At 40.6% G+C, this 247,299-nt stretch overlaps 2 protein-coding genes and 1 non-coding gene across 3 annotated transcripts; 1 reads left to right on the top strand and 2 right to left on the bottom strand.

The window, feature by feature from the left end:
- Positions 1-25,216: 25,216 nt before the first annotated feature.
- LOC133616393 (insulin-like growth factor-binding protein 3) lies at positions 25,217-138,247 on the top strand. Its single transcript, XM_061975586.2, has 4 exons — positions 25,217-25,632; positions 44,504-44,751; positions 56,441-56,560; positions 136,930-138,247. Exons 1-4 carry the CDS (start codon positions 25,269-25,271, stop codon positions 137,053-137,055), a joined length of 858 nt encoding a protein of 285 aa, XP_061831570.2. The 5' UTR covers positions 25,217-25,268; the 3' UTR covers positions 137,056-138,247.
- An 8,080-nt stretch (positions 138,248-146,327) lies between these two features.
- On the bottom strand, positions 146,328-146,399 carry trnap-cgg (transfer RNA proline (anticodon CGG)). Its single transcript has one exon. It is a non-coding gene; the product is annotated as a tRNA-Pro (tRNA).
- A 12,407-nt stretch (positions 146,400-158,806) lies between these two features.
- Positions 158,807-167,627, bottom strand: igfbp1a (insulin-like growth factor binding protein 1a). Its single transcript, XM_061976349.2, has 4 exons — positions 167,144-167,627; positions 166,893-167,044; positions 160,258-160,386; positions 158,807-160,000 (listed from the first exon to the last, which is right to left on the bottom strand). The coding sequence occupies exons 1-4, from the start codon at positions 167,523-167,525 to the stop codon at positions 159,890-159,892; spliced, it is 774 nt and encodes a 257-aa protein (XP_061832333.2). The 5' UTR covers positions 167,526-167,627; the 3' UTR covers positions 158,807-159,889.
- Between the last annotated feature and the right edge of the window lie 79,672 nt (positions 167,628-247,299).

Here is a 247,299-nt window from a genome sequence, read left to right as displayed (position 1 = left end):
AGGTATATTTGAGCTCTGTCATGAAGTGGAGGTGACGAACCCCAAGATGCAGAGATGACAGGCGGTGTACAAGAAAACATGGTTTTAATGTTAAAAAAAAAAGGTGAAAACAAAAAGGCGCACAAGGCGAAAGCACAACTTTGAGCTGTAATTTGACCCCCTTAACATGCTTCAAAACTCACCAAACTGGACACACACATCAGAACTGGCAGAAATTGCGCTCTAATAAAAAAACCAAACCCGAAAACTCAAAACTGCGCTCTAGCGCCTCCTAGGAATAAAACACAGACAAAACTGCTCCTAGGAAGAAAACACAGACAAAACTGCTTGTAACTTCCGGTAGGAATGTCGTAGAGACATGAAACAAAAACCTCTATGTAGGTCTCACTTAGACTTACATTTTATTCATTGAAAATCCCCAGCAAAAATCAACAGGAAGTTTGCAATTCCCCCTTCAAAACAAAAGTGGTGTCAAAACAGTCACCTTTTTTTAAAACATTATCTCCTCTGACCGCGTTTGTCGTGTCGGCTTCAAACTAGCACAGGAGAGAGATTGAAAACTTCTGATTAAAATTTGACGAAAGAGTTTTAACTACTGCTCCGGTTTTGATTTTACGAGCCTTCAAAAACAGCTGCGCTGGTGCTGCTGCCGTATCAAGATAGCCGCTTAAAAGCAGGAAGCACCAGCGTGACAACACAATACGGAGAAGGTAGGTACTGTGCGGGTAAAGATTTGTTAACTGGGTAAAGGCAGAAAGCACAAGTGTGACCCCAATATGCAGAGAAGGTAGGTAATGTGCGGATGAAAATAGGTTGAATGGGTACAGGCAGGAAATAAGAGCGTGACCTTACTATGCAGAGAAGGTTAAATTACATGATTACATAGATATGTTGTATGGGTGAAAGAAAGAAGCACCAGTGTGTCCCCAGGATGCAGGGAAGGTAGGTAATGTGCAGGTAAAGATATGTTGAATGGGTAAAGGCAAGAAACACCAGCAAAAGTTGGTCCCGTCCAACGCTGCTGGCAGCTTTAATTATTTTTATTTTTGGTCCAGTATGGCTCCATCAACATTTTGTGTTGCCGAGCCCTGATCTAACTATTTGAGAGAGACAATGACAATAAGTGGTCAGACCATTTTCATTCCATCAATTATAAAAACAGACATTTCTGTTGGCCACCACAGCAATAAAGCAATCAATAAAGAATGTCTGCCTTTAGAAACATGATAACTTCCAATAAAAGCAGTCATATAATCTCTAGAAACAGGTTGCTATTACATTAAAGCAGGAGACAAAACTAACACATGTTGTTACATGAACAATTGTTTAACAGTTCCTCAAAACAGCTTCATGCTATTCAACAATGAATTCACTGTTGGTAGCCTTTTGTGGAATGTGAGATTATCCAAGGAAAATAAATGAAAAAAACATTTATTTAGTCAATTTCTTTTCCCCTTACACACTTTATGGGTTATTATTTAGTTGCAGCACCAATCAGGCCTTGGAAACTAATCAACGACTAGTTAAATACAACATATTACTGCATTACAAAAATATTATTTATGTCTTCATGGCTTTGCTGTCACAGGGGCCACTAAGTCAGATTTCCCAACACACAGCTGGCATTGAACATTATTTATGTTTTTTTTTTTTTTTACCAAGCCACAGTCAACACAATTAAACAAAATTCCACCTTAATCACATTCCTGATGGAAACCCAGACCTATTTGGCAGAAAGAAATGGAGTAATGGAGCTGACTGAGTAATGGAAGAAAAGCAGCAAGACATGGACCAGCCTGCCTTGAAACATTTTGAAAGATTTAAATGTTGTCCTTGCAACCAATGTCCCAATAAAAGTAAACATATATTTATTAACCTCTTAAACCCAAAAGCATTTGGCCAAAAAAGACATCCAAAATATTAATTGTCTATACAAGAGCGACATGGATGGTTGAGGTATCTACAAAACCCAAAACCAGTGAAGTTGGCACGTTGTGTAAATGGTAAATAAAAACAGAATACAATGATTTGCAAATCTTTTTCAACTTATATTCAATTGAATAGACTGCAAAGACAAGATACTTAGCGTTCGAGCAGGAACATGTTATTTTTTGCAAATATTACCTCATTTGGAATTTGATGCCTGCAACATGTTTAAAAAAAGCTGGCACAAGTGGCAAAAAAGACTGAGAAAGTTAAGGAATGCTCATCAAACACTTATTTGGAACATCCCACAGGTGAACAGGCAAATTGGGAACAGGTGGGTGCCATGATTGGGTATAAAAGCAGCTTCCATGAAATGCTCAGTCATTCACAAACAAGGATGGGGCGAGGGTCACCACTTTGTGAACAAATGCGTGAGAAAATTGTTTAAGAACAACATTTCTCAACCAGCTATTGCAAGGAATTTAGGGATTTCACCATCAACGGTCCAAAATATCATCAAAAGGTTCAGAGAATCTGGAGAAATCACCACAAGTAAGCAGCAAGGCTGAAAACCAACATTGATTTCCCGTGACCTTTCGATCCCTCAGGCGGCACTGCATCAAAATACGACATCAGTGTGTAAAGGATATCACCACACGGGCTCAGGAACACTTCAGAAAACCACTGTCAGTAACTATAGTTTGTCGCTAAATTTGCAAGTGCAACTTAAAACTCTACTATGCAAAGCAAAAGACATTTATCAACAACACCCAGAAACGCTGCCGGCTTGTTAAAAGGAAAGGCCATGTAACACAGTGGTGAAAATGCCCCTTCGCCAACTCGTTTGCAATGTGTTGCTGCCATTAAATTCTAAGTCAATGATTATTTGAAAAACAAAATTACGTTTCTCAGTTTGAACATTAAATGTCTTGTCTTTGCAGTCTATTCAATTGAATATAAGTTGAAAATAATTTGCAAATCATTGTATTCTGTTTTTATTTACGAACTACACAGTGTGCCAACTTCACTGGTTTTGGGTTTTGTAAGTGAAGAGAATACTTGTATAAAAGGTTGTTTGGGGGTTTAGGATGTTTTATTGGCGAAATAGATTGAATCCCATTCAGTCATATGTGTTCTTGTCTTGCATAGGTACTGTGAATGATAAGCAAAATTAAACAAAAAAAAGTTCAGTTGCCCTTTAAATCTTTCACTGTGCGCCTTCATCCAAGATGCACCCCCTGGGTGGAGCAATCCTTAAATGTGGGCGTATCCGGTAAAATCCGGATTTGCGCTTATTCTCCCATCGACTTCTACTCCTATGCGCTTATGAGGCTGCAATAAGCCCAGCGCTCCGGGAAGGTGAACAATTATACTGCACCAGAAGTTTGGTGTACACCACACAAAATAAAATGGTTAAAAAACGACTCAGAAAGCTACCAAATCTATTCTGATCGCTTCAATTGAGACACGGCATACATACGTGAGAATGAGTGAATTATTTTCGCCTGTGTTTGCCAGTTTGTCAACTATTTATTTTGTATTCGTCTTATGATTAGCGTCATCATTCTTCGCTATTATGCGGCCACGACTTCAGTTTTCTCAGAAGTCGCATCATAACACTATCTGACTGACTTGTAATATAAAATAAAAATAATGTATGTAATATTGCTGACTGAAAAATAACTTCCGTATGATAAGCAAAGTGTCACGGCCCAGGGCGCACCTCCAGGCGCGTGCCAGTCCGGCTGCAGAGAGCAGCTGCAATCAATCGCTAGCAATCAACACACCTGTCGCTGATGAGAAGACCTGCCTACTTATGCCAGTGCAAATGTGCATCCTGGGCCAGAACGTAGCCATCTGTTCCAGTACAGTAACCCGACTTATCAAGCTCTATACATACTCTCTCTGTGTTTCTCCCCCTTCGTGTTGACTGGTCTCGTGTTCCCCTTGTCATCTTCCAGCTGCAGACCTTCGTTCCCACGTCACGAGCTGTGTGTCTCGTCTCCCCGTATTCCCTCTGCCTCCCTGACTGCCTCTTGGATCTCGACCTCCCGCCTGCACACGGACCTTCGACGCCTCGCTATAGCCCCGACTTCCTGCCTGTCCCACGGACCTCCGAGCTTGTCTTGTCTCCCCCCTTGGACTTCTGCACTTCTCGCTCAACACTCCCGGTAACACTCAGCAGTTAACTCCTACACATAGTCTCACACACACACACACACACATTTTGGATTATTTACACACTCCATTCTATTGTGTATATATTTATTATAATAAATAGAGCTAAAACGACGTCCTTCCTGTCTGTGCCGTCTCCTTCCTCCTGTACACCCACAACACAAAGCACACTACTACAGGCGTGTTATTTAAATGTAACTGTTTAATAGTCCTAGTGTAATTTTAGAGTCGTGTTTTGGGGGCTCAAAAGACTGGATGCACTGACAAAACTCATAGTCAAAAAGGTGCAGTTCTATGGGTGTTTTTTATCTTCACTTTTATCGTTTTCACCATAAATGGCAGGTTTTTTTGGTAGTCCATATCACCCATCCCTCGTGGCCAGGTGTGGCCTGTGGGCCTTGAATTTGACACATGTGGTCTAAATGCCTTAAATGACCATTACAGTAACAACAGGAAACTAACACTATTGTTTTTCAACCATTTCGATTTCTTCAGTATTTGCTTTATAATTCTAATACAGTAAAAATATGTTATAAGCCAAAAAATATTGCAAGTGCAAACAATCTGAATCAAAGAGAATGTGCACAGACAACATATATTTGGGGGGACATCCTGTCACTGTTTTACAGGCAAGAAAGTTTCTTTCTGTCAGGTTCAAACACCGATGACATCTATTAAACAGACAAGAAGCAAGGAATTGAACAGAGACAGGATTCAATTTAGCTCAATGAAGACAGCGTGTACACCTGTACTCTTGTACAGTGTCGTCCCACGCTCTGACGAAAGGATTGCACGCCTCCTCTTTTATTTGGACTTTCTCTGATTACATGGCAACAGCTGTTTCTAAGGGGAAAGGGGGTCGTAAACAGCCGTTGCCTTCGGTCACAAAACAGTTCAAAGAAAAGATGCATGGAGCTTGCGTCAGGTCCTGCTTCCTCTCCGCTTTGTAGATCTCGGGTCAAGACAAGATCTTCCTGTGGATCACAATAGATCAAAGAAACCGACACCTTCATGTCGCTTCCCATCCTACACAGTGGAGTTTTACAAGCCTTTTGTCCGTCCGTCTCAATCAATCAATCAATCAATCAATATGTATAATACATGAATATATATATTTTTTAAATAAGCTGCAAAAAAAATCTTTAAAATTTACATTAAAAACTGGCAACTCAGTCACCAGAATTTGACAGTAAACGCAGTGTTTTTTTTACTGCATATAAAAAAAATAGATAAATGGAATGGAATGGAAAAACCATACCACTGTTTTAGCGGTAAAATTTATGCAACAGAGCTGCCAGTTCTTTTTTTTACTGTAAAATCTTGTTTCAATGTTTTTTTTTGTCAGTTTTTTAACATTTTAGTGTCTTACAGTTTATGGAAAAAAACAGTACCAAAGTTGATTTTTACAGTAAAAAAAAAAACTCAGTCGGCGGAATTTATCCGTAAAATCTATGGTCAATTTTACAGTCTACATAATTTGTTTTGAAATCATAAGCCAAGCAGATGTTTAAGTACAGTATTTATACTATAACCCATTGATCTTTATTTTAACAAAACATATATTTGGAATACATGATAATATAATATTTAGATTTTGATAATATTGAATTTTAAAAGGTATGCAATTGCATGCAGTACATGATTTTTAATGTCAAAAGGGAAATACATATATTTAGTAAGAAAAGATTAAGCATTTTATTAACGCATAAAATAATGTGGCGGGCCAGATTTGGCCTCGGGCCTTGAGTTTGACACCTGTGATCTAAGGGCAAATTCTAGCACACTCCTTTGCTGTGGCTATGATTTGACACTGAAATGTGAGGTCTGTGCACAATAAGCTAAATGTCATATGAGGGTTAGATTTTTTAAATGTGATCAAAATACCTCAGGAATACATACTTTGCCATACCTAATTTTAGGCAAAAATGTCATGAATGTCATATTCATCAGGAAGGTTTTTACTGTATATTGTCTAAGGACTGGTTTTAGAGCCTTATTCATCCAAATAAAAAAACAATGGCACATTACATTGAATTCTGCCACATGCATGACAAAATAAACTATTCCCACCAGGGGGGAACCTTTTTGCTGAATTAGTATAAAAGGTAGGTAACTTAAAACTTGGGTGGACGGGCAGACGATAAACAAGCCAAAGGTCATAAGCTGAATACTCCCGACGTAGAAAACTACAGAGAGGGTAAAGTAATAAGAAAAGTAATCTTAGCTGGAGAAATGTTATTGCTATTTCGGGGGTGTTTCCTTACACTCTGCTTGTTATTCATAATGCAGTCTCAACACCGTTTCTGCTTCTGTGGTGGAAATCACACAATGACTGATACTGATTGCTTTATTTGCTCAATGTGTACCCACCTCTTGCGTTTGTTATTGCAGAACAGGGGGATATGCTCAATAGACGGGGAGGGGAGGTAGCTCTGCCTGCACAATCTGAATGTTCCCTTTCTAATAATTCAAAATCTTGTGGGATCCTCTGGCATGCAGGATGGGAAGGCGCAATGGTGTCTGAATGCTTTGGACCCATTGGAGGTGATGGGTCATTTGGTCCCGAACGAGGTATTTGTGAGAAACCGAGGGTCACAAACGTATTTCAACAAAGAGGCCAGGTAGGATGATTCAGTGTCCTAGTGGTTAGAGATCGGTAGGTTGTGAGTTCAAACCCCGGTTAGTCATAGCAAAGACAAAAAAAATTGGACCCATCACCTCCCTGCTAAGACTAAGTTAATGCGTATCAACAACAAGAACAACTCCCCAATAAACATGGATCATAACCAGTTAGACGAGGTTGCCACATTTACATACCTAGGAAGCATTATTGCTGTGGACGGAGGAACTGAGGAGGATGTCAGTGCCAGAATTGGAAAAGCAAAGACCACATTCACTATCCTAAATAAAATCTGGAAAGCAAAAAACATATCACTCTAGACCAGTGGTTCTTAACCTTGTTGGATGTATCGAACCCCACCAGTTTCATATGCGTGGTCACCGAACCTGTCAGGTTTGTCACTGACAGTTTAGTTATGTTTTGAGTTTTTCCTCTGTTTGTCTTTATTTCCTGTCGGCGCTCTTATTTTGGTTATTTCCTACTTGTCTCCCTGAGTACTGTGTCCCCTCAGCTGTGGCTGATTGGCACCTGGCCACACCTGGTGTCAATCAGCCAGCTACTATTTAGGCCTGCTTTTCCCTCCAGCCAGTGCTGGAGTATTGTCAATGTCGCTAACGATTGTCGGGGTCAGTGTCATTTATACTTGTCGATGTCATTTATACTTGTCGTTGTAGCTCTGTCTACTTCCGTTCACTCTGCTCATGTCATAGTTCATCCTGCTCGTTTCTTGCCACGTGAGTTTTGTTTATTCGTGTCACAGTAAGTGTTTTTGTTTCTTGTTCATAGTTTAGTCTTTGTGCTAGTTTCTGTTCATAGCCAAGTTTGTTCTCCGCCTTGTGCGCACCTTTTGTTTGTACTCTTTTGTTTGTTTTTGGTTACAGTGTTAAATTAAATCATGTTTTCCTGCTCAATGCCTGCCGCCATCTCTGCATCTTGGGGTTCGTCACCAACCCACTCTGACAGAATACTCCAGCCTCCTAACACGAATCCCGCAGAGATTTCTATGGCAGAGAGACTTAACATTGCTTTATCATTGATAGCCGAATCATAAAAAAGCTTTGCCTCTTTTTGTGATCCCTCCCACCCATCCCTGTCCTGTGTTGGCTTCTCGTGGGACGTCTGGGATCCGTCCCTTGAAGGGGGGGGGGGGGGGGGGCGCTATGAGTAGCTGTGCAGCTGAAGAGGCACAGCTACCCCTCACACAAGTGGGTCTACAACAGACGCCGCCATCATCTCTGGTGGGCCGGCAGACGCCACCATTATCTCCGGTGGGTCTGCAACCTACGGCGCCATCATCTCCGGTGAAATAACCAAAATAAGAGCGCCGGCAAGAAATAAAGACAAACAGAGGAAAAACTCAAAACATAACTAAATTGTCAGTGACAAACCTGACAGAACCCTTCTTTAGTGATTTTATTTTATTTTATTTTTTCAAATTCAAGACAAAGCTAGGTTTTTTTTTACTGGTGCACAAAATGAAACGTGCATGAACATCACCTTGTTCAAAGAAAAAAAAAACAACACAGTGCATGAACTCACAACAAATTACACACCTGCAAATCAGTGTGACTTCTGCTTTTACCGAAACCACAATACGCCGATAGGGAGAAGTTTTTATTCACACGATGAGTCGGGTGTGTCTCGACCTCCGCCGAACCCCTGAGGCCGACTCACCGAGCCCTTGGGTTCCATCGAACCCAGGTTAAGAACCACTGCTCTAGACCAAACTGCAAATCTTCAACTCAAACGTCAAATCCACCTTACTCTACAGTTCAGAAACCTGGAAGATCGCCGCCAACATACTCAACATAATACATTCTTCAACCGCTGCCTCCGTCACCTCCTAGGTATCTACTGGCCTAACACCATCGCCAATGCCAACCTGTGGGACTTCACTAGATAAGACACAATAGAAACACAAATCAGGAGGAGGAAATGGAACTGGATTGGTCACACACTGCGTAGACACAATAGATCAATCACGAAACATGCTCTAACATGGAACCCGCACTGCAAAAAGTGAAATCTAAATAAGATTAAATATCTCATATAAGTGTGATATTTGCTTATTTTCTGTCTGATAAGATAATTCTTCTCACTAAGCAGATTTTATGTTAGAGTGTTTTACTTGTTTTAAGGGTTTTGGTCCTAAATTATCTCAGTAAGATATTACAGCTTGTTGCGGAGATTTTATGACCTATATTGAGTAAAACATGCTTGAAACTAGAATATCAACTGTTGCAAAGCTGTGTCATCAACACTCACAAGTATAAGACTACTTTTTTAGAGTAATACTTTCTTACTTCAAGCATGAAAAAAAAAATCATGACTTTGACCCAATTGTGTCTCATAATTAAAACAGATGACAGCCAAATGGACTTTGCTGTTTTATTTTCAATGAAACAATAGAAAATAGGTACTCATATAGTAGTACAGTTGGCACAGTACAATAAACTGACAGTTAATATTTAAACATTTAACATTTCTAACAATTTTGAACAGAAATAGCTCATGCACATTCAGATGAATTCTTCAAAATTACGATTCAAATTTTTTTGGCTGGGGGCCGGGCTGTATATATGCGCACTAATTGACTGAAAGAGCAAGCACTTGGCGCGATGATGTCATGTTATTGATGGAAAAATGCATTTTTAGACAATATGATTCTAGAAGATCCCGAGAGTAACAAGCGGTTGCCTTGTTGCCTTTCCATTAAGAACAATAAATTAGTTTTTAGTATAAGTTTGCTGGTTGCAAGAAATGTAATGCCGAGTGCATGTCATGATGTCAAGATAATAGCACTAGCATTTACTTAATTTAAGAATATTTTTCATCATATTGAGCAAAAAGGTCTCTTTTTTTTTTCTATCAAGAAAAGTGCACTTGTTATTAGTGAGAATATTCTTATTTTAAGGTATTTTTGGGTTCATTGAAGTTAGCTAATTTTACTTGTTTTGGAAAGTCTTGACAAGCCAAATTTTCTTGTTCTATTGGCAGATAATTTTGCTTAGTTCAAATAAAATACCCCTAATTTTTGTTTTGTTTTTTCTTGTTTTTGAACACTGACTTTTTGCAGTGCACAAGGCAAGAGGAAGAGAGGAAGGCCTCGAGCCACCTAGAGAAGAACCACAGAGCAGGAGATGAAGGCGCAAGGGCTGTCATGGCAACAACTGGAGCGGAGGGCACAAGACCATCAATGGCCTATGTTCCTTAGGGAATTTAAAGGCCTAAGTAGGTAAGTAATTAACTCCCTGCTTGGCACTCAGCATCAAGGGTTGGTTAAATCACCAAAAATGATTCCCGGGCGTGGCCACGGCTGCTGCTCACTGCTCCCCTCACCTCCCAGAGGGTGATTAAGGGAATGGGTCAAATGCAGAGGACAAATTTCACCACACCTAGTGTGTGCGTGACAATCATTGGTACTTTAACTTTAACTAGGTATGCAGTCTGGTCTGCAACACTGCAAGTTGTACAACCCTAACAGCAAAACAATATTATTGTACATTATGACATGAATATTTGAGCAAGAGAATTTACCGGGAGTTGATGAAAACTAGTAAGAAATCAAATATGTTTTGCTCTTCTGATATGTTCATGTAATAACAATAGGTAACTAAATAACAGAGTCTTGAGCTGAGGATATTTGGCAATCCCTCCTCTAGCAGCTTGGAAACCATCCATCCATCTCCTTCCGCTTATCCGAGGTCGGGTCACGGGGGCAGCAGCCTAAGCAGGGAAGCCCAGACTTCCCTCTCCCCAGCCACTTCGTCGAGCTCCTCCCAGGGGATCCCGAGGCGTTCCCAGGCCAGCCGGGAGAGATAGTCTTCCCAACGTGTCCTGGGTCTTCCCCGTGGCCTCCTACCGGTTGGACATGCCCGAAACACCTCCCGAGGGAGGCGTTCGGGTGGCATCCTGACCAAATGCCAGAACCACCTCATCTGGCTCCTCTCGATGTGGAGGAGCAGCAGTTTTACTTTGAGCTCCTCCCGGATGACAGAGCTTCTCACCCTATCTCTAAGGGAGAGCCCCGCCACCCGGGGTAGGAAACTCATTTCGGCCGCTTGTACTTGTGATCTTGTCCTTTTGGTCATACCCCAAAGCTCATGACCATAGGTGAGGATGGGAATAATAGATCGACCGTTAAATTGAAAGCTTTGCCTTCCGGCTCAGCTCCTTCTTCACCACAACGGATCGATACAGCGTCCGCATTACTGAAGACACCGCACCGCTCTGCCTGTTGATCTCACGATCCACTCTTCCCTCACTCGTGAACAAGACTCCTAGGTACTTGAACTCCTCCACTTGGGGCAAGATCTCCTCCCCAACCCGGAGATGGCACTCCACCCTTTTCCGGGCGAGAACCATGGACTCGGACTTGGAGGCGCTGATTCTCATCCCAGTCGCTTCACACTCGGCTGTGAACCGATCCAGTGAGAGCTGAAGATCCTGGCCAGTTGAAGCCATCAGGACCACATCATCAGCAAAAAGCAGAGACCTAATCCTGCAGCCACCAAACCGGATCCCCTCAACGCCCTGACTGCGCCTAGAAATTCTGTCCATAAAAGTTATCAACAGAATTGGTGACAAAGGGCAGCCTTGGCGGAGTGCGACCCTTCACTGGAAACGGGTTCGACTTACTGCCGCCAATCACTGATCATACAGGGAGCGGACCCCCACAATCAGACAGTCCGATACCCCATTCTCTCTGAGCCCTCCCCACAGGACTTCCCGAGGGACACGGTCGAATGCCTTCTCTAAGTCCACAAAGTACATGTAGACTGGTTGGGCAAACTCCCATGCACCCTCAAGGACCCTGCCGAGAGTATAGAGCTGGTCTACCGTTCCACGATCAGGATGAAAACCACACTGTTCCTCCTGGATCCGAGGTTCGACTATCCGGCGTGGATTATAAACATGTAAATCAGAAAGTGGTTGTTTTATTATGTCCCTCATAAAGTCTGCAGTGAGGAGTAATCAGTGATGTTATTGAAGGAAAAAGCACACCTTGTGATGCGTTTGTGAAATTAATGTGCTTAAAATGACAGAAATATGTCAATATTACATGCTATTTTCAATGTGCCTGTTACTACATTAAATATATGCTTACAATGTGTATATAAAACCTTGATAGAAGTGTTGGTACATTTTTTAAGCGCTTTAGTGTCAACAAAGGGCGACTCCCTTATGCTCCATTGTAAGCGGACTTTTGCTGACATTTATTTGTATTTATTTATTTACTAGTTAACCCTTGTGTAATGTCCATATTGTTGTTACTCAGCCAGCGTTTGTGGGTCTGATGGACCCGTTGCATTTTGTGGCTTTTAATGCCTCAGAATCAAACACTTTTATGTTAAAATACTGAACAGATGTTCTCCTTATCCCAATAAACATCTGTTCAGTATTTTAACATAAAAGTGTTTGATTGTGAGGCATTAAAAGCCACAAAATGCAACGGACCCATCAGACCCACAAACGCTGGCTGAGTAACAACAATGTGAACGTTGCACGGTAAATTTCTCTGCCAGTTTCTGCATCCCACAGGGATTCTTCTTTTGTGTTCCTGCACCTGCGGTTCCCACACAAGGTTGCAACATTGTTTGTCAACACTGTCTGCTCTCATTTTCTCGAACATTTGACCCTCTGATGTTCTGTGTACCTACACTCTGTCCTCCCCCTGTCTAGGCCTGCTGTGTGTGTGTGCGTGTGTGTGTATGTGTATGTGTGTGTGTGTGTGTGTGTTTCCACACTTCTATTAGCCCCGGGTCCAGTGGACCCGGACATCTTATATGTAATATATATGTGTAGGGGGGGTGTATGGTGTGTGAACATTAAATATGTATTCTGATATATTTTCTTCACAGAAAATGAGCCAAAGTCAGTGAGTCGTAGTTTGAAAAAGTAATTAATTGTATCATTTTTCTTTTAATAAAAAATGAAAACGGGTCCCACAGACCCGAACACCACACAAGGGTTAAATAGCGGCCCATTCTTTCACAAATGTTTGTAGAAACAGTCTCCATGCTTAAGTGCTCGATGTGATTAGGACACCTGATTCTGATCATTTGGGTGGGTGGCCAAATAATTTTGGCAATATAGTGTATGTTAACTAGGAAGTGGAGCCTGTGTTTTGCTGAGTGTTTATATACTGTGATACCCTGAAGGCACAGCAACGTAGAAAGGAACCGTAATTAGGTCTGAGCTATGCATTTGAGCAATACAGAACTTATATTTTGTTCCACTCTGCTGCTCCTACTTCATCTTCACAAGAAACAAACATACATTTGTAATAGACAGCTGACATGGGTGTTTGAGTGCCGCTTAGATAAATTGATAGGTGAAAATTACGCTGATTAGCCAAAAATTGCAAGACGTTTTCGGGCATCCGACAAAGTTGCGTGCCCGTGCATAGTTGCGGGAAGTGGTTGAATTTGTGTGAATTGGTGCGACTGCAACATCGCAAATTCCCGGACGGACTGGTAAACTGTAAAACGTTGATGTGAAGTATGCATCACATTTTTAGTAGAGATGTCCGATAATGGCTTTTTTGCCGATATCCAAAATTCCGATATTGTCCAACTCTTAATTACTGATTCCGATATCGACCGATACCGATATATACAGTCATGGAATTAACACATTATTATGCCTAATTTTGTTGTGATGCCCCGCTGGATGCATTAAACAATGTAACTTTACCATGAATTGATCAACGTGGACCCCGACTTAAACAAGTTGAAAAACGTATTCGTGTGTTACCATTTAGTGGTCAATTGTACGGACTATGTACTGTACTGTGCACTCTACTAATACAAGTTTCAATCAATCAATCAAAAACAAGGTTTTCCAAAATAAGAGAACAACTTCAACTCCAGTTATGGAAAAAAGTGCCAACATGGCACTGCCATATTTATTATTGAAGTCACAAAGTGCATTATTTTTTTTAACATGCCTCAAAACAGCAGCTTGGAATTTGGGACATGCTCTCCCTGAGATAATCTTAATACCCACTACAACTATGGGAAATACTTTACTTTGACTTTCACAAAGTGCATTATTTTTAATTTTTTTTAAACATGCCTCAAAACAACAGCAACAAAAACAATGAAGGCACACAGCTTCAGTCCAGAGTATACTCGACGTCTGTGTTTTACCGGATACAGCAGCGTTTCAAAAAGTCATTAATCTTACTTTTTGAAACCGATACCGATAATTTCCGATATTACATTTTAAAGCATTCATCGGCCGATAATATCGGCCTGCATCTTTAATTTTTAGCATTAGAAATTGCCATGGAAAAGTCTATGGAAAAGTATTTGTCGAAAACAAACATGGTAATACGCCACTCAATACATTTCAAGTCTTCAATTAATGTTACGTGTGTTTATTGTGTAGATGAAGCAGAGTGTGCCAAAATATAATATATTCTGTATTGCTCAAATGCATAACTCAGACCTAATTCCGGTACCTCGGTTTTCATACGTCCTGGTTTTATCAACCCCTTTCTACCTGCCTCCCCTCCACCCTTGTATCTCATCACCCACCATAGTCTTCAGTTACGGTACAAGTGATGTTTCATTTGGCATTTGCAGACATTTTCCCCTGTAAAACTATAATTATAAAGCATAAAATATAATGTTGGGTGTCAGGAAGGTATTCATTGGCTTCACATCGTTTTTAGTCGGAAAAATTGTTTCGGTTTTAATACAATTAGTTTTTAAGCAGCCCTTTTGGAACGGTTTAGTAACAAGAACTGATATACAAATGTATATTGAATAACTATATATTTTTTGGTTTAATTCTTAATACATATTTGTATTTGAGTTTGAGTTTGAGTTTATTTCGAACATGCATGCATACAACACGATACATCACAATTTCCAGTTGTTCTATTCAACATGTTCAAAAAGGAGTAGGAAGAAGCAGAGCTTATTTAATCCTACCCTTTTTCCTTTACATAGCAGTTGCTAAAAATTTTGTTCACTTCCTGTTCTCAATTTATTCACAATATTCTACATAAGTAATAACAATAACAATAACAATAAATAATTAATAATTGGTGAAGTAAGTTATGTTTCATATGGTGAGATGAGTAAGATTATCTTGAAAATGAATGGATGGATGAAATAAATTCAGAATGTTTATCATGGATTTTCTTCTTTGTACTTTGTAAACACTTTGAGTTTGAAGAGTTTCTTGAAGTGGATACTTTTTAGTACATTGTTTGATTTCTTTGCTTAATCCATTCCATTATTTAATTCCACATACTGATATACTGAAGGTCTTAAGTGTTGTACGTGCGTACAAATGTTTTGAATAATTTTTTTTATCTAAGATTATATTTCTCCTGTTTTGTTGAGAAGAATTGTTGTAAATTCATGGGTAGCATATTATAGTTTGCTTTGTGTATAATTTTAGCTGTTTGCTAATTCACTATGTCGTGGAATTTCAGTATTTTTGATTCAATAAATAAAGGGTTTGCATGTTCTCTATATCCAACGTTATGTATTATTTTAACTGATCTTTTTTGTAACACCGTTAATGAATGAAGTGTACTTTTGTAGTTGTTTCCCCATATTTCTACACAATAACTCAAAAATAACACTAGCGAGCAGTGGAGAATATGGAGTGATTTTTGGTCTAGAACATTGTGGAAGTCGATCCCTACCCATTCCACGGATATCACGTCACCGGAGCGAGGCGTGCCGTTTAACAGAGTTTTATTTTTTCCATGCATATATCAAGCACAATTTTTCATGTAGCTTTTCTCCAGTCTTCTCTTCCTCTGCTGGCCGCTCACTGTTAAAGACAACAGATGATTAGATTAACACGTACCACCTGTGAAATCTAATCATCTGCCAGCTGTGTCTCGCCGTCCCGCACATGCCTCGCCCCTAGCTGATGGTGCTCGGCCCTCGACACCATTGCCAGAGGCGGTGACCTTTGCTCCTGCAGGCGCGCTGACACACTTACCTCCACAAACATGTTTTGCTTTATATATTATTGACGTGTTTCTTGCTACTTTATGTAGCATATTTTTTACATGAGATTTCCAGTTCATTTTATCATAAATCATTATACCAAAAAAATTGGTTTCATTTACTCTTTCAATTTAGCACAATAAACTGTCACTAAAACTGTGACTAAAATGACCCTTGGATAGGGGAAAAGTTAAAGGAGACCTATGATCAATTCTACAATTAAAGGGGTCCTATTATACAAAACCAACTTCCCCTACCTTCTCTCACCTGTTGGTACCTGTTTATTTGTTGTTGTCCTGATAATGTGAAATCAAACCATGGAAGCATGGTGGAGATATTTATAAAACAATGATTGGCAACACTAAATTGGCCCTAGTGTGTGAATGTGAGTGTGAATGTTGTCTGTCTATCTGTGTTGGCCCTGTGATGAGGTGGCGACTTGTCAAGGGCGCCTTCCGCCCGAGTGCAGCTGGTATAAGCTCCAGCAGCCCCGCAACCACAAAAGGGAGAAGCGGTAGAAAATGACCGGCTAATAGAATCTTGCCTTCTTCCGAACTTGTTCCGTTTGGAATTTGAGACTGAAACTGGAACTGCACTTTTATTTGGAATTTTGCCTATCTTTCATAATCATTATGAAAGACATAATAGCGGATGTATTTTTTTATTTTTTATAATGTATTTTATATATTAAATAAAAAGTCCGCTTACAATGGAGCTTATGGGAGCAGCTCTATTCTGTCTATAAAGCCCTTAAAAACACCCCCATTATGGTTTTATATATGTGATTTAAGTATATAGAGTACAAGCCAAAAGTTTGGACACACCTTCTCATTTCAATGTGTTTTCTTTATTTTCATGACTATTTACATTGTAGATTGTCACTGAAGGCATCACAACTATGAATGAACACATGTGGAGTTATGTACTAAACAAAAAAAGGTGAAATAACTGAAAACATGTTTTATATTCTAGTTTCTTCAAAATAGCCACCCTTTGCTCTGATTACTGCTTTGCACACTCTTGGCATTCTCCTGATGAGCTTCAAGAGGTAGTCACCTGAAATGGTTTTCACTTCACAGGTTTGATGCCTTCAGTGACGATCTACAATTTTTACCCTGTACTGTATGTAATGTAGTAACAGGCACATTTATAATAACATTTAATATTTACATGTTTTGCTCATTTTAGGCATACACAGCCCAATCATTTAAAAAACGCATCACGACGTTAACAACATCACTGATTATTACTCACTTCAGACTTCATGAGCGCCAACAAACATAATAAAACATCACTTACTGTACAAGGTCTGCTGTCATTAGGATGCCGACTGATAGAATGTTCATATATTCCTGTTTAGATGAAGGACGTAATCCTTGCGAAGAAAAGGAGGGTGGAGCCAAGCGTCTTTTCGTGTCGTTCTCGCCATTACCGGGTCAAGGTGTACCAACTTGTCAGAATACGTCTTTGTCCTTCTACTAGGCATGATTGCTAATCTACAATAAAGTTTGATGAGCAAGGAAGTGAGGACGCAGCTGATCAGTCGATCGTGCAACATTGGCACTCAAGCCGATGTTGCCAGCAGCATTTGTCACTGCATGCTCAAATTTGATGAAAATAATACTGCAATTTCCGGACCATAGGGCACTGTCGATGAGCAGATCGAGTCAGGTCTATTTTCATACAAAAGGCGCACCGGATTATAGGGCGCATTAAAGGGGTCATATATATATATTTTTTCTAAATGGAAAACACTTCCATGTGGTCTACATAACATGTAATGATGGTTCTTTGGTCAAAATGCTGCATAGATTATGTTTTACAGATCATCTTCAAGCCGCTTTTTGCGGTCTTTTTGTGGGCGATCTTATTTACGTGGCTCACCTTCGGCAGCGTCTTCTCCCCGTCATTTTTGTTGTAGCGGTGTAGCGTGCAAGGACGGAAGTGGAAGAAGTATCAAAAGATGGAGCTAACTGTTTTAATGACATTCAGACTTTACTTCAATCAATAACGGAGCAGTATCTTCTCATCCGTGGCTCACTAGTGCAACAACAACGCCGGAAATGTGTCCCGTGAAAAAACGTCCGACCGGAACTCTCTAATAACTAACATTCCTTGGGTGAATAATGTAAACTCACTACACCGGTATGTTTTAGCGCTTTCATGGCAAGTTTACTGACAGATATAAGTGAGAACTTTACGCTACTTTAAATTAGAAATGGCAACAGCGGGGAATGAATGTCCCATAACAAGCAGATAGAGAAAAAGAAGAAGCTTATCGACTCCAATGTCACCACGGGCTACAAAAGCGGAGGCGCGCACATTTTCAGGACTTACAAACCCCGTTTCCATATGAGTTGGGAAATTGTGTTAGATGTAAATATAAACAAAATACAATGATTTGCAAATCATTTTCAACCCATATTCAGTTGAATATGCTACAAAGACAACATATTTGATGTTCAAACTGATAAACATTTTTTTTTTTTTGCAAATAATCATTAACTTTAGAATTTGATGCCAGCAACTTGTGACAAAGAGGTTGGGAAAGGTGGCAATAAATACTGATAACATTGAGGAATGCTCATCAAACACTTATTTGGAACATCCCACAGGTGAACAGGCAAATTGGGAACAGGTGGGTGCCATGGTTGGGTATAAAAGTAGATTCCATGAAATGCTCAGTCATTCACAAACAAGGATGGGGCGAAGGTCACCACTTTGTCAACAAATGCGTGAGCAAATTGTTGAACAGTTTAAGAAAAACCTTTCTCAACCAGCTATTGCAAGGAATTTAGGGATTTCACCATCTACGGTCCGTAATATCATCAAAGGGTTCAGAGAATCTGGAGAAATCACTGCACGTAAGCAGCTATGCCCATGACCTTCGATCCCTCAGGCTGTACTGCGTCAACAAGCGACATCAGTGTGTAAAGGATATCACCACATGGGCTCAGGAACACTTCAGAAACCCACTGTCAGTAACTACAGTTGGTCGCTACATCTGTAAGTGCAAGTTAAAACTCTCCTATGCAAGGCGAAAACCGTTTATCAACAACACCCAGAAACGCTGTCGGCTTCGCTGGGCCTGAGCTCATCGAAGATGGACTGATACAAAGTGGAAAAGTGTTCTGTGGAGTCCACATTTCAAATTGTTTTTGGAAACTGTGGACGTCGTGTCCTCCGGACCAAAGAGGAAAAGAACCATCCGGATTGTTGTAGGCGCAAAGTTGAAAAGCCAGCATCTGTGATGGTATGAGGGTGTATTAGTGGCCAAGACATGGGTAACTTACACATCTGTGAAGGCGCCATTAATGCTGAAAGGTACATACAGGTTTTGGAGCAACTATGTCACCATCCAAGCAACGTTACCATGGACGCCCCTGCTTATTTCAGCAAGACAATGCCAAGCCACGTGTTACATCAACGTGGCTTCATAGTAAAAGAGTGCGGGTACTAGACTGGCCTGCCTGTAGTCCAGATCTGTCCCCAATTGAAAATGTGTGGCGCATTATGAAGCCTAAAATACCACAATGGCGATCCCCGGACTGTTGAACAACTTAAGCTGTACATCAAGCAAGAATGGGAAAGAATTCCACCTGAGAAGCTTAAAAAATGTGTCTCCTCAGTTCCCAAACGTTTACTGAGTGTTGTTAAAAGGAAATGCCATGTAACACAGTGGTGAACATGCCCTTTCCCAACTACTTTGGCACGTGTTGCAGCCATGAAATTCTAAGTTGATTATTATTTACCAAAAAAAATAAAGTTTATGAGTTTGAACATCAAATATCTTGTCTTTGTAGTGCATTCAATTGAATATGGGTTGAAAAGGATTAGAAAATCATTGTATTCCGTTTATATTTACATCTAACACAATTTCCCAACTCATATGGAAACAGGGTTTGTATTTTGCTATATGTGTTTGTTTGGTTTATAAGACTAGATTGGGGTCATCGTAGATGAAACGTTGACATGGAAAGCTCATATATTGCAAGTGAAAAATAAGGTATCTAAAAACGTATTTATTTTGAACAAGGTTGAATACAGTTTCCCGTATAATACAATGAGAATGTTATATTGCTCAATTATTCAACCTTATTTCAATTATTGTGCAGAAATATGGGGAAATACATATCACAGCAACATAATGCCTTTATTTCTTTTACAGAAAAGAGCAATTTGTATTATTTTTAAAGTAGGATATAGAGACCACACAAATCCACTCTTCATTAGGTCAGGATTATTAAAACTAAGAGACAATGTAAAATGGCATACTCTATTAGTGATGTTCAAAGCTAGAAATAAAGTTATTCCGAAGGACTTACAAAAGATATTCATGTTCACGTCTGAAGATGAGAATCACAGAAGGTCGTATGACTTTAAACATCCAAGAGCGCGAACAAATTTGAAACAAATGTGCTCGTCTGTTGCTGGTGTGAAAGCATGGAATTCTCTAAAGCAGGGGTCTCAGACACGCGGCCCGCGGGCCGCAATTGGCCCGCGAGACGTTATTTTGCGGAACCCACCTTAATATGAAAGTTTAATGTTAGTGCGGCCCGCGAACATACTTGCCAACCATCCCGATTTTTCCGGGAGACTCACGAATTTCAGTGCCCCTCCCGAAAATCTCCCAGGGCAACCATTCTCTCGATTTTCACCCGGACAACATTATTAAAGGCGTGCCGTGATGGCACTGCCTTTAGCGTCCTCTACAACCTGTCGTCGCGTCCGCTTTTTCACCATACAAACAGCGTGCCGGCCCAGTCACATAATATATGCGGCTTCTGCAGACACACGTAAGTGACTGCAAGACATACTTGATCAACAGACATACAGGTCACACTGAGGGTGGACGTATAAACAACTTTAACACTGTTACAAATATGCGCCACACTGTGAACCCACACCAAAAAAGAATGACAAACACATTTTGGGAGAACATCCGCACCGTAACACAACATAAACACAACAGAACAAATACCCAGAATCCCTTGTAGATCTAACTCTTCCGGGCTACAATATACACCCCCGCTACCACCAAATCCCGCCCCACCCAACCCCCCCCAACCGGCCCCCCCACACCTCAACTACACCTCCACAACCCCAAACATGTACTTTTCAAAGCCTGCAGTGAAGAGAAAGGTTAGTGATGAGCAAAGACAATTCCAGGAAAAGTAGGAGATGCAATATTTCTTTGTTGAGCACAGGGGCACCCCGACGTGTCTTATTTGCACAGAGAAAGTTGCGGTGCACAAGGAATACAATTTGAAACGTCATTATACAACTAGACATGCTGAGGAGTATGCAAAATACAAGGGAGATGAGAGAGTGAACCGGGTTGCAAATTTTAAAACCAGTCTACTGAGGCAACACGATTTCTTCAAGAAAGCAACCGAAAAGAGCGATGCAGCAGTCAAAGATAGCTACATGGTGAGTGAGATTGTTGCTAGGGCGGGAAAGCCATTCAAAGAAGGTGAATTTATTAAAAAGTGCATGTTAGATTTTTTTTAAGAAATCTTTTCTTTCGGCCCAGCCTCACCCACTTTCTGCATCCAGTGGCCCCCAGGTAAATTGAGTTTGAGACACCTGCTCTAAAGAAAGACTTAAAAAGTTTCAAGAATATTTTTTAATTTAAAAAGAGTTACAAAAAGAGACAAACTGGCATTATATCAAACTGATTTTTGATTATGATTGGACGTGTCATTGTGAAAATGCTTAAACAAAAATTAAAAAGTATTTTGGAGTTTGGGTGTTGGTGGAGGGAACAGTGATAAATAAAACAAGCTGGTGAGACTCCTGCTCAACCTCTCATACAGGACTCACCTAACTCAAGCCCACTTTACCAAATAGGGATGACTTAGAGTTGAGGAAAGAGTACACCGAATTGCAATGTGCCTTGTATTCAAAATACTCAGAGAACCTCTCCCCAAGTATCCGTCAAACTATTTCACCAGAGTAAGTGATGCTCACAGACACAAGAGGGGGTTCCTCAGACCCCGCCACCCCCGCCCCCCCCAAATTCAGGACTCTCATGGGAAAAAATGCATTCTACTATTTTGCCACCACACAGTGGATGCACTACCAACAGACCTTAAAATTTGAACTTCCCTACTAAATTTTAAAACTGCCATAAAATCATGGCTCAGCTCAACCTCTACCTGATCTGAACCAAATCTGATCCCCAGCAACTTTCCGAAGCATCAAACAGGTTTATATGTGGTAATGGTGTATATATAGTTTCTCATTCTGTTTTGCACACTCTTGGAGTCAACACGTGCATAGTCATGTACATAGTGTCATGTACATAGTGTATATACCCCCCCAATTGTTTTGTATATATTGTTTTTCAAATCACCTGACATGTATACTGTGTATATGTACATCATTTTTCCAAAAGTATTTGGCCACCCATCCAAATGATGAGAATCATGTGTCCTAATCACTTGGCCCGGTGTATAAAATCAAGCACTTAGGCATGGAGACTGTTTCTACAAACATTTGTGAAAGAATGGGCCGCGCTCAGTGATTTCCAGCATGCAACTGTCATAGGATGCCACCTGTGCAACAAATCCAGTCGTGAAATTTCCTCGCTCCTAAATATTCCAAAGTCAACTTTGTTGTAAGAAAAGTGAAGAGTTTGGGAACAACAGCAACTTAGCCACCAAGTGGTAGGCCACGTAAACTGACAGAGAGGGGTCAGCGGATGCTGAAGCGCATAGTGCAAAGACTTTCTGCACAGTCAGTTGCTACAAGGGCTCCAAACTTCATGTGACCTTCCAATTAGCTCATGCACAGTACGCAGAGAGCTTCATGGAATGGGTTTCCATGGCCGATCAGCTGTGTCTAAGCCATACATCACCAAGTCCAATGCAAAGCGTGGGATGCAGTGGTGTAAAGCACGTCGCCACTGGACTCTAGAGCAGTGGAGGCGCCTTCTCTGGACTGATGAGTCACGCTTTTCCATCTGGCAATCTGATGCACCAGTCTGGGTTTGGAGGTTGCCAGGAGAACGCATTATGCCGAGTGTGACATTTGGTGGAGGAGGAATTATGGTGTGGGGTTGGTTTTTCAGGAATTGGGCTTGGACACTTAGGTCCAGTGAAATGTACTTTGAATGCTCCAGGATACCAAAACATTTTGGACAATTCCATGCTCCCAACCTTGTGGGAACAGTTTGGAGCGGGCCCCTTCCTCTTCCAACATGACTGTGCACCAGTGCACAAAGCAAGGTCCATAAAGACATGGATGACAGAGTCTGGTGTGGATGAACTTGACTGGCCTGCACAGAGTCCTGACCTGAACCCGATAGAACACTTTCGGGATGAATTACAACGGAGACTGAGAGCCAGGTGTTCTCGACCAACATCAGTGTGTGACCTCACCAAAGCGCTTTGAAAGAATGGTCAAAAATTCCTATAAACACACTCCGCAACCTTGTGGACAGCCTTCCCATATGAGTTGAAGCTGTAATAGCTGACCGACATCATATTGAACCCCATGGATTAGGAATGGGATGGCACTTCAAGTTCATATGTGAGTAAAGGCAGGTGGCCATATACTTTTGGCAATATAGTGTATCTTTTATTATAGAACGTATCAAATGTGATGAATATGTAATGGACCACAATGGAACCACAAGCCTTTTGGCTTTTTGTGCCATCCATTTGCCCTTTTTAAAGCATTACATGGATTCAATTATTTAACCTTGTGTGGTGTTCGGGTCCCTGGGGCCCGTTTTCGTTTTTTGTTAAAAGAAAAATGATACAATTAATTAATTTTTCAAACTGAGACTCACTGACTTTGGCTCATTTTCCGTGAAGAACATATATCAGAATACATATTTAATGACCACACACCATACACCCCCCCTACACATTTCTATTACATACAAGATGTCCGGGTGTGGAAATTGATGTTCACACACACACACACACACACACACACACACACACACACACACACACACACACACACACACACACACACACACACACAGCAGGCCTAGACAAGAGGAGGACAGAGTGTAGGTACACAGGACATCAGAGGGTCAAATGTGCGAGAAAATGAGAGCAGACAGTGTTGACAAACAATGTTGCAACCTTGTGTGGGAACCGCAGGTGCAGAAACACAAAAGAAGAATCCCTGTGGGATGCAGAAACTTGCTGAGAAAATTCAACGTTCATATTGTTATTGTTACTCAGCCAGTGTTTGTGGGTCTGATGGACCCGTTGAATTTTGTGGCTTTTAATGCCTCACAATCAAACACTTTTATGTTAAAATACTGAACAGATGTTTATTGGGATAAGGTAAACATGGAAATGTATAAAAAAACAAAAAACTAAAAAAACAATGAAAGTGTGAACTGTACGTGGCTTGTGTATATATGCATTTTTTCATTTTGGTGGTAGCGGGGGTGTATATTGTAGCGTCCCGGAAGAGTCAGTGCTGCAAAGACTTCTGGGTGTTTCTTCTGTTGTGTTTATATTGTGTTACGGTGCGGATATTCTCCCGAAATGTGTTTGTCATTCTTGTTTGGTGTGGATTCACAGTGTGGCGTATATTTCTAATAAAACTTAAAGTTTTTTATACGGGCACCCTCAGTGTAACCTGTATCGCTGTTGATCAAGTATGCATTGCATTCTCATGTGTGTTCATGCAGAAGCCGCACATATCTTGTGACTGGGCGGGCACTTTGTTAGAATGGATGAAAAGCAGACGTGACGACAGCTCTTAGAGGACGTTAAAAGCAGTGCCTTTAAGGCACGCCCCCAAGACTGTGGGCTACGAGATATAATGACTGATGAACACCTTCGTTCGATAATGAAGGTTGCCTCAGCTCAAAGTCTGAGCCCCGACATTAATGAACTAGCATCCAAGAAAAGATGGCTTGGGCACATCCGATTAGATCAGTGTGTTGCAAACTGAGCAGTTTAAAGTCCTAAATGGTTGGTTTATTCATTGTTATTTTGTTTTAAAATTTATTAGCATGTGGAAAAAGTTCTTTTTGATATTTACCTCAGAAGAGAGGCATTCAATTTTTATTTAAACTCGATTTTGCATGTCACTATAAAGTTATATAAGCCTTGCTTGTTCAATATTCAATGCAAAACTTGTTTGGGTCCCTATTAAAAGGTTAATTTGTTCAACCTTGCCCCGAGGCTTTGTTCAGTTTTAAATTTTGGCCCACTCTGTATTTGAGTTTGACACCCCTGCTGTAGTTGATACAATGCCTTTATGTTACTCTTATATGTGTTCCCCCACACTTCCACACAGTGGCTGATATATGGCAACATAAGTGGAAAGAATAAAAAGAAATGATGATGATGATTGCACTGATATGTTAAACCCAAAAAATTATTAGGTGGGCTCTGTCCTCCGTCTCTCATATCAGGGATCAGTTTACATTATTCATACGGGGGAGGGTGTGACTTGTCGGCCCGTTTTGCTCCTGTATAAAAGGAGAAGTTGGCGTAAAAGAAAATACAGATGGAGGAGGCCTACCGGTCCCGGTGAGTCTCCGCGACCACTCCTCCCGTGTCCCGTCGTGAACCATCTCAACCGGCGCCATGCCCGCGCTTCTCGTGCTGCACCTCGCGGCCACGCTGGCTGTTTTAGCCCGGTCGGTCGCCGCCGTGGGACCGCTCGTCCGGTGCGAGCCGTGCGACGCCGTCGCGCTCCTGCAATGCAAGCCTCTGCCCAAGGACTGCGCCGTGCGGGCGAGGGAGCCCGGCTGCGGCTGCTGCGTGACTTGTGCCCTGGGCCCGGGGCAGGCGTGCGGCGTGTACACGGCGCGCTGCGGCTCGGGCACGACCTGCCGGCACCGGCCGGGGGAGAGCCGACCCCTGCAAGCTCTGCTGGAGGGACGGGGAGTGTGCACAAGCGAGGCGTCCAAAAAACTCAATGTCATTCTCGTTCCGGCGCAAAAACAAGGTAGGCACGAGTGTTGTAACGATACCAATATTTTGGTTCCGGTACAGGTATTAAAATTATTTCGGTACTTTTCTAAATCAAGGGGACCACAAAAAAAATCCATTATTGGCCTTATTTTAACAAAAATTTTTTAGGGTACATTAAACATATGTTTCTTATTGCAGTAAGTCCTTAAATTAAATAGTGAACATACAAGACAACTTGTCTTTTAGTACTAAGTAAACAAACAAAGGCTCCTAATTTAGCTGCTGACGTATGCAGTAACATTGTGTCATTTATCATTCTATTATTTTGTCAACATTATTAAGGACAAGTGGTAGACAATTAATTATTAATCTACTTGTTCATTTACTGTTAATATCTGCTTACTTCATGTTTCAACATGTTCTATCGACACTTCTGTTAAAACGTAATAATCACTTAATCTCTTGCTAGATACTTTACATTAGTTTTGGATGATATCATACATTTGGGTATCAATCTGATACCAAGTAGGTACAGGATCATATAATGGTCATATTCAAAGCCTTCATGTGTCCAGGGACATATATCCTGAGTTTATAAACATAATATACATTTTTTTAAAAACGAAAGAAGATGTTCTGATGCCAAAAAATATTGACGTAATCATAGTACTAGCTACTCGATACGTGCTTGTAGTTGATATCATTACAGTGGATGTTTGGCGTTTGTTTACATTTTGATGCCGGTGAGCTACGGTGTGTAGTGAAGCATGTTTAGCTATTCCTCGTCCTGCAGGGATGATACTTGTAAGAAATGTACTTTATTTGTCGCCATGGAGGCGAGGATTAGTGATTTAGAAGTAGCTAAAACACTGACGACAGCGGATGGACGTTAGCCGCTAGCTAGCTAGCCATGTTTTAAATCACCTCTTCCTGAGGGTGTTTCAGTGTTATAACTTCACCTTTATCGTTAGTTTTTATGCCAAAATGCGTCCGTTTTCCCTTTTCTGTCTACACACTGTGTCTGCTTGTGTGATTGTGTGCCGCCCAACATGCTCGTAAGCCAGCAATGACACGACGTGACTTCGACGCGGGTGCAGGACCGGTACTTTTCAGAGACGGTATCGTACCGAAAATGATTCATTAGTATCGCGGTACTTTACTATAGGGATGTCCCGATCCAGGTTTTTGCACTTCCGATCCGATACCAATATTGTTTTTGCACTTCCGATCCGATACCGATACTGACCGATACCGATACTGACCGATACTGGCCTATCCGAGCATGTATTAAAGTTTAAAGTTATTTAGCCTACTTAGTTGTCAGAATCATGTTGAAAAGGGTTTTATTACTCTTGATAACAACTAGCCAGCTGAATTAGGGGAGTTTGAATAATACACAATGGTTGGTAACAAGAAACTGACCTGTTTATTCAAGGATAAACACAAAAAAGACTAAATTGTACATGACAAACAGAAATGGCATCATTGAAACTAGGGCTGGGCGATATGGCCTTTTTTTAATATTGCGATATTTTAAGGCCATATTGCGATACACGATATATATCTCGATATTTTGCCTTAGCCTTGAATGAACACTTGATGCATATAATCACAGCAGTATGATGATTCTATGTGTTTTGATTGATTGATTGAGACTTTTATTAGTAGGTTGCACAGTGAAGTACATATTCTGTACAATTGACCACTAAATGGTAACACCTGAATACGTTTTTCAACTTGTTGTTGATTCATGATACAGATATATACTATCAGATATATACTATATTATCACACAAGATAATCACATTGAATTATTTACATTATTTATAATCCAGGGTGTGGAGGGGGGTGCCGGATGTAAGTGTCAAAAAGACAGCCAAAAGAGTTTGATATGAGAATAAATCTAAAGTTAAAATATAGGGTAGAAATGCACCCATTTGCAGGAAATGTAGTCTTGAATTTAAAACATTTTCTTTCAAGGCTTGCATGTCTACATTAAAACATTCTTCTTCATACTGCATTAATATATGCTACTTTTAAACTTTCATGCAGAGTAGGAAATCACAACTAAAAAAATCACAAATTTTTTCATACGGTGTTGATGTGGAAACTTTTGCCTCGGCATTTTGATGGTGTGGACGTGTGGCACCGAATGGAGCTAAGCGTCTCGACAGACATTACAATATTTGAACAATGATGACGAAAACTGTTTTCTCTGTCGTGTCCGTGTCTCGAAAATTGTTATGCGCTTATTTTTTTATTTGATTTTGTGCGTGGCATATAATTGCTATGCGCAGAGGACGTTTGAGCAGTGCGCAATTGCACAGGCGCGCACCTTAGAGAGAACGTTGGTCACACGGCTGCGCGAGCATCACAGCTAACGTTAGCCATGATGCTGCCTCTCTGCTGGGAGAGGACGTATACGTATGTGACGTATGACGTGACAGTATGTGACGTATGACGTCACATACTGATACCATATGTGACTTGTGTAAGAAGGTGTGCTTGCTGTCTGTGAGAGGGAGACACAGAAAAGAGTGAGAAGAGCCTGTCGTGTAATGCCAGCAGCTAAAAGCAACTGCGTGAGAATCCACAGACCTGTGGATGTGTTGAAGGTGTGCTGGAAAATGCTGAACGGAAATTAGGGAGCAGCAGAAAAGTGGAATGTATTATTTAAATAGGTGCGTTGGAAAACACGGAGCAGAGTTTTTTTTTAACTGGATCTGAATCGGCATTTTCCCATGCCTTGCCGATACGCATTTTTTGGCAAATATCGGCGGCCGATCCGATCCAAATATCGGATCGGGACATCCCTACTTTACTAATACCGGTATACCGTACAACCCTAGTCGGTAGGGCTGGGCGATACGGCCTTTTTTTAATATCTCAATATTTTTAGGCCATGTCATGATACACGATATATATCTCGATATTTTGCCTTATAATCACACCAGTATGATTTTATGTGTCTACATTAAAACATTCTTGTTTATACTGCATTAATATATGCTCATTTTAAACTTTCATGCAGAGAGGGAAATCACAACTAAGTCAATTGACCAAAACTGTATTTATTAAACAGTTATTAAGCAGTGGCACAAACATTCATGTCATTTCCAAAACAGAAAGTGCAAGATTGTCGAGACATTTAAAAACAAGCTATGAGTGCACTTTTGTGCATGATGTCACTAAGATGACATATCAAAACAACACTAAATTAAAGTGCACTTTTTGTACAGAACACCACTACAATAGTTTAAAACAAATAAAGTGCACTTTTGTGCATGATGTCACACAAGATATTTCAATAACTGTTAAATAAAAAGGAGCTGCATAACAGGAAATCAAATAGTTTTTGTCCTTCGCTATGTGGTAGGTTCCTGCGGACGTTATCTCCTTCTGTTGTTGACTATTTTTTCATACGGTGTTGATGTGGAAATGGTTGCCTCGGCATTTTGTACGTAGATGTTGACATGCGTAGTTTCAAGTACTCTTCATTCTCTAGCGGGTGACTTTTCAAATGATGCTACATATTAGCAGTAATGCTACTTTTTGTAGCAACGCCTTTGCCCCACACTTGACATATTACGGTTGTCTGTTTGACATATTCCCGCTTGAAGCCAAACCACCGCCAGGCGATGGACCCCCTTCTGTTTTTCTTGGGAATTAATTCTTCCTTCATTTGTTACCAGCTTCGCACCTTCTTTCTCTCGTATTACCACTCGCACCACAGCTATCGTTACCCATGCCGCTATCTCTCTGCTCCGCGAGGGCGTATATGTATGTGACGTATCTAAGAAGGTGCGCTTGTTTTACGTCTCTGTCAGAAGGAGAGACAACAAAGAGTGAGAAGAGCCTGAAGTGTAATGCCCGCAGCTAAAAGCAACTGCGTGAGAACGTATACTCGAATATCACGATATAGTCATTTTCAATATCGCACAGAGACAAACCCACGATATGTCGAGTATATCGATATATCGCGCAGCCCTACTAGTAGGCACCTGTGCGCTTTACGCAGCCCGTGTGGTTTGCCCATACGGTGTAGTGATTATGACTGTGATTTGGGGCCAATCTGAAGTGAAACAAAGAAACACAAAATAATAACAAAGAAAAAGCATTAGGTGTTTTATATGAATGCTAGGAAACATCGATTGTTTCTCAGACCCAAAATTGCCTTCTGGTTTGTGTTTGCACTCCGCCAGCGTATTGACATCGTCGGTGAGTGTTAAACTAGCTCCGCTTGACTTAATGTATGCGCGCAATACTGAGTCGCTACATTCAATTAAAGTTTAAATATGTTGATTAAGCAGATTTTATGTTTGGCGCACGCCCTTGAACGCTCATTCAACGTCAACCACTCCCCAACGCATGCGCTCACGCCAGCGCAAAGGCGCTGCTGAAAAAAATACACACGCTTGTACTTAGACTGCACAGTAGCTCAGTTACAAAGATAATGCAGGTATAAAGTAGACTAAAATGTACCGTAGTAGCAATACAAAATATAACATATAGAATAGAATAGAATGCCTTTTATTGTCACTATACACAGCAACTCCAGTATCAGTGCGACAGTCTACAAATATGCAAAACATTGGAAGGAAAGAAAAGAAAAATAGTGCAAAAGGAGGTAAGGTGCAGAGTCCAGTCCTGAGAACAAATGTTCTGAATGTTTTGTTTAAATATTAAATATTATACTATATACATATATACAGAAGCATTCAGACTGTGGGTGGAAAGTAAAAAATTGCACAGAGAGAGGTGCTAAACTATAAAATCAGTGCCTATGAGAGTTCACCGTGCATATATGTAATATTTACATATTGTATATACAGTACATGATATATACTGATATATTATATTATACTATATTTTTATATAATATATACAATATATAGCAATTACTATATACAATATTACAGTATATGTAACGGCTACAGCATAAAATAGAGAGTAGATCCAGCAGAAAATAGACAACATAAACAAAGCGAGGTAGCTAACATACAAACCCCGTTTCCATATGAGTTGGGAAATTGTGTTAGATGTAAATATAAACGGAATACAATGATTTGCAAATCATTTTCAACCCATATTCAGTTGAATATGCTACAAAGACAACATATTTGATGTTCAAACTGATAAAAAATGTTTGTTGTTGCAAATAATCATTAACTTTAGAATTTGATGCCAGCAACACGTGACAAAGAAGTTGGGAAAGGTGGCAATAAATACTGATAAAGTTGAGGAATGCTCATCAAACACTTGTTTGGAACATCCCACAGGTGAACAGGCAAATTTGGAACAGGTGGGTGCCATGATTGGGTACAAAAGTAAATTCCATGAAATGCTCAGTCATTCACAAACAAGGATGGGGCGAGGGTCACCACTTTGTCAACAAATGCGTGAACAAATTGTTGAACAGTTTAAGAAAAACCTTTCTCAACCAGCTATTGCAAGGAATTTAGGGATTTCACCATCTACGGTCCGTAATATCATCGAAGGGTTCAGAGAATCTGGAGAAATCACTGCACGTAAGCAGCTAAGCCCGTGACCTTCGATCCCTCAGGCTATACTGCATCAACAAGCGACATCAGTGTGTAAAGGATATCACCACATGGGCTCAGGAACACTTCAGAAACCCACTGTCAGTAACTACAGTTGGTCGCTACATCTGTAAGTGCAAGTTAAAACTCTCCAATGCAAGGCAAACACCGTTTATCAACAACACCCAGAAACGCCGTCGGCTTCGCTGGGCCTGAGCTCATCTAAGATGGACTGATACAAAGTGGAAAAGTGTTCTGTGGTCTGACGAGTCCACATTTCAAATGGTTTTTGGAAACGGTGGACGTTGTATCCTCCGGACCAAAGAGGAAAAGAACCATCCGGATTGTTATAGGCCCAAAGTTGAAAAAAAAAACAGCATCTGTGTAGGTATGGGGGTGTATTAGTGCCTAAGACATGGGTAACTTACACATCTGTGAAGGTGCCATTAATGCTGAAAGGTACATACAGGTTTTGGAGCCTAAAATACCACAACGGAGACCCCCGGACTGTTGAACAACTTAAGCTGTACATCAAGCAAGAACGGGAAAGAATTCCACCTGAGAAGCTTAAAAAATGTGTCTCCTCAGTTCCCAAACGTTTACTGAGTTTTGTTAAAAGGAAAGGCCATGTAACACAGTGGTGAACATGCCCTTTCCCAACTACTTTGGCACGTGTTGCAGCCATGAAATTCTAAGTTAATTATTATTTGCAAAACAAAAAAAAAAAGTTTATGAGTTTGAACATCAAATATCTTGTCTCTGTAGTGCATTCAATTGAATATGGGTTGAAAAGGATTTGCAAATCATTGTATTCCGTTTATATTTACATCCAACACAATTTCCCAACTCATATGGAAACGGGGTTTGTAAAAGCGGTCAAGTAATAGACAGATATCATCTATTGCTGTATGGCGAGTGATTATACAGCCGGGTGGAGTGCGGAATGAAGGAGTTCTTGAATCGAACACTGTGGGAACGAAGCTGAAGGAGCCTGTTGGAGTATGAGCTCCGCTGTCCCTCAATTGTCTGGTGCAGTGGGTGGGCAGGATTGTCCATGATGGCGAGCAGTGTGTCCAGTGTCCTCCTGTCCCTCGCTGACACAAACGCCTCCAACTGCGTGCCAATAGTTTGTCCGGCTTTCCGGATCAGTTTGTCAATCCGGTTTAAGTCCCTTTTGCTGGTGCTGCTCCCCAAACAAACCACTGCAAAGTACAGAGCACTGGCCACAACAGACTGATAAAAGATCTCCAACAGCTTGCTGCACACATTAAAAGACTTAGACTTAGACTTCCTTTTATTGTCACTCAAATTTGAACTTTACAGTACAGACAAGAACGACATTTCGTTGCATTAGCTCGTTGTAGTGCAGGATAAAAGAGCAATTAGGTGCAGATATAAATAAATAGGCTACTGTACAGATTAAAGGCCTACTGAAACCCACTACTACCGACCACGCAGTCTGATAGTTTATATATCTATGATGAAATCTTAACATTGCAACACATGCCAATACGGCTTACTAAAGTGCAATTTTAAATTTCGCGCAAAATATCCTGCTGAAAACGTCTCGGTATGATGACGCCTGCGTGTGACGTCACGGATTGTAGAGGAAATTTTTGGGACAGCATGGTGGCCAGCTATTAAGTCGTCTATTTTCATCGCAAAATTCCACAGTATTCTGGACATCTGTGTTGGGGAATCTTTTGCAATTTGTTCAATGAACAATGAGCAATGGAGACAGCAAAGAAGAAAGCTGTAGGTGGGAAGCGGTGTATTGCGGCAGGTGTTGTGCCGTATAATGCACCCCCGCCGTAGAATGCACCCCTTGACTGTTATGCCGGATAACACAGCCGGTGTTTCATTGTTTACATTCCTGGAAGATGACAGTCAAGCTTTACCATTGACCTGTGGAGAACTGGGACAACAGAGACTCTTACCAGGAGGACTTTGAGTTGGATGCGCAGACGCGGTACCGTGAGTACGCATGCAGCTGCGGCTTCCAAACATTTGATCGCTTGCCCGTACGTGCGTGTCGCTATGTGCATGTCACGTACATAACTTTGGGGAAATATATGTGCTGTATGAACTTTGGGGAGGTGAACGGTACTTTGGGCTGTGGGATTGAGTGTGTTATGCAGGTGTTTGAGTTGTATTGGCGAGTTATATGGACGGGAGGGGGGAGGTGTTTGTTATGCGGGATTAATTTGTGGCATATTAAATATAAGCCTGGTTGTGTTGTGGCTAATAGAGTATATATATGTCTTGTGTTTATTTACTGTTTTAGTCATTTATCAGGCCCCACCCGCCTCTCACAACATCTTCTGAATCGCTCCCACTGCCCTCTAGTCCTTCACTCTCACTTTCCTCATCCACAAATCTTTCATCCTCGCTCAAATTAATGGGGAAATCGTCGCATTCTCGGTCTGAATCGCTCTCGCTGCTGGTGGCCATGATTGTAAACAATGTGCGGATGTGAGGAGCTCCACAACCTGTGACGTCACGCTACTCGTCTGCTACTTCCTGTACAGGCAAGGCTTTTTTATCAGCGACCAAAAGTTGGAACTTTATCGTCGATGTTCTCTACTAAATCCTTTCAGCAAAAACATGGCAATATCGCGAAATGATCAAGTATGACACATAGAATGGACCTGCTATCCCCGTTTAAATAAGAAAATCGCATTTCAGTAGGCCTTTAATATATTGCAATTTTGCATATGCATCCACGTTTATGGATGTATGTTATATTGTCTTTATATTCCAGCGAGTTAATCCGTTTTGGGGGGGAATTGAGGGGATTATTATGATGCGTTCAAGAAACACACAGCGTAAATTATCAATAACAAACACTCCCTATATCCACAATTACCGTATTTTTCGGAGTATAAGTCACGCCGGTGTATAAGTCGCACCGGCCGAAAATGCATTATAAAGAAGAAATAAAACATATATAAGTCGCACTGGAGTATAAATCGCATTTTTTGGGGAAATGTATTTGATAAAACCCAACACCAAGAATAGACATTTGAAAGGTAATTTAAAATAAATAAAGAATAGTGAACAACAGGCTGAATAAGTGTACGTTATATGACACATAAATAACCAACTGAGAATGTGCCTGGTATGTTAACGAAACTTAATATGGTAAGAGTCATTCAAACAATCTGTCACTCCTAATCGCTAAATCCGATGAAATCTTATACGTCTAGTCTCTTACGTGAATGAGCTAAATAATATTCTTTGATATTTTACGGTAATGTGTTAATAATGTCACACATAAGTCGCTCCTGAGTATAAGTCGCACCCCCGGCCAAACTATGAAAAAAACTGCGACTTACAGTCCGAAAAATACAGTAACCCGTTTTCTTAATCCGTCTTTGTACAAAGTTAGTCCCACAGTATTTGGTGTGAATGGACACATGTTGCTCAAAGTGGTGAGATGGCACACATGCCACCTCTGTGTTAGTACACACGGTTGTGTGTTTGAGGCACTGCTGACGTCAAGCGTGCAAGCCTCTGTGCATTTCTTTTCCTCGGTTATTTGGTTTGGCTGAAATAAATTTGCACCTGGCAGTCACGATGTCACACAAACTGACACGCTACATTCGGGACATTCAACTAAATTGTTGTGGGCGCCACATTTCTAGAACAAATTTCTCCCATCACTTACTTTGTATATTCCGGAGAACCACCATCCTTTACAGGATATATTTGATACTGGTCTATCAATCAATCAATCAGAGTTTATTTATATAGTCCTTAATCACAAATGTCTCAAATGGCTGAAAACCGAAACCATTTTTCCGACTGAAAACGATGTTAAGCCAATTAATACCTTCCTGACTGAGACCCAACATTATATTTTATGCCTGATAACTATAGTTTTACAATGGAAAATGTCTGAAAAAGACAAATGAAATTGATAATTGAACATTTAACATCACTTTTACCTTAACTCAGGGGTCGGTAACCCAAAATGTTGAAAGAGCCATATAGGACCAATAATAACAATTTGTCTGGAGCTGCAAAAAATGAAAAACCTTATATAAGTCTTATAATGAAGGCAACACATGATGTAAGTGTCGACATTAGCTGTATTAGCCTACTATCAAAGGCTGACGCAAATTTTCGTTGACAGAAATGTTGTATTTTAATTATTATTCTACAAATTTTTGCAACATTGGAAATCATTAGTAAAATGGAGGCTTCTCACAAGATGAGATAACTTCTGCAAATTAATGGCTTAGAATGGCCAAAGGTATAGATGTGTGTGTCCAGGTTTAAGGAAACGACAGGCTGTCTTCTTCTAATGGATTTATTACAATCTTTGCAAGCTGGGTAACGTTTGCTGTGGTCCGGAAAAACATGGCACACAAATAACTATGAGAAATGCAGGCAATATTACATACAGATAAAGTGTCATGAGACATACAAATATAAATTAAATACACAGAGGACATAAGTAAAGAAAATGAAATGAGCTCAAATATACCTACAAACGAAGCATAATTATGCAATACGTACATACAGCTAACCTAAATAGCATGTTAGCATCGATTAGCTTGCACTCATGGATTGACCAAATATGCCTGATAAGCACTCCAGCAAATCAATAACATCAACAAAGCGCATCTTTGTGCATTCACGCACAGCATAAAAAGTTTGGTGGACAAAATGAGACAAAAAAGGAGTGGCATAAAACATGTCCTCTTGTGGCATCGTCGGAGAAAGTTGTACATGTAAACAGACTACGATGAGTTCAGGTATCGCTGAAATTAGTAGGACGAAACGGTGCTTCCCATATACTCTCATCAGTGAAGCATGTATAACATAAACAGTGGGATTTCTAACAATTTGTGTCATGTTTGTCCTCCTACAGAAAATATATTAAAACAAATAAAAAAAAATTTTCTTCATCTTTTTTCCATTTTCACACATCTCTGAAAGAGTTTCAGAGAGCCACTAAGGCGCTGACCCCCCGCCTTAACTGAAGACTATGGTGGGTGATGAGATGAAAGGGTAGAGGGGAGGCAGGGAGGAAAGGAGGGTTGACCCTTATGAACACTACCTATGTACTTTTGGCAAACTGCCTGGTTGTCTATCAATCAATCAATCAAAGTTTATTTATATAGCCCTTAATCACAAGTGTCTCAAAGGGCTGCACAAGCCATAATGACATCCTCGGCTCAGATCCCACATCAGGGCAAGAAAACCCAATGGGCACAACGAGAAACCTTGGAAGGTTCATTTGGATATTTTTTTTCATTTTGGATATTTTCAAATGAACTCAGAGGATTTGGACCCCTGGCAGCCAGTGGAACTACATAAGTCCATCTGTGTGCAATCACTCGGCCTAATTTCACAGCAGAAAGTAATCTTGTGAAGGATATCAAACATGGGGTCAGAATTGGAATTTGTCTTGTCTGTTGTGATGAAGACCATCCTTTGTCGTTTGACCACAAATAATGCTGTGGTTGATGTCTCATGTTGTTTGCATCTCATGCTGTCCATGTCCCTAGTTTTTGGCCATCAAATTGTGGAGCTCCACCACATCCTACAAAACCCAAAATGTTGGCACGTTGTGTAAATCGTAAATAAAAACAGAATACAATGATTTGCAAATCCTTTTCAACTTATATTCATTGAATAGACTGCAAAGGCAAGATTATTATTGTTTGAACTGAGAAACTTCATTTTTTTTTTGCAAATAATCATTAACTTCATTGCAAAAAAGTTGGCACAGGGGCATTTTTACCACTGTGTTACATGGCCTTTCCTTTTAACAACACTCAGTAAACATTTGGGAACTGAAGAGATAAATGTTTGAAACTTTTCAGGTGGAATTCTTTCCTATTGCTTGATGTACAGCTTAAGTTGTTCAACAGTCCATGGTCTCCGTTGTGGTATTTTAGGCTTCATAATGCGCCACACATTTTCAATGGGAGACAGGGCTGGACTACAGGCAGGCCAGTCTAGTACTATTTTACTACGAAGCTACGCTGTTGTAACACGTGCAAATGTGGCATGGCATTGTCTTGCTGATATAAGCAGGGGCGTCCATGATAACGTTGCTTGGATGGCAAAATATGTTGCTCCAAAACCTTTCAGCATTAATGGTGCCTTCACAGATGTGTAAGTTACCCATGCCTTGGGCACTAGTACACCCCCATACCATCACATATGCTGGCTTTTGAACTTTGCGCCTATAACAATCCGGATGGTTCTTTTCCTCTTTGATCCGGAGGACACGACATCCATTGTTCCAAAACAATTTGAAATGTGGACTCGTCAGACCACTGAACACATTTCCATTTTGCATCAGTCCATCTTAGATGAGTTCGGGCCCAGCAAAGCCAGAGGCGTTTCTGGGTGTTGTTGATAAATGACTTTGGCTTCGCATAGTAGAGTTTTAACTTGCACTTACAGATGTAGCGACAAACTGTAGTTACTGACAGTGGTTTTCTGAAGTGTTCCTGAGCCCATGTGGTGATATCCTTTACACACTGATGTTGGTTTTTGATGCAGTACCGCCTGAGAGGTCAAAGGTCCATAATATCATCGCTTATGTGCAGTGATTTCTCCAGATTCTCTGAACCTTTTGATGATATTACGGACAGTAGATGGTGAAATCCCTAAATTCCTTGCAATAGTTTGTTGAGAAATGTTGTTCTTAAACTGTTCGACAATTTGCTCTCGCATTTGTTCACAAAGTGGTGACCCTCGCCCCATCTTTGTTTGTGAATGACTGAGCATTTCATGGAAGCTGAAACAAAGTGTACCAGTTGAAACATTAAGTATCTTGTCTTTGCAGTCTATTCAATTGAATATATGTTGAAAAGGATTTGCAAATCATTGTATTCTGTTTTATTTACAATTTACACAATGTGCAACTTTACTGGTTTTGGGTTTTGTAAGTTGATCAGGTGGTCAACAGAAATGGTGGGCTTCCAGTGGTGATGTAATGGTACGCCATATCAAATTTTGTACGTACCTCGTTTTAAGGTTACGTATCAATTCATTTCTGGTATAATATGTTTTATGTAGCTTTGCGTTCTTGGTAAAAAAGCAAGTTGTTGTGTTAGTCACAGAAGTTTAGCCTTTTCTTTACCTCATCTGGGATTGACTGATGAACCCAGCCAATCTTTATTGCAGCTGTGTCCCGGTATTTATTTGTTTAAATGCTACCATGGCAAGCGACTGTACTCACGTAAAATATTCCTTAAAAAGGGATGCATGCTCAGAGATGCACAATTATGTTACAAGAGCGTGTAAATGCAGGGAGTGCATGCAATTCAGTAGAATGCATGTCTAGCCAGAACACTAGAGAGGGAATTAGAGCGACACGCTGCAATGAACGCGTGCGGCTAATTTGCCACCACAGCTTCTAAGTTACTAATCTTCCCCTCCATGTTGACAAATAGGCTCAGTTTCTTACAAATAGCATTATCACTGAAGGACTAGAGGACAAAGACTTGCTAAGCATGGTACTCACAGAGCAGGACGAGTGGGGGTAGGGTTAGGCCATATACCATATAAGTGATATAAATCTTAAATTATAAAATGTATTTGAAATGTATTTTATATATATATATATATATATATATATATATATATATATATATATATATATATATATATATATATATATATATATATATACATATATATATATATATATTAGGGCTGCAACAACTAATTGATTAAATCGATTAAAATCGATTATAAAAATAATTGGCGATTAATTTAGTCATCGATTCGTTGGATCTATGCTATGCGCACGCGCAGAGGCTAGGTTTTTTTTTTAACCTTTATTTATAAACTACAACATTTACAAACAGCTGAGAAACAATAATCAAAATAATAGGGGTGTAACAGTACGTGTATTTTTTATCGAACCGTTTCGGTACGGGGGTTTCGTTTCGGTGCGGAAGTGTACCGAACGAGTTTCCACACGGACATATTAAGTAGCGTACTGCACGTTGTGTAAACAATACTCAAAATGCCGGACATTTGAGGCATTTATGAAACTTCGCCCTGACAGCTCCGCAAAAGAGGACATGTCCGGTGAAAAGAGGACGTATGGTCAGTCTATCGTAGTCCGTTAGCTGCTAGCATGCTAGCAAAAGAGGACTAGCAGCGATCGGTTTCACCGGACGTGAAACCGGTCACTGCTAGTATGCTAGCAGCGACCGGGCTACGATAGACTGACCATACGTTCTCTTTTCACCGAACATGTCCACTTTTGTGGAGCTGTCAGGGCGGAGTTTCATAAATGCCTCAAATGTCCGGCATTTTGAGTTAGGGCTGCGTGTATTTTCAATGTACGTTCAGGGTTAAGAAGGTTAAAAACACAACAAATTGTGCGCGCAGCAGCATTCGTGAGGGAGGGGCAGAGACAGAGAGAGCGAGAGAGTTGTGATAAACGCGCATGATTCGCCAGGCTCTGCTTTTTATCGATACATTTATCACATTTAATTTTTTATTATCTATAGCAGGGGTGTCAAAAGTGTGCATTTTTGTAACATTTTCCTTGTTTTATTTGGCAAATTGAAAGAACATGGCGCCAGTATGCTGTATTTTTTCAATAAAATACTGGAAAGGATAGAAATGTAGTTTGTCTCTTTTATCCGATTATTAATCAAATTAATCGTTAGTTGCAGCCCTAATATATATATATATATATATATATATATATATATATATATATATATATATATATATATATATATATATATATGTATACATATATATATATATATATATATATATATATATATATATATATATATATATATATACATATATATACATATACATATATATATGTGTATATATATATATATATATATATATATATATATATATATATATAAGAATGAAAAATATTTTAAAAACAAATGATATAAATCTGGCCGACGATAGAGAGTTTAATACTATCGTTATTTTGTGATAATGCATGTTAATGACTAAGGTTTCGAATAACGGCGTTATATGATAACGGTGTCACTAACGTTGTTACTTTTACTTGTAACGAGTAATCTAATTATTTATATTTATGTACAGTACATGCCAAACGTCTGAACACACTTTCTCCTCATTCAATGGGTTTTCTTTATTTTCATGACTATTTACATTGTAGATTGTCACTGAAGGCATCAAAACTATGAATGAACACATGTGGAGTTATGTACTTTACAAAAAAAGGTGAAATAACTGAAAACATGTTTTATATTCTAGTTTCTTCAAAATAGCCACCCTTTGCTCTGATTACTGCTTTGCACACTCTTGGCATTCTCTCAATGAGCTTCAAGCACACCTGTGACGTGAAAACCATTTCAGGTGACTACCTCTTGAAGCTCATTGAGAAAAGGCCAAGAGTTAATTGTATTTGTATTTGTATTAGCTTTAGGTGTTGTTTGCTAATAATAGCAATTTAGATAGCTCACGTTAGCTGTCACTTAATGTATATTCTATTATAACAAAACATGCCTGCAAATTGTTTGTTGCTTCTCTTGGACTACTTTTGTATGAGTGCACATGCTCCCTGTGCGTACGTGTTTACGGGACCGGGTGAGTGACAGCCGTAAACACCAATTATTATTATGTTATTTGGAAAAATATGGACAATTGTTAAGAAAATGTGTTCGACGAAACCACTAATGGTAACATAAGATAGCCGGTGGTGTTCTTGTTATATGTTTTGCTTGGAAAAATGTTACTGTGAGGACGTTGCAAACAGCCCCTTTAACTAGTGCAAACAAAATCCAGTGTAAATATTCAACAGAGCAGCCGTAACTGCCCGTAAACTGCGAGTCTGAGCTATCAAACACAGCTGAGCTAACGCTGCTCTGTCTGGACGCTAACATCAGATGTTACTTTGAAACAGGCACTGCCTTTTAAAGACACATACACACACAACGTATCAAAAGCATATGCCAGATATTTGAAATTATTTCAAAGTAACACAATTATTGCTTCTTCTAATTACATTTATGAAATAATAATTCCATTAATAATTAAATAACTTTTTTGGGAAAGTAACGCATATCTATAATTAATTACTGTTTAAAATACATTTTTCAATCCATGTTAATGACGCTTTCTAGCTGTGTCCTGCAAATTTGACAGCGACAAGCGAACAAACGCGTCCTCAACAATACTGCCATTCTCATTGGCCAGCCAGTGGCTGACGTCCCTCCACATTGTGAAGCTGCTTCTGAATCACTAATAGTCGTCTCCATGGCACCAAAAAAATTATGTGTTTTACAAATATCATCACTGGAGGATGAGAAATAGCTAAACATGCTACACTGTATAGGGATATGCGAACCCAAGGGTCGGCAACCCAAAATGTTGAAAAAGCCGTATTGGACTAAACAATACAAAAAAGTCTTGAGCCGCAAAAATTAAAAGCCTTACAGAAGTGATATAATGAAGGCAATACATGATGCAAGTGTCTATATTAGCTATATTAGCCTACTATCAAAACGACTATGTGTTGCAGGCTAAAGCAAATCTTCGTTGACAGAAATGTTGAAATTTAATATTAATTCTACATATTTTTACAACTTTGGAAAACATTAGTAAAACGGAGGCTTTTCAGAGGGTGAGATAACTCCTGGAAGTTACTGTCTTAGAATGGCCAAAGGTATAGATGTGTGTATCCAAGTTAGAGAAAACATCAGGATGGATTTATTACAATCTTTGGCAAGCTGGGTAACATTTGCAACATGGCACACAAATACAGATGTACAGATAATGTGTTATGAGACATGCAAATATAAATTAAATACACAGAAGACATAAGTAGAGGAAATTAAATGAGCTCAAATATACCTACAAACGAGGCATAAGGATGCAATATGTACATACAGCGAGCCGAAATAGCATGTTAGCACTGGTTAGCTTGCAGTTATGGACCGACCAAATATGCCTGATTAGCACTCCACACAAGTCCATAACATCAACAAAGGTCTTGTTTGTGCATTCACGCACAGTATAAAACATTTGGTGGACAAAATGAGACAAAGAAGGAGTGGCATAAAACATGTCCTTCTGTGGCTGTCGGTGAAAGTTGTACATGTGTGTGTGTCCATATATATATATATATATATATATATATATATATATATATATATATATATATATATATATATATATATATATAAATATATATATATATCTATATATATATATACATATATATATATATATATATATATATATATATATATATATATATATATATATATATATATATATATATATATATATATATATGTATATATATATATATATATATATATATATATATATCCAGGTAAATTATATTGTTGATGGAGTACATATCTGCAGTACTGATTTTTTTTTTTTTTACATAGGTTACTATTTGACTTTATTAAATGTTGGGATATATTTGGTGCTTTGCAAAGCCGGACCGCAGCAGGAGGGGATAGAAAGATGTTATGCTTGGTATTTTTAACACACCCCTTATGGTTGAGGAATTCACATTAGTCGCATAATTTTGGTCTTGACCTCAGTATGTATGATGAGATTATTGCAGATCTTCAAGATGCAACCTTTTAATCAAATTTGAATAATAGGATATTGAGACTGATTTGGTGGATTTAAAGGCCTACTGAAACCCACTACTACCGACCACGCAGTCTGATAGTTTATATATCAATGATGAAATCTTAACATTGCAACACATGCCAATACGGCGGGGTTAGCTTACTAAAGTGCAATTTTAAATTTTGCGCGAAATATCCTGCTGAAAACGTCTCTGTATGATGACGTCAGCGCGTGACGTCACGGATTGTAGAAGACATTTTGGGACAGCATGGTGGCCAGCTATTAAGTCGTCTGTTTTCATCGCAAAATTCCACAGTATTCTGGACATCTGTGTTGGTGAATCTTTTGCAATTTGTTCAATGAACAATGGAAACAGCAAAGAAGAAAGCTGTAGGTGGGAAGCGGTGTATTACGGCCGGCTGCAGCAACACAAACACAGCCGGTGTTTCATTGTTTACATTCCCGGAAGATGACAGTCAAGCTTTACCATTGGCCTGTGGAGAACTGGGACAACAGAGACTCTTACCAGGAGGACTTTGAGTTGGATGTGCAGACATGGTACCGTGAGTAGGCATGCAGCTGCGGCTTCCAAACATTTGCTCGCTTGCCCGTACGTGCGTGCCGCTATGTGCATGTCACGTACGTAACTTTGGGGACTTTGGGGAAATATATGTGCTGTATGAACTTTGGGGAGGTGAACGGTACTTTGGTCTGTGGGATTGAGTGTGTTGTGCAGGTGTTTGAGTTGTATTGGCGGGTTATATAGATGGGAGGGGGGAGGTGTTTGTTATGCGGGATTCATTTGTGGCATATTAAATATAAAGCCTGGTTGTGTTGTGGCTAATAGAGTATATATATGTCTTGTGTTTATTTACTGTTTTAGTCATTCCCAGCTGAATATCAGGTCCCACCCGCCTCTCACAGCATCTTCCCTATCTGAATCGCTCACACTGCCCTCTAGTCCTTTACTTTCACTTTCCTCATCCACAAATCTTTCATCCTCGCTCAAATTAATGGGGAAATCGTCACTTTCTCGGTCCGAATCGCTCTCGCTGCTGGTGGCCATGATTGTAAACAATGTGCAGATGTGAGGAGCTCCACAACCTGTGACGTCACGCTACTCGTCTGCTACTTCCGGTAGAGGCAAGGCTTTTTTATCAGCGACCAAAAGTTGAGAACTTTATCGTCGATGTTCTCTACTAAATCATTTCAGCAAAATTATGGCAATATCGCGAAATGATCAAGTATGACACATAGAATGGACCTGCTATCCCCGTTTAAATAAGAACATCGCATTTCAGTAGGCCTTTAAAGATTTATTTTTTATTTATAAATTAAATTGTAAATGGGTATTTGGTGGGTAGATTTTGAAATGTATTGTATTGTAGTTTGTATATTTTATGATGATGTATATTTTAATTGTGAGTCCCTGTCCATAAACTGTGTGCTTCTAAGGATGACTTTTTTGCAGAACGGACTCTGATATTAACAAAAGAAACAAGTGATGCAATATAAAACTATGCCTTATCTGTAAATAAATAAATAAATAAATAAATAAAAAGAAGACAGCAGAGGAAATATATATAAATATATCGACACCTGGAATACTTTCAGTATATACTCCAATACAATAGTGTATACTTTCCGTATATACTCCAATACTGCTTTAAAATGTTTTATAATGTTGCATTCGAATCACAATGAACCTTTTCTCTAAACCCGAAAATCAACAAAGCAGACATCCAATATTATATGATAGTATTGTACTAACCCATTTATGTTGTACTTCTGCAGAACATGGCCACAATCAGGAGGAAGGCTGCGTTAACAAGACGGCCACAGTGACCATGTTTCCTGGTTTATCAACTGTCAAAGCGGGGCAGAGTAAAGGGGTAATGGACACCAGACCCCCGTTACACAACAAGCTGATCAAGAAAGATCATCACAGGAAGACTCACAGCTACAAGGTGGAGTCCGTGTCAGAGGGAGCCAATATGGATATGTACAACTTTTCAGTGGAGAACAAAAGAGAGATGGAGTATGTAAGTCAAATCTAATTTTTGTAGACATCTTCAAACACACATTAACATTTAACACAACCTGCTGTGGTGTAAAACTAGTCATCATAGTTAGGATTTATGTTAGTTTCAATTCAGATTCATCACAGTTATCTTGCAATACATGAACACATTTGGATACATAAAGTATTGTGGCTGTGTGATAGCAGTGTATGTGTATGATCAAAACATGAAATACATCAAATGTTATATGACCAATAAAGTATAATATAGAAATAGACCATAACAAAAAACAAATAAGCTACTACACTGAACAAATTTGTATTTTCGGAGCCAATCTTGTATTTAATGTTCCTAAAAGTTCTTAAAATATTAGTTTTTGTGTGTTGCTTGGTGATTTATTGAAATATGTATTAATGTCCCTTTGTGTCGTTATTTATTTGAGGTTTACAATTCTTAGACTGTCAGTGGATTTTGGAGTGGAGCTAACGATATCGACACAAACGCATGTACACACACACACACACGCACACACATATTCTTGTATTTAATACCTTCTTGAGACCTCCGAAAAACGCCCAACTCTTTAGGACCAAAGTCTCTAGATATATAAAGATTTGTATTTACAACATTAATAATATATACATAAAAAATATAAGCTTTTAGTATTTAAACATTTTAATTTTTTTAATTGGTTATTAATCTTCATTATTTACTTCACGTTATTACAGTATGTATCTATATACATATTTATTTATTTAAAAAAAAAAAAGTTTGGCCAAAGGGGGCGCATTTCATTTTCTTACACACACTTGTTATTACATATGCTGGCCAGAAGGGAAGCATTTCAAATTTTTACACACACTTGTTATTTCATATGTTAACCAGAGGGGGAGCACTTTTAAAACCGACACACAGTCAATTTGAAAAATCCCTCCTTTTTGGGACCACCCTAATTTTGATATATTTCACCACCAGGGGTGCAAATGAGACATTCTTTACCAGATGCAATGGTTTTTCCGTATTGGGACCATGATTTCGGTCCTAACTTGTTAAACGGTCCTCATATAGAAGATACTTTTCCTTGTTGATGTCTCAAGAAGGGTAGGAATACAAGAACACACACACACACACACACACACACACACACACACACACACACACACACACACACACACACACACACACACACACACACACACACACAAATTAGGATGAATGTCGGCGATATTAACATTAAAAAAGCAGACTCTGTCGCATATCAAATCAAGCACTTTCACACTTTTTCACTTTCACAGCGTGGTACATGCAAACCTCACGGCTCATCTTGAAGCGTCTCCCCCTCACGCCAGATGCCATTGTGTATAGAGGCACGGAGCTCCGTCACGACGAAACGAGAAAGCATGAAAACTAGCTTTTACCGGGTTGCTGAAGCCAGTCGCCTCGTTTCACTGCCCCAACTCGCCAGAGACAGGAACAGACCCAACAAAGCAACCAAGAGAGCCGACTCTTATATATATATATACATATATATATATACAATCTGCTGTACAGTGTGTATGCTTGGGTCCTATTTTTAGGAACACTAATACAAAACCTCACAATAACCTGATTGAATGCTAAAAACTTAATGACAGGCCGCCTTAAAAAACGGAATGGCATTTTACATTTTTTAACTGAATGAGACACCCAGAATGTACAAACCCTGTTTCCATATGAGTTGGGAAATTGTGTTAGATGTAAATATAAACGGAATACAATGATTTGCAAATCATTTTCGACCCATATTCAGTTGAATATGCTACAAAGACAACATATTTGATGTTCAAACTGATAAACATTTTTTTCTTTGCAAATAATCATTAACTTTAGAATTTGATGCCAGCAACATGTGACAAAGAAGTTGGGAAAGGTGGCAATAAATACTGATAAAATTGAGGAATGCTCATCAAACACTTATTTGAAACATCCCACAGGTGAACAGGCAAAGTGGGAACAGGTGGGTGCGATGATTGGTTATAAAAGTAGATTCCATGAAATGCTCAGTCCTTCAAAAACAAGGATGGGGCAAGGGTGACCACTTTGTCAACAAATGCGTGAGCAAATTGTCGCACAGTTTAAGAACAACATTTTTCAACCAGCTATTGCAAGGAATTTAGGGATTTCACCATCTACGGTCTGTAATATCATCAAAGGGTTCAGAGAATCTGGAGAAATCACTGCACGTAAGCAGCTAAGCCTGTGACCTTCGATCCCTCAGGCTGTACTGCATCAACAAGCGACATCAGTGTGTAAAGGATATCACCACATGGGCTCAAGAACACTTCAGAAACCCACTGTCAGTAACTACAGTTGGTCGCTACATCTGTAAGTGCAAGTTAAAACTCTCCTATGCAAGGCGAAAACCGTTTATCAACAACACACAGAAACGCCGTCGGCTTTGCTGGGCCTGAGCTCATCTAAGATGAACTGATACAAAGTGGAAAAGTGTTCTGTACTCTGACGAGTCCACATTTCAAATTGTTTTTGGAAACTGTGGACGTCGTGTCCTTCGGACCAAAGAGGAAAAGAACCATCCGCATTGTTATAGGCGCAAAGTTGTGATGTCTGTGATGGTATGGGGGTGTATTAGTGCCCAAGACATGGGTAACTTACACATCTGTGAAGGCGCCATTAATGCTGAAAGGTACATGCAGATTTTGGAGCAATATATGTTGCCATCCAAGCAACGTTACCATGGACGCCCCTGCTTATTTCAGCAAGACAATGCCAAGCCACGTGTTACATCAATGTGGCTTCATAGTAAAAGAGTGCGGGTACTAGACTGGCCTGCCTGTAGTACAGACCTGTCTCCAGTTGAAAATGTGTGGCGCATTATGAAGCCTAAAATACCACAACGGAGACCCCCGGACTGTTGAACAACGTATGCTGTACATCAAGCAAGAATGGGAAAGAATTCCACCTGAAAAGCTTAAAAAATGTGTGTCTTCAGTTCCCAAATGTTTACTGAGTGTTGTTAAAAGGAAAGGCCATGTAACACAGTGGTGAACATGCCCTTACCCAACTACTTTGGCACGTGTTGCAGCCATGAAATTCTAAGTTAATTATTATTTGCAAAAAAAAAATTAAGTTTATGAGTTTGAACATCAAATATCTTGTCTTGTAGCGCAGTCGACTGAATATGGGTTGAAAAGGATTTGCAAATCATTGTATTCCATCCATTTTCTACCGCTTATTCCTTTTGGGGTCGCGGGGGGCGCTGGAGCCTATCTCAGCTACAATCAAATCAAATCAAATCAAATCAACTTTATTTATAGAGCACATTTAAAATTTACCACAGGGGTAGCCAAAGTGCTGTACAATGAGCAGGTTAAAAGATAAAACGAGTACCGAGCAAACACAACACAACACAAACAGAACACGATAAAAAAAAAAAATAATTAAAATAGAATTAATAAAAACATAAAAACATAAAAACAGGATCACAGCAGGTGTATTATGGGGCGCCATTGCAGGATGGATATCACTCAGTGTTAAAAGCCATGGAATAAAAGTATGTTTTTAAGAGAGATTTAAAAACAGGAAGAGAGGAGGCTTGTCTAACACTCAGGGGTAGGTCGTTCCAGAGCTTGGGAGCAGCAACGGCGAAAGCTCTGTCACCTCTAAGCTTCAGCCTTGTGTCAGGGACCGTCAACAGCAGCTGATCGGCTGATCTTAAGGATCGGGTGGGGCAGTAAGGCTGAAGGAGGTCGGAGAGATAGGTTGGCGCGAGGTTGTTTAGACATTTAAAAAGAAATAAAAGGAGTTTAAAATGTATTCGGTAACGCACAGGGAGCCAGTGAAGGGACGCTAAAATAGGGGTGATGTGCTCACGTCTGCGGGTCTGTGTTAGCAGACGAGCAGCAGAGTTCTGCACGAGCTGCAGGCGGGCGAGGGAGGCCTGGCTAATGCCAACATACAGGGCATTACAATAATCAAGACGAGTCGAGATAAAAGCGTGGATTAATTTCTCAAGATCATGTCTTGATAGAAGCGGTTTCACTTTCGCTATTTGGCGTAGTTGATAAAAGCTTTTTTGAACGACGCTGCTGATTTGTTTTTCGAATTTAAAATCTGAGTCAAACTTTACCCCCAGGTTTGTGACAGAGTCGCTGAGATACGGGGTCAGAGTGCCGAGGTCAACGTTGGGGGAGGGAGAGCGACTTGGACCGAACAACATAACTTCTGTTTTATCTTCATTTAGGCTCAGGAAGTTAGCTGAAAGCCAGACTTTGATGTCGTGCAGGCAGTCAATAAGACGTTGAACCGTGTTATTTTGTGCCAAGGGAAAATAAATCTGGCAATCATCGGCATAAAAATTAAATGCAATACTGTACTTCCTAAAAATAGAACCAAGGGGGAGAAGGTAAAGCGCAAATAAAATTGGGGCAAGGATTGAGCCCTGGGGGACCCCATGTGGTAAAGGAGCTGTGGACGACATAAAACTGTCTACTTTTACACAAAAACTCCTCGGGCGGAAGGCCAGGGTACACCCTGGACAAGTCGCCACCTCATCGCAGGGCCAACACAAATAGACAGACAACATTCACACTCACATTCACACACTAGGGCCAATTTAGTGTTGCCAATCAACTTATCCCCAGGTGCATGTCTTTGGAAGTGGGAGGAAGCCGGAGTACCCGGAGGGAACCCACGCAGTCATGGGGAGAACATGCAAACTCCACACAGAAAGATCCCGAGCTGCCTGTTTATATTTACATCTAACACAATTCCCCAACTAATATGGAAACGGGGTTTGTACATGAAAATAAAGAATGTGGGATTTACAATATTAACTATGAACGATAAAACACTGAATATTGACAACATATGAACGTCACTAACCCTCTCGATCGACAAGCGAAACGTAACAAAAATGCAACAAACACAGTGAAATATGAACGTAAAGGGTAATAAAAAAAACCCACCTACAATCTGATATAAGATAACTTTTCTTGCTGAACTTTGTTGTAAAAATCTCCTTCCGCGTTTGTCCCTGACACCCGCATTTCAGGTTGGCCGCTCTGGAAACACTCTGTGGAAACGCCCCCCACCCACAGTGCTTGGTGCCTCGTCTGAGCTGCTGTGACTTAAATTACCATAGTAACTAATTAGATTACCATAGTAACTAGTTGGGGTGTAATGGTATGTGTGTTTGAATTTAACCGTTTCGGTACGGGGGTTCCGGTTCGGTTCGGAGGCGTACTGAACGAGTTTCCTCACGAACACATGAAGTAGCCGCCTAAGCTAAAGTCTTAACAAGCTGCTCCGCTTCCTGCCTTTGTCTCCTACACAGCGCCCAGCATTGTCCCACCCACACAACCATCTGATTGGTTACAACCTTAGCGGTAACAGCCAATCAGCAGTGCGTATTCAGAGCGGTAACAGCCAATCAGCAGTGCGTATTCAGAGCGCATGTAGTCAGTGCTTCTGCGGTGGGGTTAGCAGATAGGTGTTTAGCAGGTGAGCATCAGGCAGCGGACTTTCCCCAAATTAAAATAAACACCTCCCAGTCAACTACTAGTAACATCACTATGAGCCCGTTGACCTTCTAGAAACAAACTGCAGCTCAGCTCGCTCAAAGTCCTTGCTTGAGGTGAAGGCTAATTAGCTTTTAGCGTAACGTTAGCTCATTTTGCGGTGTGTGTGTGTGTTAGCTCATTGTGCGGTGTGTGTGTGTGTGTGTTAGCTCATTGTGTGGTGTGTGTGAGTGTGTGTGTGTGAGTGTTAGCTCATTGTGCGGTGTGTGTGTGTGTAATCATTAGGAAAGGAGCAGCCTAGTTTTGAATGGCAGGGTCCCTGCTATCACATGTTGATAAAAATATAACATTTACATAATAAAAATCAACTACAGGCTTCCCAAATGCTGTAATAAATTAAGCATGATGAGTTGACTTGAAACTGTTTAATGTTGCACTTTTTATATGTAGAAGAAAAGTTTTGTCATTTTATTTAATCTGAGCAACAACTTGAGGCAGTTTAATGTTGATTAACGTGGGCAGAATTATTATAGTGTTCCCACTGTTAAAAGGATAAAGCCATTGTTTACACATTTGGTAAATAAATAACCAAAAAATTGATATTTTGTTGTTTTCTTACTCTACCGAAAATGAACCAAACCGTGACCTCTAAACCTAGGTACGTACCGAACCGAAATTTTTGTGTACCGTTACACCCCTAGTAACTAGTATATCATGAAAAAGCGCAGATTCCAACCATTGAAATACTTTGTATAGTTCAAGACTTACGGTCATTTGAAAACATCACTGCACATCATAATGGAAGCTACAGTTTCCATCTTAAAGATCTAAAAACATTATTTGCGAATGTCCGTTGGGCCAGATTGAGAAGATTAATGGGCCCCCGGGCCTTAGTTTGCCCAGGTCTGATCCAGACACTCAACGCTAGCTCTGCAGCCAGGTCTCGTCGCCCGCAAATCGTCCAGTCTCTCCACAAGGACTGCAATGTGGCAGAGAGCCAGCAGTTTGTCTTCATTGCAAACATGACCATGTTCAAAAGGCTCCCCCAAACAGATCCAAAAATTCACAAAAAAGCACCAAAAAGTACCGTAGAAGCACTAAAGTGCCACCCTTTGTTGCGCATCCTCGAAAGGGCCCAAATCAAAATGGAAAAAAAAACAAAAACACATGAAAACAAGAGGCAAACACCAAGAACACAAAATAAGGATACACAAGAGCGCAAAGCTCCTGCAACCAGCAGCCACTACTGCGACGCAACTTGTCAAATTGTGAAAATATTAAATCAATATTATATGGATGTTTTATATTAAGTTACGATCGAAGCAGCATTAAAAACAAATCCCTTAGATTCAGCACTGCTGCCATCTAGCTGCATGTGTGTGTATCGTTTTTTTGGGGGTTGGTTTTGTGTGCGTGTATCCTTCTTACATGGATACTAGCGTGTGAACACAAATAATGAAAATCTCCCCTGTCCCCACGGACACCTCACCGGGATTTCTTAGGGCAGGGGTCTTCAACCCAAAATGTTGAAAGAGCCATATTGGAACAAAAATTAAAAAAAAAAAAAAAAATCTGTCTGGAGCCGCAAAAAATGTAAAGGCTTATATAAGTCTTATAATGAAGGCAACACATGATGTAAGTGTCTATATTAGTTGTATTAGCCTACTATCAATATGACTTTAAAAGCCTTATATCCGTGTTATAATGAAGGCAACACATGACACAAGTGTTTATATTTGTTATATTAGCCTACTATCAAAGGCTGATCAAATCTTTGTTGACAGAAATGTTGCATTTTAATTTTTATTCTACACATTTTTGCAACATTGGAAATCATTAGTGAAACTGAGGCTTCTCACAGGATGAAATAACTTCTGGAAATTACTGGCTCAGAATGGCCAAAGGTATAGATGTCTGTGTCCAAGTTTAAGGAAACGGCAGGCTGTTTTCTTCTAATGGATTTATTACAATCTTTGCAAGCTGGTTAACAGTTGCTGTGGTCCGGAACAACATGGCACACAAACAACTATCACACATGCAGCCAATATTACATACATATAATGTGTCATGAGACATGCAAATATACATTGAATACACAGAGGACATAAAAAGTAAAGGAAATTAAATGAGCTCAAATATACCTACAAACGAGGCACAATGATGCAATATGTACATACAGCTAGCCTAAATAGCATGTTAGCATCGATTAGCTTGCAGTCATGGATTGACCAAATATGCCTGATTAGCGCTCCAGCAAATACATAAAATCAACAAAGCTCACCTTTGTGCATTCACGCACAGCATACAACGTTTGGTGGACAAAATGAGACAAGGAAGGAGTGGCATAAAACACGCCTTTCTGTGGCAGCATCGGAGAAAGTTGTACATGTAAACAAACCACGACGAGTTCAAGTATCGCTGAAATTCGTTGGGCAAAACGGTGCTTGCCAAATACTCTCATCAGTGAAGCATGTTTAATGTAAACAGTGGGATTTCTAACAATTAGGAATGTCTGTGTCATGTTTTTCCACCTACAGAAAATATATTAAAACAACATTTTTTATTTTTTTCTTCATCTTTTTCCATTTTCACACATCTCTGAAAGAGGTCCAGGGAGCCACTACACTGCAAAAACTGAAATCTAAGTAAGATTAAATACCTCAAATAAGGGTGATATTTGCTTATTTTCTGTCTGATAAGATAATTCTTCTCACTAAGCAGATTTTATGTTAGATTTTATGTTAGAGTGTTTTACTTGTTTTAAGGGTTTTGGTCCTAAATTATCTCAGTAAGATATTACAACTTGTTGCTGAGATTTGATGACCTATATTGAACAAAACATGCTTGAAACTAGAATATCAACTGTTGCTAAGCTGTGTCATCAACACTCACACGTATAAAACTACTTTTTTAAAGTAATATTTTCTTACTTCAAGTATGAAAAAAAAAAATCATGATTTTGACACAAATGTGTCTCATAATTAAAACAGATGACAGCCATATGGACTTTGCTGTTTTATTTTCAATGAAACAATAGAAAATACGTACTCATATAGTAGTACAGTTGGCACAGTACAGCAAACGGACAGTTAATATTCAAACATTTAACATGTGACATTTCAAACTATTTTGAACAGAAATAGTTCATGCACATTCAGGTAAATTCTTCAAAATTACAATAAAAAAAACATTTGGCGCGATGATGTCATGTTATCGATGGAAAAATTCATTTTTAGACCATATGGTTTGCCTGAGCGGCTAGTGGACCCCGAGAGTAACAAGCGGTTGCCTTGTTGCCTTTCCATTAAGAACAATAAATTAGTTTTTAGTATAAGTAAATGTAATGCTGAGCGCATATCATTATGTCAGGATAATGGCACTAGCATTTACTTAATTTAAGAATATTTTTCAACATATTGAGCAAAAAGGTCACATATTTTTTTTTCTATCAAGAAAAGTGCACTTTTTATTAGTGAGAATATTCTTATTTTAAGGTATTTTGGGGTTAATTGAGGTTAGCTAATTTTACTTGTTTTGGAAAGTCTTGACAAGACGAATTTTCTTGTTCTATTGGCAGAAAATTTGCTTAGTTCAAATAAAATACCCCAAATTTTTGTATTTTTTTTCTTGTTTTTGAACTGACTTTTTGCAGTGTAGGTCCTGACTAACTATTTGAGAAACACTGCCCTACATATTGCATATAAGTTCTCTACTGCTGATTAAACATCATCAGTTCTGATTACCGCATTTTTCGGAGTATAAGTCGCACCGGAGTATAAGTCGCACCTGCCGAAAATGCATAATAAAGAAGGAAAAAAACATATGTAAGTTGCACTGGAGTATAAGTCGCATTTTTGGGGGAATTTGATTTGATAAAACCCAACACCAAGAATAGACATTTGAAAGGCAATGTAAAATAAATAAAGAATAGTGAACAACAGGCTGAATAAGTGTACGTTATATGAGGGATAAATAACCAACTGAGAACGTGCCTGGTATGTTAATGTAACATATTATGGTAAGAGTCATTCAAATAACTATAACATATAGAACATGCTATACGTTTACCAAACGTATCTGTATATTCTGTATCTGTCACTCCTAATCGCTAAATCCCATGAAATCTTATACGTCTAGTCCAGGGGTCGGCAACCCAAAATGTTGAAAGAGCCATATTGGACCAAAAATACAAAAACAAATCTGTCTGGAGCCGCAAAAAATTAAAAGCCATATTATATACAGATAGTGTGTCATGAGATATCAATTGAATTACCGTATTTTCCGCACTATAAGGTGCACCTAAAAACCACAAATTTTCTCAAAAGCTGACAGTGCGCCTTATAACCCGGTGCGCTTTATATATGGATTAATATTAAGATTCATTTTCATAAAGTTTCCGTCTCTCAACTACGGTAAACAGCCGCCGTCTTTTTTCCCCGTAGAAGAGGAAGTGCTTCTTCTTCTACGCAAGCAACCGCCAAGGTAAGCACCCGCCCCCATAGAACAGGAAGCGCTTCTTCTTCTACTGTAAGCAACCACCCGCCCGCGTAGAAGAAGAAGAAGCGCGCGGATATTACGTTTCATTTCCTTTGTGTGTTTACATCTGTAAAGACCACAAAATGGCTCCTACTAAGCGACAGGGATCCGGTTCATGAAAAGACGCAATCTCTCCATCCGCACACGGACTATTTCACAGCAACTGCCTAAAGACTTTCAAGAAAAGCTGGCTACTTTCCGTGCATATTGTAAAAACAAGATAGCTGAAAAAAAGATCCGGCCAGAGAACATTATCAACATGGACGAGGTTCCACTGACTTTTGATATTCCTGTGAACCGCACTGTGGATACAACGGGAGCACGTACGGTGAATATTCGCACCACAGGGAATGAGAAGTCATCCTTCACTGTGGTTCTAGCTTGCCATGCTAATGGCCAGAAACTTCCACCCATGGTGATATTCAAAAGGAAGACCTTGCCAAAAGAGACCTTTCCAGCCGGCGTCATCATAAAAGCTAACTCGAAGGGATGGATGAAGAAAAGATGAGCGAGTGGTTAAGGTAAGTTTACGCGAAGAGGCCGGGTGGCTTTTTTCATGCAGCTCCGTCCATGTTGATATACGACTCCGTGCGCGCCCACATCACGCTGGTTTTTAATATATTATTAAAGTTTGACTGACCTATCTGACTGTTTTTTTGACATTCCTTTAGCGCAGTTAGATGCGGCTTATAACACGGGGCGTCTTATAGGTGGACAAAGTTTTGAAATATGCCGTTCATTGAAGGCGCGGCTTATAACCCAGGGCGCCTTATGGTGCGGAAAATACGGTAAGAGGACTTAAAGAAAACTAAATGAGCTCAAATATAGCTACAAATGAGGCATAATGATGCAATATGTACATATAGCTAGCCTAAATAGCATGTTAGCATCGATTAGCTTGCAGTCATGCAGTGACCAAATATGTCTGATTAGCACTCCACACAAGTCAATAACATCAACAAAACTCACCTTTCATGCACAACATTAAAAGTTTGGTGGACAAAATGAGACAGAAAAAGAAGTGGCATAAAACACGTCCTAGAAAGTCGGAGAAAGTTATACATGTAAACAAACTACGGTGAGTTCAAGGACCGCCAAAATTAGTAGGACAAAGTGGCACTAGCCAAATACTCGAATCAGTGAAGCATGTTTAATATAAACAGTGTGCTTTGTAACAATTAGGGAGGCTTGTGTCATGTTTGTCCTCCTACAGAAACCATATTAACACAAAAAATTATATTTTTTCCCCCTCATCTTTTGCCATTTTTCATACATTTTTAAAAAAGCTCCAGAGAGCCACTAGTGCGGCGCTAAAGAGCCATGCGGCTCTAGAGCCGCGGGTTGCCGACCCCTGGTCTAGTCTCTTATGTGAATGAGCTAAATAATATTATTTGATATTTTACGGTAATGTGTTAATCATTTCACACATAAGTCGCTCCTGAGTATACGTTGAACCCCCGGCCAAACTATGAAAAAAACTGTGACTTATAGTCCGAAAAATACGGTCCATGTCATTAAACATGTACTGGAAGGTAGGAAACTGCTTTTTTTTTGGTACATTTTCATGACATTTCCGAAAAACAAAGACTTTTCTAAAGTTGGCAAACAAATACAAGTACACTGTTGATCATTTGGACACGTTTGCCATGTTCCTGCAGGGCCCATGTCGGCGGGAGATGGAGAGCATCCTAAATAGTCTGAAAATCAGCAATGTACTCAACCCCAGAGGCGTTCGCATACCCAACTGTGACAGAAGAGGTTTCTATAAGAAAAAACAGGTGAATAACTCATGCTTTTTTTCCCCTCCAAAACACACACCTGCAGACATGCAAATAGACTTGCCACGTGCCTGAACGTTTCTAAAGAATCCTCATTAACTCACCCACCCACATGTGCACAATCCCTTTTTTTTTTGCTGCTCTGGTTGCCTTGACAGCCACATCAACACCATATTATCTGAATGACTAACTCTAGTAAAATGCACTGCAGTCGTCTGACTCACGCCACATAGGAAATGAGGTCGGTCAGGTGTGTTTGTGGGTGTGCGGTGTGGGAGAACGTGGGGGGTAGGGAGGTAAGAGTGTGTGTGGCATGGTAGATGTGGCGGGCAGGAGAATGTGTGGATGGCGAGCATGTTTGATGGTGGTAGTTTTGGCGTAGGGAGGAGTGGAGTGCTGTTGGTGAGGCAAAAACAAATAGTGGTTTCATTTTTCTTGTCTGTGGTATAGACTCGGGGCCACCCAAAGTCAACCCATTTTGGAAGATAGTGGCAAGAAAACAAGGAAGCTAAAACTTGTTTCCAGAGGCCACTTTTAGACATTGACTGTGCTATTAAAGAGGGCCCACCATGTGTGTCCATCCTGGCTTTGAAGGGTTAGGTAAAATATTTCTGGGTGATGACAAATGTGGAGGATTCAAGTATACAATAGTGTTGTCCTGAGACCAATGTTTTCAAATGTATTTCGATACTTTTCGGTACTTTTCGATACTTTTCTAAATAAAGGGGAGCACAAAAAATGGCATTATTGGCTGTATTTTAACAAAAAATCTTAGGGTTCAGTAATACATATGTTTCTAATTGCAAGTTTGTCCTTAAATGAAATAGTGAACATACAAGACAACTTGTCTTTTAGTAGTAAATGTCATGACTTGGTCCTGGGTGTTTGCTTTTCCGGAAGGCAACGGAAAGTTGGCTCGGGCGAGACGGGAATGTGAGTACATGATTGTTTATTACTATCAAAAAAAGTACAAACGAAAAGCGCGCACAGTGGCGGAGAACAAACTATGAAACCAAAAAACTATAGCATTAATAAACAAAAACTTACTTGGCTTGGACTAAAGTTGCAGCATGAAAGATGGACATGAAAAACCAAGTGTCAGGAATGTGAAGAGCATCAATGTGGGATGTCGCCAGAAAGACAAACTGAAAACAATGAACTTAAATACTACAGACATGATTAACAAAAACAGGTGCGTGACTCAAAACGTGAAACAGGTGCGTGACGTGACAGGTGAAAACTAATGGGTTGCTATGGTGACAAACAAGAGTGCACAATGAGTCCAAACGTGAAACAGGTGAAACTAATGGGTAACCATGGAAACAAGACAAAGGAGTGAAAAGCCAGAAACTAAAGAGTCCAATAACTAAACAAAACAAAACAAAACATGACTAATACAAAACATGGTCACACAGACATGACAGTAAGTAAGCAAACAAATGCCCCTAATTTAGCTGCTGACATATGCAGTAACATATTGTGTCATTGCCCATTATATTATTTTGTCGAATTTACTAAGGACAAGTGGTAGAAAATGAATTATTGATGAAAATGAAAATAAATGTAAAACTAAAGATGTCCAATAATATCGGACTGACAATATTATCGGCCGATAAATGCTTTAAAATGTGTTATCGGAAATTATCGGTATCGGTTTCAAAAAGTAAAATTTATGACTTTTTAAAGCGCCGCTGTACGGAGTGGTACACGGACGTAGGGAGAAGTACAGAGCGCCAATAGCCCTTAAAGGCACTGCCTTTGCGTGCCGGCCCAATCACATAATACCTTTTCACACACACAAGTGAATGCAAGTCATACTTGGTCAACAGCCATACAGGTCACACTGAGGGTGGCCGTATGAATAACTTTAACACTGTTACAAATATGCGCCACACTGTGAATCCACACCAAACAAGAATGACAAACACATTTCGGGAGAACATCCGCACCGTAACGCAACATAAACACAACAGAACAAATACCCAGTACCCCTTGCAGCACTAACTCTTCCGGGACGCTACAATATACCCCCCCTCCCACACACCTCAACCCCGCCCACCTCAACCTCCTCATGTCCCAAATTCCAAGCTGCTGTTTTGAGGCATGTTAAAAAAAATAATGCACTTTGTGACTTCAATAATAAATATGGCAGTGCCATGTTGGCATTTTTTTCCATAACTTGAGTTAATTTATTTTGGAAAACCTTGTTACATTGTTTAATGCATTCAGCGGGGCATCACAACAAAATTACGCATAATAATGTGTTATTTCCACGACTGTATATATCGGTATCGGTTGATATCGGAATCGGCAATTAAGAGTTGGACAATATCGGAATATCGGATATCGGCAAAAAAGCCATTATCGGACATCTCTAATAATGACACTTGTGGTCTTAGTCAGACTTCAAACCTTTGCTACTGTATATAAGTATTGGCTTCAAACACAAATACACAATAAAACACATTTTACGTACCACAAGCTGATGCGCTTGCACTTGCCTATTTTGCCAAAAACGTTGTCTTTTTACCGGTCTTCTTCTCATTAAAGACAGGCGAAAGAAGATAAGAAGAGCACAAGCAAAGCCAAACATTGTTTGCAACGGAATTTTTAAAGTACCGTATTAGGTACCATAGGGCGCACCGGATTATAAGGCGCACTGCCGATGAGCGGGTCTAGTCAAGTCTATTTTCATACAAAAGGCGCACCGGATTATACGGCGCATTAAAGGAGTCATATTATTTTTTTCTAAATGTGAAACACTTCCTTGTGGTCTACATAACATGTAATGGTGGTTCTTTGGTCAAAATGTTGCATAGATTATGTTTTACAGATCATCTTCAAGCCGCTTTCTGACATTTGCTTCAGGATGCGACGTTTTGTGGGCGCTCTTATTAACGTGGCTCACCTTCGACTGCGTCTTCTTCCCGTCATCTTTGTTGTAGCGGTGTAGTGTGCAAGGACGGGATGGAAGAAGTGTCAAAAGATGGAGCTAACTGTTTTAATGACATTCAGACTTTACTTTAATCAATAACTGAGCAGCATCTCCCCATCCGTGGCTCACTAGTGCAACAACAACGCCGGAAATGTGTCCCGTGAAAAACCGTCCGACCGGAACTCTAATAACTAAAGTTCCTTGGGTGAATAATGTAATCTCACTACACCGGTATGTTTTAGCGCTTTCATGGCGAGTTTACTGACAGATATAAGAAAGAACTTTACACTACTTTATATTAGAAAAGGCAACAGCGAAGGATGAATGTCCCATAACAAGAAGATAGAGAAAAAGAAGAAGCTTATTAACTACGGTGTCGCCACGGACTACAAAAGCGGATGCGCGCAAATTTTCAGGACTTTCAGATCCCAAATACAGAACAGCAGGTACCAGAAGGTAAGAACAGTTGCTTTTGCATTATATTGCGAAACAAAACGCAAGATAATATGTCTTACCTTATACACACACTATAATAATACTTGTATGTTGAAGCGCAGTACAATCTATTAAGCGGTGCGGCTTCATAACTTACCAAAGTGGTACTAAAACATTTTGATCGATATTTGAGCGCCGTGTGTAATGTTCTATATTTTCAGTGGTACATATGCAATTTTGGTGTTGTTTACTTGAGTCATATTGCAGTCTACACGCATCTCTTATGTGTGACTGCCATCTACTGGTCACACTTATCATTTCACCATGTACCAAATAAAATAACTTCAAAGTCGGTAAGCACAACCAAAATTATTCCGTACTTTAGGCGCACCGGGTTATAAGGCGCACTGTCGAGTTTTGAGAAAATGAAAGGATTTTAAGTGCGCCTTATAGTCGGAAAAATACGGTAACAAATCTGGCTTACATCACTTCTGGCAAACGGTCAGGGTTGATGACGTAGCGAGACGTCCGTATACATAGGGGGGTATTTGCAATATTTCACCGTCTCACTGGATGCTAGAGTCAAGGGGGAGGGTCAAGTAGAAGAGGGGAGCGGGCGGAATGATAATTGGAATTGAGTCTTTGCCTGTGTCTTCTCCCCATCAGCCATGTTGTAGTTTTTAGCACCCCCATATTGAGTGTACTGACAGATACGTATAAGTTAGAACTAGTGTTGTATGGTATACCGGTATTAGTATAGTACTGCGATACTAATGAATCATTTTCGGTACCGTCTCTGAAACGTACCGGTCCCACACCACACCGCGCCCGCGTCGTCGTCACGTCATTGCTGGTTTACGAGCAGAGGAGCATGTTCGGTGGCACACAATCACGGAGTACTTACAAGCAGACACAGTGTGTAGACAGAAAAGGGAGAACGGACCCATTTTGGCTTAAAAACTAAAGATAAAGGTGAAGTTATAACACTGAAACACCCTCAGGAAGAGATGCTTTAAGACATGGCTAGCTAGCTAGCGGCTAAAGTCCATCCGCCGTCGGCAGTGTTTTAGCTACTTCTAAATCACTAATCCTCGTCTCCATGGCAACACATAAAGTACGTTTCTTACAAGTATCATCCCTGCAGGACGAGGAATAGTTAAACATGCTTCACTACACACCGTAGCTCACCGGCATCAAAATGTAAACAAACGCCATTGGTGGATCGACTCCTAACATCCACTGTAATGATATCAAGTACAGGCACGTATCTAGTCGATACTACTATGATTATGTTGATATTTTTTGGCATCACAACATCTTCTTTCGTTTTTAAAAAATGTATATTATGTTTATAAACTCAGGAAATATGTCTGTGGACACATGAGGACTTTGAATATGACCAATGTATGATCCTGTAACTACTTGGTATCGGATTGATACCCGCATTTGTGGGTAAAGCTAATGTCAAGTATCAAACAACAGAAGAATAAGTGATTTTTACATTTTAACAGAAGTGTAGATAGAACATGTTAAAAGAGGAATTAAGCAGATATTAACAGTAAATGAACAAGTAGATTAATAATTAATTTTCTACCACTTGTCCTTAATAATGTTGACAAAATAATCGAATGATAAATGACACAATATGTTACTCCATACGTCAGCAGACTAATTAAGAGCCTTTGTTTGCTTACTTACTACTAAAAGACAAGATGTCTTGTATGTTCACTATTTTATTTAAGGACTTAACTGCAATAAAAATCATATTTTTAAAATACCCTAAGATTTTTTGTTAAAATAAAGCCAATAATGCAATTTTTTTGTGGTCCCCTTTATTTAGAAAAGTACCGAAAACTACCAAAAAGTACCCAAAATATTTTTAGTACCGGTACCAAAATATTGGTATCGTTACAACACAAGTTAGAACTATACACTACTTTGTATTAGAAATGTATTACAGAATGCATGTATGAGCCAGTGTGCCCTAAAACAAAGGAAAGAAGAAAAAGAAGGAACCTATTGACTACAATGTTGTACAACAATGTTGGACTCGTGCAAAGCTATTCGGGTAAAACGTTACCATATAAGGAGATTTCTGCTGATGTTACCAATGAGAAAACTGTCACACATTGGGCAAATTACAAACAAATTGTTCAGAAGAAGTATGAAGGAAGGCAAGATTGTTTTGTAAATATCTCCACCATGCCTCCATGGTTTGATTTCAGGGTTGTTGGTTTTTTTGCATAATAGGTCTTCTTTAGCGTAAAGTAGAGAATGCAGTGTTTCACTGGAGGGTGTCAAGCAAGGTGAAACACGGAATGGCTTGCTGCTGTGTTAAATGTTTTCTAGTCTTTTTTCCTATTATTCTGATTTAAGGAGTTCCCATTCTGAAGAAAACATGAGTCACCAAAACTACCCGAAAGCACCATGATTCAGAGATCAACCCAAGCCAAAACAACGATAGACATAATGAAAACAACCTCTCGGAATCAAACGTCCCCCTTTTCCCAAAGTTCCCAGTCATGTAAATTAAGACTTGTCGTTGTTCTTCTTCTCTATTCTGTCTGCAAATATCTAGCATTAATGTGTCAGGTCTGGTTTTAGCCATTGTGCTTGCCAACCTTTATCACCCTTTACTTAGAGAGTCGATGGGGTGCTGTGTTAAATCCGACCCAGGGAATGTGTCTTCACGGTGTGTTGCAGATTTATAACCGGAAACATTCTGAAGAGAAGACCGTGTGAACCGTCAAGGGTGACAATACTGAGAAAAAAGGGTTGTGTGGAGGGGGGTTAGGTGGGGAAGAGGGAGAGTGAGGGCAGGTTTTTGTAGAAAGGTCTGAGCAGAGTAAAATAGGTCAGATAAAACATGTTTATTTGAATCTCGAGTTTTAAATTAATTGACTTGATGTTTTGTTTTTTTCATGTTCCGAAAAACAATTAGCCCTCAGACATAGCTTGGATTTCACTAATTCCTAATTGATCAGGAGGTACAAATAAAACATTTAGACAATGTAATGCAATGCAAATCCAATCCGATTGTATGTTAGGGTTAATGGCAAATATTATTATCATTATCAATCAATCAATCAATGTGTATTTATATAGCCCTAAATCACAAGTGTCTCAAAGAGCTGCACAAGCCACAACGACATCCTCGGTTCAGAGCCCACATAAGGGCAAGGAAAAACTCACAACCCAGTGGGATGTCAATATGAATGACTATGAGAAACCTTGGAGAGGACCGCAGATGTGGGTGACCCCCACCCCCTCTAGGGGAGACCGAATGCAATGGACGTCGAGTGAGTCTAGCACAGGGGTTGGCAACCTTTACCAGTCAAAGAGCCATTTTGACCAGATTCACAAATTAAAGAAAACAATGGGAGCCACAAAAATCTTTTGAAATTTAAAATGAAACAACACTGCATACAAAGATTTTTGTTTGATTTGTGCTATGTATAAACCAGTAATGTTGTGTCGTTCGCGAACGATTCGTTCGAACGAACAAATCTTTTGAGTGAACGTACTGAACTGAATTACTTCATGAACTGATTCGTTCCTTTCTCAGTTCAGTTTAGCTCCGCCGCGACCATGCGGGTATGAGTGGAACTGGCGCATTCTGTGACTCACTGAACCCTCAACGTCGGCGAACGACGCAGCCACCTAATCATCATGGGGGCGGGGGGAGAGACTGAGCGAACAATTCGTTCACCGCGGATTAACGACATGAATAACTCAGTGAACGACTGAATCAGGACTCGCGAACCTACTGACACAGAGAACTGACTGTGTCGCGGAGGAGGACGTCACATTGAGGCTCTCGTTCAGTCACTGTGCGCGTCGTTCATTGGGTGCTAAGGGCTTGTGTCGTTCGCGAACTGGCACACACCGAGATCTGCAGCTGGGGAAGCTGTTACTGACTGACTCATGATTCGTCGACCTGCACACAGAACTGCTGCTGCAGAAGTGATTCAGGTTCACGTACTGAACTGTGCTGACTGTGGCGCTGTTCAGTCACTCATTGCCTGGTGTACTGCATGCACAGAGCTGTGTAGGGACTCGCGTTCACCCTATTTGCTGCTTCTCCCGAGAATGTTTGCACTGTACTGTACTACGCACGCCCCCACGCCCCTCCTATTTTTTGAACGACTCAATTTAAGGACTCCTCTCTGAGCTGCCACCTTACCGTGGTAGAGGAGTTTGCGTGTCCCAATGATCCTAGGAGCTATGTTGTCCGGGGGTTTCTATGCCCCCTGGTAGGGTCTCCCAAGGCAAACTGGTCCTAGGTGAGGGATCAGACAAAGAGCAGCTCGAAGACCTCGATGAAGAACACAAACCAAGGACCCAGATTTCCCTCGCCCGGACGCGGGTCACCGGGGCCCCCCTCTGGAGCCAGGCCCGGAGGTGGGGCACGATGGCGAGCGCCTGGTGGCCGGGCCTGTCCCCATGGGGCCCGGCCAGGCACAGCCCGAAGAGGCAACGTGGGTCCCCCCTCCAATGGGCTCACCACCCATAGCAGGGGCCATAGAGGTCGGGTGCAGTGTGAGCTGGGCGGCAGCCGAGGGCAGGGCACTTGGCGGTCCAATCCTCGGCTACATAAGCTGGCTCTTGGGACGTGGAACGTCACTTTGCTGGGGGGGAAGGAGCCTGAGCTAGTGCGTGAGGTGGAGAAGTTCCGGCTAGATATAGTCGGACTCACTTCGACGCACAGCAAGGGCTCTGGAACCACTTCTCTTGAGAGGGGCTGGACTCTCTTCCACTCTGGCGTTGCCGGCAGTGAGAGGCGACGGGCTGGGGTGGCAATTCTTGTTGCCCCTCGGCTCAAAGCCTGCACGTTGGAGTTCAACCCGGTGGACGAGAGGGTAGCTTCCCTCCGCCTTCGGGTGGGGGGACGGGTCCTGACTGTTGTTTGCGTTTACGCGCCAAGCGGCAGCTCAGAGTACCCACCCTTTTTGGATTCACTCGAGGGAGTACTGGAGAGTGCTCCCCCGGGTGATTCCCTCGTTCTACTGGGGGACTTCAACGCTCATGTTGGCAGCGACAGTGAAACCTGGAGAGGTGTGATTGGGAAGAATGGCCGCCCGGATCTGAACCCGAGTGGTGTTCTGTTATTGGACTTTTGTGCTCGTCACAGATGGTCGATAACAAACACCATGTTCAAACATAAGGGTGTTCATATGTGCACTTGGCACCAGGACACCCTAGGCCGCAGTTCCATGATCGACTTTGTAGTTGTGTCATCGGATTTGCGGCCTCATGTTTTGGACACTCGGGTGAAGAGAGGGGCGGAGCTTTCTACCGATCACCACCTGGTGGTGAGTTGGCTGCGATGGTGGGGGAGGATGCCGGACAGACCTGGCAGGCCCAAACGCATTGTGAGGGTTTGCTGGGAACGCCTGGCAGAGTCTACTGTCAGAGAGAGTTTCAATTCCCACCTCCGGAAGAACTTTGAACATGTCACGAGGGAGGTGCTGGACATTGAGTCCGAGTGGACAATGTTCCGTACCTCTATTGTCGAGGCGGCCGATTGGAGCTGTGGCCGCAAGGTAGTTGGTGCCTGTCGTGGCGGTAATCCTAGAACCCGTTGGTGGATGCCGGCGGTGAGGGATGCCGTCAGGCTGAAGAAGGAGTCCTATCGGGTTCTTTTGGCTCATGGGACTCTTGAGGCAGCAGACAGGTACCGACAGGCCAAGCGGTGTGCGGCTTCAGCGGTCGCGGAGGCAAAAACTCGGACATGGGAGGAGTTCGGGGAGGCCATGGAAAAAGACTTCCGGACGGCTTCGAAGCAATTCTGGACCACCATCCGCCGCCTCAGGAAGGGGAAGCAGTGCAGTGTCAACACCGTGTATGGTGAGGATGGTGCTCTGCTGACCTCGACTGCGGATGTTGTGGATCGGTGGAGGGAATACTTCGAAGACCTCCTCAATCCTACCAGCACGTCTTCCTATGAGGAAGCAGGGCCTGGGGAATCTGTGATGGGCTCTCCTATTTCTGGGGCTGAGGTTGCCGAGGTAGTTAAAAAGCTCCTCGGTGGCAAGGCCCCGGGGGTGGATGAGATCCGCCCGGAGTTCCTTAAGGCTCTGGATGTTGTGGGGCTGTCTTGGTTGACAAGACTCTGCAACATCGCGTGGACATCGGGGGCGGTACCTCTGGATTGGCAGACCGGGGTGGTGGTTCCTCTCTTTAAGAAGGGGAACCGGAGGGTGTGTTCCAACTATCGTGGGATCACACTCCTCAGCCTTCCCGGTAAGGTCTATTCAGGTGTACTGGAGAGGAGGCTACGCCGGATAGTCGAACCTCGGATTCAGGAGGAACAGTGTGGTTTTCGTCCTGGTCGTGGAACTGTGGACCAGCTCTATACTCTCGGCAGGGTCCTTGAGGGTGCATGGGAGTTTGCCCAACCAGTCTACATGTGCTTTGTGGACTTGGAGAAGGCATTCGACCGTGTACCCCGGGAAGTCCTGTGGGGAGTGCTCAGAGAGTATGGGGTAACGGACTGTCTTATTGTGGCAGTTCGTTCCCTGTATAATCAGTGTCAGAGTTTGGTCCGCATTGCCGGCAGTAAGTCGGACACGTTTCCAGTGAGGGTTGGACTCCGCCAAGGCTGCCCTTTGTCACCGATTCTGTTCATAACCTTTATGGACAGAATTTCTAGGCGCAGTCAGGGCGTTGAGGGGATCTGGTTTTGTGGCTGCAGGATTAGGTCACTGCTATTTGCAGATGATGTGGTCCTGATGGCTTCCTCCGGCCAAGATCTTCAGCTCTCACTGGATCGGTTCGCAGCCGAGTGTGAAGCGACTGGGATCGGAATCAGCACCTCCAAGTCCGAGTCCATGGTTCTCTCCCGGAAAAGGGTGGAGTGCCATCTCCGGGTTGGGGAGGAGATCTTGCCCCAAGTGGAGGAGTTCAAGTACCTCGGAGTCTTGTTCACGAGTGGGGGAAGAGTGGATCGTGAGATCGACAGGCGGATCGGTGCGGCGTCTTCAGTAATGCGGACGCTGTATCGATCCGTTGTGGTGAAGAAGGAGCTGAGCCGGAAGGCAAAGCTCTCGATTTACCGGTCGATCTACGTTCCCATCCTCACCTACGGTCATGAGCTTTGGGTCATGACCGAAAGGACAAGATCACGGGTACAAGCGGCCGAAATGAGTTTCCTCCGCCGAGTGGCGGGGCTCTCCCTTAGAAATAGGGTGAGAAGCTCTGTCATTCGGGGGGAGCTCAAAGTAAAGCCGCTGCTCCTCCACATCGAGAGGAGCCAGATGAGGTGGTTCGGGCATCTGGTCAGGATGCCACCCGAACGCCTCCCTAGGAAGGTGTTTCGGGCACGTAAGACCGGTAGGAGGCCACGGGGAAGACCCAGGACACGCTGGGAAGACTATCTCTCCCGGCTGGCCTGGGAACGCCTCGGGATCCCCCGGGAGGAGCTGGACGAAGTGGCTGGGGAGAGGGAAGTCTGGGCTTCCCTGCTTAAGCTGCTTCCCCCGCAACCCGACCTCGGATAAGCGGAAGAAGATGGATGGATGGATGGATCAATTTAAGGAACTGATTCTAGTGATTCAGTACAGTCAAAAGAACTGCCGATCCCATCACTATAAACCAGGGGTCTTAGACACGCAGCCCACACCTTAATATGAAAATTGAATGTTAGTGCGGACCGCGGGTTTTATATGAATGGCGCTTGACAGCGTCATACTTGCCAACCCTCCCAATTTTTCTGGCAGACTACGAATTTCAAGGCAACTGTTCTCTCAAACGTGCCGTGATGGTACAGCATTTAGCGCCCACTACAACCAGCATGCCGGTCCAGTCACACGTTGTATGGGACTACTGCTAGCTCACGTAAGTGACAGCAAGGCATACTTGGTCAACAACCACACAGGTTACACTGACGGTGGCGGTATAAAAAACTTTAACACTCTTACTAATAATGCGCCACACTGTGAACCCACATCAAACAAGAATGACAAACACATTTCGGGAGAACATCTGCACAGTAACACAATACCCAGAATCCCATGCAGCCCTAACTCTTCCGGGCTACTGTGTCTCCCCTTCCACAAGGAAGAGGGGGGCAGAAAAGAAAAGAAACGGCAGATCAACTGGTCTAAAAAGGGGATCTATTTAAAGGCTAGAGTATACAAATTAGTTTTAAGATGGTACTTAAATGCTTCTACTGAGGTAGTATCTCTAACTGTTACCGGGAGGGCATTCCATTGTACTGGAGCCCGAATAGAAAACGCTCTATAGCCCGCAGACTTTTTTGGGGCTTTGGGAATCACTAATAAGCCGGAGTTCTTTGAACGCAGATTTCTTGCCGGGACATATGGTACAATGCAATCGCCAAGATAGGATGGAGCTAGACCGTGTAGTATTTTATACGTAAGTAGTAAAACCTTAAAATCACATCTTAAATGCACAGGAAGCCAGTGCAGGTGAGCCAGTATAGGCGTAAGATCAAACTTTCTTGTTCTTGTCAAAAGTCTAGCAGCCGCATTTTGTACCAACTGTAATCTTTTAATGCTAGACATAAGGAGACCCGAAAATAATACGTTACAGTAATCGAGACGAGACGTAACGAACACAGGAATAATGATCTCAGCGTCGCTAGTGGACAAAATGGAACGAATTTTAGCGATATTATCATGTTTCACCCAAGTAGGGATGGGTACCTTTCATATTTGAACTGATAGGGTACCAACTGCCGACACCTCGGAATCAATACTAATAGTCAACGTTATCACTTTTTGGTAATTTTGTTTGTGCTCATGTGTTACTAAATGTTAATTTGTTGAACAATACGATCTCATTTCTTAATTGGTCTTTAACAGTGAGCTCATCATGTTCAGTTGTTATTAGGAATCCATACCGAGTACCGGGAATTTTCGTTACCGGCTCCTAATTGGGTCGGTACAGAAGGACCGTTCAAATTCTGGACAATTGATTTGGCTATCGGTATTTTTTTTTTAATCCAGCTGACGGTCCTGATTGTATCACGCTGTCAAATTCATTTTAGGTGCCAGTGCTATGCATAAAAAAACACACGGGTCAGATCTGATGATTGGTTTGGAATAATGAATCACAAATAAGGAAGCAACACCACACAAAAGTTTGTATCGCAACAAATGTTCATCCTCACGCGCTTCATCATTTGCCCTTCTAGCGATCCAGTAATCCACAAACCCATAATAATCTACTCAAAAAGTAACAGTTTTAAGGAATATGTTCATTAATAAAGTTGCTCTGACGCAAGAGAGACTCTCTAGTCACCCTCTGACATGATCCGCTTGGCATTAGAACACACCTTGCTCACTCACTGAACATGCTAATTAATTCTATTGATAATATTATATATTTTGTATACTGTATCATGTAAAATATCTGTCTCTGCACATGAATGCCATACAAAAATATTATTTCCAGCTGAGTGTAATTGTAAATAATGGAAATATGTAGGGCGCAACGCAGTTGTTATGTCGTCATCTTATACAGATCCGTCCCGATACATCTATTCATTATAATTACACTCAGTTGGAAATATTGTATATGGCATTCATGTACACATAGGCCTTGTACATAAAACAATATGATATAAATCAGTGGTGTGCCGTCAGGGCCTGACATAACCAGAAATCATGATCATAATTAAAGATAACATTATTTTTTAATTAACTTTCCCTAAATATCTAAAATGATTCATATCCTCTTCATGTCATATTATGCTTGTTCCAGTGCTGTTGTTTTCATTTTTAGTTTGTGTCCAATCAGAATGCAGCTAGCTTATGTTGCCATGCGGTACGAAATCTGCCAGAGGCCTTCAGAATCAACAATGCGGGCGTCCGTGCACTGTAAGTAAACGGGGACATATAGTTGATGGACAATCGCCATAGCCAATCAGATCACGGGTTGTTATCAGTAAGGCCTTCGAGATGGCCTCACGTTGAACGTGACATTTACGCATCCTGTGATTGGATACTCACCACGACCGTTAGCGGATGAATTTGAGAACACATAGATCACAAGTTGTTGACAGTAGCCTGATGTTTACGAGACTTTGATTGGATACTCACTTGTCATTCTAAAGTGAGTATCCATTCACAAGTTTCAATTTAGCAGGAAGCGGGAAGTGATGCGCCTTAGCCAGAACAAAACGTTGAGGTGGCAGATATATATTTGCAAGGCCATTTTCAAGAAGCATATGTAAAGAGAAACTATATCTTGTGAGACGATGTCGGCCAACCCCGGAAGCTAGCTCAGCTGTTCTGGCGATGAAATGGAGAATTGCTCGCCATTTCCAATCGAATAAGTCGACGACGAGGGGTAACACTGGCTTACACGGCGTCGAATAGGTGCTACAAATTGTGATTTCAAATATTTTTCACCTCTGGATTGGCAGACCGGGCTGGTGGTTCCTCTCTTTAAGAAGGGGAACCGGAGTGTTCCAACTATCGTGGGATCACACTCCTCAGCTTTCCCGGTAAGGTCTATTCTGGTGTACTGGAGAGGAGGCTACGCCGGATAGTCGAACCCGTTTCCAGTGAGGGTTTCCAAGGCTGCCCTTTGTCACCGATTATGTTCATAACTTTTATGGACAGAATTTCTAGGCGCAGTCAGGGCGTTGAGGGTATTTGGTTTGGTGGCTGCAGGATTAGGTCTCTGCTTTTTGCAGATGATGTGGTCCTGATGGCTTCATCTGGCCAAGATCTTCAGCTCTCACTGGATCGGTTCGCAGCCGAGTGTGAAGCGACTGGGATGGGAATCAGCACCTCCAAGTCCGAGTTCATGGTTCTCGCCCGGAAAAGGGTGGAGTTTCATCTCCGGGTTTGGGAGGAGATCTTGCCCCAAGTGGAGGAGTTCAAGTACCTAGGAGTCTTGTTCACGAGTGAGGGAAGAGTGGATCGTGAGGTCGACAGGCGGATCGGTGCGGCGTCTTCAGTAATGCGGACGCTGTATCGATCCGTTATGGTGAAGAAGGAGCTGAGCCGGAAGGCAAAGCTCTCATTTTACCGGTCGATCTACGTTCCCATCCTCACCTATGGTCATGAGCTTTGGGTTATGACCAGAAGGACAAGATCACTGGTACAAGCGGCCGAAATGAGCTTCCTCCGCCGGGTGGCGGGGCTCTCCCTTAGAGATAGGGTGAGAAGCTCTGTCATCCGGGAGGAGCTCAAACGAAAGCCGCTGCTCCTCCACATCGAGAGGAGCCAAATGAGGTTGATTGATTTTTAAATGCGCTAGAAAATAACCCGTTTTGTACACTGTTGAATTGCGTCAATGCGCTGTAGTGCGTAAATGTGTTCTTGTATAGTATTTCTCCAGCAATGGTCATGTGGGGACATCAATTATGGTATTATGAGAGATAATCATTGAAGTCAGACATCACTGAAAGCCTTGGTGGGACACGCACAGCTCGCCACTGATATAAATCAATGGAACCAATAAGCATTTTAGGTGGATGTGCATTTAAGCTAGGTGTGTTTTGATGCCACACAAATTCAGCGCGATGGAGGGACGTCAAACGGAGACTACAGACCTGTCAGCGGATGCTATCTTGTTTCTGAGCAACTATATTATTTAAATTGTTTAGTTTTTTGAGTGGATTAACATGCTTGGAGGACACATTCACTGAAGTGACTGTGACAGCATGTCATAATTATAACAGTCAGCTGAATAAAATAAAATAATCATATATCATTTGTCCAACATCTTAACCGTCCTCCTGGATCGATCCAATAAGGAACCGGTACCAAAAAAACAGATACTCGATACACATCCCTAGATGGTAGTATTGTATAAAGTGCGTTAGGCTTGGGCGATACATGATATAAATTATATAAATTTTGCCGACAATAGAGCTTTTTACACTACACTTTATAGCTTTGTCCCGCAAATTTCACAGTGACAAGTGAACAAACGCTTTTTCAATGCACTGAAGCATTCTCGCTAGCAGCTAAAGTCTCTCCACATATATAAACTATAAACATGTGTGTGGAAGTTGCGTCCTGGCAGTCCCACTGTCAGACACGGCACAGGAGCCGAGCGTGCACGTTTTAACAAGGTTTTAATAATAATGTTTCAACAAAAGTTTTCTCTCCAGTAGAACATGACTTTTCAGTCACGTCCGTATCCTCCCTCCCCTCCTGCTCCCGGCCGCTTACTGCCAGCTGTGTCTCGCCATCAGCACTGCCTCGCCCTGTCTGATGGTGCTCTGTCCTCAGCACCATGGACAGAGGCGGTGACCTTTGCTCCTGCAGACAGCGCTGGCCCCATCTCCCTCCACAATATGTAAACTATTGCCCCGTTAATACTGCACACCAAATTGGATCTTTTTGCCTTTAAGTAACAGATCTAATTTTTTGGCCAGTGTAAACGCTCCAAAGTGCTTCAAATCTGATCGTCTCGCATAAGATTGGGCCACATCAAGAGGTAACCCGAATCTGATCTTTTAAAATTTCACTTCAGTGTAAACGGCAATGCGACCTGAATGTGGCTATTACGTCATCTTTGGTCAAGCTACATCATTTGTGAGCGCAGGATGATCACTTTCTTTTTTGAAGTTCTCTTCAGTTCTCTTCTTCCTCAGTTGTTTTATGTTATCTGACTACAAAACCCAAAACCATACCATCACAGATGCTTGCTTTTGAGCTTTGTGCCTGTAACAATCCGGATAGTTTGTTTCCTCTTTGTTCTGGAAGACACGACGTCCACAGTTTCCAAAAACGATTTGAAATGTGGACCCGTCAGACCACAGAACACTTTTCCACTTTGCATCAGTCCATCTTAGATGAGCTCGGGCCCAGCGAAGCCGGCGGCGTTTCTGGGTGTTGTTGATAAATGGCTTTCGCTTTGCATAGTAGAGTTTTAACTTGCACTTACAGATGTAGCGACCAACTGTAGTTACTGACAGTGGTTTTCTGAAGTGTTCCTGAGCCCATGAGGTGATATCCTTTACACACTGATGTCGCTTTTTGATGATGAAACTTTTGATAATATTACAGACCGTTGATGGTGAAATCCTTAAATTCCTTGCTATAGCTGGTTGAGAAATGTTGTTCTTAAACTGTTTGACGATTTGCTCATGCATTTGTTCACAAAGTGGTGACCCTCGCCCCATCCTTGTTTGTGAATGACTGAGTATTTCATGGAAGCTGCTTTTATACCCAATCATGGCACCCACCTGTTCCCAATTAGCCTGTTCACCTGTGGGATGTTCCAAATAAGTGTTTGATGAGCATTCCTCAACTATCTCAGTCGATTTTGCCACTTGTGCCAGCTTTTTTGAAACATGTTGCAGGCATCAAATTCCAAATGAGCTAATATTTGGAAAAAACAACACAGTTTACCAGTTTGAACGTTAAGTATCTTGTCTTTGTAGTCTATTCAATTGAATATAAGTTGAAAAGGATATGCAAATCATTGTATTCTGTTTTTATTTATTTCATTTATTTATTTACAATGTGCCAACTTCACTGGTTTTGGGTTTTGTAAGTTGAGAGGTCAAGGGAACATGTTTAAAGGTGGCTCACGTTTTCAGGATGTTACTTACCAGTTGGACTGTACTCGGCTATCTCCATTTATTATTCTTAAATGATAACAGGATAACACAACATGGTGTCAGTGTGGGATCAGTAAATTAAAAAAAGAGGACCTAAACCTGAAAGGGAAAAGGAGAATGAGAGAAATATGGACGAAGCCTCCTCACTCGTTTCACAATTTGTCCTGCTGGGAAAGTTTTATTTTACAGACAATAATGAATGGCCACGGTGAACTAAATGTTTTGAACGCTATAGAATCGCATAAGGACTGGATAAACAGAGGGATGAGTTTCAAGTGAACACTTTTATGTGTGCTGCTGGTGACGCCGCAGAGGATTTTTTAAACGTGTTACCGTACCTTCGAACTTCTGGTCTGAAGTTCGGATGAGAAACAGACCACAAGCCCCTATTGCCGATATTCAGTACTGAGGCACTAGATGAGCTCCCACTGATGGTGATGAGGTTCCAACTAAGACTGCTTAGATTCATCTTTGACATTGTACATGTACCGGGGGAAAACTTGATAACAGCAGATATGTTATCAAGAGCATCTGTGAAACATACACTCACACAGGAAGAACAAGAAAATGAGGCAGAAGTTAAAGTGTTTGTGGATGCCGTCATTTACAGTTTTGCTCCCAAAGAATCCTGACTGACAGAGATACAGTGAGAAAAAAAAGCTGACCCAGTTTGTGTGAAGATCAACGGCTACTGCAAAACGGGCTGGCCAGAAAAACAGTCCTTACCGCCAGAACTGGAAACATATTGGCCAGAAGAAGAAAATCTCACCTTGGCGGGATTACTACTACTCAGAGGAAAGAGGATTGTGATTCCCCACAGCATGAGACAAGAAGTTCTCCAGAATCTTCACAGTGGACACCAATGTATTATAAATTGCAGAGCGAGAGCCCGCCAATCAGTTTGATGGCCAGGGCTGTCTACACACATCAGTCAGATAGTGGAAAACTGCAGCACAGAGCAGAGCACAGAGCAGAGCCCTTGCTGATGACACCAGGACAAGGGAGGCCCAGGCAAAAAAATGGAATAGACTTGTTTTTCTGGGAAAATAATACTTGTTTTCTGATTGTGGATTATTTCTCACGCTATATATAAATGTGGCCTATGCTGTAAAAGTAGACGCAGCTCGGAAGGAGGTGTTTAGCCGTCACGGAGTACCGGAGGCAGTCATGTTGAACACTGGGCCACAGTTCAGTGGGACTGCCTTTAAAGGGAAACTGCACCTTTTTTCCGGAATTTTGCCTATCGTTCACAATCATTTTCACCACGCCGTGTGGTCGTGCCAGCAACCTGAGGGTTACTGGTTCAATCCTCACCTTCTACCATCCTGGTCACGTCCGTTGTGTCCTTGAGCAAGACACTTCACCCTTGCTCCTGATGGGCCTGGTTAGCGCCGTGCATGGCAGCTCCTGCCATCAGTGTGTGAATGTGTGAATGTGTGTGTGTGAATGGGTGAATGTGGAAATAGTGTCAAAGCGCTTTGAGTTCTTTAGAAAGGTAGAAAAGCACTATACAAGTATAACCCATTTACAATTATGAAAGACATGACGACAGATGGATTTTTAAAAATACATTCTAAATGTTAAATAAAAGTCCGCTTACAGCGGAGCCAATGGCAGCTCCACTATTTCACCCATGAATTGCAATAAATAACCATTGAAAAACCGCCAACAATACTCCATTTACATTTCCTGACTTGAATATTAACCAAGTATTAGTGAGGTTGCTATTATAAGCGCTAACGCAGACAAACTATTTATAGCTACTGTGTTTGCCTATGTTTACATTATCGAGTGGTCTGCTGCTTTCTCGCTTCCTTGCTCCCTGTAAGTTTATTGTGGATCATAAATCATGCCTCTCACCTGAAAAGTAGATGGCTGGGGATCAATGTTCCCTCTAATTTTTCATGTGTGTGAGCAATTGCAATAACTCCCTGAGCATTCAGTGGAGCCCATGTGAGCAACATCAGACGTGCACACTGTGGCTACACCAGCAGCACACCTGTCCCAAACCTGACTATGTAACAAGTTCAATCTCCATCCATCCATTTTCTACCGCTTGTCCCTTCCGAGGTCGCGGGGGGTGCTGGAGCCTATCTCAGCTGCATTCGGGCGGAAGGCGGGGTACACCATGGACAAGTCCCCACCTCATCGCAGGGCCAACACAGACAGACAGACAACATTCTCTTATTATTATAATTAAATGACAGCAGTCATTTCCATGAGGTTATTTTCTACTATAAGTGTTTAGGCCCACTTACAATGACAATAACAAAAAATATTGTTTTTCATTAACTGTGTACTTGTATTGTTTGTCTGGGTGGAGGTCCTGCTTCGGAAATAATTTGTACCCCTTTCAGACATTGCATTTAGTTCCCATTAAAACTTTAACATGTTGCACAATGAGATGTAAGCAGGGGATCATGTGTACATTCCTGCAACTTCCTGTTTGTAAAAAATATTTTTTTATTAGTATTTATTTAATATACTAACAGCATTTCATGATTTATATTTATAAATTAAGATTCCTAATAAATGACACTAGAATAAGCACACATTTGATTGGTAAATCATAGTGTAACGACCTGGAATTACACTTTGTGTGGTGTTGGAGTTGTCCGACTTTTTGTGTGGCTGTAAACGCATCACTGGCTAAGTGCCATATGTGCATGTGTTGGCGCAAGTGAGAAAGAGCGAGCGGCTGCTGTTGATATAACATAGTTGGTTTTGGTCTGGTTTGTATTGCAGAAAATGACCAGTTTTGCTAGATATAATTTTTTTTACTAATGTTTTGGTGATGTGTTTATGGCCGACAATAAAGAGTTTTGCTCAGTAAAGTGATCGATGGAATTAATGTCCTCAAAGCGTCTCGACATACGTTACAATATTTGAACAATGATGACGAAAACTGTTTTCTCTGTCGTGTCCGTGTCGTGTCGAAAATTGTTATGCGCTTATTTTTTTATTTGATTTTGTGCGTGGCATAGATTTGCCGTGCGCAGAGGACGCTTGAGCAGTGCGCAATTGCACAGGCGCGCACCTTAGAGGGAACATTGCTGGGGATATAATCCGACAAGTAGGGACACTTTGACAGCCATTTAGGACCTGGAACTGGCGAGAAAGACACGAAAAGCGCTTTTTCCCCCACCCATCCATTGAACAGTTCCCATTAGCTCCATTATAAGCGGACTTATGATCGCATGTATTTAATATTTAGATTGCATAAAACAAATATAACATCCATCATCTTGTCTTTCATAATGATTCTGAACGATAGGCACAATTCCAAAAAGAGTGCAGTTACCCTTCAAAGACTTTACTACAGAGTACTGGTTCACCCACATCATCAATAGCCCTAAATATCCTGAGGGGAATGGCGAGGCCGAACGCGCAGTCGCAACAGTCAAATGGAGGAGGTGAGAAAACAGCGGCTTTGTTGTCGTACCGTGCGACTACTTACCTGCACAACAGTGGAATTGGCGCCAGCCGCTAGACTAGATCTGACCAATCTATGGCCATGTCCACACGAACACGGAGAGATTCAAAAACACATATCCAAGGTTAAAACGATCTCCATCCACACAAATGTAGTTTCACAACTGTCTATGTCTACACACAAATGCATACACCTGCTCTCATGCACATTTTGTCCAAACAAAAGCCTGGAAAAAGCAGCAACAGCTGACTCGGTGGCATTAAACCTCTGTTATAATGTTAATGTTGACTTACCTGTAACGAGGACGGGAACGGGGAGGCATGATGATGCGTACATTTGTCTTCCGAGATGCCACAGGAACGCCGGAGACAGCGTACGGGTAGGAAACGATTTATTCCAATAAATCCTTCACGAATAAACAAAACAAACACAAGGAGAGTGTGTGCCTAGCACAAGGAAAGCTAACGGAATAGCTAAAGGGAAAACACATAAGACAAAGCTTAGCTCAAGGAACACAACAGTTGCGTAAAGCAAGCCAAAGCACCAGACTGATTGACGGGAAAAGGCAGGACTAAATAGCTCTCTGGTTAATGCTCAGGAACAGGTGAGCGTCCTGAACACTAATCAGAGGCAGATGAAAACAATAAATAACCATGGCAACCAAGGAGACACAAAACAGGGGTGCTGAAACAGAACTAAGCCAACAAGAGACATAAAACGTAAACTAACTATAATCCGGGCAACGGATCATAACAATATCGACATATCAGACGTACAATGACATGTACAATTATCTTTAAAACCAACCTGCATTTACACAGAGCCCTAGGAACATCATGAATCTTTTTTAGTGTTTAAAGCGCACATGCACGCCTGTGATGCTGAGACCCAACACTCACAGAATTATAACATGTGTAATCAGCAGTGACGTGTGGTGAGGTTCATGGCTGGTGAGGCACTGACTTCATCACAGTCAGATTTACAAACATATGAACCCTAAATTTATTTATTAGCCTTTATTTAACCAGGTAAAATCCCATTGAGATCAAAGATCTCTTTTCCAAGGGAGACCTGGCCAAGAGGGCAGCAGCAAGGTTACATTAAAAACAGTAAACAAATACATAAAACATCACATTTACAACATTAAAACTTGCTCACATGACACATGTGCATACAGACAAGGTAGACTGCAATCCTTTCACAGAAGCTTTAAACTCATTCAACGTAACTAGGGTTTGAAGTTTAATGTTCGATTGTAGGTTATTCCAAGCCTTCGGTGCTGAAAACCTAAATGCTTTCTTGCCCAGTTCAGTTCTTACTTTGGGGACGACAAATTGCAGAACATTCATTGAACGAAGATTGTGACTTCCTTGTTTCTTTGTTAAAAGATAAGACAGATAAGATGGAGTGATACCCAGAATGGTTTTGTAGATGAAAACATACCAATGATTGAGGCGTCGAGCACATAAAGATGTCCAGTTAACCATTGAGTATAACACACAATGGTGAGTAAGGGGAGCGCAGTTGGTAATGAATCTCAGTGCCCCGTGGTACACACTATCCAGCTTGTGGAGACAACCAGCAGTAGCATTCATGTACAACACATCTCCATAGTCAATAACAGGTAAAAAGGTTGTTTCCACCAATTTCTGTTTCACAGTAAAAGCAAGACTTGTTTCTATAATAAAATCCCAGTAAAAGTTTCAGTTTTTTTTACAACATACTGAATGTGCTCCTTAAAACTCAAGTGGTCATCAATTAAAAATCCTAAATATTTAAAAGCAGATACTAACATAATTTGTTGCCCATTTCTTGTTAAAATGTTCTCACACAGTGATGATCTTACAGTTTTTGATGTGGTAAAGAGCATACACTTTGTTTTCTCTGCATTTAAAACCAGTTGAAGATAGCAACGTTGTTCTTGTACTCTGTCAAATGCATGTTGTAGATATTTAAAAGCCTCAGCAAGAGTGGGTGCTGTGCAGTATATGACAGTATCATCAGCATAGAAATGGAAAGTTGAGTTCGGAATATTCTGTCCAAGATTATTTATGTAAATAGTGAATAATAAGGGGCCCAACACAGAACCTTGAGGGACACCCTTTTTCACTTGCAGTACGTCCGAGGAGGAACCTTCTATCTGAACAGCCTGAGTTCTACTTGTGAGGTAATTTGCAAACCATCCAACTGCTTGCTGAGAAAAACCAATAGCTAAAAGACGTTTGATTAAAATTACATGATCAACAGTATCAAATGCCTTTGAAAAGTCAATAAAGAGGGACAGACAGCACTGCTTCTTGTCAAGAGCTTCAGTTACATCATTTATAAACTTCATAGCAGCAGTAACAGTACTGTGATTTCTACGAAAACCTGACTGAAATGGTGACAGAATAAAATTGGTGTCCAAAAAGTCTTTTATCTGTTCACTGATAAGGGATTCAAGCACTTTTGCCAGAACAGAGAGTTTAGAGATCGGTCTGTAATTATTTAGATTACTAGGGTCACCTCCTTTTAATAGGGGGATTACAAGGGCAGATTTCCAATCCAAAGGTATTTCATTTGCAATTAGAGTAAGGTTAAAAATGTGAGTCAGTGGTTCAGCTATAATTTCAGCTGCTAACTTTAAAAAGAGCGGCTCCAACTTATCTGAGCCAGCTGGCTTTCTAGGTTTAAGTTGTTTTAGAGCCCTCGTGACCTCTGTTGTGGTAAAGGGCGTAAAGTTAAAAACCTGGGTATTTTCAACGGTTCTTTCCGGAGTTAGCGGAGCTTCAGTAGAGTTGTCAGAATTGTAGAGAAAACCAGAGGAAATAAAATGATTATTAAAATGACTACCCATTTCTCTTCTGTCACTTACTCTGACACCATCAACAAGTATACTAGGTGGGAGATTGACTGAATTACAGCAGCCGGACAAAGATTTGATGATTTTCCAAAACTTCTTTGGGTGTTTGAGATTTTCAGTTGTTGTGGAGAAATAAAATTCTGATTTGACTTTCCGAAGGAGAGAGGTAAATTAATTTCTTAATTGTCTAAAATTCAACCAATCTGCTTCTAACCCTGACTTGCGTGCCCTGGCCCAAGCAGCATTACGCTCATGCAATAAATCTGACAGGTCCGATGTAAACCACTGATTGTCACGTCCTTTAACCCTACATTTTCTAAAAGGGGCATGTTTGTTCACTATACTCAAGAAGTTTTCGTGAAAATATTTCCAAGCCAGTTCAACATTATCAAAAAGAGCAATTCTATCCCAATTAAAAAGATGCAAGTCATGTAAAAAAGCTTGCGTCTCAAATAATTTCATATTACGTTTTTCAACAAGACGAGGCTTGCTTTTAGGAATCCTTGTGTCTCGCACTACTGCAATCACACAATGATCACTCACATCATTAGGGAAAACACCAGATGCAACAAATTTAAAGGGCATATTTGTTAGAATTAAGTCAATGAGTGTAGCTTTTTGAGGGCATTTAGGATTAGGTCTTGTAGCTGAGTTAATTAATTGTGTTAAATTTAGAGATTCACACTGTGCTTTCAAAGAGTCAGACACAGATGTGAGCCAGTCCCAGTTCAAATCACCAACCATCACTATTTCATTGTATTTCAGTTGAGACAGAAGCTTCACAAGAGTAGATAGGGAATTACTAGGGGCAGATGGAGGCCTATAACACCCCACTACCATTATGTGGTGATTTCTAGCTAATTCAATTTCAAGTGCTAACAGTTCAAGTTCTTTACTTACTGATTCAGAGAGCACTAATTTAACATCAAACCTCTGCTTAATATATATGGCCACTCCACCACCTTTTCTTTGTCGGTCAGTACGATAGACATTATAGCCATGAATGTAAATATCTTTATCAAGCACAGATTGTTTAAGCCAAGTTTCAGATAAGACTACAATATCAGCATTTGTTGAGTTTATCCAGATCTTTATCATATCCAGTTTAGGGAGTAAACTCCGAACATTGATATGAATAATCCCAAGACCAGATCTAGTTTTAAAATCCGCAGGTGTAAAACATTGTGTAGGTGTATCAGGGCCTGGATTAGTCTCAACATTTCCTGAGAGCAATAACAATAATATAACTAAACATTTGCGCTTAAAGTTATCATCTTTTGAGTCCGTCTTTAATCTGTGAAAGTAAGTGCTCATAATAGGGGAGGATACAGTAATGTTGACGTGATCTCTCAAAACAAGGAAACAATAAGAATGAATGGACACTACCATAGTATGCAGCCATTTTGTTTTGTCCAAAGTCACAGAAATCTTCAACTGAGATAAGGCCGAGGTTATTTTGTAGCTGTCACTATGATGAAATGTCAAATTATCAAAGTTGTCATCTTGAAGTAGCATAGCTTGTGAGGGGGGATTGACACACCCATTTGGGACACCAGTAAAACCACACAAAAGTATAAAACACAATATAATGATTTGTGACATAGTGAGAGGAGAAGTTCCACTTGTTTTACCACTTTTGAAGATGTTAGCAGACAGGGCTGAAGGCTAGCAACCAAGGCCGATGGGTGGAAGCCCATAGACGAAACCAATGGCTGGAGGCAAACAGCAGGCCGATTGTGGAGGGCCAGCAGAAGGCAGGCCGATGTTGGAATATGGCTAGCAGCAAACAGGCCGATGTTGAAAGGTTAGCAGGCAGGCCGATGGTGGAATGGTTAGCAGCAGGCAGGCCGATGGTGGAATGGTTAGCAGCAGGCAGGCCGATGGTGGAATGGTTAGCAGCAGGCAGGCCGATGGTGGAAGGCTAGCAGCAAGCAGGCCGATGGTGGAAGGCTAGCAGCAAGCAGGCCGATGTTGGAAGGTTAGCAGGCAGGCCGATGGTGGAATGGCTAGCAGCAAGCAGGCCGATGTTGGAAGGTTAGCAGGCAGGCCGATGATGGAATGGCTAGCAGCAAGCAGGCCGATGGTGGAAGGCTAGCAGCAGGCAGGCCGATGGTGGAAGGCTAGCAGCAGGCAGGCCGATGGTGGAAGGCTAGCAGCAGGCAGGCCGATGGTGGAAGGCTAGCAGCAGGCAGGCCGATGGTGGAAGGCTAGCAGCAGTCAGGCCGATGGTGGAAGGCTAGCAGCAGGCAGGCCGATGGTGGAAGGCTAGCAGCAGGCAGGCCGATGGTGGAAGGCTAGCAGCAGGCAGGCCGATGGTGGAAGGCTAGCAGCAGGCAGGCCGATGGTGGAAGGCTAGCAGCAGGCAGGCCGATGGTGGAAGGCTAGCAGCAGGCAGGCCGATAGGCTAGCAGTAGGCAGGCCGATAGGCTAGCAGTAGGCAGGCCGATGGTGGAAGGCTAGCAACAAGCAGGCCGATGTTGGAAGGTTAGCAGGCAGGCCGATGGTGGAATGGCTAGCAGCAAGCAGGCCGATGGTGAATGGCTAGCAGCAGGCAGGCCGATGGTGGAAGGCTAGCAGCAAGCAGGCCAATGTTGGAAGGTTCGCAGCAGGCAGGCCGATGGTGGAAGGCTAGCAGGCAGGCCGAGGGTGCTAGCTGTCTGCTACTGCTACCTGAACATGTGGATTATAGGTAGGCCAAAGTCTATGGCAATCCAGTGACATTTGATGGGAAACTATCCACCAGAAATCCCACTCTGCAGAGAATTTGTTTATCTTTGCAGAGTACCACTCATTCAGACTAAAAATAATTAAAATCTCATACATAAAAACACAAAAACTCAGACCTCAGGTAAGAACACACTGAACACAGAATAGACATGGCTGCCATCTTGGATTGTGGTCGCGGTCAGTTTACTAAAGAGTATCTTATTCACCATTTGATTGGCAGCAGTATACGGGTTATGTTTAAAAGCTCATACCAGCATTCTTACCTGCTTGGCACTCAGCATCAAGGGTTGGAATTGGGGGTTAAATCACCAAAAATGATTCCCAGGGGGTGATCAAGGGGATGGGTCAAATGCAGAGGACAAATTTCACCACACCTAGTGTGTATGTGACAATCATTGGTACTTTAACTTAACTTTAACTTTACACATACAAACTGTAGCACAAAAAAAAAACACATTTAATAAAAAAAAATGTTATTATGGTCTTACCTTTACTTATAAATGAAGTCCATGCGCAGCTCCTTTTGAAAAAAAGCATCGATAACTTGTTTATAGAAGTCTTCCTTATCTTTCTTCATTTTTAAAAGTCTCTTTCTCGATGGAGATCTTCCTTTAAGTATTACCTCCTGCTTCGATTGAAAGTCCAGTTTAGAAAACTGTTTTATTTTAGATATGTAATCCTCCATGTTAATAGTCCAGGCAAGAGGAAAAAATAAACGATCGCTGCTTGTTGTCACTTCTTCTGCAGCCGAATAGTCGCAAGAATGATCTCTGGGATCACTAGCGCCCTCTACCACCAGAAAGCGGGATTACTGCGAGCCTCACACAGTGCGTCTTCGCAGCCGTTTTATGATTGCTCAGCACAAGAAATACGTTACACACATACAGTTGTTGACAAAATACACTGTACATTATAAACCTCAGCTAACTAAACTATGGAAATGTATAATATAATTCATATAGCAATACCGTCTCACTGCACAGCAGGCCAGCAGTTAGCCGAGTCATTGCGCAATCCATGGTGAGGCTCAACTCAGTGACGTGCCTCAACTGGCTGCTGACTCACCGCAAGTCTCTTCTCAGGATTTGAACGGCAAATGTGAAAATTCAGCGATTTTTAATAAAAATAATCTAAAACTGGTGAAGTTAAATGGAAAATAACTTTATAGTATAATCACTGGATACATTTTTTTTTTTTCTTTTTAAATTTTTTTTCTTTCCATGATTGCACGTGAGGCCCCGCCTCTCCTGCCTCCCCTGACTGCACGTCACTGGTAATCAGCAACATGGTGACACTGTATATTACAGTGGCGGGCCGTGCGTTTCCCACCTAGGCCTTCAGTGATGTCCGACTTCAATGATTACCTCTCAAAATACCATAATTGATGTCCCCACATGGCCATTGCTGGATAAATACTATAAAGAAACACATTTACGCCCTACTGGGTATTGATCGCATCAACAGTGTACAAAACGGGTTATTTTCTGGCGCATTTAAAAATCAATTAAAACGCATCAGCAATTACCACTTATCTTATGTGGTACTGTCAAAATTAAAAATAGCAAAAAACATATTAAAAGTGACAAAATAAAATATTTTAACTCACTGTTCGACGCCGTCGGCTGATTTGAGTGGAAATGGCGTGCATTTTCCCATTTGATCGGTCAGAACAGACATCGTCTTACAAGATGTAGTTTCTCTTTTTAAATATCCTTCTGGAAAATGTCCTTGCAAATATTTGATGGGTTAATAATGGTCTTTAGTTGAAGATATCAAGAAAAGCATTCACTCTGTCCGATCAAGTTGTTTAACAGTCCGGGGTCTCCGTTGTGGTATTTTAGGCTTCATGGGAGACAAGTCTGGACTACAGGCAGGCCAGTCTCATACCCACACTCTTTTACTATGAAGCCACGCTGTTGTAACACGTGGCTTGGCATTATCTTGCTAAAATAAGCAGGGGCGCCCATTATAATATTGCTTGGATGGCAATATAGGCTGCTCCAAAACCTGTATGTACCTTTCAGCATTAATGGTGCCTTAACAGATGTGTAAGTTATCCATGCCTTGGGCACTAATATACCCCCAAACCATCACATATGCTGGCTTTGGAACTTTGCAACAATCCGGATGGTTCTTTTCCTTTTTGGTCCAGAGGACACGATGTCCATAGTTTCCAAAAACAATTTCAAATGTGGATCTGTCAGACCACAGAAGACTTTTCCACTTTGCATCAGTCCATCTTAGAAGAGCTCGGGCCCAGCGAACCTGGCGGCATTTTGGGGTGTTGTTGATAAATGGCTTTCGCTTTGCATAGTAGAGTTTTAACTTGCACTTACATATGTAGCGGCCAACTGTAGTTACTGACAGTGGTTTTCTGAAGTGTTCCTGAGTCCATGTGGTGATATCCTTTACACACTTATGTCGGTTTTTGATGCAGTATCGCCTGAGGGATCGAAGGTCACGGGTATTAGATGTTGGTTTTCAGCCTTTCTGCTTACGTGCAGTGATTTCTCCAGATTCTCTGAACCTTTTGATAATATTACAGACCGTAGATGGTGAAATCTCTTAATTCCTTGCACTAGCTGGTTGAGAAATGTTCTTAAACCGTTGGACAATTTGCTCACACATTTGTTCACAAAGTGGTGACCCTCGCCCCATCCTTGTTTGTGAATGACTGAGCATTTCATGGAAGCTGCTTTGACACCCAATCATTGCACCCACCTGTTCCCTTTTAGCATGTTCACCTGTGGGATGTTCCAAATAAGTGTTTGATGATTATTCCTCAACTTTCTCAGTCTTTTTTACCACTGTTGCTAGCTTTTTTTAAACATGTTGCAGGCATTAAATTCCAAATGAGCTCATATTTGAAAAAAACAACAAAGTTTTCCAGTTCAAACGTTAAATATATTGTCTTTGCAGTCTATTCAATTGAATATAGGTTGAAAAGGAATTGCAAATCATTGTATTCTGTTTTTGCACAACGTGCCAACTTCACTTTGGGTTTTGTATATTTGTATAAGTATGTACAGATGTTTGTATAAATATGTGTGTTTTCAAGCGTGTATGTATGATTGAGTATATGTATGTATGTATGTGTGCCTATATGTATTATACAGGGTTACAGAACAGGAACGCTCATGGGTCGCCACATGGCGCCCCGTAAAAGATGGGAAAAAGGTAAACGCTGGGGGAGGAGTAAAAAAATAAAATTTAGAATGGGCTCCTCAGGCGGCCCAGTCTGGAGTGGGAAAAAAAACTCCACTGCAAAGCACATATACATAATACAACATGCAATTCGAGACTTGCAACAGAGGGGAGGGAGTGGGGGCTATGGTAGCAGGCTGCTGCTATTCAGGCGCTGCAAAGCTGTCCATCACCCCCAAAGGATTCACATCAAGGGCGTTTGATGGGGGGTGGGGTATGTGTATGTGGCGTATATTTTTTGTGGATGCATGTGAGTGTATAAGCCTGCCGCGTGACTCTGTTCCGCGGCCTTGGTGTGATTGCAGCCGCCAGTCAGTCCAAAGTCAACAACAACAGGTGTGTGTCTATGAGAGATAAAAAGGGAATTTGTTGTGTCTTCGCCGCACTGTCCTTTGGGAAAGTCTCGAAGCCAGGGAAACACTCCAAGTTAGAATGTATTGTATATATAAAATTTGCTTTTCACTCTAAATTGTCTATGACTGGTCCTCAAATTCAATCTGCAGGGCAGACAGTCCGATGTTATCCAAATCACCAAAGTGTCCACAGTTCTGCCCGCATCCTCCAATCATTTGTGGCAACTTTGGGGTACTTTGAGGACTGCCAGCAACTTCCAAAACCAGAGCAACGCTTACTCCAATCAAAAAGAGGCAACAAGAAAGTTAAGACAAGACAAAGAAGCAAGCAGGGGAGATAAGGGAGAGAAAGGTTAAGTTAAAGTACCAATGATTGTCACACACACACTACGTGTGGTGAAATTTGTCCTCTGCATTTGACCCATCCCCTTGATCACCCCCTGGGAGGTGAGGGGAGCAGTGGGCAGCAGCAGTGCTGCGCCCGGGAATCATTTTTGGTGATTTAACCCCCAATTCCAACCCTTGATGCTGAGTGCCAAGCAGGGAGGTAATGGGTCCCATTTTTATAGTCTTTGGTATGACTCGGCCGGGGTTTGAACTCACAACCTACCGATCTCAGGGCGGACACTCTAACCACTAGGCCACTGAGTAGGGGAGCATCCGCCCTTGATGAGTGCCAGTGAGAGAAAAACAAATAAACTGAGTTTTGTTAAAAGGAAAGGCCATGTAATAGTGCTAAAAATTCCCCTGTGCCAACTTTTTTGCAACATGTTGCTGCCATTAAAGTTAATGATTATTTGCAAAAATATTTACGTTTCTCAGTCCCAACATGAAATATCTTGTCTTTACAGTATATTCAATTGAATATAAGTTGAAAGTGATTTGCAAATCATTGTATTCTGTTTTATTACTATTTACACAACGTGCCAACTTCTTGGTTTTGGGTTTTGTAGCACATCAACATCGGATCAATAACAGTTCTTTACAATCTCATTAGATACCATAGAAATGGCCAACTCTTTCATTTTTAGGACATAATAAAGACTTAAATAATTGTAAACACTAGAGATGTCCGATAATATCGACCTGCCGATATTATCGGCCGATAAATACGTTAAAATGTAATATCGGAAATTATCGGTATCGTTTTTTTAATTATCTGTATCGTGTTTTTTATTTTTTTATTTTTTTTATTAAATCAACATAGAATACAGAATACCTTCCTCCCCCATTTACACTCATTCACACTCATTCACAAAAAAGGGTTGTTACTTTCTGTTATTAATATTCTGGTTCTTACATTATATATCAATATATATCAATACAGTCTGCAAGGGATACAGTCCGTAAGCACACATGATTGTGCGTGCTGCTGGTCCACTAATAGTACTAACCTTTAACAGTTAATTTTACACATTTTCATTAATTACTAGTTTCTATGTAACTGTTTTTATATTGTTTTACTTTCTTTTTTATTCAAGAAAATGTTTTTAATTTATTTATCTTATTTTATTATTATTTTAAAAATGTACCTTATCTTCACCATACCTGGTTGTCCAAATTAGGCTTAATAATGTGTTAATTCCACGACTGCATATATCGGTTGATATCGGTAATTAAACAAAAAGCCATTATCGGACATCCCTAGTAAACACATATCGTTACAACAACCAAAAATAGAAAGTGTTTGCCTTACATGTAGTACTCATTTTAGACAGATATAAAGGTTTAGCGATCGATGCGCGCTCACGTGGCGGGAATAATAGATGTGTAACTTACAGTTGTGTGGACGTCACAATCGATGACTGCTGCTGATGGCATCATAGGAGTAAAAATCAAATAAGTCCTCTTCACTTCATCCCGATTGTACACATATTACAATGTGGAAAAATGTTGAAGCCACATATTTTGGTTTAGTTTTTGACGGGGTCTCCTGACTTTTTCATCTAAAAAGAAAAAGTATTTGATTGGCTGTCCTCCGTAACCAACCCACCCCCTTCTTTTAATGTATGCCGTTATAGAGCTGTGATTGGATATACTCTGAACTTGTCCCATCCATCGACAAGACAAAATTAAATATGATTGGATTTAGTTTCTGCCAACGTTTTCGGACATTTTTCATTCTTTACTGAATTGTCAGTTAATTATGTTATCGTCTTAGTCAACGTGCATTTAAAAAAAAAATCCTGCTCAGATGTAAAATAAATAAAAAATAAACAGCTTCCAGGCTTTGTGCTCAGTCATGAACACATTTGTACTCTTCAGCTTCTTTCCCTGTTTCAGCAATGCCATTTTGAATTTCTTGTTGGTGAGCTTAACAATGATGACTGGTGTGGTATCGTTGTTTCTTCTATACAGTGGAATGCATGTGTCAATGGTGTTAAAGGCCTACTGAAACCCACTACTACCGACCACGCAGTCTGATAGTTTATATATCAATAATGAAATCTTAACATTGCAACACATGCCAAACGGCCGGGTTAGCTTACTAAAGTGCATTTTTAAATTTCGCGCAAAATATCCTGCTGAAAACGTCTCGGTATGATGACACCTGCGCGTGACGTCACGGATTGTAGAGGACATTTTGGGACAGCATGGTGGCCAGCTATTAAGTCGTCTGTTTTCATCGCAAAATTCCACAATATTCTGGACATCTGTATTGGTGAATCTTTTGCAATTTGTTCAATGAACAATGGAGACAGCAAAGAAGAAAGCTGTAGGTGGGAAGCAGTGTATTGCGGCAGGTGTTGTGCCGGATAACGCACCCCCGCCGTAGAATGCACCCCTTGACTGTTGTGCCGGATAACACAGCCGGTGTTTCATTGTTTACATTCCCGGAAGATGACAGTCAAGCTTTACCATTGGCCTGTGGAGAACTGGGACAACAGAGACTCTTACCAGGAGGACTTTGAGTTGGATGCGCAGACGCGGTACCGTGAGTACGCATGCAGCTGCGGCTTCCAAACATTTGATCGCTTGCCCGTATGTGCGTGCCGCTATGTGCATGTCACGTGCGTCACTTTGGGGACTTTGGGGAAATATATGTGCTGTATGAACTTTGAGGAGGTGAACGGTACTTTGGGCTGTGGGATTGAGTGTTTTGTGCAGGTATTTGAGTTGTATTGGCGGGTTATATGGACGGGAGGGGGGAGGTCTTTGTTATGCGGGATTAATTGTGGCATATTAAATATAAGCCTGGTTGTGTTGTGGCTAATAGAGTATATCTATGTCTTGTGTTTATTTACTGTTTTAGTCATTCCCAGCTGAATATCAGGTCCCACCCGCCTCTCACAGCATCTTCCCTATCTGAATCGCTCCCACTGCCCTCTAGTCCTTCACTCTCACTTTCCTCATCTACGAATCTTTCATCCTCGCTCAAATTAATGGGGAAATCGGTCCGAATCGCTCTCGCTGCTGGTGGCCATGATTGTAAACAATGTGCAGATGTGAGGAGCTCCACAACCTGTGACGTCACGCTACTCGTCTGCTACTTCCGGTACAGGCAAGGCTTTTGTATCAGCGACCAAAAGTTGCGAACTTTATCGTCGATGTTCTCTACTAAATCCTTTCAGCAAAAATATGGCAATATCACGAAATGATCAAGTATGACACATAGAATGGACCTGCTATCCTCGTTTAAATAAGAAAATCGCATTTCAGTAGGCCTTTAATATCGATAGTAACTTACTTTGATTGCCGAAAGTTGTCCACTTGTTGCTCTGTAGAGGCATCATCCCTTTTATCTGATTCTCCTCTGTTGTCAACTACTCTCGCATAGGACCATGGTGTAGTACGAAGCCCGGTCACAATCACATGATTCTTTTGTGTGTTCTAATCCACTTGATATATGGTAATCTACCGAGCGGTGTTGTCTTCTGTGGTGCAATGGTGTGTTTTCCTCTCTAAGTTTCTTCATTTTACCTCTGAGATTCTTTATGTCGTCACAAACTTCTCTTTTCTAGAGGATAGTCTGAGATTGTATAATTTCCATTGTTGAAAGCAGACTCTCCACAGTTGATTGTATGATATGTATTTTTTCCATCAACATCCTCTGATTATCTGTTGGCTCACTCAATTGGCCTTGATTTCCATGGCTAGGACTTAATAATCATATTTCAACAAATGTGTATGTACATCATGCTGGACAGAGCTCAAGTTGGAAATATCAGCAAAGTAACCTTGTGGTTGTGATCACCATGTGTGATCAGAGATGCTTTAAATCTGTCCAAAACCTTCTAATTTGTTTATTTCAATGAATCAGTGCCTCAGGCTAAACAGAGTTTAGGTCAAGCTATCCTGTAAATATGATCACATTGAGTGGTCAGGAAAGCTCCAAATTTAGTCAAAACTCCGGTCACGAGAGTAGAGCTTTCGCTTTGTGCTTTCTCTCAGTGGCCTAGTGGTTAGAGTGTCCGCCCTGAGATCGGTAGGTTGTGAGTTCAAACCCCGGCCGAGTCATACCAAAGACTATAAAAAAAATGGGACCCATTACCTCCCTTGCTTGGCACTCAGCATCAAGGGTTGGAATTGGGGGTTAAATCACCAAAAGTGATTCCCGGGCGCGGCACCGCTGCTGCCCTCTGCTCCCCTCACCTCCCAGGGGGTGAACAAGGGGATGGGTCAAATGCAGAGGACAAATTTCGCCACACCTAGTGTGTGTGTGACAATCATTGGTACTTTAACTTTAACTTTAACTCTCTGGTTGACAGGAAGTGATATTACTGATTAATAGGAGTAGATAAAACAACAATAATTTACAAACATGTTGATGAATTCAAGAAATATAAACAAATACATAAGTCAATAAGGAGATAGCTTTCACAATGATGAATGGATAATGAGTAATAAAAACAAATTTTCTGTATTGCCCTCAAGAAGAAGAGTGGTGGTTTATCAAACGTGTACCATTGTGGCAGAAGTACATTTTATTTAGTTATTGTCATTACTTTTTTAATTTAAATTTCAAAAGTCCATAATCATGGTCCAAACCACAGAGGGCCCCATTCAGCAACCGTTTTTAAGAACACATTTTATTCTTCGGCCCACTTACGAAGTTTTTAAGGAGATTTTTGTATTCACCAATGTTTTCTTAGCTGGGATTTGTTCGTAGGTAAGAACAAAATCCACGAGTGCTCCAGAGCACTCTTAGGGTGGCCTATTTGTTCTAGGGTGGCCTATTTGTTCTTAAGTGTGACAAGTTCCCTTACTTCTATTGTCTAATGTTAAATTAATATCATAGATAGATAGATAGATAAATACATAGATAGATACATAGATATATATAGAGAGAGATATAGAGATAAATATATAGATAGATAGATACAATAGATAGATAGATAGATAGATAGATAGATAGAGATAAGACAGACAGACAGACATATACAAACCCCGTTTCCATATGAGTTGGGAAATTGTGTTAGATGTAAATATAAACGGAATACAATGATTTGCAAATCATTTTCAACCCATATTCAGTTGAATGTGCTACAAAGACAACATATTTGATGTTCAAACTGATAAACTTTTTTTTTTTGCAAATAATCATTAACTTTAGGATTTGATGCCAGCAACACGTGACAAAGAAGTTGGGAAAGGTGGCAATAAATACTGATAAAGTTGAGGAATGCTCATCAAACACTTATTTGGAACATCCCACTGGTGTGCAGGCTAATTGGGAACAGGTGGGTGCCATGATTGGGTATAAAAATAACTTCCCAAAAAATGCTCAGTCTTTCACAAGAAAGGATGGGGCGAGGTACACCCCTTTGTCCACAACTGCGTGAGCAAATAGTCAAACAGTTTAAGAACAACGTTTCTCAAAGTGCAATTGCAAGAAATTTAGGGATTTCAACATCTACGGTCCATAATATCATCAAAAGGTTCAGAGAATCTGGAGAAATCACTCCACGTAAGCGGCATGGCCGGAAACCAACATTGAATGACTGTGACCTTCGATCCCTCAGACGGCACTGTATCAAAAACCGACATCAATCTCTAAAGGATATCACCACATGGGCTCAAGAACACTTCAGAAAACCACTGTCAATAAATACAGTTCTTCGCTACATCTGTAAGTGCAAGTTAAAGCTCTACTATGCAAAGCGAAATGTTATGTTTGGACTAAGTGGAGGTGACGGCAAAGAGACAACAGGGGGCAGTATATACAATTATTTATTATATACATATGTACTGTATATTCAATATATATATAATAATAACAAACCATACTATTTTAATAAACTAAGGAAATGGAGTGTGAACTATATCCAAAAGGGAATGGTGTAAGATTATGTGTAGAATTTAACTGAAGTGAGTGTTACCAACGTGTTGAACGAGATACGAGGAAGTCCAGGGGGCAGGCAGATGATTCGGGGCGAGAGTGAGGCGTCAGAATCCAGGGGCGAGAGAGAGGCGTCAGAATCCAGGGGCGAGAGAAAGGTCGAGGAACGAAGGAGGCAGTCAGAGTCCAGAGGGAGATCCAGGGGAAAGTGAGACGCACATCTCACTTTCCAGGCGACGGAGGGTACTGCGGGGACACGGTAGAAGACAAGGGACAAATCAAGGCACGGAGAGGAAACACGAATAGAGCATAAAGCTTGTTGCTTACGGTACACCATGAGAAAACTAAGTTCCCGCGCCGATCCTAGGGTCCACTGGTCTTTTTACCAGCTCGCCCTCATCAGTTCCAGGTGTGCAGATTGCCGGTGAGTGATTGCAGCTGGTGGCTGCTGCAGGGCGGGGACGCGCACGGCACGTCCCTGGATGTGCGCACCCGTGGGCGTGTCCCGAGGTGCGCACAGGCGGATGAGCGGCGTTGGCAGGAGCCTGAGCCGTAACACGAAAGCCATTTATCAACAACATCCAGAAGCGCCGCCGGCTTCTCTGGGCCCGAGATCATCTAAGATGGACTCATGCTAAGTGGAAAAGTGTTCTCTAGTCTGACGAGTCCACATTTTAAATTGTTTTTGGAAATATTCGACATCGTGTCATCCGGACCAAAGGGGAAGCGAACCATCCAGACTGTTATCGACGCAAAGTTCAAAAGCCAGCATCTGTGATAGTATGGGGGTGCATTAGTGCCCAAGGCATGGGTAACTTACACATCTGTGAAGGCACCATTAATGCTGAAAGGTACATGCAGGTTTTGGAACAACATATGTTGCCATCTAAGCGCCGTCTTTTTCATGGACGCCCCTGATTATTTCAGCAAGACAATGCCAAGCCACATTCAGCACATGTTACAACAGCGTGGCTTCGTAAAAAAAAGAGTGCGAGTACTTTCCTGGTCCGCTTGTAGTCCAGACCTGTCTCCCATCAAAATTGTGTGGCGCATTATGAACTGTAAAATAGAACAGCGGAGACCCCGGACTGTTGAACGACTGAAGCTCTACATAAAACAAGAATGGGAAAGAATTCCACTTTCAAAGCTTCAACAATTAGATTCCTCAGTTCCCAATCGTTTATTGAGTGTTGTTAAAAGAAAAGGTGATGTAACACAGTGGTGAACATGCCCTTTCCCAACTACTTTGGCACGTGTTGCAGCCATGAAATTCTAAGTTAATGATTATTTGCAAAAAAAAAATAACTTTATGAGTTTGAAAATCAAATACCTTGTCTTTGTAGTGCATTCAATAGAATATGGGTTGAAAAGGATTTACAAATCATTGTATTCCGTTTATATTTACATCTAACACAATTTCCCAACTCATATGGAAACGGGGTTTGTAGTAAACTGAGGGATATATTGACATTTCAAAATACCGTGTTCACGCGCACGCACGCACGCACGCACACACACACACACACACACACACACACACACACTCACACACACACGCACACACACACACACACACACACACACACACACACACACACACACACACACACACACACACACACACACACAAACAAATGGCAATGCTTTTGCTGCTACTGCAAGATGCCGCAGATCGTGCCCTGGGGAGGAAGCGCATATTTCACGACCATGTCGACCTATTTGCCCCAAGTGACGGATATTTATTTGAACACTTTAGGCTACCGAGAGCTGTCCCCCCGCGGGATGATACGAATTTCTCTTCTGTAATCTGTTTGTGTTTTCTTCGTGTGTTTGATGTTCGGCTTTTCTGCCGGAATTGTGCCCTTATATGGGGAATTAAGGGCGTTTACCTGTGCAAATTACGGAATTAAGGGTGTTTACATATGCATATTGGGGAAATAAGGGCGTGTTTATATGCAAATTATGATAGACACGCACGCGCTAGCCATTTGGCATTCAGCAACTTAAGAACAGCAGGTGGGAACAATTTGGGCGTTTAAGAACACGTCATGAATTTGAATTGACTTCTCTTAGGAAATCACTGAGGAAAAAAGACAAGAGGAAACGTTAGGAACTTATTGCTAAATGGGGCCCAGAGATCTCACACCTGGTGGACAGAGGCTCTTTAATGTGCAGGGAAGTGGAAGGAAGTGGCCGAGGTGACCTTTACATGCAACCCATTATGGCCACCGACTTTTACGAGCTGTATGTTTATGGTTTTTATGTCCCCAAAATATTGCAACAGCTAGCGACACAAGCCACAACTCCAACCCTCCCCCACAACGCTACGCCTGTGCAACATCTAACTAAAGCTTAAAACCGCTGTCTATCCTACCAGAGTTTATAGCTGAGGATCCTAAAGTGGGACTGTGTGGTGTTACTGTGAAAAAGTGAAGGACTGAACTTTGGCAAAACAAATGTTCATGTTTACTTTCCTAAACATTGATCAACAAGTTGGTTAAGTTCTAAAATGTTTTTACTAAAGTAAATTCCCAAAGTAAATGCCAAGCTGATTTTGATTATTTTGGGAGTAGAGGTATGGCTTTAGGCTCCTTTGAAAGCTAACATTGGTCAGTAGCCCTTCGACAAATTTTGACGAACTTTGAATAAATTGAAATTTTATTTTTTAGGTGTACCTATATTTTTTTTATTTCCAGAAATATGCTTATAAAATAATTAGTTTGGAGGACTGGAAAACACAACTGGACCATAGCTTAAGTTGTTCCCCAATCCTATTTCATGTTTGACAATGAAAATATAACAATTGAGTATTACACACAGGTTTTTCCAAAGTTAAGATCAAGGGCAGCAGGGTGGTTCAGCGGCACAATGCAAAGGTCCTGTGTTAGATCCCCGGGCTCGGGGTCTCTCTGTGTGGAGTTTGCATGTTTTCCCCATGACTGCGTGGGTTTCCTCCAGGTACTCCGGCTTCCTCCAAAGACATGCACCTGGGGATTGGCCCTAGTGTATGAATGTGAGTTTGAATGTTGTCTGTCTATCTGTGTTGGTCCTGTGATGAGGTACCCTGCCTTCCGCCTGAGTGCAGCTGGGATAGGCTCCAGCACCCCCCACGACCTTTAGAGAGACAAGCGGTGGATGGAAGGATCAGGTGTTCCAGAGGTGTGCCATTTAGAGACCCTTTGTCCCACTAGATCAGATTCTTCACTGACTGGATGGAAACAAAGATGTAAGGCTAAATCGATTCAAATAGATTGTGCGACTAGAAAAATACGTGCGAATATGGATTTCAAAATCGACAGAAAGTGGATCAAATAGAGTAAGATTCGGGTAAAGAAACATTGTTGTCAGCAGACACGGTAGCACTACATCAACCCTCTTTGATCAGCGCAGACATTATCACATGTACGCAGCATCGCCGCTCTCGCGACATGCAAGCTTGACTGCTACCAAAATAATTAGCCAGCCACCGCGGATTTAATTTCAACAACTGAAGATAAGAACGTGATTAAAGATAAACCCACGTCCCCACTGCTCGATGTTGTGCTCATTCATTTTGAAGGTGTTACAACTTTAAGGGGACGTCCTGTAATGAAATAAGTACCGTATTTTCCGGACCATTGGGCGCACCGCCGATGAGCGGGTCTATTCAGGTCTATTTTCATACAAAAGGTGCACCGGATTATAGGGCGCATTAAAGGGGTCATATTATTATTATTATTTTCAAAATGTAAAAAACTTCCTTGTGGTCTACATAACATGTCATGGTGGTTCTTTGGTCAAAATGTTGCATAGATTATGTTTTATGGATCATCTTCAAGTCGCTTTCTGACAGTCGCTTCAAGATACGCCGTTTTGTAGGTGGTCTTATTTACGTGACTCACCTTTTCTCCGTCATCTTTGTTGTAGCGGCGTAGCGTGCAAGGACGGGAGTGGAAGAAGTGTCAAAAGATGGAGCTAGCTGTTCTAATGACATTCAGACAGAGCAGCATCTTCTCATCCGTGCCACACTAGTGCAATAACAACGGCTGAAATGTGTCCCGTGAAAAACCGCCCGACCAGAACTCTCTAATAACTATTTTATGTATTTTTATCTATTTATCTATGTTCTTATGGTTTTATGTGTTATGAATTTGCACTAAATTAGTTTTGCTCACAATTTTGTTGTACAATGTACAATGACAATAAAGATATATTCTATTCTATTCTATTCTAACATTCCTTGGGTGAATAATGTAAACTCACCAAACCGGTATGTTTTAGCGCTTTTATGGCGAGTTTACTGACAGATATAAGTAAGAACTTTACACTACTTTATATTGTAATGTTCCATAACAAGAAGATAGAGAAAAAGAAGACGCTTATATGGTGTCGGCACGGATTACAAAGGCGCGCAAATTTTCAGGACTTATGCAGATCCCAAATAAAGATCAGCAGGTACCAGAAAGTAAGAAAAGTTGCTTTTGTATAATATTGTGAAACAAAACGCCAGATAATATTTCTTACCGTGTGTAAGGTAAGAAATATTATCTGGCGTTTTGTTTCACAATATTATGCAAAAGCAACTTTTCTTACTTTTCTACATATACTCTACATAGACACTATTATGGTGTGTGTCACCATAATAGTGTGTTTGTAGAGTATATGTAGAATATATTTATATTATTTATGTACTATGTATTATATATATAATATAATATATAATATATATTATATTATTTATTATTATTCTTGTCTATTGTGAGTGAACTGTGGTGCTGAATTTCCCCCAGGGATCAATATAGTACTTTCTATTCTATTCTAATAATACTCATATGTTAAAGCACAGTACAATCCATCAAGCGGTACGGCTTCATAACTTACCAAAGTCGTACTAAAACATTTTGATAGGTTTTTAAGTGCTGTGTGTAATGTTCTATATTTTCAATGGAACATATACAATTTTGGTGTGTCATATTGCAGTCTACACATATCTCTTATGTGTGACTGCCATCTACTGGTCACACTTATCATTTTACCATGTACCAAATAAAATAGCTTCGAGGTCGGTAAGCACAACCAAAATTATTCCGTACATTAGGCGCACCGGGTTATAAGGCGCACTGTCGAGTTTTGAGAAAATTAAAGGATTTTATGTGCGCCTTATAGTCCGAAAAATACGGTAAGCATGATCCGTTGGCAGTGATGAAAAACACTTTAAATTGCGTCTGCGCATACAAGCTGCTTCTGACGAGATAGTAAGCAGGGAAAGAGAACGCAAAAATGCCACAGAAGAAAAAGCTATTGCTGGTCAGCAGACTCTTGGAGTTATATTCTCCACTTACACTACTACTGATCAGACTACTGTTGTAACGATACCAATATTTTGGTACCGGTACTAAAATTATTTCGATACTTTTCGGTACTTTTCTAAATAAAGGGGACCACAAAAAAATTGCATTATTGGCTTTATTTTAACAAAAAATCTTAGGGTATATTAAACATGCAGTTAAGTCCTTAAATAAAATAGTGAACATACTAGACAACTTGTCTTTTCGTAGTAAGCAAACAAACAAAAGCTCCTAAATAGTCTGCTGACCTATGCAGTAACATATTGTGTCATTTATCATTCTATTATTTTGTCAACATTATTAAGGACATGTGGTAGAAAATGTACCATTAATCTACTTGTTCATTTACTGTTAGTATCTGCTTACTTTCTCTTTTAACATGTTCTATCTACACTTCTGTTAAAATGTAATAATCATTTATTCTTCTGTTGTTTGGATGCTTTACATTAGTTTTGGATGATACCACAAATTTGGGTATCAATTCAATACCAAGTAGTTACAGGATCATACATTGGTCTTATTCAAAGTCCTCATGTGTCCAGGGACATATTTTCTGAGTTTATAAACATAATATACATTTTTTAAAATGAAAGAAGATGTTGTGATGCCAAAAAATATCGACATAATCATAGTACAAACCCCGCTTCCATATGAGTTGGGAAATTGTGTTAGATGTAAATATAAACGGAATACAATGATTTGCAAATCATTTTCAACCCATATTCAGTTGAATATGCTACAAAGACAACATATTTGATGTTCAAACTCATAATCATTTTTTCTTTTGTAAATAATCATTAACTTTAGAGTTTGATGCCAGCAGCATGTGACAAAGAAGTTGGGAAAGGTGGCAATAAATACTGATAAAGGTGAGGAATGCTCATCAAACACTTATTTGGAACATCCCACAGGTGATCAGGCAAATTGGGAACAGATGGGTGCCATGATTGGGTATAAAAGTAGATTCCATGAAATGCTCAGTCATTCACAAACAAGGCTGGGGCGAGGGTCACCACTTTGTCAACAAATGCGTGAGCAAATTGTTGAACAGTTTAAGGAAAACCTTTCTCAACCAGCTATTGCAAGGAAGTTAGGGATTTCACCATCTACGGTCCGTAATATCATCAAAGGGTTCAGAGAATCTGGAGAAATCACTGCACGTAAGCAGCTAAGCCCGTGACCTTTGATCCCTCAGGCTGTACTGCATCAACAAGCGACATTAGTGTGTAAAGGATATCACCACATGGGCTCAGGAACACTTCAGAAACCCACTGTCAGTAACTACAGTTGGTCGCTACATCTGTAAGTGCAAGTTAAAACTATCATATGCAAGGCGAAAACCGTTTATCAACAACACCCAGAAACGCCGTCGGCTTCGCTGGGCCTGAGCTCATCTAAGATGGACTGATACAAAGTGGAAAAGTGTTCTGTGGTCTGACGAGTCCACATTTCAAGTTGTTTTTGGAAACTGTGGACGTCGTGTCCTCTGGACCAAAGAGGAAAAGAACCATCCGGATTGTTATAGGCGCAAAGTTGAAAAGCCAGTATCTGTGATGGTATGAGGGTGTATTAGTGCCCAAGACATGGGTAACTTACACACCTGTGAAGGCGCCATTAATGCTGAAAGGTACATACAGGTTTTGGAGCAACATATGTTGCCATCCAAGCAACGTTACCATGGACGCCCCTGCTTATTTCAGCAAGACAATGCCAAGCCACGTGTTACATCAACGTGGCTTCATAGTAAAAGAGTGTGGGTACTAGAATGGCCCGCCTGTAGTCCAGGCCTGTCTCCCATTGAAAATGTGTGGCGCATTATGAAGCCTAAAATACCACAGCGGAGACCCCCGGACTGTTGAACAACTTGAGCTGTACATCAAGCAAGAATGGGAAAAAATTCCACCTGAGAAGCTTAAAAAATGTGTCTCCTCAGTTCCCAAACGTTTACTGAGTGTTGTTAAAAGGAAAGACCATGTAACACAGTGGTGAACATGCCCTTTCCCAACTACTTTGGCACGTGTTGCAGCCATGAAATTCTAAGTTAATTATTATTCGCAAAAAAAAAAATTAAGTTTATGGGTTTGAACATCAAATATCTTGTCTTTGTAGTGCATTCAATTGAATATGGGTTGAAAAGGATTTGCAAATCATTGTATTCAGTTTATATTTACATCTAACACAATTTCCCAACTCACATGGAAACAGGGTTTTATGCTTCGTGTGAGATGACAAATGATGTATTGATTTTAAATACAGACAAACGAGCTGCTGCTCTGCAGCATCGCGTGGACATCGGGGGCAGTACCTCTGGATTGGCAGACCGGGGTGGTGGTTCCTCTCTTTAAAAAGGGGAACCGGAGGGTGTGTTCTAACTATCGTGGGATCACACTCCTCAGCCTTCCCGGTAAGGTCTATTCAGGTGTACTGGAGAGGAGGCTACGCCGGATAGTCGAACCTCGGATTCAGGAGGAACAGTGTGGTTTTCGTCCTGGTCGTGGAACTGTGGACCAGCTCTATACTTTCGGCAGGGTCCTTGAGGGTGCATGGGAGTTTGCCCAACCAGTCTACATGTGCTTTGTGGACTTGGAGAAGGCATTCGACCGTGTCCCTCGTGAAGTCCTGTGGGGAGTGCTCAGAGAGTATGGGGTTTCGGACTGTCTGATTGTGGCGGTCCGCTCCCTGTATGATCAGTGTCAGAGCTTGGTTCGCATTGCCGGCAGTAAGTCGGACACGTTTCCGGTGAGGGTTGGACTCCGCCAAGGCTGCCCTTTGTCACCGATTCTGTTCATAACTTTTATGGACAGAATTTCTAGGCGCAGTCAAGGCGTTGAGGGGATCCGGTTTGTTGGCTGCAGGATTAGGTCTCTGCTTTTTGCAGATGATTTGGTCCTGATGGCTTCATCTGGCCAGGATCTTCAGCTCTCACTGGATCGGTTCGCAGCTGAGTGTGAAGCGACTGGGATGAGAATCAGCACCTCCAAGTCCGAGTCCATGGTTCTCGCCTGGAAAAGGGTGGAGTGCCATCTCCGGGTTGGGGAGGAGATCTTGCCCCAAGTGGAGGAGTTCAAGTACCTCGGAGTCTTGTTCACGAGTGAGGGAAGAGTGGATCGTGAGATCGACAGGCGGATCGGTGCGGCGTCTTCAGTAATGCGGACGCTGTATCGATCCGTTGTGGTGAAGAAGGAGCTGAGCCGGAAGGCAAAGCTCTCAATTTACCGGTCGATCTACGTTCCCATCCTCACCTATGGTCATGAGCTTTGGGTTATGACCGAAAGGACACGATCACGGGTACAAGCGGCCGAAATGAGTTTCCTCCGCCGGGTGGCGGGGCTCTCCCTTAGAGATAGGGTGAGAAGCTCTGTCATCCGGGGGGAGCTCAAAGTAAAGCCGCTGCTCCTCCGCATCGAGAGAAGCCAGATGAGGTGGTTCGGGCATCTGGTCAGGATGCCACCCGAGCGCCTCCCTAAGGAGGTGTTTAGGGCATGTCCGACCGGTAGGAGGCCACGAGGAAGACCCAGGACACGTTGGGAAGACTATGTCTCCCGGCTGGCCTGGGAACGCCTCGGGATCCCCCGGGAGGAGCTGGACGAAGTGGCTGGGGAGAGGGAAGTCTGGGCTTCCCTGCTTAGGCTGCTGCCCCCGCGACCCGACCTCGGATAAGCGGAAGAAGATGGATGGATGGATGGACAAACGAGGAAACAGCCTGCAGTCAAAAAGGGTATTTATCGATTAAACAAACAAAACAAAAGCCGACAGCAACAGGGAAGTGCTTTGAACGGACAGACTATGAGGGACACAAAAAAAAAATGCTGGAACACAGGAAAACACTTACAAGTAAGGTGGAGCAGACGGCGTCCACAAAGTTTGTGAGCTCAGCAAGGAAGTAATCATCAATAGCGACCAATGAATAATGTCCAGACAAGCCAATGGTGGTGCAAGCTCAACTTAAATAGTGCTAATTACAAACAGAAAACGGGTGAGGGGAAACGTGCTCTAAGGCAGGTGTAAAGCTGCTACAAGATAGGGGAAAACAGGAAGGGAAAAACCACAAAATAAGAGTGCAAGACAGGAACTAAAACTACACCCAGAAAATCGCCAAAACAATCAAAATAAGGCACGGCGTGGCGTGACAGCTGGCTTATTTTACCAATCTGAGTAACGTCATTACGTGCTAAAAACTTAAGTGGGCAGGCTATAATGCTTAAAATACTTTGGGAAGTTAGCGCTTTCTAGGCATCTGTGTAAATGTTGCAAGCCCTCTGAATTTTCTTAGGACCCACAACATTTTCCCAGGATCCACTCAAATCACCACCTGTCCCGGGGGACTCGTTACACTGAAAACCAAATCACCATCACTGGTCATTCTGGCATGTTTGTACGTAGCATTATGATCAGTAATGTAATTTCAATTGATGTGTTGTCAGTCATGTTATGTGACTGTTTGTATAGCTTAGTGTACAGTATATCATACTTTCCAACCCTCCCAGATTTTCCGGGAGACTCCCGAAATTCAGCGCCTCTCCCGAAAACCTCCCGGGACAAATTTTCTCCCGAAAATCTCCCGAAATTCAGGCGGACCTGAGTGACGTGTCGACAGCCTGTTTTCACGTCCGCTTTCCCACAATATAAACAGCGTGCCTGCCCAATCACGTTATAACTGTAGAATGATGGAGGGCAAGTTCTTGGTTTCTTATGTGGGTTTATTGTTAGGCAGTTTCATTAACGTCCTCCCAGCGCGGTAACAACACACAACAACAGCAGTCACGTTTTCGTCTACCGTAAAGCAGTTTGTCTGCCGTAAACAGCAATGTTGTGACACTCTTAAACAGGACAATACTGCCATCTACTGTACATGCATATGTGACAATAACATCTAGGGCTTTTAGAGAGTGCAGTGCACAACTGCGCACACAACAAGGAGACGAAGCAGAATGCATCATCAGAGAGGGTGCTCAGCATGGTTAGAAAAATTGTGACAGAGAATAAAACAAGGATGGACAATTCAACCCTTAACTTAACAATGAGTAGATGAGTGTTATGTGTGTGTATATGTGTAAATAAATGAACACTGAAATTCAAGTATTTGTCTTATTTTTACATATATATATATACATATATGTCTTAATAAGGTTATCCAAAAAATAGTGCTCGATACCGTAGTAGAGCGCAATATATGTATGTGTGGGGAAAAAAATCACAAGACTATTTCATCTCTACAGGCCTGTTTCATGAGGGGGGGTACCCTCAATCGTCAGGAGATTTTAATGGGAGCATTCGCATACCATGGTTTATATAGGGCACAGAGTGGGTGGGTACAGGCTGGCCTAGGGGCGTGGTGATTGGTTCATGTGTTACCTAGGAGGTGTTTCCGTCTATGGCGGCATGTTGTTACAATTTCGCTGCGCTTGTTGAGGGATGACAGGTCTGGACGGTAGATAATAAACAGTTTCTCTTTCAAGCATAGGTTGCATCTTTTATTACCACTATTGTAAGGTGTGCTGGATGCAAGAATTTGCCATGTTATTGAATATTCAACATTATTGTCTTTGAGGTCCCAAATGTGTTTGCTGAGTTCTGTGGTATTTCGCAGGTTTTTGTTCCTGAAAGAAGCCTTGTGGTTGTTCCATCTGGTTTTGAATTCACCCTCGGTTAATCCTACATATGTGTCGGATTCGACAGTAACTGTCGAAAGAAACCTGATTGCCCCCTCAACGGGGGATGCTTACAAACATCAGTTGTCTACCAATCTAAGGTAATACGCAAGGACATTAACACATCCGACACATATGTAGGATTAACCGAGGGTGAATTCAAAACCAGATGGAACAACCACAAGGCTTCTTTCAGGAACAAAAACCTGCGAAATACCACAGAACTCAGCAAACACATTTGGGACCTCAAAGACAATAATGTTGAATATTCAATAACATGGCAAATTCTTGCATCCAGCACACCTTACAATAGTGGTAATAAAAGATGCAACCTATGCTTGAAAGAGAAACTGTTTATTATCTACCGTCCAGACCTGTCATCCCTCAACAAGCGCAGCGAAATTGTAACAACATGCCGCCATGGACGGAAACACCTCCTAGGTAACACATGAACCAATCACCACGCCCCTAGGCCAGCCTGTACCCACCCACTCTGTGCCCTATATAAACCATGGTATGCGAATGCTCCCATTAAAATCTCCTGACGATTGAGGGTACCCCCCTCATGAAACAGGCCTGTAGAGATGAAATAGTCTTGTGATTTTTTTTCCCCACACATACATATATATATACATATATATATATATATATATATACATATATATATATATATAATAAAATAAATATATATATATATATATATAGCTAGAATTCACTGAAAGTCAAGTATTTCTTATATATATATATATATATATATACATATATATATATATATATATATGAAATACTTGACTTGGTGAACTCTAGCTGTAAATATACTCCTCCCCTCTTAACCACGCCCCCACCCCAACCACGCCACCCCCCACCTCCCGAAATCGGAGGTCTCAAGGTTGGCAAGTATGCAGTATGTGTGCACGGCATGACGTAGTATGACTTGACTAGAAAACACGTTGGGATAGGGATGTTATTGAGTGTTGCATTAGGCCTTATGATAGCACTATGTTTATATGTTTGATTGTACAAGTTGTGTTACTATCAGGCTTGGTAAAAGGATAGGACTCAGATGCAGAGTAGGGAATTTGGACAGGCTTTTATTTTGAAAACTTCCTTTCACCTCCCAAGTCAAGGATTACAATATCTATCTTTAACCAAAAACTAATCGGCAAAAAAGATTCCAAGAAAAAATAGCAACAACCAAAAATCACTCCAAACGGAGGAAAACACAAAAGCAAAGACAAACTATAATTGGCGCCGTATATGTTATAAAATGTATAAACAGAAAACGCTCCAACAGGAGGAAAAAACAAATAGCTATGAAAATTTCTACACTCACTAATCAAATAAAGTATTAACAAAAAGAGTCACTCAAAAATTGAGGATAGAATGAAAAAATAACTGAAACTCACCACTTCGGTTGAATATACTAAATAACAAAAAGTCGCTCTGCTGAGGAGGAAGAAAGGAAAAATTCAAAATAGTAACAAAGGGGATTCAAGATCAAGGAATTAATTACAAAATGAGGCAAGGCAAGACAAGGCATGGACAGGAACATGGATGCTAGAGAGCACGAATAGACGAAACAATCTGGCACAGAACAAAGGAAGGAGTGGGCTTATAAGACACATGAGGGTAATAGGGAACAGGTGGAAACAATTAGGGAATCGGGATGATGTCAGACTGATGACACAAAAGGAAGGGCAAGTGACCTGAAACGAGAGGAGAGTTACTTTTCAAACTAAAACATGCACATCACAAGACAGAAAAAACCAAGACAAGACATCCCTCACCGCGGTGTGACAGTTACTGTGTACATTGTTTGAGTGTTGATAACACATGTGTTATTTAGGACATTTCATATTGCTTCTGATTGTTTCTGTGTTACCAAAAAGTTTCCTGCTACTAAAATGTTGCATTTGTGCTCTTAGTGAAAAGGCTAATTCTTACAGCTCTGATTTAAATCACAATTAAAATTTTTTTTTGAGAAAATAAGAATATCTACCCAATCACTCTAAATTGGATCATATACCCTGTATGGACTTATGGATAGATGTGGCCTCCTCTTGTGCACTGACTGCGACAGATGACTAAAAATTAATACAGTGTGAGCCAGAGGGCATCAGCGTTTGTAATTGGCAATTTCTTACACAAATTGGTCAATATTGATTGGTGGCTGATCAATCGGCACATCCCTTATATCCAATACATGTTATCTAGACCAGTGTTTTTCAACCTTTTTGGAGCCGAGGCACACCACCAGCAGAAAACATTAAATGTAAACTCCGTAGTTGATATTGACAGTAAAAAGTCATTGTTGCAAGTGTTAGATATGAATTCAAACCATAGCCAACCATGCATCACTATAGCTCTTGTCTCAAAGTAAATGTCAGGACCTGTCACATCACGCCGTGACTTATTTGGAGTTTTTTTGGTGTTTTCCTGTGTGTAGTGTCTTGCGCTCCTATTTTGGTGGCTTTTCCTGTTTTGTTGGTTGTAGAAGTTATGTACTCGCGGTCCAACTGATATATACGCCAGATACGCCAGGTGTGCAGAGTTGACAAAGGTGTAATGGTTGTTTTCACAAGCTCATCAGACAAAACGGTCTTTCTGGACTTTTCAGTCTCTCCAATACTCCTCTCCCTCCTGCACTCGGCCGCTTACTGTTAAAGACAACAGATGATTAGATTAACACGTACCACCTGTGAAGTCCAATCACCTGCCAGCTGTGTCTCGCCGTCAGCACATGCCCTGCCCCTATCCGATGGTGCTCGTCCTCAGCACCATAGACAGCGGCGGTGACCTTTGCTCCTGCAAGTGCGCTGGCCATACCTGCTGTTTTGAGGCATGTTAAAAAAAATAATGCACTTTGTGACTTCAATAATAAATATGGCAGTGCCGTGTTGGCATTTTTTTTCCATAACTTGAGTTGATTTATTTTGGAAAACTTTGTTACATTGTTTAATACATCCAGCGGGGCATCACAACAAAATTAGGCAAAATAATGTGTTAATTCCACGACTGTATATATTGGTATCGGTTCATATCGGAATCGGTAATTAAGAGTTGGACAATATCGGATATCGGCAAAAAAGCCATTATCGGACATCTCTAATAAAAACGACATATTTTTTTACCTATATACGGAAAAATTGCATGCCTGCAGGGAGTAATCACTGAAGGCCTCCACTCCTCTTTGATTTTGTAAGCCCTTTCCATTATCATGTTCATTCAACCTTTCAGCGGACCGTGCTTTTCCTTCCTTTTTTTGGCCAGGAATCACCATGGGTCGTGCATGGGACAGCAGTGTTTCTGGCTCTTTTTGTCCCGGTGTGTGTGTGTGCGTGTGTGTGTGTGTGTGTGTGTGTGTGTGTGTGTGTGTGTGTGTGTGTGTGTGTGTGTGTGTGTGTTACGAGAAGGATGAGGCTCCCCCTCAAACGCCCTGTCTCCTTTTCTCTTCCCTTTCAAAGTCAGAGTGATGTGAGCAAACATATTCACCAACCCCAATTGCTTTACAAAAACTTTATAAAACATGTTTGGAGGCCCAGACAGCTACACAGCTGCCTACATGTTTTGTTCCCTGCCCAAAGTTGTAATTGGCTCTTTGTTCCATCTCACTGGGGCATGCCGGCTGTTTGTAAGATGGGGTATAATACAATATTCAGTAGTTTGACAACCAATACCGTGTCTAAAAATATAATTTCTACAACTACAGTTGTATATTTTGTTATTTACGTTTTAATGTTCTGTGTGCTTGGAGCTTTTATACAGCAGATTTCCCCTAGCTGCAGAAGTCACTTCCGGATGTGCCGTTTTGTGGGCGGTGTTATTTACGTGGCTCACCTTCGGCATCTTCTTCTCTCCGTCATCTTTGTTGTAGCGGTGTAGCGTGCAAGGACGGGGGTGGAAGAAGTGTCAAAAGATGGAGCTAACTGTTTTAATGACATTCAGACTTTACTTCAATCAATAACGGAGCAGCATCTCCTCATCCGGAAACTACAACACCGGACATGTGTCCCGTGAAAAATCGTCCGACCGGAACTCTCGAATAACTAAAGTTCCTTGGGTGAATAATGTAAACTCACTACACCGGTATGTTTTAGTGCTTTCATGGCGAGTTTAATACTACCTGGGATTTATATAGCGCTTTTCTAAGTACCCAAAGTCGCTTTACATGTAGAACCCATCGTTCATTCACACCTGGTGGTGGTAAGCTACTTTCATAGCCACAGATGCCCTGGGGTAGACTGACGGAAGCGTGGCTGCAATTTGCGCCAACGGCCCCTCCGACCACCACCTATCATTCATTATTCAATTCACCGGTGTGAGTGGCACCGGGGGCAAAGGGTGAAGTGTCCCGCCCAAGGACACAACGGCAGCGATTTTTGGATGGTAAGAGGCGGGGAGCGAACCTGCAACCCTCAGGTTTCTGGCACGGTTGCTCTACCCACTACGCCATGCCGCCCCAGAGTTTACTGACAGATGTTAAGTTAAAGCGCGTCGGTTGAGGTGGGCGGTATTGGGGGTATATTGCAGCCCGGAAGAGTTAGGGCTGTTTGTTCTGTTGTGTTTATGTTGTGTTACGGTGCGGATGTTCTCCCGAAATGTGTTTGTCATTCTTGTTTGGTGTGGGTTCACAGTGTGGCGTATATTTCTAACAGTGTTAAAGTTGTTTATACGGCCACCCTCAGTCTAGCCTGTATCGCTGTTGATCAAGTATGCGTTGCATTCACTCGTGTGTGCGTGCAGAAGCCGCACATATTATGTGACTGGGCCAGCACTCGTTGGACTGGATGAAAAGCGGACGTGACGATTTTCGGGAGGGGTGCTGAAATTTGGGAGTCTCCCGGGAGGGTTGGCAAGTATGTGAATTAGCGGTGAATGCGGTGTTACCCCGGCACCGCCCCTGTATATAATCGGCGGGCCAGCTCTAGTGTTAATTTGATATTGTCTATTTTGGCCCGCGGGCCAGAGTTTGACACCCATGACTTAAGAGGTTGATTGAAATTAAACTGATGCGTTTTGGTCTCTGCTGACGCTTTTTCTCCTAATGTTGTTCGTCTTTTTTTATTTAGGAAATATATTTCTATAATATATCTCCAACATTAAAAGACGTCTTTCATCGTGCATGTTCTTGCATTTGACGCACAAATGCACTGGTGCGAGCATGCGTTTCTGTTGTCTCGATTGCGATTCAGAAAAGGTGTGACAGATTATAGATGTGTGCCGCCGGGTCAACACATCACACACCGGTAAGAGCATGCTAACATGATTATCTCCGTTTTCATTTTTTATTAAAAGAAAAATTATACAATTAATACATTTTTCAAACTGAGACTCATTGACCTTGGCTCATTTTCTATGAAGAACATATATCAGAATACATATTTAATGACCACACACCATACACCCCCCCTATACATTTCTATTATATATACATATGATGTCTGGGTCCACTGAAGTGTGGAAATTGATGTTCTGTGTACCACACACACACACACACACACACACACACACACACACACACACACACACACACACACACATACACACACACGACATACACACACACACACACACACACACACACACACACACACTCACACACACACACACACACACACACACACACACACACACACACACACACACACACACACACAGCAGGCCTAGACAGAACATCAGATGGTCAAATGTGCGAGAAAATGAGAGCAGACAGTGTCGACAAACAATGTTGCAACCTTGTGTGGGAACCGCAGGAGCAGAAACACAAAAGAAGAATCCCTGTGGGATGCAGAAACTGGCAGAGAAATTTTCCGTGCAACGTTCATATTGTTGTTACTCAGCCAGCGTTTGTGGGTCTGATGGACCCGTTGAATTTTGTGGCTTTTAATACCTCACAATCAAACACTTTAATGTTAAAATACTGAACAAATGTTTATTGGGATAAGGTAAACATCTGTTCAGTATTTTAACATAAAAGTGTTTGATTGTGAGGCATTAAAAGCCACAAAATGCAACGGGTCCATCAGACCCACAAACGCTGGCTGAGTAATAACAATATGAACATTACACAAGGGTTAACCCTTGTGTGAGCTAGCAAAACTAGAAACATTTTTGTAAAAAGTCCCCAAAAAATACTTAAGGCACACAAAGTGTCCCAATAGCTAACAGCAACACTGTGTTCTGCTGACTGAATGAGAACCGGAGATTGATCAGCCCGCCCACAATCTGTGCTGAGACTGAGTGGCTGAAATGTTCATACACAGACAAGGTTCGTACACCAACGCATATTTTTACTCGGCCTGTGGTTCGTAAATCAACAAGTTTGTCCAACGATTTTGCCAATCGAGGTTCCTTTGTATATATTCACAGCAATGTAAAAGTATCAACAAAATAACATAATTATTTCCTTATTTTTTTCGTTTGAATCTGTTGACTGATTGATTGATTGAGACTTGTATTAGTAGATTGCACAGTACAGTACATATTCCGTACAATTGACCACTAAATGCTAACACCCGAGTAAGTTTTTCAACTTGTTTAAGTCGGGGTCCACGTTAATCAATTCATGGTAAGGACTTACAAAGATGAGGGCTTGTCCGGGAATTGAACGCGGGACCTCTCGCACCCGAAGCGAAAATCATACGACTAGACCAACAAGCCCTGCTTGTTAAGACAACAGTGCAAAATAGGTCAAGAAATTAAAAAAAAACTATTAGCTCTCATTCCAATCATTTTGGCTTTTTGGCCCCAAAGCCCTTGTGTATCTATGGAGGTGATTTTTTGATATTATATTATGCTGTTAAACAATATGAACAACACAACCACATATTAAAGCCACTAGTTTGTTTTTTTCCATGTTCATAGACAGTAAATTTAATAGAGAACTGTAAAATATCTAGCTGATACTGATACCAACATTGCTATCGATAATATTCCTATTTGGATTGATCCGCCCATCCCCTACTACAGTGTTTTTCAACCACTGTGAGGCCACTGGGGCTAATAGAGGTGTGGAAATTGATGTTCTGTGTAATACACGCAAACCACCCTTCCACCCACCCACACACACACACACACACACACACACAAACACACACCCACACAGCAGGCCTAGACAGGAGGAGGACAGAGTGTAGGTACACAGAACATCAGAGGGTCAAATGTACGAGAAAATGAGAGCAGACAGTGTTGACAAACAATGTTGCAACCTTGTGTGGGAACCGCAGGTGCAGAAACACAAAAGAAGAATCCCTGTGGGATGCAGAAACTGGCAGAGAAATTTTCCGTGCAACGTTCATATTGTTGTTACTCAGCCAGCGATTGTGGGTCTGATGGTCCTGTTGCATTTTGTGGCTTTGAATGCCTCACAATCAAACACTTTTATGTTAAAATTCTGAACAGATGTTTATTGGGATAAGGTAAACATCTGTTCAGTATTTTTACATAAAAGTGTTTGATTGTGAGGCATTAAAAGCCACAAAATGCAATGGGTCCATCAGACCCACAAACGCTGGCTGATTAACAACAATATGAACATTGTCGCTCACTATTTTATTTATGCACACACTGGCTACCGTGGTAGCTAGTTGTATGTGGATCTTAATAAATCAGGCCCAAAGTGTACTGAATTTCAACTACAAAGTCAGTCTTTTGTTCACAGTGTCCAAAAGTCAGAAATTCGTCACCTCAGTAAATTAATTTATGAAGGTCAAGCTAGTCCTTAAGGTTCATTTCAGCTGTAAATAACAATAACTAAAGCATTAATTTCACTGTTTATCTCACGACGACAACATAAACGAATCAGATATAGCGTTAGCATGTTAGCATTAGCATTAGCATTAACTTTGACTGATGCTAATAATTAAACAAATGGCTTGTTACTGACTACTTTTACAGCATGCAACAAACTAAACAGTTATAATCTGATAAGATTTACCTTTATTTCACATTTGTCCCCCAAACAACAAGGTTGTCGAGTCTCAGGAAGCAGATCACTTTGCCACTACAAAGTCCACCACTTACACTATATTGCCAAAAGTATTTGGCCACCCGTCCAATTGATCAGAATCAGGTGTTCTAATCACTTGGCCCGGCCACAGGTGTACAAAATCAAGCACTTAGACATTTATGAAAGAATGTGCCTCTCCCAGGAGCTCGGTGATTTCCAGCATGGAACTGTCATAGGATGCCACCTGTGCAACAAATCCGGTTGTGAAATTTCCTCGTCCCTAAATATTCCAAAGTCAACTGTCGGCTTTATTATAAGAAAATAGAAGAGTTTGGGAACAAAAGCAACTCAGCCACGAAGAGGTAGGCCACGTAAACTGACAGAGAGGGGTCAGCGGATGCTGAAGCGCGTAGTGCACAGAGGTCGCCGACTACAGTTTCTACAGAGCTCCAAACTTCATGTGACCTTCCAATTAGCCCACGTACATTACATGGAATGGGTTTCCATGGCCGAGCAGCTGAATCTAAGCCATACATCACCAAGTCCAATGCAAAGCGCCGGTGCAGTGGTGTGGGGTTGTTTTTCAGGAGTTGGGCTTGGCCCCTTAGTTCCCGTAAAATGAACTTTGAATGCTCCAGGATACCAAAACTTTTTAGACAATTCCATGCTCCCAACCTTGTGGGAACAGTTTGGAGCGGGCCCCTTCCTCGTCCAACATGACTGTGCACCAGTGCACAAAGCAAGGTCCATAAAAACATGGATGACAGAGTGGTGTGGATGAACTTGACTGGCCTGCACAGAGTCCTGACCTGAACCCGATAGAACACCTTTGGGATGAATTAGAACGGAAACTGAGAGCCAGGCCTTCTCGACCAACATCTGTGTGTGACCTCACCAATGCGCGGGGAAGAATGGTCGAAAATTCTTATAAACACCTTGTGGACAGCCTTCCCAGAAGAGTTGAAGCTGTAATAGCTGCAAAAGGTGGACCCACATCATATTGAACCCTATGGGTTATGAATGGGATGGCACTTCAAAGTGAGTCAAGGCAGGTGGCCAAATACTTTTGGAAATATAGTGTATATTATTTTGCAAATATGTTTAAGAGAGTCTGTCCACTTCTTGCAGCTTTGCATATTGAAATTATGTTTGTAAAGAATAAAAACTGCATGAAAACCACATGGTAGTTTAAACACTACGGCTGAGTAAAAACACTACAAGACAGTTCCACTAATTATAGTTCTTCAGCACACAGTTTTCCCTCACACAGGTCAAAAGGTTCTTTTATTCTTCTTTCTCTCCGTTGTCAATAGATATACAAAAGAAATAGGAAATAAGCAAGTTGTCCTCTCATTCTCTAATCACCGCTAAAAGTTTGAATACAAAATTTTAGACACGCCCCAACTGTGTTCAAGCAATCACAGTGGACAGCACAGCCTGCCCCTCTAAAGATCCTGCAACTATTTTAGTTGCCTACCAGAAACTGAAATAAAACTGTATTTGTCCTGTTAGTTTTTGGTGGAAACGCAGGGGGGTATTTCATTTCCCAGAGTAAATAGGAAAGTTCCTGTGACAGGTCCTGCGGTGAAACAAGGCCTAATATTTTGACAAGGTATACGGCCTGCAGGACAACCACATGGAAAAGTAATTTTTAAAAAATTTTTTACTATGCTTTCATTACATCCTTGTGTTTAAATAGTTTTATTTTATGTCCATCATGTGTTCTGTGTCGTGTGAGTAACTCACGTTCATTTAAGTATCATTTAAGTGTGAATTCCTATTCACACTAAAACTCGATTTATGGCCCAGGAATGGAACTTGTTTGAAACCCAAGGACCACCTGTACCGGTGACCTCTCCTATGTCAACAAGAATTAGGCAACTAACATTATCAGAATCAGAAATACTTTATTAATCCCCGAGGGGAAATTAAAATTTTCAGCACAATCCCATTCAAGATCAGACAAACATTACAGGGAGACAGAACAGGATCGCTGACGGGTCTGCCAACTCCTGGCGCCCCTTACAAAAAAGGTGAGATACAGGTAAACAATGGGGGGTGAGAGAAAAAAAGCCTGAGCTCTTGGAGAGGGGGTCCAGACTGAGGCCAAGGGAAAAAACAACTCATAGCCATAGCATATCTAAGTAAGTTCCCTCTTACATGTGTGTAAGAGGGAAACATCAAACATCAAAGAACACAAAGGACATTACAGACACTAAAAGAGCAGAGCTGATGCAACCAAGCCACTTCTACATACAACTATGAATAAAAAGTAAAAGAAACATATACACTGTGGTGGCCTCTGCGGTGTTCCACGCCATCGTCTGCTGGGGTGGAGGGAGCATGGCCAGAGACAGGAGCAGACCCAACAAAGCAAACAAGAGAGCCGACTCCACTCTCGGCCGCCCACCAACTCTCGGCCAGTGTCCAGTCCGCATAGATGAGCGAGGATGCGTCTAAGGAGACCGAGGTGTCCATTATATTATATTAATGGCCTCCGTCAATCAGTACGTGTCCATGCACTAAATTAGTCCGATTTCTCAAATATTTCGGATATAAATAAGCATCCTACAACCAATGGAAACACCTTAATCCGATCGTGCTCGGTTTTTGAAAAATCGGACGAATGCACCTGGATTATGCGATTGAAAACCAGATCTCTCAAATGGATGTCCGGAAAAGAACCTTCAAATCACACGTGCCAGTCTCAACGCCTTGATGTAACCTGGAAACATATATCATTCAATAAAAACATAGGAACTTTGATTGATTGATTGAAACTTTTATTAGTAGATTGCACAGTTCAGTACATATTCCGTACAATAGACCACTAAATGGTAACACCCGAATAAGTTTTTCAACTTGTTTAAGTCGGGGTCCACGTAATCAATTCAGTTCAACAATTGTAATGAAGAGAAGATTGTTTACAAATTGAAAGAATCTGATATTTTGAAGTGCATTGATGGGAGAAAAAAAGAAACTGAGATTTATCTAAGAAGGTAGCAAAGGTAGCTTTTTTGAAACATGTTGCAGGCACCAAATTCCAAATGAGCTAATATTTGCAAAAAAATAACAAAGTTTTCCAGTTCGAACATAAAGTATCTTGTCTTTGCAGTCTATTCAATTGAATATACGTTGAAAAGGATTTGCAAATGATTGTATTCTGTTTTCATTTATGATTTACACAACGTGCCAACTTCACTGGTTTTGGGGTTAGTAGTTAGGAAATTACGGCAGATTTTCATGCTCGTGTGTTCCCACTTTTGCAAAGTTACTGGTAATTTATGTTTTCGGACTATAAAGCTCACTTAAAATCCTTTCATTTTCTCAAAAATCGACAGTGCGCCTTATAACCCGGTGCGCCTAATATATGGCATACTTCTGGTTGTGCTTACCAACCTCGAAGCAATTTTATTTGGTACATTGTGTAATGACAAGTGTGACCAGTAGATGGCAGTCACACATAGGAGATACGTGTAGACTGCAATATGACACTAGTAAACAACACCAAAACTTTAAATGGTCCAATGAGACTATAGAACATTACACACTCAAAAATCTGTCAAAATGTTTTAGTGACTGCATTTGATTGGTGAAACGGAGTCCAACGTCACCAGTGACTGCATTTGATTGGTGAAACGGAGTCAAACGTCACCAGTGACTGCATTTGATTGGTGAAACGCAGGCATGCGATAGATCCTACTTTGAAGGTCTATCTGACAAACCAAAACAAACAAAGCGTGCATTAACAGATCGATAAAAATCAGTAGCGAGTAGCGAGCTGAATGTAGATAAATGGAGCGGAGTAAAAGTAGCGTTTCTTCTCTATAAATATACTCAAGTAAAAGTAAAAGTATGTTGCATTAAAACTTCTCTTAAAAGTACAATTTATCCCAAAAGTTACTCAAGTAGATGTAACGGAGTAAATGTAGCGGGTTACTACCCACCTCTGCTGATTAACGATAACTCAGTATTCCACACAACTGGCAAACTTGTCCAAAACAATAGCAACCTTCATCTGGAACGACACAAACCGTTGTTTTTTTCGGATTTTAAACTCCCTCCATCAATCCAAAGGGCTTTATGAATGAACTCTGAGACATTCAAAAGTTTTGTTTCCATGATTCGCCGTCTAAAAATCCCTTTGAAGCAATCCTCTGCTGCCGGATTTTTATTTGCTTCAGACCTCCATCCACTCTGAGACATTCTTGGTAGTAGCGTCATGTTCGTAGCTCAATCTAAGGTCATTTTTTGATGCTGTCTGCTATTCAACATCAGCATAGCCATTAGAGACGTGATATAATCTGTGCCAATATTACAGCAGACATCAGCTACAACAGAGTTAAAGTGTTGACTTGTACGGAGCCGCAGATGCCTGGTGTGACGTCATAGGTCAACCGGAAAAAAGTGGCCATGGGTTTTATACTATAGTGATGAGAGCATAGCATCAATTTAAGTTCCAATCCAAACAAACTTTCTCACTCATGGTGCAAATAAACCATAACCAACACAGAAAGTGTTGCCTGCCCACTAAACTATGTGGACATAATGAAAAATGTTCAAGCACCAGTCACAATTTTAAATTACACCCATTTAAATCCACTATAAAGCAATAAAAGGTAATATACAAAACACTCTCTCGCCACACTTTGCCAAGTTTGGTGCATTTCAGGTACAGTAGGAATGTAATTTTTTACATACTCTTAATATTCAATGTTTTATAATTTTTAATTCATACTGTAGTGTTGTCAGGATCTAATGTGGGGGGTTGGTAATAACAGTTTTGTGTTGTTGTTTGGTCTGTTAGCTATTGCTTGCTTTAATCAATGCAAACTGAAGTGTCACTGATCATTTACTGATATGATTGTAAGTCCTACATTCTATATTTTTGTTCGAATGATTAATGCTATGTCACAATCAACGCTCTAATGTTTTGCCCAAAAAAAGTTGTGTGTTTCTTTGTTTATGCGTGTGTGTGCGCAAGCTGATCCATATGACAGCATATTAATTAGAGATGTCTGATAATATCAGACTGCCGATATTATCGGCCGATAAATGCTTTAAAATGCAATATCGGAAATTATCGGTATCGGTTTCAAAAAGTTTATGACTTTTAAAAATGCCGCTGCACGGAGTGGTACACGGACGTAGGGAGAAGTACAGAGCGCCAATAAACCTTACAGGCACTGCCTTTGCGTGCCGGCCCAATCCCATAATATCTACGGCTTTTCACACACACAAGTGAATGCATTAAACAATGTAACAATGTTTTCCAAAATAAATCAACTCAAGTTATGGAAAAAAATGCCAACATGGCACTGCCATATTTATTATTAAAGTCACAAAGTGCATTATTTTTTTAACATGCCTCAAAACAGCAGCTTGGAATTTGGGACATGCTCTCCCTGAGAGAACGTGAGGAGGTTGAGGTGGGCGGGGTTGAGGTGGTGGGGGGAGGGTGTAGGGGGTAGCGGGGGTGTATATTGTAGCGTCCCTGAAGAGTTAGTGCTGCAAGGGGTTCTGGGTATTTGTTCTGTTGTGTTTATGTTGTGTTACGGTGCGGATGTTCTCCCGAAATGTGTTTGTCATTCTTGTTTGGTGTGGGTTCACAGTGTGGCGCATATTTGGAACAGTGTTAAAGTTGTTTATACGGCCTGTATGGCTGTTGACCAAGTGTGCCTTGCATTCATTTGTGTGTGTGAAAAGCCGTAGATATTATGTGATTGGGCCGGCACGCAAAGGCAGTGCCTTCAAGGTTTATTGGTGCTCTGTACTTCTCCCTACGTCCGTGTACCACTCCGTACAGCGGCGTTATAGTCATACATTTTACTTTTTGAAACCGATACCGATAATTTCCGATATTACATTTTGTAGCATTTATCGGCTGATAATATCGGCAGTCCGATATTATCGGACATCTCTAGTCTTTAGTTCAGTTTTAGTGTCACGGTTTGGTTCATTTTCGGTAGAAGGTAAGACCATGCAAACCACAAAACTGCTTTAGCTTCCCTGTAAAACAGCTTTAATGATCTAAAAAAAAATGCAAAATTATACTATAACGGTGGCAGAGGGGTTAGTGCATCTGCCTCACAATACGAAGGTCCTGAGTAGTCTTGGGTTCAATCCCGGGCTCGGGATCTTTCTGTGTGGAGTTTGCATGTTCTCCCCGTGACTGCGTGGGTTCCCTCCGGGTACTCCGGCTTCCTCCCACTTCCAAAGACATGCACCTGGGGATAGGTTGATTGGCAACACTAAATTGGCCCTAGTGTGTGAATGTGAGTGTGAATGTTGTCTGTCTATCTGTGTTGGCCCTGCGATGAGGTGGCGACTTGTCCAGGGTGTACCCCGCCTTCCGCCCGATTGTAGCTGAGATAGGCTCCAGCGCCCCCCGCGACCCCAAAAGGGAATAAGCGGTAGAAAATGGATGGATGGATGGATATACTATAACTTAAATTCTCAAATTTCAGTGAATTAGAAGATAACTAAACTAAATACAACTAATGTATGTCAATGCTAAGCTAAGGGGTTTCAAATTATCACAGTGTTTTTTTTAATTGTGCATAATGTCTTGCGTTTGGACAACAATGGACAGTCACACCCTGAAGGACATTAATTGGCTGTCATTGTGTTTAGGCTGGTTCAGCAGAAGCTGATAGGCCACCATTGTAGTTTGGCGGGCTATGGGAGGAGCATGCTGGTCAAATGAACATGAAATTCACTTTTCATAAATGCCCTGACAGCACCGGTACCACCCGAACAGCTCAACTTGCAATGTTAGCTGCTTAGATGGTAGTAATTTAGCTCAAAATAGCATTATTTCTTCACCAAACTAAACTCGAGGAGAACACCTCGCGCAAAAGCGAGGACTCAAGAGCCTATAAAAAGCTGTCAGCCCGTACTAGCTCTTGGCCTAAGAGGCATGAGGTCAGCATGTTCGCTCGGTTCTCTGTAGTGAAGTGAAGTGAAGTATATTTATATAGCGCTTTTGCTCGAGTGACTCAAAGCGCTTTACATAGTGAAACCCAATATCTAAGTTACATTTAAACCAGTGTGGGTGGCACTGGGAGCAGGTGGGTAAAGTGTCTTGCCCAAGGACACAACGGCAGTGACTAGGATAGCGGAAGCGGGAATCGAGCCTGGAACCCTCAAGTTGCTGGCACGGCCACTCTACCAACAGAGCTGGGCTGTGGCCTACACCAACGGAAAGAATAAAACCAAAACAGTCAAATACACCATTAAAGGCCTACTGAAACCCACTACTACTGACCACGCAGTCTGATAGTTTATACATCAATGATGAAATCTTAACATTGCAACACATGCCAATACGGCCAGGTTAGCTTACTAAAGTGCAATTTTAAATTTCGCGCGGAAAATCCTGCTGAAAACGTCTCGGTATGATGACGCCTGCGCGTGACGTCACGGATTGTAGAGGACATTTTGGGACAGCATGGTGGCCAGCTATTAAGTCGTCTGTTTTCATCGCAAAATTCCACAGTATTCTGGACATCTGTGTTGGTGAATCTTTTGCAATTTGTTCAATGAACAATGGAGACAGCAAGAAGAAAGCTGTAGGTGGGAAGCGGTGTATTGCGGGTGTTGTGCCGGATAACGCAACCCCGCCGTAGAATGCACCCCCTGACTGTTGTGCCGGACAACACAGCCGGTGTTTCATTGTTTACATTCCCGGAAGATGACAGTCAAGCTTTACCATTGACCTGTGGAGAACTGGGACAACAGAGACTCTTACCAGGAGGACTTTGAGTTGGATGCGCAGACGCGGTACCGTGAGTACGCATGCAGCTGCGGCTTCCAAACATTTGATCGCTTGCCCGTACGTGCGTGCCGCTATGTGCATGTCACGTACGTAACTTTGGGGACTTTGGGGAAATATATGTGCTGTATGAACTTTGGGGAGGTGAACGGTACTTTGGGCTGTGGGATTGAGTGTGTTGTACAGGTGTTTGAGTTGTATTGGCGGGTTATATGGACAGGAGGGGGGAGGTGTTTGTTATGCGGGATTAAGTTGTGGCATATTAAATATAAGCCTGGTTGTGTTGTGGCTAATAGAGTATATATATGTCTTGTGTTTATTTACTGTTTTAGTCATTCCCAGCTGAATATCAGGTCCCACCCGCCTCTCACAGCATCTTCCCTATCTGAATCGCTTCCACTGCCCTCTAGTCCTTCACTCTCACTTTCCTCATCCACAAATCTTTCATCCTCGCTCAAATTAATGGGGAAATCGTCGCTTTCTCGATCCGAATCGCTCTCGCTGCTGGTGGCCATGATTGTAAACAATGTGCAGATGTGAGGAGCTCCACAACCTGTGACGTCACGCGCATATCGTCTGCTACTTCCGGTAGAGGCAAGGCTTTTTTATCAGCGATCAAAAGTTGTGAACTTTATCGTCGATGTTCTCTACTAAATCCTTTCAGCAAAAATATGGCAATATCGCGAAATGATCAAGTATGACACATAGAATGGACCTGCTATCCCCGTTTGAATAAGAAAATCGCATTTCAGTAGGCCTTTAAAAGGAAGTAGTAATGTATTACTCAGTTTGTTAATAATGTGGCAAACTTACTATAGAAGTTGCTTCCTAGCAGTTCCACTGTAGACACGGCACAGGAGCCAAGCGTCCAGTTTTAACAAAGTTTTATTGTGCATGGATTGTTTGTCAAAGTCTTTCTCCAGTAGAACGTGACTTTTCAGTCACTTCCGTATCTTCCCTCCTCCCCTGCTCTCGGCCGCTTACTGTCAAAGACAACAGATGATTAGATTAACACGTACCACCTGGGAAATCTAATCACCTGTCAGCTGTGTCTCGCCGTCAGCACATGCCCCGCCTCCATCCGATGGTGCTCGTCCTCAGCACCATAGACAGAGGCGGTGCTCCTGCAGGCGCGCTGGCCACACCTCCCCCCACACTTACGTATTCACAAAGGCTGTGATTTTCTGCCAGCCTTAGCTCCTTTATTCATCAACTGCAACATTTTTTCATTAGCCGGTATATTTACCTTTAGTATAGATTAGGGATGTCCGATAATGGCTTTTTGCCGATACCCGATATTCCGATATTGTCCAACTCTTTAATTACAGATACCTATATCAACCGATACAGATATCCACCGATATATGCAGTCGTGGAATTAACACATTATTATGCCTAATTTGGACAACCAGGTATGGTGAAGATAAGGTACTTTAAAAAAAAAAGTAATATAATAAAATAAGATAAATAAATTAAAAAAAAATTTTTGAATAAAAAAGAAAGTAAACAATATAAAAACAGTTACATAGAAACTAGTAATTAATGAAAATTTGTAAAATTAACTGTTAAAGCTTAGTACTATTAGTGGAACAGCAGCACGCACAATCATGTGTGCTTACAGACTGTATCCCTTGCAGACTGTATTGATATATATTGATATATAATGTAGGAACCAGAATATTAATAAAAGAAAGAAACAACCCTTTTGTGTGAATGAGTTTAAATGGGGGAGGGAGGTTTTTTGGGTTGGTGCACTAATTGTAAGTGTATCTTGTGTTTTTTATGTTGATTCAATAAAAATAAAAAAAATGACACTGATAATAAAAAAAACGATACCGATAATTTCCGATATTACATTTTAACGCATTTATCGGCGGACATCTCTACTATAGATCTTTATGTTCTTCCTACTTAATTAGGGGTGTAAAAGTTAGTTCTTGTGATTAATCACAAGAAAATAATTGCATTAATCATGTACGGTATAAAAACAAATTAATCACAAGCGCATATGCTACTTTACCTCAATGGTGGATGGACACCTGAAAGGTGGCGCGGTTTGTTGCACCAGTGTGCCGTGAGATACAGTCTGGTGTGCCGTGAGAGATTATGTAATTTCACCTAATTGGGTTGAAAATATTTTTTGCAAACCAGTAATTATAATCCGCAAATGTGCCGTTGTTGAGTGTCTGTGCTGTCTAGAGCTCGGCAGAGTAACCGTGTAATACTCTTCCATATTAGTAGGTGGCAGCAGGTAGCTAATTGCTATGTAGATGTCGGGAACATGGTTTGTCGTGATCAGGCAGCATGTAGGTATCTAACACTTAAACCAAAAATAAACAAGAGGCGAGTGCTGCTAAGTGGATGGCTATGCAAAACAAAACTAAACTTGCTGCAAAGTACACAAAAACAGAATGCTGGACGACAGCAAAGACTTACAGCGTGTGGAGCAGACGGCGTCCACAAAGTACATCCGTACATGACATGACAATCAATAATGTCCCCACAAAGAATGATAGTGTCCGCACAACTGAAATAGTCTTGACTGCTAAAACAAAGCAGGTGCGGGGAATAGTGCTCAAGAAAGACATGAAACTGCTACAGGAAAATACGATGAATCATTCTTCCTTAATGAAGTAAGCTGCCGTGTTGTCAGCACATCAGTCATTGATTGTGATTGTTCACTTTCTGCCAACCCTGCTCCTTTTTACCCCACCACGCTCATCAGAATACTTGAAAATCCTGACTCAACTAATCAGGTTGTTATTTAGCTTTGTAGTAATGCTCATCCCCCATGTTCAAGGTTTGGCTAGGTTAAGTCGGACAACAAGTGATCCTGGATAACTTCAACTTCATTTGTAGTACAGGCCCAATTTGACATGCCAGTTGAGAGCCTCATTTCTTCAGCAGTGGTGCTAAATGTTAAGTGTAGTGTTTTTTGTTGTGTTTTGTTTTGTTTTTTTGTACGCCTACTTAATACATAATTAGAGATGTCCGATAATATCGGGCTGCCGATATTATCGGCTGATAAATGCTTTAAAACGTAATATCGGAAATTATCGGTATCGGTTTCAAAAAGTAAAATTTATGACTTTTTAAAATGCCACTGTATGGAGTGGTACACGGATGTAGAGAGAAGTACAGAGCTCCAATAACCCTTAAAGGCCTATTGAAACCCACTACTACCGACCACGCAGTCTGATAGTTTGTATATCAATGATGAAATCTTAACATTGCAACACATGCCAATACGGCCGGGTTAGCTTACTAAAGTGCAATTTTAAAATTGCGAAATATTCTGCTGAAAACGTCTCGGTATGATGACGCCTGCGCGTGATGTCACAGATTGTAGAGGACATTTTGGGACAGCATGGTGGCCAGCTATTAAGTCGTCTGTTTTCATCGCAAAATTCCACAGTATTCTGGACATCTGTGTTGGTGAATCTTTTGCAATTTGTTCAAGAATCAATGGAGACAGCAAAGAAGAAAGCTGTAGGTGGAAAGCGGTGTATTGCGGCAGGTGTTGTGCCGGATAACACAGCCGGTGTTTCATTGTTTACATTCCCGAAAGATGACAGTCAAGCTTTACCATTGGCCTGTGGAGAACTGGGACAACAGAGACTCTTACCAGGAGGACTTTGAGTTGGATACGCAGACGCGATACTGTGAGTACGCATGCAGCTGCGGCTTCCAAACATTTGATCGCTTGCCCGTACGTGCGTGCCGCTATGTGCATGTCACGTACGTAACTTTGGGGAAATATATGTGCTGTATGAACTTTGGGGAGGTGAACGGTACTTTGGGCTGTGGGATTGAGTGTGTTGTGCAGGTGTTTGAGTAGTATTGGCGGGTTATATGGACGGAAGGGGGGAGGTGTTTGTTATGCGGGATTAATTTGTGGCATATTAAATATAAGCCTGGTTGTGTTGTGGCTAATAGAGTATATATATGTCTTGTGTTTATTTATTGTTTTAGTAATTCCCAGCTGAATATCAGGTCCCACCCGCCTCTCACAGCATCTTCCCTATCTGAATCGCTCCCACTGCCCTCTAGTCCTTCACTCTCACTTTCCTCATCCACGAATCTTTCATCCTCGCTCAAATTAATGGGGAAATCATCGCTTTCTCGGTCCGAATCGCTCTCGCTGCTGGTGGCCATTATTGTAAACAATGTGCAGATGTGAGGAGCTCCACAATCTGTGACGTCACGCGCATATCGTCTGCTACTTCCGGTACAGGCAAGGCTTTTTTTATCAGCGACCAAAAGTTGCGAACTTTATCGTCGATGTTCTCTACTAAATCCTTTCAGCAAAATTATGGAATATCGCAAAATGATCAAGTATGACACATAGAATGGACCTGCTATCCCCGTTTAAATAAAAAAATCGCATTTCAGTAGGCCTTTAAAGGCACTGCCTTTGCGTGCCGGCCCAATCACATAATATCTACGGCTTTTCACATAAACAAGTGAATGCAATTCATACTTGGTCAACAGCCATGCAGGTCACACTGAGGGTGGCCGTATAAACAACTTTAACACTGTTACAAATATGCGCCACACTGTGAACCCACACCAAACAAGAATGGGAGAACATCCACACCATAACACAACATAAACACAACAGAGCAAATACCCAGAACCCCTTGCAGCACTAACTCTTCCGGGACGCTACATTATACACCCCCCGCACCCCCCAACCCCGCCCACCTCAACCTCCTCATGCTCTCTCAGGGAGAGCAGGTCCCAAATTCCAAGCTGCTGTTTTGAGGCATGTTGAAAAAAAAGAATGCACTATGTGACTTCAATAATAAATATGGCAGTGCCATGTTGGCATTTTTTTCCATAACTTGAGTTGATTTATTTTGGAAAACCTTGTTACATTGTTTAATGCATCCAGCGGGGCATCACCACAAAATTAGGTATAATAATGTGTTAATTCCACGACTGTATATATCGGTATCGGTTGATATCGGAATCGTTAATTAAGATTTGGACAATAGCCGAATAGCGGATATCGGCAAAAAAGCCATTATCGAGCATCTCTAAATGTAATAATAAAAAAAAGTGTAAAAAAACATTAAAATTGTTTCAAAATAAATGTGTTTTGGGGCAGAAATGTGAATGTAAACCACAAACTAGCAGGCTAGTTAGAGTATCTAGTTTGCTATTAGATAACTACAACTATTTTTTTTCCTAACTTTGTACTCTGACAAAAGCTATAGACCAAAAACAAACATCAGAGGATAAACAACGAATCGGCTTTTTCTCAGGAAGATTTACATGTGGAGTTTGGAGAAACAATGCAAAACATACAACTGCTAGACTTTTAAGTTAAAAGTTGTTTTAAATGAAACAAAAATTACCCAATAATTACACAACAAATATTTACATGTAGCACTCAAAATAATTGCCCTTGTACATATTTGAAGGGGAAGGCCAAGTGAAGGGAAATTAAACATTTTCACTATGTAAAAGCGCTTTGAGTCACGAGAGAAAAGCGCTATATAAATATAATTCACTTCACTTCCCTAAAGCCAGAGCAGGGTCCCCAGGCTTGAATTCTTCTTAGCACTCGTGCTAGTCATGTGCAATATCTTTGCGTACGCGTGAATGCCTCGTCAGTACAAGGAATCTTGTGAACCAATGTTTAGAGCAGGGGTAGGGAACCTATGGCTCTCGAGCCAGATGTGGCTCTTTTGATGACTGCATCTGGCTCTCAGATAAATCTTAGCTGACATTGTTAAACACGATAAGTAATGAATGATTCCGCAGGTAATCACAGTGTTAAAAATAACCTCATGCATTTTAATCCATCCATCCGTTTTCTACCGCACCTGTTCAAGAAGTCGCATTAATGGTAAGAAGTGTTTCATTTATTATTGGTTAGCTTCAGAATAACAATGCTATTAAAAAGAATAAGCGACTTATTATACTCTAAAAATGTTGGTCTTACTTAAAAATGCACGCATTTAGTTGTATTCATTGTTAAAAAAAATATTATATGGCTCTCACGGATGTATATTTTTAAATATTTGGCTTTCATAGCTCTCTCAGCCAAAAAGGTTTAGAGAGACCCTAATCACCAACTTATTGAGTCATTCCATGTCTTGGTCTACCTATGTTCAAGGTCAAGTCGCCCCTTAATACCCTTCTTGCTGCTGAGGTGCATGCATGTGTATGTGTATACAGTCCAATAGTCATCATCGGCGGTCACTCGAACGAATATGACGGTCCTCCTGGTAGGGGGTTATCCCTTTATGGAGGATGCCTGTGCGTGACTTTGTCTGACGTGGGAAGACTGGTGCACAGACAGTCACCACACGATCCTTGACAGATCCGGGTCAGGGTCCAGTGGCATGGAGTCCAAGACGACTGGGGACCCTTTTCTGCTGCAGCTTTCATCCACCATCCTGGCCGTTGTGACGCTCCATAGGGTTAGCAATCATCCTCCGCCTGTTCCACCGTTGAGGTCTTGGGTTATTATTTCCCCATAACTGGGCCCACATGGATGTGGGGGTGCCTTCTTCCGCCATCGCAGCCGTTGTGGTAGTTCAATCAATCAATCAATCAATGTTTATTTATATAGCCCTAAATCACAAGTGTCTCAAAGGGCTGCACAAGCCACAACGACATCCTCGGTACAAAGCCCACATAAGGGCAAGGAAAAACTCACCCCCAGTTCTTACATCTACCGTCTTCCGCCTGCTCCGCCGTTGAGGTCTTCACCGTATCCCTGGCTAGGGGGCAGTCAGGTACTAGGCCTTTGCCAAGGGCCAGCTGGGGTGACAGTAGTAAAGGGGTTAACCTCCTAGTGCCCCAAGACCCCATAGAGGAGCCTCCACTGTTCCACCGTTGAGGTCTTGGTTTGTTATTTCCCCATAACTGGGCCCACATTGATGTAGGGGTGACTTCTTCCGCCATCGCAGCCATTGTGGTAGTTCTTACATCTACCGTCTTCCGCCTGCTCCGCCGTTGAGGTCTTCACCGTATCCCTGGCTAGGGGGCAGTCAGGTACTAGGCCTTTGCCAAGGGCCAGCTGGGGTGACAGTAGTAAAGGGGTTAACCTCCTAGTGCCCTGAGACCCCATAGAGGAGCCTCCACTGTTCCACCGTTGAGGTCTTGGGTTGTTATTTCCCCATAACTGGGCCCACATGGATGTGGGGGTGCCTTCTTCCGCCATCGCAGCCGTTGTGGTAGTTCTTACATCTACCGTCTTCCGCCTGCTCCGCCGTTGAGGTCTTCACCGTATCCCTGGCTAGGGGGCAGTCAGGTACTAGGCCTTTGCCAAGGGCCAGCTGGGGTGACATTAGTAAAGGGGTTAACCTCCTAGTGCCCCAAGACCCCATAGAGGAGCCTCCACTGCCGGATGCACTTTAACGTCATGCCCAGGACACACAGTCCAATAGTGCAGCGTCCACCATTTACAATCATATCGGGAAGACCTATGTTTAGTGAAGAAGCAGGTTACTGTAGTTCTTGAATACATGGATAAAAGTTATTCTTCAGCAGAGCAATACAATGTGTCTCTCTTTGTGTGAAAAAACAGAATGCATGTTTGAATGCATGTTCTTCCTGTACATCCAACATACAGTATATTGCCAAAAGTTTTTGGCCACCCATCCAAATGATAAGAATCAGGTGTCCTAATCACTTGGCCCGGCCACAAGTGTATAAAAACAAGCACTTGGAGACTGTTTCTACAAACATTTGTGAAAGAATGGGCCGCTCTCAGTGATTTCCAGTGTGGAACTGTCGTAGGATGCTACCTGTGCAACAAATCCAGTCGTGAAATATTCCAAAGTCAACTGTCGGCTTTATTGAAAGAAAATGGCAGAGTTTGGGAACAACAGCAACTCAGCCACCAAGTGGTAGGCCACGTAAACTGACAGAGAGGGGTCAGCGGATGCTGAAGCAAAGAGGTCGGCGACTTTCTGCACAGTCACTTGCTACAGAGCTCCGAACTTCATGTGACCTTCCAATTAGCCCACGTACAGTACGCAGAGAGCTTCATGGAATGGGTTTCCATGGCCGAGCAGCTGCATCTAGGCCATACATCACCAAGTCCAATGCAAAGCGTCGGATGCAGTGGTGTAAAGCACGTGGCCACTGGACTCTAGAGCAGTGGAGACGCGTTCTCTGGAGTGATGAATCATGCTTTTCCATCTGGCAATCTGATGGACGAGTCTGGGTTTGGAAGTTGCCAGGAGAACGGTACATTTCGGACTGCATTGTGCCGAGTGTGAAATTTGGTGGAGGAGGAATTATGTTGTGGGGTTGTTTTTCAGGAGTTGGGCTGGGCCCCTTAGTTCCAGTGAAAGGAGCTTTGAATGCTCCAGGATACCAAAACATTTTGGACAACCTTGTGGGAACAGTTTGGAGCGGGCCCCTTCCTCTTCCGACATGACTGTGCACCAGTGCACAACGCAAGGTCCATAAAGACATGGATGACAGAGTGGTGTGGATGAACTTGACTGGCCTGCAGAGTCCTGACCTGAACCCAATAGAACACCTCTGAGATGAATTAGTACGGAGACTGAGAGCCAGGGTGTGTGACCTCACCAATGCGCTTTTGGAAGGATGGTGGAACATTCCTATAAACACACTCCGCAACCTTGTGGACAGCCTTCCCAGAAGAGTTGAAGCTGTAATAGCTGCAAAAAGTGGACCGACATCATATTGAACCCTATGGGTTAGGAATGGGATGGCACTTCAAGTTCATATGTGAGTCAAGGCAGGTGGCCAAATACTTTTGACAATATAGTGTATGTGTAATACATGTTTTCGATGTGTTAATGTGCACACTTGCACAAGCCCTTGTGCACATTCTGGCCATAATCATATACAGAGGATTATGAGTGTCTGCCAGTGTCCCAGAATAGCATCACTGGTTTCCCTGCAACGCTTCAAATGGCCTTGACAAATATTTTAGTAACACCATGTTTACCTTTTCACTCTTCTTCCCTCAATGTGTGTCTCATTCCTTGCCCTCTATGTAAAAAAATAGACAGACATTTGCATGCTGTTCATGTTGACTTGAAGTGGACACTGCCATTGTGATAGCATAACTCTTGGGTCTCACGAATCAAGCAATCAACATCAGTTCCCCATCATGATTATTTTATTTTACTCATTCCCTTCGTGGAGATTTGACCTCAATTGCTCCTTTCGACCAGTGTTTTTCAACTACTGTGCCGCGGCACACTAGTGTACCGTGAGATATTGTTTGGTGTGCCGTGGGAGATTGTGTAATTTCACCTCATTGGGTTAAAAATATTTTTTGCAAACCAGTAATTATAATCCGCAAATGTGCCGTTGTTGAGTGTCTGTGCTGTCTAGAGATCGGCAGAGTAACCGTGTAATACTCTTCCATATCAGTAGGTGGCATCAGGTAGCCAATTGCTTTGTAGATGTCTGGAACATGGTTTGTGGTGATCACAATATGCAGACGACAGCGGGAGGCAGCGTGCAGGTAAAAAGGTATCTAACGCTTAAACCAAAAATAAACAAAAGGCGAGTGCCGCTAAGAAAAGGCATTGAAGTTTAGGGAAGGCTATGCAAAACGAAACTAAAACTGAACTGGCTGCAAAGTAAACAAAAAATGATTGCTGGACGACAGCAAAAACTTACAGCGTGTGGAGCAGCAGACGGCGTCCACAAAGCTGACATGACAATCGACAACAAAATAGGAGCGCAAGACAAGAGCTAAAACACTACACACAGGAAAACAGCAAAAACCTCAAAATAAGTCACGGCGTGATGTGACAGATCGTGACAGTACACCTACTTTGAGACAAGAGCTATAGTGATGCATGGTTGGTTATAGTTTGAATTCATATCCAGCAATTGCGAGAACTACTTTTTACTGTCAATATCGGCTGCTGAGTTTCATTTTTTAATGTTTTCTACTGGTAGTGTGCCTCGGTTTTTTTCAAGGAAAAAAATGTGCCTTGGCTCCGAAAAGGTTGAAAAACACTGCTTTAGACAAATCGGGGGGGCGGGGGGGAATCCTAAACACACTTCAAAATCCTGCACTAAGCCTTATCAGGTAAGAGTAGGGATGATGTTTGATAAGAAATTATAGAGTTCGAGCCTATTATCGAATCCTCTTATCGAACCGATTCCTTATCGATTCTCTTATCGAGTCCAGATAGGTGGTTGTATATGGGAAAAAACACACAATATTTGGTTTAACAAAAGCTCACCTTTATTATATAAGAAAAAAATAAAATATAATAAATAAATAAATATTGACTGTTACTCCTCCTAAAAAAATAAAATAAAATAAATAAATATTGACTGTTGTTACCCAAAGTATATTAAGTGGGATTTTTCAGAAAAACAAATATATACAGTAACACAAAAACAACCTGTCTCTGTGATCACTATAGGTGTATAAATAATAATATAGTGTTAAATAAAATAAGTCCCTTGGGCACAAAACTGAAAATAATACAGCTCTCCAAAAAGTGCACTTCTGCTGCTATTTGACATAACTGTTTGTTATGATGCTTTGACATTTTTGCACTTTATTTCTTTATTGAAAGACAATTCTATGAAGCGAAAAGTTGTTTGCAAATGTGGTTACAATGCTAAAAAATGAAAAGTTAAAGCTAAAAAAAGAAATACACTTTATTGAGTTAACATTATTTCTTTATAGGGGGAAAGATGTGATGTTATGAGCTAGGGAATATAACAACTGCACTACCCAGCATGCAACGGGAGTGACGAGCATGCGCGGTAGCCCCGAAAAGTGTTGTTGCATGTCGCCACCCGGCAGCTAAGAATGAGGTGATGAGCACGCTGTGAAAGTAAATTTCAAGAACTCAGCCAACACGCCTCGTCTGCATTATTTATAATTAGACAGACAACACATATACAGTGTGATTTTGTTTTGTTTATAAGGAATGAAAAACAAAAGTTAAAAAAGGGAGATATGTTGTATATATATATATATATGTATGTGCTGCGGTTGCTTTAAGAACGTTGCGACAGCTGCCGTAAAGGAGGTGGGTTGCTAGCCTGGTTGCTATGTTTCCGGTTGGTCGTAAAAGTGTTCGTCATGTGTTTGTACCCTGCTCAAATCTCTCAGTAAAGTTATTCATTGGATTATACCTTTTGTTTTGAACTTTATTCCACCTTGGAGGGCTTTTTCCGGTCCATTTTTTTTCCTGCTTTCCCTATCTGCGCCTAATGACTGAGCTACGTGACGTCATTTCTTGTGATGTCTCACGGGGCATTTGTGGTCGGGACGGGATTCGTTCCCAGGGATTCGAATAAAGAACCAACTCTTTTTCTTTACTATAGTGGTCTCGATAATGGGTACCGGTTCTCAAAAAGGGATTCGAGTCCGAGGACTCGGTTCTTTTCTTATCGAACAACCGGGAAAACCGGTTTCGAGTATCATCCCTAGGTAAGAGTAAGCATTAATTGCTGCAAAAGGGAGGTCAACATACAGTGTTACTGTATGTAATGTTTTTGTAGTAACACTTACCCTAATTATTAGCTATTTAGCTAATTTTCCTTATCACCCGTAACACAAAGCTCATATTTTGTTTATTGAGTAGCTTAGCATATACAGTATTAACCTGCATTCGATCGGTCTTAGTGTCTTTAATGCACAAAATGTATCAAAGTGACTCCCTCACATTCTTACAATCTTAATGTATGCTACTCTGTCTAGACCAGGGCTATAACGGCCAGCCAGGAGAGCCAAATCTGGCCGGGGAAGGAACCATACCGGCCCCTCGGATCAGTTCAAAACTTGGGATTGCATTAACATTTTAACTTTGCCAGCAAACATAGAACACTGGGCTCCAAACTTGTGATTTGCATAACTGAGGTGTTCCTCAAGGCACCCCTTTAAGTCCTCTCTTTGTTAGCAGTTTGTAATGTGATTTATGTTATTAAGGCGTTGCTGTAGCGTATTTACCGTATTTTCCGGACCATATAGCGCACCGGATTATAAGGCGCACTGCCGTGGAATGGTCGTGTTTCGATAATTTTTCATATATAAGGCGCACCGGAATATAGGGCGCATTAAAGGAGTCATATTATTATTATTTTTTCGTAAATTGAAAACATTTCCTTGTGGTCTACATCAGTGGTCCCCAACCACCGGGTCACGGCCCGGTACCGATCCGTGGATCGATTGGTACCGGGCCGCACAAGAAATAAATATGTTTTATTTTTGTATTTTTTTTTTTGTAAATTAAATCAACATAGAAAACACAAGATACACTTACAATTAGTGCACCAACCCAAAAAAAACTCCCTCCCCCATTTACACTCATTCACACTCATTTGCACAAAAGGGTTGTTTCTTTCTGTTATTAATATTTCTGGTTCCTACATTATATATCAATATAGATCAATACAGTCAGCAGGGATACAGTCCGTAAGCACAAAGAAAGTAAATAAATAAAATAAAATACCATACCCTAACTGTTTTAATGACATTCAGACTTTACTTAAATCAATAACAGCAGCATCTCCTCATCCCGTGAAAAAACGTCCGACCGGAACTCTCTAATAACTAAAGTTCCTTGGGTGAATAATGTAAACTCACTACACCGGTATGTTTTAGCACTTTCCTGGCGAGTTTACAGATAGATATAAGTAAGAACTTTACACTACTTTATATTAGAAATGGCAACAGCGGAGGATGAATGTCACATAACAAGAAGATAAAGGAAAAGAAGAAGCTTATCGACAACGGGGTCTTCACGGACCACAAAATTAGAGGTGCGTAATTTTTCAGGATTTATGCAGATCCCAAATCAGCAGGTACCAGAAGGTAAAAAAAAGTTGCTTTTGCATTATATTTTGAAACAAAACGCCAGGTAATGTCTTACCTTATACACCAGTGACGTGCAGTCACTAGAGGCAGGTGAGGTGGGGCCTCACCTGCCATCATGGAAAGAAAAAAAATGTAAAAATATTTTTTTGTATTAAATTGTTATATGTATCCAGTGATTATACTATAACGTTATTTTCCATTTAACTTCACCCGTTTTAGATTATTTTTATTTAAAATCGCTGAATTTTCACATTTTCCGTTCAAATACTGAGAAGAGACGGTGCGGTGAACAGCAGCCAGCAGCCAGTTGCGTTGTGCCTCACCATGGATTGCGGACTCGGCTAACTGCTGGCCTGCTGTGCAGTGACACCGTATTGCTATATGAATTATATTATACATTTCCATAGTTTAGTTAGCTGAGGTATATAATGTACAGTGTATTTTGTCAACAACTGTATGTGTGTAAAGTATTTCTTGTGCTGAGCGATCATAAAACGGCTGCAAAAGACGCACTGGCTGAGGCTCGTCTCCTGCACCCCCGCCGTAGAATGCACGGCAAGCCCTGACAGGAGTGTTATATCAACTAAAGCCCACACTTAAACTTTCCACGTGCAAGATTGAATCTATTTAAAAAAGTTATTTCATAAGAAGCCAAAAAGTGCAAAAACAATAATGTTCGTATTGGAGGAGTTGTGAATGACTGCAGGGCCACAACATTAGGTACACCTGCAGACTGCAGGTGTACCTAATTCACAACTCCTCCAACACGAACATTATTGTTTTTGCACTTTTTGGCTTCTTATTAAATAACTTTTGTAACCTATTTTTATGGGCTTTCCTCTTTGTTAAGTTCCTGTTATGCGCTGTTATACAGTATATGCCTTGAGCTCTTATTTTGAAGGCGCTAAGAGCGGAAGTGATGACACGTTGGAGTTGAGCGGAAGTTTTTGAAAGAAGGTAAATAAAGTGGTCCTCGTGTAAACTGGAGCCTCCGTGTTTGTTATTTTGTAGTTTCATACAGAATAGGCGACATTTATAAACCCTCGGTTACACTTTTTTTTAAATAGATTCAATCTTGCACGTTGAAAGTTTAAGTGAGGGCTTTAGTTGCGGCGCACGGACTTAATTTAAAAGTAAAGGTAAGACCATAATAACGTTTTTTTTATTAAATGTGCTCTTTTGTGTGCTGCAGTTTGTATGTGTAAAGTTAAAGTTAAGTTAAAGTACCAATGATTGTCACACACACACTAAGTGTGGTGAAATTTGTCCTCTGCATTTGACCCATCCCCTTGATCACCCCCTGGGATGTGAGGGGAGCAGTGGGCAGCAGCGGCGCCGCGCCCGGGAATAATTTTTGGTGATTTAACTCCCAATTCCAACCCTTGATGCTGAGTGCCAAGCAGGGAAGAATGCTGGTATGAGCTTTTAAACATAACCCGTTAACTGCTGCCAATCAAATGGTGAATAAGATACTCTTTAGGGTTCATATGTTTGTAAATCTGACTGTGATGAAGTCAGTGCCTCACCAGCCATGAACCTCACCGCACGTCACACACCATGATAATACTCGTATGTTCAAGCACTACAATCCATCAGGCGGTACGGCTTCATAGCTTACCAAAGTCGTACTAAAACATTTTGATAGATTTTTGAGCGCCGTGTGTAATGTTCTATATTTTCAATGAAACATATACAATGTTGGTGTTGTTTACTTGAGTCATATTGCCATCATATTGCAGTCTACACATCGCTTATGTTTGACTCCCTTCTACTGGTTACACTTATCATTACACCATGTACCAAATAAAATTGCTTCGAGGTTGGTAAGCAAAACCAGAATTATTCTGTACATTAGGCGCACCGAGTTATAAGGCGCACTGTCGAGTTTTGAGAAAAAAAGGGATTTTAAATGCGCCTTATAGTCCTGTAAAAAACGTATTTCAGACGCAGTCAGTAGTCAATTGTTTTACTTCATTAATTTTACGAGTAGTGTTCTTTAAAGTTCCATTTCACATTCTCTCTTCTTCATCTGTTGGGCAATTCAATTGGTGGCCCGGGAGTTCAGGTAAAAAAAAAAAACTTGTGAGAGACTCACATTTTTGCAGAAAGTCCTTAAAAACAGCATATCACTCCTGTAACGCTGTGAAAATAAATAGACCAAAATCAAATGTCAAAGTTAGAGGTAGCTGATTCTCTGGAATAAACAAAATAAGACCTATAACAAAGGGAGTTTGGGTTCTGGAAATGTGGCCCCCAAAACAATTTAGTTAAATATCACTGGTCCAGACTAAACATGGAAACCATGTCTTTTTTTTTTTTCTTTCTTTCTTTAGTTGATTTCGAACATGAACACACTTACAGCATAGTACATCACACAGTTTCATATCATTCACTTTACATCATGTCCGAAAAGGAGTAGGAAGAAGCAGAGCTTATTTAATCCTACCCCTTTCCCACTTCAGAACGATTACAAATATATACATCATTTACTGACCTTTTTATAATAGAATGACATCTGTGAATTAGTATATACAACAGTTTTGTAATATTGAATTAATTAATTCAGTCATTATTAACATACTGAGATGAAGAATATCTTATTTTCAATAAGGTTGAAAGTCATTCTCATAATTCTTCCTCTTTGTACTTTGTAAGCACTATTCATTTGAACAACCATATCAGTACAATGTTTAGCATCTTTACTTAATCCATTCCATTATTTAATTCCACATACTGATATGCTAAAGGTTCTAAGTGTTGTACGTGCATACAAATGTTTTAAATTTGATTTTCCTATAAGGTTATATTTCTCCTCTTTAAAAGTTAAAAGTTAAAGTTAAAGTACCACTGATTGTCACACACACACTAGGTGTGGCGAAATCACTCTCTGCATTTGACCCATCACCCTTGATCACCCCCTGGGAGGTGAGGGGAGCAGTGGGCAGCAGAAGGGGGCCGCGCCCGGGAATCATTTTTGGTGATTTAACGCCCAATTCCAACCCTTAATGCCAAGCAGGGAGGTAATGGGTCCCATTTTTATAGTCTTTGGTATGTCTCGGCCGGGGTTTGAACTCGCAACCAACCGATCTCAGGGCGGACACTCTAACCACTAGGCCACTGAGTTTAGAAGAGAAGAATTGGTGTACAACTTTGGTAGCAGGTTATAGTTTGCTTTGTACATCATTTTAGTTGTTTGCGATTTTACCAAATCATTGAACTTTAATATTTTTGACTCAATAAATAAAGTGTTTGTATGTTCACTATAACCAACATTATGTATCAGTCTAATTGATCTTTTTTGTAACACGGTTAACGAATGTAGCGCACATTTGTATTTATTTCCCGGTGGCCCCGTGCTGGGTGGTCCTGCGGCGGCCGACTTGGGTGGGGTGGCCGGGGGCTGGCCTCGCCGCGCTCTCCGGGGGTGGGGGGTGGGCTCGTGGGGGCCCGGTTGCCGGTGGGGCGGGGGCGGTCTTCCCGTCCGGTTGCGGGGAGTCTCTGGGCCCCCCGGGCGGGGCGTCCCGCCTTTCTGCCCGTGTGGGGTGTGGTTTCTCGCTGGCTTGGGGTCTGGCTGTCCCCTGCTTTTCTCGTGCCTTGTCCTCTGCCGGGTGCGTCTGTCTGCGGCCTGCTGTGGGCGGTGGGCCGGGCTCTGGGGTTCCTGTCGCTGGCCGGCTTGGCTCCGTGGGGGCGGTGGTCCCTGGTTCCCTGGGCACCACACCTACTGTTTGTGGGTTGGGCTCTCGGAGAGGCCTCCCACGCACACTGGGAGTCAAATATATTGTACATACAAATTCACATATACTCACATACATACATACATACATACATAGGTATCTACGCTCCCACATACATACACAAATACAGTACATATTTACATACTCAAAGTTCGTACATCCGCACGCACATTCATTATACAAACATACACATACTGTACATATACATTCACTGTACAAACACATATACACATTCTGCACATATATATTCACTGTACAAACATACATATACACATACTGTAGATATACACTCACTGTACAAACACATATACACATTCTGTACATATACATTCACTGTACAAACACACATATACACATACTGTACATATACATTCACTGTACAAACATACATATACACATACAGTACATATACATTCACTGTACAAACACATATACACATTCTGTACATATACAAGTACATATGCATACATACACTCATGCACATAATCAGGTTTCATCAATCATATACTAACGTTGTTGCCCTAGGGTAAACTGGGTATAACACATGGCACACTGACAAAGCTTAACCTATTGTTAATATAACAATCTACAAAGTTAATGTAGGTTGCTTCTCTTTCTCCCCCTCCATTTTTCTGCATTCTTTCGTATCTCAAGTTATCATTACGTATATGTATTGTTGCATTTGAACAACTTTATTGTTGATAATAAAGGTAAAGTATTGGTATTGTTCATTATCAATAGCGCTATTTCTATTGGTATTTGTATTGATCCATTTGTAGTGTAATAATGCTCATTTTCATTTCTGTATTATTTTTTATTTTCGCTAACTGCTTATTTGCTATCACTTTTACCATCACATGTCGTATTTCCTGATGTTGCTCTATTGTTGTTGTTGTTGTGTTTGCTGTGTTGTTTTTGTCTCTCTGTCTAATCCCCCTCTTGTCCCCACAATTTCCCCCTCTGTCTTCTTTTTTTTTCTCTTTCTATCCCCTCCTGCTCCGGCCCGGCTGCACTAAATGATAATATAAATACATTTAATAAAGTCAAATACAAATAAGGCAACAAGAGAAGTATCCTACACTTCTCTTTTGTAAAGTAAATCTGAACAGCCGATATGGGCATCTACATCTACTATATGATTTGCCTGAGAAGCTGGACAGGACAAAAAAAAAAAAAAAAAAGTAATTATTTCCCCATATTTTTTCACAATAACTTGACTGTGAAGTTTGTGTGGTAATAGTAGGTTAAATAGTTACACATTCTGCCTTACAACTTTACTTTGGATGAATCTTTGTATCTTTATTGTTCATGTTAACTAAAAGCAAACACTGACATGTCTGTTAATGATATACTAAGACTGGGCTGTTTCCACATCTCTTCGCAGTGCCGTCCATCCAAAGGCAGAAGGCGGGGATACTGCTGGTCTGTGGACAAATACGGACAGCCCCTGCCTGGCTATGACATCAGGGATCGCGATGACAAACATTGCCACCAGCGTGAGAGCCAATGAGCGGACAGAATGGCCGGGAGTGGGGCAGAGAAGGAACGGAAGAAAGAAAGCAGGGAAGGGTTGAAGCACAGCCTTTCCGACTGGCTCGGCAGCTACCTGTTCTGTACTGAGTTTCTCTCGCTCTAAAGGAATGAACAAGCTAAAAGCTATGAACACTTGGAAAAGTGAGAAGTATCTCATCTGCACTATTTTGTTGAGGGCGGGGGAAAGGGAGAGAAACAGGAGGGATTTTTCCACTCACTTTAAAATGACTTATTTGTGACTGTGACCCCAAAAATGCAGCACCATCATATCCATGTGTGTCTGTGAATGTGTGCCCGTGAATCTGCCCGAGCTAGTCTTAAAGTGTGGGTGCTTGCATTACATGTGAGACGGCACAGCAGCATGTCTGTGCTAGAGGGGTGTAGAATTGTGTTTTTCCAAAACCCCAAAACCAGTGAAGTTGGCACGTTGTGTAAATCCAAAGTGCAAAGCCAAAGCCGTTCATCAACAACACCCGGAAACACTGTCGGCTTCGCTGGGCCCGAGCTCATCTAAGATGGACTGATGCAAAGTGGAAAAGTGTTCTGTGGTCTTGACAAGTCCACATTTCAAAATGTTTTTGGAAACTGTGGACGTCGTGTTCTCTGTACCAAAGAGGAAACGAACCATCCGGACGGTTATAGGCGCAAAATTCAAAAGCCAGCATCTGTGATGGTATGGGGGTGTATTAGTGCCCAAGACATGGGTAACTTACACATCTGTGAAGGCACCATTAACGCTGAAAGGTACATGCAGGTTTTGGAGCAACATATGTTGCCTTCCAAGCAACGTTATTATGGACGCCCCTGCTTATTTCAGCGAGACAATGCCAAGCTACGTCTTACAACAGCGTGGCTTCATAGTAAAATACCACAACGGAGACCCCGGATTTTTCAACAACTCAAGCTGTACATCAAGCAAGAATGGGAAAGAATTCCACCTGAAAAGCTTAAAAAATTGGTCTCCTCAGTTCCCAAACGTTTCCTGCAATGCAAAAAGTCAGTGTTCAAAAACAAGGGAAAAAAAAAATAAAAAATTTGGGGTATTTTATTTGAACTAAGCAAAATTATCTGCCAATAGAACAAGAAAATTTGGCTTGTCAAAATAAGTAAAATTAGCTAACCTCAATGAACCCAAAAATACCTTAAAATAAGTATATTCTCACTAATAACCAGTGCACTTTTCTTGGTAGAAAAAAAAGAGACCTTTTTGCTCAATATGTTGAAAAATATTCTTAAATTAAGTAAAAGCTAGTGCCATTATCTTGACATAATGATATGCGCTCGGCATCATGATTTTTTTTTTCATGCTTGAAGTAAGAAATTACTACTTTAAAAAAGTAGTTTTATACTTGTGAGTGTTGATGACACAACTTTGCATCAGTTGATATTCTAATTTCAAGCATGTTTTACTCAATATAGGTCATAAAATCTCAGCAACAAGCTGTAATATCTTACTGAGACCATTTAGGACCAAAACCCTTAAAACAAGTAAAACACTCCAACATAAAATCTGCTTAGTGAAAAGAATTATCTTATCAGACAGAAAATAAGCAAATATCACCCTTATTTGAGATATTTCATCTTACTTAGATTTCAGTTTTTGTGTGAGCGTTGTTAAAAGGAAAGGCCATGTAACACAGTGGTAACAATGCCCTTGTGCCAACTTTTTTGCTGCCATTAAATTCAAAGTTAATGATTATTTGCATTAAAAAAAAAATACGTTTCTCAGTTCGATTATTAAATATCTTGTCTTTGCAGTCTATTCAATTGAATATAGGTTGAAAAGGATTAGCAAATCATTGTATTCTGTTTTTATTTACGATTTACACATCGTGCCGACTTCACTGGTTTTGGTTTTTATATATCGCCAAGCTAACAGCCACCGTCTCCAGGCCCTGTACCATTCAACATATGCCCAAATACTGGCTCAGGTTCCATTTTCAAGAGAAGTAATATGCCAGGACAGGGATTTTGTCTTCCTACTAAATACATTGGCCAAGTAAAGGTTGCTGCACTAACTGTGTCCCTCTACATGCAGTCAGGGAGAAAAGAACAGATGACAAACGTGCAGTCATAGTGCCTTAAGCATATACTCGACATACCCTCCCTTCTTACTCCCACCAGAGTACATTTTGGGGTATCAAATACATCACCCGCACATTTGCATGCACTTTCAAGGCACAGAGCAGGTGTAAAAACATCTATCGTGCTGCTTACCAGGAGCTCCAATATTTGTGTTTAACCATACTAATTCTAATTGACATATACTGTATAATGATTGGAAGAGAAACAAAACAATGAACATAGAGAATGCACCTGTTTTGCTTTAGAAAAAGCTTCATGATTTTTTTATTTTTCTTCTCCAGTTTTGTAATGCACAGTTAGCAATGAGCGTGTGGACGTGTTGTAGGTATCGGATAAAGTTCAAGGCAATACAGTGTTTCAAACTAAGTTCCATCTAAAGAGTTACATCCAGCCAGGAAGAAGACGCGGTTGCTTGTGCATACACACACACGCATCATAGCCATACTTGCCAACCTTGAGACCTCCGAATTCGGGAGATGGGGACGAGGGGTCGTGGTTGCAGGGGCGGGGTTGAGGTGCAGTCAGCATACCCCTTCCCCTTCGAACTGTCCTGGATGAAATGAAATTATTTTTTCCAATCATTTTGGAACTTGCAAGCGTATTTCTTCTTCTTACTCGTCGTCGCCATGTCTCTTCTTCGTTATTCCGCTTCGTCTCCTTCTTGTTGTGTGTGGAGCTGCCCACTGAGCTCCAAAAGCCGTAGACGCTCCAGAAGAGTTAGTGCTGCAAGGGGTTCTGGGTATTTGTTCTGTTGTGTTTATGTTGTGTTACGGTGCGGATGTTCTCCCGAAATGTGTTTGTCATTCTTGTTTGGTGTGGGTTGACAGTGTGGCGCATATTTCTAACAGTGTTAAAGTTGTTTATACGCATACTTGCCAACCCTCCCGGATTTTCCGGGAGACTCCCGAAATTCAGCGCCTCTCCCGAAAACCTCCCGGGACAAATTTTCTCCCGAAAATCTCCCGAAATTCATGCGGACCTGAGTGACGTGTCGACAGCCTGTTTTCACGTCCGTAAAGCAGTTCGTCTGCCGTAAACAGCAATGTTGTGACACTCTTAAACAGGACAATACTGCCATCTACTGTACATGCATATGTGACAATAACATCTAGGGCTTTTAGAGAGTGCAGTGCACAACTGTGCACACAACAAGGAGGCGAAGCAGAATGCATCATCAGAGAGGGTGTTCAGCATGGTTAGAAAAATAGTGACAGAGAATAGAACAAGGATGGACAATTCAACCCTTAACTCAACAATGAGTAGATGAGTGTTATGTGTGTGTATATGCGTAAATAAATGAACACTGAAATTCAAATATTTTTCTTACTTAAAATAAATATATATATATATATATATATATATATATATATATATATATATATATATATATATATATATATATATATATATAGCTAGAATTCACTGAAAGTCAAGTATTTCTTATATATATATATATATATATATATATTTATATATATATATATATATATATATATATATATATATATATATGAAATACTTGACTTGGTGAATTCTAGCTGTAAATATACTCCTCCCCTCTTAACCCCGCCCCCAACCACGCCCCCCTGGGACCCCACCCCCCACCCCACCCCACCCATCCCCACCATCTCCCGAAATCGGAGGTCTCAAGGTTGGCAAGTATGTTTATACGATCACCGTCAGTGTGACCGGTATGGCTGTTGACCAAGTATGCTTGAAATTAACGTTGTCATTATACCAGTTAAAAGATCATACAATGTGTCAGCATTTATTGACATCTTCGAGTAAAGACCATTGTTAAACCCGTCCAACGCTACTTTATTATGTGACTGGGCCGGCACGCTGTTTATATGGAGGAAAAGCGGACGCCTGGACAGCATGCGGCTGTTAAGGGGTGAAGGTTTCAGGTGGGAGAGGACGCTAAAGGCAGTGCCTTTAAGGCACGCCCCCAATATTGTTGGCCGGGTGAAAATCGGGAGAAATTCGGGAGAATGGTTGCCCCGGGAGACATTCGGGAGGGGCACTGAAATTCGGGAGTCTCTCGGAAAAATCGGGAGGGTTGGCAAGTATGATCATAGCATACCGTATTTCCTTGAATTAGCGCCGGGGCGGTAATTAATTTAAAACCTCTTCTCACTCCGGCGCTTACCAAAGGCATGCGGTAAATGTAAGCATGCGCTAATTATTTTAAAACCTCTTCTCACTACGGCGCTTACCAAAGGCATGCGGTAAATTTAGGCCTGCGCTTATAAATTTGAGTGTGATGTAAGGATACCATCCTGAAAAGCACATTTAATAAAAAAACTTTATTATGGTCTTACCTTTACTTATAAATGAAGTCCATGCGCAGCTCCTTCTGAACAAAAGCATCGATAACTTGCTTATAGAAGTCTTCCTTATCTTTCTTCAGTTTTAAAAGTCTCTCTGTCTCGATGGAGATCTTCCTTTAATTATTACCTCCTGCTTCGATTGAAAGTCCAGTTTAGAAAACTGTTTTATTTTAGATATGTAATCCTCCATGTTAAAAGTGCAAGCGAGAGGAAAAAATAAACGATCGCTGCTAACTGTTGCTGCTTGTTGTCACTTCTTCTGAAGCCGAGTAGTCGCAAGAAGGATCACTAGCGCCCTCTAGGAGGCGGGAGTCATTTAATGACTCATTTTTGACAAACGCAGCTACGGTATATTAATAAAACATAGCTGCTTACTGTTCTTTTTAGCATATTCAGTAGCTTGGACCTTAAATCCTACTGAATAGCTCTTTATATTCTTCCCTTTATGCGATTTTAAATGATTGAAATCAGCCTCCTCCATTTTGAAAATGATGACAGGTGAAGTGTCACTCGTGACGTGACGAGTTTGACCCGGCGGAAATTCTAGGCATATGCTAATTATTTTGCGAAACGAGTTTGACCCGGCGGTAATTCTAGATATGCGCTAATAATAATAATATTTTGCGAAACGAGTTTGACCCGGGGGTAATTCTAGGCAGGGGCATACTATATACCCGGCGGCAATTCAAGGAAATACGGTATCACCATGACAACACACGTACACATTGCAAGAACTACCTGGATGGATATGGCCTATTCAAATTTATAAAAATTTTATCTTTTTAATGGATTTCAAGTGTTAGTAAAACGCTACGTTCCGTGCTTTTCACGCAAAAAGGGTGTGACGCAAAGTCCGCCAAATATTTCATTCAACCTCGCCTTCATTCACGACTTAAGCACTTTTGTCTACCTACCGTGTGTGTGTCCGCAGGGAGGCGCCTTGGAGGACATGGCCGAAAGTGAAAATATAGAGTCATTTAATCAACACAACTCAGAGAATTTGTTAACGTGTGACCATTTGGATACAGAAATAGTGTCATTTAGATTGGACAATTTAGTTAGTTTGAAAAAAGGAATAGGTAACACCCAGACTCCCTAATATAATGGTATGGGAAACACTGGAATCTTTCTTTAACGTGTTCACATGCAACATACTGTAGTTCAGACTACCATGTCCTCTTCTTGTCTGTTGATACAGTATCACCTATCGTTGTCACCCTTCCATGAGCCTTTTCTTCATACTTGCCAACCCTCCCGGATTTTCCGGGAGACTCCCGAAATTCAGCGCCTCTCCCGAAAACCTCCCGGGACAAATTTTCTCCCGAAAATCTCCCGAAATTCAGGCACACAATATAAACAGCGTACCTGCCCAATCATGTTATAACTGTAGAATGATCAAGGGCGAGTTCTTGGTTTCTTATGTGGGTTTATTGTTAGGCAGTTTCATTAACGTCCTCCCAGCGCGGTAACAACACACAACAACAGCAGTCACGTTTTTGTCTACCATAAAGCAGTTTGTCTGCCGTAAACAGCAATGTTGTGACACTCTTAAACAGTACAATACTGCCATCTAGTGCATTTGATAAAAGCACTTTTTGCATGCCACACAGCATTGCATCATTAGTGAGGGTGTTCAGCATGGTTAGAAAAATAGTGACAAATAGAACAAGGATGGACAATTCAACCCTTAACTCAACAATGAGTAGATGAGTGTTATGTGTGTGTATATGTGTAAATAAATGAACACTGAAATTCAAGTATTTCTTATATATATATATATATATATATATATATATATATATATATATATATATATATATATATATATATATATATATATATATATGAAATACTTGACTTGGTGAATCCTAGCTGTAAATATACTCCTCCCCTCTTAAGCACGCCCCCAACCACGCCCCCCACCCCCCACATCCCGAAATCAGAGGTCTCAAGGTTGGCAAGTATGCTTTTCTTGTATCTACAATTTCACTCGTCCCTCATGTATGCAACCACCATGCCTAAGCCCGTTCTGCTAACCACCTCTAAAGGTTTTGTTTTCAACTCTAGCTCTACGCTGCCCCCTGGTTATCCTCTCTTCACTACGTTTCTATGCACTAAATTAGTCTGATTTCTCAAATAGTTCGTTCTTGTGTATTTTCACACTTACATGTGAATTCCCAGTGTCTATGCACCCTCTCTAAGTCATATTTCCTTTTAGCTCGGCTAAATGAATTGCTTTTCCGATTGACCGATGACATCACACCAAAATAAGGCAACTGCGGCTAGCGTACAGCCTAGCTCTGTTGTGCCTGATGTCCACTGTGATATTGGCACAGATTACAAATAGCCTGTCTCTAATAGCAATGCTGATGTTTAATAGCAGACAGTATCGAGAAATGATCTTAGATTGAGCTACGAACACGACGCTACTACCAAGAATATCTCGGAGTGAATGCAGGTCCGAAGCAAAGAAAAACTGGCAGGAGAAAGTTGTTTCGAAGGAATTTTCGAACGGAGACTCATGGAAACAAACCTTTCGAATGTCTCAAGAGTTCATTCTGAAGGCTCTCTGGATTGATTGAAGGAGGAAAAGACTTTGCGCCCTGACCGATACTGTTCCAGATGAAGGTTGCTATTGTTCTGGACAAACTTTCCGCGTGAAGAAGTTTGTGTACGCTTTATTCTTTGCCTTGCAATATACAGTACCTGCTTCATTCTCCTACATCTCATTCGTATTTCGCGTGGGAGTTCCTATGAAGCCAACATTCTCCATTTCCCCAGCCACCTTCTTAAATAAATTTCTCCAATTGATGCACTTCAAAATGTTCCGTTCTTTTATTTTGTGAAGCAAATAAACATTCTCCTTTACATTCTAGTTGTTGCCAATGTTTTACTGAATGGTATCTGCTTCCGAGTTGTATCTTGGGCGACACGAAGGATCCCGTCCGGCAGCACACACCCATTCCAGAGATATGGTTTTCAATCGCATAACCCGGGTGTGTTAGTCAGGCTTTTCAAAAACCAAACACAATTTGATTAAGGTGTTTCCATGGGTTGTAGGATGCTCATTTAGAGCTGAACTATTTGAGAAATCAGACTAATTTAGTGCATGGTGTAAGGTGTAACCTGATGTTGGCTTGTTAAAACCGGGTGATCCCGGTGTGACAAGGTTTCCCCACCACAGGTGCCAGCTTAAGGTTGCAAAGGGGTGGAAAGTTTCCGGTAAATTTTTCTGAAAATTTCCGGAGATTTACCACGGGAAGTTAAGCTCGGGAAGTTTGGAAATATGGCAAGTACGCATCAGAGTGATCAAAGAGCTGCATGCGGATCCGGAGCCGCAGGTTGCCGACCCCTGGTATAGATCAAATATATTTACCCCAGTAATATCATCAAAACTTACCAGTCCTAGGGCTCAAATACTAGTGTGGCCTCAATAGCCCTGCTGTAGTGTGTAGCATGCTGGGAATTATCTGTGCAGGTGATGGAAGAATGCATTGCACATGTGATAGAGGAATGCACAGTGCAGGGTTGAAATTCAACTGAATTTGCATTAAATCAGGTTGTTTTAGCTAATAATCATGCTGCAAGATCAAGCATGTTGCATTCAATGTTTATTCCCATTAATTCCCGTTAATTCCCATGGAAAGTTTCCAACTTTGAATATTCCCGGAATTTTGCAACCGTATGCCAGCTGCCCCTATGCTACAAGCACAAGCACTTAAAGCACTTTAGCTGCACTCTGGCAAAAGAAAAACGGACCTATCTGAAATTACGTACTTTTCCGTACAAGAGGGGGGAATTTAAGCCACATCAGAAATTGCGACAAAAGAAATAATTTATTTAAGGTCTTTGATAGCAAGAACAAACTTGTATGACCGTATGCCAATAAATCCCTACAAGGTGGACACATCATTGATTGATTGATTGAAACTTTTATTAGTAGATTGCACAGTATAGTACATATTCCATACAATTGACCACTAAATGGTAACACCGGAATAAGTTTTTCAACGTTAATCAATTCATGGTATTCATCAGATATTCTTGCGTTCACACAAGTGGTAGGGGGTCTGAGGAAGGGGGTCTGGTCGGCTCTCAAGAGCATTCATCCTGTTGCTCTCCAAATCCTGTGTAAAGACTTAAAAAGTGGACAGGTTGCCAAAGAAGAATGTTACCCAGTAAGTCGGTGGCATAAAATGGGCTGCCAGATCTTTGTAGTTCGCTGAGCTCCACACAAGGATCTGAGAGTTCTCAATAGGAGATGTATTTCAGAAGGCGGGGCCTTGTAAAAAAAAATCCTTGTATGTGATTGGATAAACCACTTGTCCGTTATCTAGAATGACGTGCTACTTCAACCACGCACATCGAAATCAACCCGTGATGCTAATGAGAGCGACGCTGGGAAATCTAAACCCGGTCGGAAGAAGAGCTTAAACATCCTTGCCACCAATAAATGCTTTCAAAATCGTTCTCTGTTCATCAAATATGTTGTCTTTGTAGTGCATTCAATTGAATATGGGTTGAAAAGGATTTGCAAATCATTGTATTCCGTTTATATTTACATCTAACACAATTTCCCAACTCATATGGAAACGGGGTTTGTATATATTTACAGCAATGTAAAAGTATCAACAAAATAACATAATTATTTCCTTTTTTTTTTCGTTTGAATCAGTTGACTGATTGATTGTTTGAGACTTTTATTAGTAGATTGCACAGTACAGTACATGTTCTGTATAATTGACCACTAAATGCTAACACCCAAATAAGTTTTTCAACTTGTTTAAGTCGGGGTCCATGTTAATCAATTCATGGTAAGTACTTATAAAGATGAGGGCTTGTCCGGGAATTGAACCCGGGACCTCTCGCACCCGAAGCGAGAATCATACGACTAGACCAACAAGCCCTGCTTGTCAAGACAACAGTGCAAAATAGGTAAAGAAAGCAAAAAATATATATATTGGCTCACATTATAATCATTTTGGCTTTTTGGCCCCAAAGCCCTTGTGTGTCTATGGAGGTGATTTTTGATATTATATTATGCTGTTAAACAATATGAACAACACAACCACATATTAAAGCCACTTGTTTGTTTTATTCCATGTTCATAGACAGTAAATGTAATAGAGAACTGAAAACTGATCAAGCTAGATACTGATACCAACATTGCTATCGATAATATTCCTATTTGGATCGATCCGCCCATCCCCTACTACAGTGTTTTTCAACCACTAGTGCCGTGAGATATTGTCTGGTGTGCCATGGGAAATTATGCAACTTCACCTAATTGGTCCAAAAAATATTATTTGCAAATCAATAATTATAATCTGCAAATAATGTGCTGTTGTCTAGTGTCTGTGCTGTCTAGAGCTCGGCAGAGTAACCACGTAATACTCCATATCAGCAGGTGGAAGTAGGTAGTTCATTGCTTTGTAGAAGTCGGAACGCGTCGAGGATGGTTTGTCGTGATCCCGATATGCAGAGCACAGCGGCAGACAGCGTGCAGGTAAAAAGGTATGTTACGCTTAAACCAAAAATGAATAAAAGACATACTTTGTAAAGTATGCCTGCACTTGTCACTTTCAAAAAACAAACAACATTGTGGCTAGTTCAGGGGTCGGCAACCTTTACCAGTCAAAGAGCCATTTTGACCCGTTTCACAAAATAAAGAAAACAATGGGAGCCACAAAACTCTTTTGAAATTTAAAATGAAATAACACTGCATAAAACGTTTTTTTTGCTTTGTGCTATGTATAAACCAGGAGTCTCAAACACGCGGCCCGCACCTTAATAGGAAAATGTAATGTTAGTGCTGCCCGCGAGTTTTATATGAATGCCGCTTGACAGTATCACACTTGCCAACCCTCCCAATTTTTCCGGGAGACTCCCGAATTTCAGGGCAACTATTCTCTCGAATGTCTGCTGATTTTCACCCAAACAACAATAATAAGGGCGTGCTATGATGGCACTGCCTTTAACGCCCTCTACAACATGTACAAACAGCTTGTCAGCCCAGTCACATGTTGTATGCGGCTTCTGCAGACACACATAAGTGACTGCAAGGCATACTTGTTTAACAGCCATACAGGTCACACTGAGGGTGCCCGTTTAAACAACTTTAACACTCTTACTAATAACACCAAACAAGAATGACAAACACATTTCGGGAGAACATCCGCACTGTAACACAACAAACACAACAGAACAAATACCCAGAATCCCACGCATCCCTAACTCTTCCGGGCTACATTATACACCCCCGCTACCACCAAACCCCCCCCCGTGCGTCGGTTGAGGTGGGCGCGATTGGGGGGAGGGCGGGGTTTGGTGGTAGCGGGGGTGTATAATGTAGCCCGGAAGAGTTAGGGATGCATGGGATTCTGGGTATTTGTTCTGTTGTGTTTATGTTGTGTTACAGTGCGGATGTTCTCCCGAAATGTGTTTGTCATTCTTGTTTGGTGTGGGTTCACAGTGTGGTGCATATTAGTAAGAGTGTTAAAGTTGTTAATATCACAACCCTCAGTGTGACCTGTATGGCTGTAGACGAAGTATTCCTTGCAGTCGCTTACGTATGTAAGCAGAGGCCGCATACAACATGTGACCGGGCCGGCACGCAAATAGCATGGTGTAAAAGCGGACGCGACGACATGTTGTAGAGGACGTTAAAGGTAGTGCCATCACGGCACGCCCTCAATATTGTCGTCCGGGTGAAAATCGGAGAACGTTTGCCCCGGTAGATTTCCGGGAGAGGCACTGAAATCCGGAAACCCCCTGGAAAAGTCGGGGGGGTCGGCAAGTATGCAGCTGAGCCGCATCAGAGTGATCAAAGAGCCGCATGCGGCTCCGGAGCCGCGGGTTGCCGACCCCTGGGCTAGTTGATAAACAATCGTGTTCCCATGTTTAGTTTTTACTCATTTGTACTAATTGTTTTTTTATCTAGTCTGCACTTTGTCTGTGTTATTATTATTATTGTTTTTTTATCTAGTTTGCACTTTGTCTGTATTATTACTTTTATCATTATTATCGACCCATCTTTGCCTTATTCTTTTTATTTTCCTATTTTAATGATGTTGGATCTGTGTTGTTGTTGTTGTTGTAAATTAGCTTTGGCTACAAACACTATGATGCATACATCGGATAACTGTTTCAGATGTCTATGTTTCTGTATCCGTCCCTATTTCAAATAAACCTTTATACTCAGTGGCCTAGTGGTTAGAGTGTCCGCCCTGAGATCGGTAGGTTGTGAGTTCAAACCCCGGCCGAGTCATACCAAAGACTATAAAAATGGGACCCATTACCTCCCTGCTTGGCACTCAGCATCAAGGGTTGGAATTGGGGGTTAAATCACCAAAATGATTCCCGGGCGCAGCCACCGCTGCTGCCCACTGCTCCCCTCACCTCCCAGGGGGTGATCAAGGGTGATGGGTCAAATGCAGAGAATAATCTCGCCACACCTAGTGTGTGTGTGACAATCATTGGTACTTTAACTTTAACTTTAACTTTATAAGTCCCGTTAGAAAAAGGCACTGAAGCATAGGGATGGCGATGCAAAACGAAAATAAAACTGAACTGGCTACAAAGTAAAGAAAAACAGAATGCTGGACGACAGCAAAGACTTACAGTGTGTGTCCCCACAAGGAAAGATAGCGTCCGCACAACTGAAATAGTCTTGTTTGCCAATACGAAGCAGGTCGGGCAATAGCGCGCAAAGGAAGGTATGAAGCTGCTACGGAAAACACCAACAAAACAGGAAAATCCACCAAAATAACAACTTTTAAAAAAAAGACAAACTGGTGGAGTTTCATTTTTTTTAACGTTTCTGCTAGTGGTGTGCCTCCTTTATTTTTTCGATGAAAAAAATCTGCCTTGGCTCAAAAAAGGTTGAAAAACACTGCCCTACTAACCTCCCCTCGTTTTTAATTTTGACCTTTTTTGTTAAGAATCTCTGTGCATAGATGTTTCTAAGTATGTGTTGTTGTTTTTTTATCAAGCTTTTGTTCATTTCTTGAACTTACCACTATCATTTTACCTGAGAAAAGACTGGTATGATTCAAGATGTAATGTGTTTTTTTTTTTTTAAATAAACAAAAAGTAAACACATAACATGTGATGTGTGTCCAATTGTATCGCCGTATTAAAGAAGCCCGTGCAGGTTTTCAAATCTTCAAATTCTGCAGGCTAACAAATATGCCGCCGTGTTCTCTGAATGCAATCAGGCACCCCTCAGTCTCGGAATGTGTCAACAAGGATAAAGCAAAGGTTCAATTTGTAAAGAATAAAAATAAATCTGGTGGTGCCAGGCAGGCTGGCAGTGGGCACAAGAGGTGGAAGCAAATTCCTGTGCCCGACCGAGGCAAACAGAGCACGGGTCAAAAGGTAGAGTGCAGCTGCACATCCTTGGTAAAATGTCTAAAGTTAGACGAGGACCTCCACTTGAGTTTCCCCTGATAACACACACACACTTAATACAGAAATTGTGGTCCAATATGGAACTGCTGCATGTTTTGGATGTTTACCCAAACGAAAAGTAACTTAGAGGAAAGCTCGGGTTAAAACGGGTCAGAATGCAGCCTACTTTGTCATGTTTTATTATTTTTTATTTTATGTATGTATTTATTTGACAGGGACAGTACAATGAAACATTGCTACCCATAGGTAACTGATGTTAAGGTACATAAGACTTCTAGTAACAGGCTAATTTGCAACCCTCGTCCCTGGTTAGGCTTTTAAAGGCCTACTGAAATGCATTCTATGTGTCATACTTGATCATTTCGCGATATTGCCATATTTTTGCTGAAAGGATTTAGTAGAGAACATCGACGATAAAGTTCGCAACTTTTGGTCGCTGATAAAAAAGCCTTGCCTGTACCGGAAGTAGCAGACAATATGCGCGTGACGTCACAGGTTGTGGAGCTCCTCACATCTGCACATTGTTTACAATCATGGCCACCAGCAGTGAGAGCGATTCGGACCGAGAAAGCGACGATTTCCCCATTAATTTGAGCGAGGATGAAAGATTTATGGATGAGGAAAGTGAGAGTGAAAGACTAGACGGCAGTGGGAGCGATTCAAATAGGGAAGATGCTGTGAGAGGCGGGTGGGACCTGATATTCAGCTGGGAATGACTAAAACAGTAAATAAACACAAGACATATATATACTCTATTAGCCACAACACAACCAGGCTTATATTTAATATGCCACAAATTAATCCCGCATAACAAACACCTCCCCCCTCCCGTCCATATAACCCGCCAATACAACCCAAACACCTGCACAACACACTCAATCCCACAGCCCAAAGTACCGTTCACCTCCCCAAAGTTCATACAGCACATATATTTCCCCAAAGTCCCCAAAGTTACGTACGTGACATGCACATAGCGGCACGCACGTACGGGCAAGCGATCAAATGTTCGGAAGCCGCAGCGTACTCACAGTACCGCGTCTGTGTATCCAACTCAAAGTCCTCCTGGTAAGAGTCTCTGTTGTCCCAGTTCTCCACAGGCCAATGGTAAAGCTTGACTGTCATCTTTCGGGAATGTAAACAATAAAACACCGGCTGTGTTTGTGTTGCTGCAGTCGGCCGCAATACACCGCTTCCCACCTACAGCTTTCTTCTTTGCTGTCTCCATTGTTCATTGAACAAATTGCAAAAGATTCACCAACACAGTTGTCCAGAATACTGTGGAATTTTGCGATGAAAACAGACAACTTAATAGCTGGCCACCATGCTGTCCCAAAATGTCCTCTACAATCCGTGACGTCACGCGCAGGCGTCATCATACCGAGACGTTTTCAGCAGGATATTTTGCGCAAAATTTAAAATTGCACTTTAGTAAGCTAATCCGGCCGTTTTGGCATGTGTTGCAATGTTAAGATTTCATCATTGATATATAAACTATCAGACTGTGTGGTCGGTAGTAGTGGGTTTCAGTAGGCCTTTAAAGAAAGGTTGAGAAAAGTGTAAAACACATACAAAAGGATTAAGACAAGTACAAAAATAAAAACAAATTGAAAATGATTGGCCCCATTTGTCCACTACACCCAGTTCTAGTGCTCACACTTATTTTTTTCCTTAAGTAGGCTGACCATATTCTGAAATCCCAAAAAGAGGACACATATATGCGTGCCAAGGCGGGCAGCACGCCAAAAATTTGCCAATGATACTCAAACTTGCTTTATAAATAATATACATATTTAAATAAAGCATTTTTTCTCCTCTGTTGACAGCAGTGTTGGCGCTAGGAATTTTCTAAATGGGGTCCCGCAGTAAATTTTTGGGGTCCCACTTTTTTGTAAGCGTTTTGAAAAAAAATTGTAAACGTATGCATTATCCTGTTATATCTCACATTCTATATTGTGTTTTGGAAAAAGGTTGTCATAAACGTTACTTAATTCATTAAAAAAAAAAATATTAAAAAAAATTAAAAAAAATTGTATTCAGTTATAAACATTCATTCACTTTCTTCTCTCCTTCATGGATCTAAACTTTACCACTGCTGGTAGTTTTTTCTATGTTTTTATTTAATAAGTTGTATTTATTTCAGTATAAAAGTGTAAAAAGTGTTTTGCTTCGGTCATGGTGTGCCAGGGCATACATACATTTTATATTTAACACCTAAATTGCTGAAGTCTACATCAACTTCAGATCTATCCCTCATTTCAAAATATTTTAGTTTTTTTTAAGTTGTTTTTTTGTTTGTTTGTTTTCCGCCCTTTTTTGTCAAACAAAACTACAAAGCCCGTTTCCATATGAGTTGGGAAATTGTGTTAGATGTAAATATAAACGGAATACAATGATTTGCAAATCATTTTCAACCCATATTCAGTTGAATATGCTACAAAGACAACACGTTTGATGTTCAAACTGATAAACTTTTTTTTTTTGCAAATAATCATTAACTTTAGAATTTGATGCCAGCAACACGTGACAAAGAAGTTGGGAAAGGTGGCAATAAATACTGATAAAGTTGAGGAATGCTCATCAAACACTTATTTGGAACATCCCACAGGTGAACAGGCAAATTGGGAACAGGTGGGTGCCATGATTGGGTATAAAAGTAGATTCCATGAAATGCTCAGTCATTCACAAACAAGGATGGGGCGAGGGTCACCACTTTGCCAACAAATGCATGAGAAAATTGTTGAATAGTTTAAGAAAAAACATTCTCAACCAGCTATTGCAAGGAATTTAGGGATTTCACCATCTACGGTCCGTAATATCATCAAAGGATTCAGAGAATCTGGAGGAATCACTGCACGTAAGCAGCTAAGCCCGTGACCTTCGATCCCTCAGGCTGTACTGCATCAACAAGCAACATCAGTGTGTAAAGGATATCACCACATGGGCTCAGGAACACTTCAGAAACCCACTGTCAGTAACTACAGTTGGTCGCTACATCTGTAAGTGCAAGTTAAAACTCTCCTATGCAAGGCGAAAACATCAACAACACCCAGAAACGCTGTCGGCTCCGCTGGGCCTGAGCTCATCTAAGATGGACTGATACAAAGTGGAAAAGTGTTCTGTGGTCTGACGAGTCCACATTTCAAATTGTTTTTGGAAACTGTGGATGTCGTGTCTTCCGGACCAAAGAGGAAAAGAACCATCCGGATTGTTATAGGCGCAAAGTTGAAAAGCCAGCATCTGTGATGGTATGGGGGTGTATTAGTGCCCAAGACATGGGTAACTTACACATCTGTGAAGGCGCCATTAATGCTGAAAGGTACATACAGGTTTTGGAGCAACATATGTTGCCATCCAAGCAACGTTCCAATGGACGCCCCTGCTTATTTCAGCAAGACAATGCCAAGCCACGTGTTACAACAACGTGGCTTCGTAGTAAAAGAGTGCGGGTACTAGACTGGCCTGTCTGTAGTCCAGACCTGTCTCCCATTGAAATATGAAGCCTAAAATACCACAACGGAGACGCCGGACTGTTGAACAACTTAAGCTGTACATCAAGCAAGAATGGGAAAGAATTCCACCTGAGAAGCTTAAAAAATGTGTCTCCTCAGTTCTCAAACGTTTACTGAGTGTTGTTAAAAGGAAAGGCCATGTAACACAGTGGTGAACATGCCTTTTCCCAACTACTTTGGCACGTGTTTCAGCCATGAAATTCTAAGCAAAAAAAAAAAAAGTTTATGAGTTTGAACATCTTTGTATTGCATTCAATTGAATATGGGTTGAAAAGGATTTGCAAATCATTGTATTCCGTTTATATTTACATCTAACACAATTTCCCAACTCATATGGAAACAGGGTTTGTATGTTTTGTTTGACAAAACACACATTTTGTGTGTTTGCAAACACACAAAATATGCAAAATCTTCCACCGAAAATATTTTTCTTAGTGGAATATTTGATGTGAAGTAATCGGAACCTTGGATAGGTCAATAATTCATAATAACATTGATTTTGATTCAATATTATGTTTTGAGCAATGACAGTTTGAAAGAAAAAAAAATAGCTTTGTTTTATTAGTCAACATTGCAACTTTTTCTAAATTACATTTCACCTTTAAGCTTTTTTATTTCACGTTTGTTATATTTTTGTTTATTTTAATAGTATTTTTAGAATGTGCCGTGGCCCTTTAACACATTAGCTGTGGGCCGCAAATGGCCTTTGGGGCACACTTTTAACACCCTTGCTATAGATAATAAAAAATTGAATCTGATAAATATATGGATAAAAAGCAGAGCCTGGCGACGCATGCGCGTTTATCATAACTCTCTCTCTCTCTCTGTCTCTGCCCCTCCCTCACGAATGCTGCTGCGTGCGCACACTTTCACAATTTGTTTTGTTTTTAACCCCTTCTTAACCCTGAACGTACATTGAAAATACACGCAACCCTAAGAAACTCCGCCCGGACAGCCCCGCGAAAAGAGGACGTATGGTCAGTCTACCTTAAGCCACTTTTTCAGTTTTGTGGAGAAAACTTTAACTCCAGTGGCAAAGAGTTCCACAGATGCGAGGCCTTCACTGAGAACACATACTGACCCAGAGTGGTCCGGCACCTTTTCACTCTACAGCTCCCACCGACTGCAGCCCGAGTCCGCGCACCTTCACTACCATATACTTGTATTTCTTTGACACATCACATCAGGGGCTAATCCATTAAAGGGGAACATTATCACAATTTCAGAAGGGTTAAAACCATTAAAAATAAGTTCCCAGTGGTTTATTTTATTTTTCGAAGTTTTTTTCAATATTTTACCCATCACGCAATATCCCTAAAAAAAGCTTCAAAGTGCCTGATTTTAACCATCGTTATATACACCTGTCCATTTTCCTGTGACGTCACACAGTGATGCCAATACAAACAAACTTGGCGGATAGAACAGCAAGGTATAGCAACATTAGCTCGGATTCAGACTCGGATTTCAGCGGCTTAAGCGATTCAACAGATTACGCATGTATTGAAACGGATGGTTGTAGTGTGGAGGCAGGTAGCGAAAACGAAATTGAAGAAGAAACTGAAGCTATTGAGCCATATCGGTTTGAACCGTATGCAAGCGAAACCGACGAAAACGACACGACAGCCAGCGACACGGGAGAAAGCGAGGACGAATTCGGCGATCGCCTTCTAACCAACGATTGGTATGTGTTTGTTTGGCATTAAAGGAAACTAACAACTATGAACTAGGTTTACAGCATATGAAATACATTTGGCAACAACATGCACTTTGAGAGTGCAGACAGCCCATTTCAGGCGCGCTAAGAACATATATTTTTCCACGATTTCAGCACTCAGGTTAACCATACCTAAATAGACACAAAATACTGCATTACACAAGACAACCCGAATGTACTCGAATGATTGAAAAAAATAAATGTTTTTAAGCTAAATTATTGGTAAACACAGTTTATGTATAATAATTTACGTAAAACCGCGAGTAATGAATAAAGTTTTCATCAATTAATATATTCTGTAGACATACCCTCATCCGCTCTCTTTTCCTGAAAGCTGATCTAGGCCACCTACTCAGTGGCCTAGTGGTTAGAGTGTCCGCCCTGAGATCGGTAGGTTGTGAGTTCAAACCCCGGCCGAGTCATACCAAAGACTATAAAAATGGGACCCATTACCTCCCTGCTTGGCACTCAGCATCAAGGGTTGGAATTGGGGGTTAAATCACCAAAATGATTCCCGGGCGCGGCCACCGCTGCTGCCCACTGCTCCCCTCACCTCCCAGGGGGTGATCAAGGGTGATGGGTCAAATGCAGAGAATAATCTCGCCACACCTAGTGTGTGTGTGACAATCATTGGTACTTTAACTTTTTAACTTTATCTGTCCAGTTTTGGAGTTGATGTCAGCATCTGCTTTGAGTGTCGCAGGATATCCACACATTCTTGCCATCTCTGTCGTAGCATAGCTTTCGTCGGTAAAGTGTGCGGAACAAACGACTGACCATTTCGTCGGCTTTCCCCACAGCCTCGTATTTTGAACAAATTTTGTCCAATTTCTTGCCACTTTCGCATCTTTGGGCCACTGGTGCAACTTGAATCCGTCCCTGTTCGTGTTGTTACACCCTCCGACAACACACCGACGAAAGTGAGAAAATGGCGGATTGCTTCCCGATGTGACGTCACGTTGTGACGTCATCGCTCCAAGAGCGAATAATAGAAAGGCGTTTAATTCGCCAAAATTCACCCATTTCGAGTTCGGAAATCGGTTAAAAAAATATATGGTCTTTTTTCTGAAACATCAAGGTATATATTGACGCTTACATAGGTCTGGTGATAATGTTCCCCATTAAGACAGTGGTCCCCAACTTTTTTTGCACCACGGACCGGTTTAATGTAGGCATTATTTTCAGGGACCGGCTTTCCACTTGTGGCAGATAAATACAGCAATAATAAGTGCATGAAAAATACAACTAACTATAACTGTCATGACTTGGTCCTGGGTGTTTGCTTTTCCGGGATGCAACGGAAAGTTGGCTCGGGCGAGACGGGAATGTGAGTACATTTTTATTTAAACTACAAAAAAAGGAAGTAAACACAAGACGCGCACAATGGCGGAGAACAAACTATGAAACCAAATACTTGCACAAAGGCAAAAACTATGAACAACAAAAAACACTAACTGTGGCAATAGTAAACAAAACTTACTTGGCATGGACAAAAACGGCATGAAAAAGCGCAGCAAGGGTCATAAGTGTGTGGAGGGTATAAATGCGGGGGTGTCGTCAGAACGACAAACTGAAAACAATAAACTTAAATACTATAGACATGATTAACGAAAACAGGTGCGTGACTCAAAACGTGAAACAGGTGCGTGACGTGACAGGTGAAAACTAATGGTTGCTATGGTGACAAAACAAAAGTGCACAAAAAGTCCAAAAACAAAACCGAACATGACAAAACAAAAACACGATCACACAGACATGACAATAACGCTGAATTAGTGGGAGCCTTGGACTTGTTTCTTTGCAATGAGATGCAGATGGAAATCAGCCTTTGGCTACAATCTGTCACATCTATATTTTATATGTTCATTAATATGTATTATAACATGACAAAAAGTTATAAAAAATATAACAAATGGAAAATTCCTGTGAGGAGTTTTATTGTACATCTATAAACAAGCTTATTGGTGGAGCCCAAAAAAAGTCTGCGGGCTATAGAGCGTTTTCTATTTGGGCTCCAGTACTATGGTAGAGATGCTACCGCAGTAGAAGCATTTAAATACCATCTTAAAACTCATTTGTATACTCTAGCCTTTGAATTGACCCCCCTTTTTAGACCAGTTGATCTGCCGTTTCTTTTCTTTTCTTCCCCCCTCTCCCTTGTGGAAGGGGGGGGCACAGGTCCGGTGGCCATGGATGAAGTGCTGGCTGTCCAGAGTCGGGACCTGGGGTGGACCGCTCGCCTGTGCATCGGTTGGGGACATCTCTGCGCTGCTGACTCGTCTTCGCTCGGGATGGTCTCCTGCTGGCTCCACTATGGACTGGACTCTCACTGTTATGTTGGATCCACTATGGACTGGACTTTCACAATATTATGCTAGACCCACTCGACGTCCATCGCAATGGTCTCCCTGGAGAGGGGCCGGGCGGGTCCTCTCCAAGGTTTCTCATTGTCATCCCACTGGGTTGAGTTTTTCCTTGCCCTGATGTTGGATCTGAGTCGTTGTGGTTTATGCAGCCCTTTGAGACACTTGTGATTTAGGGCTATATAAATAAACATTGATTGATTGATTGATTGAGAAAATGCAGTCGTTTATCCATCTATCCATTTTCTACCGATTGTCCCTTTCGGGGTCGCTGGAGCCTATCTCAGCTGCATTCGGGCGGAAGGCGGGGTACACCCTGGACAAGTCGCCACCTCATCGTAGGGCCAACACAGATAGACAGATAACGTTCAGTCGTTTATTGATTATTTAATGTTTCTTTGCGGCCCGGTAGCAAATGCATCACGGACCGGTACCGGTCCCCGGACACTTAAAAATAGCTTTTAAAAATGAGAAATGTATAAAATTATCAAAACTCATCATGTTATATTTCTTATAAAGGGTGGAGTGCCATCTCCGGGTTGGGTAAGAGATCTTTCCCCACGTGGAGGAGCTCAAGTACCTCTGAGTCTTGTTCACGAGTGAGGGAAGACCGACAGGCGGATCGGTGCGCCGTCTTCAGCAATGCGGACGCTGTATCGATCCGTTGTGGTGAAGAAGGAGCTGAGCCGTAAGGCAAAGCTCTCAATTTACCGGTCGATCTATGTTCCCATCCTCACCTATGGTTATGACCGAAAGGACAAGATCACGGGTACAAGCGGCCGAAATGAGTTTCCTCCGCCGGGTGGCAGGGCTCTCCCTTAGAGATAGGGTGAGAACTCAGTGGCCTAGTGGTTAGAGTATCCGCCCTGAGATCGGTAGGTCGTGAGTTCAAACCCCCGCCGAGTCATACCAAAGTCTATAAAAGTGGGACCCATTACCTCCCTGCTTGGCACTCAGCATCAAGGGTTGGAATTGGGGGTTAAATCACCATAAATGATTTAACCCCTCACTGCTCATTGCTCCCCTCACCTCCCAGGGGGTGATCAAGGGTGATGGGTCAAATGCAGAGAAGAATTTCGCCACACCTAGAGTGTGTGTGTGAGACAATCATTGGTACTTTTTAACTTTTGTGACGATGCTTCATTGGTTTTTGGTCGACTATCATTCAGTGTTTGTTTATATAACGACAACAGAGGCTTCACTACACATTCCGTGGCCTGTCCCCAGACCATGGCACAATAGGACGTGTGGGATCAAATCATTGCATGCATGTAAACGTGTGCAGCTTGAACAGATAAACAAGGTCTAATAAGCCTGAAACAGTATAAATATATCACCTTTATTCTTACATTAGATCTCCATTACAAAAGTGAGTGAGCAGTTTTGTCACTTTGGAATAGACATATTCAATACTCTTCAACAGCAGCATGTAGATCAGAAAAGAGGCACCGCTTCTGAACGCCACGGTTCAACTGCGGGACTCCTTCTTGGTGGTCATGTGTTCTTAATCCGAGAGAACAGCAACATAAAAAAGTCAAATAGCACGTATTGTATACAGACACATAAATATCGGAGGTAGGTAAATGTAGAAAAACCCGTCTGACTTGTCATACGATCTGGGTCCCATGGAACCAGGGGGAAGGTTTTCTGAGAGCGTGTAAGGCAGAGGTGTCCAAACTTCCACCAGGGGGCCGCGAAGGATACATATTTTACACTAAAGATGCTAAAACCAATCCAATGTTGGTCATCCGTAGGATATCTTTGCAAATTAGTGAAACGTCTAACAATATATCTCATTGATAAAGGAATTTTTCACTAAAAGCAAGTCCCCGGGCCGCACTTTGGACACCCCTGGTTTGAGAGTTCTGCGGTCTCGGGAAAGAACTGATGATGCTTCACCTCAGAACGTAAAAGACATTCAAATGGCAACAATGTAAAAAAAAAAAATTTACAAAAATGGACACTCAGTGCTTTTGTTCTTGCTTGGTTTGTCACAAACCAAACCTCCAGACCACTTAAATGGTACAGCGAGCTCAACTCAACAAGAGTTGGTCAGGGCCAAGATACATATATACACTTTATACACCCATACAAAAATAATAACAAGGCAAACATGTTATAAATATGAAATAATTACTAATAACAAATAAAAATCCGACCCAGTTGAAATAAATAAACTGAAATGTAAATGCATTAATATTAAAAAAATCTCCATTTAGAAAAAGAAATATAGATGTCCTCTCCTCTTTTCTTTGGGACGGGTGTTTTGAGAGGAAAAGGGGGCCACAGTCCCATAATGACAGTGTACCTCATTAAAAACACCCCCGAGGAAGAGGTCAATAAATAATACAGCTATCAAAATGGAAAATCAGTAGCTCTTTGTGAGAGGTGGGGCTCTCTTCTAAGAGCACTCTGCGTCCACGGCCAGATCGGTGGAACCTAAAACCTTCTTGCCGTTCCAAGAGTTCACGCACCAGCATCGACCGCTTTGGCCGTCCAGAGAAGATTCACACTGCGGAGACACAGACTGTTGTTTAGTTTTGAATTGTTTGCAGCCCCCTGTCCGCGTGTACCGTCACACCACCCCATCGTCATTCAATATGAAAATGGCTCTACACCATTATTGTTATTGCTAACCACAAACAGTGGTCATGTTCTCACAAACGCCTTGTGAGATTCTTTCATGCTTAGTGGAGCCAGTAAAAAGTATATCTATCTATCTCACTTACTCACTCACTCACACTGTGTGTATTTACTGGAGGTACTGACCTGCTTGGGTTTGTAAAGCCCGTGTTTGTCACAGTTGGGGAGGTAGAATCTGGTCAGTTTGTCCCCTAGTTTCTGTTGGGATTTGGCAATCTTCTCCAAGGCTCTTTGTAGCTCAATATGACAAGGCCCCTAAGAGAAGGAAAAACGTGTTAAATGAGCTCTGCATCGTAGAATTGGACGGATCAATCCAAATAACCAATACACTGCAAAAAGTCAGTGTTCAAAAACAAGAAAAAAAAAATACAAAAACGAGGGGTATTTTATTTGAACTAAGCAAAATTATCTGCCAATAAAACAAGAAAATTCGGCTTGTCACGACTTTCCAAAACAAGTAAAATTAGCTAACCTCAATGAACCCAAAAACACCTTAAAATAAGTATATTCTCACTAATAACAAGTACACTTGTCTTGGTAGGAAAAAAAAAAGAGACCTTTTTGCTCAATATGTTGAAAAATATTCTTAAATTAAGTAAATGCTAGTGCCATTATCTTGACATCATTGTGCTCGACATCATGATTTTTTTTTTCATGCTTGAAATAAGAAATTATTACTTTAAAAAAGTAGTTTTATACATGTGAGTGTTGATGACACAGCTTTGCATCACTTGATATTCTAGTTTCAAGCATGTTTTACTCAATATAGGTCATAAAATCTCAATGTCTTACTGAGATCATTTAGGACCAAAACCCTTAAAACAAGTAAAACACTCTAACATAAAATCTGCTTAGTGTGAAGAATTATCTTATCAGACTGAAAATAAACAAATATCACCCTTATTTGAGATATTTAATCATACTTAGATTTCAGTTTTTGCAGTGTACCCATTGGATTTTTCATATTTTTTATTCATATTGTTACACTGTTGATGCCTATATTTATGTGCTTATCATATTGTTTACAAACAAAAAGACACATTAAGGCAGGGGTGTCAAACTCGTTTTAGCTCAGGGGCCGCATGGAGGGAAAATCTGTGCACACGCGTCTGTTAAAACTATGGCATTAAAACTAAAAAAAACAAGGACAACTTCAGATTGTTTTCTTTGTCTTACTTTGGCCAAAAATAGAACAAAACACATTCTGGAAATATGACAAAAAAAAGATAGGAAAAAATACCGGCAGCGGTAGAGTTTAGATACGTGAAGGAAAGAAGAAAATTAATGAATGTTTATTACTGAATAAATTTACATGTGCATTTGTATTTTTTTTTTTTATGAATTAAGTACCGTTTATGACAACCTTTTTCCAAAACACAATATAGAATGTGAGGCATAACAGGATAATGCATACATTTATTATTTGTTTTCAAAACAGTTACAAAAATATATTGTGGGAGCCCATTTTTATGACTTGATGGGGTCCTTGGGGTCCCATTTTGAAAATTCCTAGCGCCAACACTGATGGAGTATTGGTGTGTGCAAAACAGCAGCAGGCGGCTGTGGCCTGCGGGCCGGTTCTAATACTAATCAAATATAATTCATCAAATATCATTATCAATAGCCATAGATAATTCATTATCCGGCCCGCGGGCCTTGACTTTGACACCACTGCATTAAGGCTATTGGGTAAAAAAACAACAATAACAACTAGATTGAATTAGAGGTAGTACTGTTTGCCTTCCATAATTGACTTTATTTAGCTAAATTGTATGTAATGTAAAAAAAATACTACTACTTCATAGAAAACATGTAATTTATATAATAGAGTTATTGGTTAAACATTATAAAAAGTAGACACTATTATGCATTATTAAAGCATTGGTAAATACTGAAATTATCATTTGCAAAGCATATTTCAAACATGAATACTCAATAGTATGTAGTTTATAAATATGACCATCACTATATGTCTTAATACTGAATGTGTAACTGCATGTATAAATGTCTAGAGCAGGGTTGTCAAACTAATTTTAGATCGGGGGCCACATGGAGAAAAATCTACTCCCAAGTGGGCCGCACTGGTAAAAAAAATCACAGCACGATAACTTAAAAATAAAGACAACTTCAGATTGTTTTCTTTGTTTAAAAATAGAACAAGCACATTCTGAAAATGTACGAACCATAATGTTGTTGGGTTTGTTATTTTTTACGCTCACTTGTCGCGATCAATAGTTATGTAGTTATTAATACTTTCTGAATATATTATGTGATAATGTTCATCAGTCATTGGTGTTAATTTTCAATTAGGGATGTCCGATAATGGCTTTTTGCCGATATCCGATATTGTCCAAATCTTTAATTACCTATACCGATATCAACCGATATATACAGTCGTGGAATTAACACATTATTATGCCTAATTTGGACAACCAGGTATGGTGAAGATAAGGTACTTTTTTTAAAAAATGTATAAAATAAAGTAAGATAAACAAATTAAAAACATTTTCTTGAATAAAAAAGAAAGTAAAACAATATGAAAACAGTTACATAGAAACTAGTAATTAATGAAAATGAGTAAAATTAACTGTTAAAGGTTAGTACTATTAGTGGACCAGCAGCACGCACAATCATGTGTGCTTACGGACTGTATCTCCTGCAGACTATATTGATATATATCGATATATAATGTAGGAACCAGAATATTAATAACAGAAAGAAACAACCCTTTTGTGTGAATGAGTGTAAATGAGTGGAGGGAGGTTTTTGGGTTGGTGCACTAATTGTAAGTGTATCTTGTGTTTTTTATGTTGATTTAATAAAAACAAAAACAAAAGAAAACGATACCGATAATAAAAAAAACGATACCGAGAATTTCCGATATTACATTTTAACGCATTTATCGGCCAATAATATCGAACTGCCGATACATCTCTATTTACAATTTATCAAGATAAAAAAATAATTTCAAAATCAAATTACAGGATGTTATATAGATTATGTAGCATAATCTACAAAGATACAAAAAATTGCTATTGCGACATCTAGTGGACACATTTAGAACAGCGGTTTCTTTCATTCAAAAATTCCGGCTCATTTTTATACTGAGCAAACTCGTCCCGCGGGCCGGATAAAACCTGTTCTGGAACGCGGGCCGTACGTTTGAAACCCCTAGTCTAGAGGGATTATAAAACTCCTATTTACATGCACTTTTACATGATCTAACAAACCATTGACAATACCTAAAAATATTGTACGGACTCAAACATTTCATTAAGTGCGAAAATGCAACCATTCAGTATCATATACAATTAATACAGTAATGAGTAACACATTGATAACTGTTATAAACTGCATACTAATGATAATTATTGTCAGAAATATGCTTTATAAATTACGACTTCAGTATGTACCTTTGTTTATAAAGTGTCGCCAAGTTATTTTGTTATTGTTACATTGTATATAGCGTTTACACATACGTTTGTTTATAAAAAACTATATGTGCTAGCCATGTTTGTGTTCATATTTCGGTAGTCCTGTTTATATTAAGTTAAATTCATTATTTGTTGTGAATTTTTTTTGGTGAATTACATTTATATAGCGCTTTTCTCTAGTGACTCATAGCGCTTTACATAGTGAAACCCATTATCTAAGTTACATTTAAACCAGTGTGGGTGGCGCTAGGAGTAGGTGGGTTAAAGTGTCTTGCCCAAGGACACAACGGCAGTGACTAGGATGGCGGAAGCGGGGGATCGAACCTGGAATCCTCAAGTTACTGGCCACTCTACCAACCGAGCTACACTGCCCGGTTGTTGTCTGATGAATACTTGGGCCTACTGCGCTGCTGCACTTTGGTGGTGGTCATTGCGGTGGTGATTGATGAATACTTGGGCCTACTGTGCTACTTCACTTTGGCGTTGGTCATTATAGCATTGGTAGCTATTTGTGTGTAATGTATGTGTCTCTGATACTGCATATATTAAGTTAAGTTGTTTATTTTTTCAATTAGAAAGTCGTTTACAGCACCCGTGAGGAAAGCATATAGGGACACTGATTAGACAAATGTCGGGTGGAGAGACTGGCGGTCATAGGCGCCGATCCCGTGGGTGCTTCGGGGCCCGAGCACCCACGGATTGATGGCAACTTTTAATCTTTAAAATAATTTTGGAAAAATCTATCTCGTTGTAGTTAATTTTGTGGCGAGTTTGGTCCATTTTACAAAATAGTAAAGCCACAAACCATATGGGATATTAACTTCGCTGAACGTTTATTTTTTGTTTTTTGATACACATACACTGTAAACTGAAACGCAAGTAAAGTATCCATCCATCCATCCATCTTCTTTCACTTATCCGAGGTCGGGTCGCGGGGGCAGCAGCCTAAGCAGGGTAGCCCAAACTTTCCTCTCCCCAGCCACTTCTTCCAGCTCCTCCCGGGGGATCCTGAGGCGTTCCCAGGCCAGCCGGGAGACATAGTCTTCCCAACGTGTCCTGGGTCTTCCCCGTGGCCTCCTACCGGTCATGCCTGCCCTAAACACCTCCCTAGGGAGGCGTTCGGGTGGCATCCTGACCAGATGCCCGAACCACCTCATCTGGCTCCTCTCGATGTGGAGGAGCAGCGGCTTTACTTTGAGTTCCCACCAGATGACAGAGCTTCTCACCCTATCTCTAAGGGAGAGCCCCGCCACCCGGCGGAGGAAACTCATTTCGGCCGCTTGTACCCGTGATCTTGTCCTTTCGGTCATAACCCAAAGCTCATGACCATAGGTGAGGATGGGAACGTAGATCGACCGGTAAATTGAGAGCTTTGCCTTCCGGCTCAGCTCCTTCTTCACCACAACGGATTGATACAGCGTCCGCATTACTGAAGACGCCGCACCGATCCGCCTGTCGATCTCACGGTCCACTCTTCCCTCACTCGTGAACAAGACTCCGAGGTACTTGAACTCCTCCACTTGGGGCAGGGTCTCCTCCCCAACCCGGAGATGGCACTCCACCCTTTTCCGGGCGAGAACCATGGACTCTTGGACTTGGAGATGCTGATTCTCATCCCAGTCGCTTCACACTCAGCTGCGAACCGATCCAGTGAGAGCTGAAGATCCTGACCAGATGAAGCCATCAGGACCACATCATCTGCAAAAAGCAGAGACCTAATCCTGCAGCCTCCAAACCGGATCCCCTGAACGCCTTGACTGCGCCTAGAAATTCTGTCCATAAAAGTTATGAACAGAATCGGTGACAAAGGGCAGCCTTGGCGGAGTCCAACCCTCACTGGAAACGTGTCCGACTTACTGCCGGCAATGCAGACCAAGCTCTGACACTGATCATACAGGGAGCGAACCGCCACAATCAGACAGTCCGATACCCCATACTCTCTGAGCACTCCCCACAGGACTTCCCGAGGGACACGGTCGAATGCCTTCTCCAAGTCCACAAAGCACATGTAGACTGGTTGGGCAAACTCCCATGCACCCTCAAGGACCCTGCCGAGAGTATAGAGCTGGTCCACAGTTCCATGACCAGGACGAAAACCACACTGTTCCTCCTGAATCCGAGGTTCGACTATCCGGCGTAGCCTCCTCTCCAGTACACCTGAATAGACCTTACCGGGAAGGCTGAGGAGTGTGATCCCACGATAGTTCGAACACACCCTCCGGTGTGCAAGTAAAGTAATGTTTCACCTTTCCAAAAATGTGCTGGCTTTATGCTAATAAAGGGGTGTAGAAGTTGCTTCCTAGCAGTTCCACTGTAGACACGGCACAAGAGCCAAGCGTGCAGTTTTTAACAAAGGTTAAAATGTACATAGGTTTTATCAAAAGTCTTTCTCCCCCAGAATGTGACTTTTCAGTCACGTCCGTATCCTCTCTCCCCCTCTGCTCCCGGCCGCTCAGTGTTAAAGACAACAGATGGTTAGATTAACACGTACCACTTGGGAAATCTAATCACCTGTCAGCTGTGTCTCGCCGTCAGCACATGCCCCGCCCCCATCCGATGGTGTTCGTCCTCAGCACCTACAGGCGCGCTAGCCACACCTCCCTCCACAAGGGGCGGTATGGCTCGGTTGGTAGAGTGGCCGTGCCAGCAACTTGAGTGTTCCAGGTTTGATCCCCGCTTCTACCATCCTAGTCACTGCCGTTGTGTCCTTGGGCAAGACACTTTACCCAGCTGCTCCCAGTGCCACCCACACTGGTTTAAAAATGTAACTTAGATATTGGGTTTCACTATGTAAAAGCGATTTGAGTCACTAGAGAAAAGCGCTATATAAATATAATTCACTTCACTTCACACGCACACACCGAGCACCCACTGGCAGAAATGTAGATCGGAGCCTATGCTGGCGGTGACAAAAAATTTTGACCACCTTTTTTTTTTTTTTTTAGCAAATAAAGCTATTTTTGGAAAAGACTAAAGTTGTAGTTTGAAGTGCGTATGAAAGTGCATCACCTGTCCTGGCTCAGGTTTGGAAAGGCTGATATATGAAAAAATGTAAGCACAATGCACAATATTGCTGCTTGGATTTGGTTAAACACCAGAATGTAAAGTATCGACCAAGCCTAATGCCGTTTTACAAGAAAAAACTAAAAAAAAAAACTGGTTCAGATGAAATTGCAAACAATTTTAAAAAGGCTTGTTGAGCCTATTCAAACAGCACTCGCGCCCCCCCTAGTGGACACTTGCTCACTGTGCCGTTTTCTCTCAAACTTTTACTAACATAATTCCCATCGCGCTTAAATGTGCGTTTTTATGCTGTTTATCGCTCACCTGTTCGACTAATTTCTTGCGGATGGCGACTAGTTTGGCTTTCATGCTCTCCTGGGCGTCGTAAGGTTTACTGTGGCCGGGCACGTAGAAGCTGAAGCCGGGGTCCGAAACCACGGCAGTGTTCTCCATATCAACCTCATCTTCTCCCTGATCTGGAGTTTAAACAAACAAAACAAAAAATAATCATTGACAAGATGTCCGTTTTAAAGTCCCGGGGGTTAAAGACATAGTTGGGCTGCAAAAAGGCCTACCTTGTGTCTGGAGCTCCGAGGTCGGCTTCGGCTCTGCGCCCCCCGCGCACACGGCTTGTCCCCGGGTGAGAGAGTGCAGCGGCCGGGGGTCGCCCGCTCTCGGCGTGCACCTCAGCCCGGAGCCGCACGGCGCCGTGTAAATCCCGCACAGTTCCTCCGCTTTCAAGGCGCAGGCGAGGCAGCATCCACAGCCCGGCTCTCGCAACACCTCCGCGCACCCGGGATCGACCGGCGGACACTGGCTCAGCCTCTCCGGCGTACACGGGGCGCATCGGATCGGCTCCGGCATCGCCGCCGCCACCACCGGGGACCCCAGCGTCCCCGTTGCCAGCACGGAACACACCGTTGCCACCGCGACGCATAATCCAGCAAAACGCATCATTAAACAGTATAAAAACCAATAAATCAACGCAATATCAATAATCAAAACGCCTGCTTCCTGTTGCGCGTCAGGTTTGATTTAGTCTGTCCGTACGTTGTGCGCAGTCGTATTTATAGCCGGCTCGTGCATGTGTTTGACGCATCCGCGTTATGAATGATTTGAGGGGGGGAGGGGGGAGGGAGGGAAAAAGGTGTACTGATAGCAAGAGCTCTGATTGGTCCGCCTACGTCAGCTCATTTGAATACAACAATCACGTCATTGTTTATTTTGGAACTGCCAGTAACCGCACGTAATGTAAACCCGGAGTGACGACACCAGTGTTGGATGTTGCAGCCACGCTAAATAAACACATGCCAGTTTCTACCGCTTGTCCATCTCGGGGTTGCAGGAGGTGCTGGACCCTATCCCAGCTGCAGGGGAACACCCTGGACAAGTTATTATTATTTTATTTTTTTGGTCCCCGCCTACTGCCCGAATGCAGCTGAGATGGGCTCCAGCGACCCCCTGCGACCCCAAAAGGGACAAGCGGTAGGAAATGGATGGATGGAAATATTATTAAATCAACATTAAAAATACAAGATGTCTTACAGTTTGTGCACCAACCCAACAACCCTCCCTCCCCCATTTCTACCGCTTGTCCCTCTCGGGGTTGCGGAGGTGCTGGAGCCTATCCCAGCTGCGGGGTACACCCTGGACAATTGTTTTAATTAAATCAACATAAAAAACACAAGATACACTTATAGTTAGTGCGCCAACCCAAAAACCCTCCCTCCCCCATTTCTACCGCTTGACCGTCTTGGGGTTGCGGAGGTGCTGGAGCCTATCCCAGCTTCAGGGTACACCCTGGAAAAGTGTTTTTATTTTTATTTTTATCAAAGCAACATAAAAAACACAAGATACACTTACAGTTAGTGCACCAACCCAACAACCCTCCCTCCCCCATTTCTACCGCTTGTCCCTCTCGGGGTTGCGGAGGTGCTGGAGCCTATCCCAGCTTCGGGGTACACCCTGGACAAGTTTTTATTTTGTTTTTTATTTTTTATTAAATCAACATAAAAAACACAAGATACACTTACAGTTAGTGCACCAACCCAACAACCCTCCCTCCCCCACCCTCCCTCCCCCATTTCTACCGCTTGTCCCTCTCGGGGTTGCGGAGGTGCTGGAGCCTATCCCAGCTGCGGGGTACACCCTGGACAAGTTATTTTTAATTAAATCAACATAAAAAACACAAGATACACTTACAGTTAGTGCACCAACCCAAAAACCCTCCCTCCCCCATTTCTACCGCTTGTCCCTCTCGGGGTTGCAGAGGTGCTGGAGCCTATCCCAGCTGCGGGGTACACCCTGGACAAGTTTATTTTTTATTAAATCAACATAAAAAACACAAGATACACTTACAGTTAGTGCACCAACCCAAAAACCCTCCGTCCCCATTTCTACCCCTTGTACCTCTCGGGGTTGCGGAGGTGCTGGAGCCTATCCCAGATGTGTCGTACACCCTGGACAAGTTTTTTTGTTGTTGTTTTTTGTTCTTTTTATTATCAAATCAACATAAAAAAACACAAGATACACTTACAGTTAGTGCACCAACTCAAAAACCCTCCCTCCCCCATTTCTACCGCTTGTCTCTCTAGGGCACAGGTGTCAAACTCAAGGCCTGGGTGCCAGATCTGGCCCGCGACATCATTTTAACTGTCCCGCAAACACGTGCAAATGACATGTGACAATAAAGTACATAATATTTTTTCACTAAATGTAATAGATTTTTTAGTATCCAACATTGCAACAAATATTACAGTATATATCACACTTTCCAAACATGTTTTTGTCTTAATATAAATAAATAAAAACACTTAATTTTACAGCAAAATACCCATCAAACTAATACAAATGACAATACATTTTACAGTGTTCTTTACAGCATATATTAAATAATTGAAAAAAACTACAGCTGTTTTTTTGCCTTAAAATTCTGTTGACTGTAAAATCTACGGTTGTTGTTTTTAACGGTGTATTACTGTAAATGGAAAGACGGTACATTTGTTTTTACGGTACAAAAACTGGCAGCGAAGTTGCCAGAATAAAAAAAGAACTGGTACTGTTATATAATGTTGTAAAAACCAATGTAAATGTAAAATAGTAAAATTTTGGCAACTATAAGCTGGCAGCTTTTTCCGTAAAAACCCACCCAAAAAACAGTGGTACTGTTTTTCCATTTACCGTAAAATGTTGTAAAAAAACAAAACAAAAATACACTATATTTTGCAGTCAAATTTTGTAAATGTAAAGTTTTTACTGTAAAATGGACAGTCTACTTAAAACAATTTATTTAATTAATAATGAAATCCAGAGGCAAATTCATACATTATTCACTGTTACAAGCGGCCCTCTGATGGCAGCCATAACTTCGAAGTGGCCCTCAATGAAAACCAGTTTGACATCCCTGCTCTAGGGGTTGCAGAGGTGCTGGAGTCTATCCCAGCTGCGGGGTACACCCTGGACAATTACATTTTTTTTTTTTTTTTTAAATTATTAAATCAACATAAAAAACAAAATATACACTTACAACCCAAACCCCCCCTCCCCCATTTACACTCATTCTCACTCATTCACACTCATTCACACAATAATAATAATAATAATTATAGATTTTATTTGTAAAAAGCACTTTACATTGAGTAAACAACCTCAAAGTGCTGCAGTGTACAAAAGGGTTGTTTCTTTCTGTTATTAATATTCTGGTTCCTACATTATATATCAATATATATCAATACAGTCTGCAAGGGATACAGTCCGTAAGCACACATGATTGTGCGTGCTGCTGGTCCACTAATAGTACTAACCTTTAACAGTTAATTTGACTAATTTTTTATTAATTAAGAGTTTCTATGTAACTGTTTTTATATTGTTTTATTTTATTTTTTATTCAAGAACATGTTTTTAATTTATTTATCTTATTTTATTTTATTAATCTTTTTTTTAAAGTACCTTATCTTCACCATACCTGGTTGTCCAAATTAGGCATAATAATGTGTTAATTCCACGACTGCATATATCGGTTGATATCGGTATCGGTAATTAAAGAGTTGGACAATATCAAAATATCGGATATCGGCAAAAAGCCATTATCGGACATCCCTAGTTATTAATATTCTGGTTCCTACAATGCAGTCTGCAAGGGATACAGTCCGTGAAGCACACATGATTCACTAAAAATACTAACATTCAATAGTCAATCCCTCTCATTTTCACCAATTACAATTCTCTATGCAACTGTTTTTATCATTTTTAGAAAACGTTTTTTTTTTTTTTTTTTAAGAAATAGGTTGTATCCGGTTTTACAAGTGATGAGCTGTGAGTTTGTGCGACTTTAACGAGGGAGCATTGTTGTGTTAATCGGTTTTGCACAAATAAATGAAAGCCCCCGTTGTGTACTTTTTGTGCACCCGCAAATTTGTAACCACACGCACACGCACACGTCTCGTCAGGGCATTTAGGATTAGATCGCGTCCGTGCATGGACTGGGAGACTCAAATGTGCAAAGCAGCTGTGTCATTACGAGCTTTTCACAATAGACGCACACATGACTGGGGAAGTGCAGACATGACCACGGGCACGTACTGACTTCTCCGTGGGGAACTGTGTCTCCCACGGTGGACCCCAAATGGCCTTTCTTTGTCATTGTAACTGCTGACGCAACACCCTTTAGTGGATCGGCCCATGCAACTGCTTTATAGGATTGCGTCATCTGTCAATACCCAGTCATGCTTGCGTGGGCTAAAACACGCTTCCTGTGTGGATGATACTGGGTGGCATCAACAGTAATAGTGATGTCAATCTTTTTTTTTTTTTAACTTTAAATTGGTCAAGACCATTGCGTGATTTTGCCCTTCTATCATGATTTAAACAGAAAATAGACAAGACAAAGAATTAAGTCAAACAATAATTGATACTAAGTCCTAAACCTTTTTTCAGTGATGTACCCCCTGAGAATTTTTTTTTTAATTCAAGTACCCCCTAATCAGAGCAAAACATTTTTGGTTGAAAAAAAGAGATAAAGAAGTAAAATACAGCACTGTGTCATCAGTTTCTGATTTATTAAATTGTATAACAGTGCAAAATGTTGCTCATTTGTAGTGGTCTTTCTTGAACTATTTGTAAAAAAAAAGATAGGTTTTTATTTATATTTATGAAGGATTTTTGAATTGTTGCTATTTTTAAAATATTAAAAAAAAAATCTCATGTACCCCTTGGCATACCTTCAAGTACCCCCAGGGGTACGCGTACCCCCATTTGAGAACCACTGTCCTAAACAATTTAAAATAGAGTAAACCATGGGTCCACATTGGGATAAAACAATTTGGCGGGGGCCGGGCTGTATAAATATATATATATATATATATATATATATATATATATATATATATATATATATTTATACTGTACATAAATATATGTATATATATATATATATATATATATATATACTGTACATAAATATATATATATATACTGTACATAAATATATATATGTATATATATACTGTACATACATATATATATATATATATATATGTATATACTGTACATAAATATATATATGTATATATATATGTACATATATACATATATATATATATATGTACATATATATATATATATATGTATGTACACATATATATATATATATATATATATATATATATATATATATATATATATATATATATATATATATATATATATATATATGTATATATATATATATACATATATATATATATATATATATATATATATATATATATATATATATATATACATATACACATATATACATATATATACATACACTTATATATATACATATGCATATATATATATATATATACATACATATGCATATATATATATATATATATATATATATGTATACTTCCGCCCGATTGTTGCTGAGATAGGCTCCAGCTCCCCCGGCGACCCCGAAGGGGATAAGCGGTAGAAAATGGATGGATGGATGGATATATATATATATATATATATATATATATATATACATATATATATATATATATATATATATATGAAGTTAAAGTTAAAGTTAAAGTTAAAGTACCAATGATTGTCACACACACACTAGGTGTGGCGAAATTATTCTCTGCATTTGACCCATCACCCTTGATCACCCCCTGGGAGGTGAGAGGAGCAGTGATATATGTATATATATATATATATATATATATATATATATATATATATATATATATATATATATATATATATATATATATATATACCACAGAACTTTCCTCCGGAAGGTCTTATCTTTGTCCATGTGATGTCAGATGAAAACAAAATTGAGCTGTTTGGCCACAATACCCAGCAATATGTTTGGAGGAGAAAAGGTGAGGCCTTTAATCCCATGAACACCGCACCTACCGTCAAGCATGGTGGTGGTAGTATTATGCTCTGGGCCTGTTTTGCTGCCAATGGAACTGGTGTTTTACAGAGAGTAAATGGGACAATGAAAATAGAGGATTACCTCCAAATTCTTCAGGACAACCTAAAATCATCAGACCGGAGGTTGGGTCTTGGGCGCAGTTGGGTGTTCCAACAGGACAATGACCCCAAACATACGTCAAACGTGGAAAAGGAATGGCTAAATCAGCCTAGAATTAAGGTTTTAGAATGGCCTTCCCAAAGTCCTGACGTGTGGACAATGCTAAAGAAACAAGTCCATGTCAGAAAACCAACAAATTTAGCTGAACTGCACCAATTTTGTCAAGAGGAGTGGTCAAAAATTTGTGGATGGCTACCAAAAGTGCCTTATTGCAGTGAAACTTGCCAAGGGCAATGTAACCAAACATTAACATTGCTGTATGTATACTTTTGACCCAGCAGATTTGGTCACATTTTCAGGAGACCCATAATAAAGTCATAAAAGAACCAAACATCATGAATGTTTTTTGTGACCACAAGTATGTGCTCCAATCACTCTATCACAAAAAAATAAGAGTTGTAGAAATGATTGGAAACTCAAGACAGCCATGACATTATGTTCTGTACAAGTGTATGTAAACTTTTGACTACGACTATATATATATATATATATATATATATATATATATATATATATTTATATTTATTTTTATTTATTTTTGGGACTTCCCATGGCCCTCATTTTTGATGCCGGGCTGTAGTTTGGGGACCACTGGGGTAAACCCTCGTTTGTTGCTATCAAAAATAAAAGGAAATTCAGCAAAGTGGGAATTTGTTTGAGTTTGAGTTTGAGTTTGAGTTTATTTCAAACATGTAAGCATACAACATGATACATCCCAATTTCCAGTTTCTCTTTTCAACATGTTCGAAAAGGAGTAGGAAGAAGCAGAGCTTATTTAATCCTACCCCTTTTCTTTTACATAACAGTTGCTAAAACTTTTTGTTCACTTCCTGTTCACAATTTATTCACAATTTACTCCATAAGTAATCACAATAAAATAAATAAATAATAATAATTTAATAATAATAATTGGTGAAGTAAGTCATATTTCATATGATGAGATAAGTAAGTTTATTTTGAGAATGAATGAATGAATGGATGGATGAAATAAATTGAGAATGTTTGTCGTGGTTCTTGTTTTTTGTACTTTGTAAACACTTTAAGTTTGAAAAGTTTCTTGAAGTGGATCATATTAGTACATTGTTTGATTGCTTTGCTTAATCCACTCCATAATTTAATCCCGCATACTGATATACTGAAGGTCTTAAGTGTTGTACGTGCATACAAATGTTTTAAATTAAATTTTTTCTAGTTTTTCTAGAGGCATCTAGACATGAAATAGCATCCACATCAGTCCTGGGCAATTATTTTGACACGGGGGGGCGGGGGCACATTTAGAGAAAAACAATGTGCCTGGGGGCCGGTATATTTTTAGCAACATTAATACAAAACCTTACAATAGTGTCTGATTGAAGGCTAAAAACATTACGACAGACCGCCTTAAAACACGGAATCGTATTTTGATTTTTTTTTTTACTGAATGAGACACCCAGAATGTACATAAAAGTAAAGAATGTGGGATTTACCATATTAACTATGAACGATAAAACACTGAATATTGACAACGTATGAACTCGATCGACATATTTTGCAATCAAGCGAAACACACCAAAAATGCAACAAACAGCAAAATATGAACGCAAAGGGTAACAACCCCCCACCTACAATCTGATATATCTGATACATCACTAAGCTTTAGAACTTTGTTGTAAAAATCTCCTTCCGCGTCTATCCCTGACACCCGCTGGCCGCTCTGAAAACACTCTGTGGAAACGCTCCCCACCCACACTGCTTGGTGCCTTGTCTGAGCTGCTGTGACTTAGATTACCATAGTAACTAATTAGATCACCATAGTAACTAGTATATCGTGCAAAAGCGCAGATTCCAACCATTTAAATACTTTGTATCGTTCAAGACTTTCGGTCATTTGAAAATATCACTGCACATCATAATGGCAGCTACAGTTTCCATCTTCAAGATCTAAAAAAATTATTTGAGAATGTCCGGCGGGCCAGATTGAAAAGCTTAAAGGGCCCCTGGGCCTTAATTTGCCCAGGTCTGATCCACATAGTAACCTTTACACGTGTTTATCCAATGTAGTAATACAGAGCCAATCAGTGGCTCTGATTGGTTGCCATTTGGCATGATAAAACATGCTTAACTTAGGCCAAAAATACAAAGAAAGAATATGCTTTAAAATAAAATCTGCAACAGAGTGAAGTTGCAAACTTGAAACGTGATTGGGCAAAGGACAACTGTACAACAACGTAAAGACAGTTATTCCTTCATTCACCACACTTGTTTGAGCAAAATAGAGTCAATTCTGCAAATTAACTAAATGAAACAAAAACTACTATTGGCTCTGATTCAAATCTTGTGGCTTTCCCCCTTTAAAAAGGCCATGTTACGTAAAACCAACTTTTCTTACCAATAGGTTGTATTCACCTGACATCACGTCTGGCTCTTTAAATATGCGAGACTCAAGGTAATGTTTTAACCGTTCAAATCGCAAAAATGATAACATTTTCTTTAGAGTTTCTCGAGAGGTAATCAAAAAGGGCGAAAGAGTGCAAGAATTTACGAAACAACAAGAGTGGCTCTGGAATATAGCCCTCCAGTCCAAGAAGGCAGAGTCGAAGAACACACCAGTTTGCAGCGATCACTTTGTTAAAGGTTTGTTTGATATAATTTTAACGTTTATTATTCCTTATTTACAGAGGTGGGTAGTAACGCGCTACATTTACTCCGTTACATCTACTTGAGTAACTTTTGGGATAAATTGTACTTCTAAGAGTAGTTTTAATGCAACATACTTTTACTTTTACTTAAGTATATTTATAGAGAAGGAACGCTACTTTTACTACGCTACTTTTATCTACATTCAGCTCGCTACTCGCTACTAATTTTTATCGATCTGTTAATGCACGCTTTGTTTGTTTTGGTCTGTCAGACAGACCTTCAAAGTGCCTGCCTTACTGGTGACGTTTCACTTCGTTCCACCAATCAGATGCAGTCACTGGTGACGTTGGACCAATCAAACAGAGACAAATGGTCACATGACCTGACTTAAACAAGTTGAAAAACTTATTGGGGTGTTACCATTTAGTGGTCAATTGTACGGAATGTGTACTGTACTGTGCAATCTAATAATACAAGTTCCAATCAATCAATCAAAAGTGTGAAGGAAAAAATATACTTTTTTTATTTCAACCGTACATCCCGTCAAAAGCCTCAAGACTGACCGCACATGAGGACGTTCCTGTCTTCACAATAAAAGTGCCGCTCCATCGCGCCTGCACTTTCAAAACAAAAGTCTCTGAAAGCCAGCGCAAACAAGCTAGCAAGCTACGGAGTTTGACGCCAATATATTTCTTGTAAAGTGTATAAAAACGAATATGGAAGCTGGACAAATAGGATGCCAAAAACCCACCACTTTCATGTGGTATTAGACAGAAAGGAGGAACTTTTCTTCTCCTCCATTTGAAAACGTGGACATTATCATCACTACTGTCTGATTACAATCAATGCAAGTCATCAGAATCAGGTAATACACCAACTTATATTCTAGTCTTCATTAAAGAAAGGAATCTATATGTTAAACACATGTATATTCATTAAAACACCTTTAACATGTAAACAAAAACAGCAAAATAAATACATATAAATGATATACTGTATATATCAATGTATATGTATGTATATATATATATATATATATATATATATATATATATATATATATGAGTGTGTATGTTACTCATCAGTTACTCAGTACTTGAGTAGTTTTTTCACAACATACTTTTTACTTTTACTCAAGTAAATATTTGGGTGACTACTCCTTACTTTTACTTGAGTAATAAATCTCTAAAGTAATAGTAATCTTACTTGAGTACAATTTCTGGCTACTCTACCCACCTCTGCTTATTTAAGTATTACCGTATTATCTGGACTTTAAGGTGCACTTAAAATCCTTTTTTTTCCCTCAAAACTCGACAGTGCGCCTTATAACCCGGTGCGCCTAACGTACAGATTAATTCTGGTTTTGCTGACTCGAAGCAATTATATTTGGTACATGGTGTAATGATAAGTGTGACCTGTAGATGGCAGTCAAACATACGAGATACGTGTAGACTGCAATATGATGGCGATACGACGCAAGTAAACAACACCAACATGTTATATGTTTCATTGAAAATATAGAACATTACACACGGCGCTCAAAAATCTATCAAAATGTTTTAGTACGACTTTGGTAAGCACCGCTTGATGGATTGTCGGCACATTAAACATAGGAGTATTATTATGGTGTCTGTATAAGGTGAGACATATTATCTGGCGTTTTGTTTCACAATATTATGCAAAAGCAACTTTTCTTACCTTCTGGTACCTGCTGATGTGTATTTGGGATCTGCATAAATCCTGAAAAATTGCGCTCATCCGCCTTTGTAGTCCGTGTCGACCCCGTAGTCGATAAGCTTCTTCTTTTTCTCTATCTTCCAGTTATGGAACATTCATCCTCCACTGTTGCCATTTCTAATAGAAAGTAGTGTAAAGTTCTTACTTATATCTGTCAGTAAACTCGCCACGAAAGCGCTAAAACATACTGGTTTATAATAATAATAATAATAATAATAGATTTTATTTGTAAAAAGCACTTTACATTGAGCAAACAAACTCAAAGTGCTACAGTGTTTTAAAAAATAATAAAAAGATGATACAAATAAATAAAATTAAAAACTAGAATAGACTAATAGCTACAACTAGTATGCATATATCTAAAAAAATGCTTTTTTAAAAGGAAGGGTTTTTAAGCCTTTTTTAAAAGCATCCACAGTCTGTGGTGCCCTCAGGTGGTCAGGGAGAGCGTTCCACAGATTGGGAGTGGCGGAGCAGAAAGCCCGGTCTCCCATTGTTCGTAGCTTTGTTCTCGGAGGTTGGAGAAGGTTATCCTGTCCGGAGCGGAGGTGTCGTGTGGAGGATTTGGGGGTGAGTACTTCTTTAAGGTAGAGGGGGGCATTTCCATGGAGGCACTGGTGGGTTAGTAGGGAGACTTTGTATTCAATCCTGAGTGGAACAGGAAGCCAGTGAAGGGATTTGAGAATTGGTGTGATATGGTCGTATTTCCGCATTCTCATCAGGATCCTAGAAGCACTATTATGTATGTATTGCAGCTTCTGGATGTTCTTGCTGGGGTTTGAGCAAAAAAGAGTCAATACTGCAAATTAACTAAATGAAAGCAAAAACTACTATTGGCTCTGATTCAAATCTTGTGGCTTTCCCCCTTAAAGGGGCCGTGTTACGTAAAAAACAACTTTTTGGGACAGCGAGCGCCTAAAGTTATAGCGTTCTGGGCGACATTTTGCCTTTCTCACAGAAAAACGCCCTATGCTTGCATTGTTTAAGGTTGTTAGAACCGTTCAAATCGCGAAAAGGGTGACATTTTCTTCAGAGTTTCTCGAAAGGTACTCAAGAAGTGCAAGATTTAACCATAGACAACGAGCCTGTGGCCCACATTCCAGTCCAAGAAGGCAGAGTCGAAAAACGTACACATTTGCAATGATCACCTCGTTAAAGGTTTGTTTGATATACTTTTAATGTTTAGTATTTCCCATTTCAGTGTTATCTTGATATTATTTGTATTTTATCTTGTTTCAGAGATCTCAAAACACATTTTTAGTATTTATTTATTTAGTATTAGTATTTCGTAAACCACCAACGTGACGAGTCTAAATAAAAGAAATCAAATGTGAGCAAAAACTAAAATAGTTCCATTTTTACCAATAGAGCTTACAGCACATACACAACGTTTATATCTATAGTTCAATTTTAATAAAGACGAGGAAAACCATGCATACCTGTGACGGCGCGTGCAACAACAACAAGGCAACAAACACGGTTGTAGATGCTTTTCCGAGTTTTCATCTGTTTTGTTGTGTAGAATGACGTCTGGAGTACCATATACAGTACCGTATTTTTCCGACTATAAGGCACACTTAAAATCCTTTAATTTTCTCAAAAATCGACAGTGCGCCTTATAACCCGGTGTGCCTAATGTACGGAATAATTCTGGTTGTGCTTACCGACCTCGAAGCAATTTTATTTGGTACATGGTTAAGTCAACTTAAGTTAAAGTACCAATGATTGTCACACACACACTAGGTGTGGTGAAATTTGTCCTCTGCATTTGACCCATCCCCTTGTTCACCCCCTGGGAGGTGAGGGGAGCAGTGGGCAGCAGCGGTGCCTCGCCCGGGAATCATTTTTGGTGATTTAACCCCCAATTCCAACTCTTGATGCTGAGTGCCAAGCAGGGAGATAATGCACTGCAAAAAGTCAGTGTTCAAAAACAAAACAAAAAAAATACAAAAATGAGGGGTATTTTATTTGAACTAAGCAAAATTATCTGTCAATAGAACAAGAAAATTTGGCTTGTCAAGACTTTCCAAAACAAGTAAAATTAGCTAACCCCAATGAACACAAAAATACCTTAAAATAAGTATATTCTCACTATGTCAAGACTTGGACTATGGCGTGGTTTGTTCTCCCGTGGTGCAAATGAACATTTGGACCAGACATGGCGTGAAGGTGAAGACATGATTTATTTAAACACTATAACTACAAAAAGAACAAACTAAAGGCGCGCACAAGGCGGAAGTACAAACTTGACAAATGAAACCAATACTTGCACGTGGGCAAAAAAAACTAAGGACATGAACAAAAGTCGCTAACTGTGGCATGAATAGAAACAACTTACTTGGACATGGCATGAAGTGCGCAGAGGTAAACAAAGTGTGAAGCAGAGAGTCAGGGGTATGATGTCGCCAGGGAGACTTCCTGGCAACAATGGGTTTAAATAATAGTGACATGATTAAAGACAGGTGCGTGAGTCGTGAGGGCAGGTGAAAACTAATGGGTTGCTATGGTGACAAACAAGAGTGCACAATGAGTCCAAACGTGGAACAGGTGAAACTAATGGGTAACCACGGAAACAAGACAAGGGAGTGAAAAGTCAGAAACTAAAGAGTCCAATAACTAAACAAAACAAAACATGATTACACAGACATGACACACTAATAACAAGTGCACTTTTTCTTGGTAGAAAAACAAATGATACCTTTTTGCTCAATATGTTGAAAAATATTCTTAAATTAAGTAAATACTAGTGCCATTATCTTGACATAATGATATGCGCTCGGCATCATGACTTTTTTTTTTCATGAGGTCAGTTTTCCAATTGTTAAGTTTACGGTGTTTACATGCGCTGCGAGAACTAGCGTATGTCGTATACATGTGAAGACTGCTAGACTGCTGCCAAGGTCCATTAGGTCGTAATGGACAAAACCGGCAGAATTCCAGCCGCTGGTGTTGTTCTGTTTTTTAGCCTTATAGTATGCCGTCTTGAGCGTCTTCCAACGATACTTCACCTGCTTGGTTGTCCTAACATAGCCAGCATGGCACAAGTCTTCACACACTTTTTTATAAATGTCACCGTTCCTGTGCTTTCTTCCATCTATACACGCCATATTGTTAAGTTCTTTCAGAATGCTAAGGCAGACCGCAGTCTCCTCGTCACACCAGCAATGCTGACTTTTGCTCGCCATGCTGTTTGTTTGTATTTCTCCTTCTTCCTCGTTCTCATGTCTCTCCCGCCCCACTTTTGAAGTGTCACTCGACGTAACACCGTAAACGTGATGACGTTCCGTCCGACGTCAGAGTAAATAGGTCTCGGGTGTATACATGCGTGATTAAACGGTTGTGGACAGGCGTACCCCAGCAGTCCAAAACGGTTCATCCAATTCCAGTCTGGTTTCCGACCCCTGCACAGCACTGAAACAGCACTAGTAAAAATCACAAACGATCTCCTCCTGGCAGCTGATTCTGGTCTTCTCACTATCCTAATCCTCTTAGATCTCACTGCAGCCTTTGACACCATTTCACACACTATCCTCCTCCATAGATTGCACAGTATTGGCATCACAAACACACCCCTTCACTGGTTTAGATCATATCTCTCCGACTGCACTCAGTTTCTTCAACTCCGTTCATTCAAATCCCCTCTGTCTCCCGTTTCCTCTGGTGTCCCCCAGGCCTCTGTTCTTGGTCCCCTGCTTTTTATCATTTACATTCTTCCCCTGAGCAATATTTTCCGTAAATTTAAAATATATTTTCACTGTTATGCGGATGACACCCAGCTCTACATCTTAACCAAACCAACTGCCTCTGTCCCTCCTTCCTCCCTTACAGACTGCCTCAGTGAACTCAAGCAGTGGTTCTCATCCAATTTCCTTCAACTCAATAGTAATAAAACCGAAATCTTACTTGTCGGTACAAAAACCATTCTCGCCAAAACCAACAGCTTGTCCATTACTCTCTGCAATTCCTCCGTCTCACCCTCCTACCAAGTCAAGAGTCTGGGTGTCATCCCCGACAGCACACTCTCCTTTAAAGCCCACATAAACAACATTACCCGGTCTGCTTACTTTCATCTTCGGAACATTAATCGTCTTCGCCCATCCCTTACCCCTCATACTGCTGCCATACTAGTCCATAGCCTGGTCACCTCTCGCCTGGACTACTGCAACTCTCTCTTGTTTGGTCTCCCTCACAAGTCACTTCACCAACTTCAGCTTCTCCAGAACTCTGCAGCCCGGATAATCACCAGAACCCCTTCAATCCATTCAATCCAGCACATCACCCCTGTTCTGCAGCAACTACACTGGCTACACATCAAACATCGCATCCACTTTAAAATAATTCTCCTCACTTTCAAAGCCATCCATAACCTCTCGCCATCATATCTCTCTAACCTGATCCATGTCGCCACGCCCTCACGTTCCCTAAGATCCTCTTCATCCATCCATCTCACGGTCCCCTTATTTAAACTGTCCACCATGGGTGCCCGAGCTTTCAGCCGCTCTGCCCCACATCTTTGGAACTCTTTACCACCAGACCTTCGCAACTTAGATTCAATATCCCTCTTCAAATCAAGACTCAAAACACACCTATTCCTGACTGCTTATTCATTGTAATCATCTTTTCTTTTGTCTTTGTTGTTGTTGTTGTTGTTGTTTTTCTTATCCAATTTGATATTATTGTTGTGATTTTGTACGGTGTCCTTGAGTGCCCAGAAAGACGCCTTATAAATAAAATGTATTATTATTATTAATATTATTATCCGCACATGGGTTGGGGCCCGGAACGGTTGATGTCAAGCATGTGTAGTGCAAACCTTTTTCCCGAGGGAAAACTGAACAGCAGGGGACCAAAAACGTTTGGAAATGTGCATTTAACCAGGCTCAATGTTCAGTGTCTCATGCAGCATATTAAGTGGGGTTACTAATTGTTTATTTTACTCCTGTTTGTTATATGTTGGGTCGAGGAGGAGTCCCAACCCCGCTTTACCATATACCTCTTGCTTGGTATACTTGCTCGCCCCGGTATAAACTATTTGCTTGCCTAACAGAATTGCTATTGCGACATCCACTTCCCTCTCCCCAGCCACTTTGTCCAGCTCCTCCCAGGGGATCCCGAGGCTTTCCCAGGCCAGCCAGGAGACATAGTCTTCCCAACGTGTCCTGGGTCTTCCCCGTGGCCTCCTATCGGTCGGACGTGCACTAAACACCTCCCAAGGGAGGCGTTCGGGTGGCATCCTGACCAGATGCCCGAACCACCTTATCTGGCTCCTCTCGATGTGGAGGAGCAGCGGCTTTACTTTGAGCTCCTCCCGGATGACAGAGCTTCTCACCCTATCTCTAAGGGAGAGCCCCGCCACCCGGCGGAGGAAACTAATTTCAGCCGCTTGTACCCGTGATCTTGTCCTTTCGGTCATAACCCAAAACTCATGACCATAGGTGAGGATGGGAATGTAGATCGACCGGTAAATTAAGAGCTTTGCCTTCCGGCTCAGCTCCTTCTTCACCACAATGAATCGAAACAGCTTCCGCATTACTGAAGACGCCGCACCGATCCGCCTGTCGATCTCACGATCCACTCTTCCGTCACTCGTGAACAAGACTCCGAGGTACTTGAACTCCTCCACATGGGGCAGGGTCTCCCCCCCAACCCGGAGATGGCACTCCACCCTTTTCCGGGCAAGAACTATGGACTCGGACTTGGAGGTTCTGATTCTCATCCCAGTTGATTCATACTCGGCTGCGAACCTTGCCATTCCATATTGGAACTACTCAAGATGCCATTTGTTGATATTCCCGTTGAATTACCGTATTTTTCGGAGTATAAGTCGCACCTGCCGAAAATGCATAATAAAGAAGGAAAAAAACATACATAAATCGCACTGGAGCCCGGCCAAACTATGAAAAAAACTGCGACTTATAGTCAAAAAAATACGGTAAATGCTGTTGAAAGGATGTATTTTTTGCCTACGGCTGCATTTCTGTATTTCCAGTCTGCATGAGTATGTTGACAAAAGCTTACCATTCTCAACATTTGCCATTTTGGCAGGGTAGGGGCTAAGTTGAAAGAATGGCAGCAGAGAAGAAACTCGTAGTGAACAGAAGAAGAGAAATATTGTGAATCTCGTTTTCAGTTGGTACGCAAAAACTTTCATGGATTTGGGACAATAGTACACTGTTAGAATTCAGGCCCTAAGGAACTAACACAGTTTTCCTATTTAAGTTTCAATCTGAGACACAAGACTTTGTTTGTGTCAGTCAGTCCTTAGCTGAACTGTAATTTTAGGATCCAGTGCAGCCGGGAGCTGGCACATAAACTAAATGATGCATGCTTTTCATTATGTAGCTCATGCGCCCTAACCTCCAAGTGCTTAAACAAGCTTGTGCTTGAGAATACTGTACGTGGCTATCAAATAATAGACGGTACACTCTCACTGCTTGCTGAGTTAAAACATCTTAACATTGTCTAATGCAGGGGTCGGCAACCCAAAAAATGGAAAGAGCCATAATGGAACAAAAATACAAAAAAGTAATCTGTTTGGAGCTGCAAAAAATTTAAAGACTTATATAAGTGTTATAATGAAGACAACGCATGAAGTAAGTGTCTATATTAGCTATATTAGCCTACTATCAAAATGACTATGTGTCGAAGGCTGACGCAAATCTTCGATGACAGAAATGTTGAAATGTAATATTTATTCTACACATTTTTACAACATTGGAAAACATTAGTAAAACTTCTCAGAGGGTGAGATAACTCCTGTAAATGTCTTAGAATGGCCAAAGGTATAGATGTGTGTGTTCAAGTTAAAGGAAACGGCAGGCCGTCTTCTTCTAAATGATTTATCACAATCTTTGCAAGCTGGCTAACGTTTGCTGTGGTCTGGAACAACATGGCATACTAAGAACTATCAGAAATGCAGCCAATATTACATACCGGTACATAAAATGTGTCATGAAACATGAAAAAATAAACTAAATACACAGAGGACATACCTAAAGGAAATTAAATGAGCTCAAATATAGCTACACATGAGGCATAATGATGCAATATGTACATACATCTCGCCTAAATAGCATGTCAGCATCTATTAGCTTGCAGTCATGCAGTGACCAAATATGCCTGATTAGCAGTCCATAACAAGTCACTAATATCAACAAAGCTCACCTTTGTGCATTCTCACGCACAGTATAAAACGTTTGGTGGACAAAATAAAACAGTATAAAAGCACAGTATAAAACTTTTGGTGGACAAAATGAGACAAAGAAGAAGTGGCATAAAATACCTCTTTCTGTGGCAGCGTCGGAGAAAGTTGTACATGTAAACAAACTGTTGAGTCACAGTCCACACAACGGTGAGTTCAAGGGCCGCTGAAATTATTAGGACAAAACGGCACTCGCCAAATATTCTTATCAGTGAAGCATAAACACATATTAAACTGTGGGCTTTCTAACAATTAGGAAGGTTTGTGTCGTGTGTGTCCTCCTACAGAAACCATATTATAACAAAAAATATATTTTTCATCCCATTTTTTTTCCCATTTCCATACATTTTTGAAAAAGCTCCATGGAGCCACCAAGAGCCGCATGTGGCTCTAGAGCCGCGGGTTGCTGACCCCCGGTCTAATGAATCCAATGCTTAATTCACAGGGAGATGTGGATTATCATATGATTAAAGCATGTTTTAATGTAAGAGATTCATATGTTTGTTGACTTTTTTCTGTGCTGTCGGATCAGGCAAGCAGAGTCATCTCAGGTCACGGGCAGACCTACTTTTTATTTGCGCTGCTGGATCTCAGCCCGACCAAAGCCATAAAGCCAAGCCCGTGTATCGTTGCTGCAGGGTTCATTTTGGGGAGCGCAATAACAGATGTTTTAATTAGCACCTTCGCATTTCACATGACGAAGATCAAACGGCGCTGGATATTTTAACATCCCACAGCTGGAATGTTTACCTTTGTCGAAAAACGTCTTTGTTGTGTCAGGAGGGCCTCAAATCTAGGGACAAAAAACACAAACACACACTCACACACACACACTCACACACACACACTACTCAATTCCATTCATGGTTCTTAAGACCTTGTCCTTAAGAGAGTGTCAAAAGGGGGGTATCTACGACATATGAGCTCTAAAAACTGGTGTTTGAACTCACACCCACGGAAAGAATGTACACCTGCGGCATTAATATTACACAAGCGGCTCAGTGACGTTAACATGTATAATGGTTCCCTTCGGAAGGGGAGCTTCATGGGCACACATAATTAAAGGAGGGCCCCTTCGAACAAGATAACGCCTGTACTTGTGTATACGTCTGCTGCAGGTTTTGTTGCATTATTGTTAACAGTAGCAACTTTGATTAAATTCCGGTTGAAGTAAAATAGAATACATTAGGCTTCACGGTGGGAGAGGGGTTAGTGCATCTGCCTCACAATACGAAGGTCCTGAGTAGTCTTGGGTTCAATCCCGGGCTCGGGATCTTTCTGTGTGGAGTTTGCATGTCCTCCCCGTGACTGCGTGGGTTCCCTCCGGGTACTCCGGCTTCCTCCCACCTCCAAAGACATGCACCTGGGGATAAGTTGATTGGCAACACTAAATTGGCCCTAGTGTGTGGATGTGAGTGTGAATGTTGTCTGTCTATCTGTGTTGGCCCTGCGATGAGGTGGCGACTTGTCCAGGGTGTACACCGCCTTCCGCCCGATTGTAGCTGAGATAGGCTCCAGCGCCCCCCGCGACCCCAAAGGGAATAAGCGGTAGAAAATGGATGGATGGATGGATAGTGTTGTCCCAATACCAATATTTTAGTACCGGTACCGGTGCCAAAATGTATTTCGATACTTTTTTGGTACTTTTCTAAATAAGGGGGACCACAAAAAATGGCATTATTGGCTTTATTTTAACAAAAATTGTTACGGTACATTCATACTTGCCAACCTTGAGACCTCCGATTTTGGGAGGTGGGGGGAGGGGGTGGCCGGGGTCGGGGTGGGACGGGGGCGTGGCTGTGGGCGTGTCTAAAAGGGGAGGAGTATATTTACAGCTAGAATTCACCAAGTCAAGTATTATTTCATATATATATATATATTTTTATATATATATATATATATATATATATATATATATATATATATATATATATATATATATATATATATATATATATATATATGTATATATATAGGAAATACTTGACGTTCAGTGAATTCTAGCTATATATATATATATATATATATATATATATATATATATATATATATATATATATACATATATAATTTATTTATATATATATATATATATATATATTTATTTTATTATATGTATATATATATATATATATATATATATATATATATACATATATATACATATATATATATATATTTATTTTATTATATGTATATATATATATATATATATATATATATGTATATATATATATATATATATATATATATATATATATATATAAAATAAATACTTGAATTTCAGTGTTCATTTATTTACACATATACACACACACATAACACTCATCTACTCATTGTTGAGTTAAGGGTTGAATTGTCCATCCTTGTTCTATTCTCTGTCACTATTTTTCTAACCATGCTGAACACCCTGTCTCTGATGATGCATTGATGTGTGGCACGCACAAAAGTGCTTTCATCAAATGCACTAGATTTTTTTTATTGTATTGTCTTGTTTAAGAGTGTCACAACATTGCTGTTTACGGCAGACGAACTGCTTTACGGTATACAAAAACGTGACTGCTGTTGGTGTGTGTTGTTGCCTTGCTGGGAGGACATTAATGAAACTGCCTAACAATAAACCCATGAGGACCTAAGTCCGCCTGAATTTCGGGAGATTTTTGGGAGAAAATTTGTCCCGGGAGGTTTTCGGGAGAGGCGCTGAATTTCGGGAGTCTCCCGGAAAATCCGGGAGGGTTGGCAAGTATGGGTACATTAAACATATGTAGAAAAGTCCGATAATGTCTTTTTTGCCGATATCCGATTTTCCGATTTTGTCCAACTCTTAATTACCGATTCCGATATCAACCGATACCGATATATACAGTCGTGGAATTAACACATTATTGTGCCTGATTTTGTTGTGATGCCCTGCTGGATGCATTAAACAATGTAACAAGGTTTTCCAAAAATAAATCAACTCAAGTTATGGAAAAAAAAAAAATGCCAACATGGCACTGCCTTTTTTTTTTTATTGAAGTCACAAAGTGCATTATTTTTTTTAACATGCCTCAAAACAGCAGCTTGGAATTTGGGACATGTTCTCCCTGAGAGAGCATGAGGAGGTTGAGAGGTGGGCGGGGTTGAGGTGTGGGGTTTGGGGGTTGGGCGTGTATATTGTAGCGTCCCGGAAGAGTTAGTGCTGCAAGGGGTTCTGGGTATTGGTACTTCTCCCTACGTCCGTGTACCACTCCGTACAGCGGCGTTTTAAGAAGTCATACATTTGACTTTTTGAAACCGATACCGATAACTTCCGATATCACATTTTAAAGCATTTATTGGCCGATAATATCGGCAGTCCGATGTTATCGGACATCTCTAAAAATATGTTTCTTATTGCAAGTTTGTCTTTAATAAAATAGTGAGCTTACTAGACAACGTGTCTTTTAGTAGTAAGTAAGTAAAGAAATTATCCTAATTAGTCTGCTGACATATGCAGTAACATATTGTGTCATTTATATTCTATTATTTTGTCAACATTATGAGGGACAAGCTGTAAAAAATGATTATTAATCCACTTGTTCATTTACTGTTAATATGTGCTTACGTTCTCTTTTTACATGTTCTATCTACACTTCCGTTAAAACGTAATAATCACTTATTTGGATACTTTACATAAGTTTTGGATGATACCACAAATATAGGTATCGATCCGATACCAAGTAGTTACAGGATCATACATTGGTAATATTCAAAGTCCTCATGTGTCCAGGGACATATTAGAACATCTGAAAGGAAAGGACACACATGTGCGGATGTTGTTTCTGGACTTCAGCTCGGCGTTCAACACAATCATCCCGCAGCACTTGGTGAGCAAACTGGCCCCCCCTCGGATTCAGTACCCCCCTATGCAACTGGCTCCTCACAGACAGATCCCAATCTGTGAGAGTGGGCGACAACACCTCTAGTGCCATCTCACCGGCTCCCCCCAGGGCTGTGTCCTGAGTCCGCTGCTGTTCACATTGATGATCCATGACTGCTGCACCAGGCCCACTACTAACCACATTGTGAAGTATGCGGATGACACAACAGTAGTGGGCCTCATCAAGTAACAATAACGACATGGATTACAGGGAGGAGGTGACACATCTGGTTGACTGGTGCAGAACCAACAACCTGGTCCTGAACGTCGACAAGACCAAGGAGATCATCGTCGACTTCAGGAGGCACCAGTCCAGCCACACTCCACTCTTCATCAACGGCACAGCAGTGGAGATTGTAAGCAGCACCAAGTTCCTGGGGGTGCAGATAACTGACAATATGACCTGGTCCCTACACACCGGAGCTCTTGTAAAAAGAGCTCAGTTTGAAAAGAGCACAGCTCCCTCTCCCCATTCTCACCACATTCTACAGAGGCACTATAGAGAGCCGACTGACCAACTGCATCTCTGTCCATACTTGCCAACCCTCCCGATTTTCCTGGGAGACTCCCGAATTTCAGTGCCCCTCCCGAAAATCTCCCGGGGCAACCATTCTCCCTATTTCCACCCGGACAACAATGTTAGGAGCGTTCCTTAAAGACACTGCATTTAACATCCTCTCTCACCTGAAACCTTCACTTCTTAACAGCCGCATGCTGTCCGGGCGTCCGCTTTTCCTCCATAATAACAGCGTACCGGCCCAGTCACATAATAATGTAGCGTTGGACGGGTTTAACAATGGTCTTTACTCGAAGATGTCAAGAAATGCTGACATGTTGTGTGACCTTATAACTGGTTTAATGAAAACGCAAAGCATACTTGGTCAACAGCCATACATGTCACACTGACGGTGGTCGTATAAACAACTTTAACACTGTTACTAATATGCGCCACACTGTCAACCCACACCAAACAAGAATGACAAACACATTTTGGGAGAACACAACATAAACACAACAGAACAATTACCCAGAATCCCTTGCAGCACTAACTCTACCGGGACGCTACAATAACATCTACGGCATTTGGAGCTCAGTGCACCACTGCACACACAACAAGAAGGAGACGAAGCAGAAGAACGAAGAAGAGACATGGCGACAACGAGTAAGAAGAAGAAATACGTTTGCAAGTTCCAAAATGATTGGAAAAAATAATTTAATTTCATCCAGGAGTCAGGACAGCTCGAAGGGGAAGAGGTATGCTGCCTGCACCTCAACCCCGCCCCCCCCAACCACGCCCCTAACACCCCCCCATCTCCCGAATTCGGGGGTCTCAAGGCTGGCAAGTATGTCTCTGTCTGGACTGGAGCCTGCAGTGCCTCAGACTGAAAGTCTCTGCAGAGAGTGGTGAGGACGGCGGAAAAGATCATCAGGACTCCTCTTTCTTCTATCCAGGAAATCGCAGCAAAAAGCCGCTGCCTGACCAGGGTTCAGAAAATCTGTAGAGATTCCTCCCACCCCCACCAAGGACTGTTTTCACTGCTGGACTCTAGAACGAGGTTTGGCAGCCTCCGTAGCAGAACCTCCAGGTTCTGTAACAGCTTCTTCCCCTCAGGCCATAAGACTCTTGAACGCGTCAAAATAATCCCCTCAACTCTACCCCCAAAACGGATTAACTCGCTGGAATATAAAGACAATATAACGTCTGTACAGTAATCTGTTTATTTATATCTGCATCTTATTGCTCTTTTATCCTGCACTACAACAAGCTAATGCAACAAAAAGTCATTCTTATTTGTACTGTGAAGTTCAAATTTGAAAGACAATAAAAGGAAGTCTAAATCTAAGTCTAATATTTCCTGAGTTTTTAAACATAATATGATTTTTTTTTTTTTAAAGAAAAACGATTTTGTGACAATAAAAAACATTGATGTTATCATAGTAGTATCGACTAGACCATGGGTGTCAAACTCTGGCCCGCGGGCCAAATTTGTCACGTCCACTTTTCATCCAGTCCAACGAGTGCTGGCCCAGTCACATAATATGTGCGGCTTCCGGGACACTACAAAGTGTGTGTGGGGGCCGGGGGGGCCGGGTTTGGTGGTAGCGGGGGGTGTATTTTGTAGCGTCCCGTAAGAGTTAGTGCTGCAAGGGGTTCTGGGTACGTGTTTATGTTGTGGTACGGTGCTGATGTTCTCCCGAAATGTGTTTGTCATTCTTGTTTGGTGTGGATTCACAGTGTGGCGTATATTTCTAACAGTGTTAAAGTTGTTTATACGGCCACCCTCAGTGTAACCTGTATCACTGTTGATCAAGTATGCATTGCATTCACGCGTGTGTGCGTACAGAAGCCGCACATATATTGTGACTGGGCCGGCACGTTGTTAGAATGGATGAAAAGCGGACGTGACGACAGCTCGTAGAGGACGTTAAAGGCAGTGCCTTTTAAGGCACGCCCCCAAGACTGTAGTCCGGGTGGACTACGAGATATAATGACTGATGAACACCTTCGTTGGATAATGAAGGTTGCCTCAGCTCAAAGCCTGAGCCCCGACATTAATGAACTAGCATCCAAGAAAAGATGCCAGGTATCTGGCTTTGGCACATCAGATTAGATCAGTGTGTTGCAAACTGAGCAGTTTAAAGTCCTGAATGGTTGGTTTATTCATTGTTATTTTATTTTCAAATTTATTAGCCTGTGGAAAAAGTTAATGTTGATATTTACCTCAGAAGGCTGCAAATAGAAAAGAGGCATTACATTTTTATTTAAATTGTATTTGATATGCCATTGATATTTTGTAATTATTATTATTATTATTTGAAACTCGATTTTGCATGTCAATATAAAGTTATATAAGCCTTGTGTGTTCAATATTCAATACAAAACTTGTTTGGGTCCCTATTAAAAGGTTAATTTGTTCAACCTTGGCCCGCGACTTTGTTCAGTTTTAAATTTTGGCCCACTCTGTATTTGAGTTTGACACCCCTAGACTAGACGCTATTGTACTTGGCATCATTACAGTGGATGTCAGGTGTAGATCCACCCATGGCATTTATTTACATTCAGAGTGCTAGCTTGCTGTTAGCGGTTAGCTATCATATCCTCCTATGGTGTGTAGTGAAGCATGTTTAGCTATTCCTCGTCCTGCAGGGATGATACTTGTAAGAAACGTACTTTATTTGTCGCCATGGAGTCGAGGAATAGTGATTTAGAAGTAGTTAAAACACTGCCGACTGCGAATGGAGGTTCGCCGCTGGATGCATGTGTGTGTGTAAGCCTGCAGCGTGTCTCTGTTCCACGGCCAGTCAGTCCAAAGTCAACAACAACAGCTGTGTGTCCATGAGAAACACGAAGGGAGTTTGTTGTGTCTTCGCCGCACTGTCCTTCGGGAGAGTGTCGAAGCTAGGGAAACAATCCAAGTCAGAATGTTTTGAGTGAAAATGAAATTTGCTTTTCACTCTAAATTCTCTATTAGTGGTCCTCAAATTCATCCTGCAGGGCAGACAGTCCGATGTTATCCAAATCACAAAGTGTCCACAGTTCTGCCTGCATCCTCCAATCATTTGTGGGAGCTTTGGGGTACTTTGAAGACTGCCAGCAACTTCCAATTTGTCGACAAACCAGAGCAACACTTACTCCAATCAGCAGATGTCCTGTTGTCATAATTCCGAATAGGTGGATATCTTTACGTCCTCGAAAGGGTCGCCAGGCATGCGGCACTCATTCTTCTCCCAAGAGTCCGTGGTGTGTCCAGCAACAACCGCTCCGTCAAGACGAACAGGTTCCCCCAAACCCAAGATCTTGTCAATTTCGTTGAGAGGCCAGTTAAATAGTTCCATTGTTAAGACAAGACAAGACAAAGAAGCAAGCAGGAGAGACGCCGGCTGCTCTGATGGTGAACTATAACGAATTTGAGGACCAGAGATGAAAAGTGAAATGTTAAAATGTATTTTTGCTCGTTCAAACACAGGCATTCTTTTCTGGATTGATTTCTCTGGCATGCAAGCGACGTGGCAAGGTTTCTCCTTTGAGACTCTCCCGGAGAACAGTGCGGGGAAAATGCAACAAACTTCTTCCGTGTCTCTTATGGACATACATCTGTTGATTGTTGACTTTTGTTGGACTGACCGGCTGTGTTATCGCATTCGCGAGAGCACCAAGGTCGCGGAACAGAGACACGCTGCAGGCTTACACACACATATGCATCTGTGAAAAATACACACCACACACATACCCTACCCTGCATCTCACGCCTTCAACGCTTCACCCCACATAGTATATTTGAAAATAGAGTAGCGCCCTTAGTGGCTGGCAGCCCCCCACCCCTTCTTGCAAGTCTTGAATTGTATGTCGTAATATGTATGTGTGCTTTGCTATTGAGTTGTTTCTCACTCCAGGCTGGGCCCCCGTCAAAATCAACTTTTTTTTACTCATTCTCCCCCAGCGCCTACCCTTTTCTTACATTTTATACGGCGCCGTAAGTGTGACCCATCAGTGTTCCTGTTCTGTAACCCTGTACAATGTGTATCTAATCTTGAACGGGTTTGTGCTGAAAATGGAATTGTTTTGTACTTGTGCAATGACAATAAAGATCCATCCATCCATCCATCCATCCATCCATCCATCTATCCATCCACCCATATGACCTACTACTCCTTCAACCCACAGACACAATCACACAAAAAATTGCTGCTCAAGCCCTTTATTGTGTCTCCGACGGGGCAGTTGCTGGATGTCCCATCTCCATCGATAGGGTCCCTGCAGTTGTGGGGCTGGTGGTTCCCGTGGCCCTATGCTGGGCGGTCCTGCTGTGGCCGTCTTGAGTAGGGCCGCCCGAGGCTGGCCCCGCCTTGCACTCCTGGGGTGGGGTTGTGCTTGTAGGGATGGGCGGTTTTCCCGTACGGCTGCGGGGAGTCTCTGGGCCGTCTTTCTGCCTGCATGAAGAATGGTCTCTCTCTGGCTTTGGGGTAGGTTGTCTCCTGATTTTCCCGTGCCTTGTCCTCGGCTGGAAGCATCAGTCTATGGCCTGCTGCTGGCCTGCCTGGCGGCACGGTTGGCCGGGTCCTGTAAGTCCTGTTGTTGGCCAGCCTGCCTGTGCGGGGCCGGTGGTTCCTTGTTCCCTGGGTACCGCGCCTGCTGTTTTGGGTTGGATATCCTGGGTGGCTGTGACTGTACTTTGGCTCCTCCACATACCGGGAGATAAATGTATTGTACACACAAACATACAGTACATACTTAGGCACATAGACACGCACATACACACATACATACGTACATTCATACACACATACGCACTTACATACATACACACACGGTACATTTGCTATACAAACATACATCATACTGTACATTGTTGCGTTTGGACCAGTTGTACCTCCCAGGGAATTCAAGTTGCTGGCCACTCCCAAGCTCTTTTATGACACGTAAAGCTGAGTAGAAGAACCACCAGAGACAGAATAGGTATTTTGTCATTTTATTTCCAAAGCCTTTGGAAATAAACTTGAGACCAAATCCCGTACAGAAGCGCTCACTCGCACTGCTAAATTGGTCTGATCTCAAATATGGAAACCTTCTCTTCTATAAAGTGTCTCTCGCTCCCACCCTTGTTGTCTCTCTTTCCAGCCCAAACACATGCCCATTGTCCTCCTCAGCTGGGCACAGGAACAGATAAGGAAAAGGAGTATATGTCCTCCTTACATTCCTAAAGTCAAGGTTAGCACACAGTACTTGCAGACAACCAAAAGACCACAATTGGAAGAACACTAGCTGTTTTGTAATATGACTATGAAAATAAAGAAGTAACACTTAAATACGGATGTATGTAAATATCTGCCTCCGACAACATACACATGCACATGAAGTATACATACATACACTAATTTATTAATCTTCTTTCCCTCTGTTGTATACTGGGAAGACACATTTTGACATTGCTAAATCATCCCTTTTTTTTAAACAATAACAATCTTACTATAGTCCGCTTTGCTCCCTCCCCTCCTTTTGTTATTCATGAAATTAATGTAATGTTGCATTTGAAGTGGTTGTATTGTTGATAATAGAGGTAATTATTATTATTAATATTATCAATAGTGTTATTTTTATTGGTATTTTTTAGGGATGTCCGATAATGGCTTTTTGCCGATATCCGATATTCCGATATTGTCCAACTCTTTAATTACCGATACCGATATCAACCGATATATACAGTCGTGGAATTAACACATTATTATGCCTAATTTGGACAACCAGGTATGGTGAAGATAAGGTACTTTTAAAAAAAATTCATAAAATAAAATAAGATAAATAAATTAAAAACATTTTAAAAAAGAAAGTAAAACAATATAAAAACAGTTACATTGAAATTAGTAATTAATGAAAATTAGTCAAATTAACTGTTAAAGGTTAGTACTATTAGTGGACCAGCAGCACGCACAATCATGTGTGCTTACGGACTGTATCCCTTGCAGACTGTATTGATATATATTGATATATAATGTAGGAACCAGAATATTAATAACAGAAAGAAACAACCCTTGTGTGTGAATGAGTGTGAATGAGTGTAAATGGGGGAGGAAGGTTTTTTGGGTTGGTGCACTAATTGTAAGTGTATCTTGTGTTTTTTATGTTGATTTAATAATTAAAAAAAAATAAAAAATAAAATAAACATACCGATAATAAAAAAAACCGATACTGATAATTTCCGATATTACATTTTAACGCATTTATCTCTAGTATTTTTATTGCTCCATTGTAGTGCAATCATGTTCATTGTCATTTCTGTGTTAATCTTATATACTTCATTAACTGATTATTTGGTCTAATCTTTGGTATCATTATTGCACATACCATATTTGCTGATGTTTGCTCTTGTCCCCGCAATTTCCCGCTCTATCATTTTTTTTCCTTCTTTCTACTCCATCCTTCTGCGGTCCGGCTGCGCCAAACACTAAATATATGTATTTAAGAAAGTCAAATACAAATAAGGCAACAAGAGAAGTATTTAACACTTGTCTCTTCTGTAAAGCAAATCTGCACAGTAGATATGGGCATCTACATCAACAATAGGATTTGTGCGAGTGGCTGGACAGGACAAAAACAAAAAGTACCCCAAAATGTACCAAAACTGCCGACCATAGCATTTTCAAGCTGATGTAGCATACCAGCGTGTCTCTTGATAGGTCAATCAATCAAAGTTTACTTTTATAGCCCTTAATCACAAATGTCTCAAAGGGCTGACATCTCAGATCAGATCCCACATCAGGGCAAGAAAAAACTCAACCTAATGGGAACGACCAGAAACCTTGGAAGGGACCACAAGTGCATAAACCGCTGGTAACTTTGTTTTCCTTCTGTGCAAGACGTGTCGAAAATAACGTACCGGCATACTTTCGGTTTAGAGTGAGTAAGGAGGACTGTAGCACACGATGTAGTGAAACCGTTACTCTATAAGAATCGTTACGTTCTCAATCACAGTAAATAGTACAACCGGTTACTCGTTGCATCCCGAGTTGCGTTCTTCTAGTGATGTGACAAGACGCCAAAGTTATCAGTCTCAAAAAGTAGTGGTTTGCTGGTCCACAGGATAATGACAAAGGCGGCATTATCAGATATTCCCACTCCGAAAGCATTTTTTTTTAAAACTACATTCCCGGAAGATGACAGTCAAGTTTTACCATTGGCCTGTGGAAAACTGGGACAACAGAGACTCTTACCAGGAGGACTTTGAGTTGGATGCGCAGACGCGGTACCGTGAGTACGCATGCAGCTGCAGCTTCTAAACATTTGATCGCTTGCCCGTACGTGCGTGCCGCTATGTGCATGTCACGTACGTAACTTTGGGGACTTTGGGGAAATATATGTGCTGTATGAACTTTGGGGAGGTGAACGGTAGTTTGGGCTGTGGGATTGAGTGTGTTGTGCAGGTGTTTAAGTTGTATTGGCGGGTTATATGGACGGGAGGGGGGAGGTGTTTGTTATGCGGGATTAATTTGTGGCATATTAAATATAAGCCTGGTTGTGTTGTGGCTAATAGAGTATATATATGTCTTGTGTTTATTTACTGTTTTAGTCATTCCCAGCTGAATATCAGGTTCCATCCGCCTCTCACAGCATCTTCCCTATCTGAATCGCTCCCACTGCCCTCTAGTCCTTCACTCTCACTTTCCTCATCCACAAATCTTTCATCCTCGCTCAAATTAATGGGTAAATCGTCGCTTTCTCGGTCCGAATCGCTCTCGCTGCTGGTGGCCATGATTGTAAACAATGTGTAGATGTGAGGAGCTCCACAACCTGTGACGTCACGCTACTCGTCTGCTACTTCCGGTACAGGCAAGGCTTTTTTATCAGCGACCAAAAGTTGCGAACTTTATCGTCGATGTTCTCTACTAAATCCTTTCAGCAAAAATATGGCAATATCGCAAAATGATCAAGTATGACACATAGAATGGACCTGCTGTCCCCGTTTAAATAAGAAAATCGCATTTCAGTAGGCCTTTAAGTCATGTTTTAAAGAGAATAGAGTAGCTGGTTAACTGAATGTTCGAAGTGTGTTTGTGTGTGTGTGTGTGTGTGTGTGTGTGTGTGTGTGTGTGTGTGTGTGTGTGTTCTTGTATTTCTACCCTTCTTGAGACATCAACAAGGAAAAGTACTTTCCATATGAGGACCGAAGCTAGGACCGAAATCTTGGTCGCAATACGGAAAACCATTGCATCTAAGAGAGAATGTCTCATTTGCACCCCCGGTGGTGAAATCGATCAAAATTAGGGTGGTCCCAAAAAGGAGGGATTTTTCAAAGTGACTGTGTGTCGGTTTTAAAAGTGCTTCCCCTCTGGTCAACATATGAAATAACAAGTGTGTGTAACAATTTGAAGTGCTCCCCCTTTGCCCAACATATGTATTAGCAAGTGTGTGTAAGAAATTGAAATGCACCCCTTTTGGCCAAAATTAATCTAAAAAATAAATAAATAAAGATGTATATAAAGACATACTGTAATAACTTGAAGTACATAATGAAAATTAAAACCCAATTACAATATGTCAACTTTTTTCTTACAAAAATGGGAACAATTTCTCATATTCTTTCTGTTTCTGTAATTTTGCATTATTTTCTTGTAAAATGATTACTTTTTTTAATGTAAAATGATTACTTTTTACTGCAAAATGGTGACATTTGTCCTATAAAATTCTGACTTGTATCACAAAATTTCCTATTTTTTTGTTGTTCTTGTAAAATTGTGACAAATTCCGATTATTATTATAACATTGCCAACATTTTTAGGTTTTCTTTTAAAATTGTGACTTTTGTCGAGTAAAATTACGACTTTTCTTGTAAAATTGTGTCTGTTATTGAGTAAAATTCCAACTTTTATCATAATATTGCACAAATATTCAGTTTTTCTTGTAAACTGTTGACTTGTGTTGAGTAAAATTACGACCTTTATTATAATACTGCCAAAATTCAAAGTTTTTCTTGAGAATTTCCAACTCATTTTTCGCAACAAGCTTTTTTATATTTGCATAGTGTGTATATATTATTAATGTTGTAAATACAAATCTTTATATATCTAGAAAGGGTGGTCCTAAAGAGGTAGGCATTTTTCGGAGGTTTCAAGGAGGTAACAAACACAAGAAAATGCGTGTGTGTGTGTGTGTGTGTGTGTGTGTGCGTGCGAGTGTGTTCTTGTATTTCTACCATTCTTGAGACATCAACAAGGAAAAGTACCTTCCATATGAGGACCGGTGAACAAGCTAGGCAATACGGAAAACCATTGCATCTAATAGAGAATGTCTCATTTGCGGTGAAATCTATCAAAATTAGGGTGGTCCCAAAAAGAAGGGATTTTTCAAATTGACTGAGTGTCGGTTTTAAAAGTGCTCCCCCTCTGGTCAACATATGAAATAACAAGTGTGTGTAAACATTTGAAATGCGCCCCCTTTGGCAAAAATTTATTTAAAAAAGTAAAATAAATATGTATATAGAGACTGTATAATAATGGTTTTAACCTTGTTGGAGGTACCGAACCCCATTAGTTTCATATGCGCATTCACCAAACCCTTCTTTAGTGAAAAATAAAATGTTATTTTTACAAATTCAAAACAAAGTTATTTGTTTTTGGTAACACTTTAGTATGGGGAACATATTCTAAGTAACAAAGACTTAATTTAGAGTTATTTGGTTAGGGTTAGGGTTAGGGTTAGGGTCAGGGTTAGATAATTAGGGTTATAATAAGGCCATGCCGAATAAGGCATTAATAAGTACTTAATTATGACTATCGTATTTTTTGGACTATAGGTCGCAGTTTTTTTCATAGTTTGGCCAGGGGTGCGACTTATACTCAGGAGCGACTTATGTGTGAAATTATTAACACATTACCGTAAAATATCAAATAATATTATTTAGCTCATTCACGTAAGAGACTAGCCGTATAAGATTTCATGGGATTTAGCGATTAGGAGTGACAGATTGTTTGGTAAACGTATAGCATGTTCTATATGTTATAGTTATTTGAATGACTCTGACCATAATATGTTACGTTAACATACCAGGCACGTTCTCAGTTGGTTATTTATGCGTCATATAACGTACTTATTCAGCCTGTTGTTCACTATTCTTTATTTATTTTAAATTGCCTTTCAAATGTCTATTCTTGGTGTTGGGTTTTATCAAATACATTTCCCCCAAAAAATGCGACTTATACTGCGGTGCGACTTATACTCCAAACATACGGTAAGCAACTAATTAATGGTGAATATGTTCCCCATACTAAAGTGTTACCATGTTTTTTTTACTGGTGCACAAAATGAGCCAACACAGTGCAGGAACTCAAACCAAATTACACACCTGCAAATCAGTGTGACTTCTGCTGTTGCCGTAACCGTAATACGCCGATAGGGAGAAGTTTTTATTTACACGATGAGTCGGGTATGTTTTGACCTAAGCCGAACCCCTGAGGCCAACTCACCGAACCCCTAGGGTTCGATCGAACCCAGGTTAAGAACCACTGCTATATAACTTGAAGTAAATAATGAAGATTAAAAACTAATAGCAAACAAAAAATTTAAAAAAAAACAACTAAAAGCAGTCTTTTTCTCACAATGTGTCGACTTTTTTTTTTTATAAAATTGGGAACAATTTCTCATATTCTTTCTGTTTCTGTAATATTGCAATATTTTCTCGTAAAATTATTACTTTTGTATGTAAAATTATCCCTTTTTCATGCAAATTGGTGACATTTGTCATATAAAATTCTGACTTTTATCACAATATTGCCAATTTTTTTGTTGTTCTTATAAAATAGTGACATTTTTTGAGTAAAATTATGACAAAAGTCAAGTAAAATTCCGATTATTGTAATAATAATGCCAACATTTTAAAGTTTTCTTATAAAATTGTAACTTTTGTCGAGTAAAATTACGACTCTTTTCATAAAATTGCCAACATTTTAAGCTTTTCTTGTCAAATTGCGACTGTTATTGAGTAAAATTCCAACTTTTATCATATTATTGCACAAATGTTCAGTTTTTCTTGTAAAATTTCGGCTTGCGTTGAGTGAAATTACGACTTTTATTATAATACTGCCAAAATTTTAAGATTTTCTTGTGAATTTCCAAGTCAATTTCCACAACAATTTTTTTTTTTTTTGCATAGTATGTATATATTATTAATGTTGTATATATAAAGATTTATATATCTAGAAAGGGTGGTCCTAAAGCGGTAGGTTTTTTTCGGAGGTCTCAAGAAGGTAACAAATACAATAATATGTATGTGTGTGTGTGTGTGTGTGTGTGTGTGTGCGAGTGTGTTGTTGTATTTCTACCATTCTTGAGACATCAACAAGGAAAAGTACCTTCCATATTACAAGTTAGGCCGAAATCATGGTCCCAATACAGAAAACCATTGCATCTAATAGACCAACCTGGTGGTGAAATCTATCAAAATTAGGGTAGTCCCAAAAAGGAGGGATTTTTAAAATTGACTGTGTGTCGGTTTTAAAAAAGTGCTCCCCTCTGGTCAACATATGAAATAACAAGTGTGTGTAAAAATTTGAAATGCGCCCCCTTTGGCCAAAATTAATAAAAAAAGTAAAATAAATATGTATATAGAGACATACTGTAATAACTTAATGATGAAGATTAAAATCCAATTAAAAACAAAAAATAATAATTAATAAATAAGAATAACTAAAAGCAGTCTTTTTCTCACAATGTGTCGACTTTTTTTTATAAAATTGGGAACAAATTCTCATATTCTTTCTGTTTCTGTAATATTGCAATATTTTCTCGTTAAATTATTACTTTTGTATGTAAAATTATCACTTTTTCATGCAAATTGGTGACATTTGTCATATAAAATTCTGACTTTTATCACAATATTGACAATTTTTGTGTTGTTCTTTTAAAATAGTGACATTTTTCGAGTAAAATTATGACAAAAGTCAAGTAAAATTCCGATTAAATATAATAATATTGCCAACATTTTAAAGTTTTCTTATAAAATTGTAACTTCTGTCGAGTAAAATTACGGCTCTTTTCATAAAATTGCCAACATTTTAAGCTTTTCTTGTAAAATTGCGACTGTTATTGAGTAAAATTCCAACTTTTATCATAATATTGCACAAATGTTCAGTTTTTCTTGTAAAATTTTGACTTGCGTTGAGTAAAATTACGACTTTTTTTATAATACTGAACAAAATTATAAGTTTTTCTTGTGAAATTGCAACTCAACAAGCTTTTTTATATTTGCATAGTATGTATATATTATTAATGTAAATACAAATCTTGATATATCTAGAAAGGGTGGTCCTAAAGAGGTAGGCATTTTTCGGAGGTCTCAAGAAGGTAACAAATACAAGAATGTGTGTGTGTGTGTGTGTGTGTGTGTGTGTGTGTGTGTGTGTGTATGTGTGTGTGTATGCATGTGTGTGTGTTTGACTGTGTTTTTCAACAAGTGCATATGTTTGTGAATGTGTAATTGCACACTTTTGTGTGGGAAACCCAGGAAATCCATGCTCCCATGTGCCAGCAGCCATTGTGTTTTGCTTCCTTCGCTGTCTTTCTCTGAGTGACTTTCTGTTTAGCTCCAGTGTTTCCCTCTCTCATTGTGCCTCTAATGAGAAGTGGGAGGAAGTCTGTGCCAGAGGGTTTGTACTTGGCAAACTTAACTGGATATATTCTCATGAGTGAGTCAGGAAAGCTGTGTCTATTAACTGCAAGAGGACACTACGTGCAGAACAGTCACATAAAAATAGTTTCATTACAGTAAATGAGAATGGAAGAATGGGTCGGGCTCCAGATCCATACGACTACTTGCCTTTTCTAGTGCAGTGTTTTTTAACCTTTTTTGAGGCAAGGCACATTTTTTTCATTAAACAAATCACCAGCAGAAAATGTTAAAAAATGAAACTCCACCAGGTCGTCGTGCCTTATTTTGAGTTTGTTGGTGTTTTCCTGTGTGTAGTGCTTTAGTTCTTGTCTTGCGCTGTTATTTTGGTGGTCCTTCCTGTTTTGTTGGTGTTTTCCTGTAGCAGTTTCATGTCTTTCTTTGAGCGCTATTCCCCTCACCTGCTTTGTGTTAGCAAGCAAGGCTGTTTACGTTGTGGCTATCCTTCATTGTGGGGACATTGTTGACTGTCATGTCATGTAGAAATGTACTTTGTGGACTCTGTAAGTTTTTGCTGTCGTCCAGCATTCTGTTTCTGTTTACTTTGTAGCCAGTTCAGTTTTACTTTTGTTTTGCATAGCCATTCCCTTTTGTTAATTTTTGGTTTAACCAATACATACCTTTTTACCTGCACACTGCCTCCCGCTGTGCTCTGCATATCGGGATCACAACAAACCATCCTCGTCTCACCCGACACATTCCGACTTTTACAAAGCAACCTGCTGCCACCTACTGACATGGAGTATTACGTGGTTACCCTGCTGAGTTCCACTCAGTACAGACACTAAGGAACGGCACATTATTTGCAGATTGTAATTATTGATTTGCAAAAAATATTTTTTGGACCAATTAGGTGAAATTGCATAATTTCCCACGGCACACCGGACAATATCTCACGGTGGTTGAAAAACATTGTTCTAGATGATAATAAAAGTATGTATGCATTCAAGGTTGGGGGACAAATCTGCAGGTTGAGTTGGCTTAGGTGGTTGTTGTGAATTCCTGAGTATAACTGTGTTGTTTAGTACAGGTACTGAGGTTATGTGTTACTTTGAGCACCTCAACGGGCAGATAGGGGGTCCTCAGGAGCTGAGGGATCTCAATATATTATCGCATCACAGAGCTTGCGTCCCCTCTAATGGCATCATGTTTGATTTATAGTTATTCTGTGGGAGGTGGCGCCAGACTTGTAACTCTCTTCTAAAACACAAGGGGGCAGTGTCTCCAGCGGAAGCAAAGCAGCTGTCGTTGACTAGATACTGTATTTCCTACATGTGAAGAGTAACGATAGACGACAACCACAACATCGACATCGTTGTCTACACTGGAACTAATCATTCCGAATCATCAGTTTGCTTTTAACGGACGTTTAACTTATAAAAACCTTCGCAAAGATGGACTGATTAACTTCTGAACGAGTCGTGGCAAAACCAGTGAATTTGGCACATTGTGTAAATGGTAAATAAAAACAGAATACAATGATTTGCAAATCTTTTTCAACCTATATTCAATTGAATAGACTGCAAAGACAAGATATTTTACGTTTGAACTGGAAAACGTTGTTATTTTTTGCAATTATTAGCTCATTTGGAATTTGAAGCCTGCAACATGTTTAAAAAAAGCTGGCAAAGTTGAGGAATGTTAATCAAACACTTATTTGGAACATCCCACAGGTGAACAGGCTAATTGGGAACAGGTGGGTGCCATGATTGGGTATAAAAGCAGCTTCCATGAAATGCTCGGTCATTCACAAACAAGGATGGGGTGAGGGTCACCACTTTGTCGACAAATGCGTGAGCAAATTGTCCAAAAGTTTAAGAACAACATTTCTCAACAAGCTATTAATGAAAATTAATTAGCTATTAATTAAACTATTCAGTTTGAAAATGTTTGATTACATAGTGTAATTTGTACGGAGACCCTAGAGGGACATGGATGTTTTGCGAGATTTCGCAATACTTTTTGTGAGATATCGCAACAGGTTTTTTTCCTATGTCAGTGAACCGGAAGTAAAACAGCCACATCGATGGTGAAACGGAAGTGAAACAGACACAGCGATGGAGGAGCCGGAGCATGCGGGAGCCTACCCATCATCTGTGCTCTGTTGTGGGACCATAATGCGATTTGATGTCTTTATATGTTAGGCCAATACTAAAATAGAAATCAATAAACCTATCCCACGGATGATGGGTGGGCTCCTCCATCGCTTTGTCTGTTTTACTTCCGGTTCACTGACATAGGAAAAAAAACATTTGCGAGTTTTCGCAAAAAGTATTGCGAGATCTCGCAAAACATTGTTTTTCCCTCCATGTCCCTTTAGGGGCTCTGTAAATTTGTGAGAAAAATTCGAGAACATTTTAACAAAACCCAAATCAATAACATAGTAAAGACTGGACTCATAACGACACTCAAAATCAAACTGACTGTAATTGGACCTGAGGCAGGCTCCACCCTGAAATGGTCACCAGTCATATCATAGGGCACACACCACTATCAATCCTACACAGGGTGCCTTAAAATCTGGACACGTAGGCAAAATATTTCAAAAATATATATTTTAAATATTCTATTTAGTTAGTTAAATATCTTTATTTAAACAATAAGTTAAACCTCACTGCCTTATGTCTTGTATTAAAGGAGCCATATGTAGGAATTTCATGTCAAGTCATCAATAAATGGCCCTGATATGTCAAAAGGCATTAATAAATCATGTTCTTTTCGAATATCTCTATAACTGATAACAGTAGTTCAGTGGGGATATGTTCATTTCAAAATTAGATTTACAGCCCCGTAATCTTGTTATTATTTTCATTTCGATGTCTCGCCCTTCACCGTTTGACCAATTAGAAAGTCTGTCGATGTGTCACATTCATGTTTGTCAGTTACACACCGCCATCTTCATTTGGCTACTGCCACTGGTAAAGTTACTAAACATGTCAGACCTTAGTAAATCGTCGTTACGATTCTCAACTTATTCATGACAAAGCCAGGAACAAAATGAGGATTTGTATCGGGGATGCCTTTGAAAAATGGAAATGATTGAAGGCGGAGAAGATTTTTTTCATCTGACGCTAAACTTGCTAATTTCCTCCTTGATAGGTAAATAAGGCATTTATGTTTTATTAACACTTGTAATATATGGAAATGGACATTTCGTATGTAAACTATATTGTCCAATACAGTCTATGAACTTGTCTAACAAAGCTAGTATGTTGGTGCAACGAATGCTGAATATGCTAGCCCAGTCAATGACACATCGACATATAGGCTAACGGAGGAAGCATATGCCCGTTAGCCTTTATGTCGATGTGTAATTGAACTGACAGGGCAAGATATATTTTTGACCAATTAAACCTATGTGGATATGTGTGGTGTCAGTGCCTATTTCCTTCTCAATATGCTGATACGCTGAGGAAATGGGTTCCAACATTAGCACAGTGGTCGTGGCAATATGAAACGTATGGAGACAGCCTAATCACATGATAAAATAATTCTTCATTCGTGTTTGCATATTGCGGACTACATGTACCAAGTTATATGGCAATCTGAAACGTTTGAAACAGTAGCCTATAGGCATGCCTTGGTAAAATGCCTCCTCTCCAGTTTTGGCCGTAAGTTAGGCTGCCCAGTATAATCATTGCTAGCGTTGGTTGTAGTTTGTTTTAGGCTTTGTTTTCTGATAGTACTGACAAAAACCATATGATTGCCATTTGTTGGGATATTGTACATAGGCATGACATACTTTTTCCTGAAAATAGCCTGATTTCTGTGTAAAATGTGTCGGTTACAGATTTGTTATTGACAAAACGATTGTTTATTCAGCTATTATGGTCCCAGCACCTCAACCCTGTAAAATGTGTGGTTAGAGATTTGTTATTGACAAAACGATTGTTTATTCAGCTATTATGGTCCCAGCACCTGAACCCCTAGTAAGAGGCAGTGGAAATTGAAGTTCCTTGGAGTAGCCCAGTCGATCGAGCTGGATTCGGCTGCATATCTTGCAACCTCAGTCAGGGAAAGGGGAAGGGGCCGGACTACAGAATTTTGACCATGATTGCAGTAACATTTCTGGCCAGATCTTTACATACACTATAGATACTTTAAACTGCACCATATTCGGCAGGTAATCTAATGAAACATACATAACCGGTCCCTTGGACAGGAGATTATCTTTGTTGGTGACTTTGGAAATTAAGAAGGAACAACTGGCCAGAAGGCAAGCCACACAGAATGGCCTTACAAAAGAAAAATCAAGCAATGTTCCAACCTGCGATTGTGCAGAGAAGGCCAACCAATACTCTCGTAGAGCTACAGTAGTGAGAATGAAAACCTAAATCAGTTACAAATCTTAATGCTGCCTGATACACTGAATCCAGCATTTTGCAAAATGTTGCCTTTTTAAACTGTTTTATTGTTTATATGAAACAGTTTATTTGTAAGACGCTCAATATGTTTTTTAAAGGCCTACTGAAATGCGATTTTCTTATTTAAACGGGGATTGCAGGTCCATTTTATATGTCATACTTGATCATTTCGCAATATTGCCATATTTTTGCTGAAAGGATTTAGTAGAGAACATCAACGATAAAGTTCGCAACTTTTGGTCGCTGATAAAAAAGTCTTGCTTGTACCGGAAGTAGCAGCGTGACGACACAGGTTGTGGAGCTCCTCACATCCGCACATTGTTTACAATCATGGCCACCAGCAGCGAGAGCGATTCGGACCAAGAAAGCGACGATTTCCCCATTAATTTGACCGAGGATGAAAGTATTGTGGATGAGGAAAGTGAGAGTGAAGGACTAGAGAGCAGTGGGAGCAATTCAGATAGGGAAGATGCTGTGAGAGGCGGGTGGGACCTGATATTCAGCTGGGAATGACTAAAACAGTAATTAAACACAAGACATATATATACTCTATTAGCCACAACACAACCAGGCTTGTATTTAATATGCCACAAATTAATCCCGCATAACAAACACCTCCCCCCTCCCGTCCATATAACCCGCCAATACAACTCAAACACCTGCACAACACACTCAATCCCACAGCCCAAAGTACCGCTCACCTCCCCAAAGTTCATACAGCACATATATTTCCTCAAAGTCCCCAAAGTAGTACGTGACATGCACATAGCGGCACGCACATACGGGCAAGCGATCAAATGTTTGGAAGCCGCAGCTGCATGCGTACTCACGGTACCGCGTCTGCGTATCCAACTCAAAGTCCTCCTGGTATGAGTCTTTGTTGTCCTTATTCTCCACAGGCCAATAGTAAAGCTTGACTGTCATCTTCCGGGAATGTAAACAATGAAACACCGGCTGTGTTATCCGACACAACAGTCAGGGGGTGCATTCTACAGAGGGGTGCGTTATCCGGCACAACACCTGCCGCAATACACCGCTTCCCACCTACAGCTTTCTTCTTTGCTGTCTCCATTGTTCATTGAACAAATTGCAAAAGATTCACCAACACAGATGTCCAGAATACTGTGGAATTTTGCGATGAAAACAGATGACAATCCGTGACGTCACGCGCAGGCGTCATCATACCGAATCGTTTTCAGCAGGATATTTCGCGCAAAATTTAAAATTGCACTTTAGTAAGCTGTATTGGCATGTGTTGCAATGTTAAGATTTCATCATTGATATATAAACTATCAGACTGCGTGGTCAGTAGTAGTGGGTTTCAGTAGGCCTTTAAAAGACAAGTTTTCCATCCATTTTCTACCGCTTGTCCCTCTCGGGGTTGCCTGTCCCTCTCAGGGTTGCGGGAGGCTTAGTACAACCTGGATAAGTCCCCACTTCATTGCAGGGCCAACACAGATAGACAACATTCACACTCACATTCACACACTAGGGCCAATTTAGTGTTGCCAATCAGTCTATCCCCAGGTGCATGTCTTTGGAGGTGGGAGGAAGCCGGAGTACGCGGAGGAAACCCATGCAGCCACAAGGAGAAAGCTTTCCTGGAGGAAAACTAAACATCAAAGATTGATGAACAAGAAAATATGGAACTGAAAAACTTTTGCAACAAAGACCATAAAAAACAAGATTTGGATAATGGTATAGATCCAGATACAATTTTTTTCTCTCTCACATCAGTAATAATGTATTTTTAATATACAGATGAACAATAAAATAGCAACATGAAATGTGATAACAAATTGTCAATTATTAGTTTTGGCAGTAGAAGCTTGTACACAAATTACAACAACATGAAACACTTTTTGGAAGAATTCAACAAACCCTTCAAAGCGATCGCTGTCACAGAAACATGGATTGATGATAAAAAATGAATAGATTTTGATCTTGAAAGATATGAACTAAATTACATCAACAGATCCAACAAAAACGGAGTAGTAGTAGCTGTGTAAGTAATGAAAAACTGGTAAAAAAAATAAACCAAAAAAACATGTCAATTGCTATTGATAATATCTTAGAATGTATAACCATTGAAATATGTCAGGAAAAAAGCAAAAACATATTCATCAGTTGTATATATAGATCACCTAAGTCAAGTGTTGAAACATTTGAAGATTGAATCAAGGCAATGGTCAAATAGTCATTTTCTTATGTGGTGACTTCAATATTGACTTATTGAATCCTAATAAGCAAAAGTCCATTGATGACTTCATTGATACAATGTATAGCCTCAGTTTATATCCTAAAACATATATTTTGACAATAATATTACAAGTGGTCTACTTATAATCGACATTAGTGATCATCTGCCAGTTTTTGCAATACATGATGTCAACTACAAGAAGAGGAACATGGATGACAAAAAGACATTTCGAAGACTATGCACGGAGGAGAGTATGATAGCTTTAAAAAATTTGCTAGAAAAGCAAAATTGGGACAATCTGTACATTTTTAAACATGATCGTAATACTTTATGACAAACATTGTTCATGGAAACGATTCAGTAGAAAGGAGAGAAAGAACAATCAACCGTGGATGACAAAAATATTAAAACATGCTCGTAATAAGAAGAATATATCATATAGAACATTTACAACACAAAGAACTATTCAAAAAAAACAATTACAGAAAGTATAAAAACAAGCCAACTACCACACGCGAACATGAAAAAAATAATATTACATACTGGAGACAAACACCAATTTACAAATTATAGACCTGTTTCTTTACTTCCACAATGTTCTAAAGTCATTGAAAAACTATTCAATCACACATTGGAGAGTTTCATAAACAAACATGGAATACTTGCTGAGAACCAATATGGATACAGAGCTAATATTTCAACTTTGATGGCTTTAATCAAAATAACAGGGGAAATTACCAATGCAAAAGATAGTGAACAGTGTGAAGCGGCAGTATTTATGGATCTAACTAAAAAATATTACACAATTAATCACAATATTTTAGTACAAAAATTAGAACGGTATGCCATCAGAGGGTCGGTCTTAAACTGGATGAGGATCTACTTAACCAACAGGAAACAATACGTGAAGCTAGGCAAACACACGTCTACAACGCTAAATATACCCTGTGGTGTACCCCAGGGATCAATACTAGGACCCAAATTGTTCAATCTTTATATAAATGACAATGGTAAAGTTACAAAATAATACAAATTAGTATTATTTGCAAATGATACAACAGTGTTTTGTTCAGGAGAGAACACACAGAAGCTAATACAAATAATAACAGAAGAAATTAAAACATTAATCAAATCAAATCAAATCAACTTTATTAAAAAGATGGTCTAACAAAAACAGACTATCCTTAAACCTCAGTAAAACTAAAATAATGGTAACAGTCGAGGAGAACGTCAAACTCAAATACAAATAGAGGAAATAGACATTGAAAGAGTAAATTAAATCCAATTTCTTGGCGTAATGATTGATGATAAAATTAACGGTAAATCTTATATAGAAAATATACAACATAAAGTAGCAAGAAACACGTCAATAATGAATAAAGCCAAATATGTATTGGACCAAAAATCACTTCATATTATTTAGTGCTCGCTTGTGTTACCATATCTGAGTTATTGTGCAGAAATATGGGGAAACAACTACAAAACCCAAAACCAGTGAAGTTGGCACGTTGTGTAAATCGTGAATAAAAACAGAATACAATGATTTGCAAATCCTTTTCAACCTATATTCAATTGAATAGACTGCAAAGAAAAGATACTTAATATTCGAACAGGAAAACTTTGTTATTTTTTGCAAATATTAGGTCATTTGGAATTTGATGCCTGCAACATGTTTCAAAAAAGCTGGCACAAGTGACAAAAAAGACTGAGAAAGTTGAGGAATGCTCATCAAACACTTATTTGGAACATCCCACAGGCTAATTGGGAACAAGTGGGTGCCATGATTGGGTATAAAAGCAGCTTCCATGAAATGCTCAGTCATTCACAAACAAGGATGGGGCGAAGGTCACCACTTTGTGAACAAATGCGACAGCAAATTTTCCAACCGTTTATGAACAACATTTCTCAACGAGCTATTGCAAGGAATTTCGCCATTCACGGTCTGTAATATCATCAAAAGGTTCAGAGAATCTGGATAAATTACTGCACGTACTGCTCAGTCAATTACGTTGTGACGAGGGCTGTCAAACGATTAGAATATTTTAATCTCTATTAATCGCAGTTTGTCCATAGTTAACTCAAAAGGAATCACAATTAATTTCAGATAGACATACTTTTTCTTCAACGAACACTACCCTAGACGGATAATTTTCAAGTGTGTATAACCATGACTGGACAATTAGTTTGCTTTAATTACATATTTCTTTAAACATTATGCTTTTTCTAAACAGTTCTACACAAAAAGGACATACACTTGATTTTAATGACAATAAAAAAAAATACTTAAGTGTGTTGGTGTCTTGCCAGATTTTGTATTTTGTGTGAATACAGAATTTGTATTCTTGCTAAGGAAGCACTTGCATTCAGATGATGTGCTACACCATATTTTGAAACCAGTTTAACTTATTGTTAACACAAAATGTGGACTCTTATGATCATGCTTTGTTGTCAAGGATTTTTCGTAATGTAGAATGTGTAATTTCTACCTGAATAAATGCTTCTGATATTCTGTACATTGCATGTTGTAAAGTTAATGGTATTCATATCTCTGCATGTTTTAACCTTCTCTGGTAATAAAATGAAATATTCAGCCTGCTAAACATTCTTTAACTGAGGACTATGAACCAGAACGTTTAAGAATACCATGTTTTCCGGATCATAGGGCGCACCGAATTATAAGGCGCACTGCCGATGAATGGTGCATTGAAGGAGTTATATTATTTTATTTTTTTTCTAAATGGAAAACACTTCCTTGTGGTCTACATAACATGTAATGGTGGTTCTTTGGTCAAAATGTTGCTTAGATGATGTTTTACAGATCATCTTCAAGCCGCTTTCTGCCGATGAATGGTCTATTTTCGATCTTTTCTCATATATAAGGTGCATCGGATAACAGGGCGCACTAAAGGGGTGATAATATTATAATTTTTTTCTAAATTGAAAACACAACCTTGTGGTCTACATAACATGTAATGGTGGTTCTTTGGTCAAAATGTTGCATAGATTATGTTTTACAGATCATCTTCAAGCCGCTTTCTGACAGTCGCTTCCGGATGCGCCGTTTTGTGGGCGGTCTTATTTACGTGGCTTCTCCCTGTCATCTTTGGTGTAGCGTGCAAGGACGGGGGTGGAAGTGTCAAAAGATGGAGCTAACTGTTTTAATGACATTCAGACTTTACTTCTGTTAGATAAGTTGCATATATATGTATGTGCTGCTGTTGCTTTAATGACGTTGCGACAGCTGCCGTAAAGGAGGTGCGTTGCTAGCGTGGTTGCTGTGGTTTTGCGGTGAGTCGTAAAAGTGTTCGTCACATGTGTGTACCCTGCTAAAATCTGAGTAAAGTTATTCATTGGATATACCTTTTGTTTTTTGAACTTTATTACATGGCGTCAGAAGTAACGGACAAACACATCGCGGCAAGGAAATGGCCAAGTTTAATCCTCCGGATAGTTTTGCGTTCGACCGACCAAATGAATGGGGAGATTGGAAACAACGTTTCCAACGGTATCGCATAGCAACAAAACTAGCAAACGAGGACGGCGAAGTACAGGTCAGTTCCTGATATTTGCTATGGGTCCAGAGGCTGAAAACATTTTCAAGTCGTTCACGTTGTCAGAGGATGATCAGAAAAAGTTTGACGTTGTGTTATGAAAATACGACGAGTACTTTTATCCCAAACGGAACGTGATCTACGAGCGCACATGTTTCTACCAGAGAGGACAGCGGCCCGGTGAGAAAGTTGAAATGTTTATCAGAGCTCTATATGATTTATCCAAACACTGTGACTTTGGAGCAGCGAGGGACGACCACATTCGTGACCGCATAGTTGTGGGTATTGTGGACAAAGACCTGTCGCGCAAACTGCAGCTGGAGGCTGGTTTGACGCTAACCCAAACTATACAGACTGTTCGCCAGTCCGAAGAGGTGAATGCACAAGTGCACCAGCTACAAGGAGAGGCGTGCACGGCGGTGCAGGAGATCGCCCGCGGACGTGGTAAATTTGCATATAGAGAAAAACAACAGTGGAGAAATAAAAGGGAAAGTGGACAACAAGAAGCACCAAAAATGCCTAAATGTGGCAGGTGTGGAAAAATACAGCACAAAGACCATGAAAGGTGTCCAGCTCTGAAATCGATATGCCACAAATGCAAAAAGGTGGGTCACTGGGAAATTAAATGTCATACAAAGGGAGTCAGAGAAGTGACAGAGACAGAACCTGTCTAACAGACTCCATACTTTCTAGGCGCAGTCACCAATATAAACAAAAATAATGACAAGTGGACTATAAAGATTGTAATTGGAGTGACACCAGTTACATTTAAAATTGATACTGGGGCAGATCTAAATATTATGGAAGAAGAGACATTCAACATGTTATGCCATAAGCAGCAACTGGTGCAGTCAAATATCCCACCAATGAGCAGTCCTGGGGGTCAGCTGATATGTGTGGGGAAGTTTCAAGCTAATGCAAAGTACAAAGAAAAGCACTACTCATTCCCAGTGTATGTCATCCGCAGCTTAACTGCAAACAACCTGCTGGGCAGAGACACAGCAGGTGCAATGGGGCTGGTGAAGCGCATTGAAGAAGTGCACAGTGCATTTGGAGAACATGGAACTCTCAAAACAGACCCAGTTAAAATACTTTTAAAGGACAATGCTGAGCCATATGCAGTGTATACAGCCCGCAGGGTACCACTGCCTCTCATACAGAAGGTCAAAGAGGAGCTACTGGGTATGGAGAAAAATGCTGTAATTGAAAAAGTGACTGAGCCTACAGACTGGTGTGCACCGATGGTACCAGTTGCAAGAAAGAACAACAAAGTGTGCATCTGCGTGGACCTGAAGAGGCTAAACGATTCCGTAAGGAGAGAGAGGTACGTCCTCCCAACTGCTGAGGAAATAACTGCAAAGCTGAGTGGCGCTACAATGTTTACATCACTAGACGCTGCCTCAGGGTTTTGGCAGATACCCCTAGATCCCGAAAGCAGTAAGTTAACTACCTTCATTACACCCTTCGGGAGATATTCTTTTAAGCGGCTCCCATTCGGCATCACAAGTGCTCCAGAAATCTTCCAAAGGAAAATGGCGGAGACTCTGAATGGCTTGGATGGAGTAGCTGTTTACATGGATGACATCCTGGTGTATGGAAACACTCCAGAACAGCACGACCAGCATCTAACAAAGGTGCTTGAGAGAGTCAAGTCAGCTGGCCTAAAGCTAAATAGAGACAAGTGTGTGTTCAGACAGAAGCAACTTCACTTCCTTGGCCAAGTAATTGACAAAACAGGTGTGAAACCGGATCCCAATAAAGTCAAAGCCATCAGAGAGCTACCACCACCACAGAACATACAGGAACTCAGACGTGTCCTTGGAATGTTCACGTTCCTGGGAAAATATTACCCAAATCTGTCAACAGTGGGCCAGCCACTTTATGAACTGTTGAGATCCCAAACCGAATGGACGTGGGACCATGCACAGCAGGAGGCGTCCCAGTCCATCAAGGACATCCTGTCTACTTCTCCAGTTCTAAAGTTCTACGACGTGAATTGACCTACAACAGTGTCGGCTGATGCTAGTAGTACGGCATCGGCGGAGTGCTGCTGCAACTTAACGATGGAGACTGGAAACCAGTCGCTTATTGCTCACGTCGTCTGTCTGAGGCGGAAACCAGGTACGCCTAGATCGAAAAGGAGTGCCTGGCAAGCGTCTGGTCATGTGAAAGGTTTGAGAAGTACCTTGTTGGCCTTGAGAACTTTAGGCTAGTCACTGATCACAAGCCCTTGGTGCCGCTAATGAACAAGAAAGATTTGGAAAATGTTCCGATACGGTGCCAGAGACTGTTAATGAGACTAATGAGATTCAAGCCAACCGCCAAATATGCACCAGGAAAGACCTTGACTGTAGCGTAGTCTACTGCAGAACGTGACAGAGGTGACCGACACTCACTCGGATGTGGAATGTTATATTGCAGCCGTTGTTGACAACATGCCAGCTACACCACAAAAGCTTGGGACCATAAGAGCAGCCACAGCAGCTGACAGCAACTTGCAGATGGTGCTTAAATGTGTCAAGTCAGGATGGCCGGACTATGTGGCTGATGTTCCACTAGCCATCAAAGACTATTACCCTATAAGGAGTGAACTTTCGGAGTACAACGGAATCATCACAAGAGGATGTCGCATGATAATCCCAAGCCCTCTAAGAGCAGATGTCCTGGATCGAATCCATGATGGACATCAAGGACTGTCAAAATGCAGAGAGCGGGCTAACACTTCAGTGTGGTGGCCTGGCATCTCAACTGACATCAAGCAGAAAATCCAGACCTGTCAGGTTTGTCATGAGATGAGACTCACACAGCGCAAAGAGCCCCTCATCTCGACCCCTCTACCTGACCGGCCCTGGAAGAGAATTGCTATTGATTTATGTGATCATAACAAACATACTTACCTCGTCGTGTCAGACTACTTTTCCAGGTTCCTCGAGATACTCCACATGCCTACAATCACTGCCTCACAGGTGGTGTTGAAGCTAAAAGCAGTATTTGCCAGATTCGGTTGCCCAGACCAAGTAATTAGTGACAATGGGCCCCAGTTCACATGTGAGGAGTTCCGAGAGTTCGCTAGAGAGTACGACTTTGAGCACATTACCTCAAGTCCCCATCATCCACAAGGAAACGGACATGCTGAGAGAGGAGTCCAAATTGCAAAGACTATTCTAAAACAAAAATATTCTCTACTCGCTCTCATGTGCTACCGCTCTACACCCTGCACCTCCACTGGTGCAAGCCCAGCTGAACTGCTTATGGGCAGGAAGATAAAAACAACACTTCCAACACTTGAGAAAAACCTACTTCCTAGATGGCCTAACCTGAAAACCGTCAGGAGCAAAGATGCAGAAGAGAAGGAGAAACACGCATTCTACTTCAACCTCCGACATGGAGCAAAGCCCCTGCCGTCGCTGAGACCTGGTGATCCTGTCCGCGTCAAACTGGACAATCAGCACGCCTGGGGAACACCCGCTGTCATCACCGCTGACTGCGCAACGCCAAGATCATACATCATCGAGACTCAACAGGGGGCGGCATTGAGGCGCAACCGTCGTCACCTGCAACATGTTCCTGAGCCAACTGGAGACACTGCAACTCTACCTCCAGATGGACAGCTACATGACACTGCTACACAGCAGCCTTCCCCCGTCATTACTACTGACACTGTTTCACCAACACTCAATGCCCGTCCACCTCCTGCAAAAGATGGACTGTACACACGCTCAGGCAGACTGATAAAACGTGTGGTCAAACTGACTCTGTGAAATTGAGGGACTTACCAAAAAAAAACAAAAAGGGATGTGAAACAGATACGTTAAATGTTGTGCTTTGATGCTGCTGTTGCTTTGTTGTTCTGAGCAGATTGAATATTGCTTGATTATTGTATTGATTGATTATTGATGCTAGGTGATCTTGTTTTTGAAAACATTGGAAAGAAAAAAAAAAGAAAAAAAAAGGGAGATGTCATATAAGTTGCATATATATGTATGTGCTGCTGTTGCTTTAATGACGTTGCGACAGCTGCCGTAAAGTAGGTGCGTTGCTATCGTGGTTGCTATGGTTTTGCGGTGAGTCGTAAAAGTGTTCGTCACATGTGTGTATCCTGCTAAAATCTGAGTAAAGTTATTCATTGGATATACCTTTTGTTTTTTGAACTTTATTACAACTTCAATCAATAACGGAGCAGCATCTCCTCATCCGGAAACAACAACAACAACACAGGAAATGTGTCCCGTGAAAAACCGTCTGACCGGAAATCTAATAACTAAAGTTCCTTGGGTGAAGTTTTAGCGCTTTCGTCTTACTAAAACAATTGCAGAAAGAATCTACATTTTATGTTATTAATACTTTAAACTAATCAAACCACGGAAGTAAAGCTCGACCAACCTCTCTGAATTCAAGCTGAGGCTTGGCAGCAGGCTGTTGCTCCAATGTGACGGCTATAGCGATCGTGGATTAAAAACATGGATTTGACCTGTCGGGAGAACAACTTGTCATGGCTTTGGACCCGGTGTTTCCAAAATGTCCATTTCTGATCGCTATTTTCACGCTTATGGCTCATCAGTAAATTGTGAAAGCAGACACATTTTCTTACGCAACGGAAAAGCCAGAGGGTCCAAAAGGAGTCACAACGCAAGGGCATCAATCGCACGTTAAAAAAATGTGTGCAGTAAAGCAATTTATAGTTAACAGGTTATTTGACACAAAACATTTATATAAATGGTGAATGAAATTGTAACCAGTATAAAACCCAGCCCGACAAAATTTTGAATAGACAACATATTTGAACACACACCATAAAACTGAACTTTGTGTGTTCTGCCACTGAAATTGGTACCAAACTATTTTGACTGCCTTTGAAGTCATCCTGATATCCTTTCATGTCTTGGAGAAGATATCTTGTCAAAAGCCTTTGGACATATATAAGAACAATGCAGTGAATTTTTTTTTCTTTAGAGTCAATGCACTTAGTAAGTAAGTAAGTAAATAAGTAAGTACATTTTATTTATAAAGCAATTTTCACAGATAAAATCACAAAGCGCTGTACAAAACAAAGGTGAAGTAGAACAACAATTCAATTAAAACAACAGGGGCAACATCATAAAAAGGATACAAAGTGGATTAAAATTGATATTTAATGTGAGGAACTCGCATGGCTGCCGGATTAGTGACCCCAAGATGCAGGAACCAGGAGAACGGAGAGAAGGTAGGAAGAGTTTAATTACTCCAAACAGAGAAGGAAGCAGTCTTGCATGTAACTGAACCAAACATAAATCAATCTTCGAGCACTGAGGAGCGTAGGAGGCGATGGCCGAACCGGTCAGAGATCCGGAACCGGCGGCCGAGACGGAGGGAGAAGGTCCGAGCCTGCTTTGGGCTGGGACCGCACAAACCTGGCTTTCATGTCCTGGCTTTGTGTGCGGTCCCTGCGAGGTCACAGTCTGGCTCAAGGATTATGTCGTGAACTCGCATGGCTGCCGTATTTGTGACCCCAAAATGCAAGAACCAGGAGAACGGAGAACAGGTAAGATGAGTTTAATATACTCAAAACAGAAAATGAAGCAGTCTTGCATGTAAAAGTTCAACAAACATAAATCAATCCTCGAGCACTGAGGAGTGCGCGAGACAGGCATAAATAGGAACATGCTGATTGGCTAGCCGGTGTGGACCGGCTGCCAATCAACAGCAGGTGAGGGAAAAAACACAGCGCTCAGCGGGACGAGCAGGAAGTGGAAACAAAACAAGAGCACTGACAGGCAGTGAATACAAAACAAGGAAACAAACAGAAATGAAGTGACGGATCGTTACAGTTAAAAGGTGCATTAACTAAAAAGCTTTACTAAAAAGAGAAGTTTTCAAATGTTTCTTAAAAGTTTCAACACAGTCAAGATCATGGAGGGACTGGTGCAAATTATTCCAGAGTCTCGGAGCTATAGCCTTGAATGTCAGGTCTCCACTGGTTTTAAAACAAGTTTTTGGGATCTTTAGAAGACCCTGGCCTGAATACCGGAGGCTACGGCCCGAAGAGTAGGCGCATTGCAGGTCAGTGATGTACTGAGTGGCCCCACCATGCAACGCACAGAATGTCAGGACTAAAGTCTTAAAGGGGAACATTATCACCAGACCTATGTAAGCGTCAATATATACCTTGATGTTGCAGAAAAAAGACCATAAATTTTTTTAACCGATTTCCGAACTGGGTGAATTTTGGCGAATTAAACACCTTTCTATTATTCGCTCTCGTAGCGAATAATAACATCGGGAAGCAATCCGCCATTTTCTCACTTTCGTCGGTGTGTTGTCGGAGGGTGTAACAACACGAACAGGGACAGATTCAAGTTGCACCAGTGGCCCAAAGATGCGAAAGTGGCAAGAAATTGGACGAAATTTGTTCAAAATACGAGGGTGTGAGGAAAGCCGACGAAATGGTCAGTCGTTTGTTCCGCACACTTTACCGACGAAAGCTATGCTACGACATAGATGGCAAGAATGTGTGGATATCCTGCGATACTCAAAGCAGATGCATTTCCAACGATAAAGTCAAAGAAATCTGTCGCCAGACCCCCATTGAATCTGCCGGAGTGTGTGAGCTATTCAGGGACAAAGGGCCTCGGTAGCACGGCAAGAAATGGCGGCAGTTTGTTCCCGCAGACGAGCGAGCTAAACACCCTGGATGTCTTGGCTCACACCGCTTCTACCGTCCCTTATGCCACCGAAGATGATCAAGAGAAGAATATCGACCCTAGCTTCCCTGGCCTGCTGACATCAACTCCAAAACTGGACAGATCAGCTTTCAGGAAAAGAGAGCGGATGAGGGTATGTCTACAGAATATATTAATTGATGAAAACTTTATTCATTACTAGCGGTTTTACGTAAATTATTATACATAAACTGTGTTTACCAATAATTTAGCTTAAAAACGTTTATTTTTTTCAATCATTCGAGTACACTCGAGTAGTCTTGTGTAATGCAGTATTTTGTGCATGTTGTTGCCAAATGTATTTCATATGCTGTAAACCTAGTTCATAGTTGTTAGTTTCCTTTAATGCCAAACAAACACACGTTGGTTAGAAGGCGATCGCCGAATTCGTCCTCGCTTTCTCCCGCGTCGCTGGCTGTCGTGTCGTTTGCGTCGTTTGCATACGGTTCAAACCGATATGGCTCAATAGCTTCAGTTTCTTCTTCAATTTCGTTTTCGCTACCTGCCTCCACACTACAACCATCCGTTTCAATACATGCGTAATCTGTTGAATCGCTTAAGCCGCTGAAATCCGAGTCTGAATCCGAGCTAATGTCGCTATACCTTGCTGTTCTATCCGCCATGTTTGTTTGTATTGGCATCACTGTGTGACGTCACAGGAAAATGGACGGGTGTATATAACGATGGTTAAAATCAGGCACTTTGAAGCTTTTTTTAGGGATATTGCGTGATGGGTAAAATTTTGAAAAAAACTTCGATAAAATAAAATAAGCCACTGGGAACTGATTTTTAATGGTTTTAACCATTCTGAAATTATGATAATGTTCCCCTTTAAACTCTTTGACTGGAAGCCAATGAAGACTGGATAAAATGGGGGTGATATGGGCTGTCTGGGTGCACCGGACAAAAGTTTGGCAGCTGCATTATGTACATAATGTCTGAAGTCTCTTTAGTGTTGACTTGTTGAAAAGAGTGAAGAGAGAATTGCAATAGTCAATACGAGATGGAATGAACATGTGAATTTCGAGATCCAATTTTGACAACAAATTTCTCACTTTAGAAATATTTCTGACCAAACAGTTTTTGGTCAGTTGAAGGCAGTGACCCTCCAAAAGACATTGACTGATCAAACACAACCCTACGTTTTCTGAGACTGCTTTTAACAGATGCACCCAGAGCACCAAGGGAGTTCTTGATCAGGGGAATCTTTTTATCGGGGGCAATTATCAGAGTTTCCGTTCCACTTATGCAGTTATTGAACAGTTTCTCAAGGACAGTCACAGTGCTGTATTTTGGGAAACCACAGAAATGTATTTAGAATGTTATTTGTTGTCAAAATGCATTTCAACTACATGGTCAATTATAAGCCTTTGGTATATCTTGGTTAAAACAGGTCATTTGGACATATAATTATTGAGATTTAATTTGTCACCACTCTTCAGTAAGGGTGTAACAAGTGATGACTTTCTAATACGAGGTATTATGCCAGTTGTTTTAGTCAGATTGAAAACGTATGTCAAATGTTCTGCAATATGTTCAGCAGCAGTGTTTTAAAAAGTAAGAATCCAGCCCATCAGAGCCAGAATATATATTTTTTGCATTTAACCTTAAGAGCGCATCAATGTACCTCCTCTCTAGACATAAGTGCAAGATTAAAATCAAAAAGGGCATTTTCTCTGGACAATGAATAATCCTGCTGACCTATCTATCGCTTCTGGTATTTCCTGCTCAAACATTAACTCAGAAGTGACAAAGAGCTGGTTCAAAGAGTCTAACCTAAATTTCTTGTCAGTTCGTTTTTAAAGTATTCAGCAGCACAGTGTCTTATGAGCATTAAACAAAGCTTTAAACATCTTCCTTTTTTTTTTTTGTCCTGTCCAGCTACTCAGGCAAATCATATTGTTGATGTCGAAGATCTATATCGGCTGTACAAATTTACTTTACAAAAGAGAAGTGTGGGATACTTCTCTTGTTGCCTTTTTTGTATTTGACTTTATTAAATGTATTTATTCATTTGGTGCAGCCGGGCCGCAGCAGGAGGGGATAGAAAGAGAAAAAAAGGAAGACAGAGAGGGAAATTGCAGGGACAAGAGGGGAATTAGACAGAGAGACAACAACAACAACAACAAACACAACTGTGGAAATCGCTTCCTAGCGGTCCCACTGACAGACACTTCAAAGGAGCCAGGGGTGCAAAGTTGAACAAAGTTTTTAATGCACATAGATTTTATCCAAGTCTTTTATCCAAGTCAGAACGTGACTTTTCAGTCACGTCCGTATCCTCTTTCCCCTCCTGCTCCCGGCCGCTTACTGTTAAAGACAACATATGATTAGATTAACACGTACCACCTGTGAAATCTAATCACCTGCCAGCTGTGTCTCGCCGTCAGCGATGGTGCTCGTCTTCAGCACCATAGACAGAGGCGGTGACCTTTGCTCCTGCAGGCGCGCTGGCCACATCTCCCTCCACAACAACAATAATAACAACCACAACAACAGAACAGCATCAACGAATAGGCTATGTACAAATATGATGGTAAAAGTGATAGCAAAGAAGCAGTTAGTGAAATAAATGTTAATAATACAGAAATGACAATGAGCATTATTACACTACAAATGGAGCAATGCAAATACCAATAGAAATAGCACTATTGATAATGAATAATAACTTTAGCTTTAATCATCTTCCAGAAATTATAAGGGTTGCTTTGTGCTAATTTTATTAACATAAAAATCTGCTTTGACCTTATGTACTGTAAATTCCGGACTAATGTGTGTAATGTATAGGACTGATGTATGTAATGTATAATGTATAATACATGTGATCGTTTTCATAAAACACAAGTAGAGACAAAGAAAAGGTGTGTTATTGTTTGTGCTATGGATGAGTTTGCTCACTACAAGTGCTGCAGGGTGAACGCCCACAGTATTGCTTTCTGTTTAGTGCTTTTAACCAGAAGTACAAGTGCTGCTCCATCTTCTCGTCGTCATTCATCACTCCAGGCAACGTTGTAAGTTTTACAATATACCTGAAACTATTCATGCTTACTAAACCGTCTCGTCTGTGATGTCTGTTGGAGTGATTCCCCATATTTTCACAAGCTATCGTCCTCGTTAGCATTAACAAATGTGCTAACACATTCATGAGTGTATTAGTATTACTAACTTCTTCATTTTGTGTTGTTTCAGTTTCACAAATTACTCAGTAAATTCACCAAAACGTCGCCGTGGCGTTATTGAGTCTGTTTTAGCTGATCGGAGAGCTGGCTTCTGCAGCTAGTGGGTCCTCAACGATGACTTCTGTTTTGTTTGATAAGCCGTTTTACTGACATCGTTTGGTAACAATTAAGGTATGTAAATGAACATTTACAGAATATTTGTGTGAATAATTACTTTCACAACGTACATATCTGCAGTTTAAAATCTGGTATGGCTAATATATGGTAAAATATATTTTTCTTCTAAAATTTTGATGTCAGAATCAGAATCAGAATCAGCTTTATTGTCATTACGCAAGGTAACGAGATTGAGGCCATTCCATACAGTGCGATGTGTGCATGCTAGAAAAACAATGTGCAAATATATAAAAATATAAAAAATGTAGAAGTGCAATGAATATGGTGTGAAATTAATATATACATGCTCTGTATTCCGGAAAATACGGTACCTGAGAGACACACTTGCTCCTCAGATGTCTAAAAAGTTATTTTTAGATTTTGTAGCAGTTACAGGTATTTATCTACCAGTTACTCTGTGATAATATGGGAAATGACTGCCAAACTCATTTTAGGAGCAACAAATACATAAAGACAACACCACATTCTACAGAGGCACTATAGAAAGCCTACCGACCAACAGCATCTCTGTCTGGACTGGAGCCTGCAGTGCCTCAGACTGGAAGTCTCTGCAGAGAGTGGTGAGGACAGCGGAAAAGATCATCTCTTCCTTCTATACAGGAGATCGCAAAAAGCCGCTGCCTGACCAGGGCTCAGGAAATCTGCAGAGACTCCTCCCACCCCCACCAAGGACTGTTTTCACTGCTGGACTCTAGAAAGAGGTTCCGCAGCCTCCGTAGCAGAACCTCCAGGTTCTGTAACAGCTTCTTCCCTAAGGCCGTAAGACTCTTGAACGCATCATAATAACCCCCTCAATTCCACCCAAAAATGGATTAACTCGCTGGAATATACAGACAATATAACATACATCCATAAACGTGGATGCATATGCAAAAGTGCAATATATTTATCTGTACAGTAATCTATTTATTTATATCTGCACCGTATTGATTTTTTATCCTGCACTACCATGAGCAAATGCAACGAAATTTCGTTCTTATCTGTACTGTAAAGTTCAAATTTGGATGACAATAAAAAGGAAGTCTAAGTCTTAGTGAAATCTAAATGCTAAGCAAATCGTTTTTTGGTCGTACCAAAAAAAAAAAAAAAGATTGTCCAGACTTTAAGGACAACACTCGCATTTGATCAGGCAATTTAGCCTGTTGCTATATGTTTGGGACTGCAGGGCAAAACAGAAGCCTTGACAGTTTCTGAAAATTACGAAAGATTGTTACCAGTTCAAAGTATTGATTGGTTGATTGAGACTTTTATGAGTAGATTGCACAGTACAGTACATATTGCGCACAATTAACCACTAAATGGTAACACCCGAATACGTTTTTCAACTTGGGGTCCACGTTAATCAATTCATGGTATAAATATATACTATCAGCATTATACAGTCATCACACAAGTTAAAAATCATAAGAGTATATACATTGAATTATTTACATTATTTACAATCCGGGGGGTGGGATGTGGAGGGGGTTCCCTGTTAGGTTTGGTTGATATCAGCACTTCAGTCATCAACAATAATATCATCTGAGAAATGGACATTGAAACAGTGTAGGTCTGACTTGGTAGGATATATACTTGCCAACCTTGAGACCTCCGATTTCGAGAGGTGGGGGGTCGGGGGGGGGGGGGGGCGTGGTTAAGAGGGTAGGAGTATATTTACAGCTAGAATTCACCAAGTCAAGTATTTATTTTATTATATATATCTTTTTATATATATATATATATATATATATATATATATATATATATATATATATATATATATATATATATTTATTTTATTATATATATATATATATAAATAAGAGAAATACTTGAATTTCAGTGTTCATTTACTTACACATATACACACACATATCACTCATCTACTCATTGTTGAGTTAAGGGTTGAATTGTCCATCCTTGTTCTATTCTCTGTCACTATTTTTCTAACCATGCTGAACACCCTCTCTGATGATGCATTCTGCTTCGTCTCCTTGTTGTGTGCGCAGTTGTGCACTGCACTCTCTAAAAGCCCTAGATGTTATTGTCATATATGCATGCACAGTAGATGGCAGTATTGTCCTGTTTAAGAGTGTCACAACATTGCTGTTTACGGCACACGAACTGCTTTACGGTAGACGGAAATGTGACTGCTGTTGTTGTGTGTTGTTACCGCGCTGGGAGGACGTTAATGAAACTGCCTAACAATAAACCCACATAAGAAACCAAGAACTCGCCCTCGATCATTCTACAGTTATAACGTGATTGGGCAGGCACGCTGTTTATATTATGGGAAAGCGGAGGTGAAAACAGGCTGTCGACACGTCACTCAGGTCCGCCTGAATTCCGGGAGATTTTCGGGAGAAAATTTGTCCCGGGAGGTTTTCGGGAGAGGCGCTGAATTTCGGGAGTCTCCCGGAAAACCCGGGAGGATTGGCAAGTATGGGATATGTACAGCGAGCAGTGAACATAGTGAGCTCAGAAAGCATAAGAACAAATATATACATTTGATTATTTACATTTGATTAATTACAATCCGGGGAGGTGGGATGTGGTGTGGGGAGGGTGTTCGTCTCGGGTTGTAGTTGCCTGGAGGTGTTCTTTTAGTGCGGTTTTGAAGGAGTGTAGAGATGCACTTTCTTTTACACCTGTTGGGAGTGCATTCCATATTGATGTGGCATAGAAGGAGAATGAGTTAAGACCTTTGTTAGATTGGAATCTGGGTTTAACATGGTTTGTGGAGCTCCCCCTGGTGTTGTGGTTATGGCGGTCATTTATGTTCTGGAAGTAGTTTGACAAGTACTTTGGTATCAGGGAGGTGTAGGAGCAGGTAACAGTCCTAGTTGGGAAATGCAACAAACCTTCTGGTAACAACACAATGTGCTGGTGGAGCTGCACTCTTTGGGCAACTGCCATGGACTGCAGATACCACGGGTAAGGGCAAGGGTAGAGAAGGCACTGGAACAATGCGCACATAACCCTGTATTAACTTGAAGGACTGAAGGAAAATTACCCATGTGGTTATCTTGCTCATGGTCTTTACAATATTGTTTTTGTTTCCTCACTGGACAGGTTGTTGTTAGTTTTGCCTGTCCCAATTCATTGGTCAATGTAGTGTTTGTTATTCAATAGCTCAAACAGAAGCAGAGTTTAACCAGAACCATGTTTGTGTGGCAATATCACTCAGGACGCAATACACAGGAGACGTCAATCTGCTCTGCTTTGAAGGGTATTATGTCATCGCCTGTGTGCTTTATGGTGTTTTTGACTCAGCCTGTCAAATTCCATATGTGTGAGCCTTTAGAAGAGGCCGAACATGCACAAGCAGTAGAACACAAAGCAAGGGTCGGCTCTGTCCTTACACAACACAGAGTTCATTGACCCATTGTGTTTTTGCACTGATGTGCTTGTAGGGAAACACAACATACAAGACATAGAAAAACACTCTTGCACAGGGGACATCCTTGATTAGAAAGTCTTTAGAGTGAGGATGTTATTTCTTTACTAATCAGTTTTTGTGTTGGTGATGCTTCTTGGAGTTCTAAGAAATAGTTCACTTTGTTATACCGCTGTAGACTTCATATTTCAATGTAAATATACTTATATGTTTACAGAATGTTTATCACAGCCCTTTGGTGTAAGTAATGTGCTTGAACACTAAACTGTTCTCCCCACCTCTCTGGTTGTGCAATGGTTTTGATTGAGTAAGAGCAGAAAAAACATACTGTGCTGTTTGTTTTGCAACAGTTGTTGCTGTCTTCTTTAAGTTTGGCTTTCTCATAGTTCCTATGCGTACGTCATTCAAAGGATTCATTCAGTATATTAGACAACTCTGCGCAAACAACTCAAGACTTTGTGAAGGCAAAATAATTGTAGCAATTGTATCTTCTTCCAAGCTAATTCTTCACTTTTGACCCGTCTGCAGAAAATGTCTATAATTCATACTTGCCAACCCTCCCGGATTTTCCGGGAGACTCCCGAAATTCAGCGCCTCTCCCGAAAACCTCCCGGGACAAATTTTCTCCCGAAAATCTCCCGAAATTCAGGCGGAGCTGGAAGCCACGCCCCCTCCAGCTCCATGCGGACCTGAGTGACGTCAGGTGCGCAACACCACGTAAATCGTTGGCCAACCAAAACGTAACCCCAGTACGCTATAGCCAACATTCACCAGGAGATGGCAACAGACAAACATAGATCACTATTACATTCCTCCCCTTTTAGAAATGTATAGAAGTTACTCAAAATAAATAAACAACCCAACCAAAAAATGCAGCAGCTCAATTAAAAAACTGTACTTAAGCCACATTATTTTCTTTTTTTTTAGTACTGAACTCTTAACCCTCATTTGTAAAAAAATAACATGCTTATTATACAAACAGTATTTGTACACCTTTAACACAGATTTTTATAATGTCTTCAGAGATTCAGTTTTTTTGGTGGTACTCGAAACCTTTCTGGGTACATGCGAAAGGGTGTTCAGCATGGTTAGAAAAATAGTGACAGAGAATAGAACAAGGATGGACAATTCAACCCTTAACTCAACAATGAGTAGATGAGTGTTTTCTTATACATATATATATATATATATATATATATATATATATATATATATATATATATATATATATATATATATATATAATAAAATAAATATATATATAGCTAGAATTCACTGAAAGTCAAGTATTTCTTATATATATATATATATATATATATATATATATATATATATATATATATATATATATATATATATATATATATATATATGAAATACTTGACTTGGTGAATTCTAGCTGTAAATATACTCCTCCCCTCTTAGCCCCGCCCCCAACCACGCCCCCTTTTCTTCATCCATCCATCCCTTCGAGTTAGCTTTTATGATGACGCCGGCTGGAAAGGTCTCTTTTGGCAAGGTCTTCCTTTTGAATATCACCATGGGTGGAAGTTTCTGGCCGTTAGCATGGCAAGCTAGAACCACAGTGAAGGATGACATCTCATTCCCTGTGGTGCGAATATTCACCGTACGTGCTCCCGTTGTATCCACAGTGCGGTTCACAGGAATATCAAAAGTCAGTGGAACCTCGTCCATGTTGATAATGTTCTCTGGCCGGATCTTTTTTTCAGCTATCTTGTTTTTACAATATGCACGGAAAGTAGCCAGCTTTTCTTGAAAGTCTTTAGGCAGTTGCTGTGAAATAGTAGTCCGTGTGCGGATGGAGAGATTGCGTCTTTTCATGAACCGGAAACCTGTCGCTTAGTAGGAGCCATTTTGTGGTCTTTACAGATGTAAACACACAAAGGAAATGAAACGTAATATCCGCGCGCTTCTTCTTCTTCTACGTGGGCGGGTGGTTGCTTACAGTAGAAGAAGAAGCGCTTCCTCTTCTATGGGGGCGGGTGCTTACCTTGGCGGTTGCTTGCGTAGAAGAAGAAGCACTTCCTCTTCTACGGGGAAAAAAGATGGCGGCTGTTTACCGTAGTTGCAAGACCGAAACTTTATGAAAATGAATCTTAATATTAATCCATATATAAAGCGCACCGGGTTATAAGCCGCACTGTCAGCTTTTGAGTAAATTTGTGGTTTTTAGGTGCGGCTAATAGTGCGGAAAATACGGTAGGTTGCACAGTGAAGTACATATTCCGTACAATTGACCACTAAATGGTAACACCCGAATAAGTTTTTCAACTTGTTTAAGTCGGGGTCCACTTAATTTGATTCATGATACAGATATATACTATCATAAATATTATCATCATAATACAGTCATCACACAAGATAATCATCAGGGTGTATACATTGAATTATTTACATTATTTACAATTCGGGGTGTGGAGGGTGGGTGCGGGGGGTTAGGTTTGGTTGTTATCATCAGTCATCAACAATTGAGAACAGAGAAATGGATATTGAAACAGTGTAGGTCTGACTTGGTAGGATACAGCAAGTAGTGGACATAGAGAGAGAGAGAGAGAGAGAGAGAGAGAGAGAGATCAGAAGGCATAAGAAAAATATCTACATTTGATTGTTTACATTTGATTATTAACAATCCGGGGAGGGTGTTAGTTTAGGGTTGAAGTTGCCTGGAGGTGTACTTTTATTTATTTTGAAGGAGGATAGAGATGCCCTTTCTTTTATACCTGTTGGGAGCGCATTTTACATTGATGTGGCATAGAAAGAGAATGAGTTAAGACCTTTGTCAGATCGGAATCTGGGTTTAACGTGGTTAGTGGAGCTCCCCCTGGTGTTGTGGTTATGTTTGACATGTACTTCGGTATCAGGGAGGTGTAGCGGATTTTATAGACTAGGCTGAGTGCAAGTTGTTTTACTCTGTCCTCCACCCTGAGCCAGCCCACTTTGGAGAAGTGGGTAGGAGTGAGGTGGGATCTGGGGTGGAGGTCTAAAAGTAATCTGACTAGCTTGTTCTGGGATGTTTGGAGTTTAGATTTGAGGGTTTTGGAGGTGCTAGGGTACCAGGAGGTGCATGCGTAATCGAAAAAGAGTTGAACGAGAGTTCCCGCTAGAATCCTCATGGTGCTTTTGTTGACCAGAGAGGAGATTCTATAGAGAAATCTCGCTCGTTGGTTGACCTTTTTTATTACCTTAGTTTCCACTTTACCTTGTGGTGTACATAACATGTAATGGTGGTTCTTTGGTCAAAATGTTGCAGAGATTTCATCAGAGACATCTTTAAGCCGCTTTCTGACAGTCGCTTCAGGATGCGCCATTTTGTGGGTTGTCTTATTTACGTGGCTCACCTTCGGCAGCGTCTGTAGCGTGCAAGGACGGGAATGGAAGAATTGTCAAAAGAAGGAGCTAACTGTTATAATGACATTCGCACTTTACTTCAATCAATAACGGAGTAGCATCTCCTCATCCGGAACCGACCGACCGGAACTCCAGTAACTAATATTCCTTGGGTGTATAATGTCAACTCACTATACCGGTATGTTTTAGCGCTTTCATGGCGAGTTTACTGACAGATATAAGTAAGAACTTTACACTACTTTATATTAGAAATGGCAACAACGGAGGATGAATGTCCCATAACAAGACGACAGAGAAATAGATGAAGCTCATCGACGCGCGCGATTTTTCAGGACTCATGCAGATCCCAAATAAAGATAGGCAGGTACCAGAAGGTAAGAAAAGTTGCTTTGGCATAATATTGCAAAACAAAACGCCAGATAATATGTCTTACTTTATACACACATCATAATAATACTTGTATATTTAATGCGCCGAAAATCCTTCAAGCGGTGCGGCTTCATAGCTTACCAAAGTCGTGCTAAAACATTTTGATAGATTTTTGAGCGTTATGTGTAATGTTCTATATTTTCAATGGAACATATAAAATGTTGGTGTTGTTTACTTGAGACATATGGCCACTATACTGCAGCCTACGCTTATCTATTATGTTTGACTGCCATCTACTGGTCACATTTATTATTACACCATGTACCAAATAAAATAGCTTTGAGGTGGGTAAGCTCAACCAAACTTATTTCTTACATTAGGTGCACCGGGTTATAAGGCACACTGTCGAGTTTTGAGAAAAAAAAAAAAGATTTTAAGTGTGCCTAATAGTGCGGAAAATACGATAACTAAGGTGTCGCTTTAGATTATTTGCGTGAGATGCAGTCAGTTCACCTTCCTTAGTTATACTAATAAGGTTCCATTTTAAGTCCTCTCTTTGTCATAATTTGGACTATTCAACTAGTGGCCTGCAAGTCCAGTTAAAAAAACTTGCGAAAGAAAAAGCTGTTTTGCAGAAGGTCCTTAAAAACAGCCGAACGCTCTGACTCAAATAGATAGACCGAAATCAAATGTCTACTGTAACTAATTACTTTTGATGGCTTGATGTATGTGGCATTTTGCCTGTGTTTTTTGCTACTGGGTAAAGTAAAATTGTGGATTTAATATCTGTATAATGAAAAAAAAAAAGGATTCAAATAACATTTGATTATCACCTGTGTGAAGCATGCGACTGATAAAACAGATACGGTGCTTTATCGCTATATGATGTACTTATACATAAATAACTTTTCAAGGCTCAATGTTCGGACTTGGATGGTTCAAATGGTTAGCTTTTACGGCTAATACTGTAGCACACCGATGTGTTACTAGGATAAAAACAAGAGTTCCTCAGTGTTCGCTCGTACAATAACAATATTGCTACAGTTTGGTTATTATACACTATTATGTTAGATCCACTATGGACTGGACTCTCACTGTTATGTTAGATCCACCATGGACTGGACTCTCACTATTATGTTAGATCCACAATGGACTGGACTCTCACTATTATGTTAGATCCTTTATGGACTGGACTCTCGCTATTATGTTAGATCCACTATGGACTGGACTCTCACTATTATGTTAGATCCACTATGGACTGGACTCTCACAATATTATGCTAGATCCACTATGGACTGGACTCTCACTATTATGTTAGATCCACTACGGACTGGACTCTCACTATTATGTTAGATCCACTACGGACTGGACTCTCACTATTATGTTAGATCCACTATGGACTGGACTCTCACTACTATGTTAGATCTACTATGGACTGGACTCTCACAATATTATGTTATATCCACTATGGACTGGACTCTCATTATTATGTTTGATCCACTATGGACTGGACTCTCACTATTATGTTAGATCCACCATGGACTGGACTCTCACTATTATGTTAGATCCACTATGGACTGGACTCTCACTATTATGTTAGATCCACTATGGACTGGACTCTCACTATTATGTTCGATCCACTATGGACTAGACCAGGGGTGTAAAACTCAAATACAGAGTGGGCCAAAATTTAAAACTGAACAAAGCCGCGGGCCAAGGTTGAACAAATTAACCTTTTAATAGGGACCAGAACAAGTTTTGCATTGAATATTGAACAAGCAAGGCTTATATAACTTTATAGTGACATGCAAAATCCAGTTTCAAATAATAATAATAATAATTAAAAAATATCAATGGCATATCAAATACAGTTGGAATACAATTGTAATGCCTCTTTTCTATTTGCAGCCTTCTAAGGTAAATATCAACATTAACTTTTTCAACAGGCTAATAAATTAGAAAATAAATTAACAATGAATAAAACAACCATTCAGGACTTTAAACTGCTCAGTTTGCAACACACTGATCTAATCCAATGTGCCCAAGCCAGATACCTGCCATCTTTTCTTGGATGCTAGTTCATTAATGTCGAAGCTCAGGCTTTGAGCTTAGGCAACCTTCATTATCGAACGAAGTTGTTCATCAGTCATTATATCTCGTCCACCCGGACCACAGTCTTGGGGGCGTGCCTTAAAGGCACTGCCTTTAACGTCCTCTATGAGCTGTCGTCAGGTCTGCTTATAAACCATTGCAACAACGTGCCAGCCAGATAACAAATATGTGTGACTTCAGCACGCGCACACACATAAATGTGTGGCCAACAGCGATACAGGTTACACTGACGGTGCCCGTACAAATAACTTTAACACTGTTAGAAATATGCGCCACACTGTGAATCCACACCAAACAAGAATGACAAACACATTTCGGGAGAACATCAGCACCGTAACACAACATAAACACAACAAAACAAATACCCAGAATCCCATGCAGCCCTAACACTTCCGGGCTGCGTCGGTTGAGGCGGGCGGCGTTGGGGGGGCGGTCCTCTCCAAGGTTTCTCATTGTCATCCCATTGGATTGAGTTTTTCCTTGCCCTGATGGGGGATCTGAGCCGAGGATGTCGTTGTGGTTTGTGCAGCCCTTTGAGACACTCGCAATTTAGGGCTGTATAAGTAAACATTGATTGATTGATACAAGTTATGGAACATAAATTAAGTATTGTTGACTGTTTTTTTAATGGATTAAAGTGATTTAGAGGTAGAATTTATTGCTCCCATCAGTTGCATTGCTGGCCACCTACAACAAGCTGATTTTTATGTTAGAAAGCAAAAAAAAAAAAAAAACTAAAGGATTGTGAATGATAGAGACTTAGACTTATTTTTGTTGTCATTCAAATTTGAACTTTAAAGTATAAATATATTGCATTTTTGCATATGCATCCACGTTTATGGATTTATGTTATATTGTCTTCATATTCCAGCCAGTTAATCCATTTTTGGGGGGAATTAAGGGGATAGGCACAATTCCCCCCAAAAAAGTGCAGTTTGCCTTTAAATCTCACTAAAAGTTGATATGGATTAACAGGCCCTGCGTTTGCCCTCCTACGCTGTACACATTCCAGTGGCATTTCCAATAAAGGATGTGATGACGCAGGGACGTCATTGGGAAATCTGCAGGGTGCAGGAAGTCATACGACTGTCGTTAACCTTGGCGTCTGACTCAGGCTGCTGATAGATGGCTGCTGTGCGTCCCCGCAGCTGTAAATGAGGCCTCTAAAGACCCATTTCTACTTGCTTATCGCAAAAGTGTGTGAATGTTTATGTTGGCGCTGCTGAGCGGGGGGGTGTTTGAGCTGTTCAGTATCTAGCAGGTGGTAAAACCCACAAATGTCAACATGCATGCACGCGCGCTAAGACCATGTCCACACAAACTCAGATATGCTCAAAAACCAACATTTCCCCCCGACTCTCACGCTGGTGTAAAAAAAAATCTCCAGTTTAAAAAATGTGTCCACTTCACATATTCACTGGCTGTCATGTGCATTACATTCCCTCGTGACCATCCATCCATCCATTTTCTACCGCTTATTCCCTTCGGGGTCGCGGGGGGCGCTGGAGCCTATCTCAGCTACAATCGGGCAGAAGGCAGAGTACACCCTGGACAAGTCGCCACCTCATCGCAGGGCCAACACAGATAGACAGCCAACAATCACACTCACATTCACACACTAGGGCCTTTGCGTGCCGGCCCAATCACATAATATCTACGGCTTTTTACACACACACAAGTGAATGCAAGCATACTTGGTCAACAGCCATACAGGTCACACTGAGGGTGGCCGTATAAAACACTTTAACACTGTTACAAATATGCGCCACACTGTGAACCCACACCAAACAAGAATGACAAACACATTTTGGGAGAACATCCGCACCGTAACACAACATAAACACAACAGAAGAAATACCCAGAACCCCTCGCAGCACTAACTCTTCCGGGACGCTACAATATACACCCCCCACTACCCCCTACCCCCGAACCCCACCTCAACCTCCCAATGCATGTCCCAAATTCCAAGCTGCTGTTTTGAGGCATGTTAAAAAAAATAATGCACTTTGAGACTTCGATAATAAATATGGCATTTTTTTCCCATAACTTGAGTTGATTTATTTTGGAAAACCTTGTTACATTGTTTAATGCATCCAGCGGGGCATCACAACAAAATTAGGCATAATAATGTGTTAATTCCACGACTGTATATATCGGTATCGGTTGATATCGGAATCGGTAATTAAGAGTTGGACAATATCGGAATATCGGATATCGGCAAAAAAGCCATTATCGGACATCTCTAATCATCATACAAGTTTTTTTAACCGCGTTATAAGGCGCAGGGGTCTGTCGCTGCACGAAATGAAACCGACACCCGTACATTTTATTGTTTAGATACCGTATTTCCGGACCATAGGGCGCACCGGATTATAGTGCGCATTAAAGAAGTCATATTATTATTAGGGATGTCCGATATATCAGACTGCCGATTTTATCGGCCGATAAGTGCTTTAAAATGTAATATCGGAAATTATCGGCGGTTTCAAAATGATCAGTATCGGTTTCAAAAAGTACAATTTATCACTTTTTAAAACGTCACTGTGATCACGGACGTAGGGAGAAGTACAGAGCGCCAATAAACTTTAAAGGCACTGCCCTTGCGTGCCGGTCCAATCACATAATATCTACGGCTTTTTACACACACACAAGTGAATGCAAGCATACTTGGTCAACAGCTATACAGGTCACACTGAGGGTGGCCGTATAAACAACCTTAACACCGTTACAAATATGCGCCACACTGTGAACCCACACCAAACAAGAATGACAAACACATTTCGGGGGAGAACTTCCACACCTTAACACAACATAAACACAACAGAACAAATACCCAGAACCCCTTGCAGCACTAAGTCTTCCGGGACGCTACAATTTACACCCCCCGCTACCCTCTACCCCCCAACCCCACCTCAACCTTCTAATGCATGTCCCAAATTCCAAGCTGCTGTTTTGAGGCATGTTAAAAAAAATAATGCACTTTTGTGACTTCAATAATAAATATGGCAGTGCCATGTTGGCATTTTTCTTCCCATAACTTGAGTTGATTTATTTTGGAAAACCTTGTTACATTGTTTAATGCATCCAGCGGGGCATCACAACAAAATTAGGCATAATAATGTGTTAATTCCACGACTGTATATATCGGTATCGGTTGATATCGGAATCGGTAATTAAGAGTTGGACAATATCGGAATATCGGATATCGGCAAAAAAGCCATTTCCGGACATCTCTAATCATCATACATGTTTTTTTTAATCGCGTTATAAGGCGCAGGGGTCTGTCGCTGCACGAAATGAAACCGACACCCGTACATTTTATTGTTTAGATACCGTATTTCCGGACCATAGGGCGCACCGGATTATAAGACGCAGTGCCGATGAATGGTCTATTGTTGGTCTTTTTTCATATATTAGGCGCACCGGATTATAGGGAGCATTAAAGGAGTCATAATATTATAATTTTTTTCTAAATGTAAAACATTTCCTTGTGGTCTACATAACATGTGATGGTGGTTCTTTGGTCAAAATGTTGCAAAGATTATGTTTTACAGATCATCTTCAAGACGCTTTCTGACAGTCGCTTCAGGATGCACAGTTTTGTGGGCGTTCTTATTTACGTGGCCTTCTCAACGTCAGCTTTGTTGTAGCGGTGTAGCGTGCAAGGACGGGGGTGGAAGAAGTGTCAAAAGATGGAGCTAACTGTTTTAATGACATTCAGACTTTATTTAAATCAATAACGGAGCAGCATCTCCTCATTCGGAAACAACAACACAGGAAATGTGTCCCGTGAAAAACCGTCCGACTGGAACTCTAATAAGTAAAGTTCCTTGGGTGAATAATGTAAACTCACTACACCGGTATGTTTTAGCGCTGTCATGGCAAGTTTACTGACAGATATAAGTAAGAACTTTACACTACTTTATATTAGAAATGGCAACAGCGGAGGATGAATGTCCCATAACAAGAAGATAGAGGTAAGAAAAGTTGCTTTTGCATAATATTGCGAAACAAAACGCCAGATAATATGTCTTACCTTATACACACACCGTAATAATACTCCTATGTTGAAGCAGAGTACAATAAAGTTAAAAAGTTAAAGTACCAATGATTGTCACACACACACTAGGTGTGGTGAAATTATTCTCTGCATTTGACCCATCACCCAGGGAGGTGGGGGAAGCAGTGAGCAGCAGCGGTGGCCGCGCCCAGGAATCATTTTTAGTGATTTAACCCCCAATTCCAACCCTTGATGCTGAGTGTCAAGCAGGGAGGTAATGGGTCCCATTTTTATAGTCCTTGGTATGACTCGGCCGGGGTTTTAACTCACAACCTACCGATCTCAGGGCGGACACTCTAACCAAAAAGCCACTGGGCAGGTACCATCAAGCGGTGCTTACCAAATTCGGACCAAAACATTTTGATAGATTTTTGAGCACCGTGTGTAATGTTCTATATTGTTATAAATGTTAGTGTTGTTTACTTGAGACCCATCATAGTGCAGCCTACACTTATCTCTCATGTTTGACTGCCATCTACTGGTCACACTTATCATAACACCATGAACCAAATAAAATAGTTTTTGATAGCCACCCTTTGCTCTGATTACTGCTTTGCACACTCTTGGCAATCTCTCGATGAGCTTCAAGCATGCATGTGAAGTGAAAACCATTTCAGGTGACTACCTCTTGAAGCTCATCGAGAGAATGCCAAAAGTGTGCGAAAAATGAATCAGTGCAAAGGGTGGCTATTTTGAAGAAGCGAGAATATAAAACATGTTTTCAGTTATTTCACCTTTTTTTGTTAAGTACATAACTCCACATGTATTCATTATAATTCCTTCAGAGACAATCTACAATGTAAATAGTCATAAAAATAAAGAAAACGCATTGAATGTCCAAACTTTTGGCCTGTACTCTATATATATCTGTCATTCATTAGAGTTAAGCCATGTGATTAATCACAAACAATTATTGCATTAGTCATGTGTATATATATATATATATATATATATATATATATATATATATATATATATATATATATATATATAAAATATACATACATAGACACACATCAGGACTGGCAAAAATTGTGATCTAATAAAAAACCCAATATATGTATATATATATATATATATATATATATATATATATATATATATATATATATATATATATATATATATATATATATATATACATATATATATATATATATATATATATATATATATATATATATATATATATAAACTCTAATGAATGACAGAAATGTTACCCCAAACCAGAGGTGGGTAGAGTAGCCAGAAATTGTACTCAAGTAAGAGTACTGTTACTTTAGAGATTTATTACTCAAGTAAAAGTAAGGAGTAGTCACCCAAATATTTACTTGAGTAAAAGTAAAAAGTATGTTGTAAAAAAACTACTCAAGTACTGAGTAACTGATGAGTAACATACACACACATATCATATATATATATATATATATATATATATATATATATATATATATATATACATATATATATATATATATATATATATATATATATATATATATATATATATATATATATATATATATATATATATATATATATATATATGTGTGTGTGTGTATATATATATACATATATATATATATACACACACACACACACACACACACACACACACACACATATATACATATATATATATATACACACACATATATATATATATATATATATATATATATATATATATATATATATATATATACATACATTGATATATACAATATATAATTTATATTATTTTTTTTGCCGTTTTTGTTTACATGTTAATAGTGTTTTAATGAATATACATGCATGTTTAACACATATAGATTCCTTTCTTTCATGAAGACAAGAATATAAGTTGGTGTATTACCTGATTCTGATGACTTGCATTGATTGTAATCAGACAGTAGTGCTGACAAACGTCCATGTTTTCAAATGGAGGAGAAAAAAAGTTCCTCCTTTCTGTCCAATACCACATGAAAGTGGTTGGTTTTTGGCATCTTATATGTCCAGCTTCCATATTCGTTTTTATAAACTTTACAAGAAATACATTGGCGGCAAACTCTGTAGCTTGCTGGCTTGTTTGCGCAGGCTTTCGGAGACTCTTATTTTGAAAGCGCAGGCGCGATGGAGCGGCACTTTTATTGTGAAGACAGGAACTGTGCAGTCAGTCTTTAGGCTTTTGACGGGGTGTACGGTTGGAATAAATAATGGTCTTTTTTCCTTCACACTTTTGATTGATTGATTGGAACTTGTATTAGTAGATTGCACAGTACAGTACATATTCCGTACAATTGACCACTAAATGGTAACACCCGAATAAGTTTTTCAACTTGTTTAAGTCAGGTCATGTGACCCCTGGCTCTGTTTGACTGGTCTAACGTCACCAGTGACTGCATCTGATTGGTGGAACGGAGTGAACGTCACCAGTGACTGTATTTGTTGAAACGCAGGCACTATGGAGGTCTGTCTGACAGACCAAAACAAACAAAGCGTGCATTAACAGATCGATAAAAATTAGTAGCGAGTAGCGAGCTGAATGTAGATAAAAGTAGCGGAGTAAAAGTAGCGTTTCTTCTCTATAAATATACTCAAGTAAAAGTAAAAGTATGTTGCATTAAAACTACTCTTAGAAGTACAATTTATCCCAAAAGTTACTCAAGTAGATGTAACTGAGTAAATGTAGCGCGTTACTACCCACCTCTGCCCCAAACTAATTCCTAACCCCTTCCTGCTCCATTACTGATAAGAGTGTTATGGAAAAATTCCTGTATTGTTTACATTCTTCCCCGTGGCGCACAACGATATCGGTGGTAAACAGATGTACCAAGAATATATTCATTTACACCTTAGTCATGTTAAATTTGTTATTTTATACTGATAAAAAAATGTTATGGAACAATTACTTTCCCAGTAATTGGTTTTAGCACAAAACATGCATCAAATGAAAGTAAAGTATAAATATAATTTCACATAAATAGAAAAGTGTGAACAATTTGTAATAATCCTCAAAATAAAATTCTGTTTCGTGCCCCTGTGTTTTCCTAAAGCTCAGGTCTTTAAAAAAAGACTGCACGTTTGTGTGTGGACGCGATATGAAAATATATGCAGTGTGGACATGACCTAAATAGCATAGAAGTTTTTTATTTTATTTTTATTTTTTATTTTTTAATTCACAATAAAGTGTTGCAACGGTAGTTAAAAAACAAAAAAACAAAAACAAAAGTGAGTCACCAATTTTAGGAGCAAAAAGTATCAGTATTTCTCTGTTTGGTTAGTCACATACTCATTACAAAAAACACAACTTTGATACTTTGGCGTCATGGGTGATATCGTGTTGCCATGACGTTCTGTTTCTCAGGATATCCAGCATGCCGTTTACACTTCCAGTTCACACACACACACAGTTTTTCACTGATGAATGTTTGGAACCTGGTCCTTCCGGCAACAGGACTTGAAAAATCCCTTTGCAGAAATCATGTTATTTTTTGCCCCTTAGACTTGTCTCTTTGTTTGTTTGCATGTGTGGATGTTTTACTCAAAACTAATCCATTTAGACTATATTTTAACAGGGTAAGCCAAATAAATCCATCATTTTAGTTCTTTTTGGCCAAATTAATAGTGACTATTTGCTCCATTTCTCGTGATGCAAACAAAAATATATTTTTTGCGTAAAATCTTTCTTTAAAAAATACACAGGCCAAACCTATAATTTAATGCTCCCTAAAAACTTTTGACCATCGTTCCATACCATGCGGCTCTTTAGTGCCACTTTAGTGCCACCCTGGAGCATTTTTAAAAAAGGATTGGAAATGGAAAAAGATAGGAGGAAACATATTTCTGTTTTTTCTTTGAGGACAAACATGACACAAACCTTCCCAATTGTTAGAAAGCCCACTGTTTAATATGTTTGTGTGTATACTTCACTGATGACAGTATTTGGTGAATGTCGTTTTGTCCTACTAATTTCGGCGGTTCTTGAACTCACCATAGTGTGGACTGTGACGCAACAATTTGTTTACATGTGAAATCTTCCACTCCTTCTTTGTCTCATTTTGTCCACCAAACTTTTTATACTGTGCCTGAATGCACAAAAGGTGCGCTTTGTTGTTATTGACTCGTTGGAGTGCTAATCAGGCATATTTGGTCAGTGCATGACTTCAAGCTAATCAATGCTAACATGCTATTTGCACTAGCTGTATGTACATATTGCATCATTATGCCTCATTTGCAGGCATATTTGAGCTCATTCAATATCCTTTACTTTTATCCTCTTTGTATACAATTTAGTTTTGCATGTCTCATGACACATTATCTGTATGTAATATCAGCTGCATTCCTGATAGTTGTTTGTGTGCCATGTTGTTCCAGACCACAGCAAACATTACCTACCTTGCCAAAGATTGTAATAAATCTATTAAAAGAAGACAGCCTGCCGTTTCATTTAACTTGGACACACACATCTATACCTTTGGCCATTAAAAGCCAGTAATTTCCAGGAGTTATCTCACCTTCTGAGTAGCCTCTGATTTACTAATGGTTTCTAATGTTGTAAAAATGTGTAGAATAAATAATACATTTCAACATTTCTGTCAACAGAGATTTGCTTCAGCCTGCGACACATAGTCATTTTGATAGTATAGGCTATTATAGCTAATATAGACACTTACGTCATGTGTTGCCTTTATTATAAGACTTATATACGGCTTTTATTTTTTGCGGCTCCAGACAGATTTGTTTTTTGTATTTTTCAACGTTTTTGAGTTGCCGACCCCTGCCATAGTTGTACATTTATTTTCACGATAAACATTTTTGCCATGTTGTTCATATTGTTACATTGTCAGAGGTGGGTAGCAACGCACTACATTTACTCCGTTACATCTACTTGAGTAACTTTTGGGATAAATTGTACTTCTAAGAGTAGTTTTAATGCAACATACTTTTACTTGAGTATATTTATAGAGAAGGAACGCTACTTTTACTCGGCTCCATTTATCTACATTCAGCTCGCTACTCGCTACTGATTTTAATCGATCTGTTAATGCACGCTTTGTTTGTTTTGGTTTGTCAGACAGACCTTCAAAGTAGGATCTATGCATGCCTGCGTTTCACCAATCAAATGCAGTCACTGGTGACGTTGGACTCCGTTTCACCAATCAAACAGAGCCAGGCGGTCACATGACCGTCACACATGGACCCCGACTTAAACAAGTTGAAAAACTTATTCGGGTGTTACCATTTAGTGGTCAATTGTCATACTTGCCAACCTTGAGACCTCCGATTTCGGGAGGTGGGGGGTGGGGGTGGGTGGGGGTGGGTGGCGTGGTCGGGAGTAGGGGCGGGGCGTAGTTGGGGGCTAGAATTCACCAAGTCAAGCATTTCATACATATATATATATATATATATATATATATATATATATATATATATATATATATATATATATATATATATATATATATATATATATATATTTATATATGCATATATATATATATATATATATATATATATATATATATATATATATATATATATATATATATATACTGAAAATATGCAAACAAAACTGTGTTTAGATAATTAATACTTCAAACTTGCATAATTAAATATTAGGGGAATATAACATAACTTGGCTTCTGAGAGCTTCAAAACGTAATGAATAAAATGCTAAAGTTGTTGATAAACAAGCAATTATTTTAATAATTAAATATGGTCATTTTAAATGAATTATTATGATAATTTAAAATTAATTGTTTCAAATATGTTTATTTTAATGTATAATTCTATGGCTGGATGTAATAAGGAGTCAGAAAAAATACAAATAAAAATACAATTAATTTTGATGTTTTTAGCAAAATATAGTAAAAATGTATTTTTTTTTTTTTTTTTTTAATGAATAAATATATTTATTTTTAGGTAAGATAAACATAATAATACAATTTATCTCTAGTATGGATGATTTAGTTCTTGTCACCCTGTTGTCCTACCGTCGTGAAAAAAGGCTGTCCTCACTCAGGTCCGCATGGAGCTCCGGCTGAAAATCGGGAGATTTTCGGGAAAATATTTGTCCCGGGAGGTTTTCGAGAGAGGCGCTGAATTTCGGGAGCCTCACAGAAAATTCGGGAGGGTTGGCAAGTATGTCAATTGTACGGAATATGAACTGTACTGTGCAATCTACTAATAAAAGTTTCAATCAATCAATCAAAAGTGTGAAGGAAAAAATACACTTTTTTATTTCAACCGTAACTCCCGTCAAAAGCCTAAAGACTGATCGCACAGTTCCTGTCTTCACAATAAAAGTTCCATCGCGCCTGCGCTAACAAAATAAGAGTCTCCGAAAGCCAGCGCTACGGAGTTTGCCGCCAATGTATTTCTTGTAAAGTGTATAAACACGAATATGGAAGCTGGACAAATAAGATGCCAAAAACCAACCACTTTCATGTGGTACTAGACAGAAAGGAGGAACTTTTTTTCTCCTCCATTTGAAAACGTGGACGTTATCAGCACAACTATCTGATTTCTATCAATGCAAGTCATCAGAATCAGGTAATACACCAACTTATATTCTTGTCTTCATGAAAGAAAGGAATCTATATGTTAAACATGCATGTATATTCATTAAAACACCTTTAACATGTGAACAAAAACGGCAAAATAAATAAATGTAAATTATATACTGTATATATAAATGTATGTGTGTGTATGTATATGTACTGTATATATGAGGTAGATCACCTCGACTTGGTCATTTAAAAAGCTCGCCTGCTGAAAAAGTGTGGGCACCACTGGCTTACATGAACTCAACGTCAAATTTGAGGAAGTACGGTAAGTAACGTTTGTAGATATTTTGGCTGTCACCGTAGGCTGATGTTAGCTTCCCTGCTATGAATCACTGTCAAATGTACATAGTGTGGGTATAATTTATTAACGCACTGCAGCCTCATAGACAGACAGAGATACACACACATACACACACTCACACATGCATACAAACACCAATCAGAAGTGCACGGTGTGTTCTCAGGTGCAGCCCCCACCTATCAGTTTATGGTTTGCGTAAAGGCTAACTTGTTATTTTCCTTTGTAATCTCTGCCTACTGAGCCTATGGTGCTGTTAAGTTATTGTGGCTCAATTTGCCTTAATTTTTTTTTTATGTTAATGTATTATTATTTAATATATATTATTGTTTTAGTTGCTTAAGAGATATTCCTGGCTCTGAATTTGCTCATTGCTATTTTTACGTTTTTGTGCATTATTTGTTGCCGTCATCATTAAACGAACAGGTTACTCATCATTTACTCAGTACTTGAGTAGTTTTTTCACAATATACTTTTTACTTTTACTCAAGTAAATATTTGGGTGACTACTCCTTACTTTTACTTGAGTAATAAATCTCTAAAGTAACAGTACTCTTACTTGAGTACAATTTCTGGCTACTCTACCCACCTCTGTACATTGTTGATAAGGTTATATTTCTCTGTTGGCTCGTTGATTCAATCAATCAATCAATCAATCAAAGTTTATTTATATAGCCCTTAATCACAAGTGTCTCAAAGGGCTGCACAAGCCACAACGACATCCTCGGCTCGGACCCCACATCAGGGCAAGATTACAAACAAAACTTTATTTAGGGGCAAAAAGACAAACAATTGAATTAGAAACAATAATAATTCTTGCTTTTTTTTGCACTGTTTTTTGCTCAAATACATAATGTGATTTCAGAAAAATAAGGGAATCGTCGATTATTTTGTCGACATTTGTACATTTGTCATGTCTGTGTTGATCATGTTTTTGTTTGGCCATGTGCTGTTTGTTTTTTGGACGCTTTTTAGTTCCTGGTTTCACTCTCTTGTTTTGTCACCATAGCAACCATTAGTTTTCACCTGTAACGTCACGCACCTGTTTCACGTTTTGAGTCACGCACCTGTCTTCACTAATCATGTCACTATTATTTAAGCTTCGAGTTGCCAGGCTGTCTGTCTGGCAACATCACACCCCTGACACTCTGCTTCATGCCATGTTTAGTTTCATGCCCAGTTCACGCTGCTTGCTTCATAGTCCATGCCAAGTAAGTTTTTGTTTATTAATGCCACAGTTAGTGTTTTTGTTTCATTGTTCATAGTTTCTGCCTTTGTGCAAGTTTTGTGTTTATAGCCACGTTATACCTCCACTGTGAGCGCCTTTTGTTTGTTCCTTTTTATTGTCGTTATATTAAATCATGTACTCACATTCCCGTCTCGCCCGAGCCAACTTTCCGTTGCCTTCCGGGAAAAACAAAGCCCAAGGACCAAGTCCTGACAACATTGTTGTACATTTTCTTTGTTTACCCAAGATATTTGTCCCGTGTTTCGGTCTGAAAAGTGTGTCATGATTCTCACATGGCAGCTATGAGTTTATTGTATTTGGTTTTATTTCCTGTCCAGCGGTCTTATTTTTGTATAACGCTTCCTGTTGTCCTTCATTTGCCACCACTTCTTTTAGTCTGAGCACTGGCTCACACATCCCCCCGATTGGCAATCAGAACATACCTGTCCCCTGGTTGCCAATCAAGCTGCTACTTACGCCAGGCCTGTCCTCTGCACTGGGGTAGATCATTTTGCTTTCTGGCTTGTACCCCAACCCACTATAGCTTTCCCAACATTTTCTGTGCACTTCCCTACTGCACTATTTTTGTTTTTGTCATTAAACACATTTTTTACCTGCACATTTCGCCTGTCGTCTCTGCTTACTTGGGGTCCAGACCAACAACACCAAGCCAGATCATGACAAAGTGTCCACTAAAATGTACTTTTATTGAGCAATAATTTTTTACTTTGTAATGGAACGATCCCCACATTTTCAGTATCACCCACCCCCCCTGAAGGTAACTGCTAGATTGAATAAAAAAATTCTGCAACATTTTTATATGCAACAATAACGAACAAATCAACAACACTAGACTGCATTTAGAGTTTATAGGGGCTATGTGTGTATAAAGAGGTCAATGAAACTATCTTTTTTTATTTATTTCAAGAACTTGGTACTTGTATTGTACAGTATGTACTCTCTTGTAATCTTTCGTAATGGTTGCAGATGTGTTAAAAACATCAGCATGAAGTTGCTTCTGAAAAACACTGCTGTCATTGACCACAGCGTAGCTCCTTGCGTCAGCAACTCTGCTTCTCCACTCTTATGCAACCTGAGCCCTTTTGGACAGTACGTATGTATTTGCATGGACGAAGAAGAGAGCGGGGGACATGAACCCTCTCACTTTATTTCCAGCTTCACAATACGTCAATATCATCGCAAGTGCAAACACACAGTAGAAAATATTGTCTTTTAACAACAATTCCACGTAAAACATCTCCAAACAAAAAAACATATGAAATCGTTCTTAACATATCTCTGAAAAAGACTACAATTTACAATAACTAATCATAATTACAACAATTGCATCAAGTATGAAAATATCAAATTTACAGCAAAAAAATGAACAACCCACCCATTATCAACTGAAAATATTTTTTTTTTTATAAAAGTCCTCATTTTTAATCAGTTTTAGAAACTTAAAGCAAGCTACAGTATACCCATGTCAACAATATAAGAAGTACATCATCTTTTCATCTTAACCCTTCATATAGGTATTTATGAGACAATATAAAAACGCTGCTCAGCTTAAAGTACAAAACCCAAAACCAGTGAAGTTGGCACGTTGTGTAAATCATAAATAAAAAACAGAATGGAATGATTTGCTAATCCTTTTCAACCTATATTCAATTGAATAGACTGCAAAGACAAGACACTTAACATTCGAACTGGTAAACTTTTATTTTTTGCAAATATTAGCTCATTTGGAATTTGATGCCTGCAAAATGTTTCAAAAAAGCTGGCACAAGTGGCAAAAAAGACTGAGAAAGTTGAGGAATGCTCATCAAACACTTATTCGGAACATCCCACAGGTGGACAGGCTAATTGGGAACAGGTGGGTGCCATGATTGGGTATAAACGAAGGTTCCATGAAATGCTCACAAACAAGGATGGGGCGAGGGTCACCGCTTTGTGAACAAATGCGTGAGAAAATTGTCGAACAACATTTCTCAACGAGCTATTGGAAGGAATTAAGGGATTTCACCATCTACCGTCCGTTATATCATCAAAATAACAGAGAATCTAGGGAAATCACTGCATGTAGGCGGCCAAGCCCGTGACCTTCGATCCCTTAGGTGGTTCTGCATCAAAAAGCGACATCAGTGTGTAAAGGATATCACCACATGGGCTCAGAAAATCACTGTCAGTAACCACAGTTGGTCGCTACATCTGTAAGTGCAAGTTAAAGATGTACTATGCAGAGCGAAAGCCATTTATCAACTACACCCCGAAACGCAGCCGGCTTTGCTGGGCCTGACCGAGCTCATCTAAGATGGACTAATGCAAAATGTAAAAGTGTTCTGTGGTCTGTTTTTGGAAACTGTGAACGGGGTGTCCTCCGCGACAAAGAGGAAAAGAACCATCCGGATTGTTATAGGAGCAAAGTTCAAAAGCCAGCATCTGTGATGGTATGGGGGTGTATTAGTGCCCAAGGCATGGGTAAATTAATGGTGAAGGCACCATTAATGCTGAAAGGTATATACAGGTTTTGGAGCAACATATGTTGCCATCCAAGCAACGTTACCATGGACGCCCCTGCTTATTTCAGCAAGACAATGCCGAGCCACGTGTTACAACAGCGTGGCTTCATAGTAAAAGAGTGTGGGTACTAGACTGGCACATTATGAAGCCTAAAATACCACAATGGAGACCCCCGGACTGTTGAACAACTTAAGCTGTAAATCAAACAAGAATGGGAAAGAATTCCTTCTGAAAAGCTTCAAAAATTGATCTCCTCAGTTCCCAAAGGTTTACTGAGTGTTGTTAAAAGGTAAAAGGTAAAAATGCCCCTTTGCCAACTTTTTTGCAATGTGTTGCTGCCATTAAATTGTAAGTTAATGATTATTTGCAAAAAAAAAAAAAAAAGTTTCCCAGTTCGACCATTAAATATCTTGTCTTTGCAGTCTATTCAATTGAATATAAGTTGAAAATAATTGGCAAATCATTGTATTCTGTTTTAGTTACTAATTACACAACGTGCCAACTTCACTGGTTTTGGGCTTTGTATGAAATTGTAGGCATTCAACAAAGATAATCCACAATATACTGCAGACACATATTCATCGTGCTACAGCTCAACACAAAAAGGTTTGATATGTTTATGAAAATAGGTTGGCACGTTCAAAAAATAAATAAACAGTTGACAACAGCAGGAGCAGGAAAGAGGAACACTCCGCGCTTATCCAACTATCCTGAAATATCGTCATTAGGTTCGCACATCAAACTTAGGAGTAGACACGGGTCAAAAAAAAGCACCTTACATTCAAGAGGACCGCTACCTGTATAGAACATGCATGGGGACGACATGAAGTCCTACATTAAGTGTGTCCACTTGTTGCATGCATGTATCAGAGCCAGTAGAGGCTCCAACCCATTAGAAGATCATTTGTATTCACGAGGAAGACATACAAAGGGATTGTTATGAATCCTCATAAACATCCAGGTTTTTCGAATACCAAAGCAGATTTTAAAAATCGAAGAATATTACAAAATGTTACACAAATAACTACGCAAAACGTCGCTTTTTAATCCATTTCCATAGAGCAGTGTTTTTCAACCACTAGTGTGCCGAGAGATACGGTCTGGTGTGCCGTGGGAGATTATGCCATTTCACCTATTTGGGTTAAAAATATTTTTAATTATAGTTTGCAAATAATGTGCCGTTGTTGAGTGTCTGTGCTTTCTAGAGCTCGGCAGAATAACCATGTAATACTCTTCCATACCAGTAGGTGGCAGCAGGTAGCTAATTGCTTTGTAGATGTCGGGAACACGTCGTATGAGACGACGAGGGTTTGTCTTTGTATCTAATGCTTAAACCAAAAATAAACAAAAGGTGAGTGCCCCTAAGAAAAGGCATTGAAGCTTATGCAGAACAAAACTAAAACCGAACTGGCAACAAAGTAAACCAAAACGGGAATGCTGGACGACAGCAAAGGCTTACTGTGGAGCAAAGACGGCGTCCACAA

This window comes from Nerophis lumbriciformis, linkage group LG14, assembly GCF_033978685.3.
Source record: "Nerophis lumbriciformis linkage group LG14, RoL_Nlum_v2.1, whole genome shotgun sequence".
Taxonomy (NCBI): domain Eukaryota; kingdom Metazoa; phylum Chordata; class Actinopteri; order Syngnathiformes; family Syngnathidae; genus Nerophis; species Nerophis lumbriciformis.
The sequence above is the reverse complement of the archived record's forward strand: the minus strand, read 5'-3'. Positions and strand labels throughout refer to the sequence as shown.

What these genes read in the sequence shown, in the direction of transcription:
- LOC133616393 (XM_061975586.2), top strand. Translation starts at nt 25,269, where the DNA reads ATGCCCGCGCTTCTCGTGCTGCACCTCGCGGCCACGCTGGCTGTTTTA. An exon ending in CGTTCCGGCGCAAAAACAAG is followed by an intron (nt 25,633 to 44,503) that starts GTAGGCACGAGT and finishes GTACTTCTGCAG; the next exon opens with AACATGGCCACAATCAGGAG. An exon ending in GTTTCTATAAGAAAAAACAG is followed by an intron (nt 56,561 to 136,929) that starts GTGAATAACTCA and finishes ATCTCTTCGCAG; the next exon opens with TGCCGTCCATCCAAAGGCAG.
- igfbp1a (XM_061976349.2), bottom strand. Translation starts at nt 167,525, where the DNA reads ATGATGCGTTTTGCTGGATTATGCGTCGCGGTGGCAACGGTGTGTTCC. An exon ending in GCAAGAAATTAGTCGAACAG is followed by an intron (nt 160,387 to 166,892) that starts GTGAGCGATAAA and finishes TCCTTCTCTTAG; the next exon opens with GGGCCTTGTCATATTGAGCT. An exon ending in GGCTTTACAAACCCAAGCAG is followed by an intron (nt 160,001 to 160,257) that starts GTCAGTACCTCC and finishes GTGTCTCCGCAG; the next exon opens with TGTGAATCTTCTCTGGACGG.